Source organism: Nematostella vectensis, chromosome 3, assembly GCF_932526225.1.
Source record: "Nematostella vectensis chromosome 3, jaNemVect1.1, whole genome shotgun sequence".
NCBI classification, from domain to species: domain Eukaryota; kingdom Metazoa; phylum Cnidaria; class Anthozoa; order Actiniaria; family Edwardsiidae; genus Nematostella; species Nematostella vectensis.
Window position 1 is genome coordinate 13,675,768 of NC_064036.1, and position 281,249 is coordinate 13,957,016.

Here is a 281,249-nt window from a genome sequence, read left to right on the forward strand (position 1 = left end):
ATGCAAGAATCAACAAATTTGACGATTATCCAATAAGAAAAGACCGGGCGCTCCTGACAAAACGCATATCATGCATTTTCGCGTTTAATTTTGCAACATCGAAAGTCAAAAATCGAAAAATTAAACTGACGCCAAAATATCATATTTGCATGTTAATTTTTCCGTATTTTATTGTTTTGTTTATTTCAATATTATATGGTTATTTTTCGTTAGATATTATTCACCGCTTCAAGTATTTCTTATACCGATTTTCTTGACGAATCAAAACGGTATGCTGCACTGCCTGGTAATTTTAATGAGGTTCTCGAATTTGTAATGGTCATATTAACGAGGTAAGAATAAGGCGAAGAGACAAAGCATTCAGTTCAGGGTCGCTGGCTCATCATTAGCTACCTGTTGCTCTAGGCTTTTTCGTTTGTTTTTACTCATGAATCATGCAACACCAGTAAAAGTCATACAAGACCTGACCTTAAGCGCTGGGCAAAAAAATTACCGCGTTGTTTTTGTTAATGGTGAAAGAAAATCAAAACATGGGATCATAGAAATTAAGGTGAGAGCCACTTTATTTGTTATATGAATTTTTGGAAGTTCTTGACCGAATTATTGAAATTTAAGTGAGTTCTTGAACAGATAAATGATAACAGTTTTATAACGATTCTTCATTTCAAGGTATTTCATCTCGCGGATGATATTCCACCTTTCACTTGTGTTTCTTAATATTTCTTGTAAAGAAGATAGAAAATCGTTTAATTAAAGCTGCCATCATGAAAAGTCTAAAATCTATCAAAAACAGTTACAATAAAACAGGTGCGTGCATTCTATCTCCTTAATACAATTATTTCCCTTTTCCAGGCTTTAAAAACATCTTACTAAGTTATAAGACAAAATATAAATATGTTGACGACTTCCGTGTTTATAATCGTCGCGATTCTGTATCCGTCGATGGAAGGAAGACATCTCACGCGACCAAAGATCAGTCAGCATAAAGGTTCGTATTAGCCTAAACCTTCGGTGATGTATATGTTAGAAATAAGTTGTGTCCTTTATTGCAATAGTTTGTAGTGAAAAAGCGCACTGAATCCTCGCTTTGTTTATAAAATCACAATCATGGACAAATGATGTCCAGTGGTTCAATTATTATTGACACTCCAAAATAAACTTAGAAATGCATTGTGGCTGTGTACATTTGTTTGTAGTACGAGAACGCATTTTCTATTTTCATATTTCTATTTCACAATTCTAATGCTATGTTAGAATTATAAAATAACAATCAAAGACAAAGAATGTCCAGCGGTTCAATTATTAGTGACGCTCCATAAAAACTTAAAAATAGGTTGTTGCCGCTGGATATTAGCTTATATATGACAACGTATTACGATTAAAATGACAAAATTCCAATAAATAATTCTGAATCCCCGCAATCAAGAACAAGGGATTTCCCGTTTGAAGTGGCACTTAAAAATAAAAGCGTGTATTCTTCTTTCAGATCTTAACGATTACAGTATGGATAAAGAATTTGCGAGGACGACCAAGAAAGCAGAGATAACAGGCGAGCTAGAAGTTAATGGGACAAGTGAGTTGTTTTCCTAAAATTGGATTTTTTTGTATTGCTACACTGCACCACGCATGTTGTGATTTGAGCTCTGAAAGGTAAAGCAACATAAAAATCCTGTTTATGTTGCAAACCAAAGCATACATAATCATGCATATGTATCGGGATGCATCATCTTTACCGATGTGGCATTTTGAAAGAGCCTCAATACTCACCATGGCCCGCATTTCCAGTTGAAAGGCCTGATGGCAGCCCTGTACAAGTGACCCATTGATGGTGTGACTGTTGGTGGGAGAAAGGCTTTTCCTATACATGAAGGCAAATATGGTCTTCTTCTTTATTTTGTTTTTTCTTTTCCTTGTTATTCTCTTTTTCTTTCTTTTCTCCTCCTCATCCTTCGTCTTCCCCTTATTCTCATCTCCACGTCAAGGATGGCCAGGTGTAGTTTTTGCCAAATTCCTGCAGTTAAACTCTCTATACGACGACATTTGGTTTTGTAGAATGTGCTGAAGTGTGACACTGAAGCATTGAGCATGACGCTCAATGCAGCCGACTCTGTCTAGTAAATTTCAACCTTTCATTTGAGGATTTGAAAGCATGGGCTGCTGGCGGGACGCGTGGGCGCGTGCTCTGACGTCACTCGAAGGCGAGCACCCCCTCCTTATGGACCCAAACTACAAGACAAGGACCTACGCCATGTTCAAGTGCGCACGCGCAGCGCTCGATAAGCATGTGACCATATTTGGTCTGGAAAATGGAGGCCAATGCTTTGGCACCAATGAGGGAAGCACGAAGCTGGCAACATATGGGCCTTCTAGCGACTGCAGAGGTATTGATGATAGTTGACTCAAAACATTTATGTCTCGCAAAATGGAGGTTCTACTTTGCCTAAAGATTGCGTAACGTTGGGTGCTAATGATTAACTAATTCCGCATTATTTTTTTCGATTGACTTATTCTTGACTGATTTCAACAGTTAATGGGAAAGGAGGACCTTGGAGTCTACAAGCATACAGGTAACGTATGACGAAAATAGCGATATATATCATTATCATCACTGCCGTCATTGTCATCATCAACAATGTCATCGTCATCAAGACTACTGCCAGAAACAACTGCAACAACCAGTACTATCGCCGTTATCATCGTCCGTAGCATCATCATCATCTTCATCATTACCACCACCACTATCATCATCATCATTATCGTCGTCGTCATAATCATCATCACCAAAATTATCATTTGATCTTCAACATCATCACAATTGGCATTATAGTGTTCGATTTAATTGTAAGGGAAGGACTTTAAGACTCGATATACCATCTTGTCTCAGATTTCTTTCGCGTCCTGCCGCTCAAGACAGCGCGTCCTTGCCCATGGCAGATGTCGACACCTCTCCTCTGCTGGACGAGAGTACAGAAGCACCTCCGCGTACGGGCCCCACCATAACCACACCCGTGAAGGCGGTAGAACCTGCCACAATCCGCCCTCAAGGCGGCGCCCTGCCCCAGACGCCCGTGAAAGGGAAGCAGAACAAGCGAGTCAGCGATAACAAGGAATTCACGCATGCAATGCAGGCCAGAAGACCTACTCTTGCTATGACTACGTTACAGTGGTTGAAGAAAGCGCAGCACGACGCAATTGAGGCGAAGGTCGCGGCTGAGGTTGGTGATAGCATGTATACTCAAAGGCTATCAATAGCGACAATGACAATAGTTGCATAAGGTTTTCCGCATCTTAGCGTAGCAAGCACAAAAGATAAAAAGAATAAATTGGCCGTGTGCGAGGATAGAAGATGTCGCGCGTTTTGTTCTTTCTTTTCCCAGACCCTTTCTTTTCCCAGGCCCTGGATCTTCTAACCTGCAAGAAGTTTTAGGGTTTGCCTCATACTGACGTGTACGAACTACTTCAAGTATCAACCAAGAGCAATATTCTTCGATTGTATGAAGTGCACTAGAACTTACCATAGTCTTTTGTGTGTGTTGGGTTTCCATTGAATAAATGAGATCAATGTGACATATAAGTAAGGAGATAAATGTTATATTATATTCTATTTTAGGGGAGAGGTTGTATCATGGACATGCTAAAAACACTGCCGCAAAATCGCAAAACACTGGTATTTTTCCAAATTCCCTTCAGTTATTCAACTGATGGTTTATGGTTTCCTAGGCACAAGCTGCATTTCATTCCGCGCAAGATCCTCATGTACAACTAGATGAAGATCACCCACAAGAACACCCGCATCTCCCCGCCGCACATCCCGTTAGCACGGGACCCCTTCCGCCCATTCATCCATCACAACATCGACCTCAGGAGCACCCTCATCTTCCAGCTGCAGCAGGTAGAGGGGCGACAGTAAAGCTTACAGGGCTGCAAAACCGTCAACAGCAGTTGCAACAGATACAGGAACAACTTCAGCGGCGCAAGCAACTACAAAAAATGCAAGAAGAATTGAAACATCGCAAGTTACTCCAGGAACAGGAAGAACTGAAACATCGTAAGTTACTCCAGGAACAAGAAGAACTAAAACATCGCAAGTTTCTCCAGGAACAGGAAGAGTTGAAACATCGCAAGTTGCTCCAGGAAAAAGAAGACGAGATCAAGCACCGTAAACTAATCCAACAACAAGAAGAACTCAAACAGCGCGAACTGCTTAAACAGCAAGAGGTAAAAAAACAGCAAAAGCTACTCAAACAACAAGAACGTCTGAAACAGCAAGAGGAAATAAGACATCGCCAGTTGCTTAAAGAACAAGAAGAACTAAAACATCGCAAACTACTTCAGGAACAACAAAAACTGCAACATAAAAAACTTCAAGAAGAAAAACTAAAACACCAGAAGCAGGAAGAAGAGCAACAACAGCTACAACACCATAAGCAGGAAGAAGAACAGCTGAAACATCAGCAAGAACAGCAACATAAAACTGCAACGCTAAACAGCCACCAGGAACATCAACCTGATAAATCCCTTCATGCGCTGCCTGGCACGTTGGACCACCAAGAGTCCACGCAACACTCACAAAAGAGTAAAGACTCTCCCGTCCATACGAATATCAAGCCGTCTGTCATCGTGAACACGTATAATGGTACGAAGACAAGCGCTCGGTCAAACATAGGTACCGCAAGGCTGTACGTGTAGTTCGCCATATACCGCCTTATTCTTTCGTGCAACAAGTGGAAAAGGTTAACAGATTGCAAAGTGATGCATCGGGAAATTGAATAGCCAGACCCAGCTCAAATCATTGATCATTGTTGGGCAATGTAATAACAAGCCAAATATCTCCTTCTTGAATTTGAAAAGTTTTAATCATTTGAATTTCCAAATGTTTAAAGGAATGTCCTACAGATGCGATGGGCATCACTAGTTAGTAAAGCTGTGAATCTTGTTTGTTGGAGAGAATAAGGCGAAGCATATATATGTGTGTGTGGCGTTTTCTTCGGACGAGTTCTTTCAATCGTATGCTTAAGCATAGTCCTGTTCTAGGTGGGCCGGTGACCCCTAGCAGCGCCATCCAGATGGACATGCCCATAGCTGAGGAGGTGGTGCCCCCTCCTAAGACGACTGAAGAGATTTCCGCAGACGACAAGCAGCAAGACGAGTGCTTCTGCCCAAACAAAGGTTAATCATTAACGTTATCATGTCATCTTAAACTAAACACACACCGCTAATACCGTGATTCTCTTCTAAGAAAAGGGATCTTAAGATTTACTCCGACAACGGCTAGGACAACGACATCGGAAAAATGTGTTCGCACTTGGTGTTCAATTCCAAACAAGTCGCAATGGAATAAGTAAACAGCTGGGCTAAAACAGATTAGAATAAACTAGGGACAGTCTCAGTATAAACTAACGTAGTTGAAGGAGTTTACGTGGCAAACGTTCGCGTCCCCAATTGACCCTGAACGTTGGAGTTTTCAAGTCGTCAACCACGTTGCCGTCCTAGTTTCTTAAGGTCCCTAAAGTAACTAGAAAATACCGTTTGGAAAATAGATATATTTGATTCTTTGATGATAGAATAATACCCTTTTTTCTTATTAGTTTGTGATGCTAACGCTGACCTGGCTTTTGTAATCGACGGCTCATCTGATATACCACAGATGTATTTCTCACATGTGCTGGATTATCTGAAAGCGCTGGCCCGGGGATTCAACGCATCGCAGACTCAGGTGAGACCATCATTTTAATCATCATTAATCATCATTACTATCTTTCCCCCTCTTTCCACTGAGAAGCAGACACTCCCCATGTCTCAACCGGGAATCAATCCCGTTTTATCAAAGGTAAGAGACCTCATAAGCAACGCGATAATACTCTTGGCCACCTGTGATCACCTTTTTCTCAGGTCAGCCTGATGGCGTACGGTGATGATGCCACTGCTGCCTTCAACTTTGGCTCCGTCAACACAACGAGCGAGATCGATGACGGTATCGACGCCGTGAGCTATATGGGCGGGGAGCCCAAGACCGGTAATGCCCTGTACAAGGCTAAGAAGGGCCTGTTTGAGGTCTCCAGTAGGCCTGGTGTAAGTCACGCCTTAGTGCTGCTCACCAGTGGCAGCGCATCGGATGAGATAGGGCCGCCAGCGCTGGAGCTCCGTAATGCCGGTGTTAAGGTGTGAATTACATTTTTGTCCGGTGTCCGGGACACCGGCGAGGTTAATACCAATATCAATTCAATCGGATTTTTTAATTAAATGATTTACTAAAGATTCATACAATAAAAATGTAAATGTCTAGATTTCTGTATAGCGCAAGTTAACAAAATAAGACAAATAGACTTTATGCATGGGATTCGCATCCAGGTATAAAAAAAACAATTTTTTTGTTTGAGAACTCTTTATCAGTCTTTATTAACACCTTGAGAAGAGAACAATCGCAGAACAATCTGTCATTGTTTGTTGAATATCTTTAATTGTGGATCTATTTTCTAATGAGTGCAACATCAAAAGAGTGGGTAATTGTGAATTACTTGTTAAATGTTGGTATTTGCGCACACTTCAATCTGGCGACAGTTGAAAAAGGCACATTTTATGAATTATACAGGTTACGGCCATTGGATTAGGAAAGCTTGCAAACGTGAAGGAGTTGATCGAGATAGCTTCAGAGCCCAAGTCTAGTCACGTGTTTACGGCATTCCTGGACACGTTACCAGAACGCATGGATGAGATCGTCACTGGTGTTTGTTCAGGTCAGCAAAATACATCATTGAACATAATACCCCTGGCTTATATACACCACCATACATCATTTCCCAGGCTTATTCATATATACATATATTGAGTCATTCCTTATCTATTAGCAATATTTTTGCAGGATAGACTCTTCAGACAAAGTCTGGTGCCATGACTGAGATTTGGTGTTATATAAATTGATTAACAAAACGTTTTGATCATCACCATACCATGTCGAGGCCTGTTGTTTCCTTTTGGGGTTTATTCCCTTCCCAACCACTTTGTTCAGCTAAACGTAATGGTTATTTGTCTTTTTTCAGACGTTAAAGGAAATTTGAGGGAGCGTAAAGAGCCGTGCTTCTGCTCTGCAAATAAGCCTGCAAAACAGGACGAGACTCTAGAATCTTCAGAGCAAGAAATAAGTGAGAAGAACAAGCCAGCAGATGACAAGACTGCAAGCGAACCAAAGAAACAAGAGCATCCTAGCTCTCAAACTGATACTAATCAGAAAAAACAGGACGAAGAATCACCTACAGTGACAGTGACATCAGATGGGGAACACACAACAGTGAAGGTCCTCGATGCTCAAAGCCCTACTCCAAAAGTAACGATCAATGGAAAGACAAACGACGGGAAATCAGCAGATGGAAACACAAAGTCTCAACAAAACACAACATACGACATTACTTCAGTCGACCCCAGCTTGAGCAATAAGCTGAAGAATTTAGACCCTCAGAGCAATGAGGAAGGAAAGAAAACCGAAAACCACACTCAGATTACAATTAATAAGAGCGCTAAACCGCCAGCGACAAACGATTCCACTGACGGGTCTCAAATTTCTATAGCGCAACCTTCCACACCGCTTGTGAAAGAAACGGGTATGCACATTACTCCAGTAAACCCTCCTCAGACACCTAATTCTCAACAGAGTAAGCAGCCTGTAAATAAGGTGGAAAACCAGGATAACTCGGCGGAACAAAGCGGCCATCACACGGAAAATTCAAACTCGGTTCAACAAACCAAGCCTACCATTGACAGGACGTCAAACTCTGACTCAAAACTCAGCAAAGCTAGCACTGATAGTCAATCTGGTAGCGAGCAGCCAATAGCAAGTATTGAGCCTTCTAAGCAGAATACTCCCCCAGCCAACAAAACAGAGGGCTCTCCTCAACCAGAGAAAGAGAAATCCGAAACTGGTGTCCCGAAAAAGGACAATAAAGATGGAAATACGGATAAACCTGCTGGTGATCTGATGACTAATGTGAGTGCGTCGTCGGCGCATGAAGTAAATGTAGGCATATTGGGAAAGTCAATTGGCGGGAAAACTATCGACAAGAAAAAAAATGATGACAGTGATTCTCATAATGTGAAAAGTGGCGGAGAAGCCAAGACTGCAGAAGTTAGCCAGAGTACACAAAAGGATGGTTCGGTTGGATCCCCGAGTAGCGCAAGCGGAGGAAAGCCTCAGGGTCAGGACCTTGGGCAGGGACAGGAGGGAAGTGAGGAGCAGAAAGTAGCAGAGGAAGAAGCCAAGCCACCTGGAGACGATCAAAAACAGACACAGGAGCGGCAAGGTCAGACGGAACAGACCCACGGTCCGGATCCAGGTGAAGTTCAAGGTCAGGAACAAGGTCAGGGTCAGGACCAAAGTCATGTTCAAGGCCAAGAAGAAGGTCATAGTCAAGATCAAGGTCAGGAGGGTACTAACCAAGTGCCACCGCAGGGCGAGAAGACTCCTATATCACCGTATGATGAGATAAACCAGCAGCTACAGAAATTACAAGAGCAGTTGAAAGAAGAGGCTGCCCAACAGCAACGCCAACAACAAGTGCAACAGCAACAGCAACAGTATCAAGATACGGTAAGTGCTGTAAAACTGATTATTGGGCGTGTAACGTCAAACAAAGGTTTGATTGGTGTATTTTAAATGTTTATTTCTATCACATTCTATGTAGCAGGTTTTCCCAAATACCGCCGCAGCAAACAACTGGAACAAAGAGATGGCACCAGGTTACGGCTACCAAAACCAGCAGTCTTCAATGTCGTCCATGCAGAATAATTACGGTAACTCCGATTCCTCTCCGATGTACATTCCTGCCGGGTATGAAGCACCGGAACTAGCCTTGCAGGCTATGAGTGGTCAGCAGAGTTACCCTACTGTACAGCCAATCAGCAACCAGGACACGTTCGAACAGACGCCCTCGATGAGAGACCAGCAGGGGTTCACTGCAGAGCAGGCGCAAGAGCTGGCTGGGATGGGGGCAAATGAACAGCAGGAAACTCCCATAGCAACAGAGATGCTGATGAGCAAGCAGCCAATATCGAGTAGCGGGCCTACGGTTAAACGCGAAGGTGCTAATCATACACACCTAGATAAAAGTACTTGAGACGGGCTTTTTTAGTATAACTAACTAAAAAATGATAACGCTTCTTCCCTTCTCAAAATCGTTTAAGTACTCACAGATTTCCAATTTCTCAATTATACTATCATTCGTTAACATAAGGAAAGAACTTTCCCTTCTCTAATTGCTTCCAGGGTCTTCCCCAAGAAGAAACCTTCTCTCGGGGGCGTCCAAATTAAATTAGTCCTAAGAATATTTCCAAGAAATTTTACATCTCCTCTTTACTTTTTTTTACTACTTGCTTAAATGAGAGCACTATAAATGCTTGCATTGTTGCTGCACCTGAACAAGGCTTCTGGCTATAGAAGTCGAATTGACTGTTTACCACGAGCCTTTTATTCCATAGTTTGCAATTGCATAACAGCTCACCTAAAAAGATTCGCCGAGTAATAAATTACGCGACCATAACAAAGACACTTTCCACTTTTTTCTTTTCTAAGCTCTCCATTTATTCTTTTTTTAGATTGCAGTGTGAACCTTGGGGTTGTTCTGGACAGCAAGACAACTGCATACAGTTCCGATGATAACGCCAGAAAAATGCTGCAATTTGCCAAAAAAGTGACCCATCTGTTCCCAGTGTCGCCCGAGGGGAACCGGGTGGGGATGATGGTGTACAGTGGCTCACCCAAACTGAAGGTCGTCCACTTTGATCATTTTCTAGACCAGGACACCATGGATAAGGCGATTGATAGCGCGAGCTACCTCAACATGGAAATCAAAACAGGTATTTTTTTCCCATTGAGTGGTGGTTTCCATTTGAGGTAGAAACACTACAGCCTTTATAAGCTAAGTTAGGATAGCACAACTTTGTAACGAGTGTAATGTGATTGTAATGATGCTGGCTGCTACTCCTGCTAATGGTGATGAGAGTGATGATGATGACAATAGTAAAAAATATGAAGATGAAAATAATGATGATAGTGACAATTACATGCGACAGATTGGCGAAATTCCTCACAAAATCACAAAATAAGTGCGATGCTCGCCAATAATAATCAAAAGTGTCTTAGGCATGCTTGTCTTCTTGCTAGTAACTGCAAGTCTTGACTACGCCTTGCTTGCATCTCGCTGCGCTAATGTCAATACATACATACATAATGAGAATAAGTTTGATATTTTCCATAAAAGTAATTTAAAGATTTTCCTCTTTTTCTTTGCTTTAAAGGAAAAGTTCTAAACTTTGCGCAAGAGCATCTCTTCTCGCGAGTACCCGCTGGCAAACAGAACGTTTTACTTCTCATCACGGACGGCGTCTCATATGATGACGTCACGAAGCCGGCTGTTCAGCTCCAGCACAAAGGCGTGGAGATATTCTGCGTCGGTGTCGGTGACAATGTCGTCCGAAAAGAACTTGAAACGATAGCCTCGTCGCCACAGTCGGATCACGTGATCATGACGTCATATAATATGTTAGAAGCGACTCTGGAGCAGATCAAACAGAAAGTTTGTTCATCAGCGGCCAAAAAAGGTAAGACCGCTGAATTTTGATTGGAGACAGGCAAATGTATTTCATAAAGACGAGAAGAGTTTCATGTTTACTATGGGGCTTTCATGTTTTATTGCTAAAATTCAAAATTTGGATAATGTACTTTTTGTAATTATTGTGATGTCTTGTGAAAAAAAGCGTACAACAGAAGTTCTTTTGAGGCTTTCGCCTTCTTCAGCTGTTATCGGACATTTATTCGACATTATTCCTTTTAGAATAAAAGACTTAATCTGCAGAGATACCGACTAAATGTTTGAAGGTTCAAACGAAGTAAATACATATTTGGCATACAATCAACTCCCATATTTGATAAATGCAAAGTTTGAAGTAGGGCTCAGGGGACCCGAATGTTATATACTCCAATCTAAAAACAACTTAAAAAGCGAACATAGGCAACACAAACGAACGAGCAATCGCACAGCAAGAAAACCAGCGCAGCAACGCTACTTGACCGCTCTACCTAAACATGCATAAGTCAATCTCATTGTCTCACTGAATAACCCCAGACCTGCCACTTTACCCCCATACAACAAGTCCAACATCTGCATCACTCCACGTGCAATTTACCCCTATTAACGGAACAAAACCGACCAGCAACCCTACGGACAAGTTTTCACACAGCAAATGAAATCAGAGCTGAATGCTTGGGCTATAACTCTACGCCCATTTGCCCAAGCAAACAATTCTCCTAATCGAACAAGGCCAGACGAGACAGGCAACTCCACGGAATAAGCTATTTAATAGCAAGAAAATGAGAGCACCAACGCTGCGCTAACTCAACGCCCACATGCTCAAACAAAAGCATCGAGTATTCTCATAGTCTAAGCGAACAAACACAGACAGATAAGGCGGACGCACAGCCACGGACAAGCTATCACATGCAAGAAAACAGGAGCCAACGCTGCGTTAACCCTGTGCCTAACTGCCTAAACACAAGCACCAAGTGATAAGCACGAAGACGCCTCTCTAATGCACGGCCTGTTGTTTCTATACAGAGAACACCCATCGCGCCTCTAATCGCATGCCACACGACTGTGACCAAGCCGCTGACATCGGATTTCTAATCGACGGATCACGGACGATAGAAGTCATGGGCAAGGGGAACTTTGGGACCATCATAGAGTTTGTAAAAAACGTCACGAAGATGTTCCCGCTGTCTCGGGATGCGTTCAGCGTGGGCGCTGTCGTGTACGGTTCCGAACCTTCCCTTGAAATACCACTAGGATCGCATAATACTTCAAAAGGACTTCTTAAGGCTCTCAGTAAAATCAAATACCCCGGAACTGCCACGAAAACCGGAAAGGCCTTGGAGTATGCTAGACTTAACTTGTTCGGGTCCCGAAACGCCCGTCGGAAAGTTCCGAAGATACTCGTGGTATTGACTAAGGGTTCGTCAAGGGATGATATCCGAGAAGCTTCCGAAGATTTACATAGGGACGGAGTGCATGTCGTGTCCGTCGGAATGGGTCCGGTCAATGATCGGATGGAGCTCGCAAATATGGCTTCATTGCCAAATAAGGATAATATTGTTGTTTCTGATTACTCGAAACTGTCGTCCAATGTAAATAGACTGCGCGATATCATCTGCAAAGCTACGAGAAAACAAAAGCTCGATATAAAGTGATGAAACCTTAGCTTTAATCAAAATATTTATATATGTACACATCATTTTCTTTATATTGCATCGCATGAAACAATTTTATAGAAAAAAGTTCTATTTTCCAATGGCGCACGCGTACGACGCACGAAATTAAAGGAATGAAATATGCACAGAATGCAAAGCTCTGTTAAAAAACCCTGCACATTCGAAGCCATATATTTTGTCTGTATTATGCCACCCCCAATCTCACGTGACCTGTTAAGGCTCTGATGTTGTGAGGTCTTGTTCGAATGCAATCATGAAGAGTTAGGAGGACGATGTATTTCTGGACTATTAAGTTTGTTTCCAGTACTAAAACCGAAAGAACTTTCATGCATTTATCATGTAGACATTTGGAAACACATTTGTTTGCAACTGCGCTTTCTTGATATGTAAACCACACGACATTCATTCAATCCTTGTGTATGAATTATGAGTGCTGTGCGGTTCATCACGGCACTGTGTGTATTACCTCCTTATGTTTTATTTTGTCATCTTCTTAATAATTGCACTTCAGGAGGACATTGTAACGCATGTAAAAAACGCACGAAACCGCTGTACAGAATTGACATCGTGCATGAGGACCTCGACAAGAAACGGACGATCGCACGCTGTGAGTACAATACGGTTTTGTTCTAACAACTAAAGGAATACTAGTGTAGGATCCAATATATTTCGAAAGGGGGAGGGAGTCAACAACATATCATAAGGTGGAAGGTAAATTTAAGGGTTTTAAGATTTTATTGCTCCCATTCTCTTCAAAAATTTCAATCCAAAGGATTGGAGTTTTGGGAAGGGTGTGGTCGTTTGGTCGGTCCAGCGACAATTGTAAGAATTCATCCTTTCGGCGCTGATAAGCCACGTGCGTTTTACGGGGTCAAAGTCCAACAAATCGTAAACATCCCGCGAAAGTTAGGACAAGTGGCGAAGAAGCGTATGCTTCGTACGAACAAAATGGGGCACAAAGTATTGTTTTAAGGCACCTGTAGAAATGATTCTAGATTCCCGCAGTTATGAAGGACAAATGGCCCTGTACTATTCTTCCATTTCTCAAGGAGAGAAAAGAGAAACAGAAAGGTAGAGAGAATGAGTAATAAAGCGGTGCAAACACGGGAGATTGCACCGCTTTATTCATTCTTTCTACCTTTCTGTTTTTCTTTTCTCTTCTGGAGAAATGGAAGAATAGTACAGGGTCCTTATTGCCATTTGTCCTTCACAACTGCAGGAATCTAGAATCATTTCTACAGGTGCCATGAGACAATGCTTTGTTGTCACCATTTTCTTCGTACGAAGCATACGCTTCTTCACTTGTCCGAACTTTCGCGGGCTGTTTACGATTTGTTGGACTTTGACCCCGTAAAACGCCGAAAGGGTGAATTGTTACGCGCGCAGGTTACTTGTGGGCCTGACCCACAATGCCCGGCGGCGCGATGGGAGAGGGTTTGGAGAAGTAATGTTTAATTACGCTGTATTTTATCTTTGAAATAAATAAAGTCTTTCCCTTGTAGAGGGACCCGGGAGGGGGGGGGGGGGGGGATAAGCAGGCAAATATTAACATCACAAATACACTCATCCATAACTATTATTATGGACGTCGTAGTAGCTCGTCGTGCCAATAACCAAAGCCATAAAGTACCTAAACACTCGGAGTGCCCTCAGAGCACCGCAAACGCAATCAGCACTCAATCAACACCGTCAATCATAACCAAAAAAACATTTAAAAGTTCGCCTTATGTATAATATCTATAAAATGTAAGCAAACCATTTGAAGTGACAGGTAGGATTTGGCACGTCCTGGTTCCATTGATCTTGTAAGAAGAAAACCAGATAGACCTAAAGCAGTTTTCTCTACATTCTTTAAATCCTCCTCCTCGTTATCTTTTTCAGGGAGCCCACAAAATGCCCAACGGCGAGGCAAGCTTTACACTATAATGGCGGATATGTCTCATCGCTAGCGGTTTGTAGAACAGCTACCGTCCTTGAACTTGCAAGTGCCCCCCACACGATGCTACAATAAGAGGCGATAACGAGATAGCTAAAAAGTGTTTGAGGCGCTGGTCTAGGTGTCACAAGCCTTTTAGAGAAATTAGCGAGGAAAATATGGAGGGCACTATTAATAATTAAAGAAACGCTGACCACATTTCCCACCATTTCTTCAAAGTCTAGTTCTCGTTCAAGCCCGCTCCTTAGTCGACGTGTGTTTTTTTTAATTACAATTGTAACGATATTTGGGCACTGATACTCAAGAGTAGAGTGTACTTCCTTAGAAAATTGTACAAATACCAGCATATCGGGTCACTTCAAATGCATCCGACAGCTTCACTTAAGAAAAGCTTTTAAAAAAAGCTGCTAAATTTAGTAGAATTTTGTACCCCAAACGCTTTCTAAATATTTTAAACGCTACAACTAAGCGTATGATATATTGTGTAACATTTGACTATTTGTACTTGTACTTGCTATGTAATTATACAAATCATATCGGAATTACCAAAAATTGCGAATATCTAGTCCAATAAACGTTTACACAATTTGAATAAGTCAATATGGTCTCTGCTATCATAATTTGGAATAATAAATAAAATCTTTCCTAGGTGGTCTTATAAGCCAAGTTAATAATAACGGTTTCCTATTCTGCAATGCGAGGATGTGACTAAGGGTGTTAGGAATAGTGAGGTTGCGTGGGGCTCATGGGGTGCCACAGCTGTTGATCGCAGGCTCATGCGGGCTTCCGCCATTACGCATGCGTATTTCAGTGAATTGAGTTGTTTTTCACCGCTCGTCCGTTGATATGTCCATCTGAAAAATACCAGTGTTTAGATGAATAAAAGCTAGAAGTCACACAGTACAAGAAAAGATAAAAGAATTCGGTTCTTTTCTAAATTCCCAAAGAAAAATATACAAAATGGAATAATTCATGCACGAAACTCTTTTTATTATTATCATATCCATACCTGCCAACCCTCAGACCGGGAGATTTTAGGGGGAGGGGAGCGGGATATATCAGTTTGATAAAATATGATAAATGGGTACCCTGTGATCGAAATTTTCGAGATGTTCCCCCACAATAACTTTGGAAAACTTTTGCGATAGTCCTGTGGTCTACATGAAACGCCTGCAAAAGGCTCATCGATTATTTAGATCGAAAAAACTAAAAACGTCATAAACTTGGGGAGGGGACGAGTAAAATGTCCTTTTTTCCTTAACAGTTACTGTATTTATTTTTTTTCCAGGGAGTTGCAAATTCCAGAGGGGTGGGGTGGGGGGTCATACCTCCGACCCCCTCAATAGTGGGGTATGGATATTTTCTGAAACTTACACATTAAAATTTTGTCATAAACCGGGAGATTTAAGGTAAAACCGGGAGCGGGAGATTTGATAAAAAAAACCGGCAGAGTTGGCAGGTACGCTTATCTATTAAATTAAGAAATTATTTTTGCAATATGAATTAGATGTGGATGAAAATTATCAAGATCATGCAGTTGTCAATGGAGTACGAAGCTGTACGAAGCATTATCTCTCATTTGCTACATCATGCCAATCAAACTACTATAGTCGTTACAACAGCGTCATAACAATTCGCTACTAGCGCAGTAACATAAAATTGTGTTACGCGCTTGTCACACCTGTCACGCACCACGTGACGGCTTGTTTCCTTGTTTCTATGCTGACCGACTTTAACATGTGTCTCGCGTCTCAATGCGCAAGCTTCATGCAATGGTCAGCACTCCGTTGCATATTGGGTACCCTGCGGTCTGAGCTTCCCCAGCATTAGCATATTTCTTGGAATGGTTGTCTGCAGTTATCTGCGTTTGTGGAGTGTATTGTGCAAACTTGCATTACACTGAGATACCCAGTAGAATGAGTTTTATTTAATGAAATTCCCAGAAATAAACACGAAATAAAAATCAATTATCAACAATAATAACTGGTAATTACGTTTACAATAGAATAGCTATCGAATTACTTTGGTGTAAAACTAAGGTTGCGCCTACTCTTCATCTCGTGGAAATCAGATACTCTAGCCCACAGGATTATCGCGTTCCCTATAGGCTGGAAAGAGCTAGATACTAATAAATCCCGATTCCAAGAACATTTCGGCTAACATAACATTGTTTAAAATAAAACAACATTCAAACAGCATATATGGTTTATAAATAATAGGTTCTATAATTTATGAATATTTCTTATAACGCTGCCGTAACGACGTTCAGAACTAAACAGCACCTCCTAAAATTCCTTTCATAAAACTCCCAAATGGACTTTCCCAAAAGCAGATTCACTTCTTGTGTCATTCTTTTTATCTTAACAGCAAAAAACAGAAGACTCTTAGCAACACATTACACATTTTTCAATGTTTGTTGCGGAGGCCGGCTCATGGCATACCGTTTTGTACCGTTTAGTATATCATAACCAATGTGCGGTTTTGTCATGCACTAAGTTTTTTTTCCTATCACAGTAGGTGTCTATTTTTCAAAACATTACTGGCTACATTACTAGGTAAAATCGCAAACTCCAACTGTTTAAAACGGTGGCGCCACGATTTGAACGAATTTCTCCCAATTTCTGATTATATTGGAATTGTTTGTAACAAGAAATTATCTTGTGAATAATCATTGTGATATATTCTCCTTTAGAACATTTAGAACTTTATCAACAGGGGCGGATCCAGAATGAAGGGGGTGGGGGTATCAGCCCCAGAGGGGTAGGGAGGGAGGCATCAAAACATAAGGCGGGAGGCATTTTATTCATTCTAGCTCCCAAACATTTTATTGAAAAACGGGGAAGAGGTCTCCCTGACCAAACCTGGAACCGCCACTGGCCCAAAGTGTAATAGCAATTCTGATACTCCAAACGCACCTGCTCTACATAATAGCACAATATGCACCTTGCTTAGCTGAATCCTCCTCTGCGTTTATTCCAAAGTGCTTGAACAGCAGTCCATTAAGATATTGCTGCATGTCTTTGTTTCCTTCTTTCTCAGCAATAGCGATGGCCGTGTCTCCGTCATAGGTTCTCTTCACGATGATGTCCACACCGTGGTTAAGTAAAGTCTCTGCTTCCTTGATGCCCCCATCCTTAGCCGAGTAGTGCAGCGCGTTCCAGCCTTTCTTATCGACTGCGTGTTTATCCGCGCCCTTCTCGATCAAGTAATCAATGACATCCGAGTGTCGATGCTGGGAGGCGATGTGTAGGGGCACAGATCCTTCGCTTGTAGGGCAATTCGGCGGTGCACCCAGTTCTACTAGTTTCTTCACGGTATCAACCTTACCGTCTTGACAGGCATAATGCAATGGGTTCCATCCTTTAGCCTCTGTTGTGTTGACGCTGGCGCCACGCTCGACAAGATACTCCACGATGTCGGCGTGGCCACCTTTGGCTGCATAGTGGAGAGGTGTTAGACCAGTTGTGCTTCGGACGTCTGTAGCGACTCCATGCCGCATTAAGGCCTCGACGACGTTTCTGTGTCCTGCTAAGCAAGCTATATGAAGGGCATTTAACTTATCAGGGTTTTCCTGAAGCATGTCTGCTCCGCGTGACACGAGTGGCGTGACAGCACTAGCGTGACCGCCTTGTGCAACGATGTGTAATGCAGTGCAGCCATCGTTTGTTTGTGAGTTAGTGTCAACCCCGAGCTCCAGGAAAAGCTCCATGATAGGCACAAAGCCATATTCTGCCGCCAAGTGTAAAGCGTTGAATCCTTGTCTGGTCTTAGTGTACTCATCTGCGCCTTTTGACATGAGAAGTCTGACAGTCTCTAACTGGTTACTCGTGACTGCTAAATGCAAGGGCGTCAACCCATCACGTGTTGGACAGCACGGGTCCATTTCAAGTTTACATAGCTCCTTAATTACCTCCGTGCTGCCCGCCTGACTAGCAAAGTGCATACAATTCCAACCATTCTCGTCCAGCAAGTTGACATCGCCGCCATTAGACACCAAAAACTGCACCGTATCCGCCGCCCCGCCCAAAGCTGCAAAGTGAAGAGGAGACAGGCCCTTGTCAGTCGGAGCATTCACTTCCATACCGTGTCCAAGGAGAATCTCTATCACTTTATTCTCGCCGCTCTGGCTAGCGTAGTGAAGCGCTGTCATACCATTGTTGTCACTCACATGGAGGTCACCTCCTCGAGGGATGAGAAAATCCAAGACGTTTGCAAAGCCGCGCAGTGCGGCAATAGATACAGGGGTAAGTCCAGAATCCGTCCGCACATTGATGTCTAAACCTTTATGAAACAATACCTCGATGATATTACTATGGCCTCCTTTGCAGGCATGGTGAAGAGCGCTCCATCCCCTGCTGTCTTCAGCTTGAAAATTCCCGCCTTCGTTGAGTAAAAATTCTAGCACTTGTTGATGTCCGTGTCGTGCGGCGATGTGAAGTGGCGTGATTCCCGACTTGGAAGCCGCGTCAACTTTAACGCCTTTCTTGACCAAAGTCTTCAGCACGTCCACTGAGAGTCTCCCACCGTGGCAAGCGTAGTGTAGCACAGTCCAACCTTCCTTATCTGCAATGGTGGCGTCGGCTCCCTTCCTAAGTAGATAGCTGATGACTTCTGGGTGTCCGTGGCTAGCGGCTATATGGAGTGCAGTGGAGCCACGCCTTGTCTGCTCATTGATGTCCACAGAAAGCTTCAAAAGCATCCGTATAATGGGGATATGTCCGCCGAGGGCAGCAAAGTGCAGGGTAGTCCACCCAAACTCATCCGATGAACGCACGTCTGCTCCTTTAGAAACAAGATAGTCTACGGCTTCTGGATAACCATGACAACCAGCGATCATGACAGGGGTGCACCCCCCCTTGATTCTTGAGTCTGCCTCCAGGCCGCTGACCAGGAGGGTCTCGATCACGCCAACTTGACCACGCTGGCACGCCGAGTGAAGCGCATTCCATCCGTCTTTGTCCACGGCATTTTTGTTTGCGCCCTGCTTGATTAGAAAAGTGACGGCGTCTGAGTGTCCGTGCATGGCTGCAGTATGTACAGGGGTGTTGCCATCATTAAGGCAAACCTGCTCCTTGAACCCATACTGAATAAGTACGTCAATCACCGGCACGTGACCAGCCTCGCTTGCTAGGAACAGCGCGTTGCGTCCATTCTTATCCAAGGCGTTGCCATCAGCTCCGCTATTTATCAAAAGATCGACTGCTTTCTCGCTTCCTGAGACTGCAGCTAGGTGCAGTGGCTTCGTCCCGTCTTTGGAACGAGCATTAGGGTTACTCCCATTTCTAAGTAACGCTTCCATAACGTCGGTATGTCCCCCTTTGCTGGCCCAGTGCAACGGGGAGTACCCATCACTATCCACTGTGTTGACATCTGCGCCAAGAGTCAGCAAATACCGTACCGTGTCAAGATTCCCGTGTCGTGATGCGATATGTATGAGGGCCATTCCATTTGATTTAAAGTTGATGTCCGCTATACTAGTGACGTATTTCTTTATGCTGGGGATGTTGCCATGCCTGACAGCTCGTTGCAGTTTGGCATGTGTGTTTATTTCTACTCTAACTGTGCCCTCCTGTCGCGCCGTAACCATGTTCTAGGCGCATTGCACTCTTTCCTCACGGGGCTGGGAATCAAGCATCCCTTGCGAGAACGATTCTGAGAAGAAAGTGAAAATGTTATTATTTATTTATTGCAAAAGAGCTTGTGGGACAGCCCACAGACAGACTCATCAGCGCGCAAACAAATGTCAATCAAGCAGGGGCGTTGCTAAGGGTGTTGGTACTGGAGGCGTGAGTCTCTTCTTTGTAAATAATCGCATGTATAACTGTCCACCCTCCCCCACTTTGCAAATTCCCGAAGTCAGGGGCGGATACAGGGGAGGTGGTTTGGGTGGATATCCACCCCCCTTTTTCCAAAAAAAAGTCTGAGGGCGGGAGGTACTGTCCATGTGCCTTCGCCTGCTTGACTTTGCTGACGCAGCAAATCCAATTTAGTGCGAAGTATTGTTAGATCTATGTGATTTACCAAGAACCACTGGATCAGTTATAAGCCATCTATCTGGCCATTATCCACAGTAAGGGACTCTACACACCACCTGACCTTGCAAAAACATGTTTTTTTATTATGGCTGGCATTTTCAGAGTTCAAATCCTGGCTAAACTAGGCGACATGTCGAGAACGACCTGTTGTCGCTGCTACAATATTTGGCGCGCGCACGCTACAATGATTTTCGAATGCTGTACGCTTCATGTCGCACGCTCCTGTCTCCTAGTTTAGTCAGGCCCCTTAATTTATCTTATGTGATACACTTAGGCGAAAAATGCGTGTAAGTTCTGTAACCCAAAAAAAATGCTAAGTAAACTGTAAATTGTGAATGGTTGATAGCGGAGCGTGGAGTGACTATTTAACCTACCTACTTCGCCTCAGACTTCACGTAATAGAGATTCGTGATTTAGAAGTCACATATATAACCTGCCCTTGTTTTAGCAATTTAAAATTCAAGAAAAGCAAGACAAAAGCATTGATTAAGGAATAGATCATTGAAGCGAAGATCTTATACTGTATCAATTTACTCGGGAACGCAGAAAGGGAGTGAAAGTATTTCAATAAAAATAAACGCTTTTTATCTGTATAAGGCTATTGTTGAGAGTTGTTTTGAATTGAATCTGTGTCTAAACGCAATAGGTGGGCTTACAGTAATAAAATAGCTTCCTTTGTACATAGATCAATTCAATTATCACATTACAACATCGCCTTTTTTAGATTAGGAACTTTGACCTGTCTTTGTCTCTTTTCAGACATAGAAGAGCATAAATTAGTAAAATAAAGCGTCCAAGATCTCTGACAAGTAATAATGATTCGAAATAAAAGTCTTTCCCTTTTTGAAAAAAAAAAACTCCATTAAAAGTGGTATAAAAAGTGGTTGAATATTAGACTTTACTTTACTGCAATTTGTTACATCAAATAATACTATTATGAATTTGTAATTTTTCTATTAATAAAATAAGAAAGACATTTAAATAATAACTATTCCAGATAGTTCTGCATTTAAAGTACAAATAAAACAATTAAGTTGTACGACTTAATGCCGCACTAATATAACTATAGACTTAGGTCAGACTTAAGTTATTCCTAAATGAGTGCATATTTTGTTTTTTACGTTTTCTGCGACTTCGGTTGTTTAAAATTACTTTTTGTTTTCGAATTTATTCTACTGATAAATACACCAAAACATTATGCTGCTACTGTTGGTCCATAAAGACAATATCTGAATTGTTTTACTGTATTTTAGATTTTTGTACATAGATCAATTCAATTATCACATTACAACATCGCCTTTTTTAGATTAAGAACTTTGACCTGTCTTTGTCTCTTTTCAGACATAGAAGAGCATAAATTAGTAAAATAAAGCGTCCAAGATCTCTGACAAGTAATAATGATTCGAAATAAAAGTCTTTCCCTTTTTGAAAAAAAAAACTCCATTAAAAGTGGTATAAAAAGTGGTTGAATATTAGACTTTACTTTACTGCAATTTGTTACATCAAATAATACTATTATGAATTTGTAATTTTTCTATTAATAAAATAAGAAAGACATTTAAATAATAACTATTCCAGATAGTTCTGCATTTAAAGTACAAATAAAACAATTAAGTTGTACGACTTAATGCCGCACTAATATAACTATAGACTTAGGTCAGACTTAAGTTATTCCTAAATGAGTGCATATTTTGTTTTTTACGTTTTCTGCGACTTCGGTTGTTTAAAATTACTTTTTGTTTTCGAATTTATTCTACTGATAAATACACCAAAACATTATGCTGCTACTGTTGGTCCATAAAGACAATATCTGAATTGTTTTACTGTATTTTAGATTTTTGTGTGGGCTGAAACTGAGACAAATGTAACATGCAGGTACTAAATTACTGTTGTGGTGCTCTGTTAATGAAAGTAATTTTCATTTCGGTTAAGTCATCTTTCGGTCAATTAGAATTAAGATTCCAGCGTGATATATTACATCCATATTTACTGCTTACAAAATCATGTTATTATATTCGAGAAACCTTTTTAAGCATTTTATTTTTTTGACTTTTAAATGGAAAGTCAAAACTTCTTAATGAAGCTTTGAGAATGTGGTACGATGCGTTTGTGGTCTTAGGGTTGATTGATAAAGTGTTCTTAGATAATATTACTTAAGCTCCATCAATAAGGTGCCACTTAATGTATTTCTCTGAATTGAAATAACGTGTAAGAATGCTTTGAAATCACAGGAGGAAAACTCGCTTCCCTTCGGTCTGTCTTTTGCACCATTGATATTTCAGCATGCTTTTAGCAACGGTTATTTGGCACCTATCAGTATTGGTGACACTCGTGTATTTATACTCATTGGTGTAAGGCTTGGTTAACTCAAACTGTTACTGAATAAGGTTAAAACATCCTACCTCTGTCTTATCAGAAGGTGCAAGCCAATATTGAGCAAAGCGTTCACAAAACTCAGTCGCTTTCTCTTTCTCGTGGACCCAAAATTAACGAAAACATAAACAATCCCTGTTTAGATAGCAGGTGTTTTAAGGTCTAGGGAAATAAAGCTGTTAAAATATTTCTTCCTACAGCTGTTGAATACCCAATTCTTCAACGTTTTTCTTGGTGTTCTGTATTAAATGTGAGATTGTATTGATTATAGTTCAGCGAGGGCGCTGGAGAATACGTAAGTTGTTTTTATACCAGTCTCAGCCAAAATGATTATTCCATTTCGGTGCCAAGAACCTTTAGAGTTGGCTTACTTCATTTAATACATAATTTATAACTTCAGTCGGATGTTTGGGGTTTTGAAAAAGCTTGAGAGCAAACCTCTTTAACACGGTATTACGAAAGCTGACAATGTGGCAAGATAACTCGCACATGTGCTACAAATCTCATGTCTCTCTGACCTGTAAACAAGCTACAATACACACGAACTTTTAAATTTCTAATTTTAGCCCAAACAGTATGTTGAAAATAAACTCATCGAGCGGCAAAGAAGCAGCATGGCTTATTGAAAAGTACCGAAAATACACATTCACTTATTTACCTACTTAACAAAATGACCTTGGATAATTTTGGAAGAAGGAAACTCACTTATTGAATGGGAAGGGATGATTTTATTAGTTGCCCAAAAGGCTTCAAAGATTCGTGAAGTACGATGCACTCTGTGGTAATAAGCGGCGCCCTCTAGGGGGCGCTTTTCTGCCCTTCTATTTTCAAACAAACTCTATTCCTAACACGTTCTTTCGAAAAGAAAAAATCCAAAAAGCACCAAATTGGACAGACCATCTGTGCCCTATGTTTCTGTCTATGAAAATCAAATGATTTTTTGTTAATTTTTTGAGAAAAGAAGATAAGATAGGATATAAACTCATTTTTAGGTTATTCGTATTCACCAATGATGCAGAAAAAAACATGTTTTCCTCACAGTTCTACGAAACCTGACTATTTTTAGTCATGAAAAGGATTATCTGAAAATAGTATTTGATCTTCTTACTTAGACGGGTCCGCATTGGAAAAGTAATTTTAACACTTTATTATCTGAAATTTAGAATACTGCACTTGCGCAATTTTGGAAATATTTCATTGTTGATTAAAATAGGTGTTATTTTATTTTGCTGCAAATTTTAAGGCACACCTTATTTGGTTTCAAGTTATTTATGTATTTGTCAAGGTAGTCTTTAAAGATATGCTTTTCAAAACATTATTGATGTCCAATACAGATATACTCAGTTTTAACTCCATTAATTCCTGCCCTTGTGATGCTTTTTAAAATCAAATGCACTGCCTTCCATCCGCAATCCTTGGTAATAAACTTGATCAGAAAAGACTTTCCGGTTTTTCCGATATTAACCAATATATTATTATTTAATCAAATCAAAAAGAAAACGAATTTATATCGAGCCGTCTTCCCAATATCTGAATATACAAACAACCTCAATAAAAAATGTACTTCTTAAAACCATATTAAAAAGGCGCTCCTCGGTGACATTTGAGACAAAAAATGCCCAATATTAGAAGACTAACGAGTAAGGATTGATTTCTTTGCTATCAGAATGGTATCATGCTTGGCTAAAATTGGCTACTAGGCCCCTGGACAGCAGGCAGTTATGTTGACAAAATAATGCTTGTACTCTACCGCAAAAAACAGCATCATGTTTCTAGGAAAACGGCCTTTTTAGATGTAACTCACCAAATTGACGAAAGCTAAAAATCTAAAGAATACCCAATAAAGAAGTCAGAAGAACAAAATGATTAGACATGTAATGCTATACTTCGAATTCTAGATGAATATTTTGGTCCTTTCTTACCTGTTCTGAAGCGTAGAATTCTGACGGCTTATTTGCGGTAGAACGCAAGATATTTGTCATGTGTGCATGAAGTGGATGAGACGATTTGCGTCGGAAATTTATGTCAAGTAACCTGCAGTGTCCACGAGACCCATCCCTTTCCTTCGCATCGTGGGAATTGAATTCTAACCGAGAGGCTTACCAGTGAATATCAACAAATAAAACCACGCATGTACTAATAACCAATAACCGAATTATAAATGACTATAAAACTTCAATATTCACCCAAGGAATTCCCGGACGACTTGCGACAAAACCAAGCCGCTCCGTGAAATGGCATGGTAATATGGCATGTTCAATATGATTTTTTGATAAATATTCATATATTTCTTAAATGTAAATAATGTGTTGTCGATCCATTATTATGATGATAATCATGGAAAGTAATTAAAGTTAACTTTTGTTTTCAAGGCCTTTCTGGTTGTTTTAATTATTTCCAAAATTTGTTATGCCAACACAAAATTTAGAACGTGTTTCTAATTCAACTTTTCAAACCAAACCGCAACATTACAAGAGCACCAATATATTTCAATTACTGCCTCGAATTATGTCTTTCAGAATAAAGGTGCTTATTTTTAATTTTAAATATATACTCTCTATCCGTCTCAAAATAAAGACTCTTCGTTTAATAAAAATAAACCATGCATAATGCGTCAGTACTCTACGGAATTTGCATCAAATAATATGCCTTTTTCCGTCAAGTCAACTTTCCCCCGGGGAGAATTACTATAGGTATAATGATGCGACTTCTTCATTTCGCGAAATCTGATAATAGTCGTATTTTTTTCTTCTGATTCTTAATGGTATGCGAGATGGGTAAAAAAACAATGAATGCAATGAATGCAATTTATCAGTTATTGTTTTTGTAAATTTTTTGTCACAATCGATGTTGTCATGACATGATTAGAGGCTATTATTTACCCGGAGATCAAAATGGCAGATAACAAGTGTGTGATATCCTACGAGCTGACATAAATCATCATGTCTACTTTGAACTTGATGACATAGGAAACAACGTTTAGAAAATGATCTAGTTTGCTGAAACATTCCACTAAAACTCAAAACAGCACGACGAGCGAAAACGCGGAATTCCCCAAAAAACATTTTGTGATGATTTACGTCAATAATTCGATTTAAAGCTGAGACTGAGGTACCTTACAACATTTTGTTATCACCAGTTATCACTGGTTGGCATTTTATTAAAAATCATTCAATTGATTTTGACTATTAAAATTACCTTTTTCCGGGTGCAACGAGACTTCCGCCGGTCCTGTCAACAATTGTTCGTCCGAGTTGTTGTGTTTTTGAGGTGAACTTGGGGGTAATGTCGTCTTTGTTGTTAACAGGTGATCTCAGCTGGCCGCGTTAGTGGGGAACCACTTTGTAGGACTGGGAATAGCTTGTTGATAAACTTCAAAACAACTGCAGCCTTCCGGGAACATTCACAATCGCATCGAAATTATACAGGACGAAAACATCTAAGTCATTATCGAAGTCATCAGGGCCATTGCAGTGGAAAAGAAAACGTCCACAATCAGATTTTTTTCTGTCTCATTTATGGTCGCTACTTTGTTTTTAAGGCAATTAATTTAAAAGAAAAAAGAATAACTATTTATTCACTATTTGTGTTAATAACATAATCCTTTTTCCATTAGAATCCCTGACACTTTCGAACGTCAAATTTGTCGTTTTGGGAAGACAGATTTGAATTTCTTAATAAGCTGTGAATCATTTCTGAGCGGTAGACGCTTCTTTAGTCAAAACATACGACTTTTGGTTCTCTTAAATATATAGGCCAAACTTGATCTTTTTCATTAGGGACCGTTTCATTTTTTATCAGGGGGGTGCTGGTTGAAATTAGGGGGGGAATCACCCAAAAAATACAGGGGAAGGGGGGGGCATGAAAAATACACGGAAAAGAGGGATCACAAGAAATATTCTAGCTTTTTTAGGACAAATTAGTCCTAATACAAAACATTGAATTTCTCGACAGACTTTGCTTTTGAGGTATAACTCTGGCGTGAGATTTAGATAGAACAAAACAAAGTTTAAAACAGTCGTCAGTGTATGTGCACTGTCTCAACTTAAACAGAATACTCGTCACCAGTTCACTGGGGTCCTCATGAACCCTCTATCGCTGCCCTCGCTATCCTCGTCGCTATCTTTGCCATCCTCGTGACATCGCTTTCCTCATCGCTTCTATCGGGTGGGACTGGGGGGTTTCATAGAAACGAGTGGGAGGCGCGAACCTCCCCTCCGACCCCCCAGCCCCATTCCAGGCTGGGGACTTTCGGTGACAACGAAACGCGTTTCGCGTAGATTAATAATTGCTGGTTATTAATCTACGTCGGGACCACTTCGCGTAGATGGGTGAATCTACGCAAAACGCACTCCGCGTAGATGGGTAATTAGCGATGGTTGATCTATGTCGGGGACGCCAGCGCCTTGTGCTAGGACCTGAGGGCCGTGAAAACGAGGAACGAGGATTGGGCCGCCAACCTACGGAGCGCGGAATAACCGTTTTTCGGCCGTAAATTCAAAGCCGCTGGCGTGGCGTTTAAACCTGAGTTTTACTCAAACACCTCGCTCCTGAACTCCTCGCGAATTTCTCGCAGTCTCTTTTTCATCTTTTCGCGTGTCTCCAGGGAGGGCCCTTTCCTGCTTTTTTTATCACTCGGTGCGAGGCCGTGTCGAGCTCTGATAGCGGCCTTGAGCGCGTAGTATCTCTCTTGTTCCTGAAGTATTAGCGGAAACTCTTCGTCTGAGATATGCCCGTCCTGCAGAGCCTTAGAGACCAGCTTGCCGATCGAGTTTTTCTTACTCTCCGCTAAAACCATCGTGTCTTCGTGTTTAGCCACCTTGCTCGTAAGACCCCTAGAGACTACCCCCGCGCCCGCGCCCGCGCCCGCGCCCACGACACCGACCAGCCCAGCGACCCCTGCCAGCAGACCGCCGATCAGAACCCCTATCCCACTCAAAGAGACCCCCACCCCGGCGCTGGAAAGCGCCCCTGCAGTGATGCCGGATGCCACAGACACAGCATGGGTAACGGCAAAGGCGCGCTTATACTTCTTCCGCACCTGTCGATGATGCATTATCTCGTTGTCTAGAACCGCCTGAGTGTCACATATTTTCTGGAGTCGGAAGCTTTGCACGTCGCCGCCGATGCTTGCCGGAGCGGTAGGCGTCATGTGCGTACCCTTCGGGGGGCAGACGCTGGGAATCGAGGGGTATATGGCACCGCTGCTAACGTCGCTGTTTGCCATGCTTGTTATGTCGGACCTAGGTTAGCTCTAATACGAGGCGAACAGGCTTGCCCTTAAAGTCCACCCGTCTACCGCGGTCATCCCTGATCCATATTTGGATACTCGAGACATACTCAGAGGAAGATGCTGCGACACAAACGGGGATGTCGGGCCCATAGACGACTTTCTCGTGCGGCCTCCCGCGGGTTTCTAGGCAAGCGAGAACGTTTGAAGGCTCGTCTAAGGCGAGGCATTGCAGAAGATATCGCAGAAGATGTAGAGGGCCTCTATTTTCGGCAAAGTCACCTTAAGTGGGGCCCCCCAAGGGCAGTGCGAGGCCCCCCCCCCAACTGATCGTCTTTAGCCTCTAGGCCAAATAGTGCTCAAAGCTCGGCATTCAGGAACGCAACGCCTTTGGACATGAGCACGATCTTCCCGGTGAGGGGATCCAGCTTCGCGGTCAGAATCTTGCTTTCAGCGCGGTTGATCGTTTCCACGATGGACTCGGCCGTGTCGTGCCCGGCTGGCAGAGTAGCGATGGGCGGGAGGAAGGCTACGGTCGTTATCTGATGCTCCCGCTCGAGATTATACCAGCTGTTAAACAGCGAGGACTGCCTGAGCGCCACGAAGCGTGGGCGCCTTATCGGCTGCTCGAAGAAGAGCGTCAGTTCGCCTACGGTGAACACAGCATGTAGGACCACCATTGTGTTGAACATAACCCGCCTTCGTGTTTAATAGGGCTGAGCATGGATTGGGAAGGCTGGCGGATGCTGAACGAGGAGGCGATTCCCCGAAGGAAGGAGGAGGAGACGAAGAAGGCGGCAGTTGCGGCGGGAGCCTCTATAGCCGAACAAGTCAAACGCGCAAAAACCGGTTTCCCTAGGTCTCTGACCCTCGCGCAAAAGCTGCTCTACGCCGTGCCCGCGACCCCCGTGGAGAGCACGGCCTCAGACATCACCCCACTACTCACGCAGCTAGAGATACACGTGGCTGAGGACAAATCATTCACGACTAGGGTCCGAGACATATTCAAAGAGAATGTCACGCACAAGTCCGCCAAGGAGTCTCGCCGGTGGCTATCGGAGCCTTCCTATGGGTACTGGCCTCAGCAACTCAACTTTGCGGTCTGGTGCGCAACCGCTGGATGCGGGGTGTCCCTAACCGACCCCGCTTTCGCCACGCTCCCCTCTGTCATCAGGGGATTTCTAAGGTTTCACGTCTTCTTTACCACCAGGAGGATACTCTACGAGCTCGGCGCCCCCCTGCCTGGCGACAGCCCGTTCACGCAAAAAGGTGACCCCTACAAGAAGGCCGTTTTCGAGCGTCTATGTATAGAGTTTGGTTTGCCGAGTAAGCCGGACTTCCGATGGAAAAGCGGGCGGAACCACGGGCTAGGCGACGTGTTTGTGTTCTACCCGGGGGAGGGGTATCGCAACGTGCACGTGATCCGTGGCTACGACACGGCGGCGGACGAGTACCCGAGCCACCTCAATCTGTTTAGCGAAGAAGGTGGGACGTACAATAGTGGGAAACAGGTGGGTTACATACGCAACGACGACCACGGGGGCGTGCAATATAGCTGGTTTGCGCCTCCCAAAGGTGAGGGGCTGACAAAAGCAGGGCTAGGAAGACTCGATCGCTCGGTCGAGGCGTTCGTCTACACAGTGCTTGGCGCGCAGGTAAACGTCCGTTCCTCTATCGCGGGGGCCGGTGGGCCGGCCATGGAGGCGCAGGCGGAGTTCACGAAGCTGCTTGAAGACGCGATCATAGAAAACGACATCGCTCAAAGCGTGCAAAGGTACCAGCTAGCCGTGCAGGAGGCCAAGGTGAGACTGATTCTTGCGGTTGCACCAGGAGTGTGGCTGATGCCGAGCGATCTGGTGATAAACACGCAAAGCGTCGTGGGCTACAACAATAAGCTGCAGAAAGCCACAGACTCCATGACGCTCGGCGCAAACGCGATCAACACCGAGACAAAGCCAGTCGGTGCTCATAACATGGCCGGTGGGTATCCTAGGGTGCAACACGTGACTGACCCTGGGATCGACCGCGTGCCGTTCCGGCGGCGAAGCAAGGCTTCCGCCCCTGCAAAAGTGCACGCAGAGGGCGCGGCCCCTGCCCCCTCTCTACGTACGCACGCTGCGTATAGCATGACTGCCGCCGGACCGGGCGAGAAAAGTGACCACACCGCCCTACGCCCACCGGCGTATTACTTGTTCCGATGACTGCTTTGCATTCGACGAACCAAGAACGCGGCTACGGCTAGAATGAGCAGCCACGCGTTTTCGCCAAGGAATTTCACCGCTTCTCCTGCAGCCTTAAACACGAAGTTCGCGATGCTGCCTAGTCAAAGTCAACTTTCCCCCGGGGAGAATTACTATAGGTATAATGATGCGACTTCTTCATTTCGCGAAATCTGATAATAGTCGTATTTTTTTCTTCTGATTCTTAATGGTATGCGAGATGGGTAAAAAAACAATGAATGCAATTTATCAGTTATTGTTTTTGCAAATTTTTTGTCACAATCGATGTTGTCATGACATGATTAGAGGCTATTATTTATCCGGAGATCAAAATGGCAGATAACAAGTGTGTGATAGCCTACGAGCTGACATAAATCATCATGTCTACTTTGAACTTGATGACATAGGAAACAACGTTTAGAAAATGATCTAGTTTGCTGAAACATTTCACTAAAACTCAAAACAGCACGACGAGCGAAAACGCGGAATTCCCCAAAAAACATTTTGTGATGATTTACGTCAATAATTCGATTTAAAGCTGAGGCTGAGGTACCTTACAACATTTTGTTCTCACCAGTTATCACTGGTTGGCATTTTATTAAAAATCATTCAATTGATTTTGACTATTAAAATTACCTTTTTCCGGGTGCAACGAGACTTCCGCCGGTTCTGTCAACAATTGTTCGTCCGGGTTGTTGTGTATTTGAGGTGAACTTGGGGGTAATGTCGTCTTTGTTGTTAACAGGTGATCTCAGCTGGCCGAGTTTGTGGGGAACCACTTTGTAGGACTGGGAATAGCTTGTTGATAAACTTCAAAACAACTGCAGCCTTCCGGGAACATTCACAATCGCATCGAAATTATACAGGACGAAAACATCTAAGTCATTATCGAAGTCATCAGGGCCATTGCAGTGGAAAAGAAAACGTCCACAATCAGATTTTTTCTGTCTCATTTATGGTCGCTACTTTGTTTTTAAGGCAATTAATTTAAAAGAAAAAAGAATAACTATTTATTCACTATTTGTGTTAATAACATAATCCTTTTTCCATTAGAATCCCTGACACTTTCGAACGTCAAATTTGTCGTTTTGGGAAGACAGATTTGAATTTCTTAATAAGCTGTGAATCATTTCTGAGCGGTAGACGCTTCTTTAGTCAAAACATACGACTTTTGCTAATTTTTCTCGGTTCTCTTAAATATATAGGCCAATCTAACTTGATCTTTTTCATTAGGGACCGTTCATTTTTTATCAGGGGGTGCTGGTTGAAATTAGGGGGGGAGGGAATCACCCAAAAAATACAGGGGAAGGGGGGGCATGAAAAATACACGGAAAAGGGGAATCACAAGAAATATTATAGCTTTTTTAGGACAAATTAGTCCTAATACAAAACATTGAATTTCTTGACAGACTTTGCTCTTGAGGTATAACGTGAGATTTAGATAGAACAAAACAAAGTTTAAAACAGTCGTCAGTGTATGTGCACTGTCTCAACTTAAACAGAATACTCTTCACCAGTTCACTGGGGTCCTCATGAACCCTCTATCGCTGCCCTCGCTATCCTCGTCGCTATCTTTGCCATCCTCATTTGCCTCCCCTTGCCATCCTCGTGACATCGCTTTCCTCATCGCTTCTATCGGGTGGGACTGGGGGGTTTCATAGAAACGAGTGAGAGGCGTGAATCGCCCCTCCGGGCCTCCCAGCCCCGTCTTAGGCTTGGGAGGCGCGAACCTCCCCTCCGACCCCCCAGCCCCATTCCAGGCTGGGGACTTTCGGTGACAACGAAACGCGTTTCGCGTAGATTAATAATTGCTGGTTATTAATCTACGTCGGGACCACTTCGCGTAGATGGGTGAATCTACGCAAAACACACTCCGCGTAGATGGGTAATTAGCGATGGTTGATCTATGTCGGGGACGCCAGCGCCTTGTGCTAGGACCTCCGTGAAAACGAGGAACGTGGATTGGGCCGCCAACCTACGGAACGCGGAATAACCGTTTTTCGGCCGTAAATTCAAAGCCGCTGGCGTGGCGTTTAAACCTGAGTTTTACTCAAACACCTCGCTCCTGAACTCCTCGCGAATTTCTCGCAGTCTCTTTTTCATCTTTTTGCGTGTCTCCAGGGAGGGCCCTTTCCTGCTTTTTTTATCAATCGGTGCGAGGCCGTGTCGAGCTCTGATAGCGGCCTTGAGCGCGTAGTATCTCTCTTGTTCCTGAAGTATTAGCGGAAACTCTTCGTCTGAGATATGCCCGTCCTGCAGAGCCTTAGAGACCAGCTTGCCGATCGAGTTTTTCTTACTCTCCGCTAAAACCATCGTGTCTTCGTGTTTAGCCACCTTGCTCGTAAGACCCCTAGCGACTACCCCCGCGCCCGCGCCCGCGCCCACGACACCGACCAGCCCAGCGACCCCTGCCAGCAGACCGCCGATCAGAACCCCTATCCCACTCAAAGAGACCCCCACCCCGGCGCAAGAAAGCGCCCCTGCAGTGATGCCGGATGTTACAGACACAGCATGGGTAACAGCAAAGGCGCGCTTATACTTCTTCCGCACCTGTCGATGATGCATTATCTCGTTGTCTAGAACCGCCTGAGTGTCACATATTTTCTGGAGTCGGAAGCTTTGCACGTCGCCGCCGATGCTTGCCGGAGCGGTAGGCGTCATGTGCGTACCCTTCGGGGGGCAGACGCTGGGAATCGAGGGGTATATGGCACCGCTGCTAACGTCGCTGTTTGCCATGCTTGTTATGTCGGACCTAGGTTAGCTCTAATACGAGGCGAACAGGCTTGCCCTTAAAGTCCACCCGTCTACCGCGGTCATCCCTGATCCATATTTGGATACTCGAGACATACTCAGAGGAAGATGCTGCGACACAAACGGGGATGTCGGGCCCATAGACGACTTTCTCGTGCGGCCTCCCGCGGGTTTCTAGGCAAGCGAGAACGTTTGAAGGCTCGTCTAAGGCGAGGCATTGCGTGCGGCCTACGATATCGCAGAAGATGTAGAGGGCCTCTATTTTCGGCAAAGTCACCTTAAGTGGGGCCCCCCAAGGGCAGTGCGAGGCCCCGCCCCCCCCCCCCCCCCCCCCAACTGATCGTCTTTAGCCTCTAGGCCAAATAGTGCGCAAAGCTCGGCATTCAGGAACGCAACGCCTTTGGACATGAGCACGATCTTCCCGGTGAGGGGATCCAGCTTCGCGGTCAGAATCTTGCTTTCAGCGCTGTTGATCGTTTCCACGATGGACTCGGCCGTGTCGTGCCCGGCTGGCAGAGTAGCGATGGGCGGGAGGGAGGCTACGGTCGTTATCTGATGCTCCCACTCGAGATTATACCAGCTGTTAAACAGCGAGGACTGCCTGAGCGCCACGAAGCGTGGGCGCCTTATCGACTGCTCGAAGAAGAGCGTCAGTTCGCCTACGGTGAACACAGCATGTAGGACCACCATTGTGTTGAACATAACCCGCCTTCGTGTTTAATAGGGCTGAGCATGGATTGGGAAGGCTGGCGGATGCTGAACGAGGAGGCGATTCCCCGAAGGAAGGAGGAGGAGACGAAGAAGGCGGCAGTTGCGGCGGGAGCCTCTATAGCCGAACAAGTCAAACGCGCAAAAACCGGTTTCCCTAGGTCTCTGACCCTCGCGCAAAAGCTGCTCTACGCCGTGCCCGCAACCCCCGTGGAGAGCACGGCCTCAGACATCACCCCACTACTCACGCAGCTAGAGATACACGTGGCTGAGGACAAATCATTCACGACTAGGGTCCGAGACATATTCAAAGAGAATGTCACGCACAAGTCCGCCAAGGAGTCTCGCCGGTGGCTATCGGAGCCTTCCTATGGGTACTGGCCTCAGCAACTCAACTTTGCGGTCTGGTGCGCAACCGCTGGATGCGGGGTGTCCCTAACCGACCCCGCTTTCGCCACGCTCCCCTCTGTCATCAGGGGATTTATAAGGTTTCAAGTCTACTTTACCACCAGGAGGATACTCTACGAGCTCGGCGCCCCTCTGCCTGGCGACAGCCCGTTCACGCAAAAAGGTGACCCCTACAAGAATGCCGTTTTCGAGCGTCTATGTATAGAGTTTGGTTTGCCGAGTAAGCCGGACTTCCAATGGAAAAGCGGGCGGAACCACGGGCTAGGCGACGTGTTTGTGTTCTACCCGAGGGAGGGGTATCGCAACGTGCACGTGATCCGTGGTTACGACACGGCGGCGGACGAGTACCCGAGCCACCTCAATCTGTTTAGCGAAGAAGGTGGGACGTACAATAGTGGGAAACAGGTGGGTTACATACGCAACGACGACCACGGGGGCGTGCAATATAGCTGGTTTGCGCCTCCCAAAGGTGAGGGGCTGACAAAAGCAGGGCTAGGAAGACTCGATCGCTCGGTCGAGGCGTTCGTCTACACAGTGCTTGGCGCGCAGGTAAACGTCCGTTCCTCTATCGCGGGGGCCGGTGGGCCGGCCATGGAGGCGCAGGCGGAGTTCACGAAGCTGCTTGAAGACGCGATCATAGAAAACGACATCGCTCAAAGCGTGCAAAGGTACCAGCTAGCCGTGCAGGAGGCCAAGGTGAGACTGATTCTTGCGGTTGCACCAGGAGTGTGGCTGATGCCGAGCGTTCTGGTGATAAACACGCAAAGCGTCGTGGGCTACAACAATAAGCTGCAGAAAGCCACAGACTCCATGACGCTCGACGCAAACGCGATCAACACCGAGACAAAGCCAGTCGGTGCTCATAACATGGCCGGTGGGTATCCTAGGGTGCAACACGTGACTGACCCTGGGATCGACCGCGTGCCGTTGTGGCGGCGAAGCAAGGCTTCCGCCCCTGCAAAAGTGCACGCAGAGGGCGCGGCCCCTGCCCCCTCTCTACGTACGCACGCTGCGCATAGCATGACTGCCGCCGGACCGGGCGAAAAAAGTGACCACACCGCCCTACGCCCACCGGCGTATTACTTGTTCCGATGACTGCTTTGCATTCGACGAACCAAGAACGCGGCTACGGCTAGAATGAGCAGCCACGCGTTTTCGCCAAGGAATTTCACCGCTTCTCCTGCAGCCTTAAACACGAAGTTCGCGATGCTGCCTACTAGCCCAGGGAGAAGCTCGCCTAGCTTTTTCCCGATGGCCTTAAGCCCGTTACCGATCCCTCTGGCCACGGAGGAGAGCGACTTGCCGAACGACGTCACAATGGCCGCGATCGTCGTCGCTACGGCCAACCCGATAGCGGTGACGGTAAAGCCGTACTTTTTGAAGATGGCTTTGATGCGCTCTCTTAGCGGCTTTTGGTTCTCGAGCTCTCGGTTTTCGCGTTCTAGTTCGTCAATCTCGGACAGCCTCTCCTCTTTGCGCTCACGGGCCTCTTGGCGGCTACTCTCTGACGTGTTAGGGTCGTCGATGGTCTCCCTGTCTGTGGCTACCACCCCTTGCAGCTCTTGGACCCGTTCTGTGTTCTCCTGGATGACCGCGTCTATCTCTGCCACGGACCCCATCGCCAGCTTGAAGCCTCTCAGCTTTGCAACGTCCTGTCGGACGCCCCCGTCCTCATTGAACAGCTGTCTTGGTTTAGACCAACCTTCTTTGTCGAGGTTGCGAACCTGTATTAGCGTCTTTTCCCTCCGGTCTGACTGGAACCGTATCAGATTCTCGTTAAGGTCTGGGTATTCCTCCCTGAGGGACTGGAGACCGAGTCTTGTCGCCGCACCCTCTGTGATGAACGAGGTTTCAGCAATCGTTTGCGTTGCGCTTCGCGTAGCCATGCTATGCGCAGCATGCGTACGCGACGACGTGCTCGTCATTGGGATCGATTCCCCATCGTCGGGGTCAAACGGGATAAGGGGCGTCGTCTCGTCGTCCCGCGCTCCGCGATCGGCGGACGCACCCGGCAAGGTGTCTTCAATGTCGACGTCAACATCACCCATGATGCGTGCGCACAACTCGTGCTATGCTATAACAGTGTCTAACAGTCTCTAACAGTCCGCAGCATAGCCACGCGGCTTCGTACTTTATGTATACATACGCATACGATATATAATATACGTAATACGTAATGTCAGTCAGCGATAAACTTGACCCCCAACGAACACCCAGAACTCCTCTGGGGTTGAAAGCCGAGAGAACTGTTCACCGGGTCACTCTCAACCTGTCGACGGCCTCCCCAGGCGAGACGCTATATGTGGCGGTCCCAGAGCTATCGGAAGGCGTTACGCTCGTGCCTGGCTCCTTGAGGGTCGGTCTCGATCTCTCCATCTCAAACCATGCAAATAATACCTACGTGAACAACGTCGGCCGAAATCTCGTGAGCCGCCTGAAAGTCACGTTTGCAGGAGAAACGTTCCAGGACACCAACCGCTACAGCGTCTTCAAGACGTATGAGGAGCTGGAGCAGGGCATACAGTCAGAAAACATGCGCAAGCGTCGCTTCAAGGCTGGCGATAAAGCGACTAGTAACGCCAAGGAGAACGCTCTAAACGCCGCCCACGGGGTGAGGTACACCATCCCGCTAGACCATTCTCTGCTGACGGACCACGGCGTGCTGTACCCAAGGGCGCTCTCCGAGGCGCTGCTCTTCGAGATCACGTTCGCAACGGTTGACCAGGTAATAGTCGGAAGCGATGCTACCAAATTATCCTATGGCATCAAAAATCTAGAGCTGGAATACGAAAGCCTGAGGGACGACAACCTTGCCCGGTCTGCAGCCGCCGCCTACCAAAACGGCACAACGTTCTTCTACGAGCAAGTGAACCTTCACAAGACCTTCCATATTAGCAAAGGGACGGACAGCATAATCAACGAGAGTGTCAACCTGCCGCGAAGGTCTATGAGTGGTCTGTTGCTCCTCTTTGTGAAGCCATACACGGCAGGGGCTCGCGTCTCTGAGAAGTTCGTGTACCCCGACATCAAGAGCGTTCGCGTTACAATCGACGGCATGCCAAACAAGGTCTTCAGCCAGGGTACCGTAAACTGTCACGTGTTTGTGGTGGCCGACGCCCATATGGACCTTATGAACGGACAGCTAGAGTCCATACAATACTGAGCACAGACGCCGAAACGTGTTTCTGCGCGAAGCGCTGCGGCAGCGCGGTATGGACCCGAAAAACTTCCCATTTAACGCTCTCATCGTGGGCCCGACGTCATGCGGGGAGACCCAATTCGTAGTGGACCGGCTGCGCGGCCCTTTCCGGGGCAAGTTCGACTACATCGTACTCATGTGCCCTACCTTTGTCTACAACAAAACATACAACGGGTTCGGCGAGGGCGACAATCGTCTGTTTGTCATCGCACCTGAGGCGGGTCAGATCGACATACTGCTGAGATTTTTCTCCGCTCTCTTCGAAGGCACTAATACGCTAATCATACTCGACGACTGTGCGGCCTCGAAAGACGTAAAGAGGCGCTCTGACCAGCTCGTCAACTTGGCGTTCAGCGCGCGCCACGTGGGTATTAGCGTGTGGGTGATCACGCAGCAGCTCACCAGCATCACGAAGTCGTTCCGTGAGAACATCGCGGCCTTGGTGGTCTTCTATACCCCGAGCAAGGCGGACATGAAAGCTATCCTGCATGACTACGGCGCGGAGCTCTCAGAATAGAAGATGAAAGAGTACATGAAGGCCCTCAAGACGAAAACGTTCTCGAAGTTAGAGTTTTGCTTGCGTCACCCTTATGCCATCGCCCTAGTTGAACGGTAAGCGCAGTAAACCAACGCCCACGTATGCCCTAGGGCATAACGCATTGATCACACGTGTTGCACCTTAGCCACGGCAGGGAGTGAATGATGAGCGACGAATACTTTGAGAGTCTTCTTGAGGGGGGCGCCGCCGGCCTCCCGGCCGTCGAGTCGTTGGATTGCTCGACGCATTCTGCCGGAACGGCAACCGGAGGTGAGCAAACTGAGGTAGCAGACGCGAGGGAGAAACTCGCGATTCTAGTAGCTTTGGGGAAGTCGAGAGAAATGGTAGGCAAGGCCCTGACTCACGACGACGTCAAACGCATGAGCGCCGAGGAGGTGAGGAAGTACGAGAAGCGATACGAGACCGCTCTAGCCAGCCGGACTACAGACGCCCTGGCAGACAGCTTTCTGAAGCTTACGACCAAGCTAGTAGGCATGGCGCTGCCGATAGACAGTGTGGTCGATCTTCACAATGACCTAGTGTCCAACTACATCATCAACAACGAGCTCCGCACATTGTGCGGAAGCCTGTCTCTACGCTGCGGTCGTTTGATGGCTTTAGCCGTCGGGGCGTTACACGTAGCACGTCATGTGAACACCGCCGGAACGGCAAGCGCTGACGCGCGGTGTCAACACAAGGTAGCAGTCGCGGACTTACCAGTGGTTTGCCCACAAACGCACAGTGGCGAGTCTGCGACTGCTACCTCGTGTTGACGTTCATTTGAAAGCTTGTCACTTCTTCAGCAACCAAGTAGTTGTGTCACAAATGGAGGAACCTCAAGGAAGTACTAGTGCCCAGCGACCCAACAGGTCAGCGGAACCTGACAAACAAGCTACTCATGAACCTGCACGTACGCCTTCGGCGTTGGCGGAGAGAATCACGAGCCCCGAACCACCCGCGACCCGACCTAAACACCCTGGGCGAGTCGAAGCTGGAAGGCGCTTGGCAGAGTGGAACCGACTTAACAGAGCGAAAAAAGAGACGCTTCGTGTCGTGCAACACGTTGGGTCGCCGGTCGGTAGCGAGCCGCAGGGACGCGAGGGCTTGCGCGCGCGCGCCGAAGATGCCGCGCGAAGCGCAGGCATGCCTTCGGCACACGCACCAGTCCCGGAAAGCAACTCTGCCTGGTCGGCTAGCTCGGTTATCGGGGTCGCTGGTCTTTTAGTGTCATTGATCGGCCTCTACGTAGGCGGGAGCTAGCTGCCGCATTCACTCGTACACCAGCTGTTAACCAGCGAGCTACCGATCCGCATGTAGCGGCCGACGACGTGACTCCGCCCGCAAGGCCTCCGCTGGCGGCCGCACAGCAGACCAAGGATCGACCGCTTGCCGTTCCGGCGACAGCGCTTCGCGCTCCGCTCCTCTTCGCAGCCCGTCGGGGGCTACACACAGACACCCCCTCCTCCGACTACCTACGCCCACTTCTCGGAGCAGATACCAAACCACCAGTATCCACCAGTCGGACCTGCTATTCTTGCCAACCGACCGCGGGTACAAGTATACCATGACTGTCGTTGACGTTGCTTCGCGATATAAAGCCGCCCGCCCACTGAGGACTAAGAGCGCGGCCGTCGTCTCCCGCGAACTCGCTGACATCTATGCAGAGGGACCTCCGGCACGGAGTTCAAGGGTGCTACCACAAAGCTCCTAACAGACCACGGGGTGGAGGTCCGACGGGCTGAGCCAGGGCACCACAGGAGCCAAGCTTTCGCCGAGTCTTTCCATCGCTGGCTGGCACAGCGCCTATTTCGTGCGCAGTACTCGAAGGAGCTTGCATCCGGCGAGACAAACCGCGAGTGGGTTACTGCTTTGCCAATCGTCATCTCGGACATAAACGCAACGAATACTCGCATGACTGGCTTTGCGCCTAAAGACGCCATAAAGCTGAGGCGCGTGCCTCTCAAAGCCGAAAAGCCCCCTTAGAGGTCCCCTTAGAGGTAGGAACGGAGGTGTACATCGCCGTAAACGAGGAAGACCTTCAGGACAAGGGCCGACGGCGAGCGACGGATCCGTGGTGGACAAGCAAGGCATACCCAATACAAAAGAGGGTCATGGAGCCTGGACAGCCAGTGTTGTATTACACGGCGTACTCTAAGCACGGTTTCACGCGTTCGTAGTTGCGTAGCGTGACGCTAGCGCCACGCTAGCGTGGTCAGCGCTTGTGCCTTCTATTGCAGCTAAGGCACGTGAGTCTGACATTCCACTTGTAGTGACCCTGACCGTCGTCCAGCCGGTCGATACTGAAGCATTGGGGATGACTCTTGGTGTACCCCTGAAGCAGAAGCTGAGTGCCACAGACCGTGCACTTCTTTTCCGCGTCAGCAATCATGCCGAGTACGTGGTCTACCGTCAGAACGTGGTGCGGTCCCGTGTACTTTGTGCGACCCTTTTGCCTGTCGTCTATAGCGTATCGCTTGATTCGCGCTATAATGAGCCCTTCTCTGGGCGTAGCCTGCAGTCCTGTTGGAACCAAGGGGGTGTCATCGGGGGGGATCACGCGGACTATCTGGTCGGCGCGCCGCACGCGGGAGATGCCGGTGTATACAGCATTTGTGATCCAGCCCTCTAAGCTGTGGTCTATGATAAACAGACGTCTTGGAGTCTGAATAGTCTTGCCCTGCACCCGCTGGACTGTCCCCCAGCCCGCGTATTTCCACTCGAGGGGAAGCCCGTTAAGGACCGCGTCGAGAGGAACCTCGACTACCGTGCCTTTGTACGCGTCGACCTTCTCACCCCTTTTGCCTGGCACGGGCACCGGCCGCCCTTGCTTGCGATAACGATGCGCGACGCTAGGATCGGGGTCAAAGCGGATGGTTGCTGGCAGTCGGGGGTAGTTTTTCCTGTGGTGCTCTACCAATCGCTGCTGAACAAGGTCGGGCACACCCACATATCGCTTGGGTGGGCCTGCTTGATCGCCGCGTCCAACGCCACCCCATCCCACTCCTCTCGAAACACCTCAAGCTGTTGGGAATCTGGCTGACACCAAATCCGGCCCTTTATGTCGTGGAGCCTGGAGCCTGGAATTTCCTGGTGACAATACGGCTTTAATCTACGCGAAACGCGTTTCGTTGTCACCGAAAGTCCCCAGCCTGGAATGGGGCTGGGGGGTCGGAGGGGAGGTTCGCGCCTCCCAAGCCTAAGACGGGGCTGGCTATCACTTTAGCTTCAGCTTTCGAAAAATTCCTCGCACATGCTTTGCACCCGTCGGCTTTCTCAATTATTTTCTTCTCCAACACCATCAAATCGTATAGTCGGGATCGCTCATCAACAAATTTTCCTTTTGAAGGATTCATCACTTTCTCCGGGTTTTTGCATTTTTTGTAGGCTTCGTTCATGATGTTCATGTAATATTTCGCTCTGTCTGATTGGCAATATATCCGAGTCGCACTCTTTGAATCTCCTGGAGTGGAGCTTGTGCCTTGCTGTATCAATCATTTTCGATTTCGTTTTCATTTAATAGCTTTCGATACAATAAAAGTCAATATTATTTTCCTGAACAGTTAAGTATTTTAAACAAATCAACTAAAAATATTTTGTAAAAGTAGAAGTGCCATACATTTATTCTTTTCCTGTCGATATTATTACATTTGCTCGGTATTTATATGTTAAACTCAATAAAAGAAGAGTAAAAAACAAGATTGTGCAACATACGGGCAACAGACGAGGTGCAGTTGAAATAAATTTTGGTTGGAGGAGGGGGAGGTGGTCATGTGCAAAAATAAAATAACGAATGGTCCCTTATGGCCATGATGAAAAAGCTTAATTGAGGTTTCTTACGATTCACAGGCTCATAAAATGCCAAACTCGCAGTTCTTAAATCGTTTATTGATTCAACTGACGAAAAGGTACCGTCCCAGGTTTGCAAATATGCTTACTACAGTGACAAAGAAACTTGAGTTCTTATTGTAAAGATAGTTGCGCGAAGGTTGGGTGAAGTACTCTTCAGCCAACAGTGCTATGTAGATGAACAGGAACAGACTTCCAAACATTGCGAGCACGATAATGATGCGGCAGGAGCCGGACATGTCGCAAAGTAGAAGCTGGAAGCTATCATCTAGCTTTGAATGAGAAACTTCTGACGCTTGAAGTTCTACTTGAATTCCAGCGTCGGATAATTCTATTGAGGTGTGCGTATCGTCTAGAAACGAATGGCTATCCTCGCCACTGCCATCATCATGTGATACGTCACTTGTTGAGGAAGAGGTCACGCTGCTCGGCGGTGTGACATCTTTGCGTGGATCTTCTTCTGTTATTCTTACACTTTCCAAAGTGGCAACATCATGTTTAGTTTGTCTTTTCAGAGCATCATGGTAAGGAAGTGACATATTAGGCAAGCTGCTGCCTCTTCTGACACTACTGCACTTAACACATCCAGTTGTGGCCGCTTCTCGGCTCATATCCCTAAAATACCTCTTCTCTTCTCTCATCTGCATATGAGCAATAACTTCAAGCATCTCCTTTAAGTGCTCTTCCAGTACCTTCTCGTGAGATTCAAGTCGCTTCTGACTGTTTGCCATGGAGCGAATTCTTTTGTAAATGCTCTCTAGGTCAACCGTTGCTCCGCTCATTCTCCTCTCCATGTTTTCTATAGAGGAATTAAGTCTTTGGATGTTTTCCAGCAGAATGTCTAAGCGCTTTTCAAGCTCTTTCGTGTCTTTATTTTTCTTGGGGTTTTGTTTCTGTGCAAGCTTCTCGACTCGCTGCTTCAGTATTTTGTTCATTTCTTGCGCATGTGCAATGTGGTCTTCCTTCTCCTGCAGTAGTTGTTGTAAGTAGTGCGCATGCTCCTCCATACTTGTCTTCTCTTCTTCAAGACGGGCGTTTGCCTTTTGCAACTCGAGCCATTTGTTTTCAACTTTGAGAATCGAAAGACCTGGAGATTTAAAGATATTTCATTTTGCATTGTCAATTATAGAAGTATAAAGTAAATGTATAGAGGAAAATGGGGAATGGTCGAACGTGGAATGTGTAAGAGGATGTCGATGTTGCGAGATTTAGGGCGCGTTTTTTCCTGTCATTCTCGAATGTCATTCGAGACATTCTGCTACAGGTAGTAGAATGGGTGGAAGTGCATTCATTCCATTCGGAAATGGGAACGCGGGATAAATGAACGCGCGCTTTTTCTATTCTAATCATTCTCATTCCGGAATCACGAGTAAAAAAACGCGCCCTTAGTGTCGTTGTTGGTTGGTGGCTGGTAGTTGTGATGAAGTGTTGCTCTGCTTTACTACTTTTAATGATGATAATAGGCAACAGTTGTGAAGTGTAAGTAGTTAATGTTTAGTGATGATGTTTAGGGGTGGTATTTGTTTGTGGTTGCGATGATGATAGCCTACTAGTAGGCGTTTGTTGGTGTTTCCGCGAAGAAAACCATTTCGCTTCGAATGGCCGCCATTTTGAATTACGACCGCGCGCAAACTGTATGCCCCCTTCTCCACAGCTTTTGCCCTTTTGCCTCATACCCAGTTCGGGCGGCCATTCGAAGGAAAGTCCGGGTTTTCTTCGCGGAAACACGTACCAACAAACGCCTACTAGTAGGCTATGATAGTTATGATAGTTGTTATGATTATATGATAATAGCGAATAAGATGATTAAGAAGAATTTACAAAGAAAATAGAAAGGTATTAGAAGAAGAAGAAGAAGAAGAAGAAGAAGAAGAAGAAGAAGAAGAAGAAGAAGAAGAAGAAGAAAGAAGAAAAAGAAGAAAAAGAAGAAGAAGACAATTAAGAGGATGCAGAAAAAGGAGAAAGTATAGGTGTTGGCATGTTTCTTTACCTCCGTCTCACATTTCTAATCAGGAAAAATAGCACGGCAAATGATAGGATTTTAATGATAACTGACCTTCGTTGAACCATTTGCCGACCCACCAAGAGAACAGGGTGATTCTACTTGTAGCACCGACCAGCCACGTCCTTGGTAGACGAAACATGTTCGAGATGATATAAAAGACGACTGACTTGTCATTCTCTAGGCCTGCAACAAATAAAATACAATACCATAGTAGTTGTTTCGGCATTTATCTCTTATCTTATACTTTATCTAAGAAAGACTCTTAGTCTCTCTGATTGCACTATGATTTACGCAACGATAGTTTTGTCAGAATCGCAATAATATTCGAATCTCACACCAAGTACGGGGTACTGTCTATCTATGTAGACAATAACCCAGCTCCTTGAAACCGTCGGTAATTGGTAAGAGCACATAGAATTATACTGGCCCAGCAGTTTTATGCTTCCTAAAAACCAATCACGCGGCAATATAGCGAGGTGCTGGATAATCCTTTGGCCAGATTACTTGAGATACCTTATTGCTATCCAGGGGCAGATACAGGGGGGTGGATTGGTTGGATATCCACCCCCCTTTTTGAGTAAAAAAAAGAAAAGTTCTTTTTGGTTTGAAGAAAATAAATGTCTGAGGCACGGGAGGTACTGTCCATGTTCCTTCGCCTGCTTAAGTTTGCTGACGCGACAAATACAATACAGCTTGAAGTATCTTTAGATACTACTTACCAACCAAGAATCAGTTATACAGTAATCCGTCTATCTGGCCATTATCCACCCCCCCATTTTGAAATCCTGGATCCACCACCTCTGTCGAAACCCAGCGGGGTAGTCAGGATTTTTTTAACAGGAGGGGCCCAAAAGGGACTTTCAATGCATTTTCTCCTGTATTTTAGATAATGTCTCATACATTTACTGTATATTTGGCGACTAAAGGAAGGGGACCCTCCTCGCTTTGCCCCTGAAACCCTTTACCTGGAATAGTAGATGCTAGGTTGTTATTGGCTTGATGACACATTTGCTGTAAGTGTCTGCTGTGAGCTCGGCTTCTTGTCCTTTCTATGCATAGAGCTCGTCGCAGTTCGTCGATTTCCAGGCAAAGTACGTCATTCAGCGCAATCTGGGAATTACGCTCTTTCTGTAGCTCCTTCGCCATAGCTTCACGTTGGTTGAGAATCACCTATATAGGTAAAAGGGTATAGTAAGTGAATGATAAAATCATAAGACGGGTTGTAGACAGGATTTCCGTGTTTCTACCCACATGGATGATAAGCAACTCTAGCCCCAGTATTTTCCTAGTCTGGGAACCTCACCCCAAACACGCCACTATATCTAGAGATGGGATTACTTCCCTGACAGCATTTCGCGACCTTCGAAATCCATCCACATAAAATCAACTTTACACCAAGGCATGATGCTTCCAAGCCAAGCAATGTTTATATCTATCACGGGCGAGCACGCTGCATAACATAATACTCTTCATTATATGGATAGTAGTGTTTTACAGAAAACTAAAACACTCGTATTTTCCATATTTTCACTAGTGAATATGTGAAAAAGTTATGTACCGAAATGTCCCGGATGTACGCGCCCGTCAAATCAAAACAGCCTTCCCGTCCATTTTGATTTTCGATTCAGTTTGTCCATATAACAAAAAGAACATTATACGATGGCTTGAAGATATGAAGTTGATTTTCTCGTGGTAAAAAAATTTAACTCGTTCGCTCACTCGTAAAACATTTGTTTCCATCGCTCGAAAATAAGCTTCATATCTTCGCACCACCTCTCTCTCTCTCTCTCTCTCTCTCTCTCTCTCTCTCTCTCTCTCTCTCTCTCTCTCTCTCTCTCTCTCTCTCTCTCTCTCTCTCTCTCTCTCTCTATATATATATATATATATATATATATATATATATTAGCTTTTTAACTTATTTTATACTGAAGAAGGCCTAAGGGCCGAAACGTTTAGTAATTTTTTAATAATGTCTAAAAGTTGGGAATCGTAGCATCTTTCTTCACACTACTATATTTATATTTTCGCTACTGAGCCCTGGTATCTTGGATATATCCTTCTAGATAGACTGGCTGTTGGCTGACGGGAATTTTCACTCAAGTTTATATATATATATCGAATCCTGCATTCGATTGGCTAATGGAGCGGTCCGGAGATTCCTATATCTGCCATAGGTCCGAGAATGGAAAATTTTGCGCGCGCTGATCGCTCAAAGTATGTTTTCGCTGGCGCGCTGAAAAAAAAAATAATTAAATAAGGTCTTCGGCCTCGGTCAGTATTTTCAAGACCTCGGTCACGGTATTTCACGATACGGACCTCCCACCCGGCAAAATAACCCCTATGTATTTTCAGTGCACAATTCAGACCCGCTATTCTGAAAAATAACCTGGGAAGCTGTGAGTTGCTTTTGTAGGTCTTCTGATTGGTCGTTGCTTCCTGGTGTGTCATGGGATACGGCATTGTTGTCTGGACTGGTGGTCGTAGTAGAGATCTTCTGCGCACGCGCAGATGACGTCATTCTGTCGACATTATGCGAGCTGTTTTTTTATCAATGAAAAGATTGACGCACGTTTTCAACAATACCCTTATGTCCCTATATAATATTAGTTTATTTAATTTCAATAAAAATAATGAATAAGGTATTTAAATGAGTAGATTTAGATGGGGTTTAAAAGCAAACTACCAAAATGTCAAATGGTCAATTTTAGAATCGTATCTTATAGGTAGGGTACATTGGGTTTCTTTCATACATTAAAACTATGCAGGTCGTTTTCTTCATTTCTAAGGAAAGACGGAGAGTTCCCCTCTGGCTTGCCAAAAGTTTTTTTTCAAAAAACACCTGTTTCTTGTGCGTCGTGGGGGAAAGTGGTCATGAGATGTAGGATGTCTATAAATCGTCTTTTGCACTTTTGCACTTTACTCACCAGTATGACAGCATTCGACGATGAAAGTTGGATGAACGTGGCTAGACCTCTAATTTTTATATTAGCACTTATGACGTCATCAACATCATGAGCGCGCGAGAAACCGCTGGTCAAGTTAGCACACAAGGCTTGTTGACTTGAAAAAAATATTTATGCGCTGCTACAAATACAATACGGGCATTTTAGTTGCAAAAAAAGCTTACATTGTTGTACAGTAGAGTGTCAGCTTTGAATTCACTACAAAGTCTGAATTTTTGGTTTTAACGAGACTCTCATGACAATGATTTGTTTGGTTGAGACACGGGTTTATATTATACTAAAATAGACCACTTATGTCTTAAGTTTTCGAGAGAAAAATTGCTCTCTTTGCGTAACGTTTTTGATTGTTTGTAAGCTCAGTGGATCATGCACATGAAAAGGAGCCCCTGAACAAGACACCTGTTGTATGTTGTATGAAATATTCACACTAAAAACTAAAAGAAATTAGGATTAGTAAGGGTCCCTAAAAAAATAAAGCAATCATTAATGGTAATATTTTTTACTCGCTCATCAATTGTGAATGGACTTGACAAGATTTAGATTATAATCATTAAACATGTTTACGTTAAGAAAGCAATTTATCTTTATACTACAAAAATCAATATTTCTGTTGCCATAAATCGTGTAATGAAGGTAAGAATATAAAAATAATGTTGGACTAGTGTTGATAAAAGGAATTTGTCTTGTTTAGTATAAACAAAGCGAGGAACAACGAGAGCACCTGCAAATGATGTGCTAATGAAAACAACGACCTTCAAGTTCCAGAATCACTGCAATAAGTACAGTAAAAAGGCAGGAATACGCTTTATTCCTATTTTTATTGTAATTTCGAAACTGTGGATGTTAATCTGTACAGTCCTCGCATTCTCTGTCGTTCCATTCCAGTGGTTCAAGCTTGGGGTGCCGTCTTTCCCAGGGTACCTTTGCGCGCCGTGCGAGCTGTTTTCGCGGGTTTGCAAACCGTAAAACAGAGAGCAAACCACAGCGAAGGGAAAACCCAACCTTTTCCTCCCCAAAATGACTTCAGCAATGGTGAGTAAAAATCAAGATGACTACTAACGGAGTATACATATATTGGAATTTACAGGGTTTATGGTTCGATGTAAATATTGAAGTCTAACGTTTGCTTCCAGTCAATTTGACTGATGTCGTTCGGGACATCTTGCATTAAAAATGATTATTATTTTCAACCTGTAGGCTAGCCAGACTCTGTTATCATCTTTGTTTTACGTATCTACAAATGCTTAGTAGATCAGCCAGGCTAACTGCCAGTCCTGCGATGGATAGAAATTATATGCCTTCGACTTGCCGATTAAGCAGGTCGCACGCTTGTTTATTGTCCTAAAAAGTACTAGACTTGGGAGAGCATGTTTAGGGTGTATGGTTATTTATTTCCGATATAAAGTTTTGTCCACAGGTCCGTTTATGAACCACCTTAGTCTAGATCGGAGCCAACAATAAGTAACTTTATCTATAGCAATGTTTTATTCTGTTTTGTGGCTAAAGTTCACGTTGCTTGAATCAAAATTAGTGACGGTTCTTTGATAAATAGCTCAAGTTCACGATTGTCTTATCAATTTCATTTACAATTATGCAAGTCTGATAAACGTTTATTACCATGTAGATCGAGCGATTCTTTCTAGCATTGATAAAACTCTCCCATACCGATGGACGCAGCAAATGTAATTTTATACTATGGCGGTTAAGTGATTTTGTAACGTGTCAATAATTTCTTTGAGATTCATCGGAAGCTCTTGAATTGCTATGAATTATGAATTCATCGTAACATTGTTAGCCTCTGGGCGTAGACCAGTTCGATTTAAACACTAGAGCTATTGAACGAGAGAGAATTATAGCGCTTTTTAAAATGTTCCTCTGTTTATTTCTCGAAATGTTTGGTAACATGTGAGGTAATCGATGTTAGCTTAGGTAAAGGATTTATGAATAACGCTGCCTTCCTGTAACTCAAGAGTTTTGAAATGAAACTCTCGTTCTTATACTAGTAAATTAGGGACCGGAATTGGACGGAATAAATTACTCTTAGTCGATTCTTTGGAGCGCAAATTTTGACATTATGTTTAGAAGTTCTGTAGGTAATCGGTTTTGTTGATGTTTATAGGAAGGGTTTGCTAGACAATGGGTCACACTGGGGCTTTGGCTCGGAGGAAATAGGTTTAACAAGTACTTCATTTAAATTCAGTATGCACACTTTGCATAATTCTCATACAGTGGAACGATTTATAGACCCTAAAGTGCTCAAAGCAAATAAAAAAATCCAGGGACTTCGAAATTTTATTTCTTTACACACAATAGCATCTTCCTCGCAAAAGATGATACAATAAATATTTATTTGTTTTTTCTTTTATTGATTGTAAATGCAGAAATATATACAGACTTGTACTAGAACAATAGTAGCTCAAAAAACACTTAAAAATTATCAAGCAAGAAGTAATGATAGTTAGTCACTTAATGATAGTACTCTACTTTCTTTTCAAGTTTAAGAAATTTCAAATAAATGAGGTTTTTTGCTTTTTGTTCCACGTTTATCATACAGGTGGAAATAAATTATTTACGTAACATGCCTAAAAAGGGGATCCAGCCATATTTCAATTTCAAATAAACTGGATAAGACATACAGTAGTGGAAACCTGGTAAAGCCATACTTGATACAATAGTCTTCTCTGTATACCATATGGATTTCTTGTTGCACCAACTGTAAAATGTTTGGAAAATAATTGTGATTTTATATTATTCTCAATATAGCAATGGAATGTTTGGGTCTCTTGTCATATCCCTATATGTAGTATCCATGAAACAAGAAAATTCAAGAGTTTCAGTGTTTTGTGATGAACATGATGATAAATGAATGTGACTATAAATCACCAGTGAATTTAGCTTTTAGCTAGAAATTAGCTTTGTAGACATGGGGTGCGTATGGGTTACTGAGAAACCACTCACAACAAATAAATGCAATTTAAAATCAATCAGGTCCATAAAGGCATGTACCCCCCCCTCCCCCCCTTTTATAAGATTTCCTCTTCCTCTTAAAGAGCTCCTGGGTTTCCACTTGTAAAACTACCCATCTTAGCCTACTTACAATGCGATGAAGCATTAGTAAGGGAGTGTTCATTGTAAAAAAAGTGAAAGATTTTTTTCTTCCATTTAAAGTTTTGTTTTCTTAATTACCTTTCAGGCGCAGAAGGATCGTATTTTGATCAAGGGTGGAACCATTGTAAATGATGACCAAATGTTTGAGGCTGATGTCTACATTGAGAATGGTCTGATCAAGTAGGTTTTCTCATACTATTATCTGCACTTTCCTCTTAAACCATCTCATTTTATTTGAGAATGAGTCCCCACAACAAAGCAGTGGAGGTAAGAGAGTAGGAAATTTTTAACCATTAAGTACTTCAATTATCTACACAGTATTTTGGTAATCACCAATGAGATACTATATTATACATGTAATATGCTCTCTAAGCATTTGCTGATGTTTAGCTCTTTATCTGTCCTTCAGGGAAATAAGCAAATCTGTCATTTGCCCTGGAGGTACAAAAGTCATTGATGCATCCAGAAAGCTCATCCTTCCAGGTTAGCTCATACCACGCACCATTTATACTTTGGGTGGTTCAGAGTCTAGATCCTTGTTTCTGACATTGTGCTTGTTGCGCCGTGGTAGGTGGTATTGACACCCACACCCACTTGCAGATGCCTTTCATGGGCACTACGGCTATTGATGACTTTTTTATTGGCACAAAGGCTGCCCTGGCAGGGGGAACAACCATGATCAGTAAGTCGGAACTCTCTTGACTTTCCTAGAATGTTTCATATGGTATTCTTATAGAAACTTTCAGTGTAGAAATTACCAAAAATGTGAAGAGAATGTTGCAATAATGTTACATTGTAGTAAAACACTTATATTAACTGGTATCACATATAATTTATTCTGTTTTGTTGAAAAACCATGGTCAATACAAGTCACAACTCTTGTTTTTCCCAGAACCACCTTCCTAGACTTTTCACAGTAAAAAGGTTTTTAATCTTTTAATAGAAGGTTTAAGTCTAGTGGAATGTTGCTCACACATGATTGATTGTGTTTTCAGTTGACTTTGTCATCCCAGCAAAAGGGGAATCATTGCTAGAGGCTTATGACAAGTGGAGAGGTTGGGCAGATGAGAAAGGTATTATGTCTTTGGAAAAAGAGGAATAAGTGTATAAAAATTTACTTGCACTAACGCATGTCTTTTGCTATCCATACAAACCGAATATCATTAGAAGAAGGTATAAAGAAATGACAAAATCTGTTAGTTCTGAAAGAATACAGACTTTTGTCTATCTGTTAATAAGGATTATTGGAGCTTTTTCTCATATTTTCATTTTTTATTTGGCTAGTGTACAGTGACTATGTTGGTCCCTGTTTTCACAAGGATTACTGGAGCTTTTTTGCATATATTTTTGTTCTGTTAGTGTGCTGTGACTATGGTTTCCATGTTGCTGTGACTTGGTGGAGTGAGGAAGTGGCAGAAGAAATGGAAATCCTTGTTAAAGAGAAAGGTAATGTGACTTCCAGGAAAAGAAATAAAATGATCATCTCTTGCTGTTTTTTAGACATAAAGCTAATAATCATACTCCTATTTATTTGATAGGTATCAACTCATTCAAGACTTTCATGGCATACAAGGATGTGATGATGATCAATGATGCTGAGGTATTTTTAAGTTTCCCTTCAATCCACTCCCTGGCCTGCAAAATCTTACAACAGCAAATATTCGCACAGTTTTTTTTGGCCCATTCTTTAGCTAAGGTTACCAAATTCCTCTAAAGCTAATAATATGTCAAAATTACAGGGCTTCTGGAATAACGTAGAAAAAAAATTGAAATTATGTGGGATTTTTTGCTAAATTACGCGCTAAATTATGCAGAAAATCAACGGTCATGCGCAAAATTACGCTGAATTGCACAATACATTCTTTACTGAATTATGCGCTAAATTACATGGAATATCAACTATTACGCCCCAAATTATGCGGAATTGCACATATTTCATGGAAAACAAACAATTAAGAGCTAAATTACTTCGAATTTCCAGCGAAAATATCTTAGGCGAGTTTCATTTGCTCCAGGCCTTCGCGGTTTAACAAATAACACCTAGTCTTTTTTGTTGTTTTCAAAATATCACATCTTTACAAAGAATATCTGTCTTTTTTACGAGAAATAGAGGTAAGACCCCTTAAAGAACACATTAGCTGTGTAATTAAATGATTGGCTTTCAAAATTAAGCCGAATTACGCAGGATTACACAGAAATTTGTGGATTACGCGGAGAAAGCCAAATTACTCGCTCCCGCACAAGCGCGTAATTCCAGAAGCCCCAAGATTATAAAAAAACACTGAATATTGATTATGTATTAAAAAGACATCTACAATAGCTCAATTCTTATTGAAATTTATTTTCTGTGTTTTTTTTTTTAGTATTTACTGTACTGTTGTTGTTAAACTGTACTGACATGTTTTTTGTATTTTGTTAGATGATTAACTGTTACAAAAAGTGCAAGGAGATTGGAGCCATCGCCCAAGTCCATGCTGAGAATGGTGACTTGATTGATGAGGTACAGTTCATTCTAAGAATACAAGGTCTTTTTCAGACTAGATTATACCATATATACTGTATTCTGCTTTGCCTTTTCAATGTCCAAGTGTGCATATAATATTCAAAATTGGTGTGGTTTATTTGTCTGTAGGGTGCCAAAAAGATGATCGCTATGGGAATAACAGGCCCAGAGGGTCATGAGATGTGCCGGCCTGAGGAAGTTGAGGCTGAGGCCACACAGAGAGCAATTACTATTGCTAACCAGGTTAGCCATGTTTGAAGCCTGTGGCATTGTAAAATGTGTTATGAAAATTTTAATATGATTGTGATTGTGATTAAAGTAGAGATTTTTTTGTTAAAAAATTCTTTTTGATACATGATGCTGATACGTGATTTTCACAAAATAAGTAAAATTGTTGCTTCGTGGGTTGCTTCTGCATCATTCTGTTGTCTTCTTGAGTTCATTTTATACCTGTCCAATCTCCAGGTTAATTGCCCTCTGTATGTAGTCCATGTTATGAGCAAGAGTTCTGCTAAGGTGATCAGTGATGCTAGACGCCTTGGAAAAGTTGTAATAGGAGAACCCATTGCAGCTGGTCTTGGATGCGATGGTACCAACTACTGGCACAAATGCTGGAGACATGGTGCAGGTATTCCCACCTTTTCTATTCACCCTAGGGTTTTGAAAAATATCTTTGTCATGCATACAATACTTTACTGTGCATGTGATACACCGAATACGAAGTACTTTTTAATTGGAAGCATTTTTCCAACCTCCCTCCTAATGTAGACTTGCTAGTATAGTCACAAAACTGAAAGGCTGTGAATTGATAAGCCTATGTTCCAACATCAAGAACATGTAAATTGTGTCTTCTTGGTCCGGATATGGGTAATTTTATCTCCCCCTTGTTGAATATGACAGAATCCATTTTATGTGAAAACTTTAATTCTTGCCAGACCTGGCCTAGCTCTTCTTTCTGGTTTCTTATTATTGAGCTGCAAAACAAACTGAACCACCAAGTATTTTCCAACTGTTGCTGTATTTACTATTGTTGATTGCCACCCAAGCAGTATCTGTTCTTTGATTATTGTAGGCCATGTTATGGGTCCTCCACTCCGTCCAGACACATCTACTCCAGAACACCTTATGAATCTCTTGGCAAAGTAAGTATTTCTACTTTTTTGGTTCCAAAATTCATATTAATAATAATTCATGTTAATAAACAGCTTTGAGCAACCTCTATTTGAATCCAAACAATGACTTAATTCATCGTTTAGACAGGTACACACCTGAGTACTGTAAGTGTTTCTAAATGTGATGTTTTTTTTTTTTGCTCTTTTTTGTCTAGTGATGACCTTCAGTGCACAGGAACAGATAACTGCACATTTAGCTCAGAACAGAAAGCTCTTGGCAAGAATGACTTTCGCAAAATTCCAAATGGTGTTAACGGTAAGTGTTGATTGACTTAAAGTCAGGTTGTAGACTGAGGACTACTTCCAATGTTTACCCATATCAAGTGGACAAGATCAAGTTATCACTACCTTCTTGAGTAAACTATAGCATATTGCCCTTGCAGGCATTGAAGACAGAATGTCCGTAATCTGGGAAAAAGGCGTGGTGAGTAGTAGAATTAGTCAACCACCAGGTGTGATGATTATACACGCTCATTTGGGGATTTGTTTTGCAGCATGCAGGTAAAATGGATCCTTGCCGGTTTGTTGCTGTTACAAGTACAACTGCAGCCAAGATCTTCAATGTCTATCCCCAAAAGGTGATATTGTTTTTCCAGCCCAATGTTTCACAAATAGAATGTATTTTAAACTAGTTTATTTTTAACTCCTACATTTTTTTTGGAAAGTGCAATAGAGAACATTATTTTTACGGTCCAGCCAGTGTAATATGTTGTTGTTTACTCATAGGGTCGTATTGCCATCGGCTCTGATGCAGATATTGTGGTCTGGGATCCAGAAGCAACAAGAGTCATATCTGCCAAAACACACCATCAGGTAAACACACCATCAAGGTAAAATTTCCATCAGGTTAACAAATCATGGGAAAAAAACCCTTACTCAACATGGGTCCAGTAGGCACCAGACTGATCATCCAGCTTTCTCACTTTTTACATGTACTTATATGCAGACATGTTTCACATTTGTATAGCGCAAATTACCATCGCTAGACATGATCAAATGCATCCCTGCCAGTATTTTATGAAATATCCTTATTTCAACTGTTCTTCTTCTGTTGCCTTACTCAAGCCCTTGTATCTTCACAGGCTGTAGACTTCAACATATTCGAGGGAATGGAGTGCCATGGGGTGCCGGTGGTGACCATCAGCCAAGGCAAGGTCGTGTATGAAGGGGGCGAGGTAAGTGTGGAGCAAGCTGCTTTCTTTTCCAAACGACCCCGTGCAACGAAAAGTGATACAACCTTCTGATTGAAGGTGTTTGGATGTCGCAACTATCGTGTTAATTCCGTAATCTGATGCAAAATGTCATTAAAGTTAGTTTTTTTGCACCTGAAAACTAACTAAACTTGTTAACCATACCCAAGACTAGTAGTTATGATAATTTGTTCCTTGTGAGCTCCAATCGGTTTGTGGCTCTGGGTGGTCTATCCCTTTTTTTCTTGAAATATAATGAGATCTTGTATGTTTTTATATTGAGGTCCTGCTAGGTTTACGTGTTTTTTTGTTTCAGGCGGTTTAACCCCTACATTTACCCCTCTTTGGATTAGATTATTACGAGCTAGTGTCTAGTGAAAATTGCTTGTCTACCATGGCTTCAATGCTGTTTTTCTCTTCCTTTCCTTCCCTTCGATTATACTAAGATCTTGTGTCTAACATTTATTATGTTTTCCTTGCTAGTTCCATGTGGTCCGTGGCTCTGGCCGTTTCATACCCACACCTCCCTTCTCTCATTACATGTACAGCAGAATCCACACAAGAGACAAGGTAAAACCACATTTACCCGTTAAAATAGCTTCTCTCCAAAAACTGAAATTCGTCCGATATCTGCAATAGGAATAGGCTGAGAGAAAGAACAGCCAATTAACTGCAACAAAAGAGAAGCAACAAAGCTTTGTACTATAGCACCTCATTCCTTTTTGTCTGACTCGGCAAAATAAAATGGGATTCCGTAAGGCTTCAAACCAGGGCCTCACCGTTACGTTGCATTTAACAGAACTCTTCTATGCGATTCGGTAATAGTTTTGTTGACATCAAGTGCAACATCACACTAAAAAAATAAGGTTATCAGAAATCTTATTCATATCGTCCTCATATTATTTATATATTTCTGAAATACTTTCTTTTTTTTCTGAGTTTATGACATGTTGCATTTTTTATAACAACTACACCACTTACTACATCCAAACTCATAATCCTACTTAACACGTTTTTTTCTCTTATTGTTTAGAATTGCCAACCAAAAAAGGTTGATCGAGAACCTTACACTGGAAAAGTACTGACAATCGAACCTGACCCTAAGGCTGCGGTATTTACTTCGCCTGCTCAGCGGAGAATGAAGGAGCGAGAAGAAGTCAAGAAGAACCCACACAGAGATCTCCATCGCTCAGGCTTTGAGCTTTCAGGTATGCATAACACAGAGATCTCTATCGCCCATAATTTGAGCTATCAGGTACGCGTAACACAGAGATCCCCATCGCCGTACTTTGACCTATCAGGTGCTCATAACACAGAGATCTTCATCGTTCAGGCTTTGAGCTATCAGGTACGCGTAACACAGAGATATCCATCGCCCATAATTTGAGCTATCAGGTACGCGTAACACAGAGATCTCCATAGCCCATACTTTGAGCTATCAGGTAAGCTGCGCAAAGTGATCTCCATCGCTCAGGCATTGATCGGTCTGGTAAGCTTGTAGGGAGATTCTTCCCTACTGGAAAGGATTATCAAAGGACTTTTTGAATAACCAAAATGGAATTTATTTGGAATGTCCGATTCTCTTCGTGGAGTGGCATTTTATTTCTGGGATGACACAATTTCATATGTTCTCGCTCTAGTTTTTTATACACTTTAGATAACCGGATTTAAGTATTTGTATACGGACGATTATAAGTCCGACAAGATTATATTCCTTCCTTCCATTCATAGACTTCCACACTCACAAATTCACATAGAACAACCTAGACAATCTTTAGTCTTATCTAGAATGTGCATTACTTGTTTTAGGGAGGCAATTTGATGACGAACGGCCGTACCGACCATCCTCCCGAGTAGCCAAACCTCCCGGTGGTGCGTCTTCAATTGTATTCGATCAATAAGGCCCTGGTCACCGTGCCCTACTGACCTCAGCACCCCCTAGACATCTGTACGGAATCAAGGCAGTCTTGTTACAGTGTCACGCGCGCTACCATGGCAACCAAGACAAAAAAACAAATGTTGTTTCTGAAATGGCCACAAAGAACTTCTCTTGTGAACTTGTAGGGCAGCAATACTGGACTAAAGTTGCATGATACGATGTAGTGCATGGTGTTTTGGGACTTTATGACGTCCTCAATGTTGTACACTGATAGATAGACCCAAAGGTATGGTTTTGATGTCCTTGAGGAAATCATCTTATTGGTCATACTCCTTTTCTTGAATTATATTTTTTTGAATGTTTCTTAACCTTCTTGTATAACTTATCTTGTTTAGTTTTTTTTTTTAAGTAGTGACCCTGCTTTGGTTTTGTAGAGTGTCAAAATGTTTGCTTGAAAACTTTTACGAGAAGTATGTTCCATTGTCACTTCGTTTTTGCCACAACTATATATTAGCAGTTGCTGTTATTTGTATTATAATTATGTGAAGAAACACCTTTAGAATAATGTCATATGTAAATCTGTAAAAGGTTCTGCTCAAATTTGACAAGAGCAATAAACAACTGTTAAACTGATCTCTGTGACGTCGGAATTGTCGACTTTATATCTGGCGTTGATGTTACACAACTCGCAAATAGCCTATTCACAGTGCAAGCGTCCAAACAAGATCAATATGACAAGCATAACATTTCCCCTTCATTGATGCGTTATAGTCTTTAATGGAGTAAAAGCATTTTTAAAAGCATATATTTCCAAACAAATCAACGTAAAAATTGACATCTCCCTTGCATTTTTCCATTTTTAAAACATCTGAGCGTTTAATTAAGGACCACAGAATATGGGTTATCCATATCAGATGCCCTATATTCCCAAAGCCCAAAAAAGTATAGAAACCGTAGATTTGACAAATGATATTGTCAAATCGTTTGGCTACATTTACCCAATATCACTGACCGTCTATTCGTAGCGATATTTGGAATTAAAAAGCCCTGGAAATATAAAATTTCAGGAGAGTTGATTAGATGGTAGCTTTCATATTACCTGCCATCTAATTATAACACAACAGGTACATGAGTCCTAGGTACCAGACTTTACAATCGGCGACGCTACTTTGCAGCTTGTGGACTGCCTTAATGTCTGTCTCCCTTGCGATTTGCCACATTTGTCGACGGTAAGGGCATTAAGGAAAGAAGTGTCGCACAGTGAATGTAACAGCTTTATATTCCTGCATTTTTGGCTCAGCTATTAGCTACGTCTCAGCGAGCGTATCCTGTTGTTTGGTTGTGACATAGTACATTCCTTTCAACTGTTATCCACCCACACTATTCTATGCACAAGCAGTCTTTTTAAAAGTCCTTTAATTTCTTAAGCTTTGTGGAGAATACTAATATCCACCATCAATATTACCAGGCGCCGTTTTCATTAAGGAATTTTCCTTAAATACTAAGAGAACTATGTATGTTTTATTTGTGTTTTTCTTTGGAAAGTTCATAACATCTTCCAATTTGCCTTCAAGCGCGCCAGACGCCCCATTGAGAGTGGTGCCCCACAAATAACCAATACATCTACATCATTTGTTCTACGGACTTCAGTTCTTTTGCCAGATGGAGTCCAAACACGATCTAGATCCTCAGGTATCAGAGAACAGCTGCGATTCTGTGCACCGTAAAGACGCGAACATCGACAGCCTCACTCGACTGGTGACAGAGTTGAAAGCGAGCGTAGCGGAAAGAGATGGTAAAATTAACCATTTAAGAAAAGAGCGGGACGATGGTAGATTTCATATACAAAAACTAGAGAAAGAGAAGGAAACGCTTCACAGCAAGCTCTTGTACCAGCAGATGCGAGCAGAAACTCTGGAAAATGAAGTTGAACGAATAACGAGGTCTTCTTGTTATGACGGCAGTGAAGATGGTGAGTTCTTGTGAAAAGTTACTTTGCGCAAGGTCCGAGGGGGAGGGGGCATACGATGTTTAGAAATGCTCACTTTGTGTTCTAAAAGAAGAAAAACATTCAACACATCATCACAAAAATGAGCTACCTGCAAGCGAGGAGGAAAAATGCAACTTTGTCTTTATTCGTGATATTTACAATTGTAAAAAATGTGGCCACTGGATTAATAAACATTTCTTGCATAATCATTTTTCATTTCCATTATCTAATGATGACGTGTCAGTTGATGTCCAAAGTTCGGTAAGGATTCTAGGTTTCCTATCGTGTTAAGTATTATCCTTAATGACAATTACATTTCATACTTACTTTCAATGCAGAAATTGATGGAAGCAAAGCGTCACTGCATATACCAGAAGATGACTTGACAGATGCGGCCGTGACAATCACGCAACAACAAACTGAGGCTTTGACAGAAAACCACGCTCAATCATGTGCTGTTAGCGCAACTAAGGTAACGCAACAACTGCGTGACCCTGAGCTGAATGAACAAATCAAACGCTTGAAGCAACTATTAGACCTTCGAATGGACCAACACAGAAACCATCTGAGAACCTTCAAGGAGAACAGCGACAAAGCTCATGGTGTTTATGCAGAAAAACAGCTTGTCGCTATGGCAACTGTACAGCAGACTCTGGTTGGCTACCTGGAATGGGAAAGCCATGAGCTTGAGCATGCGCAGAAGACAGACGAGCTTGAGCATGCGCAGAAGACAGACGAGCTAGAGCATGCGCAGAAGACAGACGAGCTTACAGTGGCGCTGAGCAACATCGTAGATAGGTTACAACAGAGTCATGAACCGAAGCGAATCAAGTCAAGCAGGAAAGAGAAGACGTCTTTACCTTTAAAATTTATCGTTTTCATTCTTGCCCCTGTGTTACTAAGTGTTATGTGTTATTGTGCCTTTTTTTCTCATGCCCAAAATTAGCTGAGCAGTCTACAATACTAGGAACTGTCCGTCCCGTTATTGTCTGGACTTCGCGTATAATTTATTAGCTTAATGGAGCTCAAGGTTAGGTTGGCGGACGCGCCTGACAAACGTACTGCCAGTGAAATGTGATGATCATCATTTCACAAAAATGAAAACAATCCTTCGTCTTCTCTTACTGCACATTAATGAATGAGGTTCTCTGTAGCTTGAAGGTTAAAGGACAGGATCATAGCATGACCTCCCCCCACTTCGTGTTAGTGGCGTCTACCTCCCTTTAGAAGAAACTAAATTTTCCACTAACGGTCATCAAGGGAGGTGGTCTAGGTATCTATGTCTACGTAGCTTTTTAACCTAAAATAAATATTGTAATGTAATGAATCGTTTTCGAGGTATTCACCCCTCTGTAACAGACCAAGCGAAACCGATATTTTCGTCGGGTTTTGGGGAACTCACCGGGTTTGAAATTTCCACCGGATCAGCTTTTATTGATTACCCCCGGTCACTCAACTTACTCGTCGGGTAAGAAAGAAACTGTTCGGGTCTAAGCCTCCCCGGGTGCCGGGAACTAAGAGCTCGTCCGGTAGGGGGGGAATTTCCGTCGGGTCGGGTTTCGCCGAGTCTGTTACAGAGGGGTGTAGGTATGTTATTTAAAAATAGATTATAGCCTGCTACGTCTAGTGTGATTCCATCGTTAGCATAATATACAAATAAACACAACAGGAACATTCCATTATTAAGGGAGAGGAGAAAGCAACTTATTGTATTTAGTTACTTGTAATTTGGTGCCAGATGGTTTAAGATAATCTCATGCTTTCTAAAACTATATAAATTACTAGTGAAAGAAAAAGCGGCTTTAGTTTCAAATAGTGACCGCGTGTGAGCAGATAAAAAGTATAAAGAAAATATCTGGGAAGAACACAGTAAATTAACAAGTAAGTTAACAACTCGCGTTGTCTGGTTGTGTCGACGCTAGAAGTAGTGTCCGAACATACAAACATACTGTACTGTGTTGTCTCCTATATGAACACAAAAACATTCTGTTCTTCTTTACGTCTAGTATTTCTTACCTATGTCACCCAATTAAGGTTACGGGGTGCCTTGAAGTGAAAATTCTATCGAAAAAATATTTTTGCATCTTTAAATTCCCTACTACATTACCTTTATTATAGCAAAGAAAAATGTTTTGAATTTTATTATCTTCTCGATAATAAGGAAAAACGAACTTTGCTTGAAGACTTTGTGTAAGCATCTAGGTGTTTTAATCCTTTAAAATCCTCTTATCAATTCCTGGAACCCTGTGTTCCCTACATCCGGGACCATGGGTTATAGTTAATTAGCATACTGTTTTTACCCGTAAATCCCAAAAATTTCAAATTCAGTTCCTTCGTCTTGCGGAAAGTCCTATAAGCGTTCCGAAATATATAACCGATAGATAAAAGAAAACGACGGAAGTCTGCATTGGGTCGTCTCAAGAGTAAAACGAGCGTGAAGACTTCTAAATGAAAGATCTCGCTAAAAGCGAAAAGGACAATCTTCTTGTTGGCTTCTCTTGTATTAGTTTGTCCCTACAACCCGCTTCAAGGTTATCAGCGAAGAATACCTCATCGTTTCCAAAATCAAAACATTAAGACGAAATCATTGGTTACGATTTGTCTAGTACATGTCACAAAATCGCGAAAAACCTGCCCTATTTGCTACCGGTCTTAGCCGCGCTTTCCTGGTTTCGCGTGAGCGCGGCTTTTCCTTGTCTTCCCCATATGTGCAGGAATACTTGCTTGTCACTTGTCTTTCTTATGGCGAAATTCGAAACTCCCCGTAATGACTCGGTTTTATCGCCTCTTATTGGTCGGTCTGTTTATCTAGAGCTGATGATATGATCACCTCGTTGACTCAAGTAGGCGTGGCACTCTCCAAGAACTTTCAATCAAGATTTTCTCGGCTTTGAATTCGCGTGCATTTCTAAACTTCAAAACCCTATTGTGCGTAAAGTATACGAGCTATTACCGCAAAATTTGGCAACACGCTAGATTATTTTTTCAAGAGTGATACTGTGTTCAGTTGTTGAGAGATTTTGAGCGGATCGTATTTTATGTCCTCCGGTGTCGTATTACCTGGAAATTCTTTAGTCCTCTGACTTTGACTCAAATTTGCATAGGAACAAAGAAAAATATCTCAAAAGCCGAACACAGTTTGGTAGGTGTGTATATGGTGATTGACATAAGCCATAAAGCGTAAAGATCTGCCGGATAGTTAAGACATATTAGGGTTTTTAAGGGATGTGATAAGCTGAAAAAAAGCGCGTGATTAAAACCCGTTAAAAATAATTTAAGCATTATATCAAACCTAGAAACAAAAAGGATTATCGTGTTTCCCATTTGTAAAGCTTTACAATGATATGAGCATATTTGATTTAATCTGACGCGCGTATCAAAATTTTCCTCGACACTTTGGTTTTTCGGCTTCCCGCGGGCTAAAGGCACCCCGTAACCTCAATGCGCTTTTGGGGGGGGAGAGGGTTGGGGGGGGGGGGGGGGCTTCGGCTGTTGCCCCGAATTTTAAGTTGTACTCATTCCAGTTCATTTACAGTTGGGCAATACCGCGATTTCAGGTGAAGGTAATACCTCGATCTCCAGGGAGGGCAATACTTCGATTTCAAGTGAAGGTAATACCTCGATCTCCAGGGAGGGCATTACTTCGATTTCATGTGAAAATTTCAAGTGGAGGAAATACCTCGATCTCCAGGGAGGGCAATACTTCGATTCCAAGTGAAGGTAATACCTCGATCTCCAGGGAGGGCAATACTTCGATTTCAAGTGAAGGTAATACCTCGATCTCCAGGGAGGGCATTACTTCGATTTCATGTGAAAATTTCAAGTGGAGGAAATACCTCGATCTCCAGGGAGGGCAATACTTCGATTCCAAGTTAAGGTAATACCTCGATCTCCAGGAAGGGCAATACTTCGATTTCAAGTGAAGGAAATACTTCGATTTCAAGTGAAGGAAATACCTCGATCTCCAGGGAGGGCAATACTTCGATTCCAAGTTAAGGTAATACCTCGATCTCCAGGAAGGGCAATACTTCGATTTCAAGTGAAGGAAATACTTCGATTTCAAGTGAAGGAAATACTTCGATTTCAAGTGAAGGAAATACCTTGATCTCCAGGGAGGGCAATACTTCGATTTCAAGTGAAGGTAATACCTCGATCTCCAGGGAGGGCATTACTTCGATTTCAAGTGGGGCAATAAAAACCTCAATTTCTTGGGGGGCAATACCTCGCAGTGCCGCAGGAAGCTTTGAAATATTGAAGGGGCGCATTAAAGAAATATTGGTGGCACAGCAACGCCGCTACTGATCATTTCCGGGGAGGAAGGCACGTGACCCCTGCTACGGCCCTGACTCGATTTTAAGTGGGGGTAATACCTCGATTTCCAGTGGGCAATCCCTTGATTTGCAATGGGGGCAATACCTCGATTTGCAATGGGGGCAATACCTCGATTTGCAATGGGGGCAATACCTCCATAACCACTTCGATTTCCAGAGGGTAATACATCGATTCCAGTGGCGCTATACCTTAATTTCCAGTGGGAAGGGCAACGCCCCATTTTCTAGAGGGCAATACCTGGGATTCCAGAAGACAATACCTTGATTTCAAGTCGGGCAATACCTCGATTTCCAATGGGGATAATACTTCGACCATGGGGAGATACCCCAATATCCAGGAGATAACAAATTTTCTTGAGGGGCACAGTATTGAGTATCCTATGGAGATTCAGGGGTAGATAGGAGAGTTCTTCGATAGGGGTACGGATATCGAAGGCCTTTAGAAATTAGTAAACGAATACCCTTTGTGATATAACATGATTTATTTCGTTTATTTCACACACACAGTCTTGGTCAATTTTTTTTATATTTCATGTGTTCCACACAAAGAATTCTTAATAGACTCACTATTTTCATATTTGTATTCTTGGAGAATAGACTTATTACACAATTTTAGCTTCTGTTGTCATCAGTGCTCACAACGGGTGGGTGCTCGTTTTTTGTAGGGTCGTCGTGAAATGTAGGGGGGGGGGGGTTATTGTACGATGGCATGCCATATATTGAATGTAGTTTGTTAGTATTATGTATGTATTTAGGATGGTCGTGTTATATATTATCGTGGAATTTAAAGTCGTCTTCTGATGGTAATTCAAGGCTGGTCGAGTAATGCAAGGAGCCGGTGTGATGTAAGATGGTTAGGTTATATAGGTGATAGGTAATTCTATAGCTTATAATTGCCTGAATTAATTGTGCATATCGGGAACACTGTAATTGTTGTGTTAAGCCCCGTGCAAATAACCCCAACGTTTGCCAGGATTGGCACAGAATGGCGAAATGGCGTGCTGATGTTTTGCAGTGTTCGAACAGCCCCAACACCTGCAGGCGATTTACGTACTTTACTAACTTGGTGTCCGATTTGTGCCAATTCATCAGACTTCCTCCATCACAGCATCATAGCCGTAGCAGGCATCGAATATATATATTGGGGGCACGCGCCGCAACTGCCCACCCTCTGCTACGGCAACAGAACCAAATAGCAGTGTCCCGCTTTGTTGACTAGGGAATGACCAGGGAATGTTGGCGAAGTGCACGGGGCTTCAGACACTACTTAGGCAAAATACAAATTACTCTATCCTAGCGAAATTTAACTTTTCTACACGATTTCCTTACTTCGCAGTCTTGATTACTCTTACAGTCCGCACCACTAGAACTCTGGAAAGGAGACTGAACTACCTCTAGCATGGAGGACCACCACACTAACCCTTAAGTGTTTTAGCATTGCGAATATTTTAAGAAGATGGACGCAGTCCTTCACATTACTGACTCGGACTCAGCTCGAGATTTTCGGAAAACCGCATCGTTGAAGTTCCCATTGCCATTATGACCGTTCTTGTAATGGCCGTTCTTCCGATCACTTCCTTTAATATCCCTCATTGATATCAAAGCTGAACTCTGGCGTCGGCGGGCCTTTCTGCCAATAAGTTGAAAGAGCGCCACACGGAACTCTGGGATTTTAAAAGTGTAAATAATTGGGTTGACGAAACTATTAGTGTATTGCAATAGTTTGGTAAAGTACACAAACTTGTAGGGGACCTCTGTGCACAACGTGTCCTCAAATTTGCAGAACCGAAATGCCACATTCATGCAATAGAATGGTAGCCAAGTGACCACATAGATCAGAGTCACAATACATAGTGTCATAGCGAGTTTGCGGTCCTTCTCCATAGCTCGCTTGGACTTCTCGTGAATCCTCATTTTCACCTTGATTCCAATGCCTATGTACGCAATAATGATGACAGCAAGAGACAAGAAGGAACAGGTGGTGGTTGTGTTGAAGAACACTTCCTCCTTGATGACTCCTAAGGTGAACATTAGGCGGAAGGAGGCAAGCAGGCTAGCGAGCACCCATACTACCGTGATAACGATCGTATAAACGAAGGAAGGCGTCGTGTGGTGCCAGTTCGGTAGCGCCACAGAGTAAAGACGCTCAAGCGCGATAAACGCCAACGCAAAAATGGACGCGAAACCGGTAAACACGTCGAGTGTCAAAAAGATACCACGAATCACTTCTGATGAGTCTCTGTGATAGGTCACAAAATTATAAATATACATCGGGAGCGACAGGCAACCCACCATCATGTCCGCGATAGCGAGGCTGAGCAGAAAGTAGTTGGTGCGCTTGCGCATAAGTTTGCTGGTTGTGAATATCACTATGGCAACAGAGTTGCCGACAATAATCAGGATGGAGACGACCACGTAAGCGAAGCACCAGGCGATGATTTCCGCATCAGACATGGAGGAGTCCATCACGTGAACCGTGCTTCCATTCGTCGAGCTGTTGTGAGTGCTATTCAGTTTGCTGGAAAACATTGTACATCTAATATGTGATCTGTTGAATTAAAAAATATATATTTTAGCTGCATCGTGCATGTGAAATGTGTTCTGTTAAATCTAAAGTAACATTTTAGCCGTAAAACATATGTGATCTGTTGAACCTTAAGTAACATTTTAGCATTCTTGAAATCTATCGTGTGATGGTTTAGTGCTTACGGAAAAATATTCGCATCGCCTTAATTTTAAAAGCTAGTAGGTGAAGTTATACATCGTTTTATTTCTTTTTGTTTTACGCTGATACGTTTTGAGGGTAACAAATTTTAAAATCAATGTGGGCGAGATTTCGACAAATGCCGTTTTTACTTTTGCTGTTGTTATTATTATAATTATATATACATTTTGAGACTAATCGGTTAAGATCCATCGGGTAGAACTCTGCAAAGCAATACATGTTGAGATGGAAAATGCATGTATGGTGAGATCTTAAGTAGGTTGTTGCTGTTAAACGCTTGATCCAAGGTGCTTAAAGGCATTTCTGTTTGTGCAAAGTCTAAGTAGACAATTAAAAAGAACTGACAAGATTGCATTGGAACGCATCAAAATCGTTATAAACCATTCTCTTCAACGAAGTCTAGTACTCTAATATTTAAAACAGCTAGCTCAACGATCACACTAAAACGGCTAAAAAATCAAGTCGTCATATATTACGAGCGAGTCTAAATACATTTACTCCAGTCAGTCTCTCCCTCTTTTAAAATCTGACTTCACTCGTCCGTATTTCTCGCCACTCTAATTACGACCCTATTCGAACGGTGTATTCGATGAATAGAATAACATGCTGTGTTTACTTTTAGGAAGAAGAAAGTGGCATAGAGCTTAAAGTGATACAACAGGCACGCGAAGCCGTTAAGGTACACCGCTTTTTTGGTACAATTAGACTGTCGCATAACAAGACGTGAATAAAAATAATAATAAAGGATAAAAGGATTAAGCATAAAACCGAAGACAAATGAGGTCAGTATAAGTAAAACGAAGTTTTCATGAGCCACGCGTAAACAAAAAGAAAGGAAATGGAGACCACTTTTGCGTAGGCGTTTTTTTAATGGAAAAGAGAAAAAAAGGATAAACGTCGCAGGACTTAGATATCTTCCATCCACTTCATTTAGCTATCAAAGAGCGGAATACCAGCGAAAATACAATTGTAAATTTACAATAGTGAATATTGCTTTTAATAGGGACGCAGATCGAACCACCGGTAGTCTTTTGGAAAATAAAAAATTTAGAATAGAAAGTACGTGTCATTAAAGGTGAACAAAATATATATTCGGCAGGTGATCGAAGAGGCTAAAAAACTCCGCTCCGCTTATTCTAAAGCACAACAAATAAGCGGGCGGAATGCTTTGCATTTATACGCATTACAGCTGTCTTGGTGCCTACATCCCATAGTCTGTGAGGCAAGCAATAGATTTAGAACAATATATAAATGAACTTCTTCGAATCAAAGAAATACTCACAAATATACTGTTTTTGATGTTTTGGAAACAATTAGAACAGAAAATTGAAATTAAATGTAATAGCAATAGAAGCTAGAAGGTTCAAGGTTTCTTTATCAATCACAGTTTAAAATATATATATAAAAAACATTATATAAAATACATTTCTAAGGCCTGCTCACCAAAAATGTTTTGTCTATAAAACATACACTCTGGTATATGGTTAAGCGTATCACATCGAACAACCGCCAAACGCGGATAAGGACAGAATTTCGCATAGCATAATTGATAGCGGTAGATTGCAATACCACAACTCCTGTTACCGTATTCGGTACAAACTCTCAAGCGCTCTGGGGCAACACCTTCAACTCCAACCAATATCACACCAAAAATACTGTCCAAAAATGCAGTGTATTGTAATCAAATATCTTTAGCAAAGTGATTACGTATTCAATTATTAAAATGTTCTATAGTGTTTATTGCTAGGCATGGGGGTCACTCACCGACACAAACCGATATGGTTGGTCGACTTCCCTTGTTACACACCACCTCAATCTGTTTTGAAGGAGTACCTTGACCGAGCGCGGCAACGGACAAAATGAGAATATCCGAGGGACGCAAATAATAAAAACACTCAGCTGAATGCAAATTTGTAACCAGCCGGCTTTTTGCTGTTGACTAACGCAGTTCAGATATTTGTATTCACACGACGTCTGCGCACGATAAAGGCGATGATGAGAATGTAATGAAATAGTAACTTCAGGCTTATCACGTTACAGGGTAGTGACGACGAAAGAGCGGTGGCGGAGATCACATGACACGTGATCTACGGTAGCATCGGTAAACAACGAACCAGAGGGATCCCGAGATAACGATAGAGCGGAGGCGAAGATCGCATGACACGTGATCTACGGTAGCACGGGTAAGCGACGAAACCACAGGGGTCCCGAGATGACGAGAGAGAGGAGGAGGCGGGAAAAGTCCACGCAGCGGGGGCTCAGGGCACGCGATCTATAATAGCGCGAAAAAAAAAGAAAATGAATGAAGGAATGAATAAATAAATAAATAAAGCACCCGCCTTTTCCTCCTCCTCATTTCTTTGTAGTCTAGTACCCAGCACAGTGCATAAAAGACCTTAGAACCAATTCATCCGTCGCGCTTCTGACGTGCCGAATCTAATCATTTGGTTTGAACAGTTCGACGTCTGAATCGATTAAGTTCAGCATACACGCCAAAATTAGATTCGGCGCGGCGGGAGCGCGACGTATGAATCGGGCCTTACTTATTAAAGCCGCATTATCACCAGTTTACTTCCGGTCGATTACGTAACAATATCCAATTATTTTTAACGGAAAACGCGAAAAATATTTCAAAATATTGAAAGCAGTGTGTCTATTGGAAGTTTCTTTGAGGATGTGATTGATAATTTAGAGCGGATGGCCTGTTAAATATTTTGGATTCTAATAGATTCTTTTGTCTTTTAACGGTTGAGGTTTCCGTCGGAAGTAAACTGGTGACAATGCGGCTTTAAGGCCCAGAGCCAGAGGCTTAGCGAAAACGTATTTTCACAAGTACGCACAACGGCAAAGTTTTAGACAAAACCTTTTCCCTCAAAAGTATATAGTAACGTTAGGATGAATCGTGCCACTGCGAATTGTTACGGTCCTATCAGAAAGTTACCTGTGTGGCAAAACAAATGAGGAAAATTAGAAATCTAATTTACCTCGCTCTGGTTATTAAAAAAATGTCACCCCAAAGCGTTGCTTTGCGTTGTTTTGGCTTGCTAATCAACCAATGAGAGCGAGAGTAGCGCCCTAGCTGTGTCATAAAGTGTTGGATCTTTTCTGGAATTACATATTTAGCTCTGTTGTTTTCCCTGGTTTTCCGAACAATTTCGTTTTACAAACTGCGATCGGTTAAGCATTGACTAACATTTACAATTTTCTTATCATTTTGTAATTTCAAAGAGATCACAAGATGATGTCCTATTTCTTTATTAAAAAAATATCAATTATGGACGAATTCCATATCTCCGCGCGCCAGTGTTTAATATACTCTTTTTGTTTTATAAAAACGCATAGCCTGTGATTTCACCAAATTTTACAGTAAATTTTAATATATAATTAATTAGAAGAAGACCAGAAGAAGAAGGCCGAACCCCTGCCAGATCTCAAAGCGTGGGTTGTTGTCCTAGTAATCGTTCCCGATGAAAAGTGGATAAGTGGATGCACAGGCATAATGTTTATAATAACAACATAGAATATTCATAATTTCGTATAATTCTCTTGCAATACTTCAGAGTTATTATATCTTTATATACACTGAAGTTTAAGAACATCCTTAAGAACATTTTCAGCCTTAAAATGCCCAAAAAATAAGAACGGCCCAGCCTCAACTGAAATAAGTAATTTTATTTTAAAAAGTGTAGTGTTAGCACTGCTAGCAAACAGCAATCTTTTGCTAACTGCTTGGTTTATTTCATGTTCAACAACATATCAAACATTGATAAAAAGTGAGACTACCTAAGACTAGATCGGGACCTAAATGTGACATATACTCGAAGCTTGAAATACCGCGGTGATCCTAGAACCTAATCCCTCAGAACCGAATCAGAACTGAATCAGAACCTATAAACGGTCAGGAGGGGATACTTAAAAAAAAATTATAAAAATACCTTTTTAACGAGTAAAATCAGCTAGAATCGATGAAAATGCATTATATAAATATGGTTTCCTGAATTATTTATAGCAACTTGTAATTTGTGTGGATCCTAGACTAATTAATGTCTGATTAAATCCCTTGTCTGGTTTCTGGGTTTAGACTCTTGCAAATTTCTATGCAATCACAAGGAAATAGCAATAATATGCATTTCTAAAACGTTTCTATACCGAGTAAGAGCTTAGTTATTGCTAAGTTTTCAAACAGCAATCGTCTACTTTTGTACTTTTTGCGCCGACAGCTGCTATTTATACGAACAAAATCCAAATTCGATTCCCCGTATTTTTATTCAATTGTATTGAGCTATGTGTATGTGTAGTATCGCCTTTTGAATATTTACACTAGTGACGACAGAAATAGAAATTTAGCCTAAATCCGCTAAATAGCGCAAAAACCGTTGTTAAAATTTTTTTGACGTATTTCCAGCTATAGTCTTTAATTCTATGCAGAAAATAGCTAATTTTGATTTTTTTTTTTTACTAACAATTACTCCCCCCCCCCCCCCCCCCCCCCCCCCCCGCCATGCTATTAGGTTCTGCTTTGGTTCTGTTTAGGTTCCGGTTCGGTTCTGTTTAGGTTCTAAGAAATTTTAGGTTCTAGGATCACCGCGGTGCTTGAAGTAACACCTAAGCGATAGTGACGCAATTTGTGAGCAAAAATAGCACACTCGCGCTTGCGCAGAGAAATATTATATAAATATTTTTTGGAATAATTTTCTTCTTTCTGTCTACCGAAGGCTCTTATAACTTTAAACACCGAATTAACGTATTTCTATGTCTAGTTTGTTGTAGTTGTTGTTGTTGTTGTTTTGTTTTTACCAGCAAGAAATTTAATCCTCTTATACCTTCTCATAAAAATGGAGTTCTGGACATTTGAAGTAAAATAATGGAGTGACAGGTATTTTGCCGTAAATTACAGGTAAAGGTCACGGTAAAAGAACTAAGCATTTTTTAGGTCAGCGTAAGAAGAGAGGGCCATTTGTTAGAAAACCTCCACGGTTAAAATGTAACCCTCTAAAATACAGAATATTGTATTGTATTGTATTGTAATGGATTGTATTGTATTGTAAAGTTTGGTCATAGAGCAATGAGAACAAATGAAGTCACACATGGGATTTCAGAGGTTTCAAATAAAACAAATAGTACGTAGTGGGCTTCTCATAGCTCGAGTACCCACAAGCGTACTCTGAAACCTAGGATCGTGCAAGGACATATCCGTTGCTACGGCAAATGTGAGGCTATTCCGCTATTTATCTACACTCTTAAGAGGCGATTTTTGGTATGAATTCGGGTTCTTCCACACGACGGGGGATATTCACAGACAAAAGAATATATACACTTGGATTGTTAAATAAGATCGTTTAAACTCGTACTTAGTGTTCTTTTCTCGAAGTAAAAACTCATGTTTCGACCAATGATTACTTGAGGTTTGTGTTTTATTCTAGAGACTCTTTGTTAAAATTAAAAAGGACAATTAGTCGTAAAGCATTACGTTGAAGAAGTAAACAAAGAGCACTTGCATTCCGCTTTTATACTCACAAAAGATGTCGCTAGAATTTGAATATCAAAACAAGAAAAAATTGGTGAGGCACATCATCCGTATCGGAACATGATAAACATAGAGCTATAAACTGAGTTTGCATGTAGAGAATAGTGTGAGTACCTGGATAAACCTTGTTTTCTTGTTTTGGCCTCCGTATCATTGCTCGTGAGTCTAAAGAACGGATGTCAATTAGACGTCGTTTTCATCCCCCGAAGTCATACTCTCCTGGTCTTTTCGACACATAATTAAGTAGTAATTTTTATGCACTCCCGGAATATAATGTTTAAACCGTCACCTGGATCGAGGTATTCCTGATGTTATGATGTTTTATGCCCGACAAATTAGAAAAGGACATCCATCGCGGCAATCATGAATGGAACATGGACCTAATGCATTTTTAAATAGAACAAACAAATTTGAATTTCTATGGTTACTTAAAGATGTACAAACCATTTACAGCCCATTACTAAAACTGACGGTACATGACCAGAACAGCAACAGCCTATGATATGCCCACGTCAGCATAAAAAGACGAGATTCAAAAACTTGCAAAACTGTTAAATAAGTGATAACTGATAAATAAGCGCAATGCGAAAATCAGACTCTAAAACTATGAAAACATCGGATCGATGAAATGAACTAAATTACGATGTCAGAGACGCTCATAAAACATGGAAAATTAGCATTATTTGCTACCATCGGTTCAGAGAACATATGTCAATTGTATCCATGAAATATATTCATCTACCCTGGTTCCAGTGCCTTGAACGTCTCTCTATTTAGTGGCCAGCGGTACTACCTGGGTAGTATTTATCAGTCATCATCGCAAACATTTTTAGAAATGGTTGATCTTAGGTGCGGTTATAGACCATTATACACTCAGCTTTAATCATCTCATGAACTTAGTTGAACAGAGATAAATTAGCTTTTCGCGAAATCTGCATACATTTTTAATTAAAGCTTGAATTCCCGGATATCTGAAACAATCTGCTAGTTCGTTAAACGTAACCCACCAGATTGCTTAGAATATTGTAGCAATAAAAAAGTGAGTTTAGAATGAGATATACAGTAGTTAACATTTTATAGCGGGCCATCAGGATCATGCCATGAGCATAAGAAAGCTTTTGCTTTTGAGCAACTGCAAAGGAATATGAGAATGTTAAGTTTATTTTATTTGCCTGTTACCCGCTGTTTTTATTTTTTAATCCACATTAGCACCAAACACACATACATGGATTATAATGTATAAATACTCCCCCGAAAAGTATACAGCGTTGACGAAATTTTCAATCTAAAAATAAATTCTAACCCCCACGAAAATAAATACAGTAGAACTTACATAAACAGGACTAGATGAGACGGATTTTTGTCCGTCTATGCAAAATCCCTTATATTTTGTGGCGATTTGTAAGGAATTATAAGGGACCAGCAAACGCGAGGACTCCTAATATACGAGTCTCGTTTAGACGGGTTTATTGTAATATTAAAAGCATAAAGAAGATACGCGAAATTGTGATCATTTGTGGTAGAAATAGTAATGTGGACAGGTGTTAGACGTGCTAAGTGTTTACTTGTATTCTCGAGCAGTTACAATTTTACACTTGGCGCCAAAGTGGCAATACTATTAAGAAAAAAAACATTATTTTTAATTTTTTTTTTCTTTATCAAAAAAGTATCGTTCGGTTTTTTTCTTCAAATGATTTATATATTTTATATCTATTTTGGAGGTCTCCGTTGTCTGGTCGTTAGCATAATTTTCAATACATTACTTATTTACCGCACTCCCACAAACATTAACCGGCGACAAGGTATCTCGGCACTACGCACAAACTACCGCAAAAAGCTCACAGAGGACATAATGTGTTAAGATAGATCTTCCCTAGTAATCCAAGCAAACATTTTATCAATCTGTGCCGATTTAATCGATAAAAGTACTATATGAAGAGCCGAACGAAAAAGAAATACGTATTTACATGACATGATTGTGGAATGGTTGATTTTAAAGATTCAATTATTCCCTTTACACTATGGTTAATTGAGATCGCTTACAATATGAAGAAAAGTGTTCGTGTTTTTTTTTTCTAATTTCTATTATTATTAAAACCGGAAAGTACATCATCGCGCTTCGCGCAGCAAGACGGGTGTTCACAGTGTATTTCCGTATAATACACAAGCTTAACTGTTATCACAGTTTGTATTTATTAAGGATCTTAAAATAGCAAAATAAAGACAACATATGTTTATACCGTGTTCGCGAATAGTCACATGATCAAACTGGCACTCAACTGGCTTTCTGAATCTCAACCATAGCACAAAACAAATACTGGAACGTCCATTAAATAAAACAAAACGTAAATAGAATAAAAGAACGAGAGTTACGGCGTAAATCATCGCGGAAACTGAACAAGAGCAGTTACATGACTAACACAAATACAAAAGTTCCTGTAATAAGAATAATAAGTTAGGTATTATCAACAGGACAATGCTCTACGTACCTTCGTCTCCAAATAAGTGAGGGACTGTGAGCCAGTCGAGCTGAGATCTTCCCTTTCTCCTAGCTCAAGTATGAAAGCAGATCACGGAAGATTTCAAGAAGCTTGATCAAAACTATTCCCGGTAAAAGCAACCAATCCCTCGCGAGCCTCACATCGAGTAGTAATAAACAACCCACAGCTTGAGGTATCGGCACGGGAGGAAAGCTCGATACCTCACATTCAAGAAGCGGAGATCATTTATCACCACCGATCACCGATGCAAAGTTTGTAGTGCGATACACAGGGTGTTTTTCGTGCCGCGAGTACTCGCCTGCAGGTACCTTTCGTCTTATTGTCGTTAGTCCCGTTCAAAGAATCAACATCCGAAGGAGGAGTATAGTCCAAACATAAGTGTTTAGTATCTCCTGCGCATGTGCAGCTCGGCGATGCGTGACGGGGTGTTTATATAGTTTATGTTCAATTCAACGTCAATAATTTATTAGGTCATCTCTTGGTTTAGAGCTTTTTATGCCATACGTGATATTAGGAGTACACGTAACGGCAAATGTACGCGTTGAGCACTTACAACGACTAAGAGCGGTGGCGCGACATCACACGACTCGCTATTCATGAGTGCGAGATGTGATGAAAACAGTCCTGTTGTTGATGCTATTAGCTTAAATTATTAGTTAGAAATGTTAAATGTCATGCACGCCGAGTAATAGATAATTAGAACGATTTAAGCTTTGTTTTGGTAATGACAAACCTTGAGAAAAATAAAGTTGTTGACCTTCGAACATCCAAGGATCAAAAAAGCTGAACAAATACAGCATCATCGAAATACGTTTTCCGTGTATTTTTTATTCTGTTTATTTTTACAGTTGGCGATGCCCACAGACTAAAATGGTCTTCTCTATGATACTCAGACAAAGTATTTGCTATTTCTATGAATGGAACCCACACTCATATGAATAGTGCCAACACTCACAGGAAAATAAAGGTCATTTCTCGTTATCCATGACATAAAAAATGACCTGTGGATGGTTTCGGTTTTCAACGATTTATCAAGATTATGGAGTCGAGGTGGTAGACGGAACTTAGTACAAACCGCAGCCAAAACAAAAATGGAAACAAATCGCTCCATCTCCAGCCTGCCTTATTCTTCAATATTCAAAGTGGGCTGGCTGTGTCTTAATTGGAACCGTATATCCACACTGTGACGTAAGCTAGCTCGCCACACATCCACCGCAAAATAGACAAAGTGAAATGGATTTAAGTGCCATCCTAACGCTATTTACAAATACAATTCTTTCTCAAGAAATAGATAATAATAAGGGAGTGTTCATTAATTCGAAGGGGGGAGGGAAGATTTTTAATCAAGACACCTTAAAATTTCAGAGCCCCTCTTTCATTGTAAACATTTTTTTCGGTGCCCCGCTTTATAGAACCCCAAAATTTTCTTTCTTTTCCCCGTAGAGGACCTTTTTTTTTCGGAGACCCCCCCAATATCTCCCCCCTCCCCCACCCTCGGTGTATCTAATGAACACTCCCTAAAAATCACAAACTTGTTTCGTGAACACGCTTGAAAATCCTCCTGAAAATAAGCTTGACGGCCGCGCGGAACTCTGGTAGTTTAAGCGAGTATATAATTGGATTGATAAAACTGTTGCTATAGTGAAGCAGTTTAGTAAAGTATATGACGTCACTTGACACGTGACGTATTAGTGATTCCTGAAAATTGACAATAATATTCATCGTGTGGAAGGGTAACCACGTGACTACAAAGACAAGGGTGACGATAGCGAGGGCCATAGAGAGGTTGCGCTCATGGACTTGACCGCCGACCAATCGCTGGCTCGCCTTGCGTACCCAGCACTTCATCTTGATCCACACTGCGGTGTAGCTGACGCATATGATGACAACAGACAGGAAGGAGAGCACAGTCTGCGAGTACACGAAGATATCCTCGCGGAGGAGGCCGCCCACGTACGTCAGCAGGAACACACACGCGAGAACACACGCGAGACTCCACGAGGTCGTGACCAGCAGGAAGTAGAAGCGCTTGCGCAGTGCGCGATGCTCGAGAGGCCAAATAACGGCATGCACGTGTTCTAGCGAGATGGTGGCGAGTGTAAACATGGACGCGAAACCTGTGAATATATCTAAGGCGCGGTAGCAGGTAGAAAACAGCCGCTGGTCCGACACGCTCGCCAACGCGTTCCCGGACGGATAAATCAAAAACACGAACATGGGTAAGGCTACTGCGCCCACGAGCATGTCGGCGGCGCTAAGGCTGATCAGGAACAATCTTCGGGCTTTGTGCGCAAATTTAGCGTGAGTGAGGGCTGCCACCACAATGCTGTTCCCAATTATCGTAACTATGGCAACTACGATGTACGCCACGCACCAAGCAGTGGTATCCATGGAAACCAGTGATGTCTGCGTAGGTCCGGGTGATTCTGACAAGTTTACTGTCCGGGGTAGGGTGTGGCTTTTACCAGGCGAGTCGGTCATTTGGCTTGAATAAAAAAAAGTTATTTTATGTTGTTATCAAGCCTGAGTTATAAATGCTGGCCAAAAACGAGCCAAAAATATTCTTATGGTCAGGGGGAGGGAAGGTACTCTTATGGTTAGGGGAGAGGGGAGGGATTCTTATGGTCCGTGGAGGGGGCATTTTTATGGTCAGGGGGGAGGTGGTATTCCTATGGTCAGGGGGAGAGGGGAGGTATTCTTATGGTTAGGGTAGAGGGGAGGTATTCTTATGGTCCGTGGAGGGGGCATTTCTATGGTCAGGGGGGAGGGGAAGTATTCTTATGGTTAGGGTAGAGGGGAGGTATTCTTATGGTACGTGGAGGGGGCATTGCTATGGTCAGGGGGAAGAGGGTATTCCTATGGTCAGGGGGAGTGGGTATTCCTATGGTCAGGGGGGAGGGGAGGTATTCTTATGCTCAGGGGGGAGGGGGTATTCCTATGCTCAGGGGGGAGGGGGTATTCCTATGCTCAGGGGGGAGTGGGTATTCCTATGCTCAGGGGGGAGTGGGTATTCCTATGCTCAGGGGGGAGTGGGTATTCCTATGCTCAGGGGGGAGGTGGTATTCTTATGCTCAGGGGGGAGTGGGTATTCCTATGGTCAGGGGGGAGGTGAGGTATTCCTATGCTCAGGGGGGAGGGGGTATTCCTATGGTCGTGGGAGAAGAGGTATTCTTATGGTCTGGAAGGCACTCCTATCCGTATCCAACCGTATTTTGGAAGCCGTCGCTTAACTCCTGACTCGGCCAATTTCTTTTTTATAAACATATTCTGGAGGTACATCCCTATAGTTATTAAGCTGTGGTGTTGTGGAAACTTGATATTGACTTCTGGTGGTGTGTGGCTTGTAAGATAGATTTTGATTCAAGAATGGACTGTTGTCTTATTTGCAGTGATGTTATCGCCTTTGATCAGTGAAGCAGTGTCGATAGGGGAGGCTTAAAGCTGATCTTAAAGGGATTACCCATCATACTGTATTGGTGCAGACTCATTTAGTGGCATCCCCAGTGGCATCACGATTAGAGAGTGATTTATCATAAAGTAGTCAATCATCAACAAGGACTAGCATGCTGGTGTCTTTTAGGAATCAATAGCCTTTTTGGCATTTTCCAGTAAATAAGAAAATTTTCCAGTAAATAAGAAAGTACGGTGTGAAAATGTAACATTAAAGTAGAACAGCAACGACGACAATAGGAAAGACGTCAATAACAGCAACAACAATTACAAACAAAAACAGCAAAACAAAGACAATTATAGCTAATTGTATCAAAATAATGAAACTAAACGAATAAGCTACCGCAACAGCAACAACAAACAAAAATGAAAAACAGTTGTAAAACAGCAACTCTAATAAAACACTAAACGACACTGCAAGCAACAAAGCAGTATTCAGCCCACAAATCCGAATCTGCGAATAGAAGTTCGGTGTAAGGCCAACATGACAGTTGACCGCACCCTGCCCTCACTTCCTCTAGGGTTTGATCACATTGTTCGGCATAGAGAAAACCTAATGATCGGATGCCTCGCATAAAAACCCGTGGGTGTTCGTACAGCCGCGCGTATTTTGAGTACTCGCTGTCCGTATTTTAGGGCCCGTGCCCATATGCTAACCATCACTCTGCCATCAAATATACAAATGCCCAGCCCCCATTAACTGTTGCAAGTGCTTACCATTCAGTGACCCTTCACTCCCGAGACATATGTACGCGGGTGTCGCTACCAGGGGGCTAATGACAAACACGAAGCCACACCATGTTAGCGAAATTATAAATAATTATGTACATAGTCTTTCCAGGTCCACATGTTAGGCAGTTAACTGTTGTTCTCTACTAGAAGAAAAAGGCGTCTTTTGGCTAGCATATCACGATAAAATCATTCAATTCGTATTATTAGTGCGGGACAAAATTCTCATTCGTTTGATGCCAGTTGGATTAGATTCAGACAGATTTCACTATTAGTGGATCGTTCCCATTGATCTAACGGATCTAATTGTGTGGAAGGCATTTAGAATCTTCTCGTAAATTATATTGCAGAATAAGCGGGGATTATCCAGCATACTTACAATCGATTTTCAGCACAAAAAGAGGCTAATTGTCAGCTTCTGTAATGCGGTTAGCCGTGACTGGACGATAACAAGAAATACAAGTAAACGTACAATCAGATAAAGCAGATCAGGTTATTAACTCTCACACCTCTCTACAAACCCGCTGCCAAGAGAAAAACAAAGTATCTTGAATAGATAAATAATAACGTTTGTCAGCTCGCCAGAAATAGAACCGAACGGGTCCAAATCATTCCATGCGTACTAAACACTTTAGAGCCAATCAGAATGCATATTAAAAGACAATTTTTGTGTCTCGAGGGATCTCCTGATGGGGTACGTTACCGCAGTAATACGATTTGATTGATGGCATAGTCATTTCAGTTATTTTTCGTTATTTGATTAATCTGAACGACCAACTACATCACGCAAGCACCGAAATCGAGAATAGCATTCGTTCGAGGCTGGTTATCCCATATTGACATTGCTATAGATGTACAGCAAATACACGAGGGGCCGGATACAATGAGCCTGGATGACAGCCGAACTTTACACCGGGGCTAAAGTTCGGCTGTCAACGCAGCCTTAACATCTTTTTTTTTATCTCTGTCAGCTACCATAAATAAATCATAAATTTATTTTAATGACCAGATAACTGACTTTTGACACGAACAAACACAATTATCTTGAAAACATCTCGAACATACTTAAATTATATGACATCAAGTATTTAAAATGATTTATCTTACTCTTTTCTATGCATGAATTTAATATAAATGACTAAATACCTCTGTGATTATCGGATTGGTGGTACAAAAACATACAAAAATGCCAACAGTGACGTCACATTATTTAAAAGCATGTTTTCTGAGTCTTGCAAGCAAACATGCTAACAACAACCACAAATGCGTTATAGCAATGATGATTAACCCTATTCAGACTGAGCTATTTTGAGCTCTCTGTGACTGGGGGGGGGGGGGGGGGCTAAAAAGGCCTTCCCTCCGTATTTCATGGACCGCTTTGGCTATGACCATCAAACTTACAGACAACAATCACCAACATGCAAAAAATCGTCACGGCCTATTTTGGGTGTGGTCGAATCAATTATGACGTCACAATGACGTCATAAATACATTTTTAGCTATTCCTTTAAATATTGCCTAAATTATTGGGTTGAAATCATTTTACATCATTTAGATATGTCAAAATCAGCCTTTTAACGGCTTTACAATGTAAAAAGGCCATAAAAACGTTTATAATCATTTTTTTTGGGAAGAATTTACGCCATCTTGGGTCCGCCATCTTGGATCCTTATAATTTTTGCAAAAGAAGAAAAAAACTGTAATTATTCCAAAAAATAGTATTAGCATGCATTACTATTCATAGTAACGATAAATGCACAATATTAGCTTTTAAAGTGTAATCTAGTAGTCTAGTGAAATTTTAAACAACATGAGAGAGCAAAATTTACCCACCCCTCCCCCAAAATATCCGAGGTAAAAAATTCTAGCGCTGTTGTCAAACTTGTCATCTAAACAAACTTATAAAGTCGAAAGAGGCATCTAAATCTGAGAAACAGGGCCAAAATATAAAAAATTCACTACTTTTTAGTTTTTGGGAAACCTATGTGTGAAAAAAACGGTTGCCAGACTGAATAGAGTTGATGATAGTAAGCTAAGGGCGAATAAAGGAGGGAATATTGGGGAAACTAAACACGACGGGTCTATGCAACCTCGTCCCAGGGTCTTCTGGGTAATTTTCAATATGGTGTCTAGCTTAACTTCGTTCCCTGGGCCCTCTCCCTTTCCTGTCTTATGCGCATCCCGTCTGCGCATAGTTCTTTGTAAGTTAGAATGGAGCTAGCTATGAAAGGGAGAGGGCCCTGGGAACGAGGTTGGCGTCTAGCTGACGAAGACCGCCGGAGACCTGTTCATTTCCATATGTAGACCGTCTAGAGTATTTACCAGATCTTATGGCCGACAGAAATGAATTACGCCTGGTGACATGAGAGGAATGGAATCTTACATAAAACGGCAGTTATTATCGCTGTTTTGTTATCATTATCATCATCAAAAGGGGCCGATATTCTTACAGCGAGGTGTTGCTACACGCGGTACCATTCCCGCGAGCAAGAGACAATTCTAACTATGTCTTTTTTCTTATTATCTTGCAGTTGACATATAATATTATTAGTGGCACTGTTTCTATGACAACAATATATGACATCTTTGACGTCATTGTTGGCATGGTACCTTTAATATAGCATAAGTTTGCGAATGGACTTTTAATTAAAGTAATAATTTTTAAAAATATATTCCAAAAATAGTACTGATATGGGTAATCGAAAACAAAAAAAGTAGAGCTAATTGCCCGAGGATCGAACCTCCTCAGGTCAGAAGAAACGAGAAAATAAAATAGACCATACTTCCTGACATACGCTTAAGGAGATTAGATACAGTATCCCGAATGCCCAGCCATCCTGTCAATCACAACTCGTATCTTCTGCTAAGGGATCGGATCATCAAACTATTTGGCCATGCCATGTAGCTAGGGATGAACTTTATGAAAATGTAACATTTTTTTACATTGCTGTTCCTATGGTAACGGAAAGGTGAACCCGTTAAATTCCCTATTCGCGAAGTGCTGTTCGCTACACTGAAATTTTAACAAATAAGCTATAGGATATTGTACATCAGACCTTGGTCGACACTTAGAGGAAGTTTTATTAAAATCTATAAGAGGAATTCTGAGATGTTGGCGTTTCTTATTTTCAGTCACTCTGTTATTTACCTACTTTAAAATTCGCCAATGAAAAAAACCCCATATGCAAGCAAGGATTTCTATACCATTGTTATTTGGCTACCTCTTATTTCTAATAGCCTACCAGAAATGAAAACAATGTTGATCGTAAGTTTTAGGGGCCATTCCTAGGACTATTTAATGCTTTCAAAATGAAGAAATTGAACTTTTTTGCTTTTCTAGCCGCCACGTAAAATTTCGCCGATTAATTTTTTCGTTGTCCCGGGGGGACTCTCCAGAAAAGTAGACGGGAGTGCTCGACCTTTCTTTTAGGGTATAACATTCTTACCAAATGCTGTATTTTAAAGGGTGTTTTAGGATTTTTTTTCGATCCTGGTACCTTTTAGGGTGTATCACGCTAAATGATGGCCCAATCGCACGAAACGTGTTTTACAATAAACATGTCAACTGATCGGTTGATACTTCCGACTTTATTGTCGGTAACATAACAATACAGGATCCGTCAGCCATTTAAAACGAGCATTGTTTTTTTAAGCTCTCAGGGTTAAAAATTCCTTCGACCACACCCAATGTGCCTGAGGTACCCGCGCATCAATGGGGAGGCAATAGCCAGGACCCCAGTCCTGTATTCCCAGCCCGGTTACGCCACGCACAGCTTGCTGATATGTAGACTGTAAAATATGGAGGTCTTTTTCATGCTTGTGTCTCTAGGGAATTAGCCTGTTGTTATAGTAGTGTGGTAATTTCGTCATCATGCACAGAACGCTGCGACCTCGGCATAATAATATATTGCCGCCTTTAGCCTTGTTCTCCTGTGTTCAGTCGCGCACGTACATATCTTTCGTGCTCAGAAACAAGAAAAGTAAAATGAACTATGCTGAAATGTGCGCGATCTAAAAATGGTTCAAGTTCTCATTTTAGAAAAAAGTGGAATATTTAGGCGTTCATATTCTTACATTTCAATCGGGGGGGGGGGGTAGAAAATTGAAAATTGGAAATAATGAGATAGAGACCCGGAGAAAATGAATTTTAAAGTTAACCAAAACAATACAGAAATATGCAAGAATACAGAATATAGAGGAAGTCAAAGATTTTATTTATCTTTGATCAAAGGGTGGAATTAATTACATCACTTGCAGTGTAGGCTTTCACAGGCGAGGGGGGGTGGGGGGGTATTCCATATCAAACATATTCCCCACATATAGTGTCCTTCGTATGCATTGCCTTATATGGGCATTGATGCCCATATTTAGAAGAGCTAAAGTTTTCCCGCTCCCGGATCTCCACAAAACATGGTAAAAAATGCTGATTCCTGTCAATTTGAGACTTGCGGTCAAAATTGTTAAAAAAACTTGATCGCCTGGTCAAATCTTTTTCCATATCAAACATATTCCCCACGGATAGTGTCCTTCGTTTGCATTGCCTTACATGGACATTGATGCCCATATTTAGGAGAGCTAAAGTTTTTCCGCTCCCTGCTCTCCAGAAAATATGATGAAAAATGCTGATTCCTGTCAATCTGAAACGCGCTGTAAGAATTTGTCAAAAAATCCCTGATCGCTTGGTCAAATTTTTATCGCACTCATCTTGAAAAGACCTTAGACCCAGGCCTCCAAGAAATTGACCGAGCGGGTTTGAAGGTCACCCAAATATTGATATGTCACTGATCTTGAAAAGCCCTTAGACCCAGGCCTCCAAGAGTTCGGCTGAGTGGGTATGAAGGTCACCCAAATATTGATATGGTCATGCGAACTCAAACTGTATCTTAAGAAAAACAAGCTAAGACTTGACAAGACCCTAGTGATACCTTTCTTGCTCTATGGATGCGAGAAATTGAAGATGAACATGGCATACTTCGTTTCTGATGTCCTGGTAAGGTCAAAGCATCTGCTGGAAAGAGGTGGGATGAAGACACTAAGCGAAGATGATTGGCAATGTCCTGAGGCAAGATGGGGAAATTGACACCAGCGTAACACTGACGTGGGTACCCGAGGGAGAGGAAGACCAAGTACGACGGAGAGGATGACGATGTAAATAGAGAGAGGGGAGAAGTGGCTGGGACTCTTGGTTGGAGGGGCGAGCTATTTCAAAAAATAGGAGGTAATGGAGAAGTTCTCTGAAGGCCCCATGTGCCACAACGTAGGGGGACTGGACACGTGACAGACATTCGTAAGCTTTCTCGGTCATTTATTTTGTTATTAGATTAGTATTAAATCTTACTATGCTGCTATGTATGGTCAAACCCCAACCACATTCACAGCAAAAGAGTTAAGTCACCCGATAAAATAAAATTCTAGTTGGTTTTGATTATGTGATTGTTAAAGTCTGCCAGGCGCAAATGACATAACGGTGCCTCTACATCTACTCTATATAGGGCCTGTTTTTTTTTAAACGTGAGTCTAGAATTTCGTGGCATACGACTGTTTATTGTTGTTGAGATGTATTTCTTGAGCTCCCCTATATATCTTCGCATTCCGTTTTTATAAGTATTCAGTGTTATATGCCTTGGATTTAAGTGACTTGCTCTTAATCCTCTCAGTACATGTTCTACGTGCTGTCGCTACTACGTATACATACTTACATACATTTTATTCATTTTACTTACATTTTATTCATTTCACCTTAAAGTCCTCAGTCCTTTGAAGCACTCGAGTTAAGTTCTTAAAGTACTTTTAAATTAAAATACTTCACAAGTTCTCAATACTTTGAAGCACTCAATACATTAGTGCCCGAAGTCCTCGATCATATGAATCACTCGAGACCTTTAGTACCTGAAGTCATCAATTCTTTGAGAAGTACTATAAACATATAGTGGGTGAAGTCCTCAATCCTTTCAAGCACTCGAGACATTAGTGCCCGAATTCTTCGATCATATGAAGCACTCGAGACATTTAGTACCTGAAGCTCTCAATACTTTTAAGCACTCGCGAAATAAAGTACCTGAAGTCCTCAATACGTTGAGACATATAGTGCCTGGGAGCACTGTGAAGCATTTTTCTGTTTGAATAACTGTGATATCGTCTTTTTAAACTCCGGCACGAGATACGAATAAATGACAGGGTTGATTAGTGAATTGCCATAGTGCAAAAGCTTGATGAAGTATGGCACTTCATACGGGATAAACCGGCAAGACATGCAGAAAAACGTCACAGTGTTCAACACGTGGAACGGTAGCCAAGTCAGAATGAACAATGACGTCACCAAGAAGAGCATCAAGACGAGGCGGCGGTCTTGGTCATTGGTCTTCCTGTGGTGATCTACATTGGCGAAGCGGAATTTCATGCGAACTCCGATGACGGGGTAGGAGACGCTAATGATGAGGATAGAGCCACACAGCAACACGAGCAGCGTGTAGAAGAACGCATTGAACGGGATCATCTTGTGCACGGTCAAAAGATTCAACAAGCTGACAAAAGCAGACGCCATCCATACAAGCACTATAACCACGAAGTAAGCCGTGGATCCAACACCCCGGTGTATATGAGGTATGCATACCGAACAGACGCGCTCAATGGCTATGATAGTAATGGTAAACACAGACGCGCAGCCAAAGAAGATATCCAGCACTTTGCTGATCTTGAAAGGGTACCTGTTCCATACCACGCCGCCGTATTCGCCAGATATCCCAAGATAATAGGTGAACATGGGCACTGCAATCAGCCCAACCAGGAGATCAGCTACAGCAAGGTTTACCAGGAAATAGTTGGCGCGTGTGCGCAGAAGACGCTTATTGAGATGAAAGACGATGAGGGTGAGGATGTTGCCGATTAGAATACACGCGTCGATGGTGATGTATGCAATGCACCATAGCACCAGCTCCGCCAGGGGTGTTAGCGCCTGGGACCCCAAGGCGCCAGTAGAATTATTCATCTGCAAGGAACAACGTGGATCAGATACAGCCACACTCAGATGGACTAAGTAAAATGTGTAACCACACCAAGGGAAAATGATGTAACCACACCAAGGGAAAGTGATGTAAGCACACCAAGGGAAAATGATGTAACCACACCAAGGGAAAGTGATGTAAGCACACCAAGGGAAAATGATGAGAAAACCGCACCAAGGGAAAATGATGTAAGCACACCAAGGGAAAGTGATGTAACCACAACAAGGAAAAATGATGTAACCACACCAAGGGAAAATGATGTAAGCACACCAAGGGAAAATGATGTAAGCACACCAAGGGGAAATGATGTAAGCACACAAAGGGAAAATGATGTAAGCACACCAAGGGAAAGTGATGTAAGCACACCAAGGGAGACGAAATAAAATGATAAGTGAAATATATGCAAGTATTAAGGGAGACAAGTGGAATAGATACAACTATTTTATCCAGGCAGGGAGACCACACGTGATAGATACCACCATATAAGAAAGAAACCGCGGGACAGAAACAATCATATATAGGAGACATCGCGGGATAGATACAACAATATAGGGGTACCGGGCGGGATATATACAAATATATTAGGGAGCCCACGTGAAATGAATACAACCATATTAGGGAGACCACGCAGGACGGAAACAAAATTTTTTGGGAGACCACATGATACAACCATAAAAGGGAGAACATGGGATTGGTTCGAGATAAGGAAGACGGGGATTGGTACGAATTTAGTACGAAGGGGATTAGTACGAGATTAATACAAAGGGGATTGGTACAAGATAAGTACGACGAGGATTGGTACGAGTTTAGTACGAAGGGGATTGTTACGAGATTATTACGAAGGGGATTGTTACGAGATAAGTACGAAGGGGATTGGTAAGAGTTTAGTACGAAGGGGATTGGTACGAGATTATTACGAAGGGGATTGTTACGAGATAAGTACGAAGGGGATTGGTACGAGATTAGTACGAAGGGGATTGGTACGAGATTAGTGAAGGGGATTGGTACGGGATTATGACGAAGGGGATTGATACAAGATTAGTACCAAGGGGATTGGAACGAGATTAGTAAGAAGGGGATTGGTACGGGATAAGTACAAAGGGGATTGGTACGAAGGGGATTGGACGAGATTAGTACGAAGGGGATTGGTAAGGGATTAGTACGAAGGGGAATGGTACGGGATAAGTACAAAGGGGATTGGTACGAGACTGGTACGAAGGGGATTTGTACGAGTTGAGTACGAAGGGAATTGGTTCGAGATTAGTGAAGGGGATTGGTACGGGATTAGTACGAAGGGGATTGGACGAGATTAGTACGAAGGGGATTGGTACGAGATTAGTTACGAAGGGGATTGGTACATGATTAGTACGAAGGGGATTGGTACGGGATTAGTACGAAGGGGATTGACACGAGACTAGATTGATACGAGACTATCTATCCCGGGGGATAGATAATTATAAGGAAATTGATACGGGGGGCAAGGGGGATGCTTTAAAATAAAAGAATTAAACTTATGTCCGGACCTTGTAAACCACTTCCCTTTATAAAATTCTGGATCAGCTGCTGGTTGAGCATTTCATGGGTGAACTATTCCCGCCAAACTAGTTATGTTGCTATCCTTGATACTGATTTGATGTCGAAAGTGTTTGCATTTATTTGGTCGTATCTTTACTTATATCTTTACTTGTAACTTATTATGTATGGGCCCATTCCAGTTTGCATGAATGAGTTAGCTCTGAGAGTTCTTTTATTTAATTGGTCGTATCTTTATTCGGCTGCCTATTATGAATAGCCCATTCCAGTTTGCATGAATTAGTTAGCTCTAAGGGCTCTTTCATTTATTTGGTCGTATCTTTATTCGGCTGTTTTATTATGAATAACCCAAGGTTCTGTTGTGGATGAATGCGAGTCAGCTGCGAGTGAGATTTGCTATCCATAATTGTGGTAAGGATGTGGTCAGTCGACTGCAGCAAACCTGGCTAATGGCCGACACGAAAGTGGTAATTCATTGCGCGATAGCCCGCTATCAGAACAGCAGTATTGTTGTTGGTGCTCTTTTTTTCGGAGTTTCTCCCCTTTTTCTCAAAACAATACACCTGCTCATAATTATTACTTTTTAATACTGAAATGAAAATTCCATAAGTCAAACATTTTTGATTGGATGATTTAAGAAATAAGCTAAAAATCATATATCGCACCCAAACAATTTGTCCCTACACCTTGTTTTTCGATAAGAACCTTTTTTTTATAAGAACGTCCAGCCTGAGATTTCACCAAATTTTAAGAACAGGCTATTAAGAACATGCCGAGGCTCAGATAGCAGAATTTTTTTTTAGTACTGATGCGTTCTAAAATGCAGAATCAAATTGTGCTCATAGTAACAACCTTTATATTATTGCTATTAATTATTAGTGTAATTCTCAAATAATTCATTTGGTATTATATTCTTATACACCCTAAAATTTAAGAATATCTTTAAGAATATATTCAGCTTTAAAATGTCCCAAAAATAAGAACGGCCCAGTCTCAACTGAAAATAAGACGTTCTTATAAAAAAAAATAGTGTATAAGTTTTCAAGAAAAGCGATCAAACAGCGAACATCCCATTTGATTTGACTGCTTCTTTTTCTTTTTTTTTTTCAGGTTATTTGCAATTAATTCGTTCTCGAGCAAGAACCGCCTAATCTCAAAGATGCAAATGAAACTTGCCGACGATTATTTCAAATTTTCAAGTTTTTAATTTTGTTCTTGTTCAATTTCGAAATAAATGATGGGGGTAGCCATATTGGTTGAGACAAAAAAAATACTATATAGAAAGCATTCCAAGTAGAAATAAAAACTTAATGTTTGCCATAAGCAGCCATCCCTTTGCTATATGTTATCAGTCATAAAAGTTGATAAAATCTGAAATGGTTGTGAGGTTGGATGTAATGCTTGACCGGCGATCTTGACGAAAAAAAAATGTTTTGTGCGTTTTTTGCTGGATCGCATGCTGAGATTAATGATGTAGCTAAGAATAGGAAATTGCGATATTTTCACAAAACACTAGGGCCTACCTTCAAATGAAATTCCCAATCCTCAGAGAAAAAAGTGATCCTTCGTAGATAAAGGTTAACACTTTATTGTATTAAGGAAAGATCAATCCACCGTTCCAAAACCATAAAATAAGCAATCTGCAAATAAATAAAATAACATAGAATAAAAGCACAATAATACAAGTACAAGTAATACATTGAAGATTACAAGTAGATACCATAGTTTAAAACGGGCGAGAAAGCGGGCAATGTTATTTCCTGCTACCTTAACACATCAAACTCAAGTGTGTGTAGCGAACAGCGAAAGTGCGAATAACAAAACTGTTTTGACATGCCGCCACACGGAGCTGACCGGATTTGACGCAGGCGCGTATCCATGAAGTTTATTAACACAGGTACCCCAATCTTAAAAATCTTGGGGATATTCAGTGGATGGATGAGAGATCTTGGTGTTTTCCCGCTTTACTACTTACTTTATTTACAAAGCTTCTAAAATATTCTTGGGGACGGTTTTGCATTTTCGAAATCCCTAAGACTGCAAATATTCCATTAAAAGGAATCTAATAATATAGCAGACAATTATCCGATTTATCTAAATAGACTGTGCTGTACATGTTACTAAGTGATCATTAAGCTAGTAAGAATTCAACACAATGAGAAACTTGGCAAGTTTGGTGTGAATGCAGCATAAGAAAGGCTGCAAAAGAAAATGACATCACTCTTTATATGTTTTTTTTTCGGACTACGCTTTATGTACTTTTTTAATAAGGTACCGAAATAAAATATATTGTATTGTGTAGGGAGGAACTGCAGCTGCACTATAGTGTTGAAATGGCAAAACGACCATTTACTAATGGAGAATAGCCACCTAGGAAATTTAGTCGTATGATAGTACGTACGTGATTCTGATTGGCTCACCGTCTTTTCCTAAAATAGCCAGTTCCCTTAAAAAGGCTCACTCATAGTACATATATCACAGTTTTGTACGCTCCTAGTGATGGGCTCACTCATAGTACCTATATCATAGTTGTGCGCCTCTATTGATGGGTTCACTTATAGTACATATATCACAGTTGAACGTTCTTAGTGATAGCCTCACCCAAATTACCTCTATCACAGTTGTACTCTCCTAGTGATCACGTGATGTTCTCCTGCGCAACTTTTATAAACCTAGCTAAGTGATAACTTCGACGTTTAGTTTCAAGCATGCTTAGCTTACATAGCTACGCGATGTTAGTTACAATAGCTTAGCTTACATAGCTAAGCGACGTTAGTTTCACGAGCAGCTCTCGTCATCAGGAGCAGACAACACAAAAAGTAACGTGTAGTTTTTACTATGCAAAATATACAGTGCAATTAAACAAAAGCAAACAACAGAAGTTGCGCTAAATCAAATAAATTATCGTAGAATCCCCACGAGATAATCAACGCCATAATTTGGCCTTTCTTTATAGTAGCAAGAGACGGTGTCTTGAGTTTTAGCAGTGACAAAGAAGACGACAAAATTACAGATGTATGACTACGATTATCCATATCGATGCGATTCAAACTGTTCGATTGAAAATGATAAAAAGAACAGATTGAAATAGTGCAATATACTGTGACTTACAAAAATCCTACTGCGATTGCGGTGGCGAGAGAAATAGAAGACAAGTTCCAGTGTAGAACGAAATGCTATCAACACATATAATGTGGTCCGGGTCGTGCAAGTGCTTATTCTTGAATACGGGTAGAGATACAGCGACGGAAGTCGACCTGGCAGCTGCCTGTCCCTTCGATAACAACAAATGTCAGTCAGTCCAGAATGCGAATCTGCTGCTTTTGCGATTCAAATTGTAAAATGAAAAGCTCCCCGCTGTTGTTTTGACTAAGTGAAGAATTTGAAGGTTTATGAGCCGGGATGACGCGGAGCCACAAAACCGTAAAAAAAATAATAAAGGGCAAAACAAAATTTTGACGAATTGCTTTATGGAAGACCGAGCAAACAAAGTGGAAGAGCCGTGTACCAAAATTGATTTCCTGCGAGAAACATCAATTTATTGTACGAGCGGCGTTGTGGGCGGATATACTATTTACATTTTTATTTCATTTTCGTATTTCCTTCTTTCATTTTTTTTTTCAAAAGAATAGAATATTTTTTCGCTTTGCGAAAAATAAGGTCCTTTTAAGGAGAACTACGATATATAGGTATTGAACAGGGTGTAGGACTATTTACACGTCACATAATAAGAAGGGCATAAGGGGATATAGAATGCACAAGTCAACTTGCCAGACTAATAATTTGTTACATCGATGGAAGTTAATTATGTCATTATTTCATGGTTTATTAGTGCTCTCTGCGTTTTCTTTTGTGGCATCTCTTAACCTTGTACCCTCCTGTTCCTTATTGGCTGGCAACTTTACCGGGGGGTTGGGTCATGGGGGAAGGCGTAGGGTGGTTGTGCGTAGTTATTTCGCTGGCTCCTTTTTTTAAGGTGGCATAGTCTAGTTTATCATGTATAAATGTAAGGCATCATACTCATCGGTACTCGAAAGGTTGCTTGTTCTGTTATTGTCAAGGAGATACCTCCCGTTTCGAAGCAAGACATAAGAAGAAATAATTTGCATATTCAATTCTTTTTTCTTAAGACTAATCAAAATCAAATCTTTTTTAATTTAAGATAGTATTATCAGGACGCATTCTTTATCTACACCATACAATATGTATCGCTATCGTCGATCCCCAAATTAGTTTTACCGCTATAGAGAGAGTTCGTGATGTCTGGTGTTATTGATCGTGGTTGTCTCCAGTTGAAGTGTTAGCTGATATTATTCGTGGTTGTTTCCAGTTAAGGTGTTAGCTGATATTATTTCGTGTTTGTTTTAGCAATTTAGAATGCAGATAATCATCTTTACCTTTTGCAAGTTCGAAATCTTTCCCCTAAAACGGTACAGGCTTGACTAGTAGAATCCCTTCGCGCCTTCCCCTTTTATTATCAGCAAACTGCGATTGCACGAGTATCCATTAGACTAAACCTCACCACAATACTGTGGCTGATACCCCGGTGGTTATTTCGGATACAATAAATAGAAAATAAGCCCTCAAGCAGTTCCCCTTTGGTTTATGGCGAGGACGAATGACAAGTGGGTGATCAAGTGATTGGCTGTAATTGTCATATATTGATAAAACAGTATTTAGTACAAAGATAGACACTGTATGCAGTCACCGCGATCAACAATTAAATGAGCTTGTACCAACAAGATGTAAATTAGAATTGGATAAGGTGTGAATTGAATGACAACTGTCAATTTGTGTGTTAGAGCGGGTTATCAAACCCTCTCTTGGTTCTCTTGAATGACATATTGGTCATGTTGTGTTAGCGCGAGTTATAAAGCCCTCCCTATGTCCTCTTGAATGACAACTTGGTCAAGTTATGTGTTAGCGCGAGTTATTAGACCCTCTCAAATCCACTGAATGATAACATGGTCAATTATGTATTAACGCGAGTTATTAGATCTCAAATTCACTTGATGAGCGGCTGCAAGATGGCGGTGTAATCGACAAGTTTCAGACACAATCTTTCTGGATATGGTTGGGGAATTCCGGACGGTGTTAGCTAAATATACACTGCGCTACCCTAGCAATCAAATAGGCACCCAAGAAAGTAATTACTCCCAAATACACAATCATTTATTTAATGACAATATGCTGGTCAAGGCATAGAGAAATATTTTAATATTCGTGTGCTTTAAACATACAGCAAACAGTGGCGCGGTAAATACGGCGAAAGCGCGCTGTATACCAAAAGCTCAAGATAAAAGATCGTGATCTGAATTGAGCCCCATAACAGATTGTGAGCTGGTTCGAGCCCCTACAGGCTGTGAGCTTGATTGAACCCCATAAAGAGTTGTAGGCTAGCATAAGTAAGCTGAAGAAGTCTGTTAGATTATTGATTGATACAGTGCCGATATGCGTAGAAATTTAATAACAATTCTAATAAAACGTCTCCAGTAGAGCTAGGATCATAACTGTGGAAACTGGGTTTGTTTTGTTTAAATTTTTTTTATAGATTTAAACAATTTACCAAATTCAATTCAGGAAACGCATATTATAGGTAAACAATATTTCGGGTTATACCAGAGAATTTTCATGGTATTATCGGAAAGACACAGGATTTTACCCTGCTACCAGAGCTTTCTCTTTTTCTGCCGATTCGCTTCTCTCGGTTTTCGCCTTGTTCGTTTGTTAAAGAACCAAAACAACGCGATTTGCCTAAAACCGCGAATACAAGTACAACACATAGAAACTAGGGAAAAGCTGCTGTTAGCAATGTATAGGATGTGACCCAGACGTAAGGAAAATATGTCAACTAGAAAATTGGGGAAGTCCTGCAGGCAAACGGGATAACTCCATCTGCAAGAGGAACCCAAAATGACATCTTGTCATCGTGTTTTCATTGCTGATTCAAGAAATTCACACAAAGTGCAAACTTTATCAAGAAGCGCTCCGCTATGATCAATATGTTTATTCTTGGTGATGTTTTTTTACTCTTTTTTAATTATTGCTGGTACTCGAAGAGTTCTCGAAGACATTGCTTTTGAAGACATTGCTCTCGAAGACATTGTTCGAATAAAATAGAATCAAATACCTATCAATTTAAAAAGCTCAATCCCATTTTTTTTTCTTATCATCGGATGTTAATGAAAGGGGCTATATATTTTGCCAATTGCCTTGTAAAATCAAGAAAAGGTCACTGGTCTAAATTACCGACCGAGCTTACCTGAAGGTAAAGGTAAAACCAAGCTAGATGTTCTTTGTTGTGTCCATAAGCCTCGGTGGCTCCTGACGTCTCGGCTTTTCCTACTAAGCTCATCTCTACCCAATGTTTGCTTTTTTCCGTATGTTAATTTGGCGCCGCGTTCAGTGAGTGTTTTTAATAAGCTTCTGACAAAAATTGGAAACACTCTCCCGTCTATTTGTGACCTTAATGTCAATAAACTATGTACTTTCCAATAGGAACTTCCAGGGCTAGCTATACATTTACATTGCTTGCCAATAGATGCCAATAAGTTTGCGTGTGCAATTAACATAGCCTTAATGTTTACTCAAAATGAACGTTGTTTTCCGTTACCTTTCTGCATATGAGAGCGGAACTCCAAGGAGCTATTGTAGTTTTCCAGTCATGTGTGTTAAATGCGTCAGTTTACATCCACTTCTCAGTCCTTCCAGCTCGGATGATCTCGCGCCGTGTATGTCTAATCAATTTTCTTCATTCTTTCGCTCTTTATAGCCACCTCGACACAGACAGTAGACCACTAATACGTTCAAATAATTCTGCTAATAATGACCAAAGGACCTCAAATCAAAATAGTTTATTTTCTTTAAAAAAAGTGTTCGCCGATGAAAACCGCGGAACTAACACCATTTAACTGATTAAGATAAATCATGACTTCTAGCGGAGATATCAAGAACAGATCTTAATTTTGAAAATTGAGATCTTAAAAGAAGAAAATTGTCATTAATTTTTAATACGCAATGCGGTGTCTGGTTATTGAAGGAATTGGCAATTCTGGTAAAATTTTGAAAAATCATAAAGGACAAATCGGCAAGTAGGCGCACTCTTTGCAAACCGAAAAACGTCTATGGCAGCCCTCTTTGTTATCCGAATTCCCCCAAAAACTATTACTTAACAAAAGACATTTATTGTACCATGAAAATCACGGTTTATCATTCACTCATAGATTACCCTGAGGAGGTCAGAATCTCAAACTCCAAAAGTACTTACCATATACACCTGATAACTGAATGCAGAGGTTAAGGTCCCGCCTACGCCTTTATAAGGAAGAAAAAAGCTCCACTTTTGGGCAAAGCAACAACGAAATATAGGCATTCTGGGTATGGGCTTGTATCTCCTAGCCCATAAATTCGCGAGGAAGGTTTAGACAGTTTAGCATTAAGTGCTCGACTAGTCGTCAGATAGCAGGTGTGATCGTGTCGTCTAGGGGGAATGTTTAGATATTTTGCGGTGAGTCCTCGACAGATAACAAGTGTGGTCGTGTTGTCTAGGGGGGATGTTTAGACATTGTAGCGGTGAGTGCTTGACAGAAGACAAGTGTGGTCGTGTTGTGAAGGGGAATATTTAGACATTTTAGCGGCGAGTGCTTGACAAAAGACAAGTGTGGTCGTGTTGTCTAGGGGGAATGTTAAAACATTTTAGCGGTTAGTGCTCGACAGATAACAAATTTGGTCGTGTTGTGAAGGGGAATGTTTAGACATTTAAGCGGTTAGTGCTCAACAGATAACAAGTGTGGTCGTGCTGTCTAGGGGGAATGTTTAGACATCTTAGCGGTGAGTGCTCGACAGATAACAAGTGTGGTCGTGTCGTTAAGGGGAATGTTTAGACATTATAGACGTTAGTGCTCAACAGATAACAAGTGTGGTCGTGTTGTCTAGGGGGAATGTTAGGACATCTTAGCGGTGAGTGCTCGACAGATATCAAGTGTGGTCGTGTCGTGAAGGGGAATGTTTAGACATTATAGACGTTAGTGCTCAACAGATAACAAGTGTGGTCGTGTTTTGAAGGGAATATTTAGACATTTTAGCGTTTAGTGCTCGAGAAATAACAAATGTGGTTGTGTTGTCTAGGAGGGATGTTGAGACATTTTAGACGTTAGTGCTCGGCAGATGGCACGTTTGGTCGTGCTGTGTTATGTTTTGAAGGGGATGTAGTGGTTAGTGCTCAAGATAATTTATTAAGGGAAACTTTTTTATGGGATTTCCATGTATTTTGGACATCATGAAATTAGTCATCACATTCCCTTTCACGGTTGCAATATTTCGCTAGTAGTGGTCGTACGCGACAAAGAAATCAGGGCCGTAGCCCGTGGAGGTGGGGCACTTGGGGCACGTGCCCTCCCAATAGTTTTTAAAACTAGAAGTTCTCGTAATGGAGTGAAGTGCTCGAGCTCATAGATTGGTTGGTCATTCAATTGCAAGGGTTAAATTTATAATCTTTTAGATTTGTGTGGGGCAGTTTCACATTTTCCATAAGCCAGATTTATGCAAGACCCCTTTTCTTTGCAGCCACTGTTAGTGTGATCAATAACCCTTTGTTTAAGGGTTTCTCTGTTTAATTTATAAGATAAATAGAACAAAAACAAATTGCTTGTAGTCTTATTTGATTAAACAAAAGAAATTATTTAATTGAAGGTATTGTATGTCTAGAAAAGGGAAGGTGAAGTTTGATAACCCTTATAAACAATCTGACTAGCTGTGGTGGGGATGTGCAGTCATAGATATTATGGAAAGTAAAGTAAATTTAAAAAAAGACTGCCTTTTGGTGGTTGAGTGGGAGGGGCACAACCCGTGTGCCCACCCCGAGCTGCATGCCTGTACATACCCAGTAAGCTATTTGGGTCTAAGTGGTGGCCACTTAATTGCTATTGAAAAAATTACTGCTCATGTGTTAACATATAGTGAACTATATAGAATTTATGATCTCCTGCTTCTCCCTAACAATAGCTTCTGCATGTAAGTACACTGCAGTATTCACTGGAGCCCACTGATTTCGAAAAAATTTCTTTGTCTCCTCCTTGGCTGTGTTTGTCTTGGTTTAAAATAATGATGTAGCAATCAATTTTTTTTTTTTTTTGGATAATAATTTGCAATCATAGTAGTTCTGGACTGGACATTCTTGTGGAAAAATAGACTGAAAATATCAAATACTGCAAACCCAGTATCAAATAAAAAAAATATGTCTATATCACGATTCGGATTTCATTAACAATTATTCAAGTTTGGGGGATGTTACGAGCGGATGTGCTCTCCTAATCAATTAAATGAGTAATACTCAAAAAAATAATACTTAAAGTTTTTTTATTAGACTGTACATCATATATTGTTGCGCCCTAGGGCTCTCAACTTCAGTTTATATTTCCGTGTAATATCCAAGACAATACACCCTTTACACAGTCATGCATATATATATATTCAAACAATTATTCTTAAGTTACTAACTCATCAAGTTTTATTGTAAGGAATCTAAACAGCAGAGGGCGCAAGGGCGTAGGAGGACAAGACCAAAACTACTTGCATGCTTTATACTAAAAATCTTTAAAATGTGACAAAGCTTGTCAAGCAACATTTCAACAAGTGTAAGAAAGAAAAACAATTCTTCATAAAATAACCCTATATGCAGATACTGTAGCTATAATAATCAAGGTTTATTACACCTCCTATCACTGACCTGGTGAAAACCCGAACAGGTAGGGATTTTAACCTGGTGGATTTGTTTGTGCCTCCCCGGGAAATTGTTCCGAAATAACTGTTCACCTGTGCTCCTTTCTAATTCAGCCCTATTAGAATGAACCTGTCGGACTTAATACCATCAAATATCAAATAACTATAGTACCTCTTCAGCCTCTTCGGGGTATAAAGTGAGTGCGTGGGCAACTTCGACAGACAGTGAAACGGCTAAAATATACTCGAATCAAATGCTTTCTTTAAAATCTCCATACACTTTCATTTTTATCTCTTGTCGTTGTACTCATTTTTGACGTCGTCGCTAAAACTTTTCTAATGAGTATAAAACAGTCGTAACTAATCTTTTCTAATCGTAACCAATCTTTGCTGAACGGAGCAAGTTGTTGCCAGAGGTCAATCACGATTGCTGACGATCAGACTGTAGCCTCGAAACGTCTGTAAAATAAGACTTCCTTATTGCTTACACCCATTTGTTGTTAGTACCGTTCGTTTACACAGACCTCAAAGGGTCTTGGGAAGTGATTCATGCCCACCTCCCCCTCTAGGTCAGGCACAGGGTACCCGGGAGGGCTGGTGAATGTCAATTGGTGCAGAAGTCTTGAAGTGACGAGGAACAGTTCCTTCTTCGCTAAAGACTCTCCGCTGCACACTCTTCTCCCGGCGCTGAACGGAAGGAAACTCTTGATTCCCGCCACGTCCACCAGTTTGCCTTTTGCGTCCAGGAATCGCGTTGGGTCGAACCGGTAGGGCTGGTCCCAGTATCTCTCGTCGTGGTGCATCTGCCAAACGTTGAACATTATGACCGTGTCCTTGGGGATGCTGTAGCCATGGAGATGGGAGTCGCACGTGGCTTTATGCGGCAGGCTCAGATGCGTGACGGTGCAGTAGCGGTGGACCTCGGTGATCACGGCCTCGAGGTAGTCCAGCCTTTCACGGTCTTCAAGGGTGGGTAGCCTGTGCCGGCCAACGACACAGTCGAGCTCATTTTGGATTTTCTTTTGAACATCTGGGAAGTTCACCAGGCAGGCGATAAACCAACGTAGTGTGGTTGTCATAGTTTCGGCGCCCGCAGAGAAGACGTCAGCGATGGTCATGATCAGGTGATCTTCAGTGATCATGTGATGCACAGCCTCGTTTTCCTGCACTGCTTCAAGTCTCGCTTTCAACAACGCATCAGTGAAGTCGCGGATGTTACTACTGTTGAATGTCGCTTTATGTTGGCTGAATTTTTGGTCCAGAATTTTGCCCTGGACGTCGCGAACGTAATAGAAATCTCTAGCCTGTTGCGTGGGTAGTTTGAGGAGCCAGGGAAATATGTTAACGAGCGATACTGGGCTGAGGAGACGGAATCCCAACTGGTTATAGTGTACAACTTGCAGGAATTCCGGGTCATTCATTGAGTAGCAGCTGCCAAACACCATGTTACAGATGACGTTGAGGATGGTGAGGAACAAATCGTGTTTTGGATCAATAGGGTTTCCATTTGCGGCCTTCAATCTCTTGATCAGCCCATCGACTTCCTCGCAAACTTGTCCCTCAAGACGTGGACTGTAGAGTCGCAGAGCTGTGTGAACTAGCTTGCGCTGCCATTTAAGCGTAGGACTTAAATCTGCCATGGCCAAATCCTTGCATCCCCGTGTAAAGAAATCACCAATGAAGCTGTAAGGTCTACCTGAGAAGTCATCCTTGCGTAGAACGAGAGCCTCGCGCGCGATGGCCGCGGAACCGACTACCACCACGCGGTTGCCTTGCAGATATAGCGTGTAAATATCCCCATAGTGCTTTGCGAGCTTGCTAAAGCCCAGGTGGATGTTTGGCATTGAGCCCCAGATATCAAGCATGTTGCCAAGCAACGGTAAGGGAGGAGGGCCTGGGGGGAGATTTGCATCCTGTTTTTTGCGCATGACAACAGCGATCAAAAGCGTCAGGCCAACAGCAAATACTGCACCCTCTACCAGCATCGCGCCCCGACAAACACTAAAAAGTGAAAACACGCAAATATTAGTACTTTGTAGATACAATTATACTGCGGCTTTTCCATTTTTACGTGCGCGCCTACTTCTTGTCATTGTTTACGACTCTTATGCGGTAGTCTTTCTTGTTTTTAAGAGATTGAGTTGGCAAAGGAAAGCTCAATACTTTTGTATGAAACAAAGATACAACTATTTTGTTACCAGTAAAGAATGATAATTTAAGAATATATAATATCGAATAAATAGGTAGTATTTAGACAAGTATAAACTGGCCTTTTAACCTCAAACAATAACGCTGAACATATTACTAACAGGCAATTCTTTGACCACAATTACGCAAGCTGTAGGTGTGTCAATACTATACAAGCTCCCCTATCGTTGTTACGCGTGCTACTAGTGTGCTTATAGCTACACAAGCTTCACTGCTTTCCTATCATTGCCATGAATAGGTGGTAATGATAGTGGCCTAGACTTCAGACACAGATGCTAGACTAAAATATCCACTAAATTTCCCCAAGTTAAACTCGCTGGATAAATTGCTTAATAATAGCTACGATCATATGATAGGGAATGCCATGTTAATAGTGCGGCGAGAATGCTAAAAGTGAGCGCTTGAGCTGTTAAAATTTAGAACATAGAGCAGCACAATTTCTGCTCCTTTATGTTTCTCGTATTTGGCTTATGTATCTTTGCAGGTGCGTTTGTAAATACTGCAGGCAATGGCTTACGGATTAAATGCACTATCTAACCGCACAGCACATCTTCTCCGCTGTGCCCAAAGACACCTATCGAGAGCACGAATTTCTCCTCAGTAAGAACTTCTAGTTTAAAAATAGCAATGTTTGCCTGGAATACCCGCAAATAGGTTACGTGGGTGGTAAACTGACCGTACTGAACGCCCACTAGAGTCTTTGAACTATATCTGTACATATTCTTATGTCTATTCAGGCGCCTTTTCACTGTCTGATTAAAAAAGGAGCAGTTTTGTCCCTACTGACGTTCTTCTCTCAATACATCACACTCTAGGGCGGTACAAACCTTTTGATAACAGCAAAGCGCAGCGCGTCTAGCAACAGAATGCAAGGGTCTCACGGTTCAGCAGCTAATGTTCGTTTTTTCAATCTCTTATGTGAAGCGTTCAGTCTCCCTTTTTGACAACCAACAACTTTCATTAGCCATGGCGACTGCAGGAGCTTTCAAACCCATCCGACTCCAAGGAAACACATGCTTTAGATCCTTTTATGACCAATGGCCATAATGAAATTTAGCCTTTATTTTGATATGCGATAGAGCAGAGGGCACATCCGCAAACTAAAATGGGACGCAGTCGTTTACACGCCACTCGTACGAGGTGTGCGGATGAAACTCTACACTAGGGGTGTCAGTGCTGCCATGTGCTCGATTGTACAATGTGGTGCCGCAAAGACTCTCGCCACACACACATGAGATCACACCACACGTACCTCTCTACAACAAGGGAGGGGAGGGGGGTGACCCAATCAATCGAAGTGCTAACATGCACATAGTTCAATTTGAGTAAAACAGCTATATTAACCGAGCATAGCCAGTCAAGTGTTCATAGATATGAACAGTGATGTGGAGATCTAATTTAAATATTCTAATTGTAGTATCATCACGCATCGACCGCTAGAAAACAAAACTTATCAGAGACGGAGATAGAATATAGACCAATGGAACCAAAAGGTAAACACGAGGTGTAAACAGTCTACGAATGGCAAGGGGGAGGGGGACAAGCCAGCGATCAATGGTTGCGGCAGTTCCTTCGTTCCAGCACTGGGCGATGCATAGCTCGCTTTTTGATGTTCTCCGCTAAGTAGCGCTTAACTAAATGACGGTCACACTTGGCCTCCAACGACGTTTACCATCTTATAACCATGTACATGGGGTTCCATGAAATGGGAACGATTTACTAGTTCATGTCATCGCAATTGGTTTCCACCTTTGAAATACTATTGTTTTAAAGACTCTTCAAAACGTATTTTTAAAAACCTGAGTTTTATCAAACCAAATTTACTTTATTCTCTTATCAGGTAATTACCAGGGGGAAACGTAAAAGATTTCTCAAAGCAACTTAACCGTATCCCTAACAATTTATTAATTTTCGTCATGCGTAGGCTAGGTACAACGGCGCTAACCACTTCAGTCAAATTTCTTGCACTTATTTTTGTAATCACATTACTGCCTTTTTCGGACAAAAGTGTCACATTCAATGTACCGGTGAACTAGTGACACAAGAGATTTCACACAAACACGAAATGAATCAGAGAAAGCAAAAGGTGTGTTGCACCTCGTACCTCAAGAGAGATGTAGCCTGTAACAGCGGCGGGACATACAGCGAGTTATTACACAGCCCCATATCAACGGCAAAACGGCTCGTAACAACGCGCTCAATTATCACGATCCCCCTTGTGGAGAAACATCGTACAAGTGCACAGGGTCTACAGGCCTCTGATTGGTTGAATCTGTACGAAATCTCAGAGAACTGACGTCGCTATTAGTCTACGCATCTCTGATTGGTTAACTTGTTCATATCGTGATATCTAATCCAGCGACGCGTTGTAGACCGCAATGTCTCTAATCTCACCGCATGTAATGTACGGTAAGTGAGTGTGGTAATTCATAGAGCAAAAGATTGAAGTCTAATCCTGAACACCTAGGCGCAGCATGTGCGAGCACAATGAGAGGCCTCGCCAGTAAACACGATAGCTTTGGCTCGTTATGCAAGGTTGTTCTAGAAAGAATAAAGTATATTTACAAAGGACCAATACTGTTGACGCGAGCTGTCAAGTCACCAAAACAAGGATTCATTCGAACACATAATCACAGCTCAAACTTGAATAACTTGTCAAAACTAGAGCCTTTGATTCGAATATCAGAACAGAAATCTGTTCAGGGATGTTCAACAAAGACAAATACCAAATTCTTTTTTAGGCTGTCTGTAAATTGTGCCTGGTTGCTGCCTACATAGCGACTACGCGACCTACACTTTTCCTATCGAAGCTGACACGCCTTTCTTGACCGTGCGAATAATAGCCAAACAAGGGCCAGCCATTAGGTTATCTGATGAAAGTTGGGTGATTTACTGTCATTACCAACAGAAAAACATGCACAAGTATTGTGAAATAGTCAGGTTACATATTCCTTTTGCCCTGATGAGAAGTACAGTATGTTCTAGTGAATCGTGGTTGTATATTTGGTCTGTTGTATGCTTTAAAAGCGTTACAAATATCGCAGTCCTATATAAACAAACGGGAAGTAATCAAAAGAAGGGGTCGAGTAGTAATTTAGCTTAAAACTATGATATGTCTAAAAATGCGTGTTTAAAGATGAAGTCTAACTTAGAAATAACAAATAACAAAAATGATTGTCTATACAAGAAACAGGACTGTACCACATCCTGATACAATAAACGTCAATGATTCAACAACGTATCACATGCAAAGAAAAATATACACATTTGTGTTCTCACCTTTAGTTGTGCATAAACTTCAAGCTTTTGCTGATTTCTTCTTCTCGCGCCTTCAGCTTTAATGATCACCCACAAACTCACGGTATAAAGTGTGAAAAATAAGCTTTCGATGAAAGCAGATACTGCCAGCTGAGTTTACTCAACTAAGCCAACACGAGAGATTCGTTATTGAAATTCACAGGTGGGGATGACAACCGCTCCTCCAATCACAAGACAGCTTGTCACTTGACGGGATTGAGATCAACGAGTCTGACTCATCATAATTCATAACTTCGGCTTACTAGCTTAGCACCCCCTTCCTCCTCGTAGAGCCCTCGTTCTCCATTTTTTGGGATGTTTCGCTTCTGTGCGCACGCAGTGCCAGGCGTGAAAAATCCATAAGCGTTCTTAGACCATATAGTTGAAATATTTTTATTGTACAGTCAAATTCGCAGATATTCCACCTATTGTTATAATAAATAACAACTCTTTTATTGAGTGAGTTGCGTTGAAAACTAGTTGAATTGATAACTCCTAAATGCGTGATGGTAAGAGCTAAGGATGTGTAGTATTGGGCTTCCTTGGGTGGATTTTGTAACTAGTTTCCATGGCTTCCACAGTGATAATAGAGAATAGATGATAGGATACTCCCCCCTCCCCTTCCCTTGGGCCGCTACGCAGGCTACAGTGATAAATGAACATGACAGATGGGATTAGCGTCCCTTTCTCTGAACCATTTGCAAGCTAAACTTTAGCATATACCTGTCTCCAAAAATGAAACATGTGAAATCTTAAAAAAATAAAGTACGATTGCTAAGTAAGAAATAAAGGGAGAATTGTCTGTCATTATGGGCTGTAACATTTCTCTAAGCTTTAGTTACTCGCTGCCTGTCTGCCTACAACTGGTTTCTATGGTTGCGACTTGTCATTTGCTCGGTTCGGGTGGAGAGCATCGTAAACCTGGTGCTTGGCGCAATGCACTAGAGCTGCCATCAACTTGGCAAAACCTGTATCCTTTGGCTGGATGAAAAGAGATAAACAGAGTACAAAAAGGTCAACATCGACACTTACATATACCAATTTTAGCAGCTATTTTCTGAAGGCGAGGTAAATAGCGGGATCGACATGGGCTTATAACTCGCCCCTAAAGACGGGATGAAGAGCACACAAGCCAGTCCTGGTCTTACCTCGCCTTTAGCAAATAACTCAGTCTACAACATAGCACGCAAGCCGGTCCCTTGCCTTTGGGAAATAACTCAATCCACACCAAAGCGCTTTACCACGCCCCCGCTATTACCTCGCCTTTAGCAAATAACTCAGTCTACAACATAGCACGCAAGCCGGTCCCTTGCCTTTGGGAAATAACTCAATCCACACCAAAGCGCTTTACCACGCCCCCGCTATTACCTCGCCTTTAGCAAATAACTCAGTCTACAACATAGCACGCAAGCCGGTCCCTTGCCTTTGGGAAATAACTCAGTCCACACCAAAGCGCTTTAGCACGCCCCCGCTATTCCCTGGCCTTCAGCAAATAACTCAAGCTCCACACTCTGGTACTCCGTCATCAATTATCAGGGACGATTAAAAACGACGATTTATTATTTTATTGCCTAGGTGCAAAGCAGAGGGCAAGTAATACACATACTGTCCATTGGCGTAGCCTGAATTTTTAAGGCCCTTTTTAAAGCCCTTTCAGGGCATTTTCTCCTGTGTTTTAGATAATGTCTCATACATTTACTGTATTTTTGGCTGCTAGAAGGGGGGCCCTCGGCCACCCCCCTGGCTACGCCCCTGCTGTCACCTTTTAGCAGTAAGGGTCATATTTTTATCACCATAATAGTTTACTGGCTTTTCAAGAAGCATCCTCAAAGTTCGTTAGCGCATAAGAAAATGTGATTATTTGTGAGGATGATGCATGCGAGTTTGTTTACAACAATGAAAATGCTGTTAATGTTTTTGTGATGGGCAGGCAGGAAAAATACTACTGCCTCCAACAATTCCACTCGTCTCTTCCTCGATAAACTTGGTGCTTTTAACAAAACGCTGATATATCATGTAAACCAAACTATCCTTTTTCTTTTTCCTTACGTTTTCCAGTCCTCTGACCAGTTGATTCTTCATAACAGAAATGAACTCCTTGTGGCTTAGTTCTCCGTCACCTGAAACCAGAGGGATAGTTAGTTCTGTCAAGCACGACAACAAAAGGAAAACAGGGGTGAGGGGGGGGGGGGGGGGGGGGAGGGGAAAAACAACAAGCATGGCAAATAACAAGGAAAATAGGGCGTAGGGCAGGAGCAGGGTTATGTATATATATGTGTATGGAAATAGAATCGTCGAGGTTCCCTCGCTTGTGGGTAAAGTTTTGAGCCATATTTTCAAATGAAGATGATGACACACTTGCTTACAAGGAAGGTTTGAGCTATATATTCAAATTAAGATGATGGCTCACTGGCTTGTAAGTAAGGCTTTAAGCTAATGTTCAAATAAAGATGATGGCTTACTTGCTTTCAAGGAAGGTTTTCAGCTAAATGTTCTAAAAGATGATAGTTCACATGCTTGCAGGGAATGTTTTGTGCCATGTCTTCAAATTAAGATGGCACAAGAAAGGTTTTGAGCTATATGTTTTAAAAGATGATGGCTCACATGCTTGCCGGGAATGTTTTGCGAGCTTTATTAATTACTAAGATGATAATTCACACACTTGGTAGCTAGGGTCTGCGGGAAAGGCTCACCATTCTCGTCAAACATCTTGTACACTATATTCACCACATGGTCCTGAAGAGAGACTCCAGTAATGGTGCTGGCAACACGCTTGAAAGTTTCTGGCAGAAAAGAGTAGTGTCAGAACTTTCCTGAGCAACTTGCTAAAATGTTTCTAACGAACAGAGTAGCAGGGGCGTAGCCAGGTCTCAGGGGGCCAGGACCCCCCTTCCAGCAGCCAAACATACAGTAAATGTATGATACATTACTCAAAATACAGGAGAAAATGCAATATATGGGCCTTTTGGGGCCCACTCCTGTTAAAAATCCTGGCTACGCCCCTGAGTAGTCAGAACTACAGTATCCTGAGAAACACACTTGAATGTTTCTAGCAGAATAGAGTAGTGTCAGAACTATCCTAAGCAATTGGACCCTTCTTTTGCCCTGCAGTTTAACAGAGTAGTGTCAAAACTTTCCTGAGTAAATGGAACCAAATTCTTTAAGCGAGTTTATCAAGCAAGTGGGTTACAGGGTTACAATGTGGGTGACATGTAAGGGTTGAGTATCGAGGATGGAGGCATTTTGTCATATAACAGCCTGAAGGCACATGCTTATAACATCTATAACTAGTAAACTACAATTTGAAGAGAACGGGTTGGAGCAAAATGGACAACACTTAAAAATAGTTGACATTTTTGGTAAAAATTAAAGTAGGTTCAGGTTATCTCTAAGGGAGCAACACAGATGCTTTAGCAGGGCAATGAAGGTTCTTTTTCTTCCTTGAGAGTGCTCTAAGCAGAAAGCTTTCTTCAATCATTACTTTAACTAGCCTGGCAAAGTAATGCTCCAATAGCGAATGTTCCCTCCGTTTAGAAACGATTTCTCCATGCCTACATCAACCAAGTGGCACAAAGTTTAATTTTCCTATGAAGATCCTGATGCATGCAAAACCAAGCATGTGCCAAAAAGCTATAAGATTATAGTCAGCTAAGTTCTATAAGTTCCAAACTAGTAATTTTCTGATAGTACATTAACTTTAATGTTAATGGAGGTGCTAAGATTGCAGTTCTTTTGCTCATTTCTATTGAAAGTTAATAGTCTGATGGTCCATCACAAGTATTCATGGTTAATATCTAGTTTTCAACCTCATGTACTCATTAGTATTCAATTAATTAACCTCATTCATATTTAATTGGTTCATATCAAAACCTTCTGTTTCCCTGCTGATACTGTATATCAAGCCCTCCCTGTTCTTTAACAATCTAAATTATTCACAGGAATTTTAGTGGAATAAACGGCTTGTCAGAACAATGGAGAAGGCGTCAATCATGTAATAATCCTCATTTTGGTTATCATGCAATCATTCTGATCATGTAATAATCCTGATTTTGGTTATTAAAATAACCAGATTAAAAGTAAAGTAGTCAGAGTTAATTCAATCTTTGCTTGGCTCAATGGAAGATTCATTACCTGAGTCAATCGCTCTGTTGGCAGCCATGTAAAAACTAAGAGCAACTTCTGCTTCACTCAGATTCCTGAGAAATGTGAAGAAATCCACGTAGTCTTGAAATGTAACACCCTGAGATTAAAAAAGGTATTAAAATTTGGTATTAATTATATATGAAATTTGCATGTTGCCCATGGGACTGTTTTTAATTATTTACAAAATAATATGCAGTGTTGTTTGCCATGTTGTTGTTTACCTGGGAATTTTCCTTGAATGCTTTTTTAACTCGTTTTAGAATCTGCTGTTTCTTTTTCTCCTGGAAGCTTGAGTATGTTAGCAGCATGTCAGCAAACTCCACCTCTGATATTCGACCATCCACTGGGTCATAGGCCACAAACTACAAAATAATAGTGAAATATTATATTAAGCACTATCAACAAATGTATACACCTATTACACACCAAGCTGATAGATGAAAAGTTTTTTTTTTTTTTTGCAGAATTACACACAATGTGATTGACAAAAAAATAACAGGAATTTAAAGGCCAATAAGTGTGCATTTTGTCATGCCTTACCATCTTTATACTAGAGGATGGGTAGCTAGGATTTCCCATAAGACTAGTTTTTCATCTGAAGTGAATTCGCCAACAAAATTTCTCACCCGGACGTTTCAGTTAGAGGTAGGATTAAATTAAGGTGTGTCAACTTTTTTCCTTGAAAAAGGGCAATAAATCAATAAAACAAGAATTCATTCCATGAATTTTCCAATTAAGACTGAAAGTGTGATGATTCGAATCCAACACATGGAAGGAAAGATTGTTACAGGACCTGATTTTGTCTTGATCATATTCCAATTTGACCTGAAAAATTGGAATAGGGTTTGGAATATCAGATGCTCAAGACTTTTATCACCCCCCTATACTACTGTATAGTGAAGCATATATTTATATTTTTACTTTACCTCTAGGTACATGACTTCTTTTTGTAATTTTTTCTGGAAATCCACAAACTCCTCAACTGTCAATTTCTTGTCTTCACTCTCACCAAAGAAGTAGATTTTGAGTCCAGTGTTGACATGAACAGAGAGCACACTTCCTGTAGTAGTGTGATCACGATGTCTGCTCCCTGTTGCAGTCAAGGAAAATAATATATTCTGAACCTGCAATGAAGCATATCACTGGTTACTGCGACCAAAAATTTAAAGTTAAATAGAGCATCCTTTGCATATTGAACTTCCACAACATCAAAACTTCAATGTCATATTGTATAACATGTATCAAAGTGGGTAACTGCAGACACAGAAAGTTGGCTATGCTATGTGTCTTTGGGTAATTGAGGGCTGAATTATATTTTTAAATAAATCTGTTTAACCAATCTAAAAGATAGAGTGTAGCAAGTTTCTAAAATGTCAGTTGAATGAGTGTGGGAACACTTAAATATGATTGGCTGGATTTATTAATATGAGGTTCTTTCAGGTGGAATTTGATTGGTCAAAATTCAGAAAATTGCCTGCCTCTATGTGCTCACGGTAATAATAGTCAAGAGCAACCAACAGGTTTTTTAATTGTAAGCAAATCGAGGGGGCTGTACCTTTTCAAATTCTTTAGAGTCAACTTCTCCATCACCATTCAGATCAAACATTTGAAATGCTATCTCAAACATACGGGGCGGCACTTAACAAATAAGAAAACACATTTGTTAGATTTCTTTGTTGTAGAGAATGCAATTTGAGTTAAAATTTGAATGACTCACACGATAATACTGTGAGAAGAAATATGTAGTCCGAGAAAGAAATAAGACCATGATCTCCCATCTTCATAAACACGCTATTCTCTCCTATCTCTTGGGATTCATAGCCACTATATTTATGCTTCTGAAAAGAACAACAACACTTATTTAGTTAAGCAAAATAATAATACAATGATAACTAAATGATTACTAAAACATTTAAAAACTAGTTTCTCACTTCTGGATTGAACTTCTCGTGTTCATCAAGTCCAAGGCCTAAAAAGAAAAAATTGACCTTGATGAGGTTAACAATCAACACATTGATGAGGTAAACAATCAACACATTGATGAGGTAAACAATCAACACATTGAAAATGTAAACAATCAACACATTGAAAGTGTAAGCAATTAACACATTGACAAGGTAAACAATCAACACACTATCAAGGTAAACAGTTTTACACTTTGACAAAGTAAACAATCAAGACCTTATCAATAAGGTAAATAATCAACCAATAAACAAGGAAAACACTAAGACATTGACAAGGTAAACAATAAACACATAATAGACAAATGTAAGTAAACAACCCATAAACAAGGTAAAAAACTAAGACATTGACAAGGTAAACAATAAACACATAATAAACAAAGGTAAATAATCAACCCATAAACAAGGTAAACACTAAGACATAGACAAGGTTAGCAATAAACACATATTAATTAACAAGGTAAACAAAACATTGAAATGAATCTATACCATCTGGTTGCTTCTTTCCAGGAGTCAAAGATCTGACGAAATCCTCAGGTGTCATAAACACTTCATTTTCCTCAGCGCCAGAATGCACAATCTTGAGAGAGGCAAAGTATCTGAAAACCTTGTCTGGTGTACTGTACTGGCGAATTCTATTTTCATACTCGATAATCTGAAAAGAATAGTAGTAATTCTTCAAACTATTTTGACTATCACACCTTCAAGGTTCGTTTGCTCCAAATGCTGAATCGAATTGCTTTGTTATAGTAGTGCCCAGCCTTTTCAAATTGATCTAAATTACAATTTAAACGCTGCCAAGTTCATAGCAATACTTCACGGTTTTGGACTAATAAATATTATTCATAGGGCTAAATTTCACAATATTCTTATCAAACTTGGCAGGTATTACAGAACTTATGCTCCTGACTGTCGGATATCTCAGCACTTTGAACAATATACCGTATGACACTACAAGTACATGATAGCACTACAAAGTAAGATTAATACACAATAATAAAACATAATATCATATGTATTGTAAAGATAGCTATACGCCTAATGTCGTTGGCCTCTGTGTTTTACACCCAACGTACTTAATCGATAAAGATCGATCATCGGAAATCAATAAATCAATATCAATCGATGGAAGTTCTTAATTAGTATCGATTGGTATTGGCTAATTGATAACCAATCGAAAGTCACACGAAGATCGTCATTCAATCACATCGATTGACATAGATTGATATCAATTTACATCGATAACCTGCAGAGACCACAGGGGGAGGATTTTGTTGCGCATGTGTCGACGTATTCGAGAGGCCAAATTAAATTGCGCTGGATAATAGCTCTTTAGCCCGGTCTTTAGACATACACCAATATGTATGCATAGGCTTCACAGTTTAAAGTTCCAGTATCAGGTACAAACATTTTGTTTGGTAGTCAGGGATCTCGAAGGAATTTTTCGGGTCGGTGAAAAATGTCCCAATTTCGAGGGTGTACTGATTGTAGCGTAGCATTTTTCTTGGGCTATGGAATTTTAGAGATAACAAGTTTTTTTGCATTTTACCCGGGCATTTTATTTTTCTGACGGAGAAAAGAGGAAAATATGTGTGCACTAGTAAACCCCTGAAAGATCACGGTTCGTTAAGGGGCTTTTGACGATAAATTACACTTTTTTCTTGCCGGCGTTTAGTCTCATTTTGCAGTTTGTATGTTTTACACAGGGTGCATTTTAATAAAACCGCCTAAAGCTTTTAACACCTCTTATCAGAAGGGTCTTTCTTATCAACAGGATATAGCAGTATGCATGGGCAGGCATCTCACGAATCCACAAACACTGCTCAAAACTATTTTTAACGGTCACATTTCACAAGTACATTGTACCACTTCTTACCACTTTTGAAGTTTTGCAAAAAAAGAAACCGATAAACGGCTTTCGGCAACCTAGGTTTTCCAAATATTCACTCAAACTGGATTTTTATTTTGCTCTTGTAATCTTGCCGCACCCAAACTTGCATAATTGTAACATTAGTGTAACGCAGCATCGCCAGTACCAATATAATGTTTTTACTTATAGCAAAACTCTTTACATAATGCAGCTTACGTAGAAAAGCTGATCAATCTTCAAGGACCTCTCCAGCCTAGCAATTTTTCGTTGACGTATCAAGCCCCCTTAGCCCTATTATTAAGGGATTTTTTCCCTGCTAGCAGAGGCCTCTTTTCTCTGTATTTCGCTGGGCTGGAGTTCGCGAGGAAAAGATACCTCTGCCATGGGTCGAACCTGTTTCTGTTGCGCATGCGTGAGCGTTAATAAGCGACCGACGTGCCAAAACCCGTACCATCGCGCGAAAGCTGTCAATATGCTTTGCATGGGTTTAGTCGGAAATCATGAATCAAACTCCGGTTAGTTCTCCTCTTCGAAAAAAAAAAAACAACTGTTCAATTTCAATCACCTAAAACGTCACTAAAAAGATTGAGCAACAAACGCAGCAAAGACGGGTTTTGTCTTGTTTGTGGGATTAATTTCAAGACATCTGGGCAGGCGAGTTTCTTCAATGTAAATATCGCACAGTTGGATTCGAAGAAAATGTTACAAAACTTTTTGGTAAAATTAGATCAGCTATTCCCAGAAGAATATGCAAAACCTGTAAACGGAAGATTGACTCGTTTGTCAAAAGAGAGAAAATTCTGAATGAAGATAAGGCATTGAATGGCTTCTTTTTATAATTCGTCGCGTGATATTTCTACGGAGGACGCCGTTTCGAATGCGGGCTTATTATCCGGCAGCGGATATACGTTTCATGCATGCGCTAGTCATTGTAGGCTCAAAATAGTGGCCAGTAATTAATGAACGGAGCATGCGCTCTGGATCTCGTCCACGATCGTGGACGGCGGTTTGATCAAACGAACGTGCGACCCATGGCAGAGGTATCTTTTCCTCGCGAACTCCAGCCCAGCGAAATACAGAGAAAAGAGGCCTCTGCTAGCAGGGAAAGGGATTTTATGCTTTTCAGAGAAATGTGGGAAACTCAAGAAATTTACTAGTTGAAAACTCCGCAATTCTAAAAAAAATCCTGTTGCAACAAAAGATGTAAATCATCGATTTCCAATATCAATCAACTGATTATTATCGATTGCTAATGATTGGTATCGATTGCGATTGATAATCGGTTTTATCGATTAAAAGTACGTCGGATTTACATTATGCAAATGACTCACTCTTCGATCGCGAAAGCTCTTTCGTTTTTTCTTTTTCCCATCATCCACGGAATCCTCTGATTCAGTTGCATCATGCACTTCGCTCATCTGATCTGCGTTGTTCTTATCGATAGTTTCTCTAGCTTCAACACTAGGCCCCGTCAGCTTTCTGTACAAAACGTACGAAGATCCAAAAAATCCAACAGCGGATCCGATCATGATGGACACTAGCCTTGTCTGCCTTTGCCTACTATCGCTCTGTTCGCGTGATTTCTCCTCTTCTTCCGTTTTTCCATGAGTACTGGTGGTAGCACAGTTTCTATGATATGCAGTGATAATGACCCGACTTCGAGGAAGAATGCTTTTTGGTGGACACTTCGCAAGAAATGCCGCTCCTCTGATACATCTGCTTGCAGCGTGCATCTCAAAAGATGGACTAATGCAGCACTTTGCACGGTATTTCAAGATTCTTCAATCAACTTTCGGCAATGCGCAGAAGATAAAGGAATTGTGTTATTTGAAAAGGGTCTGCAATGTTTTCATGTGAAGCCACAAGATGGCGACTCGCGAGTAGCCGCTGATGGTTAGACAAAAGGCTCATTTTTTTAGAAAACACAGGAGCCCCATCTTGATGGTTGTTCTAATGAGCCCGCGGTAAGTATTGCAAAAGACCGCAAACAAAGATGGCGGACGATGCTTAGGAAAAGTGCTAAAACAGTGTTTGCTGTCATTAGTACAAGTTACCCATTGCTATGATGAGTTCCATTCTTAGTTTGCGCCGTGTGAGGATAATACACAGACATTTGAGGTCCGGTGGGGTATTTTTTCAGCCTTCACAAAAAGCTTTCCGCCCCCTCACAAGTTCGTCCACAGGTAAACAGAAAAATGATCCAAAATCTTAAAGGATCGCAATACTGTAACATCTCGAAAATATGATTTATTACAAGCAATTTGTAACGCAATATGGCTCATGCGAGACGTACCCTATAAATTGTTCCAATATTCGGCCAATCCCATGCCTGTTTCGCAGAACACATCGTTTTGGGTAACACAGGCAACTCAAAGGGGCTTACGATATGAAGCAAAACTTGCCGAGGGGTCATTATTGAACGGGGGGGGGGGGGGGGGGCTGCTATGTTTGCTTTGCGCTCGTTCCAGCTTTCGCGTGGCCAGAACAAAACAAGATGGCGGCCACGACTTGGCACAGCGAAAACACCGAGTAAACATAGCGAAAAAAACACCGGGTTAACTCCTGCAAGCAGGCTACCCCTTCACTAACTTTTCAGATTGGTGATATGGAAAAATATGTAATTAAGATTTTATTTGGGAAGGAGCAAATGATGCTATTTTCCATTTAGGTTTTAACAATAATGAGCATTTCATATATTTGAAAATGGCAAAATGTTCAAGAGGGAGCATGCCTCCAGGCCTTCTATACAATAATATTTACACCCCTGAAAAATGGGCTTGAAACATCACTTCTCCTGGCTTGGTGGTGTTCAAAGCCAGTTCCATTGCCCCTTCATGGGCATCCCTTAGTAGGTACGCCCCCCCCCCCCCCCCCCCACACACACACACACACACACACATACAACAATTTGGCATGTGGGTGGAGGGGGCAGTGCCGTTTTGAGGGAGGGTCACCATTTTTGCGCTTTAGATTCGGGGAGGGTCGAAATTTTTTAACCAGAAAAAATTCAACTTAGCAGCCTTTTCCCCGATAAATAATTACCTTTTCCTGCATAAAAGAAATCTCACATCCGATCCACAGAATGCGCTCTCCTTGATAATAGAAGGCTTTAAGTTGATTATGACCAGATTTAAGCCTTATCCTTAAAAAATGACAAAATAATATGAAAAGCTGTAAGAAAAAGATCTACAAATTTGTTTCTGTCATTGAAAGTAAACTACTGCTTAAAAAAACTATATATGCTTGTTTGTTTTAGACAACAACTATGACCTAGTTGTCATTGGTGGTGGTTCTGGTGGACTTGCTTGCTCCAAAGAAGGTCTGAATATTTACTTTGTATCTTGTCTTACCATGCTGTGTACTTTTCTTTTTGGTCCTAATGAAAACCTCTCTTTGTTTTAGCGGCAAGTCTAGGAAAGAAGGTTGCTGTATTAGATTTTGTGGCTCCATCTCCGCAAGGTATATAAAATTATTGAATTTAATGCCTGATTCCAACTCATGCAGGAACCCTCCATGAAGTACATAGGCAGGGCTTCTGGAATTACGCGGAAAAAAAAAACTCAAAATAACGCTGGATTCTTTGCTAAATTACGTGCTAAATTATGCGGAAAATAAATCATTACGTGCTAAATTGTGCGGGATTTTGCAATACATTTTTCTTTAAAAATCAAAGTTTTGCAGGATTCTTTACTGAATTACGCGCTAAATTACACGGAATATTAACTGTTACGCCCAAACTATATTTTGTACCGAAGGAAAGCACAAAATAACTTCAAAAGGTTATTTTTTTGCGTGAAAATATCTTAGGCAAGTTTTCATTGGCTCCTAGCCACCAGCCAATTAAAAAAGGTATTTTATTACTAGTCCTAGGCCTTCGCAGTTTCGCAAAGAACGCCTAGTCATTTTATTTGTTTTTGAAATTCAGTTTGAAATATCGCACTCTTGCAAAGAATATTTCTCTTTTTTTACGAGAAATAGAGGTAAGAACTCTAAAAGAACCCATCAGCTGTGCAATTAAATGTTTTGTCTTTCAAAATTTAGCCAAATTATGCTGGATTACGCGGAAATTTGTGGATTACACGGATTACGCGGGAAAAGCCTAATTACGCGCTCCCGCACAAGCGCGTAATTCCAGAAGCCCTGTTAGGGGTGATTCAAAGATTCTTTTAATTCTGTTATCTTTTAGGGGTCTTATGCTAATAGTGTTCAAAAACGTGCAAAACTTATTTTACAGTAAACCATACTTGTAAGTCTACTTCAAGCACTTCTGACTTTTTAGTTCGCATCTAATGCTAGGGTTAAAAACTGCCCCTACTACTCTACAACTAGTGTGCACACTGTAGAGTTAAGAATTGCTGTTGGCCACAACCAAATCGCTATCCCTTAGTGTAAGAATTGATTTTACTAACAACCACCCTGTCTGATTCTAATAGAACTCCCCAGTTGTCCCCTTAAAGTGTGGATTTAATTTTGTATTAAACAATTGTTGTGTTTACAGGGAGTACTTGGGGCATAGGGGGCACTTGTGTAAATGTCGGCTGCATTCCAAAGAAACTGATGCATCATGCATCACTGCTTGGTGATGGTATCAAGGTACTGTGAACTGATACTGTGATGGTATCAGGTAAACTGAAGTTGGTCTTGTGATTGTGTCAAGATAAACTAAAGGTGGTCTTGTGATGGTATCAGGGTAGACTGAAGGTGGTCTTGTGATTGTGTCAAGATAGACTTAAGGTGGTCTTGTGATGTTATCAAGGTAGACTAAAGGTGGTCTTGTGATTGTGTCAAGGTCATACCTGCAAACCCCCAGACTTGAAAAACCGGGAGATTATTTTAGGGGGGGAAGGGGAGGGGGTACGGGATGAGGGTGGGATGGGGTGGGTGGATAAGCAAATCACAGAGCTTTGCTTGAAGATGTGTATGTTCTTTTGTTCTCTTATTGTTGTTGGGTATTATTCTGAATAATATACTCAATCGATATTATGCTATCTGCTTATTGTTCGATGTCAAGAACATCAATTTCAACTACTTTTTGAGAGGCCAGCATTTTTATTCCATCGTATCCTGACCACAGAGCACCTAAAAATTATCTTTGATGTATTGTGGCCGGCATGATTTACAACGCCAACTTACAAACTTGTGCGAAAACGGCTCCAAAGTATGAGCCAATTTCTGGTGCTTATGGGTATTGATTATTTGTGAAAATAAAAATAGTAAATAAACTCAAGCGATGTCAGAACCATAAATTGATTACATTTAATGGATAGTTGTATGTTTTATCGATATGTTTTTTAATTTGGAGTGAATATTTTGGGATTCATGGGTCCTTTCGATCGTAGAACTGCCATTCGCCATTTGCCATTTGCACTGACAACATTTTTTGAAAAAGGTCTATTCAAGCATTTGCAAGCATAAAAGCATTTCGGTATTACGGTAGTCCTGTGGTCTACATGAAACGCTCATTGATTATTTAGTTTTCGTAAAACCTGAAAACGTCATAACTTAAATGCAAACTATAAGAATTGCATAACTTTGTGGCTAAAATCCAACTTCTACTTCAAAAACAACTAAGACTGATTAAAATTTGGTAATAAACCTGGAGATTTAAGGTAAAACCGGGAGACCAGGAGATTTGATAAAAAAAAACGGGAGTCTCCCGGTAAAACCGGGAGAGTTGGCAGGTATGCAAGGTAGACTGAAGGTGGTCTTGTGATGGTGTCAGGTAAACTGAAGGTGGTCCACCAGCTTCACTAGCTGCACCAGCTTCGCTAGCTTCACCACTGTCTACACCACACCAGCATTATATTAGTGACACCAACATGTAATTGCTATATTCGTAACGGTAGTAATGGAATCATAACCCTGTGATGGTGTCAAGGTAAACTGAGGGTGGACTTGTGATGGTATCACGAAGACTAAAAGTGGTCTTGTGATGGTGCTAAAGGTGGTATTGTAATATCAAAGTCTGTGCGCTTACCAGGGACCTACTCTAACTGCCTATTGTCCCATTGTCATTTGTTACATACAGCATCTGCCAAGAACTCTACAGTCCTCTATTCTGTATTTTAAGGTTCATTTGCTGCTATGATTGGCTAAGGCTCAAAACATCTTTATGTTGATTTATTTCCCTCTCCACAATGCCAACTTAGATAACAAGCAGCTTTTCTACAGCTAGCTAGTTATTTTAATTTTTTTTTTGCTGTTTTGTATTTAAATTGTTGTTTTTGTTTTCAAGGATGCCAAAAAGTATGGCTGGCAACTTTCTGATCAGATGACCTTTGACTGGTAGGAGAACCCTAAACAGCTAAAATATCTGCAGGGAAAATACTGTTTATTATTTTGTATGTTTTTCTTTTCTTACAGGGGGAACCTTGTAACGGGAGTTCAAAATTATATCAAATCACTTAATTGGGGATATAGAGTTCAACTGCATGATAAGTAAGTACGTGGTGTTAAAGCCGCTTTGTCACCAGTTTACTCCCGGAGGTCCAACGGAAACCTCAACCATTAAAAGACAAATTAGCCTGCTTGCAGGCGGTACTCGGTTATCATCGCAGAAAACCCTCTCCGTTCGATTATCGGGCGCCATATTGTATTCTAAGCCGCATGGTTCCCCCCAGGAACCAAGACAAAAGAATCTATTTGAATCCAAAATATTTAACAGGCCATCCGCTCTAAATAAGCAGTCACGTCCTCAAAGAAACTTCCAATAGACATGCTTTCTATATTTTGAAATATTTTTTGTGTTTTCCGTTAAAAATCATCGGAGATTCTTACCTAATCGACCGGAAGTAAACTGGTGACAATGCGGCTTTAAGTGATGACACATAAACATTCCACAAAATGTTTTCTTCTTAGCTATAGTTCATGTATTCTATTATCAGGAGTGTACGGTACATACCAGGAATGGCATCCTTTGTTGACAGACATACTATCAAGGCTGTACTGAAATCAGGCAAAGAGGTACTGTTAAACTACATACTATTAAGACTTAAAGATAGACTTAGACTTAGATAGTTTTCTCTACTGTTGATTTCTAACAATGGTTTTTACTGATTATAGGAATTGCTGACATCAGAGAAAGTTGTTATTGCTGTTGGAGGAAGACCACGCTTTCCGTCTGACGTAAGTGTTGAAAGAGTGTAAAACACATACCGTTCTGTAAGTTGGTCCTTAATAAACCAAAATATTTTCATTATTAGAAATGTCTTGATTCATTATATATCCATTTTCCAGGTGTGTTGCTTGTGAAGCACAGTAAAATTAATTATGCCGGAATTTTTTTCTTCTGAAAAGTTAATTGCAATGAATCATGTGATATTTCTAAATAAGAAATGTTTTTTACAGTAGGTTGAAAGCCTTGTTAAGATGATCTAAATGAATGTTTAACCACTCTCAGATGGTGACAATTCATTCCTGTCATATCAAAATGTATATTGTTGTGAATTGTATGGCTGTGAAGTATATGGCTGGGAATGTATGGCTGGGAATTGCATTATGTAAACTGTATGGTTTTGAATGCTTGGCAATGTACTATGGTAGTCAATTGTATGGTGTTGATGTGTAAGGGTGTGGAGTGTATGGTTGGGAATGTGGGAATGTTTGTTTCTAAAGTCAAAGGTAATCTTTGAATGACTGGATCTGAGAAATAATATCAGCATTTCAGGTTTCAAGTGCATAGGTCTTTTACTTCAAGATCACTTAAAGTACTTGTATGGCTCCTGCAATAAATTATTGTTATGTTTAGGTTCCAGGAGCAAAGGAATACTGTATCACAAGTGATGATCTCTTCTCACTTCAAAAACCACCTGGGAAAACGTAAGACCAGTTATGTGCTAAAACATGTAATTCGAATTAACATCAAAACATGGTTTTGAATGTAATCGTCATCGCACTGTTATCTGACTATCTTCTTTTATGGTTTTATCGTGATTGCACTATTGGTAATTATCTATTTTATATTACGGTTGTATCATGATTGTACTCTGGGTAATTTGACTACCTAACTTATGTATAAAATTGTTGTACAGTATGTGATTGTACTGTACTGGTAAATTGTCTGACCTTTTTATGGTTTCATTGTTGCCAGGCTTGTTATCGGGGCATCATGTATCCTTTAAGTGGTCTGAACCCATCTGTTATTGTAATAATGACGTCCTCGGAAACCCATGGTTTTTTTCTATAAAAAAGCCACTGAGGGAGAAGCTTGTAAGTTGTCTTGGTGAGATTCGCTGATACCTTTTCCTTTAAAAAATGTAAAATAAACCAATAATGTTGGCTCTCATCACCTGTTTCGAGGATTAACGTTAAAATTGTCAAAACAATCAATTTAAAACCCGCCTTTATACATTATACAATTATTCCATTCGGGAATCAGCAGATGGGACCACTCAGAAGCTAACTTAACTTAAAGTATCTCACAACAGTCGTTAAATTTCCATTCGCAAAGATCACGATTTATGAAAAAGGCAGACTGATTCGCTGATTTTTAGAGGAGTACACTATAACCTATGTATGTTTTTGAAGTAATGTCCCACGTATCCGCGAAGCTGGTAGTTTTGAAAGATGCTCTTACCTGTCAACCCTTGTAAGTTATTGGTCTTTTTTGTTTTGATATTGTAGTATTTTTTCTTAGATGCGGTCGCAAGCGCACACAACACTTTCACTCTTCATCAATATATTCAACAAACCTAGCGGGCGAATTTCGGCACCATCAGTAAGCACTCTGGGTGTAACGAACCGTTTGAGAAGAAAGAAGCTATTCCTTATAAAACAGTCCAAAATGAATGATCTCACAAAACAGCAAAAGTAAATTACAAACAGGTCTGCGTTTTGTTACAAGAATGTGAATGCCTTATTAGCATCAGATCTTTACCAGTTTCATCTTTAACTTGTGTGACAGATGTAGCTTTGGAATGCGCAGGTTTCCTGGCAGGGTTTGGTTACAACACATCCCTTATGATGAGATCTATTCCTTTGAGAGGCTTTGACCAGGTTAGCGAATAAAAACGTTTTCATGTCCTCAGCAGGAAATGGAATCTCTGGTGAATAATTACTTGTTGTAAACTTACCTCAACAGCAAATGGCAACTCTTGTGACTGAATACATATAAACTTGTCTCAACAGCAAATGGCATCTCTAGTGACTGAATACATGTCTCGACATGGTACCCGCTTTATCAATCAATGTGTTCCAGTGAGTGTTGACAAACGGCCTGATGGCAAGCTGCACGTCCAGTGGACAAACCCTTCATCAGGGGAGAGGGGGGAGGAGGAGTTCGATACTGTCCTTATGGCCATAGGTGAGACTTTTTATTAAAACCTGAAGAATCAAAGTAGGTTTGCTTCTTATTGTTTAACTAAAGTTTAAGAATTGAAAAAGGTGTACTTCTTTATTGTTTTTGACACAGCTTCGATTCGTACATTTATTGCAGCAGACTTCACCATCACCGCTATTATTAATGCTATCATCAATATCAACAACATCGCCAGCACCAGAATTATCAAAATTGCCATAATCATTGTTCGTCAGTTGGAGCTGTATTATATGTTATATAAATCTCAAATTCCCATAATCGTAATTTTAGTTAACTGTTATCTATATTATACAAATTTCACACAGGGCGAGACCCATCTACAGCGGCTTTGGAACTTGACAAGGCTGGGGTACAGGTCGACAAGTCAGGCTTTATCATCGGAATGGAGAATGAGCAGACGTCAGCCAAAAATATATATGCATTGGGGGATGTACTACAGGTGATCTATACACACGCCCATCAGTTTACCCCTTATTGGGGATGTACTACAGGTGATCTATACACACGTCCATCACTTTACCCCTTATTGGGGATGTACTACAGGTGATCTATACACACGTCCATCACTTTACCCCTTATTGGGGATGTACTACAGGTGATCTATACACACGTCCATCACTTTACCCCTTATTGGGGATGTACTACAGGTGATCTATACACACGTCCATCACTTTACCCCTTATTGGGGATGTACTACAGGTGATCCATACACACGTCCATCACTTAACCCCTTATTGGGGATGTACTACAGGTGATCCATACACACGAGCATCACTTTACCCCTTATTGGGGATGTACTACAGGTGATCCATACACACGTCCATCACTTTACCCCTTATTGGGGATGTACTACAGGTGATCTATACACACTTCCATCACTTTACCCCTTATTGGGGATGTACTACAGGTGATCTATACACACGCCCATCACTTTACCCCTTATTGGGGATGTAGTACAGGTGATCTATACACACGTCTATCACTTTACCCCTTATTGGGGATGTACCAAAGGTGATCCATTCACACGTCCATCACTTTACCCCTTATTGGGGATGTACTACAGGAGACCTATACACACGTCCATCACTTTACCCCTTATTGGGGATGTACTACAGGTGATCTATACACACGTCCATCACTTTACCCCTTATTGGGGATGTACTACAGGTGATCTATACACACGTCCATCACTTTACCCCTTATTGGGGATGTACTACAGGTGATCTATACACACGTCCATCACTTAACCCCTTATTGGGGATGTACTACAGGTGATCCATTCACACGCCCATCACTTTACCCCTTATTGGGGATGTACTACAGGTGATCCATACACACGTTTATCACTTTACTCCTTATTGGGGATGTACTACAGGTGATCCATACACACGTCCATCACTTGACCCCTTATTGGGGTATACTACAAGTGATCTATACACACGTCCATCACTTTACCCCTTATTGGGGATGTACCACAGGTGATCCATTCACACATCCATCACTTTACCCCTTATTGGGGATGTACTACAGAGGACCTATACACACGTCCATCACTTAACCCCTTATTGGGGATGTACTTCAGGTGATCTATACACACGTCCATCACTTTACCCCTTATTGGGGATGTACTACAGGTGATCCATACACACGTCCATCACTTTACCCCTTATTGGGAATGTACTACAGGTGATCTATACACACGTCCATCACTTTACCCCTTATTGGGGATGTACTACAGAGGACCTATACACACGTCCATCACTTAACCCCTTATTGGGGATGTACTTCAGGTGATCTATACACACGTCCATCACTTTACCCCTTATTGGGGATGTACTACAGGTGATCCATACACACGTCCATCACTTTACCCCTTATTGGGAATGTACTACAGGTGATCTATACACACGTCCATCACTTAACCCCTTATTGGGGATGTACTACAGGTGATCTATACACACGTCCATCACTTAACCCCTTATTGGGGATGTACTACAGGTGATCTATACACACGTCCATCACTTAACCCCTTATTGGGGATGTACTACAGGAGACCTATACACACGTCCATCACTTTACCCCTTATTGGGGATGTACTACAGGTGATCCATACACACGTCCATCACTTTACCCCTTATTGGGAATGTACTACAGGTGATCTATACACACGTCCATCACTTTACCCCTTATTGGGGATGTACTACAGGTGATCTATACACACGTCCATCACTTAACCCCTTATTGGGGATGTACTACAGGTGATCCATACACACGTCCATCACTTTACCCCTTATTGGGAATGTACTACAGGTGATCTATACACACGTCCATCACTTAACCCCTTATTGGGGATGTACTACAGGTGATCTATACACACGTCCATCACTTAACCCCTTATTGGGGATGTACTACAGGTGATCTATACACACGTCCATCACTTAACCCCTTATTGGGGATGTACTTCAGGTGATCTATACACACGTCCATCACTTTACCCCTTATTGGGGATGTACTACAGGTGATCTATACACACGTCCATCACTTAAGTTTAAGTTTAGTTTAAGTTTAGTTTATTGACTTTGCCCACGGAGAAAAAAAATACACATACATAATACGTTATACATAGGAAACAGAACATAAATACATACAATAACGAAAGGGCAGGGTATCCGCCACAGCTAGGCCAATTACGGCGGACCCGAGTTTAAAATGTGTAAAAGTTACAAGGTCACAAAAACTAAATTAGAAACAACATGAAATTTGGTGCGTTAGCACCCTGGCCCGATTGCAGGTGAGGCAGACAGATTTCCATGAGCGCGGATCCTCTGGATCATAAGTTATCGAAAGAGCATTTAAGTAGTAATTTAATAAAGCGCGCTTGAAAGAAGCATGGTCAGAGTAGCTAGAACTATTTAACAAATTAGTGAGAGTGTTCCATATTCTTGTACAACGGTTTAAATATGATTTTTGAAAAGCAGAAGTTTTGCATTTGCGAGCGAAGAATTGTGGTGCGCTTGAGTTTGCAGATGATCTAGTAGGACGGACTGAGCGAACTTTGGGAACAATTGATGGATTAATATTGACAAGCCCATTTATGATTTTATAAAAGTATGACATGTCCAAATATTCGTGCCAATACGATAGTGGCAATAATTTAAGTTGAATAAGTCTTTCTTTGTATGTTTGGCTGCATCTAAATGGGAGTCCTAACATGTACTTGCTAGCTCGTCTTTGGATTCTTTCAACTCGTCTAATCAGGTCCTTTGTCTGCGGTGCCCACAGTTGTGTTGCGTATCCTAGGTGAGGACGTACTAGGGCGAGATACATCGATCTTCTTATGTTGGTTTTCTTTATGGATCTTGAGTGTCTTCTAACGAACCCCAGCGTCCTGTTGGCCTTACTACATGCCTCGTCAACTTGCTTAGTCCAAGAGAGGTCGTCTGACATCCAGACGCCGAGATCCTTCTCCGTCTCAGTGCAGGCTAAAGGCAAACCGCCAAGCGAATATGTTTTGAGAACTGGTTTACGCTTTCGCGAAACCCGCATGACTTTGCTCTTTGTTTGATTAAATGTCATGCCTGTCGATGCCGCCCAGCCATTTAGACTGTTCAGGTCAGATTGTAACACATCCGTGTCGTCCGCCGAGTTGATAACATTAAAGACCTTAGTGTCGTCTGCAAATGTCGCAACACTGCATGAGCAAACTGAATCTGGCAAGTCATTTGCGAAGAGGACGAACAGTATAGGACCGAGAATTGACCCTTGCGGGACGCCGGAAGTCACAGGTTGACATGTTGAGACCCCCCCTGGAATAGCTACGCGTTGGCTCCGATTGGTGATATATGATGTAAACCACTTCAACAGATTTCCGCCAAAACCATATTGGACTAGTTTCCGTGTTAGCATACGGTGGCTTACTCTATCGAAAGCCTTTGACATATCAAGGTATACAACATCAATTTGGTTCCCATTGTCTAAGTGAGAGCCAATAGTGTCAAGGACTTCCACCAGCTGGGTGACACAAGAGCGGCCTGCAATAAACCCATGTTGACACCTCTGGATGAGGCAGTGCACCCTCTCTCTTATCTTATTAAATACACAACGTTCCATAATTTTCGACACAACAGACAAGAGTGATATCGGTCTGTAATTTTCAACTTGTTGAGCAGAGTCTTTCTTGTAAACAGGAACGATATGAGCAATTTTCCATTCAGAAGGAAATTTGCCAAGCTTGATAGACTTATTGAAAATCTGACAAAGAGAGGGAGCAATCACAGCCGCGGTCTCTTTTAGTAATCTGACGGGAATGTTATCTGGTCCAGAAGCTTTACTGGCGTCCAGCCCCCTGATAACCGATAATATATCATTTATATCGAATGAAATATTAGATAGCTCGGGTACAGGGGGTGCACAATGTTCCGGGTCAGTGTTTAGGTCTTGAAGAGAATCTTTTAAAAACACTGAAGCAAAGTATTTATTAAATAAATTTGCAATTGCTTCCGGATCATCAGCTGTGGTTCTTAGTGGCGTGGGGTCCTGGTAACCAGTGGGTGGATTTACGGTTGCCATAGAGACCTGAGATGGGAGCCCACGTGATTTGGATTTCTGTTTTAGAACAGACCAAAAGCGTTTGGTGTTGTTTTTATAGTCCCGTTCGAGAGACTGGAAAAAGTTTTCACGACTTTCCCGCAGTGCTTGTTTGACTTCCGCACGCAGCGCTTTGAATTTTTCCCTCAGAGACGCTTTAGCAGGGGTCTTTTTTAGACGCCTTCGAGTCGTTTCTTTCTTCTTAATTAGGTCGAGAATAGTTCCATTCATCCAAGGTACTGGATTGCGACCCCTAAGCTTTTTGGATGGAACGTGATCTGCTACGGCAGCCAAAAATAGATCTTTCCAATTTTGCCAGTCCGTGTCAATATCGCTGTTTTCGTTAGAGCTCATTGTCAATTCTAATGCACTGAGAGAGGCGCGCAAGCCATCAAAATCGGCTTTTGTATAGTTGTAGACTGAACGGTGGAATTTGGACGGTGCTTTAACAAACGCAGAGAACTCAAAACAGACCACACTATGATCGGAAAACACTCCTGCTTCATTAGGAGACAATACCTCATTCACACATACTTGATCGGAGGCATTAGTAATAACCAAGTCAAGTATTTTATCACCCCGTGTTGGAAAATGGTTCATTTGTGATAGATAGTGGTCATTAAGAATCTCAGTGAAAGAAAGCTCTCTGGCACCTAATGATTGTTCTTCTGAGGCCCAAGAGATTTTCGACATGTTGAAGTCTCCGGAAATTAGCATAGTGTCAAATGAGTCACAGGCATAATCAAGATAGTTATTAAATTTTTCAAGCCATACATAAGGGTCGGAGTCTGGATCAGGCCAGTAAAACGACGAGAACAGGACTTTCCGATTGCAACTTGTAGTGAGTTCTGCTGATACAACTTCAAGATCTTGAAATAAAGTCATGTCCGGTTTCCATTCCTTTATCGCCTTAAAACTGTCTGATTTCGCTGCAATAAGCACACCCCCGCCTTCTCGATCGTTGCGATCTCTTCTATAGATGGTGTAGCCAGAATGAAATACCTCTTCATCACTAATACTGCTGTTAAGCCATGTTTCGTTAATAAAGACAATATCGGCGTTCTCTGAATACGCTAAGTCTTGAACGCGCTCTGAGTTACAGACAATGGCCGATCCTACTTTATGTGTGCTTTTAATACTCCTGGCATTAATACCAAGGCATTTGATGGAGCTGTGTCGAAGACCTGCATTAGCTGCTGGGCCAGGTTGACTAATAATATCACCACATAGGAGTAGGAGTCCAGGAATAATGCTGACAAAGGTTCTGTGCTTCCGAAATGCTGATGTTATCATAGTTCCTTTGCTTGGTTTCCGCCGGATCGTAAATTGTCCTAATGGCTTGAACATGTTCCATGTGAAGTTTGTTAATCCTTCAACAGGTCTCTTTCCATGTAGATCACATTTAGGAGTGATTGTGTGAGCATAGATCTTTGAGGAGATTGCTAACAGTATAAATAAAGCAGCAAAAGCGGAGGAGCACGCGCCAGTGCGTCTGTCCGCCATGATGTCTCTGGTTAACCCCTTATTGGGGATGTACTACAGGTGATCTATACACACGTCCATCACTTAACCCCTTATTGGGGATGTACTACAGGTGATCTATACACACGTCCATCACTTAACCCCTTATTGGGGATGTACTTCAGGTGATCTATACACACGTCCATCACTTTACCCCTTATTGGGGATGTACTACAGGTGATCCATACACACGTCCATCACTTTACCCCTTATTGGGAATGTACTACAGGTGATCTATACACACGTCCATCACTTTACCCCTTATTGGGGATGTACTACAGGTGATCTATACACACGTCCATCACTTAACCCCTTATTGGGGATGTACTACAGGTGATCTATACACACGTCCATCACTTAACCCCTTATTGGGGATGTACTACAGGAGACCTATACACACGTCCATCACTTTACCCCTTATTGGGGATGTACTACAGGTGATCCATACACACGTTTATCACTTTACTCCTTATTGGGGATGTACTACAGGTGATCCATACACACGTCCATCACTTGACCCCTTATTGGGGTGTACTACAAGTGATCTATACACACGTCCATCACTTTACCCCTTATTGGGGATGTACTACAGGTGATCCATACACACGTCCATCACTTTACCCCTTATTGGGGATGTACTACAGGTGATCTATACACACGTCCATCACTTTACCCCTTATTGAGGATGTACTACAGGTGATCTATACACACGCCCATCAGTTTACCCCTTATTGGGGATGTACTACAGGTGATCTATACACACGTCTATCACTTTACCCCTTATTGGGGATGTACCAAAGGTGATCCATTCACACGTCCATCACTTTACCCCTTATTGGGGATGTACTACAGGAGACCTATACACACGTCCATCACTTTACCCCTTATTGGGGATGTACTACAGGTGATCTATACACACGTCCATCACTTTACCCCTTATTGGGGATGTACTACAGGTGATCTATACACACGTCCATCACTTTACCCCTTATTGGGGATGTACTACAGGTGATCTATACACACGTCCATCACTTTACCCCTTATTGGGGATGTACTACAGGTGATCTATACACACGTCCATCACTTTACCCCTTATTGGGGATGTACTACAGGTGATCCATACACACGTCCATCACTTAACCCCTTATTGGGGATGTACTACAGGTGATCCATACACACGAGCATCACTTTACCCCTTATTGGGGATGTACTACAGGTGATCTATACACACGTTTATCACTTTACTCCTTATTGGGGATGTACTACAGGTGATCCATACACACGTCCATCACTTAACCCCTTTTTGGGGATGTACTACAGGAGACCTATACACACGTCCATCACTTTACCCCTTATTGGGGATGTACTACAGGTGATCTATACACACGTTTATCACTTTACTCCTTATTGGGGATGTACTACAGGTGATCCATACACACGTCCATCACTTAACCCCTTATTGGGGATGTACTACAGGAGACCTATACACACGTCCATCACTTTACCCCTTATTGGGGATGTACTACAGGTGATCCATACACACGTTTATCACTTTACTCCTTATTGGGGATGTACTACAGGTGATCCATACACACGTCCATCACTTGACCCCTTATTGGGGTGTACTACAAGTGATCTATACACACGTCCATCACTTTACCCCTTATTGGGGATGTACTACAGGTGATCCATACACACGTCCATCACTTTACCCCTTATTGGGGATGTACTACAGGTGATCTATACACACGTCCATCACTTTGCCCCTTATTGAGGATGTACTACAGGTGATCTATACACACGCCCATCAGTTTACCCCTTATTGGGGATGTACTACAGGTGATCTATACACACGTCTATCACTTTACCCCTTATTGGGGATGTACCAAAGGTGATCCATTCACACGTCCATCACTTTACCCCTTATTGGGGATGTACTACAGGAGACCTATACACACGTCCATCACTTTACCCCTTATTTGGGATGTACTACAGGTGATCTATACACACGTCCATCACTTTACCCCTTATTGGGGATGTACTACAGGTGATCTATACACACGTCCATCACTTTACCCCTTATTGGGGATGTACTACAGGTGATCTATACACACGTCCATCACTTTACCCCTTATTGGGGATGTACTACAGGTGATCTATACACACGTCCATCACTTTACCCCTTATTGGGGATGTACTACAGGTGATCCATACACACGTCCATCACTTAACCCCTTATTGGGGATGTACTACAGGTGATCCATACACACGAGCATCACTTTACCCCTTATTGGGGATGTACTACAGGTGATCCATACACACGTCCATCACTTTACCCCTTATTGGGGATGTACTACAGGTGATCTATACACACGTCCATCACTTTACCCCTTATTGGGGTGTACTACAAGTGATCTGTACACACGTCCATCACTTTACCCCTTATTGGGGATGTACCACAGGTGATCTATACACACGCCCCAACACTTAACCCCTTATTGGCATGGTCCACATATTTGAAATTTATAAATAAGTCTTTCCTGCCATGAGCCAAAAAATATTCCATGGTCGTTATGTTGTAGGTATTTATGTGTAGAGTGCGGTGTGATATTGGTGTTTGTATTTGTGTCCAGGGCGGGATGATAGTGTTTTGGGGTTTTTGTGTAATGTGGGATGGGTTACGGTTAGCAGTTGGGATAATTCATATTCTGTTGCAGGACCGTCCCGAGCTGACGCCTGTCGCCATCATGGCTGGTAAACTGCTGGCCAGGAGATTGTTTGCGGGCTCGACGATTCAAATGGATTACGATAATGTAAGGATCTTGTAACTTGGTTTGTGTCATTGCAAGATGCAAGCACTGTCTTTTTGTGTGAGAAAAGCACAAGAAATCTGGCTCTCTGATAAGCGTCTGTAAATCCCTTGTCCCTTGTCTTCTGGGCAAAAAAGTTAAACCGAAGGTTTCATCATCTTCAAAGTGCTTGCTTAAAAACTCGAACTCATAGATCCTAACCAGATAAATCAGTCCCTATCTTTACTGATGTCCGTATCTTTACTGATACTGATGTACAGCTAGTTACAGCTGAAGCGCATTTCATCATTATAACAATGTTACCTTACGCTTTACAAATACTTAACATAAACATAATGAATCGAGTAGAGCTAACGTGGTGAGATTGTTAGTTACTTGTTGCGCGTATCAAAATCTCTTTTCTTATCCGTTTTGATATCCACATCATGTTTTTGCCTTCCAATTATTTGTTAGATAGCGACTACAGTGTTCACTCCTCTGGAATACAGTACGGTTGGTCTGTCTGAGGAAGACGCCATTAGACAATATGGCGAGGAGAACTTAGAGGTAAGACTATATTAATACAGTACGGTCATTCTACCTGAGGAAGACGCCCTTAGACAGTATGGCGAGGAGAACTGAGATTTAAAACCACTGAATTTCCTTCCCTTTCCAATTTATAGATTTTTTTAAACTTTTAAAAGATAGGCTTTCAAATTAGAGAGATTGGACCCACCCTTTATATACGGGAAGTATGCGAGTATTTTTATTTTTGTATTATTTTTTTGTACATTTGTCTTTTGATGTTCTCAGTAGTACTAGACATGGTGTATAATATATAGGAACGGGATTCGCACTCATCTTTTTGGCACCGCAATAAAAAGGTCCTAACAAATGTGTGTTTACTCAAAAGGCAATTGTCTATGTTGGTGACAGGTATATCATGCATTCTACAAACCTCTTGAGTTCAGAGTTACGGAAAGGGAAGAGGATGTCGGCTATATCAAGGTAACATTGGAATCGACTTTAACCTGAAAAACCCCACAACCCACCACTCGATGACTAATGCAACGCTCTGGAAACCAGAGGGCTCTACTATATAAACCTCCGTACCCCAGGGATCTCTGGGCCGCAGGGTATGAATGCTATTGAATAGCCAACAAACGCTTATTTTTTTCTATTTTTAATAGGCAGTTTGCCTTCGAGAGGGAGAGCAGTCAGTCATTGGCCTCCACTACCTCGGGCCTAACGCTGGAGAGGTCATGCAAGGGTTTGCTGTAGCCATAAGGTAATTAACGCGACAGAGCAAAAAAAAAAAGTCTGGTTAACTTCGGTAAGCTTGAATTTTTGCATAGAGGTCCCTTATGATATGTGAACCAACATATCAAAAAGTATTCTTTTCTAATGGATTCGTCTTCGCGATATGAGGCTTGAAGTGCAATTTTCAAATGTTCAGGGAGAAGTCGGACTCTGATCAGAAATAAAGCCAACTTTGCTCGCTAATATCTAAATTTCATATCTTATACATTTCTTTAAAATTCGGAATTAAGCTTTTGGTCAGAGGAACTCCTTGTATGCGGAGTCTTGAGCTTATATATTGAGAATTGGAAAATTTCATACCATTTTTTTGCTATGTCAATTAACGCACTTTAATGCACGACAGACCGTGACACGAATAACTATAATCATACATTGTTTGATTCGCGTGACATTTTCATCGCAGGTGTGGCTTGACTATGCGCATGCTCAGTAGTACTGTTGGTATTCATCCCACATGTGCGGAGGAAGTCGTCAAGCTTCACATCACGAAACGCTCAGGAGAAGACCCAACAGTCACAGGATGTTGAGGTTAAGGCGGTCCCTCATTGCGCATGATCTTCAACCTCACTCGTAACCAGATCCCTTATCAGGCCCGTCGTCCGGTGTTGGACCTGGTAGCGGTTCGTTTACGGTTGGTTGAGGCTGTTGTGAGGGACCTTTCGCAGTAAACAGATTTTTGTGTCGCGGAATAGTGCTTAAGAGCATTCCCGGTTTGTCAAACCTCGCGGTTTTTTTTTTATATTTTTGGTTTCAATGTGCAGAGTATTGCAATTCGGTTTTTCTTTGGCTTCTGGTATAGTGTTCGCGACCAGGGTATTGGGATTCGTGTTTTTTATTCGACTTCTGCTATAGAGTATTCGCGTGGCTTGACCTCTAAGATACAGTGTTCGCGTGGCTTGACAAATTGGGTTAGCTTATAACACGCTACTTGCGTATGACGCGAGGCTACTAAGCTGGTAATCAGTGTAGTCCCGCCGATGATATGATGACGATGCAAGTCTATTACTGTTTTATTTGTATATTTATTTTTGCATTTACTATTTTGAATTGTCAATTTTGTAGCGATCGGAGCAGGGAAATCTCATTTTCTACAACACTTGCGCGGAATCTCGCTTTCTGATTGGTTGTTAGCTATAGTAAATCAGAGGACATTCCACGGAATTCGTCATTCACACAATCCTTGCAGGTTCACTTGAAGCGAAAGAGACGAAAAACTTAATTCAAATTCGAGAAATTTGGTTCTCAATCTTTTCTAGTAAATGTATTTTCTATCCTTACAAAAGGACACTAAATGTAATGGAGACTGCAAGGTTTTAAAGCTAAAGTTTTCAATTGTCGTTGATCTGCGCGCGCTGCAAACACCGGTTGCATGCGCTCGCGCACGCACTAGAAAACACACCATTTCAAACGAGCGCGTGCTCTTTTGATTTTGCAAAATGCTGTTTTCGTTGTTTGTGTTGTAGAAATCAAATTTCCCATAGTTTTCCGTGGTATGTACTCTTATACACCACGAAATTCGTCACCTCATGATCAAAATTTACTACTACGTCTACTACTAAAATTTACTAAGCGCCTCGTGACTCAACATTTTGATCATAAGGTGACGAATATCGTGGTGTATATGAGTACACACCACGGAAATTTGTTAAATTGACATTATGTTATCACACTCGAGAAAGAAAAGATTCTAGAAAACATGATCCACGATTATTCTTGTTGCCATGTTAACTATGCCTAGCCGCGTTGACAGGGGGAAGTGTCACGTGGTTTGTTCCCGTAGCGATAAGTGAGAAACTCGGGGAATTTTTTTTCCCTATCCACCGATTTTCCTATAATTGATGGCTTGATTTGTCAAGTCTCTATGCATTAGCCAGCAAAGTAGTGATTTATCAATTACCTACCTTTTCTTCGATATCACTTATGTAATTTCGAAACATTTAAACAATCTTACAGAGAACAAAATTTATACTTATTAAACTCTAAGATTTAAATTCATCTGAGCTAGGGACGAAGCTAAATCGCTTTTTTGTGTTTCCTCTGCTTCAGTTCAGCCTTACAATATCCTTCGGCTCCTTGCAGTTGCGAAGAGACGTGATTTTGCCAGCAAAAACTTTACTTTGGGGGACTAAAGTATATGACACAATTGGAGTGATGAATAGTGCTTAGGCAAAGTAGACATGTTTATGAAGAGGGAAATGAGGTTGATATAGGTTGGTCCGTCCGCACGAAGCGTGCGCGGTTAACGTCATTTACACCTATAAAAATAAAGTGAAGAGAAAAGCCAATAATGCTTATTTCAATAACAAATAAATTGTTTTAGTTCCAGAAATTAGCTATAAAATGAATTGTAACCACTTTCAGTGTTATTTTTAACGAGTATAAAAACTAGAAAGAAATTTCTTTTCCGTTTAGTTTTTTGTCTTGTTTAGGCATTTGTTTATATTGTAATTTGTATAGCAATAGAATAAGATTTTAAGATTTTGCAACAAAAGTATACTTTACGCTCATTTTTCATTTCAATTTATTCTGCCGCGAAAACTCGTAAAAGTTTTTTTCAAAGATCAAGTATTAATTGAAGATTATTACCTGTGAAGCTTATTCAAGCCTTTAAATAATCAATATGGGCTCGTGAAGACAGGCGCGCCAAGCTGCCGGCCTACATAAACTCGTCCGAAAGGTGAATGTAAGCTGTATGCGTGTAAAGCAATGTTCCTTATGGCGAAATTCGGCACTTTTTTATTACATAGTGTACGACTTTCCTTTGTTTTGCTTAGTAAATGTTTAAATCAATTCTATTTACTTAAATCAAATAAACCTCTCAAGACTTTAAAACAATAATATCCTCTAGATAGCATCGCCTTTTTCTAGTTTTTATTTGATTTCTTCAAGTTCTGTAGAGTAACGGCGGGGTTGCAGTTCGTACCCGAATCTTTTAGTGTAGTTTTTATTAAAGAGAACTGCAAATCAATAGCCCAAGCTGGATTCGTTTTCCCGGTATTTAAATATTTGTACTGTGTTTGTCTGGCGATATTAACTTTCCATTGTCGCCCATCTGGTATGTGATCTAATGCGCGCTACGCTAGATGACTTTATCAGCTATTTTAATAAAATCCCTCAGTTTATGATATGTCCACTTAATTACCAAACCTTCCTTTTCCTTTTTCTTTCATTATCGTGAAACCTTGTTTATTAGTTTATTAAATCGGGTAGATGTATTATATGAAGTCTGTATGAGCATCGAATAGTCACTAAAATATAGTCTCTAATACAACCATCACAGATGGGAACCAAATAGCAATAATGCAAAGAATATTTAAACCATTTTGGTACACTAAAACTATTACTAGATTAGAGAAAATGCATCCATTATTAGACGTGATTAGAATAATATTTCTATTTTTATTTCCCTGGGTTTTCTTCGATCAATCTAGAAACAAGTTTTTTTTAATGAGCAAAAGCGCCACTTTTAATTCAGTTTTACTACACACTAAGTCGGCAGTACGGTTGTATGTGCAAGAGAAGGCTATGAAAAACTCACCAGTTAACATGGTTATTAATTTGTATACGATATTAAGGCCTTGTGTATGAGATACTAAGACGAATGTTAGTCGTAAACTGTATAAGAGGAACTAAGTGTTTTACGAGGGCGTACATGATTAGCCGTTATAACATCTGAGCCGTATTGTGGTGAAATAGTTAAAAGATTCACAAATCGGACTCCCGATTTGCCCTTTTCAGGATTGCTTTCGACTATTGTCTCGTTTCTTTAGAATGATAGGTGGAGGCGTTGATTTTTCTCGAAGGCAGCTTTACTATAATTGGTAAGCCATTGTACGAACCATGGCTTTGATGTTCACGCCACGGGGAGCAAAAACTCATCGATATGCTGCATCTGCCTTGGAACATTTAGAAAACCACTCGCAAAATCTACCACGGTCGGTTTAAAATACTTTAGAAAACAACTCGTTAAATGACATTAGAAACCCTCTCGCAAAATCTGCTACAAGAAAACACAAAGAATTCTTGAACAAGACTTGTAAAACCTAATATTAGTAGGCTTAAATACTCTCTCTTTATTCTAAATTTTATGTTTCTACATATTAATAGTACACTTCGTTAGATAAAGATCAGTCGCAAAAGTTGGTGTAAAAATGTGTAAAGTAGCCAAAGTGAAAGGCGACCAGAATATGATAACAATTAAGGGTTTGGGAAGGATCTGAAATGGCAATGGAATCACTGTTGTCACTCCCCGGGTTTCAGCGCTACACTATGCTGACAAAATCTAGTCGTCCCCTGTGATCTTACTGGTCAAGCTGTCCCCGTATGCCGAGGCGATGGCAGGCAAGAGACCGTAAAACCGCATTCAACACCTTTTGTATGTATCAAAGGGACGCAAAAATCGATTAAACTAAAGAGAAAAACAAAAAAGTGAAAACGTTAATCAAAAATAGGGATAAGCGGCAAAGTGAATTTCTCCTATGTTGTGAGCTTTTTAGCTCTAATTATTCTCATTAAATGCCAAATTGGAGGTCGATATGTCTTTGGGACGCCGTTTACGCGTGCCGCATATGGCAAACTGCAAAATTAACTGCACGGTGATGACAAAAAACTATTAACCAACTCATCGGGGCTGCGATAATTTCAAGAAGGTGGGCAATTTTCGCAAGACAATTTCTTGAATTGCGTTTATGAAAAACCCGGTTAAAATTAGATTTTCTGTCGTGCGCAAGGAAGTGCCCATCTGTACTAATGGATTGACAATGCGTGAAAAACACCTTGAAACCCTCCCACTAGCAAACCGAGAGAAAATAGATAGAAAAGAAAAGAAACCCCCTTTTGTCTTTTTATGCTTTTTGGTGATTTCAGCTCATTCAAAAAAATCGTTAAAACTTTACCGAATACTGGGACGGGATGTAGGCGAGAACCTCCTTACAATGAAAACTAGTATGATTGTCTGGCTAGGACCATAATTATAATTTTACCATTTTGTTTTGAATTGTTTTAGATATACGCTTTAACAAATGTTTGATTGCTCTTTTTGTTGTCTTTTTGTTTTCGAGGTAGCTATCAGTGCTCGCGCTTGACTGGCTTTTTTCCTTCTTTCCAGTAGAGACCTGAAAGGCAGAGTATCATTTCAAGAGCTGTGATAATTTTTATTGTGGAGCGTGGTACGCCTAAATTGACTTCTTTTGGCCTCGCTCTCTGGATGGTTGTAAACAGCAATCATTTCACTATAACACAACGGCGTCAATACATCATTGTTTATGCTTTTCAATAACAGCTGAATGCTACTTTGGAAGCCTAGAGAATGGACCGATATTCCGGGACAAGCTTTCCGTCCGAGGCTCGATTGTGCCGATTAATATACCCGCTTTCCCAGGTGCCTATCAACATAACGGCCTATGAGCAGTGAGCACCGTACCCTAATTCTAAAGATAGCTAATGAAATACCCACTTAGCTTCAATTAAAAGTCATGTGTTAATGATGTATGAACGGTCCATCCCTTTCTCGGGTTTTTTTTCGCGCTTAGGTGTGATTTGTGACATCTATTTCACCGGCTGTGCGATGAATGCAGAGCACGTACAGACGTCCCTACACGCTCATCGCTCACAACTCAGCCCAGTTTGCAGGGAGTTCAATAACAAAGCTAAAATTATACAGTCATGGTTAAGACTATGACCAAACAGCTGCTTTGTTGTGTGTGAAAGTCATTAGAAGATAAAATACAATGTAATTAGGCATTTATTATCATAACAGCCAATTATATTAGCATATATGCCAATATGCTCATGCATATTTATACGTCCACGCGTGGCGTGTTGATAAGGCCCTTGATGTGCGCTCAGAGATCAGAACACTCTGCCGAGCAAACCATCTACCAGTACCCTATTACATGAAACCAGACCTGGCATACTCGCCACTCATGGACTTGCCATCACCTCCCGCAGTCTCTCACGGCTACAGCACGTATAATTCTGTGCCAGCAAGTTATAATCCGTACTCGGTGCGGTACTACCACGGCCCGGCTGCACCGGAGTACGGCCTGGCTTGCAACTCAAGGAACAGTTTCCCAATGCCCATGCTGAATCACCATCCACTGTCGCACCACCCGTACCTGCAGTCACCAATCCAGCCGTACCCGGGATCCGCTCACGAGCTTTTGCACGAAGGTGAGCCATTACCCATAATACGAGTTACACTTAATAGCACTATATCCGGCCTAGTTTAGCGGCAAGTTAATCGATAATTGAATATCGCAAGATAAACCTTTGTTGAGTGGTAATAGTAATGGGGCGAAAACTCTCGCAAATCCTTGTTATTACGAAATCTCTTAATCGACTGAAAAGTTTTAAGCAGTTAAACGGGCACAATTTCCTGTTTTTGTTACACTTGACACTACGAGTAGTTTCCGTTATATTGTCCTTTTATCAAAATGTTTATGGTTGTTTTGATTCTCGTTTGCAGATAAAAGCTCATGCGACGAGCCCAGATTAAACGGTAAAGGCAAGAAAATTCGCAAGCCGCGCACGATCTACTCGAGTTTTCAGCTGCGAGAACTGAACAAGCGCTTTATCAAGACACAGTATTTGGCGCTACCCGAACGCGCTGATCTTGCCGCCTACTTAGGGCTGACACAGACCCAGGTGAAAATCTGGTTTCAGAACAGAAGATCAAAGTTTAAGAAGACTCTCAAGGTATCGGAGGATAACCCCGTCAAAGAGGAAAACAGTGGCTCCTCGACGCCTCCAACAATTAGCTGGCAAGCTCATGCGCCAAGCAGCACAGAAAGTAATGCGACCGCGGAGAACTCTAAGCCCGTCATATCACAAAGTGGCCAAGTCGAGCCTTGGTGCTTGTCACCGCCTGTATTCAAACCTTACTCCGTAGACACTCAGCCACACAGCGCCATACTACGCTAAGAGAACTTATTTATTATCAGGATAGAGTTGTATATAGAGAATATATTGACGAATTACAGTGAGTTAAGAATCGGACCGAGTATATCAACGCGTTTGAGACGTTTTAGTCTTGTTCTATGATTCATGTTTATTGCTTAGTAATAAGCCTGTTTCCCAATTTGTGGTGTAAATACGAGTCATCAGGCATTTTTCTGTAGTTTTCCTAGAATTATCTGCGGATAGCAAATTACCAACGATCATCGCTGATTCTCGACGCGTAGACACTGTCAGCTTATATATTGTACAACTATTCGAATAATTATATGTAACAATAAATCGACAGATGATTTAAAGTAAGGTTGTGTAAAGTTGACGCCTTAGTTCTAGTCGTCGCACGCTCTACGCTTGTTTCTTCAGTCTTAAAGTTATTTTACCTAAGGGCTCTTCTAAACTTTGGTAATTGGCTCTCTCTTGTGAAGGACAAAAGAGATCACCTTTACTGTCAGATTGTTTTACCATCGCTATCTCTATAATATAAAAATGAAGACAAATAAAGTTATCGATAAAAGTATAACGCGTGTTTATGGGCTGTTGGATTTCATGGCAAGCACTCAACCCTCTTTAAATGTTCCTCTGAAATATCAACGGCGTATAATACAAAAGCTCGCTAAAGTTATTGAGTGTGTTTTGAACAAGACAAGGGTAATATACTTGTTGACTTTGCGTAGTAGCTTAAGCAAAACCTGAATTAAGGGCTCAAAAGTTTACAGATAAAACTTGTAGCTAATATTGAGTGAGCGGCATTAAAGGACCCCGAGGCAAGTTCGGTAAAACGCCGAATTGGAGCCAAATATTTTAGCTGCTCAACGTTTACTTGTGAATCCCTTATCAATTGTTTGAAAAGGTTTACTTAACACAAAGCCATCTCAGGGTTTTGTGGTTGACTGTGATCTATTGTGTGTGATGTGTGTTTTGGATGCGCTAGTTGACTACAATAGAAGGGCCATTAGGCGTTGTGCGCATCAGTTAGCACTTTCTATGTCATGAACGCGCGAGAACTTCATATCGCCTACGGACCACGGACCCACCAGCGTTCAGCAAAGCAGCTGACTCGAGCCCAATGTTTATATTAAAAACTTTTAAAACTCATCGCGGCAAGGAAAACAGTTTCTAATTAAAAGAAAATTTGTTTTATTTTGTAAAACTTCATTTAACTAAACCTTGAAAGGTAAAACCAAGAAATCTACGAAGTTGCTATTAGCCAGTCGATTTTTAATCGAACCCAATGGAGAAAAAAGCGTTTTAACGTCCCTTAATTAATTGCAATATCAGGAATTTAAGTTTTTGAAAAATAGAAAATGTGCAGTTTGTGTGCAAACGATCTTATTAGGAGACCGGTTAAAGAAGAAAAAGAACAATTGCTCGCCTAAAATTAGCTGCAAATTTGCTCGTTCGTCATATTTAATAGCCTGAAAGCGTGTGGGGTATTCAAAATGGGCATGAAATTAAAAGTTAACTCGCGCCTAATTGCAGCAGACTTTCTTCAATTATGATTGAAATGGAAAACGAATCAGAACAAGCTGGAAAATGAAATTTCCCTTTTAAGAAATATTAAGGATTTGTTTAATATTAGGGATAGCTTTATTTTTACAAAGTTCTAGGTTATTTCTTTTTCGTGAAATCGAGGACTATTGTGATTCGCCCAGCAGTTTGCAATTAAAGTCTTTGGACGCAACTGATATACGTGCTCAAAAACGATCTGCTCTTCGGGTTCAGTCTTAAGATCAAGTCCATTATCCATCTAAATCGAAAAGGTGACTTCCATTTCACGCATTTTCAGTAATAACTACTCTCTTTTACCTCAGCGAATGTTGATAATTGCGGTTTAAAAAAAAACAAATTGACTTTGGTGCTAAGTTCTCTTTTTTCCTGAAACAAAGATTTCTTATATGGAGTAGGAATTGTGGCTTCCATTAAGAAACGTATTAATGCTTATTCTCGGAATTCTGGTTGCCTCTCTCCAAATGCGGTTTTAAGGCCCATTCGGTATCTCTTGGCGTTGAATAGGTACTCGAGGTCTGAGTAAGCGTGATTGTGACGAGTGACGTCATAAGCTGCTCAACCTCGACTGTCATTCATCGCTCAACCAAATCTCTTCGGGAGTTTCTTAAAGGCAATGTTTCTATGAACACGAAAGGATTCATGACTTTGAGTACACCCATTTATCCCACGACTCTCTCCGATCATCCGCAAAGTCACAAACTGCCGTAATCTACTCGCCTAAATTCATATAGTCTAACAGTGTTAATGTACCGCTATCTTTTGAAGGCCTTCGCTTCATGAGGAATCGTACCGAGGTGTTCATTTTTGACGATTTTGTTCCTGTTTCAAACTCACGTGGTTTGAATGCTAATGGCACCCTCTTTCCCCCTTCTGTCGAACTCTTATAACCGCTATATTTATCACGATTTATTTGTAAAGATTACCGTTTTAGAAATATTTTTATTCGATATTGTTTCGCATAGTTTGCATGTTATATTTTTGTTTTGCTGTTGTTTAAGAGGAGACAATATTTAGTAGCTCATGATTTTAAGGACTTCAAAGGTGGTGGCTTCGCAGTGGCTTATTGAACATCACTGTCGACAGAGTATTCGTCTCAGAGCGCCACGCTGAAAACATGCACTCTGCATGGTAACAGGCTTACCATTTTCTAAAGGGATGACACCGTTCCAGTAACGATCATCTTTTATTTCTCTTTATTTGCCTCGATAATACCTATACGCAAAGCTCTTGCCTTAAAAAAAATCTTTTGTGAATGCGATTAGAAGACAAGTGATAATAACCCTTTGTCGGATACTTATTTTTCGGATTTGGTGTCAAGAGCCTATCTTGTACGAGTCAATAGTATTAGAGTTGTGCTCGCACTTCTCTTGTTTCATGGACTAAGGAGGTCGTGCATCACCCTTTATGTATTTCCTCCTTTTGAACGGTCTTTTGGAAGGGCGATGCAGGTCCTTTTTAAAAGTCAAATTGTTACAAAAGACAACTCCTGTCCAGTTATTTACAGTATTAACACCTTCTGAATTACCTGTAAAGATAAAGAAAACTTCAGTTTAATTGATGCCCACGTGCATAACGCGCAGATAAAGAGTATTTCGCAGTTGTTTATTTTTTTCGTATTTGGTACTTCAACTATATTCTACCCAACAAGGTTTTTTTTATTCTCGGTGTGTGTGAGGGTTTGTTTAATCACTTTACTGTATTGGTATGTTTAGACATGTAGTATGAACCTGCCGGGTGTGTGACCTGTTTTCACGCAAGATATTTGAAAACAACTACACGTAATCTATAAATTCACACTTCTTACACCCGTTTGTTTCATGAAGAAAATTTGGCTCCGCTCGTCTGCCGGTGAGTCGGATACCAGCGATAATCTGACTTATCAGATGACTATCTTTTGTCCAAAGCCCTCCCAATGTTTTAATAATTGCTTAATGGTTCTTAAAGGTAATTTTAGCTCATTATTTTTTTATAAACAAAAGCATCGAATTTTGAGATCACAAGGCACTTTTGAGCAGTTTTACTCGTAGCCATAATGGTGATGTAAATACTTCTAAGTATTCGTCTAATGAAGATCATTCCAAATGGGTTTGGAGTATGTGTCCAGGGACTACATGTCCACATCAGCAATCGAGCTGTTAACATCTCCACGTTTTTGCTCTTTCTTCGACTCGAGTCTAATGGGAGTTGTTTAGATCATTAGCGATTACTTTCGAGATAACCGCAAAGCCCCTTAATGGATTTATCCTGCCATTTGCAAGACAATTACCTGTCATTGTGAAGCCTCTTTGTGTCTAGCTGTGATTGCATAAATGCCTTTATTGTTACGCGGTTCGGCCTCACCTTAATTGTAAACGTATCACAGGCACTTGTAAATGGATAGCCTACTCAATGTTTTTTTTTTGTTTGGAACTCTTTCAAACACACACACACTAAAGAGAGCTAAAAGTAACTGAGCCATGTGAGAAGGGTCAAATTTCGAGAACAAGTGACAAACAAATACTCCGCTTTGTTTTGTTTCTAGTTGGCCAGCCGTACTAATGAGACAAGTCTGATTCCTTTCAGCTTTTCCATCTTTCCCTTGGACTGATTCCACTCATTAACTACTGATCTACTCTTTGAAGTTCCAATGACAACTCAATTATCGCGTATTATTTCTAGTAGAGATTAACTGACAAATAAGCAGTAATTTTCGCTGATATATTTCCCTGACAGATCTAGTGATTAGAAATATTTAAACCTCTGTCTGTGTTCTTGAATATCAACTCTCAACAACTTGAATAACAACAAACGAGTTAAAATACTTAGATCAGGCCTGAGTGTTTTCCTTCCATCATTTTAAATTCTCGACTTGTCGCTTATCATGATCAAATACCTTAATTACACTATAAATAAATAATTTTAGTGGTTATTATACTTACAATGGTTCACAGTGCATTAGACACCAAGAGGCGAGCTTGATATGCACTGCTGAACAATCAACTCGTGCAAGAACCCCCTAGAATAACAAAAGCGGTCCGACAAAAGTGTCTTGCTCTCGAAGAACTTGATGATACAGTGAAGATATTGGTCCACTTGTCACTTGAATTGGTCATTTTGATAGCACGTAGCCGGACCCCTTGGCTAACAGCATAACTGTATTAGTATAACCGTACCCCTGGTCTAAAACATCATTGTATAAGTATAACCGTACTCCTGGTCTAACATCATTACTGTATTAGTATAACCGTACTCCTGGTCTAACATCATTACTGTATTAGTATAACCTTACCCCTGGTCTAACTTCATTACTGTATTAGTATAACCGAACCCCTGGGCTAACATCATTGTATAAGTATAACCGTACTCCTGGTCTAACATCATTACTGTATTAGTATAACCGTACTCCTGGTCTAACTTCATTACTGTATTAGTATAACCGAACCCCTGGGCTAACATCATTGTATAAGTATAACCGTACTCCTGGGATGACATCATTACTGTATTAGTATAACCGTACTCCTGGTCTAACATCATTACTGTATTAGTATAACCGTACCCCTGGTCTAACTTCATTACTGTATTAGTATAAACGTACCCCTGGTCTAACTTCATTACTGTGTTAGTATAACCGTACTCCTGGTCTAACATCATTACTGTATTAGTATAACCGTACCTCTGGTCTAACTTCATTACTGTATTAGTATAACCGTACCCCTGGTCTAACATCATTACTGTATTAGTATAACCGTACCCCTGGTCTAACTTCATTACTGTATTAGTATACGCGAACCCCTGGGCTAACATCATTGTATAAGTATAACCGTACTCCTGGGATGACATCATTACTGTATTAGTATAACCGTACTCCTGGTCTAACATTATTACTGTATTAGTATAACCGTACTCCTGGTCTAACATCATTACTGTATTAGTATAACCGTACCCCTGGTCTAACTTCATTACTGTATTATTATAACCGTACTCCTGGTCTAACTGCACAACTGTATTTACTAAGGAGTGAAGAAGATATGTCTATTTGAACCACTGACTTATGGTGCCACTCTATATATTGACAACAAATAACCTTGAATTTGATTTTTTTTTTCTAAATTTGCTGAAAATTTGTTGAAAGAAGATTGACATAATAAGATCGACAAGTTTTTTTGCTTTTATCCCGTGCTTCTTTGTTAGTACTCTTGGGCGTGCCATCCAGAGGGCCATAAGTTAGAAAACTTTAAACGGCTATTTATGTATACCTTCGTTAAATAAAGTTTATTGTATTGTTGTATAGTATACTAGCGATTCATTTCATGTCACCAATTATTTGTATACTTTTCCATTTAGAAATCATAAGGTATGAACTCATAGGTTTGTAGATATCGTAAATATAGTCCTCGTGACATTTTCTCACCGACTTACTCCAACCTCACACCTTCTGCTCGACCTCTATTCGCTATTCTCGTGTTGTGCGGGGTATGGGTCGAGTTGATAAGTTAACAGCATGCTGGGACAATTCTAGGGGTGGCAATTCAACGTAAACATATTGATAGGATACTGAATGAAAGCTAGAAAATTGTAGGTTTTGGCATTTCTGTTCCCGGAATATCTTCGATAGTGTTACAGCCTAATCGTTGTATCGTTCGACGCCATGTTGAATTGCATCCCAGCATGCTGTTCGCTTATCAATTCGACCCAATCCCCGAGCAACGTTAGAATAGTGAATAAAGATTGGCTCCAGTGCATTTGATAGGATGCATTATTCGCATTCTCGTGTCACTGTGAGCATCGCGATATTATAGCTTTCACGTTTGAATTCACACAGTTGTATGCTAGACCCATTATCGAGGACTTGGCAAGGGTGAGCTCACTTAGGTCAGTCTGATATTCGTGCAAACAAAGAGAATCGCCTCCAGTGCTTTGTTTTCACCAGAAACCTCTAAATCACCAGTAACCTCGAGGTTTTCATTGATCCTAGGAATACGAGCCTAAAACCGTTTGCTCAGCATGATAGAGGTGACGAGTTTAAATGCTCGAAATAACTGTTCACGTCTAAATCATCTCTTAATGATTATTGGGTAATTGTTGTACACTTCTACTAATAGCGCTCCTGTTAATGTGAAGTGTCGGAGTATTATGTTGTTTCATGTCAACAAGGAGGTCTCTCGTGAAAACTATGAAATGAACTTAGTTTGTATCGAATTCATTGCTTTTCTAAACATACCCCTAATTCTATCGATACAAGCCTTGACTTGTTGACATAATTGCATAATATAACGATGACGAAGACAATGTTCGATACAAAGATCTATTGCTAATATGCCGCTAGGTAATAACCAATAATGAAGGCAATAATTCTCTTAAGTCCATAATCATATATTCCGTTAGATTATAGTAAGCTTAATTAGCCAGGGGTTGCTGTGACTTTAGCTATTGTCTCGGAATGTAAATATACTACAATTGCTAATAAATAATCTAATTATCTGCACTCTTGCTTTATATATAAGGGTGTTCTAATTTTTAGTTGAAGCTGGCCCATTCTAGTTTCTGGAGAATTTTGAGGCTGAAAATTTAATACGGATGTTCTTAAACTTCACTGCTTTAAAAATATAAAACCCATTGAGGTGTTAGAAGATAATTACACAAATAAAGTAAATGATCAATAACAATAATATTTAAGTTATAGGAACACAATTATATTTTGATTCTACATTTTAGAATGCATCACACACAAAACAATATATTGCTGCTATTCTAGTTTCGACATTTTTAAAGCATGTTCTTAATTTGATGGAATCTTACGCTGGACGTTCTTATAAAAGAGTTTCTTATAAAACAGAGGTTGTTTAGAATTTTTTTTTTTCGTACGAGGTTTGTTACCAGGTAACTGCCTGCAGTTCTGCTTGTTCGATGGCATGTCGTTTGAGTCTTTCTTTTTTTTTTTTTTTTAATAGCCTCGAGGGAGCAGTCTCGTCGTCTCCGGTATTCAGTTCAATGTATTTGACTGTCAAAACAACATAGCCCCCAACCAGCTATTAGTTCCGCACTAATTCACTGGCGCTGATAACCTCGCGCCTAAGCTACTGCACTTCACAAAGCAAACGTGTAGAACACGTGACGGGTCACCACAATACGACTTGCGAGAATTCATTCAAACAAATCCATGATATTCTTGTGCTCGTTTTTTATCCTAAACTTATCCAACGTTTTGTTATTTTGTGAGAGTTCATTGAAAAATCAATATTGAATTGTCTGTTATTTATCGAAATGGAGCCTTGCTTGAACCAATGGCTCATAAACCATGTTACTTGTATCCATGGCTGAAAACTCATACTACCCGTTGCTTCTACCCGTAACTGGTAGCATCACATCCTGTATCTCTCAGTCGCATGATATCTTTCATACAGAACAGGATACCCTATTGAGCCCGCGGCATACCAGCAGTTGCATGGCTCCTGCACTAGGCGTATCTGGTTACTAGGTTCTAGCATCGGATGGCAGGGATAAAAGTGTCCCGCGGGGGGTGGGGTAAGGCTAAATAACATTTCCGACGCTAGCTTCCTTTTCAACTTCGTTCTTCTGTTCTGGAACCAGATTTTGATTTGCGTATCGCTGAGCTCGAGGGAGTTTGCGAGTTCGGCTCTGCGCGTGATCGTCAGGTACTTGTTTTTCTGGAATTCGGCCTCGAGTTCCCGGATCTGTGTGTTGGTAAAGGCCGTGCGCGTGCGCTTCTTTGACGGGTCGCGCTTTCGCTTGCGCCTGCGATAGACATCTGAGACAATAGTAAGAATAACATCATGTACTAAACATGTCGTAAGCCCTTCCTACCTCTACTGAACATGTCCCTCCCTCGTAAGTCCTTCGTACCTGTACTGAACATGTCCCTCCCTCGTAAGCCCTTCCTACCCGTACTGAACATGTCCCTCCCTCGTAAGCCCTTCCTGCCTGTACTGAACATGTCCCTTCCTCGTAATCCCTTCGTACCTGTACTGAACATGTCCCTCCCTCGTCATCCCTTCCTACCTGTACTGAACATGTCCCTCCCTCGTAAGCCCTTCCTTCCTGTTCTTAACATGTCCCTCCCTCGTAAACCCTTCGTACCTGTACTGAACATGTCCCTCCCTCGTAAGCCCTTCGTACCTGTACTGAACATGTCCCTCCCTCGTAAACCCTTCGTACCTGTACTGAACATGTCCCTCCCTTGTAAGCCCTTCGTACCTGTACTGAACATGTCCCTCCCTCGTATGCCCTTCGTACCTGTACTGAACATGTCCCTCCCTCGTAAGCCCTTCGTACCTGTACTGAACATGTCCCTCCCTCGTAAGCCCTTCGTACCTGTACTGAACATGTTCCTCCCTCGTAAGCCCTTCGTACCTGTACTGAACATGTCCCTCCCTCGTAAGCCCTTCCTGCCTGTACTGAACATGTCCCTCCCTCGTAAGCCCTTCTTACCTGTACCGAACATGTCCCTCCCTCGTAAACCCTTCGTACCTGTACTGAACATGTCCCTCCCTCGTAAACCCTTTCTGCCTGTACTGAACATGTCCCTCCCTCGTAAGCCCTTCCTGCCTGTACTGAACATGTCCCTTCCTCGTAATCCCTTCGTACCTGTACTGAACATGTCCCTCCCTCGTAAGCCCTTCCTGCCTGTACTGAACATGTCGCTCCCTCGTAAGCCCTTCCTGCCTGTACTGAACATGTCCCTTCCTCGTAATCCCTTCGTACCTGTACTGAACATGTCCCTCCCTCGTAAGCCCTTCCTGCCTGTACTGAACATGTCCCTTCCTCGTAATCCCTTCGTACCTGTACTGAACATGTCCCTCCCTCGTAAGCCCTTCCTGCCTGTACTGAACATGTCTCTCCCTCGTAAGCCCTTCCTACCTGTACTGAACATGTCTCTCCCTCGTAAGCCCTTCCTGCCTGTACTGAACATGTCGCTCCCTCGTAAGCCCTTCCTGCCTGTACTGAACATGTCCCTTCCTCGTAATCCCTTCGTACCTGTACTGAACATGTCCCTCCCTCGTAAGCCCTTCCTGCCTGTACTGAACATGTCCCTCCCTCGTAAGCCCTTCCTGCCTGTACTGAACATGTCCCTTCCTCGTAATCCCTTCGTACCTGTACTGAACATGTCCCTCCCTCGTAAGCCCTTCCTGCCTGTACTGAACATGTCGCTCCCTCGTAATCCCTTCCTGCCTGTACCGAACATGTTCCTCCCTCGTAAATCCTTCGTACCTGTACCGAACATGTTCCTCCCTCGTAAACCCTTCGTACCTATACTGAACATGTCTCTCCCTTGTAAGCCCTTCGTACCTGTACTGAACATGTCCCTCCCTCGTAAGCCATTCGTACCTGTACTGAACATGTCCCTCCCTTGTAAGCCCTTCGTACCTGTACTGAACATGTCCCTCCCTCGTAAGCCCTTCGTACCTGTACCGAACATGTTCCTCCCTCGTAAACCCTTCGTACCTATACTGAACATGTCCCTCCCTTGTAAGCCCTTCGTACCTGTACTGAACATGTCCCTCCCTTGTAAGCCCTTCGTACCTATACTGAACATGTCCCTCCCTTGTAAGCCCTTCGTACCTGTACCGAACATGTTCCTCCCTCGTAAACCCTTCGTACCTATACTGAACATGTCCCTCCCTTGTAAGCCCTTCGTACCTGTACTGAACATGTCCCTCCCTCGTAAGCCATTCGTACCTGTACTAAGCATGTTCCTCCCTCGTAATCCCTTCGTACCTATACTGAACATGTCCCTCCCTTGTAAGCCCTTCGTACCTGTACTGAACATGTCCCTCCCTCGTAATCCCTTCGTACCTGTACTGAACATGTTCCTCCCTCGTAAACCCTTCGTACCTGTACTGAACATGTTCCTCCCTCGTAATCCCTTCGTACCTATACTGAACATGTCCCTCCCTCGTAAACCCTTCGTACCTGTACTGAGCATGTCCCTCCCTCGTAAGCCCTTCGTACCTGTACCGAACATGTTCCTCCCTCGTAATCCCTTCCTACCTGTACTGAACATGTTCCTCCCTCGTAAACCCTTCGTACCTGTACTGAACATGTTCCTCCCTCGTAAACCCTTCGTACCTGTACTGAACATGTTCCTCCCTCGTAAGCCCTTCGTACCTGTACTGAACATGTTCCTCCCTCGTAAACCCTTCGTACCTGTACTGAACATGTTCCTCCCTCGTAAACCCTTCCTGCCTGTACTGAACATGTCCCTCCCTCGTAAGCCCTTCGTACCTGTACTGAACATGTCCCTCCCTCGTAAGCCCTTACTACCTGTACTGAACATGTCCCTCATAAACCCTACGTACCTGTACTGAACATGTTCCTCCCTCGTAAGCCCTTCGTACCTGTACTAAACATGTTCCTCCCTCGTAAACCCTTCGTACCTGTACTGAACATGTTCCTCCCTCGTAAGCCCTTTGTACCTGTACTGAACATGTCCCTTCCTCGTTAGCCCTTCGTACCGGTACCGAACATGTCCCTCCCTCGTAAGCCCTTTATACCTATACTTTCGTGCCTATCAGTGGGGCAGGCCATCCAGGTACCTGTGCTAGCTTGATCATGTGAAGTCGGCGTCGTGTGTCTAGTGATATCCTTATGAAGTCTCGGTGTTTGTTTGGACAATAGGCGCTCGATAGTGAAGGGACTGAAGGTGCTTGATGGCGTAGAAGACGATGATAAGGGACTGAAGGTGATTGATGGCACAAATGAGGCTGATAAAGGATTGAAGGTGTTTGATGGCACAGATGAGGCTGGTAAAGGATTGAAGGTGTTTGATGGCACAGATGAGGCTGTTAAAGGATTGAAGGTGTTTGATGGCACAGATGAGGCTGGTAAAGGATTGAAGGTGTTTGATGGCACAGCTGAGGCTGATATTGTTCGGCTCCGTGGATCACTCATCTTTTTCCCTTGGGGTGAAATACTAAGTAGTAGGCTTGTCTGACTTTTGCTTCTTGATCTAGAGACACATCACACAGTACTTAACACAATGCAGACGTTATTAAAATCATCATTTATTGTTTAATGGGCTAATTAAAACTCGAAATGATTTCTTTGGATTTAATAAATCTGTTCACAGGCTGCACGCAATGATTTTAAGCACATTTTGCGCAAAAGGACAGGATGTTTTTAGTCGTTGACTCATTACTTGATCGATGTATGCACTCCCTGGCAAGTGGGTGACACCAGACGGTCTTTAGTGCAAAAGTCGGGGGGCTATTATTTACTTGCCGAGATTCACAGCTAATGTACGCACCAATTAGCACCGTGCTTTATGGGACTATTAACAGTTATTATTAGATTATAGTGTTTGCTCGCTGGCACTCAAAATACAAATAGAACAATTGCTTTTCCTTACCTGATTCAATTGGCTTGCAAACCTGAAAGTTTTACCAGACCTTCGACGCGCGAAGCAAGTGAGCTTGGCCAAAGTTTCGCTTGTGAAGTCACCGACATAAAGTTTTGAGGTTATAATACTTGATAAGAGCCCTGTAGGATTCCAGAGCGCTTTTACCGAATGAGAGGTCCTGCTGTGGCCGTAATAAACAGCCGTGTAGCTACTGAGGTATCCTTATGGTACTTGATCTTATCAATAGGCTGGGGTGCTTTATGCGTTTTCGCTATTCGCGATTGTCCGACACACAAATCTACACGTTTTAGGATTCTCTCTTCAGACAAGGGCAATAACTACCCTATCAAATTAATTACTTCCCATCGAATATAAAGGGCGTTGTTATTGTTTGGTCACGCTTGTTACTCAGGCTTTGTCCCTAGAATAGCTTAGCTTATGAGTAATAATTAATATAGCCCCGGGCACCGGTTCAAAGAGCATATTAATAATTTTTCCGAAGCTAATAACCCTTGTAATAAACTTGTATTGTATGGGTGTTTACGATATTTATTCCAATAAAGGCCAATCACACCGCCAGTTTACGCTCCCGCACAATACCGAGTCACAGAATGCATCCTTTCCGATCGGCCTATTCAAGCGAGTAATTAGACAATAAATATCGTATGATAACATAAGATCAAGTAATTGAGATCTTTGCAATCAAATATCGTATGAAATTTATATAAAGCATCAACGCTTTTTTTATCGTATTTTCAAATGTAACAAATGAGTGGTTGGTGTTCAGGTATTGGCTGAAGGGTCTGGCTTCGACATATTTCTTGGAACAGAGGTTTGTAAGGTCCGTATAAGAACTTTATAAATCTATTTCTACCAAGAGTACATTTACGTCTTTTGCTGACGCTCTGTCTCTCATATCGACTCTGTATTCTTCTGCAAATAAAAACGCATCCTTCTGCCCATCTAAAACACATCCTTTTGCCCATGAATCAAAAACGCATTCTTCTCCCAATCAAAAACGCATCCTTCTGCCCAACAATCAAAAACGCATCTTTCTGCCAATCAAAAACGCATTTCTGCCCATCAAAAACGCATTTCTGCCCATCAAAAACGCATTCTTCTGCCAATCAAAATCGCATTTTTCTGCCAATTAAAAACGTATTCTTCTGCCAATCAAAAACTCATCCTTCTGCCCAACAATCAAAAACGCATTCTTCTGCCAATCAAAAACGCATTTTTCTGCCAATTAAAAACGCATTCTTCTGCCAATAAAAAAACGCATTTTTCTGCCAATTAAAAACGCATTTTTCTGCCAATCATAAACGCATTCTTCTGTCAATCAAAAACGCATCCTTCTGCCCATCTAAAACACATCCTTTTGCCCATGAATCAAAAACGCATTCTTCTCCCAATCAATTACGCATCCTTCTGCCCAACAATCAAAAACGCATCTTTCTGCCAATCAAAAACGCATCCTTCTGCCCAACAATCAAAAACGCATTCTTCTGCCAATCAAAAACGCATTCTTCTGCTAATCAAAAACGCATTCTTCTCCCAATCAAAAACGCATCTTTCTGCAAATCAAAAAACGCATTTCTGCCCATCAAAAACGCATTCTTCTGCCAATCAAAATTGCATTTTTCTGCCAATTAAAAACGCATCCTTCTGCCAATCAAAAACGCATTCTTCTCCCAATCAAAAACGCATCTTTCTGCAAATCAAAAAACGCATTTCTGCCCATCAAAAACGCATTCTTCTGCCAATCAAAATTGCATTTTTCTGCCAATTAAAAACGCATCCTTCTGCCAATCAAAAACTCATCCTTCTGCCCAACAATCAAAAACGCATTCTTCTGCCAATCAAAAACGAATTTTTCTGCCAATTAAAAACGCATTCTTCTGCCAATAAAAAAACGCATTTTTCTGCCAATTAAAAACGCATTTTTCTGCCAATCAAAAACGCATTCTTCTGTCAATCAAAAACGCATCCTTCTGCCCATCTAAAACACATCCTTTTGCCCATGAATCAAAAACGCATTCTTCTCCCAATCAAAATCGCATCCTTCTGCCCAACAATCAAAAACGCATCTTTCTGCCAATCAAAAACGCATCCTTCTGCCCAACAATCAAAAACGCATTCTTCTGCCAATCAAAAACGCATTCTTCTGCCAATAAAAAAACGCATTTTTCTGCCAATTAAAAACGCATTTTTCTGCCAATCAAAAACGCATTCTTCTGTCAATCAAAAACGCATCCTTCTGCCCATCTAAAACACATCCTTTTGCCCATGAATCAAAAACGCATTCTTCTCCCAATCAATTACGCATCCTTCTGCCCAACAATCAAAAACGCATCTTTCTGCCAATCAAAAACGCATCCTTCTGCCCAACAATCAAAAACGCATTCTTCTGCCAATCAAAAACGCATTCTTCTGCCAATCAAAAACGCATTCTTCTCCCAATCAAAAACGCATCTTTCTGCAAATCAAAAAACGCATTTCTGCCCATCAAAAACGCATTCTTCTGCCAATCAAAATCGCATTTTTCTGCCAATTAAAAACGCATCCTTCTGCCAATCAAAAACTCATCCTTCTGCCCAACAATCAAAAACGCATTCTTCTGCCAATCAAAAACGAATTTTTCTGCCAATTAAAAACGCATTCTTCTGCCAATAAAAAAACACATTTTTCTGCCAATTAAAAACGCATTTTTCTGCCAATCAAAAACGCATTCTTCTGTCAATCAAAAACGCATCCTTCTGCCCATCTAAAACACATCATTTTGCCCATGAATCAAAAACGCATTCTTCTCCCAATCAAAATCGCATCCTTCTGCCCAACAATCAAAAGCGCATCTTTCTGCCAATCAAAAACGCATCCTTCTACCCAACAATCAAAAACGCATTCTTCTGCCAATCAAAAACGCATTCTTCTGCCAATAAAAAAACGCATTTTTCTGCCAATTAAAAACGCATTTTTCTGCCAATCAAAAACGCATTCTTCTGTCAATCAAAAACGCATCCTTCTGCCCATCTAAAACACATCCTTTTGCCCATGAATCAAAAACGCATTCTTCTCCCAATCAATTACGCATCCTTCTGCCCAACAATCAAAAACGCATCTTTCTGCCAATCAAAAACGCATCCTTCTGCCCAACAATCAAAAACGCATTCTTCTGCCAATCAAAAACGCATTCTTCTGCCAATCAAAAACGCATTCTTCTCCCAATCAAAAACGCATCTTTCTGCAAATCAAAAAACGCATTTCTGCCCATCAAAAACGCATTCTTCTGCCAATCAAAATCGCATTTTTCTGCCAATTAAAAACGCATCCTTCTGCCAATCAAAAACTCATCCTTCTGCCCAACAATCAAAAACGCATTCTTCTGCCAATCAAAAACGAATTTTTCTGCCAATTAAAAACGCATTCTTCTGCCAATAAAAAAACACATTTTTCTACCAATTAAAAACGCATTTTTCTGCCAATCAAAAACGCATTATTCTGTCAATCAAAAACGCATCCTTCTGCCCATCTAAAACACATCCTTTTGCCCATGAATCAAAAACGCATTCTTCTCCCAATCAAAATCGCATCCTTCTGCCCAACAATCAAAAACGCATCTTTCTGCCAATCAAAAACGCATCCTTCTGCCCAACAATCAAAAACGCATTCTTCTGCCAATCAAAAACGCATTCTTCTGCCAATAAAAAAACGCATTTTTCTGCCAATTAAAAACGCATTTTTCTGCCAATCAAAAACGCATTCTTCTGTCAATCAAAAACGCATCCTTCTGCCCATCTAAAACACATCCTTTTGCCCAACAATCAAAAACGCATTCTTCTCCCAATCAATTACGCATCCTTCTGCCCAACAATCAAAAACGCATCCTTCTGCCCAACAATCAAAAACGCATTCTTCTGCCCAACAATCAAAAACGCGTCTTTCTGACAATCAAAAACTCATTCTTCCCTCACAAAACGCATCCTTTCTAGGCTTTCCTCAATTATCAATTGGGTCATTTTTTTTATTTTGTCCAAGTTTATTCACTTGATACTTATATATAAAGCACTTCGTGGTACAGCACACTTTTTTATCCAAAAAACGTCATCAGTGCAAACGGCAAATAAGCAAATGGTAATGTGTAGTTCGAAGACCGAAAGGTGCTTATGTGTTCTTATTATACGCAAACATAGCACATTATCCCATATAATACTAAACCAAATTTGAAATTTTCAAGTAAAAGTATTTAGGACATATCAATATTTTGGTGACCTTAAAACCCGCTCGGTCAATCTCTTGGAGGCCTGGGTCTAAGAAGTTTTTAGGATTAGTAAGAAAAAGATTTGACCAAGCGAGCAAGTTTTGCTTAATAATTTTTGCCGCGAGTCTCAAATTAACAGGAATCAGTATTTTTACCATGTTTTCTGGAGATCAGGGAGCGGGAAAACTTAAGCTCTTCTAAATATGGGCATCTATGCCCATATAAGGCAATACATACGAAGGACACTATCCGTGGGGAATATGTTTGATATGTCCAGTGAGCTTGCCTTGGTCACGTGACATGACTAACGGATATTGAGATTTTAATCTTAAAACGGGGTGTATTTAGTTAGACCCAAGAAAATAAAGTAATACACAAACTTGTTTGTCTTGATTAGACGATTAGATCTTTAGATTTAGATTAGATGATTAGATTTTTAAGGAATTAAATGGGACACGTTAACTTGTTTCGGAATAAAGTTGCCTATTGGCAAATGGTAATTTGGTAATGGGAGCAAAAACTTTTTGAAGTCCGGGTTGTCTCATTTTCCGATAGTTTTTTTCCTAATCAAGAACACGCGATCATGGCCAAAAATATCAGACTAATAAAAAATCTTGAGAATTTCAAATTTGGCTCAGACTTTAAGGGGACATCTTATTTGGCGACACGCCCAGGCCGCAGCATGGGCCGCTAAAGGCCTTTCTAATCAAGTGCACATGTAGAGCACCCTGACGTATTTGCTTTTTCCGGGACAAGGGTCGATACCAAAATAGAGATGATACGCCTCCTCAGGAAGGGAACACTGCTGCTTTCCCTCGCACACCTCGCGCATCTTGCCCAGCACGTTGTCCACGGTGCCACACGAGAAAGCAAAAAGTGTCCAACCGCACAGGTTCTTAGTGTCGCGCCCGAACAGGGCGGAAGTGACGTGGATGGCGGTCCCTTGAGGACATCGGATCACCTTCTCAGCATTTTTGCACAACACTGCTGCAAGCATACGTTTTACTGCTCTCAGACTCTGCAATTTCCCGAAGGTAGATATTGCATCTTGGGAGGGATGGCAGAACAAGATCGGGATAAATTTTGCAGGGGAAGATGGGTATATATGTTGCGGGCGGAGAGGGAGATATTTGTTGGATAAACACATCGTTTGTCAACCCCAGCATGTGGTATTTATTAAATACCCCTGTTGAGGATTGAGGGAGTAAGGAACACAAGTCCCCTGGTATGAGGGGGTTGGGAAAGGAAACACCTTACACAAGTCCCCTGGTATGAGGGGGGGGTAGGGAAAGGAAACACCTTACACAAGTCCCCTGGTATGAGGGGGGGGGTTGGGAAAGGAAACACCTTACACAAGTCCCCTGGTACGAAGGAGTAGGGAAAGGAAACACCTTACACAAGTCCCCTGGTATGAGGGGGGTAGGGAAAGGAAACACTTACCGTTACACAGGTCCCCCGGCATGCAATCCAGACACTCGTACGACATCGGATTCGTGAACAATGGAAAACATTTCTTAGGAGGGTCGCAAGGCTTTGATGAACATGCATTCTGGAGAAAATAAAGAAGAACGATCATGAGATAACGAACGACTGCTTATTGACGTATCTGTGAGATCAAGATCCCTCTCCAATCACATTATTCGCTGATATTGAATGCTAAATTTCAACTGCATTTATTTGTATCGATTACGCTCTTTTTATAGGAGCCTCTAATTTTCAATTGAGACTGTGCCGTTCTTATTTTCGAAGTATTTTAAGGCTGAAAATGTTCTCAAGTATGTTCCTAATTTTTAAGTACATAACAATATAGTGTGAACTATCAGAAAAGAATTAAACGAATGATCAATAGAAAAAAAAATATTCAAGGTTGTTATTGTCAAGACAATCTGATTCTGCATTTTAGAACACATCACACTAAAAAACAATATTTCTGCTATCTGAATGTTCTATGTTCTTACTTGTTCTTGAAAATTGGTGAAATCTCCAGGCTGGACGTTCTTATAAAAAAAAAGTTCTTATAAAAAAAGAGTGTACCTCTGCAGCCAAGTAGACAGCCCCCGGTTTGTCCACGAGATCACTCGGATGCTCCAAGTGGTCGGAGTCGCTTAGCTGACAGGGCGTTGTGTTGTAGTTGTACGAGCGACACAAGTTGTTCATAAAGCACCTTGCCTGACAGGAGCTACGTGTTACACCTTGGATCTGATCGATCACGTGGTTTTCCAGGGTGTGGTTTTCTTTCACGGGTTGCCAGTAAACATACTTGCATCCTTGGGCTATCGACAAAATATATTGGCGCTTCAGTAGTTTGGCAACCACACACTTTATAAAGGGCGTCCCTTTGTAGATGGAAAACTAGAGCGACTTTTTGGTGTTTTGGCAGATACTTCATAAGAGGTGCTCCCAGGTATATGAAATATTAGATTTTATGGTCCTGGTCAGATACTTTATAAGAGACGACTGTTTGCAAAGGAATATAAGGGCAACTTTATTGTCTTAAAACAGATACACTCTTTTTTTTTATAAGAACGTCTTATTTTCAGTTGAGGCTGGGCCCTTCTTATTTTTGGGACATTTTAAGGCTGAATATGTTCTTAACGATGTTTTTACATTTAAGTGTATATAAGAATATAATACCCAATGAATTATCAGGAAGAGAATCACACTAATATGCAATATCAATAATAAGGTACTACTATACTAAGGTACTACTATACTATGAGCACAATTTGATTCTGCATTTTAGAACGCATCAGGACTAAAAAAGAAATCTTTTTTCTCTATCTGAGCCTCGGCAGGTTCTTAGCATGTTCTTAAAATTTAGTTAAATCTCAGGCTGGATATTCTTATAAAAAAGGTTCTTTTAAAAAAAGAGTGTACTTCGGAAGAGGCGCCCGCGCATATGGAATATTAAGGCGACTTTTTGGTCTTTGGGAAGATACTTTGTAAAAGGCGCCCGTTCGCAAATGGAATATTTAGGAAAACTTTTCAGTTGAGGCAGTTTCCTCGTCGTTCGGTTGCAGTACGATGGCGAGAAAAAGCGAAGACAAGAAATCATTCCGGGGGCTTAATGTTCGAGAAAGTTTTGAAAAGATTTGGTTGCCGTGTTCATAGGTCAACCTGCCCAGAATGTTATATGAGATCTGGGGTAAAGTAGAAACCAAAGCTTTCTTCGTCAACCTTATTTTGATCAATGTCATTCTTTACATGAATTGTTAAATTTGAGTTAACTATGATGTTGAAATAATATCTCCTACGCAGCCGTTTTGGGACATGAGGAACAACCTGCGAAGAAGACTTGTTGTGTTTTGAGCATTATTATTGGTCCAGTATTGCGTTGGTTGGCGACAGATGTCGAGCAAAACAAAACAAATAGCTTGAAATGTTCAAGTCCGTTAAGTACCCTATTGTCGAACGAGTGCAGGACCTGAGGTAGTAAAATCTTATAATGCAAAATCCTGTGTTTAATTCTCTTCTTGCACGCATCTAGTCCAAATGTAATTTCTCATTTTAAACGCCAGTTTTTCATTGCAATAATAAATCGCTTTGTTTTGTTTTGGCAAGAGTGTTTTAACACAAAACCCTATTGTAATGATACAAGCTTTATATGTATGTAGGAATGGTTTGAGGGAAAATGGAAATATCAACTTGACAAAATACAAAAATGTAGAAAAAGAAGCAAAACAAAATGCGTAGTTACTTCTTAATTTCATTCCACTTTGAAAACTTTCCCACTAGGATCTTATTTTGCCGGAAGAAAAAAGTTCATCTCCATCTCCATATTGTCTATCAGCGGCGTAGCCAGGATTTTTTAGCAGGAGGGGGCCCAAAAGGCCCTTTCAAGTCAATTTTCTCCTTTATTTTAGATAATGTCTGATACAATTACTGTATTTTTGGCTGCTAGAAGGGGAGCCTGGGCCACCCCCCTGGCTACGTTCTGCTTATTATGGTTTGATCTCATTTTCTTATTATTGTAAGCTTGTATGGGATTGACTCAATAGAACGAAATATTGCTTTTTACTTCAATATTGGCATCGAATTTGTTCAAACTAAACACATTCAAATTAAGTAATTAACAGATTCATCGTTGAGATATTAATTCTTTGTCGAGTTTCCGCTTACCTTGCCTGAGACAGTTCATCCAGAACGCTGAGATGCTGACAGCCCAGAAAAGGAATTTTCCGGCGATTACAACCCGCGCGGCCTCGCTTAACATGCTTCTTGGCCGTCTGCAAGGCGCGATCAACTCTAGCCTTCTGTACTGAGTGTACTCATTAGAATATCAACTAAGCCCGCAGGTGTTATTTTCATATGCAAATACGCGTGGAATGTAAACCTTTGCGACGAAGACTATCAGGACTATTAGGTAACATAAAAGGAAGGGCGGATAGAGATCAGACGTGGTAACATAGGGGGGGGAGGGCGGATTAAGATCAGACGTGGTAAAATAGGGGGAGGGGTGGATAGAGATCAGACGTAGTAACATAAGGGGAGGGGCGGATATAGATCAGACGTAGTAACATAAGGGGAGGGGCGGATAGAGATCAGACGTGGTAACATAGGGGGGGGGGGGGTGGATAGAGATCAGACGTGGTAACATAGGGGGAGGGATGGATAGAGATCAGACATGTTAACATAGGGGAGGGGTGGATAGAGATCAGACGTGGTAACATAGGGGGAGGGATGGATAGAGATCAGACGTGGTAACATAGGGGAGAGGCGGATAGAGATCAGACGTGGTAACATAGGGGGGGATGGGTGGATAGAGATCAGACGTGGTAACATAGGGGAAGGGATTGATGGAGATCAGACGTGGTAACAGAGGGGGAGGGATGGATAGAGATCAGACGTGGTAACATAAATGGATAGAGATCAGACGTGGTAACAGGGGGAGGGATGGATAGAGATCATACGTGGTAACATAGGGGGAGGGGTGGATATAGATCAGACGTGGTAACAGGGGGAGGGATGGATAGAGATCAGACGTGGTAACATAGGGGGAGGGATGAATAGAGATCAGATGTGGTAACATAGGGGGAGGGGTGGATATAGATCAGACGTGGTAACATAGGGGGAGGGTTTGATAGAGATCAGACGTGGTAACATAGGGGGAGGGGTGGATAGAGATCATACATGGTAACATGGGGGGGGATGGATAGAGATTAGACGTGGTAACATAGGGGGGTGGGGGCGGATAGAGATCAGATGTTTTGAACTTTTCCTAAGGGGGAGGAGCTTTCTTTATGCGCGGGGGGGACTCTCCAGAAAAGTAGACGGGGTGATCGTCACATCTTTATGGTACTAAAATTCGACCAACTGCCATCCCTTTGGTGGTGTTGAAGGATTTCTCCGATTTTGCTATTATTTAGGCTAAGTTCAAACGTCGTATTACCCATAAGCCGTATCCAATGCAAATGCGTGCAAATGAATCGAGGCGATTGTCCATCTTCATTTGCATGTATTTGCATTTTTAAATGCCGTATTAAAATACGGCTCATGGATAATACGACGTTTGAACTTAGCCTAAGGGGGGGGGGGGTTAACGTATTTTTACGATTCTGCCATCTCTTAGGGTTAAAAATTCCTTTGACCACTCCCAATTCGCTCCCTCTTAGGAGTATGAATTTCTGTGTCATCCCATAGGGTGAAAATCGATTTCGTCGACGATCACCCCCGTCTGTTTTTATCGGAGTCCCCCCCCTCCCCTGCGACTTTGTCAAGTTTCCTACGCCCAACGCTTGATGTTTTCGACTACTTAAAGAGATAATTAAAGTATGTGGTGGCTAGATCTCAAAGCCGTACTCCCAGTGAGGTCATCAGCATATTTGATAGGTAGATTCTTGTTTTTAACAGGGTTTCTATCGTTAAGCAACAACGATTGAGAATAGCTGATCTATGAAAAGTACCCCTGTATTTCGTGTTTGTTGAAAATCAGAAATTTCTGCGAACATGAATAACTTCCAAACGATATATAATATTCACTTCCTCAAATGTTGCTTATAAAATGTATCCGTTTTATTGAGGGTTACGTAATCGACCGGAAGTAAACTGGTGACAATGCGGCTTTAACTGAAATCATTGTCACCAGTTTACGTAACAATCTCCGATGATTTTTAACGGAAAACGCAAAAAAATATTTCAAATTATTGAAAGCAGTGTGTTTATTGCAAGTTTCTTCGAGGATGTGATTGATAATTTAGAGCGGATGGCATATTAAATATCTCGGATTCTAATAGATTCTTATGTCTTTTAACGGTCGGGGTTTCCGTCGGACCTCCGGAAGTAAACTGGTGATAATGCGGCTTTAAGAGTCATCTTCCATTTTTGTGGAAAAGGATGAATCTTCTTATTGGTCTTCTTGAAGCTTGGAAATCGAAAAAGACACGAGGGAAAGATTTTGCATTTTACATTACGACAACGTCATGGCTCCTCAAAAAAATCCTCGGATTAACGAGAATATTATCATAACGGGAGTTATTAAGCGTGCTATGAAGTCATAACCAGCTGCAAACTACCGCTGACATGCTGTATCGAATGCTGAAACATCGATTTTCAAGGATCTTCATCCTTGACATCAAAAAATTCAAAATAAAATAATAATAAATGTAAGAGATATGTGCTCATACACCGTACACAGAAATTGGCTTTATTTTATTATTATTATTATTTTAAATTTCTTGATTAAAAAATTTGAATCATAAAAACAAGTCAAGGTTTATCAAAGCGCAATATATACTGCAGATGTCCTGAAAGTTTTAATCAAGAAAAACAATTACTTGTGAATTGTACGTTACAAAGCATCTATACCTAACATTTTTTTGCCTTAAAAGCTAAACTTTCCAGTTGTTTGATTACAGAAATTCGCTATGATCGATGCAAGTGATGAGTTATGGAGAAAAAGGAATTCTGTGGTGAACATCCCCCGCTAATCGCAGTGCGTGCATCATAATTAGACACCGACTTTGTTATGCAAATATTTCATACATTTTTTCCTCTTTGCTTGTCAAGTTGTTTTTCAAGCAGTCACACAGGTGGTGAGATAAGCTTGTGGATCTAGTGTTGTTGAAGATTTTAGTCAAATGCACACTGTCACAGACTGGATCATGGATCATGTGAAGAGACGGAAACAAGTAGTTTAAAATCTACTATCTGCCTCAAGTTTAAGGTAAATGGTTCTGTTTATTGCCGAGTTGTTGTTTTACTGCTTTTTCATCTCAGTTAAATGCTCATATCACTTCGCTAGGTCACTCCACTAGCACGATAAGCGGTCAACATACGGCACGTACTCAACGGCAGCTCAATTGACTGCACGACCACGGCACACATACACGTACTCAAACATTAACCTCTTTCTTTGCACCTCTTGCAAAAATTTCTTCATGGTTTTAGCCCGCCGCTCGCGAATTAACTCGTGACAAGGCAGTTTAGCTGGGACGAAACATTAGTTTCGGTCATAGGGATCATGAAAATCGAATGTGTTTACGAAATACCAATTTGTAATTGTTAACAAAACTGATAAAAATGCATTTCTTTAGAAAAATTTATGTACAAATATTACATGAAGAATATTTTGTTAATAATATAAGCATTACGTAATGATGTTTTGCTCGACCGGCCACCTTTTCGTCGTAAAACAGTTTGCGAAAAATGAATGCAGGCTTAACCAATCCTACGCACGGTCCACATCAATCCATTACACAGCATGAAGTCTTAATTAGTTTGGAAACATGTGGCAGTTTATTTGAGACATCTAATTCTATGATTATTATTATTATACTGCTACTTATGTATGCTAGCAATAAACATACCAATATTACTTGGTGTTTTCACAGGAAAAGTTTTATCGACACTCGACTTAATCGAGCACTCAATAGGTATTACGTAATAACGCCAGAAGAAGAAGAGAGGCGGACTCTAAGGAAACACGTGATCGTCAGCAACGGGCTGTTAGACTAAGAACACGTGATCCCGGCAGACGCCTGGCAAGTATTGGATCTTGATGGAACCAGAAAAAACGAGCAGGATAGAGGGTAGCGCACCTAGCACCAGACGGGTGACATGGCAACGAGGGCATCACCTGTCGATAGACCAATACAAACGGCTCACAGATCCCACGCATGCGCAGTCCCGGCATTCGAACGACTCGAGAGTTCTTCCCACACGAAGGAACTCCGAGCCCGGCATAAGGCATTCAGCCAATAAATTGAAATCATTAGCACTTGGTCAACAATCCGTCACCGAACACTTCGGCCGTCAAGCGGATGCCAGTCGAGACAATGTCGCGAACCAGTCCGAAAGCCCTCGACAAAATATCGTGGATACAATTCCCTTGGAGGGTAGTGCAAATGCTGTAATTATTGAAGAAGAGGAAGTAGCGCCTCCGCCCCCATACTCATCTCTTCATTCGCAGCTTGAGAACACCGCAGGCGGTGACACATCTTCGCCTTATGATAATAACAGGCCACTTTACTCGGGTAAGGAAATTAAAAAAACTGCAAATAAAAGCACGTCTCTGCTGGAGTATGCCGCTTTGATCAAATGCTGTTTCTCTTCAGATGCTCCTCCGAGCTACTCGGAGCTGTTTAGCCAATCTGTGAGAATGAGGGCAAGGCAGCTTTCCGTGGTGTCTACCAGGGCGGAGCAGTACATAAATGAGTCCAAGTGGAAGAAAGTCGTCCTCAGTTTCGGTAAGCCAGACGCATGCTGAATAGGTATGACAATAAGCCCGCTCGTCGCAATGATACGGTAAGGGGCCTGGTTATCAGAAGGGTGGGTTTGTTTCTATGCGTGGCTGTAGATTTTTGTTAATTTTTTGTTAGAGTTTGTCTGGTGAGGGCTAGGTTAGGCTGGTTTATGGACCCATGAGATTGCTGGCCACACTGATACGATATGGGGCCTATCTATCAGAAGGGTTATGCGTGGCTTGTGGATTTTGTTAATTGTTGTTAGAGTTTGTCTGGTGAGGGCAAGGTTAGGCTGGTTTATGTACACATGAGATTGCTTGTGACAGGGACCTAAGTCACCTATAGTAGTTGCTATTGTTAGTGGTGAGATTGCTAGGGCTAGGTTTGTTGTTAGGTGTTGCCTGGTTAGGTTTTTCTGGTTGTTAGGGACGGTTTGTATCTCAGGGAACTTGCATTACGTTAGAATTCTAACATGAGGGATTTACGTAAGTGATAAAGGCGAGAGATCATAAGTATACGATAGATATGTTTAATTACACGATGACGCTCTTTTGCTATTGGCTTTCGTCTTACTTATTTAGTGCTTGCTTGTTCTTACTAATTCAGTCCTTACTTGTTCTGGCTGTACTAATTGAGTACTTGTTCTGGCTGTACTAATTGAGTACTTGTTCTGGCTGTACTAATTGAGTACTTGTTCTGGCTGTACTAATTGAGTACTTGTTCTGGCTGTACTAATTGAGTACTTGTTCTGGCTGTACTAATTGAGTACTTGTTCTGGCTGTACTAATTGAGTACTTGTTCGTTCTAATCTAGGTGCTGTTGCAGCTGTTGCATTATTCGCAGTAGCTCTCCCGATTTGCATGATTACCATAGGTAAGCTAAAGGCATGATAAAGGGAGTAGCCATCTTTTGCTGAAGGGGGAAGGTGGTGATGGTGATGGTGATGGTGATGGTGATGGTGATGGTGATGGTGATGGTGATGGTGATGGTGATGCTGATGCTGATGTTGATGCTGACGGTGACGGTGACGGTGATGCTGATGCTGATGCTGATGCTGATGCTGACGGTGACGGTGACGGTGACGGTGATGCTGATGCTGATGCTGATGCTGACGGTGGCGTTGACGGTGACGGTGACGGTGACGGTGACGGCGTCGGTGACGGTGACGGTGACGGTGACGGTGACGGTGACGGTGACGGTGACGGTGACGGTGACGGTGACGGTGACGGTGACGGTGATGGTGACGGTGATGGTGATGGTGATGGCTGCTGGTGTTGGTGGTGGTGGCAAGTGGTTGTGGTGGCTCATGGAAGTGGTGATAGGGGGAATAACGCGTTCTTTACCTCCCTTATGTCAGGTGTCAGAAATATCGACAACTGCCCCGCTGAGCCAAACGTCCCGATCTTCCTCATCGTAGGGGGTGTCATCCAGGCTCTAGAATGTTCGATATGTTTGACACGCTGTGTGGGAATGCGTGACACCCAGCGCCAGCAGGACGAGGCTGGCAATAACAGGCGGCGCAAGAGATGGGATCCGTGTCTCTACCTTGCCATTATTTGCTTTATCTTAAGTAGTATCTATGTATTCAAGGCAGAGCCCGTATTTGATCATCGTGATGTAGTTGCCGGTCAAGGCATTGAAAAGTTGTACTGCGATAAGACTGCGTTTTCTCTTGCATTTTGGTTGATTGGATGTTACTATATGATATTCGTATTTAGTTTCGGGCTCATGTTAGTGGCGATCATGATTGGTGCTGTCTTTGCTTACAGAGATCAGCAGACGACTTCAGTTAGGTTTAATGCACATATGTCATCCAGCTATAACTCCGCCATGGTTGAGTGACGGACGTAGACACCCTCGTTACACACCCCACTTATTTCTAGACACATTGGTATCACAGTATATCAAATCGAGACACATCGCGTGATTAAATTGTTTCACTTTATTACATATATGTGTTGACTGCCATGTTAGAGTGACGGACGTAGACACCCTCGTTACACACCCCACTTATTTCTAGACAATTGTAAATACAGTATATCAAACCTAGTCACATCGCGTGATTAAATTGTATCACTTCATAACGTATATGTGTTGACTATTTGTTAGGGTCACACAAGGGCTGTAGGATAGGTAGAGCAGACAATGCCTCGATCATAACGAAAATACTTAACCTAAAACCACAGGCTTACCATCGCACGCCGGGGTTAGTTCACAGAAGAGCGGATCTTAATTTTTAGAATAAATGTCAAATAAACACCCATTGCGTTGGTTTTTATATCTTGAGGGAGAACAGTCGAGCAAGGGGATATCGCAAACAAGATAATGAATTGTTTATTTGATCTTTATTCTATGATAAAAAAAATGAGATCTGTTGTTTGGTGAACTGCCTGTACTAGAATGCGAAATGTTTCACTTTGAAATGCAGGCTACATATTTTGAGAAGTCTCTTGTTAGAGATGATTCACCTCAACTGGTTGAATTTCCATTGCACTTTATTACAAAATTGACAAATGTATGCATATATTTCTCCATAAGTGTTATTTGAGAAAAGGCCGAAAATATTTTTTTGTGCGTCTTTTATTTAGGAAAAGTACATACGGTATAGTGTGACAATCTAAGTACATTTCATATTGCGTGACCACTAGAACTATTCAAGTGGGTCTCATTTCCGTTTTAATTCACAAGCTTGGATGTCCAAGCAAGTGTTCGCTTCCAAATAAGGTAAATTTGAGAATTACAGATAAAAGATCGCAAAATTCATAGCCTATTTGCACGCTTTGCTTATAAATGTTATCCCCGGGAATAGTTTATTATTATCTAATCTAACAGACTAGTGAAGCTTGATAAAGCTTGGATAAAGCCTAGCAATAAAAAGACGTATCATACCATTGTGCTGTAACAGACACGTCAGAAGTCTAGCTTCACTATTAAAAGCATTTCCACACGATATTTATAGATTTGTTTTAAGATATCATTTAAGGTAGTAACGAGGTCATGGAATCAGAGATCAGCTTTATCAAAATTATGTTTTTTTGGGGTCAGGATCATTTTCAAAATAATGGGTTCACGACGTCTTGAAAATGATTCGGATCCCATAAACACAATTTTGATCCATGGCCCCCAAAATAAAACTGATATAATTTGCCCAAAAATGTACGGGATCGCAAGGTGTATATGACATTATATGGGATCAAAGATCATTAATTAATAACTTAAAAATATACATCGTGTCACTACTCTGCATTTGCAATGAATATATCCCATTCACCCGTTTGCTTTACTTATGTACAAATATGTATAGCCTTGTTTTTATGTCACTGCTTTGAGTTTAGGGAGTGATGAAAGAAGGAAAAGAGCCCTTATCAATCCTTTCTAGAACCTCCAACTCCCCCCTCCTCTCTCTCTCACCATAAATCATCCAAATAATGATAAAAACTAAAAGAATTTAAAAGTGCCTAGTCCTTTCTCGTCTGGGCCCTTAAAAAAGTGAGCCTTTCATATTGAAAGATGTTCGAAAAAACTCCTCCATTTTCCATATGATCCGATGTTGTGTGTAACTTGGCTCCAAGGTCCTTTTCAAATGACACTCGATAGATTTCAACATTGTTTTTTGGTTATGTAAAATGAGCAGGGTTATCTTTCGTGTTGCAGATTGATACTTAGAAACATTGAAGTCTATGTTAAATTTTTTACCAGCCGTTTAACTGTTTAATTAGAGATTGTGGATTGCAGGGGGAAATCGGTGGATGTAATACAACAAGTATGAAACAATACGGCCCCCTACGTCTCTGTTCAAGTGTGGAAAGTCAGGCGCATACAGGATTGGCTGAGTAGGGACGAAGGGTGAGCGGTCATTTGGAAAAAGCATAGTATTTGAAGATTCCCAAGATTCCTCAGTAAGAAATATGATCCACTTATTGGCCGCCAAGGGGGGTGCGCGCCTGCATGTTACTATCCCCTTTTGTTTTTCTCCAGGTTTAAGATAACTTGCCCCTCTTATCGTCATTCTCTAAAAGCCTGAAAACACAGGATTGTAAAGGCCTCACCTACATCCCCTCTCCCTTTCCTTCTTCATTACTTCTGGATAATCTAATCATGTTTAAACAGCGCATTTGATGACAGACACGACTCTTTCCACTGTACCTCCCTGCAACAGTGAGGAAAGGGCACCTCTGCTTCTGTGTCGTCTCGTGGTCAATCGACGTTTTCGTCTCCTTGCTGTGTTTTGTATTCTGGTCACAGAGCCTTGTAAGCGACTCACATTTTATGGAGTCTCAGCCAACCTGGTGCTCTACTGCAAAGATATTCTAAACCTCTAAGCGCCTATCCCCAGTAATGTAGCCAGGGGAAGCCCAGAACCCCTTTCCCCCCCCCCCCCCCCCCCCTTTAGCAGCCAAAAATACAGTATATGTATGAGACATAATCTATAATACAGGAAAAAATGCTTTGTATGCTTTGTAAACGATCCTGGCTACGCCGCTGTAATGTCCCCTTAGCATTTCCAGATAAGTGTTTAATCTTAAGCGCCTAACCCAGTAATGTCACATTAGCATTTCAATGTAAGTGCTCAACATTAAGTTCCCTATTTTGTTGTTTTCACATTTTTTTCACGTTTTATTCGTATTTAAATATTAATAATTGGGGCTTCTGTCACTCTTTGTTACTCCCTTTACCAATTATTTTCAGCGAAGCATTTTTAATGATGCGATTCATTCCAGGAACGTGTTTCTTTACCCCTATCCTCGGAGGCCGGCTGGCAGATCGCGTAGCAGGCCGGTACAATGCCATATATGGTGCACTGGCTTACTTTGTGGGATTCTCTCTACTCTGTACAGTGAGCTATGATTTCGGCGACGGCGCCACGTCTGCCAGCGCCAAGGGAACCTTTCTTGTCATAGCACTCATCTTTATTGCCGCCGGTGGGTTGATATCATTTTTCTATTTCTGGTGGCATACCCTACACACATCTATTACGCTGTGTGCCGGAAGGGGGGTACACCTGATAAGGATGCTCATAGTATTTTTAAGGGGTCGAAATCGGGCTTCACGTATTTTAGGGGGTCATCTCTTCTATTAGAAATGATATTTTTGAGCGTGTTTTTATTTGATGTGCTGGTATTTAAAAGGGCATTTTTCGAATTTCCCGACGAGCATCTCTATCATTTTTATCCCGAAGAGAACCCCTCCTTCCGTGTCTGTTATTTACATGGATATTTACACTTGATATTTCAAATACACAAAACTAAGCTTAAACGTTTATCTCAAAGCATTTTGTTTTAAATCAACACAAGCATAGACATTCCAGCATATATATGGAAAGAGCGTAGGAGAACCTCTATTACCGTAAAACTTTATACCGCCTTCATACTAAAATAGTTGCTATATTTAGCCAGCATTTTTATAAAATTGAAATAAAGTATGCATTTGGTCTTGAAAAGGTCGTCCATCTAGATAGATAAAAACGATATGATAAAAATGTGACTTTTACAGTGGCGCGGTCAATGTAGATAGAGAATGGTAGCCGCGCGCGACAGCCAATGATAATCTAAGATGGAACGAAGTCTGACTTGCAATGTTGTTTTTTTGTATCGAAAATGTGTTTATTTACTACATTGGCTTCACTGTGAACTTAAAGTCCATATAACCTTTCAGAGTTGATGACTTTATCAATTCTTTATATTTTCATCTTCCAAATGGTATGTGGTTCGTATGGACCCTATAAAACGCGCGAATAACTCAAATCTGTAATATTGTGGTATTTTAGTCAACCTTCGGGAAAAAAAAGGCCGTGAACTGAAAGGCCCGGGTCCAGTCACGAGATGTCAACCAAATTACATGAGAAAACATATGCGCACGCTAAACCGGTTCCCATCTTCATTTCTTCTTAGTTATTGCTAAAGAACGTTGTGTGGTTACAACTCTTACCGTCATCTTTATATCTCAACCTGGTAGTCAAATGATTATAAACTTCGGCAAACAAATCTGCAAAATTTAGCAGATATTTTTTAGTTTTTGAATTGTTTTTGTATTGTGCGCGCGCGCTGCATTCGCAATCAAGAATGGCGACATTCTCACGATCGCGCGCTGTTTTTGAAACCTACAACAAAACGATATCTTCTTTAGACATGGGAGACATGGACCCTCCCACCAAAATGACCCAAGCACCCACCACTACTACGTATCTACCCCCCCCCCCCCCCTCCACACACACACACACACCCTACCAACCCAAAATACCAGATCAAATAAGTTAAGAGCTCACTAACGGTTTAATAGCCCTATACGGTTACAAAGCTGTGCAAGCTAAAGTACTGTCGCTACACCGCAGACGCTAAACGGCGCGACGCCCCAACTAGAGCACTGGCCGGAGTGCGAATATACAATTGATACGCCCCACTTCTCCACCGTCCCAAAGTCTGGATCAAATGATCTGGAATCCCATTCTGGGCCGCTACTGAGGCCGCACCTATGACGTACTCGACGCATTCTGGTCGTGGGTGATACGCCAGTTCCCGAGCGAAGGCCTCTGGGCTTAAAGGGGATACCTGGGACACGGGAGGGAGACCATGCAACGCTGTGAATAGAAAGAACAACCTAAGCTACCATCCCCCAAGTATAGGCACTATATGTACGTAATCTGTATAAAGAACGAAGAAAGTAGAGGGGTCAGGCGTCTGTCTAGGAAGGGGAGTTGGGGAGACATAACAAACAGCAACCATGACCAGTACTCTAGTTTATAAGCTTACAAGAACCCTCGTATACACAACTGCCCTACAACAACCTGCTAAGGTGCAAGAATAGGCGCATAAGATATTAAGTAAAAGTACCATAACTAGGTAGACTACTGTCTCTAAAAACAGTCAACAAACCCTACAAGGGTTTGACGATCCTGCTGCCGCCCTGGGCCATCTCAGGCCCACCGCGTGCGCGACTCCTTTCCAGGTAGTGGCTCTGGAGACGACGCCTTGCGCTTTCGCCCTGCGCTCGACGGGCTCTCGCGCGCCGGATGGTTCCCGTCGCAGTAAGCGCACTGGTGGGTGTAGCGGCACCCCGGGAAGAAACACTTGGCGAAATTCCACGAGCGACACGCTTCCGAACTTGTAGGGCGACCCCTACCGGCTTCCGGGCGGGCTAACGCTCCCGCTGCGCAAACGTTAAATATCTGCGGGTAAAGTTGGGACCAATCGGTCAGCTTGGTCGCGGCCGCGTGCTCGCGAAAAGCTCTATCGTAATTCAGCCATACGCGACCGGCGATAAATGCGCAAAATTCCTAGCTTGTACAGCAGTAAATCCCGATTCCTCTGAGGGAACTGAGAGCAAAGGATCAGCGCATAGATCGAAAACGCCTCACACCACGCCCAAATATCCTGGATGACCCGCCGGGGTCTCTTATTTGCCGTCGTAAGTACAAGATTGCCGTTCATAAAGAGCTGCGGCTCCAAGTTTACCTCTCGCAGGTTTGAAGTCAAAAGCTCGCTAAGCTCCACGAACCGCCCACCAACAATTGATGATAACCAGTTTTGCAGGGACTGGCCAGAAACCAGGTGCCACAATAAATGGCTCGCCGACCGCCGGAGAAAGCACCATCATGGGCGCCATGGCCGTCAAGTCAACGCTGCCCGAGGCGACCGATAACGGGAGAGCAGCCCTCAAACCCGCCACACCAGACGGCGCCGACGCGATAGAGATGAAGGTGTTGACGGTATTTGGCAACATACCTGGCGTTACGGGAGTCGCCCTGGTACCTGACGCCGAAAATCCCCGCCGACCCCGTTTTCGTCTCGTCCTGGACTCGATATTATTGGTTTTTCACTGCTCGCCGCCGGAAATTGGGCAAAAGAGCGAATCTTCTCCATCATCACCTCCCGGATAGCTTCCATGAACTCGCTCGAAGGCCTGTCCGCCATACCGCCGAAGAAAAACCAGAAATGTGACGAAAAATAGCTAAATCGCTTCCTACGTCTTAGCACGAAACGACGTTTGAACAGAGAGGATTTGCTGCTCGGTGCAAAGCTACCCTTCAAAAGCATACCGCTGCACCACGCGCGCCGGCGCAGGTCACGTAAACATGACCTCTAGATCTCTGAGACGCTGCCCTGTGTTTTGAGTCTAACCTTGCCTAAATACGAGCATTTAGCCTCATAAAAATTCAAATTTTAATCAAATCAATTCCCTTTTCAGAATTTGAAAGTTTATCTATGCTTTGTTTTGGCTAGATTGATATAAGTGAAAGGTTTTAAAGAACTTGAATAAAGGCACTGAATGTTAAAACAAATACAATAGTCCTATTTCATTTAGCCAGTGGTTCTAGGCATTTGACAATTCCAGTTTACTGGCATTTTCTGCATAGAGGCAATGTAACGATTACCAGATGATTACCAAGGTGACGGGCATTCCATCAATAACAAGGAAACCTAGAAAGCGATTTGACAACGACCAAAACCAAAAGTACGGACAATTTAGATGCTTTAGCATATTTTCAAGGTTCTCCCCTAATAAGCAAGGAGACAACGATGACGGTCAGGACGAGAGCGAAAAAAATACTTTTGCACTTTGCTCTCAATTCCAAGCTACTAGCAATGGGGAAATCGAAACATTATTGTCAGAAACATATGGAAATACAGTTCGCTACAGTTAGGAACTTAAAGGGCAAGTGTCCCCTTCCTCAATAGACCGTGAAACTCAGCCTGAAATGTATAAGAAAAAACATATTTTACGTGCTGCTTTTAAATTCTCAGTCAAATTCTATTGTTTGCTATCGTCGTCGTTTATTTTTTTATCTTTTCATGACGGTCGTCTTTTTATACATAACAAGACAAGACGTCATCGGGTCTAAAACTAACCACCGCTAGCCTTTTTATTCAGAAAAGTTTTACTTTGTTTCCTGTGTTCAATTACTTACTCATTCTAGCTTGTAACCCTCGCGATAAGGTTGCAGACATTTTTTTATTCAAATTGTTTTTTTTTTCATAATCCTTATAATATTAATTCCATTTGAATATCTGATATCACTTCAAAAAATAATATTCCCACATTTAACTTCTCTCTTTTATAATAGATTCTTTTAGATATTTACATACCCGGATAATGCCTACCACGTGGTTATTTGTAATGTAGAATGTTAAAATAAATGTTATATCGTAAAGCATTAAAGCATTAAGTACTGCGCGCTCTTACTCATGTCTTTGGATTCTCTGTTCATCTATAGAAGGCAGATAAATCAAGAGTTCTGCCTGGGTATCGTAGGGATGCGGAGCACCTGATGTTAACGGCAACCGACTGACGATGCTAGCTTTGTTCCCTGCCAGAGCCATACTCGTACTTCCTGGCCCGGTACTACTTGTGGCCTGGGCACAAATGACACCTCCCGGCCCGGTACGACTCGTGGCCTGGGCACAAATGACACCTCCTGGCCCGGTACTACTCGTGGCCTGGGCACAAATGACACCTCTTGGCCCGGTACTACTCGTGGACTGGGCACTACTGACACCTCCTGGCCCGGTACTACTCGTGGACTGGGCACTACTGACACCTCCTGGCCCGGTACGACTCGTGGCCTGGGCACAAATGACACCTCCCGGCCCGGTACTACTCGTGGCCTGGGCACAAATGACACCTCCTGGCCCGGTACTACTCGAGGCCTGGGCACTCCTCTATCAATATTCATCGTCATCATAGTCATATTCATCTTCATCCGCAGTGTCATCATCATCATCCCATTCCTTGGTCTCCTCGTGGAGCTGAATCACCTGGCTGTCGCTGCTGTAGTAATCTGACACCACACTAGTCGCCACGCCCACCGTCGGCGCCCCCCACATTCCTTTCTTGGAGTGATAGAAATGATAAAAGTTGGGGATCCTTAACCGCTCCACTTCCATTCTACTTAAAAGTACCCTGGAACGAAAATGTCCATAACTTTAAAATTAAATAGTCATATTAGGAATTATATGAGCAGCCGTATAGTCGAGATGAGTAGAGACAATTCTGTCGCGTGATAAATATGGAGTGGTTTTCAGCTGACCTGTCTAGTAGTTCCCAGTCCTCTCCGCCCCATTGCGTCCCGAACTCACGATAATTCATGCCGCCAACACGGATAAAGTCGGATTTGTAAATCGCAAAGAGACCATAGCCTTGCAGCTCCCAAAATCCTGTAACGGTAATAAGAAATAATAATGATAAATGACCTGTAAGCAAATCCAAGGTTAATTTATAATAGACAATGACTTATCGCCTATCAGCCAATCCAAGGTAACTTTATAATAGACAATGACTCTTCGTCTATCAGCCAATCCAATGTAACTTTATAATATCGCCTATCAGCCAATCCAAGGTAATTGTATAATAGACAATGATCCTCGCTTATCAGCCAATCCAGGGTAACTTTCTATTAGACACTAACCAAAACTATTATGCTAGAGGGCTCTACGGTCACAAAAAGGTCAAATTAACAAGGCCGCCTGGACAATTATAGTAAGGTGTATAAAATAAGGTCATTTTCTTACCGTATGGTATGGAGGGCGTAAAGCCACAGTGAAGTCGCGTGACGATCGGAGCGAACGCCATACGTCCTTCGACAGTGTGCTAAACAAGACAGGATATCAGTCACGATAAGACAACTAGACACCGATACTTAACAGTGTGCTGGGCGCGACAACACAAGATTGTTTATTTATTTTATTTTATTTTAGCTTCGCCACAAAAGGCAGGGTAGCCGCAACAGCATTGCCATTTACTGCAGACCCTTTAAAAACTACATAATTACAACAGATAATAGAAGATGTAAAAAGACTATTTACAACAAGTTACAGGACCAGTACGTTAAAGGGAGAAGATGCAGAGATCTGAGCCTAGAGCTGTATGATATTTCTGTCAAAAATGGAAGTTCCAGTATGTACTTAGTGGCACACCTCTGAATTCTCTCCATATTTTGTATAAGGCCTATTGCCTGAGGGGCCCATACCTGGGTGGCATACCCCAAGAGCGGTCTTACTAAGGTAATGAATAGGAGGCGCCTAACATTTGTGTTTTTTTTAAGAATCGATTGTTCCTTCTTATGTAGCCCATCCGTCTATTTGCGTGAGATGTTTGGCTGTGGACGCGATTGTTCCATGTTAAGTAGTCCGACACGAGCACCCCCAGATCACGCTCGGTCTTCACTTCCTCGACTACTTTGGTCTTTATAGTGTAGTTCGTCACGACCGGCTACATCTTCCTTGTAAACCTTTGAGCTTTACACTTGGTCTCGTTGAAAAGTCCAGTGTCGGTTGCCCAGACGTCCATGCGGTCTAGGTCTGACTGAATACACGCAGCGTCAGCAGGAGTCTTGATCTGCTTGTAGATCTTTGCGTCGTCCGCAAACATGGCTGTGTAGCTACTCTAAACTACGTCTGGTAGGGTAGGTCGCGTAGATGAGGAAAAGAGCCGGCCCTAAAATGGAACCGTGTGGGACGCCGAGCAGATGGGCAGAGGTTTGGATATAGCACCTGGAACAGTTACGCGCTGTTGGCGACCTGTCAGATAAGAAACGAACCACTGGAGCAGGTTGCCACCGAATCCAAAGTCACGCAACTTTTGCAATGGACGTGTGTGACAAACTTTTTCAAATGCCTTTGACATGTCCATATATACCAGTCAACCTGCCCCCCATTGTCCAACTGAGCCCCTAAGAAGTTTTGATTTTGTTGTTGATGATTTTCCTTTGAGAAATCCGTGTGCGCTACTAAGCACACACCCTTCGAGGACTTTTGAAACAAGGGACAACAGTGAAATCGGTCTGTAGTGGTCTCTTGTGGTATAGCTCCCAAGCTCAGAGACTTGTCGAAGAGCTTGCACAGAGATGGTGCGATTTTCGGAGCAGTCTCCTTTAGAAGACGGGCCGATATCCCATCAGGCCCGGTTGCCTTGGTGACATCGAGGGATTCTAGTGTTGACTGTACTTCCGAGATAGATACGTGCAGCCCAGTGATACTCGGCTCATCTGATGGTGATGGTGACGGTGAGGCAACGTGTGGAGAAGAAGAGAACACGGAGGCGAAATACGAGTTGAATAGGTCCGCCACCCCCTGTGGCTCCTCAGCCGAGCTTCTTGGACAAGCGCTTGTTGGAGCCATGGAGACACAGTTTGGGACAGCGCGTGATTTCGACTTGTGCTTCAAGATCGACCAGAAGGTTTCGGGTTTGAATTAACATCACACTCGATACCACCAAAGAACTGATCCCGTCGTTCTCGGAGCATGTGTTTGATTTCCGAACGCAAGTTCTTAAATTTCTCTTTTAGGTGTTCGGTAGGAGATTTATTTATTTTCTTCCTGAAATTGCTTTTCTTTCTAATCATATTTATTATCGAGCCATTTATCCAGGGAATAGAATTTCGTCCTCTCAGTTTCTTAGATGGGATATAGTCAGCAACTGCAGCAAGGAAAAGTTATTTCCTTTCTTGCCAGCCTGCGTTGATATCCCCGAGATATAAGCAGGAGGAGAGGTTGATTGAGAGGTTGAAAGCAGCACGGAGACCATTGAAACCACCCCGCCCAGAGTCAAAGACAGAACTTAGGGGAGCAGTGGAAAAATTAGGGGTGGGGCACTGGGAGCACGTGCACCCCAATTTTTAAAAAACAATAAGAAATGACCAGTAGAGGCGTGGCTGTGCTCCCAATATTTTCGTAATGTTTCTGTATCGTTTATTGTATACCTTTCTAATTATGTCAATCATGTTGTTTGGTAACTCCAGATGGAGGTCACACATGAAGATGATGTCATGGGGACTCTAGAAACATCAAAAGCGTGTAAAGTTAGTAAAGCTAGTATAAAACCTACACATCCTAGTAACACAGGGGTTGCTGAGTTCCTAGGGCGCAGATACAACGTGGAGTCGGAAGCATGGAAAGGATCCTTAGGAAGCGACTTCTGCTTTTGTTATGTTTCTTTCTGGTGTGGGGAGAGAGGAAAACCGGAGCGGAGGCGGGAGCCAAAAAAACTAACGCACACAGCAGCTCAATACATAAACGCATCGCATTGATATCAAGGACACTTCAATCATCATTTTCATCAGTATTATCTTGGTACAAACCTTGACGTACGTGCTACCGGCATGGATCCCATACGCCCTTTGAAACGCTCCCTCCAACCTGATTAGCTTGTACCTGTAGACAGAGGTAGTAACCGCAGATTATACAACCCTTCCTACACCTCTTCCTTAGAGCTTTAGATTTAACACGATACGGCAGTCAATAGTCCACCCCCCATCCCTACCTACACCCTTTCATAATCCTTCCTATACACCTTCTTACACATTTTCCAACACCCCCTCCTACAACCCTCCTACACCCTTCCTTCTTTCATACACCTCTTTCACACCCTCCTATACCCTTTCATACACCCTCCTACACCCTCCTATACCCTCCTATACCCTTTCATACACCCTCCTACACCCTCCTATACCCTTTCATACACCCTCCTATACCCTTTCATACACCCTCCTACACCCTCCTATACCCTTTCATACACCCTCCTACACCCTCCTATACCCTTTGATACACCCTCCTACACCCTCCTATACCCTTTCATACACCCTCCTACACCCTCCTATACCCTTTCATACACCCTCCTACACTCCATTTACACCCCTTCCTACATCCCTTCCCACGCTCTTTTATACGCCACCTCCTTCAACCCTCCTTCAGCCTTTCGTGTACCCTTCCTACACCCTTTCATACACCCTTCCTTCTTTCATACACCTCTTTCACACCCTCCTATACCCTTCCATACAAACCTTACTAACCCTCTCCTAAACCCTTTTATACAACCCTTCCTGAGAAGGCTAAGTTCAACAAGATAGATATGTTGTTATTCGTTCTTCTACTATAGATACTCCATGATTACCTTCTAAGAGGGCTGCGCTCAAGAGCAGCTTTGATGTCGATATCCGTACTGTTGAAATCCACGATAATCACGTTGAAGTGCGGGTCCCTGGTGCGTAAGTAGATCTGTAGGAAAGGATTCTAGCTCAGTATAGGTACATTTATACAACAACGCTAGTAAAACACGAGTACCGATCGATCGAAAAGAGTAGGTGATTAGAGTACACAAGAACGTTTGATTTCGGTTGTAGGCAGTGTTACCTACCTCGGACACATAGTCAGCCTACCTCGGACATATAGTCAGCCTACCTCGGACATAAAGTCAGCCTACCTCGGAAATATAGTCAGCCTACCTCGGACATATCGTCAGCCTACCTCGGACCTCATAGTCAGCCTACGTCGGACATATCGTCAGCCTACCTCGGACATATCGTCAGCCTACCTCGGACATATAGTCAGCCTACCTCGGACATATAGTCAGCCTACCTCGGACATATCGTCAGCCTACCTCGGACCTCAGTCAGCCTACGTCGGACATATCGTCAGCCTACCTCGGACATATCGTCAGCCTACCTCGGACATATAGTCAGCCTACCTCAGACATATAGTCAGCCTACCTCGGACATATCGTCAGCCTACCACGGACATATCGTCAGCCTACCTCGGACATATCGTCAGCCTACCTCGGACATATAGTCAGCCTACCTCGGACATATCGTCAGCCTACCTCGGACCTTATAGTCAGCTTACCTCGGACATATAGTCAGCGTACCTCGGACATATAGTCAGCCTTCCTCGGACATATCGTCAGCCTACCTCGGACTCATAGTCAGCCTACGTCGGACATATCGTCAGCTTACCTCGGACATATCGTCAGACTACCTCGGACCTTATAGTCAGCCTACGTTGGGCATATAGTCATCCTACCACGGACATTTCGTCAGCTTACCTCGGACAAATAGTCAGCCTACCTCGGACATATTGTCAGCCTACCTCGCACCTTATAGTCAGCTTACCTCGGACATATAGTCAGCCTACCTCGGACATATAGTCAGCCTACCTCGGACATATAGTCAGCCTAACACGGGCATATAGTCAGCCTACCTCGGACATATCGTCGATGAAGTACTGCACCCATCGACCTTGATTCTTCACTGAAATAAAAAAAACAATATTCAAATGATGGTTTTATATAGTACCATAAAAGCTCTCACGACTCAAGTATTTGTAGCCAAGAATGGAGCTTATTATAACGGAGGACCAGACGAGGAGGAGAGCTTAAAATGCTTAGTTAGGAGGGGTTTCTAAATTTAACGTTTTGGCTTATTGGAAAAGTAATTTAAAGAATAGAATGACATGTTATTACTTTGTAGTGATCTCAATTGAACACCAAAAGCCGTACACAGTAACCAAGCAAAATAAGGACCACTGATATCGCCCGATACATCGCTACTCGGGCCTTGACTTGACCTCTCACTTCCTTTTTATATTCGTCTATATGATTGTTACTTTACTCATAGGCTTCCATTTATTAGATTACCTGGTACAATGACGTGGACAGTGGCGTGCTCTCTGATTCTAAAGCTATGGGGCTGGCAAAATGTCTCCTCTCCAAGCCTTTGATAGACGTATTGCGACAGACGAACAGGAGAACCTGGTAATAAAGATTTGTCCCGAACATAAACATTATATGATTATTATATGATGATAATATGGCGTTGTAAGAAGGGTGACTAAACCTCTCATGTTATATTGTCTCACGATGCATCTATCAGGAAACTTTAATAATTCTTTCCATGACGTCATTGTTGACGGTTAAGTGCACACTAATACACACACGTCATATCTAGATGACATCTTCTAAAATAAGTTGTCTGACAGCCTCTGTCCCATTTTCTGCTCTGCGTCCTGTCCCGTGTCCCGTCCCGCGTTCCATCCCACGTCCTGTCTCGCATCCCATCTAACTTTCTGTCCCGCATCACGTCCCACATTCTGTCCCGCGTCCTATCCTATCCTGCACCGGCTGGTCTATATACAGACCATATTAATTCCTGGCTTCTCAAACTTTTCTTGTTTGTAGCCAGGACTTACGAAGATCTGTCATAAGCCGACACGATCCAGTAGGATATACTTACGCTGACCATGAACATGAAGTTCCTAGAACAAAAAAGGGAGTGGGTTTTAACAACAACAACAACAACAACAACAACAATAGTTATAGAGATAATTATAGAGATACTCTTACCAGCTCTATCAGGTATCTGTCACCGTTCAGGACGTCATGGTTTTCCTCCACGTTAAGAATCTTGCGCAATGCATATTTGCTAAAAGCGATACAAAAATAAAGTAAGTTTTTTTTCAATCTACCATTCACATACATTACTACCCCCTCCCTCTCCCATGGTTTAATCGCTATGGTGTATTTACCATTCACATACATTAATACCCCCTCCCTCTCCCATGGTTTAATCGCTATGGTGTATTTACCATTCACATACATTACTACCCCCTCCCTATCACATGGTTTAATCGCTATGGTGTATTAACCATTCACATACATTACTACCCCCTCCCTCTCCCATGGTTTAATCGCTATGGTGTATTCACCATTCACATACATTACTACCCCCTCCCTATCACATGGTTTAATCGCTATGGTGTATTAACCATTCACATACATTACTACCCCCTCCCTCTCCCATGGTTTAATCGCTATGGTGTATTCACCATTCACATACATTACTACCCCCTCTCTCTCCCATGGTTTAATCGCTATGGTGTATTTACCATTCACATACATTACTACCCCCTCCCTATCACATGGTTTAATCGCTATGGTATATTTACCATTCACATACATTACTACCCCCTCCCTATCACATGGTTTAATCGCTATGGTGTATTCACCATTCACATACATTACTACCCCCTCCCTATCACATGGTTTAATCGCTATGGCGTATTCACTATTCACATACATTACTACCCCCTCCCTCTCCCATGGTTTAATCGCTATGGTGTATTCACCATTCACATACATTACTACCCCCTCCCTCTCCCATGGTTTAATCGCTATGGTGTATTCACCATTCACATACATTACTACCCCCTCCCTATCACATGGTTTAATCGCTATGGTGTATTAACCATTCACATACATTACTACCCCCTCCCTCTCCCATGGTTTAATCGCTATGGTGTATTCACCATTCACATACATTACTACCCCCTCCCTATCACATGGTTTAATCGCTATGGTGTATTCACCATTCACATACATTACTACCCCCTCCCAATCACATGGTTTAATCGCTATGGTGTATTCACCATTCACATACATTACTACCCCCTCCCTATCACATGGTTTAATCGCTATGGTGTATTCACCATTCACATACATTACTACCCCCTCCCTATCACATGGTTTAATCGCTATGGTGTATTCACCATTCACATACATTACTACCCCCTCCCTATCACATGGTTTAATCGCTATGGTGTATTAACCATTCACATACATTACTACCCCCTTCCTCTCCCATGGTTTAATCGCTATGGTGTATTCACCATTCACATACATTACTACCCCCTCCCTCCTTCATGGTTTAATCGCGTGTATTCACCATTCACATACATTACTATCCCCTCCCTCTCCCATGGTTTAATCGCTATGGTGTATTCACCATTCACATACATTACTACCACCTCCCTCTCCCATGGTTTAATCGCTATGGTGTAATCACCATTCACATCATTACTTCCCCCTCCCTATCACATGGTTTAATCGCTATGGTGTATTCACCATTCACATACATTACTACCACCTCCCTCTCCCATGGTTTAATCGCTATGGTGTATTCACCATTCACATACATTACTACCCCCTTCCTATCACATGGTTTAATCGCTCTGGTGTATTCATAACTAGCTAAGGTCATCTCTGTACTAACCCTCCAGTCTTGTTGTTGAGGATTTCCATGTAGCGGCGGACAACACTCTTAGCAACCTGTAACACGACCAATTATATCATTAACCCCTGTTAACAAGACCAAGAGCCAACCCCTGTTAACACGACTAAAAACAATCCATTAACCCTGCTAACACGACCAAAAACAAACTATATCTCATGAAAAAGACAGGACATTATTGTTGTGATGGGTTACCTGTGTAAACTTGTGGTATTGTGCTGTGTGCTAAGGACAAAGTTTCCGACTAACATGAACTTGCTGGTATTGTGGTTGTGGGTTACCTGTGTTCAATTGCTGGTATTGTGGTTGTGAGTTACCTGAGTGCATTTGCTGGTATTGTGGTTGTGGGTTACCTGTGTACCCTTGATGGTATTGTGGTGGTGGGTTACCTGTGTACACTTGCTAGGTTATGGGTTACCTGTGTACACTTCCTGGTATTGTGGTGGTGGGTTACCTGTGTAAACTTGATGGTATTGTGGTTGTGGGATACCTCTGTACACTTGGTGGTACTGTGGTGGTGGGTTACCTGTGTAAACTTGATGGTATTGTGGTTTTGGGTTACCTGTGTACACTTGGTGGTATTGTGGTGGTGGGTTACCAGTGTACACTGGGTGGTATTGTGGTAATGGGTTACCTGTGTGGACTTGGTGGTATTGTGGTTGTGGGTTACCTGAGTGCATTTGCTGGTATTGTGGTTGTGGGTTACCTGTGTACACTTGATGGTATGTGGTGGTGGGTTACCTGTGTACACTTGCTAGGTTGTGGGTTACCTGTGTACATTTGCTTGAATTGTGGTGGTGGGTTACCTGTGCAAACTTGATGGTATTGTGGCTGTGGGTTACCTGTGTGCACTTGTTGGTATTAGGGTAATGGCTTACCTGTGTTGACATGGTGGTATTGTGGTTGTGGGTTACCTGTGTACACTTGGTGGTATCCTGGTGGTGGGTTACCTGTGTGCTAAGGACGAGGTTCCCGTCTGACGGGCACTTGGTGGTATTGTGGTGGTATAGCCAGGGGTTATAACTGAGCACAGGAAATAGAGGCGGTGCGCTCATTCGGATGCCAAACCGCTTGTAGATCTGGTCAGAGACATGCTGTGACGTCATGTTGTAGCGGTAGAATTGGACGACTCTCTGCAGTCTGCGCACATATTCACGTGCCATGTTCAGTCGAGAAAGAAACATGTCCCTGAAGAGGTGAATGGGCATCCCCCCGGTGTACTTGACGGTTCCGTATGGACGGAAAGGTAAAGGGGGAATGGTGTGGACACGTCGGGGCTGAAGGTACGGAGAATCGTTCAGACGGTCGTACTCGTTGGTGGTTTCACTGTTGGCAGCTGCAAGTTGAACCTAAGCAAGGATGATATGAAAATAATTCTATATGGTGTAATGCTGTCAAATCAGGAAAATTTAACAGGAATGTCAATAAGTAAATGTAATAATATCAAGATCGAAAAGATGCTTAGAGAAGAGGAAGAACATAAAGACGATTACAATGCACGGGCTGAAAGAACGAATGCAAACAATTTAGCATGCTGCAAAAACAGTAGCCATTTATATTTACAGCAACAGCCATAAGCATTTACAGCACCAGTTATAAAAATTTGCAACAACAGAGCCAAAAGGATTTGGTGGACATAAAGAAAAGAGCAAGGGTGTATCTTTGTGGACAGAGCAAAGTGTGTAGCTTTATAGAAAGAGCAAAGTGGGATCCACAAAGAGGTACCTTTGTAGACAGATTAAAGTGTGTAGCTCTATAGAAAGAGCAGTGTGTAGCTTTATAGAAATAGCAACGTGTGTAGCTTTATAGAAATAGCAACGTGTGTAGCTCTATAGAAAGAGCAAAGTGGGATCCTCAAAGAGGTACCTTTGTAGACAGAGTAAAGTGTGTAGCTCTATAGAAAGAGCAAAGTGTGTAGCTTTATAGAAATAGCAACGTGTGTAGCTCTATAGAAAGAGCAAAGGGTGTAGCTTTATAGAAAGAGCAAAGGGTGTAGCTTTATAGAAAGAGCAAAGTGTGTAGCTTTATAGAAAGAGCAAAGGGTGTAGCTTTATAGAAAGAGCAAAGGGTGTAGCTTTATAGAAATAGCAACGTGTGTAGCTTTATAGAAATAGCAACGTGTGTAGCTTTATAGAAATAGCAACGTGTGTAGCTTTATAGAAAGAGCAAAGGGTGTAGCTTTATAGAAAGAGCAAAGGGTGTAGCTTTATAGAAAGAGCAAAGTGTGTAGCTTTATAGAAAGAGCAAAGGGTGTAGCTTTATAGAAAGAGCAAAGGGTGTAGCTTTATAGAAAGAGCAAAGTGGGATCCACAAAGAGGTACCTTTGTAGACAGAGTAAAGTGTGTAGCTCTATAGAAAGAGCAAAGTGTGTAGCTTTATAGAAAGAGCAAAGTGGGATCCACAAAGTGTGGGCCTTGTAGACGGAGTAAAGTGTATACCTTTTTATCTTGGGTATTGTCTACTCTTTTCCCATTACCACCATTCTGTGCATTATCACCACCAGCCATGCTGATCGTCAGCAGCTTTCTCATCGAGCCTCTTTCCTTGTTGTCGCTAAGCAGTCTCCTCACGGTACCATGAACCCTTTCCCCGTTGTCTCTAGACAGGTCTTCCACAGTTCTCCGCGCCTTATCCTTGTAGTGAGCATCCTGCTGCATTCGTCTGACCGCGCGCAGTGTTTGTTTGGGATAGCGAGTTAATGGCACGCCGTGTCTAGGTGCTCTCACTAAATCCTGGTTTTGATGAACACCCTTTAACCGCCTGTTAGCCGTTCTTGCTCTCTTCCTTGACTTTTTTCGTTTAGTCCTATTACGTTTATTCTTAGATAAAGAATTACTTCTATATGACAAGCCCCGCTTGTATGAGCCTAAGGAACCTTTCTTTTTAGTTCTTCTACCTTTACGCTTGCGTATAACCTTGCCAGCAGATATTGTGGATGATATTTTATTCTCACGCTTAACTCTCGCGTGACCTCTCGTGCCAATCGAGTCCATCTCAATATTTTTCTTTTCAATTGAAATATTACTATTACTGCCTAATCTATTTACGATCAAATGAGCGTAGTTTGATATATTGACTTGACCGCCGATATCATTAGCTTTGCGGACCGGGACTCTATTGATGGCGGCGAGCTTGCCGTAGATATCAGTCAGGAGTTTAATGGAGTCGTTTACCTCTTGATGGAGATCTTCAAACTTTGAGCCCTCATTCCTCGAGATAAAGTCTCTTAGCCACTCCTCGGGAGAGGCTAGCAGTAAAACGCTTTTGTCATGCGTCAGCACACTAATACTTCCATCATTAAATAAGGAGATGTTTGTTACAGTAGGGACACGGTAAACAGGGTTCCCGTGCGAGTCTTTCAACCTCCTGTTGAAGCATTGGTCGTATTTCTTCATGTGGGTAAATTCGGTGAAATCGTTTGGATTAAAAACCGCGGAGTCGTGAATCAACTTAACTCCGTCGTATCTTCCAAGTCCGAAGTTCACCAAGTAGCTCGGCGAATACCTGCACATGGGAAGCATTCTAGCAATCTCAAGGCGGTTTAACACCTTCTTTGTATGTGAGTAGGACTCAGAGTTTCCAGTTCCAAATTTATGCTTTTCTTTATCAAGAATAACGTTTGATAATCCCATATGCGAGTGACTTGGAAGATTCAGCGGTATAAACTTGGCGTATTCAGTAACATCCTTAGACGTGCTCCTATCGTCTATATACATCGATAAAGAGTCACTGGAGATGAAGCGTAACCCCGAGAAGCCGGGAATTTTCCAACCAACAAGAAGGTGGTCATCTTGAGAGCCTTGCTTGTGAAGTGCTTCCACAAAGTACTTTTTGCCCTGCTCCAGGAAGATAGGCTTAGAGAACTGTGTTGGATACTTGTTGAACTGTGCGAAGTGTGTACGATATCCGCCCTCGAGGCTCGTGCGGTTCCCGATCCACGCAAGGAGTCGCACACGCGAGGGATCCTCGTCCACGCTCAACCAAAGCTCGGAAGAGTCATCAGAAGACAGTGCGAACACATACTGGCCTGTTGGAGGGTGGAAAAATAATTTTGAAGATACCATAAGTTCTGTATTGGTTCATATGGATGTAAGAAGAGGCTGCCCAGAGACTGGGTTAAACTGTCACACTATTCTCCTTACCGGTCACGCGACACGAATGCTCTTATACCTGTCACGTGACACTAATCGCTCTCATTGATCACGTGACGCTTATGCACCCTCATTGGTCACGTGACGCTTATCACCCTTACCGGTTAGTGGGGGATGGAGAAAGCCGAACACCCGCTGACCGTAATCATTCTCAAAGTGTTGTACTACGAATCGCTTGACCGTGAGGCGGAGGTCCGGGTACAAGGGGTAGAACCAGTTTCTGCGCAAGTCATGTACAGTGCTACCGCACCACGCCTGCCATACGTGGACATTCAGCTGACCACGCATCTGGAATGAAGGCGCAGAAATTATTAAAGACGAAGGAGATGGAAAATACTTTAAATTCAAGATTTTGAAAAAGTGGGGGAATAAAAATTTATCAAATTATGTAATAAATAAATAAACGGAATGGCGAGACTTACTTCACGTTTCCATTGATACGGCTTCCATTTGGATATCTTGGTATGGCTGATGTCAGGATCACGTGAGTGCGGTGTAGTGGGTGTGGTGGTTGATGTGGTTGTCGTTTGGAGTGTTGAAATTGCTGTGGGTGCCATATGCGTTGACTCATCATGAGAAGGGTCTAAAAAATCAAACAAACAAAACATAGTGTGCATTCAGGCCCGTAGCCAGGGGGGGTTCGGACGAACCCTCCCACCCGGCTTGAAGGTCAGCTCAGAGAAAACAAATAATATATACGTTTGGCTGGAGATATACCGTGCACATCAATTTTTCTTTAAAATGACTATAAAATCTTTTTATAATAATTATCTTTATTATTATCGCTATATGTTAAAAAAAAACCATTAATAACATGCCTAATGTCATAATGCGAGGAGAGGGGTATACCGGAAATTTGGTCCGCTAAAATGGAAAAAAACAAACCACCCCGCTCAAAATCCTGGCTACGGGCCTGGCATCTGGCATTCGGGTGTTGGTTTGTCGTGGTTTACGCTTCATGTGATTGATAAGGTCTTTCTCGTACGTGCAGTTGGGTTGGGTGTTCGTTTGTCGTAGCTTACATTTTAGCGTGTTTAAAAAGGGATTTATCGTACATGCAGTTTGGTTGGATGTTGGTTTGTTTTAAGGTCTTACTCGTACCTGTACTACGTTTGGGCGTTGGCGTCTCTTGGTTCGACTCAAATGTCGAGAACACATTCACCTCACGGTTCAAATTCTGAAGAAAATAAACAATTATCTTTTGATAAAAACAACAAACTTACACCGGGTAAGGGTGGATTAACCAAACACATCAATGAGACAACTCGGATAGCTTCATTTTCAGTTGAAAGACAGGTCAAAATTCTTATCTTGTTATTAAATGACGGACTGAATGTGTTCGTAGATGTTGTTATTTGGGCATTGGACACACATCATTATATGAAAAAAGCGCAATATAAATTAATAAATTATTATTATTATTATTAACAATAGGAAAGATACTGTAAATGATGTATCTAGGGTTTTTTTGAGACTCGTTGAGTCTATCTGACCTTTTCGTTGTACGATAACTCGTTCCACTGGAAGACTAACACGACTGTCAAAGCAAGTACAGCGGTCGCGGAGAGTTTGATAATGTATTTGATGCAACGAGATCCGAGCATGCTTGTCGCCTACACTAGTTCCAGTCTTGGTAATCTCCTAAAATTCCTCTTTAAAATGCGCCTTTCGACACTCGACGGCTCGCGCTGTATTCGCGTTTTCAAACTGGTTCAAAGTCGCCATTCAGAACGTCTAAATGCAGAGTTGCTTCATTATTTGAGAGAGGGAAGGAATGAGAAGCGTTCGATGGATTGGATGTTTTTTTCTAACATATGAACGTAGTAAACATTTAACGACTGTTGCAGAGGATAAAACAAGAAGTGTGAACGTTGCTAGGTAACTTGTCTCCTTGTAGGATATTCCTTTCCCCTCCCTCCTGTGCCCTAAAACCACCACACAGTCAAAATAGGAGTTAACTGGCCCTGCATAAAATTTTGCAACACAAAAAAAAGACGAACGAGCAATAAACAAAGCTTATTACATTGAAAAGGAGTCTTATTCAAAGGACTAGCATGTAAGGTTAGCTACGCAATCACCTGTCAGTGCGGTCATTCCATAGTAGAATAGCGGTTAACCAGCAACATGAGAAAACCATTATCTCAAACGACCTAAGAATGATGCTTAACTTGGAGGTGGATATTTTCTGCTCCAAGTATAAAGATTCAAATCATAGTCATGATGGACCAGTGGCTTTGCTTTGTCTAACACTGACTCAAACTGACGGCCAACGTTTTAAAAGACAATAAAAATTCATAAGTCTATTTCTGTATTCAGATTCATTCTCAAAGTCTCGTGGTTAGTTACTGAGAGCTTTGTATTTTTGAACGATGAATTTTTCAGCAAAGAGGAGTGAGAAGAATAATATCTAGATCATAGCTAATTGTACGTCTCAGCTACTTTTCTATGAAAAGTTTGCCTTGTATTTCCCATCTGTACAAACTAAAACAGATGAAATACGTTGTTACTCCAATCCGTCTGGTCAAATTGGTTTATCCAATATAAAGCCAAACCATGAGTATTGAAATGATTAAAAAAAATTAGGAGGCGACGTGGCCTTTCAAAATAGGTCTGTCACCGCTGCCGGAAAGATACTAATCAAACAAACGTAAGAAAAATGCGCTTTTTGTATTTTAGTTTCCGAAAAGTCTAAATTAACAACAAGAATATTCAAAGACAAAATAGTCAAATGGTTTAAATGACGAGATGCACATCTAAAGAAAATTGTCACACCAAAGGCATTTAAAAAATACTACAAAGGCAATTTTTGTATTCAAAAATACAAAACTACCACTTCCGAAATTACCTTCTTTATAGGTTCCTATCTATCTATAAATATTGTGCAGTGCCGTATTTTATCTTTTTTGTTTGACACATATCAAAGAGTAAAATTTACGGCGCTCTCCTATATTGTAAAGTGGGGTTTTTCGCTCTTCCTATCAATTATTGTGATTCCGTCCTCCAATTTTAGAATAGAGATTATAGAGAAATATATGAAAGTTATGGGTCCACAATGTTTGGGGATGAGTTACACGCTGATGTGCATTAAATTTATACAAAATTGTCTTTTTTATTCCAAGACTTTTGAAAAAAAAAGAGTACCTGATGTCAAACCATACATTGTTGTAATCACATATTGATTGAATATCGTTTTGATACTATTTAATCCCCAAGGGAGCATCATAACATCTATCACACTTAAAACAAGGATTAGTCCTATTAAAAAGAATGTTTGAACGAGTTATGGTGGATATCAATTTCATTGTAAAATACGATATATGATTTGAAGAATTAATTCGCGACAAAATTAAACCCTGCAGAAGTCAGGAAATATCGTGCGCAAAGTAACAGTTTATAGACTGCGAAATAAAAGCTCGTTTATGTAAATCCATTCTTCTTGGGTTTCGTGCCGAGGCATTCCTGTAGAGGCTGGCAGGATATCTAAACATGTTATTTGTCTCGTCGTCATTTCGAGTCGCACGCATAGCTATGAAGTTTGTTATTTTACATTCTTTCCCGCCTCCCGTTCCCTCGTAACGCCGTATTATAGCCGCGCTATCGCATAATAACGCTTTGTCCTGCAGTGTAATGTCAAGAAACGGTGCTCAGACAAGCCCTCTCATTTGTTGTGTTCCATACCTTAAGGATAATCCTTAAGTTGGTTTCCTCCGCGGAATCTTGTAACTCAGAATCAAAGGGTTTCCCAGTTCCTCCCTTGAGACCTAAGAAAAATGTAGGGTAACAACAACAGCAGCGTTTACAATTAAAACCAGGATAAGCGTAGTACAGGGAAATGTTACGTACCGTCGACATACCGCCTGACCTTTTCGCTGTACGAGAACTCGTTCCATTGAAAGACTATCACGACCGTCAAGGCAAGAAGAGCTATAGCGGAGAGTTTGATAATGTATTTGATGCGGCGAATTGCGAGCATGCTTTGCGCCTTCCGACACTCGTCCAAATCGTACTAACTCCCCAATACCCCTCTTTTTGTCGCTTTGACTTGGTCATAAACATTTCAGGCGCATTTCAGCTTTCATCCACAATAAGGCACAAACACCAAGTATCGGAACCGAACGATAGTTAGCTCCGGAGAGTGGCTGAAACTTGCTATAGCTCTAAAAACATTGGTTCACATGCGTAGGACATGGCTAGTGTTGACGGCTCTCGTCTAGGGGAGATCTAAACCGGAAGTGACACTCGATACAGTAGAATCTGTCAAGGAGCCGATAACCAAGTCTTTAAGCACGACCCTCGGTAACCCTGTGGGATCGCGTATGACAATTCGCGCGGTTATATCTGACCTCTTTGGATGCGGTTCAAACGCAAATATTTCTCGTGTACAGGTGTAAGACCTCTGAGACTTAAAGTGGCCTACCGCATAATCTAGCACACAATGTGCTAGGTGGCACTTACCACGTTTTGATGGCCTAAGCTTTATATTCAAATGTGAAATACTTTATTTACCCGTACAATAATCGAAGTCAGTATTGTACATTGTTCCCCAACATGTTGTTGAATTTAAAATGCGGTGTTATGAATAGCTGGGTACCGGTTGTTGTTTTTGTATTTATTATTAGACTTGCATATTTCACGAGGCGGTACTTCCATTGAAAACTTCACTTGTGATACGAACAGAGCTCTTTACATCTAATTGAACTGCCACTTTACTACCCATGCGAGATCATTAAATTTATTTTCTAAGTATTCAGCTGTGGGTTTTGTAAAAGTTCAAATTTTAGTTCGCTTTTTTTTCTCGATGCCTAATTGATTTTACCGAATGGAACTAATTTTCTTACTTACAATGTATGTATTTCAAATTAAATAGACATTATTTAGTTAATTTCATGTTATTTACCCCTAAGGTTTGAGGGGTGAGAGTTCCATCGGTTTACACTTCATATACTAATGGCTTTTTTTTCAATCGGAATTCTTAAGTAATCTTTAGGAGAAAAAAACATAGAATCTGTCCATAAGAGTGCCCGTTATGACACTAACGCTTCTTGGGGAAAAGGTGCGCTTAAAGCCGCATTGTCACCAGTTTACTTCCGGAGGTCCGACGGAAACCTCAACCGTTAAAAGACAAAAGAATCTATTAAAATCCGAGATATTAAACAGGCCATCCGCTCTAAATTATCAATCACATCCTGAAACAAACTTCCAATAAACACACCGGAGGGAAAGTGGGCTTATTAGAGCTTTAACGGTATTTATGGCTGCAAGTCTATTTTTCCTTCATTTTCGTTATGAACAGTAGACCTCCGCATATATTAGTGCTGTGAATGACGCATCTCTTCCCTACTATAGCAAAACACCAATTCCAAAGAGATGGTAGCGTGGAAGATCCTTCACCAATGCAATTTGTAATACCTAGCACACATTTCAAAAAAACTCGCCGCACTTTGTTATACCTGACGCATTTCTTATAAAATAAAAACGGACGCACTTAGTGGTTCATCTTGAGGCACTTTGTTATTATAAAGCTGACGCACTTTTTAATACCTAACGCACTTTCTAATAAACAAGAATTTCCGTTCGAGTGTGAAAGTATCACCTTAGCACTAGATTTTGCGTGTATTTTATTTCAGAAGGCCTTAAGCGAACCTCAGAACCTCAGAGGTACAGAAATAAAAGACAATGATTAAACGGAAAGAACATTTATTAGTTTGCGAATGAATAAGTTAAGTTTAAAGCATATATAAGTAAACAGGTATATGAATTGTACGAGATAGACTGGTGTCAGTTCTAGGCGTGATATAAAAGGAATAAAAACAGGTTTATTTCTGTCTTGTTCCTGGCGGTGATGTAAAAGGAATATTAATAGTTTTATATCAGAGTTCTATTAACAGGTATGTATCAAAGTTCTTTCTTATTCCTGAGGCTGATATAAAAAGTATAATATAAATAGGCTGAGTTGGAATTCTATCCGAGTTCTTGGAGGTGATATAAAAGGTCTATGAGTAAGTTCATATCAGAGTTCTATCTAATTCATGAGGGTGACTTGTAGACCTGCCAGCTCGTATGATCTCTGGTGCATAGTCAGCGGTAGATTGTCAAACATGTTTTCTCGGCGTCCTTTATTTTTGACAAAATGGCGGATGTGCCTTATAAGGCTGTTGACGTTATCAAACATCAAGAGGACGGAGCATCCACGCGGGTCCGCATAACCCTCGTGGTCCCTCGCGTGGGAGTCGTACACGACAAAGCCCGACGAGGTCCGGATTATAGCGATGGTCAAACTTAAGTATCGCAGGAGGAAGCTGTCACAATCCCGGAGGTCTTGGAATGTCTTCTCCAGAGGTGGGTAGGGGTCGTACTCGTCTTCGTTGAAGCTGCTCAGATCCTTGACGATGTCGCCTGATAGGACCTCCTTCGTCACATTGAACTGGCGGTTCCAGATTTTGAGTTCGTAATCCAGCTCGTCGATGTGCAAATAAGACCTCTGCGGGCGTTTGAGCTCTGCAAGCCTCCCACTGTGCACTTCGTCCCCCTTTCTTATCAATGTGTCGAGATCCTCTGATGTCCAACTGGTGACTTCTTTGAGTTTCGACCTCAGAACAGCCAGGTATGCCATGCTGGTACACTGCACACCTGGACACACAAGCTTTGACCACCCTTGATGAATTGTAGCTTTAGCAAGGAGTCTACACGGCTTGTGGATGTTATCAGCATCACTGTAAATCAAAGAGAAACACCCAGTTGTGAAAGAGTCGATGATTCTAACAAATAATTCAGTTCCCAATATCAAACATACCCATCATGGCTGTCCCCAAAAATATTTAAAGGTTGATTATCACATAGAAAATGTTTACTTAAACAAACCCCGCAATGTCCCTTTTGAAAAACCTTCGCCCTGATGAAATTAATTCGTGAACAGTCAAATACTTACAGGTGTTGTTTGATTGTCTTGGACTTTATGCCCCGTCTCTTCCAATCCCTTCGGGTCATCGTCACACTCTCGTCCATAGGCATTTGTTTCTCGCGTTTGATAGTCTTCAAAACCGTTTTCATGATGGAGTTCCTTGCAGAAGGTGTTTGCAAATCAGCTGTTGAGGATCCCCCTAGAGGATTCGATTCACCCATTTCAGCAAAACGAACGTTCCGTTGAAGTTCTTGACGTTGAAGTTCTTGACCCTCTGCTGAAACTTTGCCACCTGCAGTACACGGTGTAGACTTTATTGCATTATCAATTTGGAGAGACGATGCATTTGCATTCTCAGCAGATGAAACAGTTGAGAACGGGTGTGCGTTAAGTGCGGGCGTTGTCTCACTGGCGGTGTTGAATACGTTAGGGGCTTGAAGCGTCTTCTTAAAAATGTCTTCAGTTGCCATAGACGCTGGAGAAACTGTTGGTTGGAATTTTTCAATGGCATCTTGGAAGACCTCGTGAACTATTTCACACTTTTCCTCTTTGGAGGTATTGTCATTTCGTGATGTCTGAGTGGCATCTGTTTGGATGTCATCGATAGGAGTAGTTTGCTCTTCAATTCCTATTGACGCTGTCGTGTCAGATTTCTCAGTGGCATCCTGCAAGACGTCGTCGTCCAAAGCAAATGTCTCCTCACTTGCAATAGACGGTAGTAGCAATTGGGCGGTATCATCTTGCTGATGCATCTCTGACGAAGTGAAGGACTCATTAAGCTCGACATCGCTTTCCCCTAGGCAGGATTTAAGGAAAATGTTATCGGAAGACGCTAGTATACTTCCAATTTCACTACTCAAACATGGACTGGGTAAACGTGCGTTTGATCCAGACAGTACATGTGAGCTGAGCCATGTTTTAGATTCTTTTCTGTACTTATGGTATAATGGCTTGCTAACGCTATACAGTTGTGCCGTTTGGTCCCTATCCATGTCAGAGAGAGATCTCCATCTTTTTGGATCCGTTGATTTAGTCCGGAGGATCATTGTATGAGCGGATTGTGACTTTCTCAGCAGATCTACATCCCGTCGGGTGTTCAGCTGCTGTATAATTTTCATAACAACGGGAGGGGTCTTTTCTGCATGTTCAATTGATTGGCATATAATTTTCGGCTTTAGTCTCAGTGATGGTGTCATTTGCTTTGAGGTCCCCTCTTTTGCATCTTGAGACAAGTCGATTTCCTCAAATTCCTGAGTGTTTTCGAAGGCACCTACTTTGTCAGATGGGAAAGACAGGGATTTGACATCAGGCTTTAGTCCCAATGATGGCGTCATTTGCTGTGCGCTCTTCTCCTTTGCGTCTTGAGAAAAGTCTATTTCCTGAAACTTTTGAGTGCTTTCGAGGCTACCTACTTCGAGATTGTCTTCGACGTCAACCGAGGTCTCACTAGGACACATGGATGAATCTGAAGTTATCTCATCTACACAGAGGCCCTTATCAGCACCTGGCACGTCCATGCACGTTGTTAAGGCAGCTTTAGCAATTGCCTCGTCAATCTCAGTGACTATAGCCCGCCCATTCTCCTCCTTGTTGTCGTTGGCTAGCACTATGTCATCAGAAGGTGTTCGCAAGCTAGCATATAGCTTAGCTTTCTCTCGACGTCTCCTCCTCTTCTGCGACCGTGTCTCTTTTTGTTTATCAGTCGTTTGGGGTTGGTTTGTCCCGCTGTTTTCTTGAATCTCCCGGCGGGTATCCAGCTGCTGTGAAATGCTCGAGAGAGCAGGAGGGGTCTTTCCTGCATGCTCACGTGATTGGCATATGATTTCGTATGTTCCCATGAGGGAGGGAGCCGAAGAGGAAACCTTAGGAGGCTTGTCAGATGGGATAGATAAGGTTTGTACATCAGGCTTTAGACTCATTGATGGCGTCATTTGCTCCACACTCTCATGTTTTACGTCTTGAGATAAGTAGATTTTATCACACATCTGGGTGCTTTCGAGGGTACCGACTTCGTCAGATGGGATAGACAATAATTGGACATCCGGCTTTAAACTAATTGATGGCGTCATTTGCTTTGATGTCCCCTCTTTTGTATCTTGAGACAAGTCGATTTCCTCAAACTTCTGAGTGTTTTGGAGGGCACCTACTTTGTCAGATGGGAAAGACAGGGATTTGACATCAGGCTTTGGTCCCAATGATGGCGTCATTTGCTGTGCACTCTTCTCCTTTGCGTCTTGAGATAAGTCGATTTCCTCAAACTTCTGAGTGCTTTCGAGGGTACCTAACTCGAGATTGTCTTCGACGTCAATCGAGGTCTCACTAGGACACATGGATGAATCAGAAGTTTTCTCGTTTACACAGAGGCCCTTATCAGCACCTGGCAAGTCCATGCACGTTGTTAAGGCAGCTTTAGCAATTGCCTCGTCAATCTCAGTGACTATAGCCCGCCCATTCTCCTCCTTGCTGTCGTTGGCTAGCACTATGTCATCAGAAGGTGTTCGCAAGCTAGCATATAGCTTAGCTTTTTCTCGACGTCTCCTCCTCTTCTGAGACCGTGTCTCTTTTGGTTTATCAGTCGTTTGGGGTTGGTTTGTCCCGCTGTTTTCTTGAATCTCCCGGCGGATATCCAGCTGCTGTGGAAAGCTCGAAAGAGCAGGAGGGGTCTTTCCTGCATGCTCAAGTGATTGGCATATGATTTCGTCTGTTCCCATGAGGGAGGGAGCCGAAAAGGAAACCTTAGGAGGCTTGTCAGATGGGATAGACAAGGTTTGTACATCAGGCTTTAGACTCATTGATGGCGTCATTTGCTCCACACTCTCGTGTTTTACGTCTTGAGATAAGTAGATTTTATCACACATCTGGGTGCTTTCGAGGGTACCGACTTCGTCAGATGGGATAGACAAGAATTGGACATCCGGCTTTAAACTCATTGATGGCGTCATTTGCTTTGATGTCCCCTCTTTTGTATCTTGAGACAAGTCGATTTCCTCAAACTTCTGAGTGTTTTGGAGGGCACCTACTTTGTCAGATGGGAAAGACAGGGATTTGACATCAGGCTTTAGTCCCAATGATGGCGTCATTTGCTGTGCACTCTTCTCCTTTGCGTCTTGAGATAAGTCGATTTCCTCAAACTTCTGAGTGCTTTCGAGGGTACCTAACTCGAGATTGTCTACGACGTCAATCGAGGTCTCACTAGGACACATGGATGAATCTGAAGTTTTCTCGTTTACACAGAGGCCCTTATCAGCACCTGGCAAGTCCATGCACGTTGTTAAGGCAGCTTTAGCAATTGCCTCGTCAATCTCAGTGACTATAACCCGCCCATTCTCCTCCTTGCTGTCGTTGGCTAGCACTATGTCATCAGAAGGTGTTCGCAAGCTAGCATATAGCTTAGCTTTCTCTCGACGTCTCCTCCTCTTCTGCGACCGTGTCTCTTTTGGTTTATCAGTCGTTTGGGGTTGGTTTGTCCCGCTGTTTTCTCGAATCTCTCGGCGGGTATCCAGCTGCTGTGAAATGCTCGAGAGAGCAGGAGGGGTCTTTCCTGCATGCTCAAGTGATTGGCATATGATTTCGTCTGTTCCCATGAGGGAGGGAGCCGAAGAGGAAACCTTAGGAGGCTTGTCAGATGGGATAGATAAGGTTTGTACATCAGGCTTTAGACTCATTGATGGCGTCATTTGCTCCACACTCTCATGTTTTACGTCTTGAGATAAGTAGATTTTATCACACATCTGGGTGCTTTCGAGGGTACCGACTTCGTCAGATGGGATAGACAATAATTGGACATCCGGCTTTAAACTAATTGATGGCGTCATTTGCTTTGATGTCCCCTCTTTTGTATCTTGAGACAAGTCGATTTCCTCAAACTTCGGAGTGTTTTGGAGGGCACCTACTTTGTCAGATGGGAAAGACAGGGATTTGACATCAGGCTTTGGTCCCAATGATGGCGTCATTTGCTGTGCACTCTTCTCCTTTGCGTCTTGAGATAAGTCGATTTCCTCAAACTTCTGAGTGCTTTCGAGGGTACCTAACCCGAGATTGTCTTCGACGTCAATCGAGGTCTCACTAGGACACATGGATGAATCTGAAGTTTTCTCGTTTACACAGAGGCCCTTATCAGCACCTGGCAAGTCCATGCACGTTGTTAGGGCAGCTTTAGCAATTGCCTCGTCAATCTCAGTGACTATAGCCCGCCCATTCTCCTCCTTGTTGTCGTTGGCTAGCACTATGTCACCAGAAGGTGTTCGCGAGCTAGCATATAGCTTAGCTTTCTCTCGACGTCTACTCCTCTTCTGAGACCGTGTCTCTTTTGGTTTATCAGTCGTTTGGGGTTGGTTTGTCCCGCTGTTTTCTTGAATCTCCCGGCGGATATCCAGCTGCTGTGGAATGCTCGAGAGAGCAGGAGGGGTCTTTCCTGCATGCTCAAGTGATTGGCATATGATTTCGTCTGTTCCCATGAGGGAGGGAGCCGAAAAGGAAACCTTAGGAGGCTTGTCAGATGGGATAGACAAGGTTTGTACATCAGACTTTAGACTCATTGATGGCGTCATTTGCTCCACACTCTCATGCTTTACGTCTTGAGATAAGTCGATTTCATCAAACTTCTGGGTGCTTTCGAAGGCACCTACTTTGTCAGATGGGAAAGACAGGGATTGGACATCAGGCTTTAGTCCCAATGATGGCGTCATTTGCTGTGCACTCTTTTCCTTTGCGTCTTGAGATAAGTCGATTTCCTCAAACTTCTGAGTGCTTTCGAGGGTACCTAACTCGAGATTCTCTTCGACGTCAATCGAGGTCTCACTAGGACACATGGATGAATCTGAAGTTTTCTCGTTTACACAGAGGCCCTTATCAGCACCTGGCAAGTCCATGCACGTTGTTAAGGCAGCTTTAGCAATTGCCTCGTCAATCTCAGTGACTATAGCCCGCCCATTCTCCTCCTTGCTGTCGTTGGCTAGCACTATGTCATCAGAAGCTGTTCGCAAGCTAGCATATAGCTTAGCTTTTTCTCGACGTCTCCTCCTCTTCTGAGACCGTGTCTCTTTTGGTTTATCAGTCGTTTGGGGTTGGTTTGTCCCGCTGTTTTCTTGAATCTCCCGGCCGGTATCCAGCTGCTGTGGAATGCTCGAGAGAGCAGGAGGGGTCTTTCCTGCATGCTCACGTGATTGGCATATGATTTCGTCTGTTCCCATGAGGGAGGGAGCCGAAAAGGAAACCTTAGGAGGCTTGTCAGATGGGATAGATAAGGTTTGTACATCAGGCTTTAGACTTATTGATGGCGTCATTTGCTCCACACTCTCGTGTTTTACGTCTTGAGATAAGTAGATTTTATCACACATCTGGGTGCTTTCGAGGGTACCGACTTCGTCAGATGGGATAGACAAGAATTGGACATCCGGCTTTAAACTCATTGATGGCGTCATTTGCTTTGATGTCCCCTCTTTTGGATCTTGAGACAAGTCGATTTCCTCAAATTTCTGAGTGTTTTCGAAGGCACCTACTTTGTCAGATGGGAAAGACAGGGATTGGACATCAGGCTTTAGTCCCAATGATGGTGTCATTTGCTGTGCACTCTTTTCCTTTGCGTCTTGAGATAAGTCGATTTCCTCAAACTTCTGAGTGCTTTCGAGGGTACCTAACTCGAGATTGTCTTGGACGTCAATCGAGGTCTCACTAGGACACATGGATGAATCAGAAGTTTTCTCGTTTACACAGAGGCCCTTATCAGCACCTGGCAAGTCCATGCACGTTGTTAAGGCAGCTTTAGCAATTGCCTCGTCAATCTCAGTGACTATAGCCCGCCCATTCTCCTCCTTGCTGTCGTTGGCTAGCACTATGTCATCAGAAGGTGTTCGCAAGCTAGCATATAGCTTAGCTTTCTCTCGACGTCTACTCCTCTTCTGAGACCGTGTCTCTTTTGGTTTATCAGTCGATTGGGGTTGGTTTGTCCCGCTGTTTTCTTGAATCTCCCGGCGGGTATCCAGCTGCTGTGAAATGCTCGAGAGAGCAGGAGGGGTCTTTCCTGCATGCTCAAGTGATTGGCATATGATTTCGTCTGTTCCCATGAGGGAGGGAGCCGAAGAGGAAACCTTAAGAGGCTTGTCAGATGGGATAGATAAGGTTTGTACATCAGGCTTTAGACTCATTGATGGCGTCATTTGCTCCACACTCTCATGCTTTACGTCTTGAGATAAGTAGATTTTATCACACATCTGGGTGCTTTCGAGGGTACCGACTTCGTCAGATGGGATAGACAATAATTGGACATCCGGCTTTAAACTAATTGATGGCGTCATTTGCTTTGATGTCCCCTCTTTTGTATCTTGAGACAAGTCGATTTCCTCAAACTTCTGAGTGTTTTGGAGGGCACCTACTTTGTCAGATGGGAAAGACAGGGATTTGACATCAGGCTTTGGTCCCAATGATGGCGTCATTTGCTGTGCACTCTTCTCCTTTGCGTCTTGAGATAAGTCGATTTCATCAAACTTCTGAGTGCTTTCGAGGGTACCTACTTCGAGATTGTCTTCGACGTCAACCGAGGTCTCACTAGGACACATGGATGAATCTGAAGATATCTCGTTTACACAGAGGCCCTTATCAGCACCTGGCAAGTCCATGCACGTTGTTAAGGCAGCTTTAGCAATTGCCTCGTCAATCTCAGTGACTATAGCCCGCCCATTCTCCTCCTTGCTGTTGTTGGCTGGCACTATGTCATCAGAAGGTGTTCGCAAGCTAGCATATAGCTTAGCTTTCTCTCGACGTCTCCTCCTCTTCTGCGACCGTGTCTCTTTTGGTTTATCAGTCGTTTGGGGTTGGTTTGTCCCGCTGTTTTCTTTAATCTCTCGGCGGGTATCCAGCTGCTGTGGAATGCTCGAGAGAGCAGGAGGGGTCTTTCCTGCATGCTCAAGTGATTGGCATATGATTTCGTCTGTTCCCATGAGGGAGGGAGCCGAAAAGGAAACCTTAGGGGGCTTGTCAAATGGGATGGACAAGGTTTGTACATCAGGCTTTAGACTCATTGATGGCGTCATTTGCTCCACACTCTCATGTTTTACGTCTTGAGATAAGTCGATTTCATCAAACTTCTGGGTGCTTTCGAGGGTACCTACTTTTTCAGATGGGATAGACAAGAATTGGACATCAGGCTTTAGAGTCATTGATGGCGTCATTTGCTTTGATGTCCCCTCTTTTGAATCTTGAGACAAGTCGATTTCCTCAAATTTCTGAGTGTTTTCGACGGCACCTACTTTGTCAGATGGGAAAGACAGGGATTGGACATCAGGCTTTAGTCCCAATGATGGCGTCATTTGCTGTGCACTCTTCTCCTTTGCGTCTTGAGAAAAGTCTATTTCCTCAAACTTCTGAGTGCTTTCGAGGGTACCTACTTCTTCAGATGGGATAGACAGTGATTGGAAATCAGGCTTTAGTCCCATTGATGGCGTCATTCCGTTTGCACTCTTTTTTGCGTCTTGAGACATGTCGATTTCCTTAAACTTCTGAGTGCTTTCGAGAGTACCGACTTCGTTAGATGGGAAAGACAAGGATTGGACTTTAGGGTCTAGTTTCATTGATGGCGTCATTTGCTCTGATGTCTCCTTATTTGCGTCTTTAGAAAAGTCGATTTCATCAAACTTCTGAGTGCTTTCGAGGGTACCTACTTCGAGATTGTCTTCGACGTCAATCGAGGTCTCACTAGGACACATGGATGAATCTAAAGTTCTCTCATTTACAGCATTAGCATCTGAAACGTTCTTGCAAGTAGGTAAGGCAGCTTTAGCAATTGCCTCGTCAATCTCAGTGACTATAGCCCGCCCATTCTCCTCCTTGCTGTCGTTGGCTGGCACTATGTCATCAGAAGCTGTTCGCAAGCTAGCATATAGCTTAGCTTTCTCTCGACGTCTCCTCTTCTGAGACCGTGTCTCTTTTGGTTGGTCAGTCTGTTTGGGTTGTTTTGTCCCGCTGCTTTCTTGAATGTCATATTCGGATAGAGGTGAAGGACTCTCGATTACACACACGTCCTTTACGGGATTCTTGGAAGTACTCGCAGGTATTGTTCCCGTCGTCGGGGATTCATCTTCAGTTATTTTGATTGGGCATTTGGCAACGCCTGGTGTTTTAGGACTATGAGCCTCTTGAGTGTTTAAGCTCATTCTAAGGTACATCTCCAGCTTCGCCCTGCGTGCCTTTCTTTTTTGTGCTTTAGTTGGTTTCGATGGTAAAGGTGTCTGAGGGCACTTTTCTGAAGGTGTCATTAAAAGGCTGCTAGTGCTCAGGTTCTCCCTTATCATCTTCAGCATGTACGGTGACGGTGTTATAGACGCTGAAGTGCGTGAGTCGCCATTTGTTCTTGAATTGCTGCGTGCTACTGACCTGCTTTCAGTTGTCTTTGGTCGAGCATTTTTGCTTGGGGGAGTAGTAGCAGAAGAAGAACACTTTGGGATGTATCTAGTGCAGTTGGCTCTGTCTTTGTCACTCTGGGGAGTAGTGATAGACGAACCAGATTTTGAGGAAATGGATTCGGTGGTCTTGGATCTTTGCGTTCTGCTAGGGTGATCAGTAGCAGAAATTGAATTTAAAGAACTGGTTCTTTCTTTCTTGATTTTAGAAATGTGGGATATAGAAGCTGATTGCCTGGTTTTTGTTGTTTCAGCTTTGCCAGGCTCCTCACTGATGTTACTATTCGAGGAATTCGCGTTTGACTTGCTTCTACGGGCTTCTACCAGTACTGATTGTGGCTCTGCTGAGTTGGTCTTGCTCGTCGGTACAAGTACTGATTGAGCATCTGCTGACTTGGCGTTAGTCGATGTTACCAGCATTGAATGTGGCTCTAATGATTTGGGTTTATCCGATGACGACGGCACCAGTAATGATTGAGCCTCTGCTGACCCGGTCTTAGTCAATTGCTCTAGTACTGATTGTGGTTTTGGTGTATATAATTGCAGCTTAGATGACTTTGCTTGTTCGCCATTAGCAAATAGATCCCGAGTTGCACCCATAGTCAGGTCTGGGAGTGATATCGTGCGAGACGCTTGCCTCGGGGTCGGCAACTCGCGTTCAAGGTCGCCAATGCCAGACCGTCTTGATAATGGTGCCGACAATGGACGACTCACGGTCCTAAACACGCAACCACCGATAGCCATACTGCTACTGATACCGCTTGCAGTACCCCTCGCACGTTGCAGTAACTTCTCCTTGACGTTCTTTAAGGATGCAACAGTGGCAGTGTGGCTGTTGGATGAGATGGTAGGTGTAGCAGATGATATGGCACCTCTTGGAAGAATTTCGATTCTAGATTTCTCTAAAATCCTGGCTTCGCCTTCGGTGTAAACAGCAGTAATGCAATTGCTTTTCTGAGCAATGTCAGGTCCAAGATGGCTTAAGGTGCTTACGTGTGCTGTCGCTATTGTGGCCGAAACAATCTCGTACGTATCCATAGAAGACTCTTCGAGGGAAGTCATGACAATCTCTGAAGAGTTTTCGCCTTCTAACTCCTCGTGATCACTCAAGTGCAATGCCATGTGTAACTCCTGGTTTCCTTTGATGTTGAAAATAGGAACAGGAGCCAGGTAAGAGTCAACCTTGGGAAAAACGGGTGCAATGGTCTTCGGAGGTAGCAGTTGACGTCCCTCGATGGTGTCGCTGTCCGAAGACGTCAGGCGGTTAACATTGCTTACCACTCTTGCCAGTGCTGATAGCCAGCCGGTGCTGTGCTCCGCCTTAACTCGTTTCTCCTTTTCCACGGGCTGAGTTGGTTCTGGCCCCTTCTTGGAAGCAGGTGATCTGAATGCTAGCTGTTTACTTAGAGCTTCTTTGGATAAGAAAGTCAGAGGTCTAGGATGGAAAGTTCTGAGGCACTTTTGAGAGTTCTTAGACACTTCTGATGTCTTGCCTGGAGTTGATGGGATACCTCCCTTAGAAGCATGTGTCTGGGTGAATTCCTGTAATACTTTCGCCTCCAGGAATGTCGGTTTGTTTTCCTTGTCCAACGGTTTCTGCGGTACAGGTAAAGCAGTTCTCTTAGCTCTCGCAGCTTGCACAGATCCTGGTTTTGGGCCATCATGTATTGGTCCCTTAGCCTTTGAAGGCAAGTCTATTTGTTGTTCTGCAGTTCTTGGCAATGCATTGACGTAATCGGGATATGCGGTGGTCAAAATGGATTTCAGCCAGCCAATATTTAATGTGAGAATCCCTATATCACTGGTGCTCGCAGCAGCGCTGACTGATCTGCAATGGTGTGATGCCACAGTGTCTGGAAAAAGAGCATCCACTAAGGTTGGAATGCAACGCCATCCCCAAGCACCCGGTGCATTCGAGATGATAACTGCGTTTTTAATTGGTGACGCATCTTTAAATGATACTTCAATCTTCACAGCATCCTCACACAGCGACTGTCCAGCTGTTGGTATGGTAATTAGAAATCTGGTGTCAGATTCGTCTTGACGTGTCATGCTGCTTAACTTGTGGGTGTTATGATACCCCCCGGCCACTGGAGCTATTTTGATTATGGACTTGGTGCCCATGACAGTAGGTGATCTGGACTCATTCTGCACACGACAGGGAACCAATGCTTGAACTACCTCCTCTATCTCTTCTGTACTGATGTTTGGGGTCTGTTCACCACACAAATCATTCTCGGCGCAGTTGTCCAGAGGGTTGAAGGTTGTTGGAAGTGCGTCTTGTTCCTGCAAAGTAACCTGTAACTTCAAAACAATTCCCTAACTTATAACTACTCTTTAAACTCTTCATCCATTTGAATGACTCCCTGGCCTTTTCTGTCTTATTCTGATCCTTGTATATATTGCGATCTACTAGAAACAGCTGCCGTCTAAATATGTCATGTCGATGAATATATATGGCTCCGAAAAAATAGATTTTCCTAAATGATATCGTACACCAGTTGAAGACCTATAATTCTTATGTACTTGCAGTTCTTGCCCTTCTACATTTTGTTTGATACAGTGAAACCCTGATTTCACGATGTGCCTCGGGAGAAAGAAAATGTATCGTAAAACCGAGGTATCGTTAAAAAGAGGTCCTCGGTTTTACGATATCAAAGAAAACCCTGTGAAAATATCGTTGTAGCGAGGTCGGGTTAATTATCAACTTTTACAAAATAATAATATTGTAACTGTACTCTGTGTAAGACTGTACAGTTACTCTCTGTAAACTGTAATCTGCATTAAAGCCGCATTGTCACTAGTTTACTTCCGGAGGTCCGACGGAAACCTCAACCGTTAAAAGACAAAAGAATCTATTAAAATCCGAGATATTAAGCAGGCCATCCGCTCTAAATTATCAATCACATCCTCAAAGAAACTTCCAATAAACACACTGCTTTCAATATTTTGAAATATTTTTCGTGTTTTCTGTTAAAAATCATCGGAGATTGTTACGTTATCGACCGGAAGTAAACTGGTGACAATGCGGCTTTAAACAAGATCTGTCCAGTGGCGGACCCTGTTGTGGTGACAAGGATGACATGTCACCCCCCTTGTTTGGGCGAAAAAAAAGCATTTTTGGAAAAAAAAAAAATGTTGAGAATTGTTACAGCCGAATTCTATGTATCGCGATGCTATTCACTGGACGACAACCTGACAATGTTCGCGACAGAAAGCCAGGCCACTGCACTAGGCGAAACAGTGCATGAATTATGAATCAGAATGGTCTGACTGGCTAAACAGGAAAGGCGAAAACTCCCAAAGAGACAGTACTTTTCAACAGCATTTTTTTAACCCGAAAAGAAAAGAAAGCACATTGGGTGTGGTCGAAGCTCTAAAATCACTGTGAGACCCCTAAGGGATAGCAAAAGCTTAAGAATTTTATAGCAGTTAGTTGAATTTAATTCCCTTAAAGAAAGGGCGATCACCCTATCGTCTACTTGAGACAGACATCGGCACTATACATTGAATTCGGCTGTAACAGATCAAGATGTTCCTTTTTCTACTTTAACATCTATCTAGCATTCTTTAAAATGTATTCTTCGAGGTTATTTCTCAAACATTCCACTGTATTTCCGCCGGGAGAAAGGAACATCGTTAAATCCAGGTTATCGTAAAATCCAGTATCGTTAAATCCAGGTCCCACTGTATAGCGATTCTATAAGCCTTTCAGTAGTTTTGGTACATACTCTTTAATGATTTTACGAGAGTTCAAACTCCACTCCCTTGCCCTGCTTCGCCATTCCCCCCCCCTACCACACCACCTCCTGGAAATCGTTTATATATTGGACCTCTTCAGAAGTGGTACTGCACAGCCCATCTCAGTACTAACCTCTAGCAGGCAGGCCGTCAAGTCTGAAGACTTTTTGTCCTTGTCTTCTATAACCTTCTCATTTGGGTCCCCATCGTCCCAGTTCACTGCTAAAACTGCAGCCGTGATCATGGTCGCCATGACGACAAAAAACAGGAAGTAAGGATTGCACCATAATGGTACCACTTCCGGTGCAGATGGTATGACGGCCAGGGCGGTTGTCTTTTGAACCAATTCCACTGTGATAAAAAAAAATAATAAATAAAGAAACAAAAAAAGCTCGAGTAGAATATAGCAAAGGAATAGGTAGCAATAAGCTCGATGACGATAGCCTTAACGCGTTATACAGTAACCACCCGCGTATAGAACCTAGAATTTTCGAAATAAAGCTGAATAGGCTCGGGTACATTTCGAGAAATTAGACTGTTAAGGGTCTTTATCGGTTCTTTTTTTACACTCCGAATAATAACGGTAGCTAGTCAAAATGCTTGCTGACCTTCACACAGGGCCGTAGAGGGAATGGGGCATTGGGGGAACGCCCCCCCCCCCCCAAAAAAAAAAAAAAAAAAGAAAATATATATATATATATATATATATATATATAGGCCGTAGAGGGAATGGGGCATTAGGGGAACGCCCCCCCCCCAAAAAAAAAAAAATATATATATATAATTATAAGAGGAAATGACCAGTAGTTTCTGTGATCTGTGATTGATCCTTTCTGTGATATCTCGCCTCCTGGATATTTAAACGTGTACTTCAGCTGTGAGGGTCATGTGACACGTGATATCTTTACTCACCGGGGGTGTGCATGTTGTTATACATGTCACAGGGGAGTGTAGGCTCCCGGGCATATCCAAACCCTCTGTCACGATACTCTGCAAACAAATGAACGCAGGTTACTCTCATACTTTCGTCTTCTTTTCTGAATCCTCTTATGGAGATAAATCAACACAGTGTGTAAGTCTTATATTGAGGGCGTCTGTGAAAACTAAGAAGTCTCGCTACACTTTAGTCAGTCCTGTTTCCACAAAACTCTTAGGCGAACCACAAGGCAAAATCAACACAAGAGATGTTTTTCGTCTTTCTGTTAATGCTTGCGTTACCATACCATGGGAGAATTCTAACTCCACTCAGGTTGTTTAAAGGCGTTTAAAAAAACTTTTAAATAAGCGCCCACCCTGTGTAGGAGCCTCCCCGAATAAACGCCTCGCCTGGCACATGATATAAACAGCGCAGCGCTTAATTAAGCAATATTGCGGTATTTCAAAAAAAGCTTAAGGGGGCAGCGCCATGGTACTGCGCATGTCAGTTGTCAGTGTTTATTGTAGGCTTTTAATAGTCTACAAACAGCTCAACTTTACGCTGTGAATGCCTTGCTAAAATAATATGCAATATTTTATTGAAACTATGTTTATTGACAGTTTGTGGTCATTTCCTTTGAATTTAAGTCTCCCACATCTACCAAAGGCTCATAAGTCAATATTAGAATTTGACTGAAAATTATTGTGTCCGGGCCGAGAGCTATTGCAAAGCTCTTACCATGACACTGCCTCTTTAAAATATGAATCTAGAAAAGCACTTTCCGGGGTACTAGAAATTTTTATTAAATAGTATTGATAAAAACAATAATACTAATCAGTAGCATGAATCGCATGAATCAGGAAGCCTGTACTTGTCTCTCAAGTATTCATTGAAAGTGACATTTTTTTTCAAAGCTTGTAAAGAAAACTGCTAAGTAAATATTAGTAAAACCAAATGAGTAGACAATATGGAATGAATAAGAGAGGGGGACTTCGGCGCCAACTTAACTCACCAATCAAAAAGCATTTAGTTTTACCAGCCATGCGAAAACGACATGACGGAAAAACCTGGAAAACGCGCAATTCCAGATAGAGAGAAAAGACACAAGTTTTCACAATGGCTTTAGGTTCCTTGTATTACGGACTGATTTTAACAACACAAATAACGTGAGGCCGAAGTGCACATAACCAGATTTTGGCTTTTTAAGATAATTTTCTTGTCTCTCAAGTATTCATTGAAAGTGACATTTTTTTTCAAAGCTTGTAAAGAAAACTGCTAAGTAAATATTAGTAAAACCAAATGAGTAGACAATATGGAATGAATAAGAGAGGGGGACTTCGGCGCCAACTTAACTCACCAATCAAAAAGCATTTAGTTTTACCAGCCATGCGAAAACGACATGACGGAAAAACCTGGAAAACGCGCAATTCCAGATAGAGAGAAAAGACACAAGTTTTCACAATGGCTTTAGGTTCCTTGTATTACGGACTGATTTTAACAACACAAATAACGTGAGGCCGAAGTGCACATAACCAGATTTTGGCTTTTTAAGATAATTTTCTTTTGATCATCCTTGCTCTATGTATGAGCTCAGGGACGAAAAGCTCAAATTTCAATGACACTACAAAAAGTGGCATCAATTTAAAAAAAGTCGCACTTGATATTTTGATTGCTATAAGTTACCAAGCACTCAGAAAAATTTTCCGCCTTATTCGATGTGAAATGGGCTTATTTGAAGCGTCATGTCATTTTTTTCCGTCATGTCCGCGAAAACAGAAAATTCCAAATAACAACTATCAAATTAACAACCACCGCCAAATCAGAGTTTTACAACCAGATTACTTCGCATCCACCAAAGTGAATCCATGATCAGAAAATAAAAAAGACAAGTATTTAAAATAAAAGATATACATTTTAATTATTTCTTAATAATATCAATAGTTGTTAATAATATCATACTCCTTTCTTTTCCCTGGTAGAAATGTCACATACTTGTCTGTTTTTGGCTTGTGTGCTTCCATTTTATTGTAGCGTGTTGATATAGTAGGTATAGTAGATAAGATGCAGAGAATACTTGACTAGCTTACTTGGCTGAGCTAACAAGCGAGAGCATTTATTTCTAGAGTTGCGCATTTAAAATATTTCATTAAAGAATAATTTTTCACTTACCGGGAAGAGGGCGTGGTTCTGGAAAAGCTGTAATTCCAAGAATTACTGCAAAACAAATAAATCATTATGTAAAAAAACACCCTTAAAGCTATCGCAAAAAAGAACACATTCGAAAAAGCAAAGCCACATTTTAATGTCAAACAACACAGATTTTAACTCACCATTGCGCGACTCTGCCGCTAAAAGTTTTGGTAAATACAATATTTGTAGTTCCGGGAATACATAGTCAAGTATTCCTAATAGAGACCCTAATATGGCGCTTACAATTATCCAGATCATCGTAGATCTGTAGCTTGTAAGCTAGCTTGGGTCTCTTTGATTTCTTTTCTGATTTTCATTATTACGTCACTAGCGGCCATGACGTCACGCGCGCGTTGCGAGTAGAGCGCGCAGATCTGAAAATGGAATTTGCTGGCTCGTTTGCGCATGCGCCTAGCCTCCCATTACTTTGTGCCTAAAGCCCCGTGCAAACTGCGCCAGCACCGGCTAGCATTGCTAGCCAATTCTTGCTCGACTGACCACAAGACAAACGAAATATCAGAAAGTCCATTTGGCATTTTGTCATTTCCTATGTCCTATACAGTCAGTCGAGTCAGTCGCTAGCAAAGCTGGCAGGTGTTGGTGCAGTTTCTCACATAAGTAAAGAACTTTTAACATTTTTTTCAAACTCGATTTCCACGACCCGACTTTCTACGACTCGAATTATTGTGGACCAGCTTTCTACGGTTCGACTTTCTGCTGCACGAAAGGTACCCTGGGTACTAGAGGCTCGAGTTTCACTCGTTTACTGGTACCCAGCGTACTCAAAAGAGTACAAGGTGCGTTCCACAACATGTCTCTAAGTATGCTATTTTAATTTCTCGTTGATAAGGTTCGATCTTTAGCTTCGATTCTTGGCCAATGGGCTCGATTTTTCAAATGTTTTGTTAAGTTTTATTACATTATTATCATTTTGTTATGTCATATCAAATAACCGATAAAGTAACCTTTCCCTTTATTTGTCATTATCTTCACGGTCTCATTTGCTAAAAGCATAAAAAGCGACGTTTACATTTAGCTGTGATTGATTGATTCTCTTATTGCCTATCATTTGACGTGACACGTGGAGGTAGTAGCATTGAGCTGATTGGTCGATTCATTCTTTTATCGCCTATCATTGGCTCAAAACGTGACACATGGCGGTAGGCTTGAGCTGTGATTGGCTCATTCTCTAGTCTATTTTGGTGCCGGTGGTGCGGGCTCGCCATTATCCAGAGTCTTGAGCAGTCGAAATAGACCAGCGGCTTCACGTATACGGCTAAATTCGATACAGAAGGCTTGGACCTCGATAAACAAATCCTGGAACATAATAATAGCAATAAACCCCAAGCAACAGGCACAAACAACACCAATAAACAAAAAAAAAACGGATAAACAATTACTACAAGGACTCACTCGAGTAAAGCGTTAGAACAGGGTTTTATCGTGATGGGTTTTACTTAAAATACAATGTTTTACTTGAAAAAGCTTCAAAATAATCATTTACAATTGAATAGTTGACACATCAGTAAAAAAGTATTTAATTTGCTTGCTTGAATTAGCCAATAGAAATGAGAATATTGTGGAGGCTGTGTAAAGGCTCGGTGGCACAGTTGGCCTTTTTAGAAAGGGAATCTGACACAAGAAGTTGGTCAAGGCCAAGAGAGATACGCTAACACCCCCCCCCCCCCCCCCACACACACACACACACACACTCCCCAAAATACTCATCCAATCATGTTCACCTTCACATCAAGGACTTTGTTGAGAATTAACCCCCCCTCCCCTCCCGTCCCCCAGTATACTCATCCAATCCTGTTCACCTTCACATCTATGACTTTGTTGAGAATTAACCCCCCCTCCCCTCCCCTCCCCCAGAATACTCATCCAATCCTACTCACCTTCACATCAATGACTTTGTTGAGAATTAACCCCCCTCCCCTCCGCTCCCCCAGAATACTCATCCAATCATGTTCACCTTCACATCAAGGACTTTGTTGAGAATTAACCCCCCCTCCACTCCCACAGAATACTCATCCAATCCTGTTCACCTTCACATCAATGACTTTGTTGAGAATTGACCCCCCTCCCCTACCCCAGAATACTCATCCAATCCTGTTCACCTTCAGATCAATGACTTTGTTGAAAATTACCCCCCCCCCCCTCCCTTCCCCAAAATAGTCATCCAATCCTACTGACCTTCACATCAATGACTTTATTGCGGATTAACGACTGCAGAAAGACGCACACCTGTAACAATAGCACATGTTAACAAACAGTTTTTGATGAGATCTACAAGCCTTGTGTGTAAAGTGAGCCAAGGTAGGTGAGGACTTACTAATTGGACAAGCCTGTTCTGCATGAACTAAAATCTTTGTAAAGTGGGCCAAAGTAGGTTAGGACTTACTAGTCGGACAAGCCTGTTCTGCATGTATTTGTCCTTCAGGTTTTCACAAGTCGATATGCAGTTGGATATATACAGGTGTATAAATTCCTGAGGTAAATCTACAGCCTGCAAAACGAACATTAGACAAATATGAGCAAACTATATCTGAGAAGGAACTATTGTCTGAGAAACACTGCCTTTTATAATAAGCCGCTAACCCAATAGCCCATTTCCGAATTACACTCCACTGCTCTCAAAGAAAACCTTAAAATCGAGGGCCTGTGCCCATTCTGTTACATTAAGTGGGGTTTTAGCACAGGGCCTCGATTTGAAGCTTTTCTTTGACAGCAGTCTAGCATGCTATCCACAATTTTTATTTCTCAGACACCAAAGATATCAGCATTGTTTGTAGCAATTGCAAACTTACATTTGTCAGTCTGTTGACGACTTCCATTGAGTGTAAAGACATCTCCATGTTGACAAGTACTGTGAAATAACTTGTAAATACAGATAATTAATAACAATAATAACAACAACAACAACAGTAAAACAATAATAATAATAATGATAACGATAACAATAACAATAATAATAATAATAATTTTTATTTTATTTTTTTATAAATTATAACAACTATTTACAATTTATAAAAACTAAATATTTCCTTTACAAATGTTTTTTTCTTGTTTCATTAAAATTTGATTATTTACATTAAATTTAAAACTTCTATGAGACAAAATCTAGATATACTATTAAAAATCGTAATAAAAATAGCTAACAAAAATAAATTTTAAAAATATTTGCTCTTCGTTTCTGAATTTCAAAGTCACTATAATAATAAAGTCATCACGATTTGATTAGACTGCCATAGATTTACTTACTCTGTGATTTAATTAGACTGCCACAGATTTACTTACTCTGTGATTTAATTAGACTGCCATAGATTTACTTACTCTGTGATTTGATTAGACTGCCATAGATTTACTTACTCTGTGATTTAATTAGACTGCCATAGATTTACTTACTCTGTGATTTGATTAGACTGCCATAGATTTACTTACTCTGTGATTTAATTAGACTGCCACAGATTTACTTACTCTGTGATTTGATTAGACTGCCATAGATTTACTCTGTGATTTGATTAGACTGCCATAGATTTACTTACTCTGTGATTTGATTAGACTGCCATAGATTTACTTACTCTGTGATTTGATTAGACTGCCATAGATTTACTTACTCTGTAATTTGATTAGACTGCCATAGATTTACTTACTCTGTGATTTAATTAGACTGCCATAGATTTACTTACTCTGTGATTTGATTAGACTGCCATAGATTTACTTACTCTGTGATTTAATTAGACTGCCATAGATTTACTTACTCTGTGATTTGATTAGACTGCCATAGATTTACTTACTCTGTGATTTAATTAGACTGCCATAGATTTACTTACTCTGTGATTTGATTAGACTGCCATAGATTTACTTACTCTGTGATTTAATTAGACTGCCATAGATTAACTTACTCTGTGTTTTGATTAGACTGCCATAGATTTACTTACTCTGTGATTTGATTAGACTGCCATAGATTTACTTACTCTGATTTAATTAGACTGCCATAGATTTACTTACTATGTGATTTGATTAGACTGCCACAGATTTACTTACTCTGATTTAATTAGACTGCCATAGATTTACTTACTCTGTGATTTGATTAGACTGCCATAGATTTACTTACTCTGTGATTTAATTAGACTGCCATAGATTTACTTACTCTGTGATTTGATTAGACTGCCATAGATTTACTTACTCTGTGATTTGATTAGACTGCCATAGATTTACTTACTCTGTGATTTGATTAGACTGCCATAGATTTACTTACTCTGTGATTTGATTAGACTGCCATAGATTTACTTACTCTGTGATTTGATTAGACTGCCATAGATTTACTTACTCTGTGATTTGATTAGACTGCCATAGATTTACTTACTATGTGATTTGATTAGACTGCCATAGATTTACTTACTCTGATTTAATTAGACTGCCATAGATTTACTTACTCTGTGATTTGATTAGACTGCCATAGTTTAAGTAGAACCTCTATTGCCACCAAAGGGTTATTCTCCACCAAATCTGGCAACTAAACACACATGTGGCAGATTAGAAAATGCAGATTATTAACAGCAGCTGCTCCTTGCACTGTTCTCTTTTATTTGTTAGCTTTGGAATTTTTTAGAAAAAAGATGTGTAGCTTTAACAAGAGCTGTAGATGTGTTTGTAGCCTGATAGCCAGCTCTCCAGTGGGTTTATTTGGAAATTACTGTTTTTGGAATACCAAAACCCTGAAAACAGAAATTTCGGAATAAACCCAATGGAAAGCCGACCAGCAGGCCAATGTATATGTTCATGTTATAGATTACTTGATCTCCTGAGATAGACCATATTTTTCGACTGGTTACATTAGGTGAATAATGTGCTAAATACCTTAGCAGGGGAAAGCCCAATGTGATAAACCAGCTTTGGATCATTCTCTATTTCGCTTAATACTTGCTAAAAAAACAAATTGAATTGAGTCATGTTAAACAAGAAGCCTGTTGAGCAGAGATTTCAATATATGGTGATTATTTCAAATTCCGTTGCAATTACCAAAATAAACCAGAAAGTCACAGGAAAAAGGGGCATCTACCTGCTGTTGTTGTAGTAAGAGTGGCCCCTTGAACGCCTTGGCCATTAGCCTCCTCACTTCAGCACCTTAAACAATAAAAATTGCCTCTGATAAGGTGTGTGACCGCCAGCTACGCTTACACATATTCTACATATTACACATAATTTCCATGATACACATATTCTACACATTTTATACATGCTGTACACAAAAAGGCTACCCACCGGCACTGTTGGTGACACACATTGTTGTGTCCCATTCAATAGACGGCACCCAGCTTGTTGGGTTCATCCAAACAAGCTAAAACAGAAAAGCAAAAGTTTGATTTGGATATTTTATTGATTTTGAACTCAACATATGAAAGGAATTTTCTATGTAACCTCAAGGTAAGAACCTTGATAGATTGTGGTGCTTCACTTACTTACAGTACTTCCCATAAGAGAAGTGAGGTGGGAGCACATAGGGATAACATGCTTACCTCATCATCACAAGAGTAAAGAGGTGGCGGCACAGGGGTGTATATCATGTTGCTTACCTCATCATCACAAGAGTGGAGAGGTGAGGACACATGGGTGTATATCATGTTGCTTACCTCATCATCACAAGAGTGGAGAGGTGAGGGCACAGGGGTGTATATCATGTTGCTTACTGTACCTCATCATCACAAGAGTAAAGAGGTGGTGGTACAGGGGTGTATATCATGTTGCTTACCTCATCATCACAAGAGTAAAGAGGTGAGGACACATGGGTGTATATCATGTTGCTTACCTCATCATCACAAGAGTAGAGTGGTGGGGGCACAGGGGTGTATATCATGTTGCTTACCTCATCATCACAAGAGTAAAGAGGTGGTGGTACAGGGGTGTATATCATGTTGCTTACCTCATCATCACAAGAGTAGAGTCAGGGCTTCTGGAATCACGTGGAAAAAAAAACTTAAAATTACACGGGATTCTTTGCTAAATTACGCGGAAAATCAATCATTACGCGCTAAATTTCGCTGGATTTTGAAATACATGTTTCTTTAAAAAGTCAAAATTTTGCAGGATTCTTTACTGAATTACGCGATAAATTACACGTAATATCAACTGTTACGCCCAAACTACATTTTGTACCGAAGTAAAGCACGAAATAACTTGAAAATATTATTTTTTTGCGCGAAAATATCTTAGGCGAGTTTTCATTGCCTTCCAGCCACCAGCCAATTAAAAAAGGTATTTTTATGTTAGTCCTAGGCCTTCGCGGTAGTCATTTCATATGTTCTCGAAATTCAGTTTGAAATATCGCACTCTTACGAAGAATATCTCTCTTTTTTTACGAGAAATAGAGGTGAGAACCCTAAAAGAACACATCAGCTGTGCACTTATAAATGTTTTGTCTTTTAAAATTTAGCCAAATTACGCGGGATTAGGCAGAAATTTGTGGTTTACGCGGATTACGCAAAGAAAGCCAAATTACGCGCTTCCGCACAAGCCCGTAATTCCATAAGCCCTGTAGAGTGGTAGGGGCACAGGGGTGTATATCATGTTGCTTACCTCATCATCACAAGAGTAAAGAGGTGGCGGCACAGGGGTGTATATCATGTTCACTCACTCACTCACTCACTCACTATCCTTTTACGTCAGTGTCCACCTATTGGCAGGTGTGACGCCGCATGGAGGTTCACATCGGGGTCGCACAGGTTCTTTACAGCATCTCTCCATGCTTTACGGTTGAATGCCACGCTTGCCTTCAGGCCAGCCGTTTTTAGATCGCTAAGCGTGGCATCCGCCCAAGTCTTTCTGGGTCTGCCCCTCATCCTTCACCCCCCCGGCTCGAAGTCTCTGATGGAGGACACAGGATTTGGTGCCTGTGCCCTCTCCACATGCCCGAACCACCAGAGGCGAGCTTTCCGGAGAGCCAGTTCCAAGCTTTCGATCCCGAGCCTGTCCCGAATGGTGCTCAAACTTGTGTCATCTTCGGGTTTCAGTGCGCACATCCATCATTGTTGCTTACCTTATCATCACAAGAGTGGAGAGGTGGGGGCAAAGGGGTGTATATCATGTTGCTTACCTCATTATCACAAGAGTAAAGTGGTGGGGGCAAAGGGGTGTATATCATGTTGCTTACCTCATCATCACAAGAGTGGAGAGGTGAGGGCACATGAGTGTATATCATGTTGCTTACTGTACCACATCATCACAAGAGTGGAGAGGTGAGGGCACATGGGTGTATATCATGTTTCTTACCTCATCATCACAAGAGTGGAGAGGTAAGGGCACATGGGTGTATATCATAATGCTTACTGTACCTCATCATCACAAGAGTAAAGAGGTGGCGGCACAGGGCTGTATATCATGTTGCTTACCTCATCATCACAAGAGTGGAGAGGTGAGGACACATGGGTGTATATCATGTTGCTTACCTCATCATCACAAGAGTAAAGAGGTGAGGGCACATGAGTGTATATCATGTTGCTTACCTCATCATCACAAGAGTAGAGTGGTGGGGGCACAGGGGTGTATATCATGTTGCTTACCTCATCATCACAAGAGTAAAGAGGTGGGGGCATATGAGTGTATATCATGTTGCTTACCTCATCATCACAAGAGTGGAGAGGTGAGGACACAGGGGTGTATATCATGTTGCTTACCTCATCATCACAAGAGTAAAGAGGTGGCGGCACACGGGTGTACGATGGAAGCAGAACACTCTCAGATGGAGGATCACATCCTTTAGACAAGTAAAAGGGTAAGTAAAAGGGTGTAATTTAACTCAAATTGATTAAACTTGTATTGGCAAACATGAACCAGGTATGTGCTCAGGGTATTCATGTACCCCGTAAATATAGTACTTTACTAATGAGTGTGGTCAAAAGTGAGTGACTGTAAGTAAAGTATTTTACTAATGAGTGTGGTCAAAAGTGAGAGACTTCAATTCAAGTACTTTACATACTTATGAGTGTGATCACAAGTGAAAAACTGTAAGTAAAGTACTTTATATAAGTGTAGTGAGAAGCGAGAGACTGCAAGTCAAGTACTTTGCTTTATGAATGTGGCCATAAGGGAGAAACTGTAAGTCAAGTACTTTGCTTTACGAATGTGGTCATAAGTGAGAGACTGCAAGTCAAGTACTTTACTAATGAGTGTAGTAAGAAGGGAGAGACTGTAAGTAAAGTACAGTACCTATAAGTGTGGTTAGAAGTGAAAGACTGTAAGTAAAGTACAGTAATTATTAGTGTGGTTAGAAGTGAAAGACTGTAAATACAGTACTTATAAGTGTGGTTAGAAGTGAAAGACTGTAGTTAAAGTATCATACTTATAAATGTGTGGTCACAAGTGACTATCAGACTGGAAGTAAAGTATTTCACTTATAATATAAGCTTAACTCAGTAAAGTCATGCTTGTGTTATACCTGTTACTAATGCCTCCGTAATGACAATACTATTTGATGATGTCATCCTAGAAGAAATATTTATACAGTTAAGGTGCGCAGTCACTTCAAGGCTTTGAGAAAAAGTGTGTCTTTTTCCTCTTGTTCCCTCTAGATTGAAGTCACTTACGTTGCATCACTGTGTGGGTCAGCTAGAACCACAGGAAACCCAGAGCAGCTTATTTCTGGTAGCTGAGAATTCTTCTCTGTCAATGACAACTGCAGGTTGCTGGTATCAAAGTTCTAGAAGCAAAACCGATGACTTTCATTTTTTCACAGAGTTGCTCCATAAACTATTTTACTGTACACAGCTGTACACAGGGGTGCAGTAGGTCATGAGTAAAGTGTGTGGGGGAAGGGGGGAAGCGTGGGTAGGGTGTGAAGTGAGTCATAAGTACAGAGTGTGGGGGGGAGGAGGGAGGGATGGGCAGGGGGTGCAGTAGGTCATGAGTAAAGTGTGTGGGGGAAGGGGGGAAGCGTGGGTAGGATGTGAAGTAAGTCATGAGTACAGAGTGCGGGGGGAGGAGGGAGGGATGGGCAGGGGGTGCAGTAGGTCATGAGTACAGTGTGTGGGGGAAGGAGGGAAGCGTGGGTAGGGTGTGAAGTAAGTCATGAGTACAGAGTGTGGGGGGGAGGAGGGAGGGATGGGCAGGGGGTGCAGTAGGTCATGAGTAAAGTTTGTGGGGGAAGGGGGGAAGCGTGGGTAGGGTGTGAAGTAAGTCATGAGTACAGAGTGTGGGGGGGAGGAGGGAGGGATGGGCAGGGGGTGCAGTAGGTCATGAGTAAAGTGTGTGGGTAAAGGGGGGAAGTGTGGGTAGGGTGTGAAGTAAGTCATGAGTACAGAGTGTGGGGGGAAGGAGGGAGGGATGGGCAGGGGGTGCAGTAGGACATGAGTACAGTGTGTGGGGGAAGGGGGGAAGCGTGGGTAGGGTGTGAAGTAAGTCATGAGTACAGAGTGTGAGGGGGAGGAGGGAGGGATGGGCAAGGGGTGCAGTAGGACATGAGTACAGTGTGTGGGGGAAGGGGGTTGGGCAGGGGGTGTAGCAGGTCATAACAAGAGTGTTGGGGTGGGCAGGGGGATGCAGTTGGTCATGAAAAGTACATGTGTTAGGGTATGTAGCTATTCTTGACCAGAAGTGGAAATTCTGAGAATTTCAGAGGCATGATTTCAGTGTAGTCTATTTTTACTTTTTCAGGTTACTACATTATATCAAATACGGTCTTTACGTCAAATCTGGTGCTTTTAAAAGGAAGTGAGCCATTTGCCTAAAAATCTACACATACGTATCTGCTCCATACAAAAGTTGCAGACTTACCTGAATCATTTCATTGTAGTCTATGGCCAGGATTTGCTGAGGGGTCTTTTTCAAAAGCTGTAATGAATATAACCAATATAATATAAACAATACCATACTGTAAATAAAGCAATCAAGGGCACCCAACGCCCATTTTCGGTCAAAAATCTGTTCGGAAGCAAGGTCACCTACGGATTTCGGGGTCGGCTTTGAAATGTCTACTTTTTTCGGGATTTGTATTTCTAGATGACCTATGTTTCTCGGGAAGAGAGCTGGATCACCTATGTTTTTCGGAGTTGCTTTTGTTACCACCATCACCATTCTCGGGAGATTTTTACGTCCGACATGCTTTAAAAAAGGAACCCTAGTATTTTCTGGAGCGAGTATACAGGATCTTAGAATCGCTAGAAGTTTTGGATGCCTCAGGATGAGTAACTAGATTTTTCGGATGGCTGTTATTTCGCCTAGCAAACCCGAACAGATATAAAATATCTAGGAAAGCTCTATATTGTATAAAAATGACTGCAAACTAATAAAAACGGTATCTTACTCATTTTAGGCCAGTTGTGGAATTTTCATCTTTGGGTGCCCTTGAGCAATGAATCTTGTGTTTCATACCAGAAATATACTTCAATTCACCATTATGATCATTCAACACATTTGAGAGTCTTTACTAACCTCTTTGCTTGGGTTTGTGATCAGCTCATAGATGAAAGATTTTTCTGGGATGGTGAGTGAGGGAAGCTTCTCAGTTTCACTAGCGGCCTTGTTGGAGTCCCCATCTAAGGCTGGATTCTGAAACAACCAATAGTAGTGGGTGAATATTCTTCTAAAACTTGCATTACCTGAGTATGGGTGCATAATAATCAATAATAATTAGCACTAATAATAATTCTTGCACTTGTAGTTATCATGAATATTAAAATTTCTAACTGTGCATTATGTCAAATATACAAAAAAAAACCTTTATCAAAAGCTTTTCAAAAATGGTAAACTGGTAAAACTATAAACATACTGCGATAAAACTAATAATACAAACAAAATGGAGAGAAATGAATATAAACTATGCTTCTTTGAATTAAAAATGTCCTAATTTTATTTTTAAAACTAATGTTCTTTATTTTAGAGGGAAAATTGAGCATATACGTAATGCCCTTGTTTGACCTTAAACTTCAAGCAAAATAACATTATTAATAACAAACATCAATTCTCTTACCAAAACATTGACAAAAACTTGAGCAAAAGGATTAGCAGCAATTGGCTCAGATTTGTACATCTCATAGAGAAGAAACAAAGCAGCCAAACGCTGACTTGATGATGATAACAGGTCTGGTTGCTGCAAAAGCATCAGCTGAAATGACACAGATTAGGTTATCATCTAGCCTCCCTGGCAGGCATTTTCTATGCAGGCGTAGCTCGCTGGGGGGAGCAAGCTATGCTGCCTAAAAATGCCTACTGTCATGCAAAGAAAGCCTACAGTACCATCCATGTGTTCTCTTATTGGTGGACTGGTGTAGTTCTTATGTGTTCTCTTATTGGTGGACTGGTGTAGTTCTTATGTGTTCTCTTATTGGTGGACTGGCGTAGTTATGTGTTCTCTTATTGGTTGACTGGTGTAGCTTTTATGTGTTCTCTTATTGCTGGACTGGTGTAGTTCTTATGTGTTCTCTTATTGGTGGACTGGTGTAGTTCTTATGTGTTCTCTTATTGGTGGACTGGTGTAGTTCTTATGTGTTCTTTAATTGGTGGACTGGTGTAGTTCTTATGCGTTCTCTTATTGGTGGACTGGTATAGTTCTTATGTATTCTCTCATTGGCAGACTGGTCTAGTTCTAACATGTTCTCTTTTGGTTGGCCAGAGTAGTTCTTTTGTGAACTCTTATTATTGGACTGGTGTAGTTCCGACATATTCTCTTATTGGCAAGAGTTAGTTAAATAAAAGGTAAACATATGTATATATTTTATTTTGCAGAAATCCCCTTTTCAACTGAACTTAATTAAATAACATCTCTCAAATGCTAAAAATCCTTACAGTAAGACTTTTGCAAATAACCGAGCAGTTTTTAACACAAGAAAATACTCCAAACGTACCGTACTATATGGAACTAATTTTATCATTAAAATGATAAAGTCGAGTTTACCATCATCATAAGCAAAAAATAGAAATTAGGCCAAGCCCGGCTAATCTTAATAGGAATAACGTGAACGGATCTTTTAATGCTTGAAACAACGTATTATATATTATAACAGCTTTTCTAGTAGAATTATCATTTTAATTACTTACCAACGCTGACCCAATTTTAAAGTGTTCATTCTTGGAAAATCTCTGATGTAACGCCAAAGCCGTCGTCTCAAAGGATACATTGCTAACGGCCTCGTCCGATACAATGCTACAAAAAGGCGAAATCTTGAGTAACATAACAGGAATCCACACAGGTATACAACACACGGCCCCTCGACAACCATCACGAACACATTAACTGTTTACTATATTTCTCGATGATTTGTGTGTTTCCAACAAATGCATAGCACACTAATTTACCTTAAAAGTGCAGAAAGCTCTTTGGTAGATAGCGTCATTGTCAAGCAACGTGTGCCGGTCTATTTAATGCGCCAAGAATAACGGAACATGTTTTCCATGTTGATGGCACATTTTTCCTTCTAAGCCGCCATGTTGGTCCTAGTACCCAGGCCGTGGCGCCACAAAGTAAATAGAAAAACCGCTCACGATGGGCTCGCGGGCGCACGAAATCGGCGCTTTCAAATGCCGGCAGATTTCCCCACTTTTGAATGCATTTCGCTTCCACGGTGACCAAAGGCGCGTTCTGTAAACAATGCACTGCCGATTGGCGCGAGCGCTGAAATCAGACCACCAAAGCAGCACAAATATTGTATCTGATGTTAATAAAAATCCAGGATTCAAAAGAAAATTTCATTGTCTTTCTCATGAGAACCTCTTTTTTCCCCGTAAGTCCTCTGTTTTTCAGAAACTGACAAAACTCTCGAGCGTATGATTGTCAATCGATCAGAATTTTTTGGCGAGTGGGATATCTACTCGAGCATCCTCTGTAAAAACACGAGAAAATAACCTATCAAAAAAGACGAACAAGCAAAACTTTCATGAACATTTTCTTCGTTATGCTTCTCTGTGTATATTTCTTGAAAATCAGCTCGTCTAACCTAAAGCTTTTCAAGTTATTAAAGTTTTTGTGAGGTTCTCTAGTTTGCATCTAGTCGGAAAATGAGATGGTTCGAACGTATAACGGGGATCGAGCGAATGAGTATCGATTTGATATCTAAATGAGATTTTTGGCCGATAGTATTTCGGCAGAGGATCGAGTAACTATTGATCTGTCTTCCCGGAAATTTCTCAGCCAAAGGACAAAATGGCGACTGTCAATCTCTGCTTTGAAGGGAGAAATTTTCGCGCGCGTCCAGCGTTTCTCGAAGATGTGATGTCAGGACGAATCCGCAAGGATTGAATGAGTACCATTTTCTTTTTTGATTTTCATTGATTTAAAAATCCTGAAAGAACAAAATGTTTGATATAGATTCAAGTAAACGTTCTATAAAATCCATCGACTTTAGTTTGGTTTTTGTAAAGTTATTAGCTTTCAAAGTCAGAGCAAGCGTAATTCAGAGCCTACTTTGCCGTGGTTCCCAATTGTTCAACCGTAGGCCCACTCTATTTCATATATTCATAAATTCTTATTTTGTTATTTGAGAGTGTTTTTTTGTACTTCACCCGCTAAAACCTGAACAGAGGGAAATTTGTTTACTTAAGCTATATTCTTGTTAACTCTTCCATTCTAAATCAGCACAACTAATTCAAAACAAACGATATTCCTGGATTGAGTTTGCTCTTAGGGCTGGACCCTTCACCGAATGTAGTTGTAGAATATCATCTAAAGGCTGGATGACACTTGCTTGTAGGTTTTTCCTTAGGTTTTAATTTAACTTTCGGAATGTGACAGGTCCAACATCTATTTTATTTGTATTAGTGCCTTCACGGGTGTCCTTTACTTTGCTCCTATTTCTTGAGTGACCTACTGTATGAAGAACTTGGCAGGTAGGCATGCTTGACCTCCCCCTCCCCCCTCTTTAGCTAAAAAGATTATATGACTAAAAAAAAATATATGACTACTTGGTAGCAGCTACTGCACAGCTGCTCTAGAAGCTAGACTAGGAATTTGTCAAATCAGTTGAGTAGACTAATGTGTAGACAAAAACAAAAAGGACAGGCATCACTTACGTTATCATGAACATCCTAAATAATTGTCATCAGTTTCTTGAAGCACTTTAACACCTCCTCAGTCTCAAAGATTCTGTTTCTATTTCCACTAGACTATGGTCTCTACCACAGCGGTCCTTAGTCTTAGCCTAGTCTGGCAGTAAGGACAGCTGCACAAAAATACTTTGCATCAATGGTTATGTAAATGATGTGTCTGTTCGCAACAAACCAAAAATGATTTTAGGACATGTAAGGAAAACTATGTTCACCTGTGGCTATGCCATCCTCTATCACTTTTTGGTAATCTGTGGTTCCTTCTTATGATTTAAGTTTTTTTGATAGTCGGGTAAACAAAAACCCCCAGGATTCAAAAGAGGATTAGTTTACACTAAGTTTGTTTTTGTCTTGCTTTCTATTGCTCTTAGTGATTTATATAGTAGGAGATAGAAGTTTCGTTTCTAACTCTTCTTTTATTGATAAATAACTCAATAATAAAGTTTTGCTGCTGTAAAATTAAAGCAAGCTCTCCTGTACTCACTGTATAGGGCACCAATAACTATCAATCAAGTCTCACAACTCTTAATTAATAAATACTTGGAAAATCTAGGGGCATATAATTTTTTAATTGATATAGTTGAATATATTTTGGTTGATATAGTTCTTTGGGTATCATGAAATAGAGTTATCACCTTTTATGGGATTCACAAGATAAGGCATAGAAGAGGAAGACGGCTAACAAGGACTTGGAATAGCAAGTAAAAATAAAGCTTTTTTTTAAGTAAAAGCAATCCAGAATAATAAAAATAGAGAAATCATAGATTCCACTCAGACAATAACAGGTATTCTAAACCCTTGTACAGTTGTTAATGAAATACACCAGTACAAGCCAAGTAGCTTGGAAGGATTTCATGAAAAAGGTGGACTCATGTATCAAGGATTTTTATGACTGCTTCAAGCTACAAAAGAGTAAGTGGATTTAAAAGACAATTCTAATACTACTATTTTTGCTTAGGAATATACTTTTTAGAGAAAAGATAAAGGCAAGATAAAAATTACTTTCTTGCCCAGTCATAATGAGATGCTTGAGATAGGAATTTAGCATTTTATAAATTGTTCAAAGTGGAGTGATGCTCGAATTGTATAGTACAAGGTTGTTATTAAAATATGTTAAGGGTTTTTAAATATACAGTACCGATGTTTGGAAAACAGTTACATGTAGATCAATTTGCAAAAAAAACATCATGTAAGACATATTATTTAATAAATAACAGGTATTCTATTACAAATATCACCATGGACCTTTTGGTAAAAATTGAAGCTAGAATCCACAGAGCATAAATGCTTTAAAAAACGATAGAATAAAAAAAAATAATAATTCGACATGCTCACAGACTTTATCTTTCTAAGGAAATCTTCCAGAGACTCCTTTGTCGGGGATCTGTCCCATTGGGCCTCAATTTTCGTTCCTAGAGAAACACAATCACATTGCAACCTCTCTTGTGCAGCCTTGACAACAGATTGGTAAGAAAATATGCGTCGCTCTTCCCGAACCCCGACAAAATTATTTCTTCAGAGAGACTCAAGCTTGTCATAGAAGCTCGATTTTTTGCTGATTTGTTTTTTATCTTCCACTATTACTTTTTTCCTTTCTAAATCCAATAGTTTTGACAAGACTCCTTCGAACAGCCTTTGCCGCCATTTTTAATTTCGAGTGTTTTTGGATGGATAACCGCTGGTTTTTGCGGGCTCGCGAGAATACGAAAGCGCCGATTTTGACCACTTATTAGCCCACCGTGCTGTTTTTGAGATGCCTATGGCGGAATGCGAGCCATGTTCTAGGTTTTATCGAAAGAGCATAATATCTTATGCTCTCTTGGTTTTATTTGTAATTTTTTTTTTCGGTGATGATGGTGGTGGGGGTAGGGGGTTTGCAATCTGTTCTCTAATTTATGTGTAGTACCGTAAAGGGTTTTTTGTGGAACAAAAATAATTTCACGCATGTTTCTGTTACAGTTTGTTAAACCCTGGTCCCAGAGCCCCGAGCGTCTCTCTATTCAGTAGCCAGCGAGGTTGGCCACTAAATAGAGAGACGCACGAGGCTCTGGAACCAGGGTAAGCTGGTAAGTTTGTTACAGTTTTGACAATGAAACACATTTTGATTCCAACTGTTTTGCTTTTTTATATGTACAAAAATCGCAAAATCGCGGAAAAAGTGTTTTTTTTACGAAAATCACGAAGTCAAAGTGGCACAAAATGTCGCTTAAATTAAAGGTAACATAAGGTATTTTGTGTTACCAGACGATGATGGCTTCCTGCATTTATCGCCGCATGGTTCTAGCATTTGGACAATACTTAGTACTCGATAGTACGCTGGTGTAGGTAAAGTATATGACCAAACTTAAAGCGGTTTTGAGTTTTTTAGACTTAGAATTATTATCCGGAAGCTGACAGGGGGAGAATGTTAGCTAAAGATGATGATATAACCACATGACCATAGAATGACGACCAGACATAGTAAAGAGGCAGTTTACTCGGGCGCGCATTCATCACCTCCCCTCTCTTACTCCTGCTGGGATTGTTAAGGAATCCATGTAGAAATTAATGCAATATGTAAGGCTGGTTAGGTTAGCAGAAGAAGTTAAAGAATATACGATGATCAATTCAAATACATTTTAGGGTCTTCGACTGAGCTTACTAGGTATTTGCACGCTTCATTAGGCCGTGCAGCCATACTTCATATTGCAAACGCATTAAACTAATGTGATTACTCCGCCTTCGAAGCCAGTTAACACATTTGGTAATTAATTACACAGCCTACATATTTTTCAATGTTAATTAGCGCCTTGCACAAAACAGTCAAAAGGTGGAAGCCTATTTTCGCCTTAGCAAGGTAGACGTGTCTACTAAAGAGAGATTTTTAAATGGCCTCACTTAACAAAGTGTTGACTCAACCATCAAATGACCGAACTCGGATCTATCAGGCTAGATGGGAGGTATCCCAGATAAGTCTGTTTAAAACTAAGTTAATCTGATTAACAAACAAAATATAGCAGATTGTTATAGGCTAGATGAAAGGTCTTGAATTATAATACACAGATTTCCGACATTTCTAAGCTTCGTATCCTTGACAAATCTTTTATTTACGTTTGAAGACCAAAAGGGCCGGAAATCCGTAAACCCACGTCTTTTCTTTTATAGTTAATGGAACTGTCATTCTACGACACAGAAAAATAACCAGCAAAGACGGCTTTGGTGGCTGAACTTACAACAACAACAGTTTTTCTAGTTTCACACGTGCTATATTCGCATCCAGACCACTCAGATGCGATATTATGCAATTTCACAGATGATTAAAAATGGCATTCAGCATTTGCACGTCCGCAAGGGGCGGCTTGTTTGCGTCTAGTCCCCTAAGCCATCGATCTCAGGTCAATCTCAAAACGGGACCGAGGAAGCAGAGATGCGCACAGAATGACGCCAAAATGCCGCAGGGTCTAAGTGCTGTCGAGGGTGTGTTGTGATAGCTTGTATTCTGATTGACAGAAACCTTACAAAGGCATAATTGAGTATTGTTTATCCCTGAGACATTACGCTACGTTAGCATTGGACACGCGCAAATGTTTAGCATTTCATTGTCCCAAGACGAATGCATTGACATTGTCTCGCTGTGAGAGGCTGCAAATCATAAGGATTATATCGAGTCGACCCGCCCAACTTTGTCAACTGATTAAAGACCTTCAGCGGTATCGTGTGACAATTTACGTCTTAGCCACATTTGGGAACCTTCCATCGCGACGCCAACATGGCCCCGCTGCTAAAGGCCTTGTGTTTTCTGACTCTCTTCCATCTTTGTGAAAGTTATTCGAGCTACAGAGCGGTGAAATGCTTCGAAATATCAAGAGAGAAAGATTTAATGTGCGCCAACCTTACTCGAGGATACAACAAGATAATGCTGCCGAACGCACTTGGTCATGATAATCTTGCTGAAGTTCGCACACAACTTGTCCCATGGGCTCCGCTCGTAGGCTCTGGCTGCAGTCCACATTTAAAAGTGTTTCTTTGCTCTGTGTTCATGCCAGTCTGCGTGCAACAAATTTCGTACCCAGTGCCACCTTGCCACTCTCTGTGTACGTCTGTGAGAGACTCTTGTGAACCCGTGATGAAGATCCACAACTATTCGTGGCCGGCGATGTTCGACTGCAGTAAATACCTCAAGGACGACATGATGTGTGTTCCACTCCCCGAGACCCCAAACCCGACAAGTAAGACCTCAAGCCCGCCAAGTAAGGCGCATCCACTAGATTTGATATCCTGACAAGTTTTCCTCTTTCACCACATTCCTTGTTGCCTTATAGCAATAACTGGATAGAGGCTAAATCTTTTAAAAAGATAACGGTGACTTTAAGCCAACAATCGACGAGATTCGATTTTGACGCTATATATTCAGACACTAGTTTCCGGCCACAACATTCAACTCTTATCGCTTTTCTGACACACATGAAATTAATATAAAGTCTAAACTGATAGTGATTTAGTGTTTTCTAGATTGGTTATAGATACCTGAGTATTATTTTAATACGTTTCTTGTTGTATATTTTAATGGAATGTGGAATTTGTTTAAGACCCTCGGGCTTAGGGCGCGTGACATTCTTATCGACATTTTCACGGGTAAGAAAGGGCCCCTTTGAATGTATAAGTAATCGCTGGTATAACTTGCAGCCCCTAGCACGCCTTCAGTTTGCGGCGGTGATGACGACAAGGTCAACGAAGACGAGGCTCGCATCAAGTACTGCAACGGGAACTTCGGTGAGCAATAACCACGCACAAACAGAACACCAGGGGGTCATTGTCTTATACGACCTCTGTACAGCACCAAGGCAGTTCTAACAGTGAGGACGGACTAGAGGTTTTCGATAGAGTCGTCTTCTCTATACCTAGTAGATAAGTAAAAAATTTTTGCGCATAGAAACAGCACAGCAGCCAAACAGCCATTATCTGCTGTGCTAAAGAGAAAGTGAAGGCCGTGACAGATAACCTCGACAGCGGAGTCAATACTATGATTAACGAAAGAATGAGGGTGACCCATATCTTAAATTACTTATACGCTCTTTTCTCCTTGCTCTTGATTGTCGGAGGCTATTTTCCCCAGGGTTTTGCCTTTAGGCGGTATTTCTTTGGCGACTCAACAGTGCTAGAGCATTCGTTTTAAAAAGAATCGTCTAGCAATCTTACGGCGCCGAAGAATTTTTCAAGTTTTATCGCGTTTTAAGTGTTTTCCTGAAAAATCGTGTTTGCATATTTAAACAGGGAGAGGGGGGAGCCGGAGGGAAATATTAAACGCGAATTTGTTTTTTTTTAATTTTTGGCTTGTATGAAAAAGTTTGCGCTGTACGCTGTGTGCGTATTTCGATGTTTCTGTTCTAGTTTGCGCTGTTCTGTAAAAGTTTACTGTCTTGCGTATTTCTTCAAGAGGATTCAGGCCTCTGGAGATCAGTGATTAAGCTGAGATTATGATCGTGTAATCTCTAGAGCCGTATGTCCCATGTTGATACAAACAACTTAATATCCCAAACGACACGATTATGAACGATAAGACGGTAAAATGGTAAAGAAACATCCGTTCGTCCGCCGTAGGTAATCTAAAGGGCGTCGCCCCTGTGCGGCATTTTATGCATCTGGAAAAGATATGAATAGAATTTGACTTTTTGAGGCCAGAAAGAGCAGTCTGCCAACACGTCACGAGACACTGTCTTTGGCTTAAAGTTTACCTACTATCAAAGCTTGTTCGTCTACACGCGCGGATATAACAAACATATTTTGTTTACCCTTCTGCTATCAAGGCTCGTTCGTCTACACGTGCGAATATAACAAATACATTTTTTTTTTACCCTTCTGCTATCAAGACTCTTTTAAATGCGTGATTTAATAAATACCATTTGTTTCCACACGCGATATTATAAGTACCTTTTGTTTACCCTTTCAGCTATCAAGACTCGTTTACATGCGTGATTTGATAAATACCATTTGTTTCCACCCTCGAAACAATCTTTTTTATAAGAACATCTAATTTTTAAATGAGGCTTGGCCGTTCTTATTTTTGGGACATTTTTAAGGCTGAATGTGTTCTTAACGGTGTTCTTAAATTTAGATGTATATAAGAATTTAATACCCAATGAATTATTAGGAAGAGAGTTACACTAATGATCAATAGCAATAATAAGGTTGTCACTATGAGAACAATTTGATCCTGCATTTTAGTACGCATCAGGGCTAGAACAGAAATAGTTTTTTCTGCTATCTGAGCCTCGGCATGTTTTTAGCATGTTCTTAAAATAAAAAAAAGCGTATTATAAGTTCCTTTTTTTAACCCTTTTAGCTATGAAGACTCGTTTACACGCGATCTTATAAGTACCCTTTGCTTTCCTTTCAGCTATCAAGGCTCGGCTCCAGGAACACCCCAAGCGCGCGCCCAAGGGCAATAATCTGACGGTTCTGAAGGTGAAGGTACTCAAGGTACTCAAGGGTGACGTCACGAAGTCTCGGAAGCCTCTCCGTCTACGACTGCCCTTCGATGCCAATAGCTGTGACATCATTTCCAAAGCTAACGGCAAGATCATGAAGAAGCCCCTGCTTATCATCGGCAGCAAGAAAGGCAAGAGGCTCAACATCAGCTTTTTACTTAAGTGGCCGAAAAAGAAAGCGACCCGGAGAATCAAGCTCACTTGCCGGTGAATTTAACGATTCTATCACGAGAGTGACTTAAGAACTTTACAGATTCCGATAAGAGACGTTTCCGTTGCGCCGAAAATTAAGACAATGTACTAAATCGTTATATCATAACGGTTTATTACATTTTACCTGTGTCACGCATCGTGTTATAGCCGTCGCTATTTTCATAGTAATGAAATGGGTGTTGTATAGATGGCCCTCCCCATGTAGTTATGTCGTCAAAGGTGCCTCCGACCTATTAATTAACGATTGAATGTTTTAAAATAAGCTTCACGTCGCAAAGTACCCTTCACGACTCGACTGAGGGGCTTTTTTTAACTAAAGGTTTTGTATTAGCGAGGAGGAAAGCCTCTTTACTAATACAATAAGTATATTTTCGATCATGTTTGTAAAGGAGATATCTCCTTTTCAAAGCAGAGCCACCGTAGAGGTTTCTCGAGGGTATATAGGAGGTTAATAAGTATTACCAAACACAAGACACGTTTTAAATTGTTTATACTTTTGTAGGCCAAGGATTAGGTTTTAATTCTCCCGTCTACACGGGGCTTCCAAGAAAAAAGACTTTTTTAGGACAGTACTCATAGTATCAAGTTGGCAGAGATTTCTTCAAAGTCTGTGCAAAATGTAAATATAGGGCGACTGCGAATTTTCTCATTCGCTGTTAATGTACCATGAGATCACTTCTTTTTCAAAGGAGGAGAGCGTTTTGACACCGCCATTTACCCTTTAGGAACTAGGCGCAGACTTTTCCATATATAATATTATACTTAAATAAATATTCGCTCAAAACTATAGACTCTGCCACCAATGTAAACAGCTGACATTGTGGAGTAGATAGCGCACCAAAGGAATCATCTTGGAGTAAATATCTGACATTGTTGGGTAGATAGCGCACCAAAGGAATCATCTTGGAGTAAATCTCTTTATAGCATTCTTTATAGCGCCCCTGGCAAGGCCGATGTACATTGCACTTAGTAAGACAACAATGTAAAGAATGTAAAATGCCCGAATAGCTAAAGAAAAATCCCGAAATATCTATGTGTGGCATAAATGTGTGGACTCAACATGTCTCGTATTCGTTTACTTTTTTTCACGATTATTTACAATTATTCAGAGAGTAATGGAGAATTCTAACTTTGTGGATCGATTGATTGACGAATGTTTTATCTTCATTTCCATGCATTTGCATTAATTCCCCGAAAACTTTATTGGCCAGCTGTTATGTCAAGACTCCCCTACGCTTTCGCCTGCGATCCACTTTTGTCTGTTGACAGTATTGTCCAATAAGCAACCTCCTGATGGAAGGTGCTGTAATTTGTAGATAACAGTCCATATCAGTAACCCCCATCAGCCCATAGCTGTTATCACTTTGGCTGTTATCCCTTGTTATCTCATTACTGCCCTTGTTAGTCTATGTTATCATAGCTGTTATCATAGCAGTTTTAATCCATTGTTAGCCCATGGCTGATATCTCTTGTTAGCCCATGGCTGTCATCCATTGTTAACCCCATGACTGTTATCCATTTTTAGCCCATGGCTGTCATCCCTTGTTAGCCCATGGCTGTCATCCCTTGTTAGCCCATGGCTGTTATCCCTTGTTATCCCATGGCTCTTATCCCTTGTGAGCACGTTACTGTTATCCCTTGTTATCCCATGGCTGTTATCCCCTGTGAGCACGTTACTGTTATCCCTTGTTATCATATGGCTGTTATTTCTTATCCCATGGCTGTTATCTCATGGCTGTTATCCCTTGTGAGCACGTGACTGTTATCCCATGTTATCCCATGGCTGTTATCCCTTGTGAGCACGTTGTTATCCCTTGTTATCCCATGGCTGTTATCCCTTGTTATCCCATGGCTGTTATCCCTTGTGAGCACGTTACTGTTATCCCTTGTTATCCCATGGCTGTTATTTCTTATCCCATGGCTGTTATCCCTTGTTATCTCATGGCTGTTACCCCTTGTGAGCACGTGACTGTTATCCCTTGTTATCCCATGGCTGTTATCCCTTGTGAGCACGTTGTTATCCCTTGTTATCCCATGGCTGTTATTTCTTGTTATCCCATGGCTGTTATCACTTGTTATCCCATGGCTGTTATCCCTTGTGAGCAAGTTATTGTTATCTAAGATCCTGTAAGTTTATCGTACTCTCGGGATAACTGTCCGCGTTAGTGTCCTCCTGGTCCGGAGACATCTGATCGTCCATGTACGAGTCGAGTCCAGGCTTACTCATCCCATCCGGGATATCTGTTAGTGATGGCGAACCGAACGCCTGAAGCTGATGGCTCCTCGTACCAGTCTCTACGTCCATCTCCGTGCCATGAGGAGCCCCCGCAGAGGGCTGGGTAAAGTGAATCTGTATGACGTCATGCGGGAGGGTGATTTGCATGGTGTTTGCCGTTGAGGGGGAGGGTAAGTCGGTAGAGGTTTGGTTGCTGTCGCCTTCTGCGTCTGAGGAACCGGACTTAATGCTGTCCTCCTTTAGAAGAAAAAAATAGAGGACTTTAGTGAGTATAACCGAACACCCAGTTCTCTAGTCTACGCTTAAGAGAGGAATAAAAACATTGAGGACTTCAGCGAGTATAGCCTTACGCGCGGCTGTCTAGTCCGAGTAAAAAACAAGGTTAACGTAACTGAACTGTCAATTTGCCTGTCACAATGTGATCATAGAATCAAATAATCATTAGTCACATTCCACGAGTGGTCATTCAAATCGCCTTGACAAATACTTCTGCGGTATGTAAAGTGTTTGGGACCGGAAATTGCGATTAAACAAGCTATGAAATGTCAAAAAAATGTACCTGAAATATGACGGCTGGCGGAGCAAATTGGTCCTCAGGGTTCACGGGATTCCTGAACTCTATAGCACGCGATGGGACTGGGAACTGAATAGCCTCGGTCCCATTGTGAGGTACGGAAAGCACGTCACTCGTTACCAGTTTCCCGTCGGGAGAGGGGTGGCATCGCAAGTGGCTGACCATGCTACTTATGGACAGATCAAAACCGCCCGCATGCTTATCTGACACACTACTGCTGACTCCTGGAGAGTGCAGTGCGGGCTCGCTACGTACTACAAACTCTGTCACATCAATCGATCCGACATGGTGGTCCACCCCAGACTGAAAACTGGACACGGGTATGATGATGGTGTTGTCCGAGGTAATTTTATTGGGAGTTGAAATTCTCGTGCTGTTCACGGGTTCGTGGGATGATGTGCTGATCGTTGGTAACGGTTGCCCTGTAGAGTTCACAAAAATGCTCGATGAGAAATGACCGCTGACCGCTGACAGGGACCCGGTTTCTGTGGTGCTGAACTCTTCTGGCGGGAAAGCGCTGATATCGCTGTCCACAAGTGAGCCTGCGCTACTGGCAGTCGCATAGTCCGTATGAAGAGTCTCGGCCCCTGAGTCTGAAACAAAGAGCAAGGTTGTAGTCAATCGCAACAAAATAAAACCCTAATAATTTGAACACTCAGGGAATCTAAACTGGTGCTTTCCTTATTCACTGAATACCCAAAATTTCGAACGCTAAATAACTTAAACGTCTTGATTTCTGTTTCCCTTTAATTAAGTATCGTGAAACGTCAAAGAGACACACAACACACTTCCCAGTCCAGTTTACATCAAAGTATTTCCAAAAGATTAATGGTCTACCAAGTTTGAGTTTCGCCGTCTATCGCCCGTTTGACCTACCCTGGACATCAGTGGCTCCATCAAGTTTAAGGTCAAACTCCGGTTTATTGTGAACGAGACTGTAGCCTCATACCGGCGCACATTTCACCCCGATTTTAATCATAATACGTGCATGTTTGATTGACAAATACATTCATTTGCAGACTTCCTAGCCGCATTTATGTGTTTTCATTTGCAGTGCTCGCATAGCCATATTTTGTGAGTTCATATGCAATGCTGCTGGAAGCAATATCACCATACTTACCAAAAGTGCTTGTTGTTGGATCAGCGGTCTTCTTACTGGATGTCGCAGGACTGGGTTTCTCGTGCCGTTTCTGGTGTGCGCGCAGGTTCGCTGCAGTGGTGTAGGCCTTGTTGCAGCTCGATTCCTCACACCGGTATGGTTTCTCACCAGTGTGCTTGCGCAGGTGGATATTCAGGCTGCTGCCTGCAGTGAACGCTTTGCCGCAGCCTGGACATAGACATGTTTTAGTTAATCCCCTTTTCTTTGACATTTATAAATAGGGGCTCATCGATGAACGACCGGAATCGATGTTCAGATTTTCGGTCTACAGTTCCTTTAAAAGAAGGCGAACTCTTGTTTTGATTATATCACCAAATAGGAGACTTGCGCTAAGAGATCACGTGACCTTTTTGGGTGGCAAATTCAAAACAAAATGATCAAACAAAAAAATCAGAAATGACTGCGCCCGTCAAACCTGAGAACGACGAAAAAATACAATCTTTAAATGAAACAAATTTCTTTCTGAAAAAAAAAATAATTCTTAGCGTTGAATAAGTTGTTTTTTGTTGCTGTCATTTTGCCTGAGCGCGCGCTAGTTTGCCACCCAAACAGTCACGTGATCTCTGATCTCTCCCCTTTATACAACGACACCCGTAATTCGCTCGCTCTGATTGGTCAAGGGTCCATGTGTTATTAGAGGACATACGCACGCTTGGCGTCAGCATGTGCGCGCTCCCCAAAAACTAGATTGTATCGTAAGAAAACATGTTTATTGTTGCATAAAACAAATAGATCCATTGTAGCTATCATGACCCGTTTTAGCTCGACATGCGTGCTCCAAGCTCGAGTAAACAATCCATGTTTATATGAAATCCTGCCTTCTTTAAAATTTCGTGAAACCCAGGCATTACGCCCAAACGAACTTATTAGACACATGAGTACTTGGAAGTCGTGCTCACCATCTGCGGGGCACACATACGGCTTCTCTCCGGTGTGAACCAGGACGTGAGTCTTAAGATGGCTGGAGCGAGTGAACGATTTGTGGCAGCCTTCCCACGAGCAAACAAAAGGCCGCTCGCCCGTATGTTTACGCTTGTGACGTTTGAGCTTATAGGCACTCGTGAAAGACCAGCCACAACCCTGAAAATACAAAACAAAAGCATTCGTGGACGGATGAGACAGGAATGTGTTGTTTAAACCCTCTGGGATGTACACTAAGATCAACTGACAAGAATATCCTTACCTCCTCGTCACAGCTGAAAGGTCGCTCTCCTGTGTGCGAGCGAATGTGCAGTTTCAGCTTGGATGCCTTGGTGAAGCGTTTCTCACAACCTTCCACAGGGCAACCGTGAGGTCTCTCGCCGCTATGGCTTTTGAGGTGTGACGTCAAGACACCCATGGCCGCGAACACCTTACCACAACCTTCAACCTACAAGAAAAACCCCGGAAGTATGAGATAACACCTTACCGTAACCATCAACCTTACAAGAAAAACCGTATGACTAAAATAAATAACACGTTACCGGACCCTAAAACCTTACAAGAAAAATCGCGGGTGGCCTCTCACCGCTGTGGCCCAGGTTCGAATCCTGGCTGAAACTGGGGATTTTTTCCGGGTTCCTGCTTTGATTCGAATGTGTGCCAAAAGTGAGTTGAAGTAATTCTCCCGTGTTTCCGGTCTTCTTGGATAAGGACACTAAACCGGAGGTCCCGTCTCTTCAAGCTGAACTTCACTAACCTGAACCGAAGGGACGTAAAAGAACCACTGGGGACGCAATAAACCCTCTGGCAGTGACCACCCCCAGTGACAGTGCTTACTAACCGAGGGCCATATGTTAGAAAACTGTATATTCGGTTAAATATGCTACCCTCGATAAACAAAGAAAGACAAAGAGTAAGCACGAGATAATAACACCTTGCACAACCCTTGACCCTACAAGAAAAACGATAACGCGAGTCTATTGGCTCTTATTGGTTGAGAAATCAGTTTATTAAAAAACAAATATTACCCAACCTTACAAGGAAAAAACGCACCGTACGAGGTAATGATTTTTATCACTCACATCGACTGAAACACACCATCCAAAAAAATCAATGGCTATAAGAGCATTATTCGTTTCTAATTTCTGATTTCTTATAACAATAATGGTGTTCTGCTAATAATTCGGTTCTGCTAATTTGCCTGGAGATACAACAAAGCCATCATTCTATGGAAACAAAAAAAAAAAATCAGCTACTTGGCAAACGCAGGCTATATGAGATCTTACCTCACACTTATACGGCTTGTCTTGCAGCTCATGTTTGCGCTCATGTACTCGTAACTTGTGCAGGGTAGGAAAGGCTTTATCACAACCCTCGTAGTTACACGCGATAGAGTTAGTTCGTCTGTGTGCGCGGATGTGAGTCTTAAGGTTGTACGCAGTAGTAAATCGCCTGCCGCAGCCTTTCTCAGGACACTGAGGCACGATAAACAAGTAAAGAAAAAAAGGTTTAATTGTGTTCCACTGGTATTGAACTGACAACAGGCGGCACATTGATTATCCAATGAATGGCAGCTCCAATCCACAAATTTACTCACTGTCCCCCTGCCATATATGTTTTACATATTGAGGCCTCTTCCTTGGGATGTTTCGACCCTCCCCTCTTTGGGAAGGTTTTCCCATCCCACCCACTTTAAGATGGTCCCCCACCACACCCCCATTGGGAAGGTTTTCCCATCCCACCCACTTTAAGATGGTCCCCCACCACACCCCCTTTGGGAAGGTTTTCCCTTCCCACCCACTTTAAGATGGTCCCCCACCACACCCCCATTGGGAAGGTTTTCCCTTCCCACCCACTTTAAGATGGTCCCCCACCACACCCCCATTGGGAAGGTTTTCCCATCCCACCCACTTTGAGATGGTCTCCCACCACACCCCCTTTGGGAAGGTTTTCCCTTCCCACCCACTTTAAGATGGTCTCCCACCACACCCCCATTGGGAAGGTTTTCCCATCCCACCCACTTTAAGATGGTCTCCCACCACACCCCCATTGGGAAGGTTTTCCCATCCCACCCACTTTAAGATGGTCTCCCACCACACCCCCTTTGGGAAGGTTTTCCCTTCCCACCCACTTTAAGATGGTCCCCCACCACACCCCCTTTGGGAAGGTTTTCCCATCCCACCCACTTTAAGATGGTCTCCCACCACACCCCCTTTGGGAAGGTTTTCCCTTCCCACCCACTTTAAGATGGTCTCCCACCACACCCCCATTGGGAAGGTTTTCCCATCCCACCCACATTAAGATGGTCTCCCACCACACCCCCTTTGGGAAGGTTTTCCCATCCCACCCACTTTAAGATGGTCTCCCACCACACCCCCTTTGGGAAGGTTTTCCCATCCCACCCACTTTAAGATGGTCTCCCACCACACCCCCATTGGGAAGGTTTTCCCATCCCACCCACTTTAAGATGGTCTCCCACCACACCCCCATTGGGAAGGTTTTCCCATCCCACCCACTTTAAGATGGTCTCCCACCACACCCCCATTGGGAAGGTTTTCCCATCCCACCCCCTTTGAGATGGTCCCCCACCACACCCCCATTGGGAAGGTTTTCCCATCCCACCCACTTTAAGATGGTCTCCCACCACACCCCCATTGGGAAGGTTTTCCCATCCCACCCACTTTAAGATGGTCTCCCACCACACCCCCATTGGGAAGGTTTTCCCATCCCACCCACTTTAAGATGGTCTCCCACCACACCCCCATTGGGAAGGTTTTCCCATCCCACCCACTTTAAGATGGTCTCCCACCACACCCCGATTGGGAAGGTTTTCCCATCCCACCCACTTTAAGATGGTCTCCCACCACACCCCCATTGGGAAGGTTTTCTCATCCCACCCACTTTAAGATGGTCTCCCACCACACACCCTTTGGGAAGGTTTTCCCTTCCCACCCCCTTTGAGATGGTCCCCCACCACACCCCCTTTGGAAAGGTCCCCCCTTCTCCATCCCTCATCCCCAGGATCTTTAAAAATGTGTGCAAATAACTATGAAGTCTGGATATTTATGCTATTACCGGAAAAGGTCTCTCGCCAGTATGACCTCGCTCATGGCGCTTGAGCTTGTACGCTGTTGTGAAGGCCCATTCACAGCCTTCATGAGGACACTAGAAGATATGGAAAAATTGATATAAAGAGGGCTGTACAATAGAAGCATTTAGTGCAACAGAGCTGAACAATAGATATAGTGGATATAGTAGATTTAGCATGTAAAGTCTACAACCTATAAATGGACAACTCTCACTTTCCTGTGCCTTTTGTATATAGGGTGTGGCTTTGTCACCAGTTTACTTCCGGAGGGCGGATGGAAACCTCATCCGGCAAAATAATATATTTAAATGCACTATTTTATAGGCCATCCGCTCTAGATTATCGATCACATCTTCAAAGAGACTTCTAATAGACACACTGCTTTTAGAATTCTGAAACATTTTTCGCGTTTTCCTTTAAAAATAATCAGGGATGGCTATATGTATTCAACTGGAAGTAAACTGATGATATTGCTGCTTTAAGGGTACATGCCTCACCTTATATTTCCTGTGTATGAGAGTATAATATAAAGTCTGAGTTTATGAGCTTAAACACAAGGTTCCACTATAAAAGGGAAAGTTCCTCCCACCCCCAGGCTAAAAAACAATCAGTTATCAATAAGCAATCAATAAAATTCAACATGTCAGGACAAATGCTTGCTAAATTCAAATTTTATATTCTAAACCAAATTAAATACCAATCCTAGACTTATCAACCTAAAATGTTTCTATTTATAAAAAAAAATAAAGCTATACCAAGCTGTGTGCGCTCTAAATTAAGGGCATTATCATCACAGCTTGAAAATAATTTATGCATATCAGTTAGATTAAGGATAAACGTGAGTGATCAGCAAATCATTAATTGATCAATCTCGTAACACAACTGTCTTGTTACCTGTGCAAAAAACTTTTATTCAAACTGACTGAAGCTCATATATAGACTGAAGCTCATAGATGAGCAATTTTTATAATTTGTGACCGCTAGCATGGCAGTAATCTGATTCTAATTGAAAATTTGAGCCCTGGGCTGGGAGGAGCTTTCCCTTTTATAGCAGAACCTCGTGTTTAAGGGTAACCCCTCACCTTATATGGCCGTTCACCTGTATGTGAGAGCATGTGTAGCTTGAGTCTATGGGCTCTTTGACACACTTTCTTGCAGTCGGGATGAGGGCAAACATGGACTTTACCACTGCCACTGTTGCCTTCCTAAAAAAGTAAATGAATTAATAAGCATTAAACTGACTTCTGAAAAAAAAAGAGAAATGGAGGTATATGACAAATAAAAATGAAAATTGTAGATTCTTAAGGTTCTTGGAGATTCTGGGAGTCTTGCAAGCCTAAGCCACACTAACATACCTGACTCAATGTTGCATCATCTGAACTCTGTGCCATCTCAATCTGTCCATCAACCACTGTTTGGGCTGTCTGTGGTAGACTGATGTGGACAGCTTGACCAGGTGCCATTCCTGGCACTATCATCCCACTAATTAGGACTTGCTGATGGTCCGTCAGTACCATGCCCCGACCCAATTCCCCTCCTTGCATCATGGCACCAAGAGACTCGCCTGCTGTTGTCTGGCTAGCCAGGGCAGAGCTTGTCGTCACCACATGGAATTGCTCTGTTAAAGTGGAAGGTATCTCTGATTCGTCTGCATCGCCCTCTGTTAGTATTGCTGGTACGTGGGTGGAGAATGAGCCCATTTCTGCTATTTGGATCCCTGTAGATGTTACAAGGGAGATGCCCTGGGTCTGAGGGTAAACCTGAATGGAGATTCCCTCCCCGGCCTTGCCAGCCTGGCCTGTATGGAAGAGGATAGTTTGCTGCTTAGGTGCTACTTTGTCATTCTTGCAATCTGAATCTAGAGGAAAACAACACCTTGAAAAAAAATACAGTTGCAAATAAAATCCCAAATAAAGTAACTTGAGTGTTACTGGTCATCCTCACATTATACTAAAACAATTATACCATTTCCATTTCGGCAGATAGTGGCTTTAAAAAGATCAACCTTGAGCCTTCGGCTCTCAGTAGATATTTTGCCACAATCCACCTCAATGAAAATGGTATAATTGTTAAATATACTCAGTACTAAGTCTTTCTCTATTAACCATGCTCTACCTGAATGCTGTTCACAAGCAGCAAGGGCAGTCTTATCCCCATCTGGCGATGTCACCAGGGTTGTTGGCAATGTCTCCATGTATTCAACTGCCCCCACATTTAAAAGTTGTAGCTGGTCCAGGTCTAGCTTCATGGTCAGCGGTCGACCTTGATGATCCGACTCTAGATGCTGCACATCTGGAAAGAAAAAAAATAGGGGTGTCCACAAAACGAAGACCTAAAACCTAAAACCTGTGACCCCAAAAGCAACAACCCCCTAAATATTGCCGTTATTACTTAGCCTACCTTGTTTCCCAAAATGGCTACAAAGCGTGGAAGTTTCATGTGGAATCAGTGATCCATATGAGAAAATTAGCTGGTTCAATTTGTGTTTTTTCTAATTGGAAAATAGGGAAAAAGCACTACTTGTGTTTCCAGATAGTTGTTTCTTAAAACGCAGATAAACTCAGAAAAAATCTTAATTGCCCGCTAACTTTATACGGGAAAAATTGTTTCATGTTCTAGTTGTGTCGAGTTGTAGAAAGTTTTCATCACAGAGAAAAAAAATTCAATTTTGGTAAAAAGTGGGCCAAGTGGTCGTACCTTTTGGGGTAACAGGGTTTAGGTATTAGGTTTTAGGTTTTAGGTCTTTATTTTGTAGACACCCCCAAAAATAGGGGAAAAAGATATTTAATTATGCAAAAAACATATTTAAGAGAAAGAGTGAGGATTAATCAATAGTAATAGAAAATATTAAGGAAAAGTGTTAGGATTTATTAACAATTGACAGAAAATATCAAGGAACAGTTTCAGCACTCTCTATGGCTAACAGTAAAGTTGCTGAAACATTGCAGGAAGCTAGCTTTTCCAAGCATTTAGTATTAAATTAAAGAACAAGAAAAAATAATTATTGAAGAACTGTAAAAAAATATCTTTCCATATGATAATGCTTTGTCAGAGGTGATGCGACAGATTTTTGTTGGCTTCACACACTTGGCTCTCCATATGCACCACCCCCCTTCCACCAACTTCCTGGATACATGCTTTGGGTATTTGTGATAATTGCCCATCCTGTTTGCACAGGACTCACCTTGGCCTTCTAGTCCCTCAAACGCATAACTCAAGCCAACAGCATTGTCCGGCTGGGACTGGAATTGATCCTCTTGCATTGGAGAATCCCACTCTTGCCTCTCATCGTGCTGACTTTGTAAATCTGTACAATCCTCTCTGGCTTGACAGGATTCAAGATTATCTCCAGTAGCATCCTCACCTTGCACTAGTTGTTGCTCAGGGCCAATGTGCAAAATAAGAGGTTGTGTATTGAAGTTGTTTGCCTGCCAATTTGATCTATTGACGGTCAACATATTATCTGCTGGTCTGTCAGTATCATCACTGTCTCCTAGCAACCTCCCGGATTGAGTTTCAGCACGTTCAGGTTTTATCACTCTGTCACCTTTACGCTGATCTGGTGAGATGGTGACTTTTTGAGTGGCTACATGCTGCATCTCTGATGAGATGTCTTCTTGTTGTGTGGATAATAAATGTTGCTCTTCGTCTCTTATGACATTTATTCCACAGTGATCATCTCCAAGATGATTCTGTTGTTGGTGTGTAATGCCACATATTTCCTGCTCTGTGCATAATGATGAACCAGCTCTTATCTCTGCCTGGACATTCTGAGAGTCTGATGGTGTAGACTGGCCCCCCTCAAAGTGCTTCTTCTCACATGGTTTAGACCCATAACATGATGGGTCCCAGACCACCTCACCCCCGCTTCCTTTTCTTCTCTTCTTTGGAGGCAAAAAGCTCTCGTCAACAACTGGTTCCTGTGCCTCTTTCTTGTCCTCCTCTGTTTCATTTTCTTAAAAACAAATATATAACATGGATTCTTCAGTGCGAAGCTTATTTGAAATAGGTGTATACAAGAGGGGAGGGGGCTTTCCAGTTAACTCAATATATGTCATTTTATGTGTGTTTAGAGCAATTTTTCTATTTAAAAAAGGTGTATTTCGATACATAGAAGTTAAATCTGTAACTTGTCACACTGGGGCCAAAGAAAAACTTGACTATCTGCTTATCAGAAAGGGCACAGTGAGGAAATTTGGAACTTGAAACGTAGTAGCAATGTCCAAAGCAATATAAACTTAATGAAAACATGAAATGCTGGATCTCTAAGAGAAGAACCGTGATGGAACCCTAAAGGCAAGGAAATGCATTGAACTACAGTAAACACCTGCATATAAAAACAAGAATTATAAGATCAGGCTGAACAGGTTCTTATAAATTGGTACCATTTGAAAAATCAGGCTATTTAGGTTCTAAATCGGTTCTTATCAGTCACTAGTCAGTATATAATAGTAAGTAATACTTGCTAACTTTGACAATAACATAATCAATGCTGAACACTACATAAGCCCATGATATAGGCAATGTACCAAACATTTATGAAAAGTATACATTTTTTTGTCTGTCCTTAGATGTTTTCAGTTACTAAGTTATATCATCCAGAAATTAAATCAACATTTTAGTGATCTTTTTCCCTTAACAAGCTGATTAGGTTCTTATATAAATAGTGTGCTTAATATGCTTAATTTCAGTCTATAGGTTCTTAATCTCTAGTTTATTATACGCGGGAGTTTACTGTAGTTCAACATGCTAAAATTTCCAGTCGACGCTAAAAACAGCACGACAACAAACTTGCAAGCCCGGTCTTTAGTCTAAAGAGTTTTCGGTACCCCTTCGTATCGTAAGGAATCAATCAAAATGCCCAAATAGTCATGTTCTTTTATAACCAGAGTATCGAATATTGTTCACCAAAAACTGGTACTCGACTCGTACGGTAAGAGTACGGTTGTGTTCAGGTTTAGGTGCAAGGTGTAACGTAGGTATCGTGTAAGGTAGGGAAGGTAATACCGCGGTCTAACGTGTTCTCTTCTGCCCCTGTACCGGCTTCTGGGAGCCCCGTCAAACATGGCTGCCCCTGAGACTCCATCTTGACGCCCCGACTACAAGAGACCGGCAAGCTCTGCGCGCTCAATTCCCGTCGGGCCTTGCGATGTCGGGATTTGAGCAAGGGCTTTAGGATAACGTATTCCTACATAAAGGTAGTTGTATTCCCTTCGCGTTACTGAAACGAAGCGCCTTGTAACCGCCGCCAGGTAAGTGAATAACTCGATCCTAAGCGGATAAAATAACAGGATAGAAAAGCGTTCTTACCTATGACTGACAAGTTTACTAGGGACAGTCCCCGGCTGGGTCTGATTATGGAAATGCCTATGGCCGGAAAACGGGATTTTGGTTTTTGAAAATGTTTAGTATGTTTAGTTAAAAAGAATAAAACACCGGGGGGGGGGGGGGGGGGAGTATTTTGAGCCATCACAGGACTTTCTTGCATGATGGATTGATGATGGCATGATTCAAAATGTAAACATGTTAGAGGACATGAGCAATCGACAGAATTGAAGATTTTACCATCTCAGAACTGCATGGCTTTCTCGCCCGGAAAAGGGGGTTCCATACAACAGATGGGGGTAATTGTCGGCAAAATAAATTTTAACCCTAGAGGATAGCACTTGGGGTGTGGTCAACACCGGGGGGGGGAGATTTTGAACCATCACAGGACTTTTTCTTGCATGATGGTTTGATGATGGCATGATTCAAAATGTGAACATGTTAGAGGACATGAGCAATCGACAGAATTGAAGATTTTACCATCTCAGAACTGCATGGCTTTCTCGCCCGGAAAAGGGGGTCCCATAAAACAGATGGGGGTAATCGTCGGCAAAATTAATTTTAACCCTAGAGGAAAGCACTTGGGGTGTGGTCAACAGAAACTCTTAGCCATAAAAGATAGCAAATTAGCTGTGCGCGAAGCAATCTCTAATCTCTAATAAACCTCTAAGGGATAGCAGTTAGTAGAATTTTATACCCTAAAATGTAGATCACCCTGTCACTCTATTATGGCCTCCACTTCCCCGCGATCTTTCTCGAGAAAATGTGCATACATTATAGGGTTATTTAAGGAGTATGCGTTTTGTTCTTTTATCGTAGAGCCTAATTGATTTTTAGTTTCGATTGTCACAAATACGGGTGTTACAGGGTATTCTCTGGGGTGTTAAATTTATGGTCCTTGTTTTGTTTTTTTTTTTTTTGGGGGGGGGGGTGAAATTTTATTCACATCTTGTCTAACATTGTCTCAAGCAAAGGTCAAAGTGCTCAATAGAAAAATATAATAATATTGTTATGAATACTAGCACTACTGTTGAAAATATCAAATAGGTCCTGATGTTATAGCTGTTGTGTTCTCCAAGCATAATATCTGAAGTGCCTTAACGCCCTTTTTGCCGCTTACACTAAAATTTGAGGCCATCTCCGCTGCCAAACCGAGCATTGCAACAGTATACGTCCCTCTTGAGAGTCTCCTGTTACGAATTGCACGACCCCAACTCTATAGACACAATAGCTTTAGGCCACTGTAGCGAGAGACCGTGCTTTGTGTGTTTGCATAAACACACAATACCCGGGTGTGTCGCTAGTAAAGAAGATCATCTCGGATCATAAATAACCAGGTAACCTTTATCACAGAACAACTCCAAAATTTGGTCATCTTTAAGTGTTGTCAAAAGACTCTTGTAGTTATTTGAAATGTCACATATTCACTCTGTAGTTCCGAGAGCACTTGTGTATAATCATGTGTAGTCGTAGGGCGTAGTACGTCCTACATGTTCCACATGTAATGCAAATAGCGGATCTCTTAAAAGTATTCTTTTATTCACATACATCGAAACCAACATTTTTGTTTTCGGGTTACAGCAGGACTCTTCCCTTTCTTTGGGGACTTTAATATGAAATTGCAACTATATAAATTGTCTGATTCTTCACCTGTTCCTGGTTCATTTTTCGCATTAGATAATTAACCAAGAACAAAGAACTCTAAGCCAGCATGACGTTAGATCAGTGAGAAAATAAGAAAAACGGGTATTCCAGACTAAACTTCGCAACTTGCTGCACTTAGTGTTTTCTGTGCGCTTTTTCTAAGCCTGACAGGGTCAAGAAGGGGAAACAATGAATAAGAATCGCCTACTCTACCTAGAATTCTAGAACCATTTGCTTGAAGGAGGTCGAGGTACTTTATAGTGGCAAGCAAGGGGTCTGTGAGATATGATGATGAGCTTTTCTCACGTCACATCACCACTCGCCTCACATCAAGTCACTCCCAGAAAGTGGGCTCATTTGTTTGCGTTAAATTTAATATAAACACATCTAAAGTTCGAGGCCTATAACCTGCATGAAATTCCGATTTCAAATCATCTGAGTTCTTGTTTCGTCTGATCCTTTTAGAAAACAGAATGTATGTTTGGAGAAATGCTTGCGCTTTTATGCTTTGCTTCTGTCGTGGAATAAGTGGTTATCAAGTGTAGGGTATTGAATAACTATTGATCAATCAATCTTATTAAATCAGCGCTGTAGCAGGATTAGCTTGCCCATTCTTCACAAATATAGAATAATTTGAACTCAGAAGGTCGACAATTTACTGGGTTATTTAAATAAATTGAAAATTGTCGGGCATTTAGTCCATTAAGGACCTTTTCCGACTGTCGGGCATATAGCCACTGCGAAAAAAAAGGGGGGGACGATACAGAAATATTAAAATATATATTGGGGGCACAGCCACGCCCCTACTGGGCGTGGCGGAACCACGGGTGGCCCATTTTGTTAGCGCGTCAGCGTATGGGGCCTCTCACCACAGGTGGCCCAGGGAGCTAGCGCGTCAGCGTATGGGGCCTCTCACCTCTGCCGAAACGGGTTCGATTCCCGGTCGAGAAATTGACATTATCTTTCTGTCCCTCGGCCCTGAATTTGACTTGTTGAACGTATGTGAGCTTACTAGAAGCTTGTGTTCCTCAGTTCCATTTCAAGATAGGTCATTATTAATACATTAGGATTTTAAATGTGAAGCGTTTAGAACATGGTTGATATAAGCGCTATATAAATGCTTTTTTTTCTTGTTTTTGAAGATTTTTTTTTTGGTGGGGGGGGGGGCACATGCCCCCAGGGCGCCATCCACTGTTGCGGCCATTAATATAGACAAATGCAATAAAATGCCGAAAAATGTAATAAGATGTTGTCTACAAATGTAATGAAACCACCATTGTAAAACTTGTCTACCGATAACTTTTCTACCGATTTTCTGTTCATGAAGGGTCGAAAGAGAACATTAGGACCCAAAACACTGTTTTAATTGATCTTTTGATAAGCAAAGAGTCGGTTTTGTGACAAATGCTTCTCAATTAAACGTAGGGGACACATCACTTACGCGGTTGCCATCCTTTTTGGTTGCTATTTTTACATATATTGTTATTTTGTATTGGAGTTTTGTCAACACGACAAGAATCATTTGTGGAATTCCTCAGAGCTCCATATTCGGTCCATTACTTTTTTTAAACTATGTAAATGATTTCAGTTTCAAAACCCATATTGAGACAACGGGCAAAAAATCTGCTCTGGCATTGGTGCCATAAGACGCATTCGGCCCTTTATGTTCTCGAGCAGCACTTTATTCATTTCTAGTTCAGCCTCATTTTCTTTACTGCTCCCCCTTGTGGGACACTTGCGGTATAACTCTGAAGAATAACCTGCAGAAACTCCAAAATCTTGCCGCACGGGTCATAACGGGTGCAAAATAATATCCGCTCTAAAGATATCTTATACAAGTGGGATGCCTTTGACATTAGGCATGCAAAAATTAAAAGCACTCTTATGTTCAAGGTCTTAAATGAACCCTCTGCACCTAAGTTATCGAATAGTTTTACCAGACTAAACGATAAAGAAACGGGATATGGCCTGAGCAATCTGAAACTGACCAAGCACTTGCCTGGCCTAATACAAACTATCTTAAGCGTAGCTTCAAATACAGTGGTGCAATGCTCTGGAACAGTCTACCTCAAGAGGCAAAGAAAGCACAGTGTCTCAGTTTAAACGTCAAATTGCCTCGCATTCCTTTACGAAGACATGCTGACATTTTTAATCAATATATTTTAAACTAATTTTACATATTACATATTGGATATAGATCATCATGTCTTCAACAATTGTGCCACATCCCTTCTGGAAACCAGCTAAAGGCAATTTTTATTGTTGCTAGTTGTGTATTCCAGTGTGCCTAAATAAAGTTGTTGAATTGTTTTATTGTATTATATGTTTATTCAGGTAATAATGGGTGAGGTAAATATACCTGGCCTATTGGGCATCTTAGTTTTCTACCTGGCCATTCTAGCGGTTGGTCTGTGGGCGGCAAAGAAGAGAAAGTCAAATGAGGAGGAGTCCATGCTTGCTGGAAGAAGTCTTGGTATCTATGTAGGATCTTTCACCATGACAGGTAAGGGACGTCTTCCTATCCACACGAAACCCTTCTCACCATCTCATGCCCTCACATGCCTTATCACCATCTCATGCCCTTTTTCCCGACACTTCTTGACACTTCATCTTACTCTCCGATATCCCTTTTCCCTGACACCTCCTGACTCCCCTCATACCCTACAAAAACCCCTTTCCCCGATATCTCCTGACTTCCCTGCGATGTCCTCCTAAACCTTTTGCACTACCAGTGATTCCTTACTTTTGAAAGATTATATAAATTGTGGTTCTTGAGACAAAGTAATTGTCAATTATGAATGCCCAATAACGAACGAATCACATTTCCTAATTCAAAGAGGCAGAGTATTTATTTTTCAAATCTGACCTGACTCCTGGGTGGTGATTCTATAAATGTTCGTTTGGTATCTGTTTATCTTTTCTTCATTAGCCACTTGGGTGGGTGGTGGCTACATCAATGGCACGGCCGAGGCGGTTTACGCTGAAGGAAAAGGTCTCGTGTGGGCGCAAGCACCATGGGGGTACACCACTAGCCTTGTACTTGGTAAGTGTCCATGGGGGTACACCACTAGCCTTGTACTTGGTAAGTCGCCACGGGGGTACACCACTAGCCTTGTACTTGGTAAGTCACCATGGGGGTACACCACTAGCCTTGTACTTGGTAAATCGCTATGGGGGTACACCACTAGCCTTGTACTTGGTAAGTCGCTATGGGGGTACACCACTAGCCTTGTACTTGGTAAGTCGCTATGGGGGTACACCACTAGCCTTGTACTTGGTAAGTCGCTATGGGGGTACACCACTAGCCTTGTACTTGGTAAGTCGCTATGGGGGTACACCACTAGCCTTGTACTTGGTAAGTCGCTATGGGGGTACACCACTAGCCTTGTACTTGGTAAGTCGCTATGGGGGTACACCACTAGCCTTGTACTTGGTAAGTCGCTATGGGGGTACACCACTAGCCTTGTACTTGGCAAGTCGCTATGGGGGTACACCACTAGCCTTGTACTTGGTAAGTCATCATGGGGGTACACCACTAGCCTTGTACTTGGTAAGTCGCCATGGGGGTACACCACTAGCCTTGTACTTGGTAAGTCGCCATGGGGGTACACCACTAGCCTTGTAATGGTAAGTGTCCATGGGGGTACACCACTATCCTTGTAATGATAAGTTATCATGGGGGTACACAACTAGCCTTGTACTTGGCAAGTCGCTATGGGGGTACACCACTAGCCTTGTACTTGGCAAGTCGCTATGGGGGTACACCACTAGCCTTGTACTTGGTAAGTCGCTATGGGAATACACCACTAGCCTTGTACTTGGTAAGTCGCCATGGGGGTACACCACTAGCCTTGTAATGGTAAGTGTCCATGGGGGTACACCACTATCCTTGTAATGATAAGTTATCATGGGGGTACACAACTAGCCTTGTACTTGGTAAGTCGCCATGGGGGTACACCACTATCCTTGTACTTGGTAAGTCGCCATGGGGGTACACCACTATCCTTGTAATGGTAAGTCATCATGGGGGTACACCACTATCCTTGTAATGGTAAGTCATCATGGGGGTACACCACTAGCCTTGTACTTGGTAAGTCGCTATGGGGGTACACCACTAGCCTTGTAATGATAAGTCATCATGGGGGTACACCACTAGCCTTGTACTTGATAAGTCGCCATGGGGGTACACCACTAGCCTTGTACTTGGTAAGTCGCCATGGGGGTACACCACTAGCCTTGTACTTGGTAAGTCACCATGGGGGTACACCACTATCCTTGTACTTGGTAAGTCGCTATGGGGGAACACCACTATCCTTGTAATGGTAAGTCACCATGGGGGTACACCACTAGCCTTGTAATGGTAAGTGTCCATGGGGGTACACCACTAGCCTTGTACTTGGTAAGTCACCATGGGGGTACACCACTAGCCTTGTAATGGTAAGTCACCATGGGGGTACACCACTAGCCTTGTAATGGTAAGTGACCATGGGGGTACACCACTAGCCTTGTAATGGTAAGTGTCCATGGGGGTACACCACTAGCCTTGTACTTGGTAAGTCGCTATGGGGGTACACCACTAGCCTTGTACTTGGTAAGTCACCATGGGGGTACACCACTAGCCTTGTACTTGGTAAGTCGCTATGGGGGTACACCACTAGCCTTGTACTTGGTAAGTCACCATGGGGGTACACCACTAGCCTTGTACTTGGTAAGTCGCTATGGGGGTACACCACTATCCTTGTACTTGGTAAGTCGCCATGGGGGTACACCACTATCCTTGTAATGATACGTCATCATGGGGGTACACCATTGGCTTTTGACTTCTTGTAAGTGGCCATGAGGGTACACCACTAACCTTGTAATGGTAAGTCGCCTCGCCACTTCCTCTGTCTAAGCTGCGCGCAAATGTCCTGTATTGGTAGTAGCATTTTGATTATTTTTCTCAGCTGTCGTTAAATATCTAGGGTAAATACATTTTCACGGATCTATTCCAGGTGGGCTGTTTTTCGCGAAGATCATGCGTATGCGCGAGTATTTGACCATGTTGGATCCCTTTACGCGGAAGTACGGCCCTCGTTTTGGTGGAGTTTGTTTCATCCCCGCCTTGATAGGGGAAGTGTTCTGGTCCGCGTCGATCCTCGCCGCGCTCGGGTCGACCGTCAGCGTAGTGGTCGGCCTAGACAGGTTCACGTCGGTCATCACGTCGGCTGCTATTGCAGTCGCCTACACATTGGTGGGCGGGCTGTATTCCGTGGCGTATACGGATATCTTGCAGCTCATTTGCATCTTCATCGGTCTGGTAAGACAGCTTTAGTTCTCATAGAATACTCTGAAAAAAATGCCAAATGTCGTTTCTTTTTATAGTGGCTGAGCATCCCATTCATCATGACTAACCCGGCCGTGGGTGATATCTCGGATCATAAGGAGTGGATAGGGGAGTGGGATCCTGCGAAAGCCGGACTCTGGCTCGACTACGGCATGCATCTGGTATAATTAGCAACGACATCGTCCTAGGGGACTCCGGGCGTAGACACGATAGCGAAGAGAAAATGGGTGCACCAAAAACGATAAAGGGAGAGCACAAAAAGAGAAAGTACAGGAATCTTCTCCTTCTCTTTACTTCCCCTCTTGCAATGTATCGTTTTTGCCTTATTGCACGACGTCCCCACCGCAAAACGCCCGGTGTCCTCAAAATGCTGCTAAGTCGACTTACTAAACCTTACCATTTACAGGATAGGACGATTTTCGTTTTTTTGCAAAAAAGGTATTAGGTTCGAATACCCTTGATTGATTGGCTTCGCGGCTCCCGAGCCTTCTACGATCCACCATTCAGCCCACTCTGAATGCTGGCTGTGGACATGTTTTAGAAATATTAATGATACATGATACACTGATACATCTATCACGGGTGGCATGGAGGAATTTCTAAAGACATTTTTCAGAGCCGCTTTCGCAAATTCTCTGCACAGATCTTCGGCGGGATTCCGTGGCAGGTGTACTTCCAGAGAGTCCTGGCATGCAGAACCCCCAAGGTCGCACAGGGGTTGTCTTTCACTGCTGCTATTGGCTGCGTGATATTCACAATACCATCGATCATTATCGGCGCCGCTGGCAAGGTGACAGGTCAGGAATATATCGTCTGCTTTCAATTTGTCTTGTTTGGAGGTAACCGGTATAGATGTAGGCTGTAAACGAACAACCTACTTTAGTGCGAAGGCGACTTCCAGCTTTAATACCTGATCAGAGAAAAATTATCTAGCCTCTAAGCACTTAGATTATTTAAAGCAAAATCACCCTTTCTTCTTCTCTAGACTGGAGCAAGACGTCCTTCTACACGGGTCCAGTAAATGCCACCAACGTGACAGTTGAGTTCGATCAGTCGCTGATCCTGCCCATGGCGCTTCAGTACCTCACCCCTACCGCCGTGTCGTTTATCGGACTGGGTGCGGTCTCGGCAGCTGTCATGTCATCGTCCGACTCCAGCGTCCTGTCCGCCAGCACTATGTTTTCCCACAACGTTTACAAGCTCGTCTTCAGGCCTCAGGTGAGTCATGTATAAATGAAACAAGTAGACTTCTCCTTTTTTCGTTTTTTAAGCTGCGCCTTCAGTGATCAAGTATGAGTCGACGGGCCTTGGATATTTTTTGGACGAATTTTTGTTTAAATCCAACACACAGTTAACTATGTGTTGTTACTGTGGATGACAGTTAACTATGTGTTGTTACTGTGGATGACAGTTAACTATGTGTTGTTACTGTGGATGACAGTTAACTATGTGTTGTTACTGTTAATGACAGTTAACTACGTTTTATTACTGTGGATGACAGTTAACTATGTGTTGTTACTGTGGATGACAGTTAACTATGTGTTGCTACTGTGAATGACAGTAAACTGTGTGTTGTTACTGTGGATGACAGTTAACTATGTGTTGTTACTGTTAATGACAGTTAACTACCTTTTATTACTGTGGATGACAGTTAACTATGTGTTGTTACTGTTAATGACAGTTAACTACCTTTTATTACTGTGGATGACAGTTAACTATGTGTTGTTACTGTGGATGACAGTTAACTATGTGTTGTTACTGCGGATGATGATACTGCTGACTGTTGATGGCATATCTTTGTTGTTCTGTTGTTAAAGGCGTCGTCGCGTGAGATGTACTGGGTGCTCCGTATCGCCATCATCGGTGTTGGTGCTATCGCCACCACCATGGCCCTCACCGTCAAGTCCATCTACGTGCTGTTCGTCTTGTGTAGCGACATCGTCTACGTCATTTTGTTCCCTCAGCTCCTGTGCGTCATCTACATGGATAAGATCGTCAACACGTATGGCGCCGTCTCAGGCTACATCGTTGGCTTATCCCTGCGTATCTTGGGCGGAGAGCCGAACGTCGGGATCCAGCCAACCATAATCTTCCCGTGGTACAACGAGACTGACGGGCAACTGTTCCCCTACCGCACACTTTCCATGGCGTCCGGACTCTTCGCCATCATCGTGGTATCTCAGCTTCTTCAGGTGAGCACATACCTATACAGCCCCCCTCCTCCCCCCCCCCCCCCCCCCCCAACGGCCGAAGGACCACTTTCGGTTCTCAATAGACGTGTTATTTGTGGACAAAATTATAAAGCATAAGCTAGTTCACTCTGGTATGTAGCCAAATCCGACAATAAACGTCCCGTGGAGATAGAGATAGTGCAAAGCCATACAAAAAAATCCCTTTTTGCTCTTTCGTGGATTGTTCAGATTTTTATCAGAGAACTCACTGCCCCACCCCCCACCCCCGGAAAAATTAGGTCCACTTTTTCGGATTTTGCATCCCCCAAGAAGACTCCTGGGTACGGGCCTGTCCATATCATTTGAAGGAGGCAGCATGTATACAGAATCATACTCTGCCCATCACTGGGCAGCTTATATCTTGAGGCATGTATGCATTATGGTGGTATATCGGCTTGTTCATGTGAGCACATGACTTTATAATTTGAAGGAGGCAGCATGGATACAGAATTAGACCATGTCCATCATTGTGCATCTTATATCTTGAGGCATGTATGTTTATTGATTAAAATTCTTGTATGTACAGATACTGTTCAATCGTGGTATCGTCCCAATGAAATACGATTTTTTCCACTGTTTCGACGGCAAAGGAAGGAAGGATGAGATCCGCAAAGCGCCTTCTCCAGACAAAATTCCCGACATGCTTAAGGGAAAGGAGATTGGAATAGATAACGTCCTTGGGATTTCGTACGAGAGTAAACTGGACACTGCATTATAGACAGCTGGGTGACTGTACTAAGCTGATTCGGATGCGAGGGCAAGGAAGTGAAACAACAGGCGCCTAGCTGTGTGAGGGTTATAGATATATTGATAACGTGTAAAACCTAACGATATAAAAGAAGGCCGCATTTTAATGGAAAAAAGAGAAGAGGTGTGCGTCCAGCTTTAGCTGCACAACAGGGAAGTTACTAAAAATAAAAAATGTTTTTTTTTTGTAAAAGCCAGGGATATGTAACTGGCAATCGCGTTGAAGACAGCAGATGAAAAATTACTAGACTTATGATATATAATCGTGTGTAAGCGCTTTCAGTGGCTTAATAGTTTTGACTGAGTACAAACATTTTTTTTTGTAGTTTGTACATGATTGTACAAGAATCAGTTACATTATACTCAAATTGACATTTATAACGTTTGGGATATCTTGCATAGTCTAAATTACACAAAAAAGTAAAAAAATTGAGTTTGTAAAACAGCTGGTCTCTTTTATTCCTGCATCCCCTGTCCTTTTTTTTCCCAAAAGGATAACAGCAGCATTATAATTATATCTTTATTGGTCTAGAATTTCCGGTATTAGTACATCTTTTCCAATTTCATACAAAATATAATGAATGATATGTGTATGCGTAAGACAGCTAAGCACAACTGCATAGAGAATGCATACAATAAATCTGGCTATCTATCAAAATAACAACCACCTCTTTGTGGCCTAATGAGTGGTGTGTCCAACACTAGCTACACACCAAGATATAGTACTTGGTTTTAAAATTTAACATATTGTATGAATATCTAGCAGATTGATTGAGCGTGATGATGATGAATATACTGTTGTAATATGACTTGGTGTGACAAGGATGGTACAATCGTGTGATGAAATGCTAGGGTTCACATGACTTTGTGTGATAAGGAAGGTACAATCGTGTGATGAAATGCTAGGGTTCACATGACTACTGTATGTGTGATAAGGTTGTACAATCGTGTGATGGAATGCTAGGGTTCACATGACTTTGTGTGATAAGGAAGGTACAATCGTGTGATGGAATGCTAGGGTTCACATAACTTTGTGTGATAAGGATGGTACAATCGTGTGATGGAATGCTAGGGTTCACATAACTTTGTGTGATAAGGATGGTACAATAGTGTGATGAAATGCTAGGGTTCACATGACTTTGTGTGATAAGGAAGGTACAATAGTGTGATGGAATGCTAGGGTTCACATGACTATGTGTAATAAGGATGGTACAATAGTGTGATGAAATGCTAGGGTTTACATGACTTTGTGTGATAAGGATGGTACAATAGTGTGATGGAATGCTAGGGTTCACATCATTGGTTTGCCTCTCGTGGAGCACCAGAATAGATGCCACCATTCTTGAACATGCGGTTGACCTCAGTCACAAAGGTACTTAGGAACACATGGGGATAGCTTATGTTGAGCTCTGTTATGGTCTCATTCGTCACCTGGTCACACCTTACAAGTCCTATCACAACAACAACAAAGTGCTGATAAGAATGATGTGACCTTATAATAATGTGTCTTTTCCCAGTTTCAAGATACAATGGTCAAGACATGTTGATAAAAAAAACACTGCTTAAGGGTGTTTGGACATTTCTCTGAGGGCCGTTGCTAGGAAAACTTCAAGACGTTATAAATGGAATGAATTTAGGCATGGCATCATTGTTTATGAATCTCTAAATTTTGATGACGTCATCAGCTGATGCCTAAAAAAATCGTGATCAGTCCACTCTTCTCAAAGATTATAGAGTTGGAAACGCAAACCGGAAGTAGAATTATCTATGCATAAATCCTGGTTACAAATGCGATATCAAAATCTTGACTATTCTCTTGCTTTTTAACAGTGAAATATGCATTGAAACAACTCTTTTCTTGCTTAAATCAGCACTCCAGGTCACTAAGTTGGTGCCCTAGGTGAAAAATCATCCCCACCAATTTTTATTTTACAGTATTTGCTGTTTGATTGCGTTATTCTTGCAAATTTCAGCATTCGTTTTTTAAGCTAGGAATGTTGCGCACACGTTAATTGTTTTCCCGCCATTCGATTTTTCCGCCTAAAAGTGTGAAGTTCCCGGATGATCATACATGCACCTAACATCCGAATTGCTAAGTAACAAGATTTGTCCCAACACCCTTAACATGTTTTTGGTGCCTGTTTTGAAGACCCCTATAACCAAAAAACAATCATTAGTCTTACACACCGAGGTGCTTGAGTGTTTTACATCCATGGACTAAGACTTTCACCCCCTCATCAGTTATCTCTTGGCACCAGCTGACATCTAGTCTCTCAAGGCCAAAGGCATTCACAGACAAGAGCACAAGGCCTGCAAGGGTAATATTGTTCAGATATATTTGTGATATTTTTTCATGTAATTTAATACATACTCACATTCACCTGATACATTTAGCTTTCTGGCAGCCCAAGGGAGGGGTTAAACCCCCTAAACCTTCCCCCTGGTTCGGCTTCTGTGTTTTTGTGCACTTTTTAATGTGAGAAGTGTAAAGAACACTTTTTAACAGTACTATTCCATTGACACACTATACTAGGAACAAGCTCCACTCTACCATCTACCCCTAAACGCACAAGCGAAAAAAAAAAAAAAAACTCTATGTATCTTTCCATACACATGCAATTTTGGTTGAGTTATTTCTCCTGTAAAGCCACACATGTATAATGTCCAAAAATGGGGAAAATGTCAGTTTTTAGTTTATGTGTTGTTTGTTACAAAACCCATAACTGCACAGTTCAGACCACCAGCAAATTACTATAACCCCACAGTCCATACCATCAGCAAATTACTATAACCGCACAGTCCATACCATCAGCAAATTACTATAACCGCACAGTCCATACCATCAGCAAATTACTATAACTGCACAGTCCATACCATCAGCAAATTACTATAATAACTGCACAGTCCATACCATCAGCAAATTACTATAACCGCACAGTCCATACCACCAGCAAATTACTATAACCGCACAGTCCATACCATCAGCAAATTACTATAACCGCACAGTCCATACCATCAGCAAATTACTATAACCGCACAGTCCATACCATCAGCAAATTACTATAACCGCACAGTCCATACCACCAGCAAATTACTATAACTGCACAGTCCATACCATCAGCAAATTACTATAACCGCACAGTCCATACCATTAGCAAATTACTATAACTGCACAGTCCATACCATCAGCAAATTACTATAATAACTGCACAGTCCATACCATCAGCAAATTACTATAACTGCACAGTCCATACCATCAGCAAATTACTATAACTGCACAGTCCATACCATCAGCAAATTACTATAACCGCACAGTCCATACCATCAGCAAATTACTATAACCGCACAGTCCATACCATCAGCAAATTACTATAACCGCACAGTCCATATCATCAGCAAATTACTATAACCACACAGTCCATACCATCAGCAAATTACTATAACTGCACAGTCCATACCATCAGCAAATCACTATAACTGCACAGTCCATACCATCAGCAAATTACTATAACTGCACAGTCCATACCATCAGCAAATTACTATAATAACTGCACAGTCCATACCATCAGCAAATTACTATAACTGCACAGTCCATACCATCAGCAAATTACTATAACTGCACAGTCCATACCATCAGCAAATTACTATAACCGCACAGTCCATACCATCAGCAAATTACTATAACCGCACAGTCCATACCATCAGCAAATTACTATAACCGCACAGTCCATATCATCAGCAAATTACTATAACCACACAGTCCATACCATCAGCAAATTACTATAACTGCACAGTCCATACCATCAGCAAATCACTATAACTGCACAGTCCATACCATCAGCAAATTACTATAACCGCACAGTCCATACCATTAGCAAATTACTATAACTGCACAGTCCATACCATCAGCAAATTACTATAACCGCACAGTCCATACCATCAGCAAATTACTATAACTGCACAGTCCATACCATCAGCAAATTACTATAACTGCACAGTCCATACCATCAGCAAATTACTATAACTGCACAGTCCATACCATCAGCAAATTACTATAACTGCACAGTCCATACCACCAGCAAATTACTATAACCGCACAGTCCATATCATCAGCAAATTACTATAACTGCACAGTCCATACCATCAGCAAATTACTATAACTGCACAGTCCATACCACCAGCAAATTACTATAACCGCACAGTCCATATCATCAGCAAATTACTATAACTGCACAGTCCATACCATCAGCAAATTACTATAACTGCACAGTCCATATCATCAGCAAATTACTATAACTGCACAGTCCATACCATCAGCAAATTACTATAACTGCACAGTTCAGACCACCAGCAAATTACTATAACTGCACAGTCCATACCACCAGCAAATTACTATAACCGCACAGTCCATACCATCAGCAAATTACTATAACTGCACAGTCCATACCATCAGCAAATTACTGCACATTACTGTATTATCGCCCACCTTCATCGCTTATCCTGCAGTGCACAAGATACAGGCTGGATAGCTTGGTGCAGTGTTGTACAATATGTCCTGCCGACTTGTCAGTCACATTAAAACAAAGACTAAGGTTCAATATAACCAGGTTAGGGCATCCGCATACGATCTCCTTGACAATGTCATCATTGAGTGTTGTGCAGTATCTAATATCTAAAATTGTCATGTGACGAGAATAAGATGCTATGCTTTTAGCCCCCTCTCCACTGATACCACAGGAGTTCAACTGCAGTCTTTTTAACCTGCGGCATCTAGAAACAAGTTCTTTGACACCATCATCAAGGATCTTGATGTTATGCTCAAGAGATAAGTGATCAATATTGGGACAGTATTTAGAAATGTGAAAAAGTGCAGCACTTGTTATAAAGGGACATTGGTTCAGCTTCATCTCTTGGATTTCAGGGCAGCCTTGACAGAGCTAAAAATAAAAAGACAATACATAACATTATACATGCAGAAGAGTAAGAGCTGAGTGGTACAGGATTGGTCTCCTAAGCAATTGGTCAATTTTTTTTTCTATTAAAGCTATACAATCAGCTATCACAAGCTAAATGCATTGATACAATAAAAAAGTTATTATTATTTTAATTATTAAACATAGATTTAAAGTTTTATGACACATAAATGACATCACATTAAAGTTTAAAACATTGCCATTTAGTAGACATGGGGATGCTTCCAAAGGGAAATGTTTAGATTTTGATGATTCAAATTTATAAATTTCCATACTTCTTTGTGAGATACTATTTGCACCCTAATGTACACAGCATTAATTTTAATAAACTGTTAAGGGTATATTTTTAACTGAATTTGGTAAATGATATATGATTTTTCTTTTTAAAAAGTTAATCGAGATTTCTTTTCGTCTTCCGATTTTGGGTAAAATTAATGACAAAGATGTACTTGACTAGGGCCTATTAACACAAGGCCTATTACAAAAGGCCTTTCAACACAAGGCACGCTATTGCTGCATAAGACCCCACCATTTCCATCCCCTTGTCAGTGATCGAACACATGCTGAGATGAACAATCCGCAGGTTGTGGCAGATCTGACCAACAGTTGACAGACACTTGTCAGTCATGCATGGTGACCGCACTGTTCTCAATACTTGTAAAGCAGAGCACTTCTGCAATGCTGTTTGCAAGCCATTGTCACTGAAGCTTGCACATTCGGAAACATCAAGTTCTAGGACCGAATCACTCAGGCTAGTGAGTCGGTCGAGAATGTCATCAGTAACAAGCCTTCGTCCACTTAGATTTAATGTCCTCCATAAGCTAGGATCGTTACAAATCTCATGCCATTTTCTGCAAACACAGGCAACTCTCCCCCTGTCCTTGATGTCGAAGAATGAAACAATACCCAGCATAACAACATGCGGAAGTAAGTTGAAATCAAATGTGTGACTGTTGATGTTGTTAGCTGCGCATGATGCTAAATTACATGGTATGACTTCGCAAATGCAGGCGGCATTGTCTAGAGAGCATAAGCGACCATTTATATCCGTTGGTGTACCACTTATTTCCGAGTCACTCTCGCAAGTCAACTCATCTTTTGTAACCCTAGTGTCCATTTCGTTGTTCAAACCGTCCATTTCTTTTTGTTCACAGCAGTCTAGTCCCACGTCTTCTATGGGACACGCTACATTGACTGCCCTTGGTAAAACAGCATTATGCTCAAAATGAAATCCGTTGCTTTCTCGTTCAAAATTTGAGATTTGGTAATGCTAAAACGCCGCTTTTGGTCTTATTGTGTCCTCTTGTGTACACTTCCTCATAGAAAAACGGTTATAAAATCGGTGATGATTTTAAAATCGAATAGTAATAGTTAATCTTCATGTTCGCATTAAGTGCCTTTTTTTTAAAACGCTCTCGAATTATGTGAAAAATCAATAGAACCGTTCATCGGCGGCCATTTTGAACGACTCTTTCCTGAGATCGAGGTACTCGTTACCAGGTTTTCGTCCGAACGGGTTCTCCAAGATGGCGGCTGTGTGGATGTCTCGTGTTGCAAAATTTTGTGGAAGGGTTACTTTTAACTCACAGGAGATACTTTACTCGAAGGTGAGTATCTAAATAAAAAGATAATAGCACATAGCGTTTTTGCAATATGAAAGGGACATTTTTAATGAAAATGATTTCGTTTGGCTATTCCTAGATCCACCATAACGCCCGTGGCAGAGGTTGTCTTCCTGTTTCGCTGAACTTGGCACAGGGAAGAGCGTTCACAGGTAGGGATGTGCAATATTGCAGTAAGAAAAGTGCTGATGATCCTAAATTTTAAAATTTTTAATCCCTTGGTTGCACATTTTATTCTTGTTTATTTCACCCTACATTAGGTAACCGCTGGCCATACCAGCAAGGGGGGACTTTATACTTTCAAACACGAACGCGCGCTATAAAAGGGATCGCTCCGCCCCCTTTTTGGCAAGCTCTCGCGCAAGTCGTCGCCATTCAAAGTTGGACTTCATTGAGTGAGGGCCTCTGAAACTGCCAGAAGAAAACATAGCAAAAAGTAAAGCCGTACCACAAACTACGAGAACTGTAAATTACAAGAGATTGTTAAAGAGCTATCATGCATATTTGGAAAGTGTTTGGAGTCAATTCTCTACAGAAACAAGAAACAAAAATTGTATTTGAGAAATTAAACACAGCGCGCACTCGTTTGAATTCAAAAACAGAGTATGCACGCTCATTTGAAATGGTGTCATTCAGGTGTGCACACCGACAAACAACAAATTTGCCAAATTCATCACTTCAAAAACTCTTTAACCCCCCATTATTTTTCGTTTTGTTCTAAGAAATTGCTAATAACTAGACTGTATTTACTAGACTGTGTTTTCGTCCAATTGTGAACTCTATTGCAGCTTTCTGGCTTCTCTCTATGTAGATCTGCACACAGTGATGTCAAATGATGAATGACAGCTTGCCTAAGGCAAGTCCCTTTTATAGTGCGTATTTGTGTTTAAACCACAGGGACAGATTTTTTTTACTCTATCACCCTCCCCTGCAAAAAAGGAAATCATTATTAATAAATTAATCAACCTGATTGGCTGTATGCCCACTTTGTGGAGTAAAATTCTGTTTGTGTGTTTGAATAGGGTAAGTTGTATTATTACACTAATAATAATATATCATTCCTTTGCCCCATTGTAGGAAATCTTCTTTCAAGGATACAACATCTACAGCCATCACTGAGGCAGCCAACAAGTCAAACTATACAAACAAGAAATATTGGTCTCTTGACAAGATTCAACGTTGTGGATAACAGTGCACTTGGTCAAAGAACCAAGAGAAATCGCAAACCGTATCTGATAGGCTTTTACAGGAAGAGAAAGACAGCAGAAGTTGGCGATGTGATCCGTGTAGCAGTGGGCGGCAAAACTAACAAAGCAATTGTTGTGGGGACACGCAAGCCAAAGCATCACTCAGTACCAAGATATGATAACAATAACATTGTTCTTGTGGATGATAACCTTGCCCCCCTCGGCACAAGAATCAAGGGTCCCATTCCTACTATCATTCGCAGGCGACAAGCAAAGTACTCCAAAGTGCTTGCCATAGCATCTAGATTTATTTAGGTTTTGAGCTTGCTTAGAATTAAACACGAACGCATGCTATGCATCCACTATAAGATAATACTGCATGCTGCATGGTTAAATTTTCAATTCATTTTGGGTTTGGATTTTCTAACTCCTATACTAGAGATGACTGAAGTGGAGGCTTAAACAAGATGCCGTATATAAGGGATGACAGCCTTTTTAGTATATTTCATCTTTACCATTCATTATCATCACAGGTAGCACAAGCTCTTTATTTGTCCCTATTGATATTACAATAAACATAAGGCAAAAATAGGGAGGGAATATATTGGAAAGTTCATAAAATACTGGTCTGTTCATGTTAAATAAATTTAAATCAGTTACCAATAAATAAAATAAAAAAGTAGCACATCAAATACGGATGATTAAATGTCATTCTCAAAAAATATGAATGAAATTGGACGAGATTTGAGACTACTAGACGTCAATTTTATAACCAGGAAATTTAAAAAATTGCTATAAAAATTACTAACAAGCCTTTTTAAGAGCTTGGGCTACCTGTGATTGGCATGGGTAATGTTTTTTTTTTGTGAAACAGAACATATTCACTTTTATTTGACATGTCCATGAATTCATGTGGAAATTTTTTGTTACTGCATAATTTTTGCTAAAACGTTTTGAATATTGCATTCAGTCACTATGAGTTCAACAGTCACAGTTGTTGGTTGGTTGCAGGCAAATTTTAGAAATTTGTATAAAAAGGTGCTAGAGTTTTAAAAAAAATGTAAAAAACAACACAAGGTAGTGTAATCATTGTCTTGTGGCTTATTGACTTATTATCTCAAGGTTTAGTTGACTTATTATCTCAAGGTTTAGTTGGTTACAGGCCTTTTACACCGGACCTCACGTATGAATCTAGTGAAAATGTGTACTTGTCATGGAATTTTTGTGTACTTTCTAAGAACAAGCATAAAAGTGGCCTATAAATCTGGAGCAAAAATGCAAATCACAAGCAGAGCGATTTATCAGCTCAATATTCCCCCATTTGCAACCCTCCCCAAGACAAAATAATCAGAGGACTCTTCTACTATAAGAAACATTGCAGGAAAGTTGGCAAAGCTTGATTTTCTTGTGGGTATTGGGGGGGGGGGGCTTGCATAGATTGTAACTTTGTAATTTTTAAAAGAAACTCAAGTAATGTCATACGAAATCTCATAAAATTTACATAAATTTATTTCACACTTAGACTATGAAAAGCCTTAACTTCACTCCACTTTCAGAATAGTTAACATTTGGTTACAGTTTTAACAAAGTATAAATCCACTGGCAGCATTCCTTGAATAATCTTCAAGTTTGAGGACAGCAAGACACAATTTACACAAAGCCATCTTGAAGCCTTAGGAATTCGCTGCTTTGGCCATCTGGAATCGGACGGCAACAAAAGGAAGTGCAAAGCAGGTTCCCAGGTAGGCGACCATCACAATTAACAACCTTGTCTTGTTCTGTGTTTGAAACGGCATGTTCTATACATATGAAAGGGGAAATATTAGTAGAATCAAAGGAGAATGAGAAAATGCAATAAAAAAGAAAATTATCTTGGAGAATTTTTCAGGGTGGGGGGGGGGGGTTAATGTGTGCTCTTCTCTTGAATTTTTCAAAGAAATGCTGGGGTTTTCATAGTATCATAAAAATACCAGTGTTTTATTTCTTTTACAAATTAATTATTCAATTCAAGACAACAAAAAAACAACCATAGTAATGTTATCCGAGCCAGAATTAATGCTGAGTCATTTTGTGACCTTACTAGCCATAATATATACATCCCCCAAATGTGTGAAATTTGCTGACTCATTTAATTACTTTATTATTGGAGACAACGATATTTTAGGTACAATGAAAATATTACAATATTTTAAATGGTAAACTAAAATTAACAAAGGCCACCCCCCCCCCCCCCTCTCACCCACACCTTCCATCTAAACACTGTCATCATTACATAATTCTAAGGAACATTAACGAACACGGTTAGAGTTAGGTATATCGAAAGTTAGCAAAATCAATTGCAATGAGAACACTATGGCAATTGACAAATGCAAACCCCGGACGCAATTTATGACAAATTTCGAAATCGTGCGAAACTGCATGCATGCTCTATAAATGACAATAAATAATTTTAAGAAAATACACTAAGCTCTAATGATTTTTAACGTAAAGACTTAAGCAGCAAGGTCACATTCATGATATACAAGTCAATGTATATTATAAAATCAAGTGAATTAGAAAGTGTCGACATCAAAATTGCCGGCCACCCCAAATCGGGTACAATATAGCCATATAAAACCGTATCCTACGTGGTAATATAGCAAAAATAAATACTCCATACCAGTCCTGGTCCTTCATCGAAGTGAACACCACGTAAAAGACGGTTGTTCGTTGCCCGCATACGCGTAGCAGAGCGACCAAAGAGAACCAAAGACCTTCCAACAGACGCCATTTTGAATCGTGTTCAACGAGAAGTGACCCACAACACACCGCGCGGAATGATCGCGGTAAAACCGGACTATGGGTGGAGGGGCTGGGGATGATGGAATAAATTTAGAAAACGTCATCTGAATTATCAGAACGAAATAAGGAAACAAGAGCAATGAGTTTAATCATCAAAAAAGTGACCATTGTTTGGTTTTAGGGGTTGAAATGTTATAGAAATTCTTATTATTAAAAAATTGGGGAGGGGCTGGTAAAATCGCTCTGACGGTCTGTGGGACTGGTGACTAGCATGCTCATCCGCTGTCCTGAGCCTGCTTTTCCAAGATGGCGGCTTGTCTGTAAAATAATTATTTACAAGATTTACTGTAGTTTCACACGGAAAATATACATAATGGTGAGTGAATGATCATTTCCGCGATCCTCTGTAAATCGTAAAACACTACACTTCCTTTTTTATTGATTCTCAATAATATTAATCATGGATGTTGGAAAATTATGCTGTTAACAACATGATCAATGATGACTTCTAAAAAGCTTATATTCTCGCCTGTTGTGTTTTGTTTTTCCAGTATTCGGTTAGATGCAAACAAGAAAAAGGTAAATTGTCACTTTTTTGTTTTTATCACTGCCATTAGCTATCTGCTGCAATAATAACATTTGTGAAACGATGCTTTGTCTTATAAAGGTTGCCATGTTGTTGTCACTATTCTGTTACATGACCTTGTAGCTCACGAAGACCACAAAGATACTACCTGTACTGTGCCCTGTGGTCTATATTCTTGTTGTGTTATCTTTGTTTTACCTTATAGCTCATGAAGACAGTATCTGGACCGTGGCCTGGGGGTCAAATGAGAGGGATTGTACCGAGAGCATCCTAACTGGATCAGTTGATGATATGGTCAAGTGTTGGCGATGGTAGGTTATTTATGAGTCCGATGGTGAAGCCCTGCTATTATCCCGAGTGGTATTTTTTAGTGTAATAGTAAGAGTTTAAGATGATAACTTTCAGCCATTTCATTTTATTTTACCGTCACCATTTTTATTACCTACATGACTCATAATGGATGTCAGTAAGGCTAACAGTTCATGGTATGAAACTATTTTCTTCTATTGTTGCTTTGTTATCTATTTCTATATTTTATCAAGCTATGTGATGGTATTTTTTTAAAGATTTGTAGCTCTGAAAGTAATATGCCTATTTTCTTTACTCCTTATCCTATTAGAACTTATATTATTTGTATTTATTGATAGGAATGACAATAAATTAGAGCCCAAGTTCAACTTTGAAGGCCATCAGCTTGGTGTTGTGTCTGTTGATGTCAACAGCACTGGAACATGTATCCTTCTTAACAGACACAGTTTTCCATGCATCTACTCTCTAATAACACAGATAGCATTACAGTTGATCCTTGATAGAACAGTAATGACATTGAAGTGTGGTTGAGTACTACATGTCTGTGTCTGGTGATGTAAGAAATGCATAACATTTTAATTTTATTTTGGTTTTCCATCCTTAACCCTTTTGATAGTGGCAGCCTCCAGTTCACTGGACAGCCATGTTCGGATATGGGACCTGGTGTCAGGCAAACAGCTGAAGACAATCGATTGTGATCCAGGTATTTGAATTATTACAGGTAGAGGATAAGGAAATTGCCAGATACAGAATATTGCAAGCAGTTGGGTTAAAGCTTGATTTTTCATATCTTATACAAAAATCTATAAAATTATATGCTCTCCAGTTTTTTCCATATCCTTATTGTTTGTTCAATTTTTCCTATATTTATATCTTCACTATATTTTGTTGAATACTAACTGAATAGATCTAATAAGTCTTATTTGTTTGCTTTTCAGTGGATACCTGGACTGTGACATTTTCTCCTGATTCTAAAATCCTAGCAACTGGAAGCCACTCGGGCAAAGTGAACTTGATCAACCTTGAGCTTGGGAAGAAAGAGAGTTCCCTTGACACAAGGGGGAAATTCACAATGAGCCTTGCATATGTAAGCTACTTGTTTAACATCATGGAAGGGGAGTACTGTTTTTGTAAAAAGTTGTGACATACAGTACTAAAGGTAGTAATTAAATGGAATTTAGAGTATTTTAGAAGCCAATTGATAAAAATAATAGAAAACAATATTTTGACCACTGATGACATTAGTTTTATTCGGAAAAGGGAAAAAGCTTCACTTTTTCAAACAAAAAATTATATTATTTATTGTTTGTTGTTTTGTTGTTCGTTGCAGTTACTTGTGAAATACTATATACTCTTTAGTATTTATTGAATACCAAACATTTTTTTTCAGAGTCCAGATGGTCATTATATAGCTTGTGGTGCCATAGATGGGATTATCAATATTTTCGACCTGACAACTAACAAACTGCTCCACACTTTAGAAGGTAACCTCTACTACAGGGTGTTCCAAAAGTTTGTGGACACTTTTTAAATTGATATAACTGCAGTTTTTAATGGTCCGATTTCAAGGAAATTTGCAGGAAAACAAGGTGCATCAACGTAGCAAGCTACCATATTTATTTCAATAGTTTGCGTGTCCTCCTTTTGCTTTAATAACTTCTTAAGATGCTGTGGTAAGGAGTGAGAAATTTCTACCAAAGTATAAGATGACATGCCCAAATTTTGCTCTTTGAGCCCCACAAACAACATTGTTTTTTTTTTTTTTAGTTTGGGAGATGAAACGAGTACTAAGGGCACTCGTCAGTAAAGAGAAAGTCGTCCCATTCAGTAACTGACAGAACTTGTACTTGCTTGCGAGCTTCAAACAGGATTTTCACAGCCAGTTGCTCAATAATGGCTTTTTATGCCGCTGAAAAGGTTTCCACCCCTTCCTGGTCATGTATCTCCAGACGGTTGGCGAAGACCCTAAGAGAGCTTTTCTCTTGAGATTTTTGCTTATTTTTCTGGATAAATATCCCCTCTTGTGCATAATATTTCAAAGTCGTGATTTGCAGATTGGTTGAGCACTTTCGCCCCTCGAATTCGAGGTGACGGTAAACTTTCCTCGAACTTGCTTCTTCCTAGAATTTTAGCTATTTTTCCAACCATTAGTCCATTGGCATACAAAATTGCTGCTTGTGCTCTCATTTGAAAATTGTTCAGGTGTTTGTCTGTCATCTTTAAATCCATTTTCCTAGCAAATTTTTTCGTCTAGCAAATTTTAAGCTAACATACCAACTGACAGTCTACCCAAAAATTGTGTGAAAATGTAATGACGCGCAACACTTTTTTTCACCTTTTGGCAGGAATTTGAATTTGCTGTGTTTTTTTTAACCCACGATGCCAAAACTTTATTGCCTTGCATGTTAAATTTATTATCCATCTGATTGGAAAAAGATGATTTTGTTTGTAATCTCAGCGAATAAGACCATCTTGAAAGTGTCCACGAACTTTTGAAAGCACCCTGTAGACACCATTTAGAATAGCTAAAACAATAAAAATAATAAAATAATAGCTTTTAGAATAGTTCAGAATAGCTAGATATCGCTAAGATAACCTGATATTTCCTTACAGGACATGGATAGAGGATAAACCATGTCTATTTGCTGACTGATATTTCCATTTCATTGTTGTTTTTATCCCTAAATGTCATTCTTCATGCATGTCTTTTTGCTTATTGTTGTTTCTCCCTACAGGCCATGCTATGCCTATTCGCTCCCTCACATTCTCTCCTGACTCCCAGCTGTTAATCACAGCATCTGATGATGGACACATCAAGATGTATGATGTGTATCCTTCTAAGCAGCTCTTATTTATTGTTTGTAACAAGCTCTTGACCCAAACACTTCTAGTGTTAATGTTACCTTGACCAATGTCTTAGTCAACATGCTAATCTAGCTGGAACACTGTCAGGTCATAGCTCCTGGGTTCTCAGTGTAGCATTCTGTCCTGATAACACACATTTTGTCTCAAGGTGAGTCTCTCCAAACAATTAAATCGATTATTGGGGATGTGCTCAAAAGAGAAGTATTTGCTCTTTGCAAGAATGCTGATTTAGATACCTCTTTTTGTACTGAATCTTGGCTACTGTATGTCTGTAAGTGTGCTTACGTAATTACACCTTTTCATTTTCACAAATTACCACTCCTCTTACATTGCTTGGTAACTACGGAATACCTCTACAACACTATGCAGACACTACAACAGAATAACTCTACAACACTAGACTCTACAAAATAACTCTACAACACTAGACACTACAGAATAACTCTACAACACTAGACACTACAGAATAACTCTACAACACTAGACACTACAGAATAACTCTACAACACTAGACACTACAGAATAACTCTACTACACTAGACACTACAGAATAACTCTACAACACTAGACTCTACAAAATAACTCTACAACACTAGACACTACAGAATAACTCTACAACACTAGACACTACAGAATAACTCTACAACACTAGACACTACAGAATAACTCTACAACACTAGACACTACAGAATAACTCTACAACACTAGACACTACAGAATAACTCTACTACACTAGACACTACAGAATAACTCTACAACACTAGACACTAACAAATAACTCTACAACACTAGACACTACAAAATAACTCTACAACATTAGACACTACAGAATAACTCTACAACACTAGACACTACAGAATAACTCTACAACACTAGACACTACAGAATAACTCTACAACACTAGACACTACAGAATAACTCTACAACACTAGACACTACAGAATAACTCTACAACACTAGACACTACAGAATAACTCTACAACACTAGACACTACAGAATAACTCTACAACACTAGACACTACAGAATAACTCTACAACACTAGACACTACAAAATAACTCTACAACATTAGACACTACAGAATAACTCTACAACACTAGACACTACAGAGTAACTCTACAACACTAGACACTACAGAATAACTCTACAACACTAGACACTACAGAATAACTCTACAACACTAGACACTACAAAATAACTCTACAACACTAGACACTACAGAATAACTCTACAACACTAGACACTACAGAATAACTCTACAACACTAGACACTACAGAATAACTCTACAACACTAGACACTACAGAATAACTCTACAACACTAGACACTACAGAATAACTCTACTACACTAGACACTACAGAATAACTCTACAACACTAGACACTAACAAATAACTCTACAACACTGGACACTACAAAATAACTCTACAACATTAGACACTACAGAATAACTCTACAACACTAGACACTACAGAGTAACTCTACAACACTAGACACTACAGAATAACTCTACAACACTAGACACTACAGAATAACTCTACAACACTAGACACTACAGAATAACTCTACAACATTAGACACTACAGAATAACTCTACAACACTAGACACTACAGAATAACTCTACAACACTAGACACTACAGAATAACTCTACAACACTAGACACCAACAAATAACTCTACAACAATAGACACTACAGAATAACTCTACAACACTAGACACTACAGAATAACTCTAACACACTAGACACTACAGAATAACTCTACAACACTAGACACTACAGAATAACTCTACAACACTAGACACTACAGAATAACTCTACAACATTAGACACTACAGAATAACTCTACAACACTAGACACTACAGAATAACTCTACAACACTAGACACTACAGAATAACTCTACAACACTAGACACTAACAAATAACTCTACAACAATAGACACTACAGAATAACTCTACAACACTAGATACTACAGAATAACTCTACAACATTAGACACTACAGAATAACTCTACAACACTAGACACTACAGAATAACTCTACAACACTAGACACTACAGAATAACTCTACAACACTAGACACTACAGAATAACTCTACAACACTAGACACTACAGAATAACTCTACAACACTAGACACTACAGAATAACTCTACAACACTAGACACTACAGAATAACTCTACTACACTAGACACTACAGAATAACTCTACAACACTAGACACTAACAAATAACTCTACAACACTAGACACTACAAAATAACTCTACAACATTAGACACTACAGAATAACTCTACAACACTAGACACTACAGAGTAACTCTACAACACTAGACACTACAGAATAACTCTACAACACTAGACACTACAGAATAACTCTACAACACTAGACACTACAGAATAACTCTACAACATTAGACACTACAGAATAACTCTACAACACTAGACACTACAGAATAACTCTACAACACTAGACACTACAGAATAACTCTACAACACTAGACACTACAGAATAACTCTACAGCACTAGATACTACAGAATAACTCTACAACATTAGACACTACAGAATAACTCTACAACACTAGACACTACAGAATAACTCTACAACACTAGACACTACAGAATAACTCTACAACACTAGACACTACAGAATAACTCTACAACACTAGACACTACAGAATAACTCTACAACACTAGACACTACAAAATAACTCTACAACACTAGACACTACAGAATAACTTTACAACACTAGACACTACAGAATAACTCTACAACATTAGACACTACAGAATAACTCTACAACACTAGACACTACAGAATAACTCTACAACACTAGACACTACAGAATAACTCTACAACACTAGACACTACAAAATAACTCTACAACACTAGACACTACAGAATAACTCTACAACACTAGACACTACAGAATAACTCTACAACACTAGACACTACAGAATAACTCTATAACACTAGACACTACAGAATAACTCTACAACACTAGGCACTACAAAATAACTCTACAACACTAGACACTACAGAATAACTCTACAACACTAGACACTACAGAATAACTCTACAACACTAGACACTACAGAATAACTCTACAACCCTAGACACTACAGATTAACTCTACAACACTAGACACTACAGAATAACTCTACAACACTAGACACTACAGAATAACTCTACAACACTAGACACTACAGAATAACTCTACAACACTAGACACTACAGATTAACTCTACAACACTAGACACTACAAAATAACTCTACAACACTAGACACTACAGAATAACTTTACAACACTAGACACTACAGAATAACTCTACAACATTAGACACTACAGAATAACTCTACAACACTAGACACTACAGAATAACTCTACAACACTAGACACTACAGAATAACTCTACAACACTAGACACTACAGAATAACTCTACAACACTAGACACTACAGAATAACTCTACAACACTAGACACTACAGAATAACTCTACAACACTAGACACTACAGAATAACTCTACAACACTAGACACTACAGAATAACTCTATAACACTAGACACTACAGAATAACTCTACAACACTAGGCACTACAAAATAACTCTACAACACTAGACACTACAGAATAACTCTACAACACTAGACACTACAGAATAACTCTACAACACTAGACACTACAGAATAACTCTACAACCCTAGACACTACAGATTAACTCTACAACACTAGACACTACAGAATAACTCTACAACACTAGACACTACAGAATAACTCTACAACACTAGACACTACAGAATAACTCTACAACACTAGACACTACAGATTAACTCTACAACACTAGACACTACAGAATAACTCTACAACACTTTGGAATGTTTTACAACACTATTTCTCCTGTTACTCCACTTTTTTGCATCCTTCTAACCATAAACCTGCACATCAGTATGTACATTTTGTTTTCCACTGAGCCAAGAATTACTGGCTTTTGTCTTATAGTTCAAGTGACAAGACAGTTAAGGTCTGGGATGCAGGGACTAGACGATGTACTCACACATTCTACGAACACACTGATCAGGTATGGATAAGATATTCACTATATAAACTGGAGAATACCTATAATATCTCGAAATTATGGATTATCACAAGGGCAGTGACCTTCTTATCAACTGTACGTTAAGGGTCATAAAGTCTGGTCTTTCTGGTACCTCCCCTGCCATGTTTAAACCCTAGTACTGCAGGGAGGCTGCTATTGAGGCATTTTGTATGGATAAAATATAGAATATTTAAATCTTTTTCCTTTTCTTTTCAGGTTTGGGGAGTAAAATACAATGCAACGGGGTCCAGAATAGTGTCAGTTTCTGATGATAGATCCATTATTGTGTATGACTGTCCTATATAACACTTAGCCCTTCCTATTACCCTTGTTAAGCATCCCAAACTTTATATTGTGTATGACGTTTATATACCACTTATGTAGAGAACTTGTAATATAGTTATGATGGAAAATTATGCTTTTCTTATTCAACGCTGGGGAATGGCAGGGGATATTTGGACATTCCCCCGACTTCATTAGCAAAATTCTTTCCCTCTTCTCCCATACACATGTCTCTGTGACATTTCCATCCACCTCTTTGTAATAGAAACTTGGTGGTGAAGCTTCAAGAAAAAGTAAGGTGTAGTTAGCTTTTACTCCCTATGTTCTATCCATGACCATGGATGCGTGAACAAGTGTTTTCTTCTTTATAATATACTATATTTCAAATGCTGTCATTGATTTTGTAAAGATCATCTTTATACATAAAGGAGTCCCTCTTTTGTTTAAGTCTAGTTGTGGAATTATTGGCAGGACAACTATTAAAGGGAAGATCACCCCCCCCCCCCCCCCCCCCAACCACCACAACCACCACCACAATCCTGCCGCCTCTGGATATGCCCCCCAGCCCAACCCCTCCACCACTACCACCGTCCCTCTTAAAGAGAGTGTGACCCCGCACGCTAAGGTAAATCCACCAGAATCGCCCGCGTATTTGCATTTAAGACGATTTTATTGTAGTAGAATAGATGTGAGCGGGTTTGCAGGATGATTCTATTCATTGGTTGGATCCCCAATCCTAGTAGCATAGATGGACGCACAGCTGTTTCGCCTCGTGGCACGAAATGGGATCCAGTCCGTACATCAAACACTCTTGCTCTACATCACGGCACTTGTACTTGCAGTACACCGAGGAGGGCCTGGCGCCGACTACGTCCCCAGGACACGTGACCAGAGCAATGGCGACAACCAACAGGCAAACAGCTACGACCTTCATCTGGAATGGAATCATAGAGTGACAAAAATAGAAAATTTTACAGCATCCATCCACTACGCGCCCCCTTTCTACTTTCTCTTGTGTGTATTCTAGGAGCTTCATTAGTCGTCAAATTATTCGCTCGGTTTACCAGCATGATTTGACAACAACGGTGAATTTGGTATACTTCCAGACACGCTGAAACGCCGTAAAACATGGGAGGGGTGAAGTCGGGGTGTCCCCTTCCCTCGTCCCCTATAGCTACGGCCTGACTTGGTGGATATGGAAAGGGGAGTACCTAGGGCGGGCCTGACTTGGTGGATATGGAAAGGGGAGTACCTAGGGCGGGCCTGACTTGGTGGATATGGAAAGGGGAGTACCTAGGGCGGGCCTGACTTGGTGGATATGGAAAGGGGAGTACCCAGGGCGGGCCTGACTTGATGGATATGGAAAGGGGAGTACCTAGGGCCTGACTTGATGGATATGGAAAGGGGAGTACCTAGGGCGGGCCTGACTTGATGGATATGAAAAGGGGAGTACCTAGGGCGGGCCTGACTTGATGGATATGGAAAGGGGAGTACCTAGGGCCTGACTCGATGGATATGGAAAGGGGAGTACCAAGGGCGGGCCTGACTTGATGGATATGGAAAGGGGAGTACCTAGGGCGGGCCTGACTTGATGGATATGGAAAGGGGAGTACCTAGGGCCTTAGAGCTTTCCAACTTCTCTGTTTTTAAATTCAAAAGTGGAAACTCTAGTCTATTTTTAACGAAATGGAAACTCGAACGACGAAATGGAAAATCAAAGTTAACGCCCTTTTTCCATCAAAAATGGGGGTACAAAAAGACTAAGCGAGGATCCATCCTTATGGGATCTTCACTTAAAGACCCCCTCTCACTTCTGCCGGGATTTCCACCTCCGTCGTGATTGTCTGACTTTCCTCTATAATCTAGCAGCCATTTCCAAAGATCCCAAGTCAGGGCCGTAGCAGGGAGTGGGGCACGTAACATTCCAATATTTTCATAAATTTACTCATTTATTCATTTACTCACACGGCTCGGTGTGAGTAAACGCTAGCAAAAAGAAATCTCGGAAATGCGTTTGCATAGCCATCTGCTCGCCCGACCCAGCCTCCATTTTCTTGGTCGTCCAGGCGTCATAGAAATCCCAGTATCCCAAAATTACCCCCGAATTGCAAACTATTAGCCTGCGAGCCGCTACGCAGGCTACAAACTATAGGAGTTGTATACAGGCTATTGCGGTGTCCTATCTGATAAAGGTGAGTTTTCTAAATATTGTTCACTATATCAAGATAAAATAGTTGAATCTAAGAGCTGGAGTTGTGATGGAAATTGGAAAGTATCATTCAATAAACTTTTGACTTACCAAAAGATAACAATTTCTTTCGTATATGTTATTTTATAATTTGAATAACCACGCTGATCAAATTTGATGCTGCAGTGTTGCTTTGCCAAAAAATCCTTTGCTATCCTAATGTACCTTAATGTACCTTAAGGAACATGTGATATCTTAGGGGGGAGTTAACTTTATTCTTCCTGCTCGATACTTTTTTCTCATGGGGGCATGTTAGCATGCTCTATTTTCTATTTCAATCTATTTTGTATATATAAACTTTTTTATAAGAACGTTTAGCCTGAGATTTCACCTAATTTCAAGAACATGCTAAGAACATGCCGAGGCTCATATATCAGAAAAATATTGCTTTTCTTTTGGGCCTGCTGCGTTCTAAAATGCAGAATCAAATTGTGCTCATAATAACAACCTTATTTTTGATATGATCATTTGTAAAATTTTCTTCCTAATATTTCATTGGGTATTTTATTTTTATATAAGTTCACTAAAATTTAAGAACTTTGCGTAGAACATCTTCAGCCTTAAAATGCTCCAAAAATAAGAACGGCCCTGCCTCAACTGAAAATTTGACGTTCTTATAAAAATGGTGTATTTTCTTACCTGGAATATGTTGCCAAGAACTGCTTTTTTTGGATTTAATTTTCACATTAAGAGATTTTAGTTTTTGTGTGGAGACTTCGTTACAGACCGTTAAATAGTCGATCCCTTAACCTAACTCTAACCCTAAGTTCTCTAGCTTACCTTAAATGCTTTGTCTTGCCTATGCACAAAGTGGTTACTGTTTACTCAGTTAGCGACGACGCCTAGGTTTTTTAAACAAGTTGAAAGCAGAATATGCATTTACGTATCAAGACTTAATCTTTAATGATAGCGAAAAAAGGCAGGACATTCATTTATGAATGAACATTTTGTTAATTTGCCTCAGTCTTAGATTCTCATCTCGCCCAGGTGGGGTGATGATCTGATGAAACACGTGTCATCAATCGTGATAGCATTTGATGCACTTTTATTCTATCATACCCGCAATGTCTGGGGTTGAATCCTAATTATATATTCTTTTAGGAAATTTGATAATTTTGACATATTACAATTTGTGTAGCCTAATATGCTATTCTTTTAGGAAATTTGATAATTTTGACATATTACAATTTGTGTAGCCTAATATGCTATTCTTTTAGGAAATTTGATAATTTTGACATATTACAATTTGTGTAGCCTAATATGCTATTCTTTTAGGAAATTTGATAATTTTGACATATTACAATTTGTGTAGCCTAATATGCTATTCTTTTAGGAAATTTGAAAATTTTGACATATTACAATTTGTGTAGCCTGCTGACCGCTAACTAGCTGCTAACTCTCCGGGGCTTCGGTATTTCTTTTCCCTTTCCCCTTCCACAGGAATTCCGAAACTCCGGAGAGCCGGCTAGCAGGCTTCAATTTGTGAAACAAACTAAGAAAAGACGCCTCTGCTAGCGAGGCACCTTGGAGTGAGAAAAAAACGGTTTTGCGGAAATAAATATTCTTTTTTTATTTATTCATTTTTCTCCAGCTGCAGGCAAACCTTGTGAATTTGCCTCATTACGCTCAACCCGTAACTAATAAGACCTCTTAGGGGCGAAGGGGAGTTTATTCTCGTGAAATTAATAATTTGCTGCTGAGTAAAACTAATACCCCCAGGCATCTTGTTGGCCGCCAAGTCTACCCTACCATGCGTGCTTTGCAAACTCTCTCTATTTGGATTTTATTTATTGCTTTTATTTCTTTCTTTCTTTCTTTTTTTTTTTTTTGCACCTTGGGTGAAGGGAACACCTATCGCTTACAGGATGTTACGGGAGATTTCAATCTCAGGATAATATGAAGCAACTGCGTTTGTTTTGAATTTTTTAATAGGCGATTGTGGCATATCAAGACAATGAAAATGTGAAAAACTGTGTGCTAGATAGTTTATTCAAAATTTTATTATAGGGAGCAGAATTAACCAACGTATATGAGTGCTAGATGTTGTTTTATATTCAAATGCAGCTCCGAGAGTGAGTGGTCGAAGCAAATGATAATTAAGAACGTAGAGAGAAATGACAATCTGCTAGTCGCGTGCCACATAGGGACATTTCCCAGCATGCAATGCCGGTTGTCAATGACTCACCGGAACTCGAAGTAATTCGTGTTCTTATTGGTCAGGTTATGCTACGTCACTTGTCAGCTGTACTGCAGATGATGTATCTGATCCCTACAACAAACGCGATGCGTAAACACTTTATCGGCGCTTTTAATGCACCTTTGCTCACTTAGGCCCCCGATGACCATCTAAAGCTACCACGTTTAAAAATGTTGTTTCAAAAAGTGCGTTTAGTAGCGATAGGAAGCAAAGGTAGACACGCTCATGTAATACACTAGCGCATAATCCCCGGTCTATCATCCGCCTTAGCGCGCTTTATGATTGGTTAACTACTCGCTAGTCGTGACTGGGGTGATAAATAATATTGGTGGTTTAATCTTAGAATCAATCGAGTACTTAAAACAAGCTTAAGGTGTGTCGGTCTGCAAGCAGCAAGTCGCTTTAAGGGCTTCACAAGTAGGAAACTAACGTAAGTTCAAATTGTAATACATCTCCTTACGCGCCCAGGTTTACACTGACGCCAAACTTTTACCCTAACACTTTATTTTAACGTCAATAACGTCATGGACTTATTGCTTTTCTATGTTTCAATTTTCTAATGAAGGGTTTATATAAAAAAAGCGGGTGGTCAATAACAAAGTTGCACTGCTGCGTTCATTTTTAGAAAAGGAAATAATTCTTCTATCAAGCTGTGCTGCTTGTTTTCTTTTAAAAAAAAAACGATCCATCGATCCATTTTTTCGACTTTTTAAATCTATTTATCCGATCTATTTTTAATTTTTTTATTAATTCGCATAAAAAAACGATTTTGCTGATAATATTTTTTTATTTGTCCAATTTAAGCCTTTTACGGCTTTCTTTTTACTCATTAATATTTCATACTGACGGATCATATAATAAATGGCCAATTCCAAAGGGAAAAGAAAACAGGAAAATTACGTTTCGTAAACATCTTGTCACTCTATTTTAGATAAAAAGACAATTCGTGTTTTCTAATGGCTAAAACTTGGAAAGCATGTATGAACTTTATGTGAACAACGGCCGCAATACTGGAAAAGACTGAGCTTTTTTGTATTTAAATTTACAGGTTCCTCCCTTATGTAATATATAATTTGCCCATTTCGGTTTTTACTTGCATCCTGCTTTTTTAATACCTATTTCTCAATCTAAATGAAATACTTCCCGCAGACATACGCATGCTTTCTATCATTTATCATCTTCCTATCACCTTTTTCATCTCTTTGGGTAACTAGTGCGGAGGTAGACTACACCCCTCTAAGCACCCGTTACGATTCATGCCATTGCCGGCGTCTTTCAAATTCTCCAAGAGGCTCGATTTGATATCCTCTATTGATATATCGTTATTTAATGCCACAAACTTAGACCATAACGAGAGATATCCCGTCGGTAAAACATACGCACGAAACAATTCTGTGTCTCGGCAAAGGCTATTAACGCTAAGGCTATTAACGCTTCCAAAGACAGTTTAATGATGTATCAACAAATTTTTACAGTTCTGCTAGCTATATAATTAATTTAAGTTAATTCGAGCGTGGGTGTTAATGAGAATATAGAACCGCGTTCATGGTTCAGCTCCAAACCCTGATAGCTTTGCCTTTGTGCCAGCGTTTTATTGTACTCGACCGAGCAGCGTATAAAAACCCGGTAAGAAATCCCAAACTTTGAGACAATAACTAAAAAACAAATGAAGGTTGAACCAGCGATTAATTCTATTTAACCTTTATTATATAGTGAAACAAGTCCTACGTTTGTAATTCATAATAATATTATGTGTAAAAAGCTATTGCGTGCCTATGTACAGGTTTTTCGCTCTTGATATGCTTTTATTCTTTCTCTTTTTTTTCAAAAAGGGGGGTAGGTTATGAACACTATTCATTTTTACCAGACAGCCCAAATAATTATTATTTCTTAATGTTAAAAAATGGCATGAGGGCTCTTAAAGGAACTGAGTACACCAGCCACTTGGTAGACTTAGAACTGATGATACCACTTGATCACTGATTGTTGAGCGGGCAAGATTGGTTTTTTTTTTATTGATTGCGAGATAACCAAGGGGAAAGGTAGCTTTTGGTTGAGTACAGGAAGGGGGCTTTTCTTTTGATTGCCAGTCTATCAAGGGCAACCCTTTGAAGAAAAGATCCAACTAATAATACAAGCCTTTTTTCGGTTTGATTTCAGAGACAATGAAGCTGACGATAGTAGCCGTTCTTCTCGGCCTCGCCTTGGTGTTGTCATTCCCGGATGCTGGTGTAGAAGGAAGGGGACTAGGAAACATGATGTTCTGCCAATCAAAATGCCAGGAAGCGGCGCTTGGTGCATGCCGGTTCTGCGAGGAGAGCAAATCGCAGCTATGGTGCCTTAGAGAGTGTAGAAACACGTTCTTCGTAGATTGCTTCAAGAGCGAGTGCTTGGACAACAGTGCATGAGAGCGTATGATTTTCGCTGTATATTGACATTTGTTCTTTGAAAGGACTTTAGAAGAGCTTTGTGTTAGTTGTAACCAGTTGCGAAACCATAAAGAATTGCATAAAACTGTAAAGAAGATAAACCCAGTATTTATTTAAGCATAACAGTCCCTGTTATGGTACCCTGGTTCCAGAGCCTCGTGCGTCTCTCTATTTAGGGGCCAGCTGGCCACTGAACAGAGAGACGCTCGAGGCTCTGGGACCAGGGTACTGTTATGGGGAGGGGAATGAAATACCACAATATTTTGTTAACAAGTTATAATTGCCGTCGCTGGTCCAAGGTTGTTCACTATAGCTGAATGACACTCAATTTTACTCATAATTTTGTCTATGACTGACACGTCCCCAACCCTTCTCTCCATCCCAAAACGTATATATTCAAGGGCACAAAACGGATCTGTTCCGCAAAATATATGTTCCGCAGCCCATTTTTTTTGCTGGCTTGGAAGATGTTAGACTCCTCGGTTGCTGGGAAAAAAATCGTCCCGATTACGGACGGTTTTTGCATTTAGCACCATAACTTTTTAGCAATAAAAAGGACACTTTTGAGATTTTGCCAGTAACAAGATTGGACCTTAACCTAAAAAAATACTTATAATATATATAAATATAAGTTTAGAGCGCTGTGCTCGAAAAGTATGTGTCAGTGATTTGCCCTAATCCCGGTCAACTGGCCCCAATTCCGGACACAAACTGCGCGAACTATTTGCGTAACTTTTCCCATATATTTCCAATGCTTATAAAATTTTAAAAAATTATCTTGTTTAGCAAAGCCAATTTTTATTATGTGGATCATTCATTCATTCATTCATTTTTTTATTTTGCACTATTTTGAATAAGATAAAGAATATTTGGATACAGGTAGAAAAAAGGGGAAGTTAACTATTTACGGTACTTAAGAAGAAAAAAAAATTTAAGGTGCGCAGTGACCATAGAAGCATAAGCTTTCGAGATGGTCACTGCCACAGTCAGATTTCGAGGGTCTTACAGGATATTATTATAATATTATTATAATATTATTATTATTATTATTATTTTTTTTTTTTTTTACAATATATAATATATACATAAACAAAATATAATATTTTAGAGTGAGGAAAAGTAAATCTGGCCAGGGTGGATCAATATTAATTCTGATTATTTAATAAATGCAATTTCAGTTGTTCTATGAAGGAATTGTAAGGTAAGGACTTAATGCAATTTGGTATTTTTTCCCAAAATCTAGAAGACATGGCTGTAAATTTAGTTAATCCATAATTGGTTTTGGAAGCTGGCCTAAAGAGATTGCCTTTGGAAGCATATCTGGTATTATGTGAGTGAACTTGAGTGGCAGGCAGGATTAGATTACATAATGGCTTAGGCATAGTATCAGGAAAGTGTTGGAGCTTATAAACAAGAGATGATATCCTTAGATTATGTATGTTATCAAGATTCAGGATCCTAAGCAGTTGGTAATAATTCGATGGACTTTCCCTTTGGGGAGCAAAGAAAATAGAGCGAATGCATTTATTCTGCTTCGTTTTGATAGGGCGAAGCCGTGTTTGGCTTGCCGAGCCCCAGCTCATTATACCATAAGAAATATATGGGTAAATTAAATTATAGTATAGTTGTGTTAAAGTAGTCAGGGGAAGAAAATAACGTAACTTGGAAATGATTCCAAGATTTTTTGCGAGGCATTTATTAACATGATTTAGTTGTGAATTCCATTTGAGATGTTCATCAATAAAGACACCTAAGTATTTTATGTTGTTAGTATTCTTTATACCATATGCTGTTAAGTCAATAGAAACACTTTTTCTGGGGGAGGTGACAGTGATATGATGTGTTTTCTTAAAATTAATGGACAACTTGTTAGCGTTACAGTATTTGATGACATTGTCTAATTCACTATTAACAGTGGTTTCTAAATCTTTGGGGTTTTTTGAAGTATAAAATAGATTTGTATCATCTGCAAATATTCTAAATTTCAGTTTCTTAGAAGAGTTGGGGAGATCATTAATATATAAGAGGAATAATAAGGGACCAAGGGTAGATCCTTGAGGAACTCCGCAAGAGATTGGTAGCATAGATGATTCCGCATTGCCAATTTTGACAAACTGATGACGATTAGAGAGATAACTAGAAAACCATTTTGCGGGGGTTCCCCTGACTCCATATTTGTACATTTTAGCTAATAAGATGTCGTGGTTAATAGTATCAAATGCCTTTGAAAAATCTAAGAAAATAGCACATGTAGTCATACCTTGGTCAATAGAAGACTTGAGGGTCTCAACAGTTTCTAATATGGCATGTTCGGTTGAATGGCCTTTCCGAAATCCAAATTGAAATTCAAATAAAATTTTATGTTTTTCAAGAAAAAAAATCAGCTGGTTGTAGATAAGCTTCTCAAGAATCTTGCTAAATGAACAGATTATTGATATTGGTCTATAATTCCCTGGTTCAGTGGCATCCCCACTTTTATATATAGGAGTAACCCTTGAGATTTTGAAAATATCAGGGACTTCACCACTTGCTATAGATTCATTATAAATGGCAGTAAAGGGAGAGGCTAGGATGGATGCTGACAATTTTATAAATTTATTAGGAATAGTAATATATGATTTATTTTCATTAAGAGATGCAAAAAGTAAAAAAACCTGTGCTTCTGAAACTGGAGACATAACAAAAGAAGAAGTTGTAGATTGTTTAATATAGGATGTAGGAGATATGGATTTGTCATCTTTAATTTGGGAAGCTAGATTGGTTCCTACATTTGTAAAAAATTTGTTCAACTGATCAGCAATATCAGAAGGATTGGTAAACGACCTATTTCCTGAAGTAATGCGACTAGGAGCACTTTGCCCCTTTGTTTTCCTTTGTATCAGCTTGCCGATTAATTTCCAGGTAGCTTTGAGGTTGTTTTTACAGCTAATAAATTGAGAATGGAAATATTCCTTTTTACTTTTGTTGAGAAGATGTGATAAAGTATTAGAATATTGCTTGTATGCTATTACTTTTTCTTGGTTTTTGCTAAAAAAGTGACTTCGGTACATTTTTTGCTTGTGCTTTATTGATTTTAAGATGCCATTGGTAATCCATGGTTTACTAAGTTGTCTTTTTTTTGCACGAGAGGCAATTTTCATTGGTGCATGTTTATCGATAACAGAATGGATGGCATGAATTGTGTCTTCAGTTTTTTCATTTAATGTTTTAGTTGATTGGTGAAGGGAATTCCAATCAAGCTGGTTCATATCATACAAGAAATTTTCACTATTAAATTTAGAAAAATCTCTAAAACTTTGCTGTTCACAAGTTTTCTTGAGATGGGACTTAAAGGTGCAGAAAATGGGCAGATGGTCAGAGATATCAACTGTGAGAATACCAGGAGTGACATGGGAAATGGGACAATTAGTGTAGATATGATCAATCAGTGTGGCAGTGTGACTGGTTATACGAGTAGGCTTAGTTATAATTGGCATTAAGCCATTAGAGAAAAGCATATCGAGGTATTCATCAGTCTGGAAATGGGAATTAGCTTTCAAAAAATCTATATTTATATCGCCACACAGGAATAAGTCAACTTTGTTTGGGTCAATAGATTTGATTATGTTATCTAACTGAATTGTAAATTCATTAAGATTATCTGTGGGATGTCTATAAATACAACCTACAATAATATTTTTCTTATTTTTCCCATTTTCAATCTCACACCAAGTTGATTCAACGAAATCCATGTCAAGTTTTATATCTTCACGGGGTATAGCATTTAAAGAATTGTTAATATATAAGGCAGAGCCACCAGCATTGGTTTTAGAGTCATTGTGAAAAAAATTGTAATTTTTAAAATTTATGTTCTTAACAGAATAATCATTTAGTTTAGTCTCAGTGACAGCAATAATTTGAGGCTTGGAATCAATTAAATATAAAATATCTTCAAGGAGGTCAAAATTCTTAGACAGGCTCCTTGAATTGCAGTGCAGAATGAAAGGGCCTTCATTCGACTTTTTGATTAATTTGTTCAATTTATTGATCGAAAAGTATTCGGAAGATGGACTAGAGAGCATGAGGTCAGAATCAGATTCATCAGATTTATCAGGGTTAGTGAGTAGATTAAAGATGTCATTATGCATGTTGCTGTTAGCAATATCTCCTGACCAGTTTCCAACAAAAACATTGAATCTTTGATCGGAAAGCGAGCTAAAAGGCAGGGGATTACTTACAATTTCCTCGATTTCCTCGTTGGCCATTCTAGTAATGTTGAGATCTACAAAGAGCATTTTAGCATTTGTTCACTCTCTGAATCATAAATTCATCCGTTTGAATCCGTAGATTTTAGTCGAAAAATTATCATGAAATTTGGCACATAACAACAATCTTATTAAGTTTTGCTGGTTCAACTTAATAAAAATACAACTAATCTTTTTCTCACTTCATCTTGTTTTGACCTTTTGCCATAGACAGACGGCTTTGTATCAATATAGCGGCGTTTGTACTTAGGTTCCCCCCCAAAAAAGACTCTAAAAAGTCACATTCAAAATAATTATTGTAACCTGATGATAAAAGCATAGAGAAAAAAGCAATAGTATATCCCGGAAGTGATTAAAGACGGTAATTTATAGTTTTGGCTGTCTACATAGCCATTAGAATGTGTTCAGAAAGTTTGACGAGCTAAATTTTGTAACATTGTTACAAGCTGCTTATTATGTTGCATTTTTTGCGAGCGTTGTCTTTATCATATGATAAAATTGACACAACGTTTATATGTATCTAAATCCCTCTTAATAGTGATGACTTTTTTTGTAGTAGGAACCCACGTAGAGATGTGTAAATTCTTTTTATCCATAGCGCGCGCTATTCTAGAAAATGCGCGTTTTTGTCAGTTGTAATGTTTTTGCGTCTCGCGCCACTATTCTTATGTAAATAAGCTTGTAACGATTCACCTTCTTCAGTCTGCCCTGAAGAAGTCTTATTAAAGACGAAAATTTGGCAGAGTCGATTTCCAGTTTTTGGTGTATTAAATCCCTCCAAAATGTAGTTTAAATGCAAAAACTAATTCACAGTATCTTTTCAAACATATTTCCAATAAGCAGTCTATTTGTGTCCGTGTTTATGCACACTTCGTGAACAAGCACTGAATTTTCAAAACGCTTTCATTCATCTAAATAAGTAGCGAGATTAAAGAACTTCTATTCTATTGTAAAAGTATTTTACAGTGCTTCATTCCCACCAAAAATGTTGGTATTTTTCTTAACTCTTATTTACCAGAAGGACTGGTTTATCTAAAGCGTTAAATTGACTGCACCGTTTACTTTCAAACTACGCGAACAAAAGTTTGACTCAGTTTAAAGAAAACTTGAATTTTCCCGCTGGTAATAACGCCAACTACGTAATTACTACAGCACACGTGAGTATGAGAGTTAGTTACTAATGAGGTGACGTAAGATTTTTTTATATTTTAAACAGGCTTTCGATGCAAACTGTAAGGAATTGGGTAGGGCAACCACTGTATTTTTGGGGGCGCTGGAGCGGATGCTTGGGGAAAAAATCGTCCTGATCGGTTATACGGGCAATTATTGGTGTGCTAAAATGCCTAACCACTGCTGGCTGGGAAAAAAATCCTAACCAGTGGCTAACTGGATAAAAGGGATGGTTCCTCCTGGGAAAAAAGAAACAGATAATTTTTTTCCCTAGCAACTTTTAAAATGGATATTTTTGGCATCAGAACATATTCAAACGACGCCATATATGCCATTTTAACGTGTTTCGGTAAGGGGGCTCGTTGTATACAGTTGTAGTAGAAGGTATGCCTCTAAACTGAGGCTTTAATCAACATAAATCTACAGCTTGTAAAACTATACCGAAAACTAAGCAAGATGGCTGCCCCTAGAGATTCTATGGGGTAAAACCGCTGTACAACAATAAACATAACACAGGCAGCCCAACACGTAATGTTCAAGGTTCTTAACATACATAAATACTACATTCACCCCTCTGTTAGAGGTTAAGTCTGAGCACGGGGGCATTCAATGTTCAAGGTTCTTAACGTAACATAAATACTACATTCACCCCTCGGTTAGAGGTTAAGTCTGTCCACTGGACGTCGGGTCCTCTCCGAACGTCGCAAGGGAGGCTGCCCATCAAGACCTGTACTGACCTGTGGCACTTCTTCGCCCACACCTATCTCCACTTCTATCTCCGAGGAAGGTGGGGAACTACCAGTAGCAGGGTGATGCTCACCTGGAACAGTAGGCTTAACTTGAGGGAGTGGGTACATTGTTGGTACTTCACCTTTGGGGGCAAGATGCTTGGTAGAGACTGTTGTTTCTCGGCCGTCTGGATAGCGCACATGGGCGTAGTGAGGATTCGCCTGAAGCAATTCCACCTCATCAACTAACGGATCTGTCTTGCTTGCACGGACGTGACGCTTGAGTAGGACCGGTCCAGGCTCACTCATCCATGTTGGGATGGAAGATCCGGAAGAGGATCGCCTGGGAAAACCGAAGAATCGCTCATGGGGTGTCTCATTGGTAGCCGTGCACAACAGAGAACGAATGGAGTGTAGAACATCAGGAAGGACTTCTTGCCAGCGCTTTACTGGCAGATTCTTAGACTTCAGGGATGCTGAAATTGCCTTCCATACCACTCCATTATACCTCTCCACTTGCCCATTGCCTTCGGGATTGTAAGCAGTTGTCCTGCTTGTGGCTACCCCTTTTTCATTCAGGAAGTCTCGCAGTTCCTGGCTGATCAAGGAGGAGCCCCTGTCCGAATGTACATAGGCTGGCATACCGAACATCGTAAACACGGAGGTAAGACACTTGATCACTGTTGGTGTAGACACATCAGGACAAGGGAAGACAAAAGGGAATCTTGAATATTCATCAACTACATTGAGGAAGAACTTGTTGCCATTGTTACTTGGCAAGGGGCCCTTGAAATCAATGTTTATCCTCTCGAAAGGTTGAGTAGCCTTAATGAGAGGAACTTTGGGAGGTTGATGAAACTGTG

The 281,249-nt window shown here is 41.4% G+C and overlaps 26 protein-coding genes and 3 long non-coding RNA genes across 56 annotated transcripts in view; 11 read left to right on the forward strand and 18 right to left on the reverse strand.

Annotated features, from left to right (window-relative positions):
- Nucleotides 1–420: 420 nt before the first annotated feature.
- LOC5518731 lies at nt 421–14,781 on the forward strand. Of its 4 annotated transcripts, XM_032363383.2 has the most exons (17): nt 421–550; nt 853–988; nt 1,487–1,573; nt 2,139–2,381; nt 2,528–2,567; nt 2,885–3,215; nt 3,721–4,666; nt 5,035–5,169; nt 5,589–5,716; nt 5,893–6,162; nt 6,593–6,737; nt 7,041–8,581; nt 8,676–9,072; nt 9,586–9,846; nt 10,288–10,590; nt 12,765–12,860; nt 14,135–14,781. In XM_032363383.2, exons 2-17 carry the CDS (start codon nt 895–897, stop codon nt 14,200–14,202), a joined length of 5,085 nt encoding a protein of 1,694 aa, XP_032219274.2. In that variant the 5' UTR covers nt 421–550; nt 853–894; the 3' UTR covers nt 14,203–14,781. The 4 variants fall into 4 exon arrangements, with proteins under 4 accessions (XP_032219274.2, XP_032219270.2, XP_032219271.2 ...); XM_032363379.2 differs by lacking the exons at nt 12,765–12,860; nt 14,135–14,781 and adding an exon at nt 11,604–12,383; XM_032363380.2 differs by lacking the exons at nt 12,765–12,860; nt 14,135–14,781 and adding an exon at nt 11,604–12,383 and having other exon boundaries at nt 8,679–9,072.
- On the reverse strand, nt 14,668–25,924 carry LOC116602182 (ankyrin-1). 5 transcript variants are annotated; one of them, XM_032363388.2, is made up of 3 exons: nt 25,796–25,924; nt 17,133–19,841; nt 14,668–15,043 (listed from the first exon to the last, which is right to left on the reverse strand). In XM_032363388.2, exons 2-3 carry the CDS (start codon nt 19,774–19,776, stop codon nt 14,997–14,999), a joined length of 2,691 nt encoding a protein of 896 aa, XP_032219279.2. In that variant the 5' UTR covers nt 19,777–19,841; nt 25,796–25,924; the 3' UTR covers nt 14,668–14,996. The 5 variants fall into 5 exon arrangements, with proteins under 5 accessions (XP_032219279.2, XP_032219277.2, XP_032219281.2 ...); XM_032363386.2 differs by lacking the exon at nt 25,796–25,924 and adding an exon at nt 24,520–24,855; XM_032363390.2 differs by lacking the exon at nt 25,796–25,924 and adding an exon at nt 24,520–24,855 and having other exon boundaries at nt 17,105–19,841.
- Nucleotides 25,925–41,514: 15,590 nt separating this feature from the next.
- Nucleotides 41,515–46,470, reverse strand: LOC5518732. 2 transcript variants are annotated; one of them, XM_032363316.2, is made up of 5 exons: nt 46,426–46,470; nt 45,888–46,020; nt 44,467–44,671; nt 43,553–43,684; nt 41,515–42,583 (listed from the first exon to the last, which is right to left on the reverse strand). In XM_032363316.2, the coding sequence occupies exons 2-5, from the start codon at nt 46,017–46,019 to the stop codon at nt 41,541–41,543; spliced, it is 1,512 nt and encodes a 503-aa protein (XP_032219207.2). In that variant the 5' UTR covers nt 46,020; nt 46,426–46,470; the 3' UTR covers nt 41,515–41,540. The 2 variants fall into 2 exon arrangements, with proteins under 2 accessions (XP_032219207.2, XP_032219206.2); XM_032363315.2 differs by having other exon boundaries at nt 45,888–46,038; nt 46,426–46,466.
- A 786-nt stretch (nt 46,471–47,256) lies between these two features.
- Nucleotides 47,257–56,949, forward strand: LOC5518733 (dihydropyrimidinase). Its single transcript, XM_032363422.2, has 19 exons — nt 47,257–47,496; nt 49,658–49,752; nt 49,982–50,055; nt 50,144–50,254; nt 50,568–50,645; nt 50,932–51,018; nt 51,111–51,172; nt 51,992–52,072; nt 52,205–52,318; nt 52,541–52,703; nt 53,148–53,217; nt 53,403–53,503; nt 53,631–53,671; nt 53,742–53,825; nt 53,974–54,060; nt 54,330–54,422; nt 54,921–55,007; nt 55,471–55,645; nt 56,247–56,949. The coding sequence occupies exons 1-19, from the start codon at nt 47,482–47,484 to the stop codon at nt 56,336–56,338; spliced, it is 1,710 nt and encodes a 569-aa protein (XP_032219313.2). The 5' UTR covers nt 47,257–47,481; the 3' UTR covers nt 56,339–56,949.
- Nucleotides 56,704–58,772, reverse strand: LOC125561275. Its single transcript, XR_007307308.1, has 2 exons — nt 58,634–58,772; nt 56,704–58,369 (listed from the first exon to the last, which is right to left on the reverse strand). It is a non-coding gene; the product is annotated as an uncharacterized LOC125561275 (long non-coding RNA).
- Nucleotides 57,435–60,196, forward strand: LOC5518684. 2 transcript variants are annotated; one of them, XM_032363423.2, is made up of 3 exons: nt 57,435–57,545; nt 57,891–58,288; nt 58,645–60,196. In XM_032363423.2, the coding sequence occupies exons 2-3, from the start codon at nt 57,979–57,981 to the stop codon at nt 59,250–59,252; spliced, it is 918 nt and encodes a 305-aa protein (XP_032219314.2). In that variant the 5' UTR covers nt 57,435–57,545; nt 57,891–57,978; the 3' UTR covers nt 59,253–60,196. The 2 variants fall into 2 exon arrangements, with proteins under 2 accessions (XP_032219314.2, XP_001638615.3); XM_001638565.3 differs by having other exon boundaries at nt 57,446–57,545; nt 57,967–58,288.
- A 2,904-nt stretch (nt 60,197–63,100) lies between these two features.
- Nucleotides 63,101–73,775, reverse strand: LOC5518734 (somatostatin receptor type 2). Of its 4 annotated transcripts, XM_048725242.1 has the most exons (4): nt 71,179–72,151; nt 71,004–71,054; nt 67,127–67,634; nt 63,101–65,185 (listed from the first exon to the last, which is right to left on the reverse strand). In XM_048725242.1, the coding sequence occupies exon 4, from the start codon at nt 65,164–65,166 to the stop codon at nt 64,108–64,110; it is 1,059 nt and encodes a 352-aa protein (XP_048581199.1). In that variant the 5' UTR covers nt 65,167–65,185; nt 67,127–67,634; nt 71,004–71,054; nt 71,179–72,151; the 3' UTR covers nt 63,101–64,107. The 4 variants fall into 4 exon arrangements, with proteins under 4 accessions (XP_048581199.1, XP_001638677.1, XP_032219283.1 ...); XM_001638627.3 differs by lacking the exons at nt 71,004–71,054; nt 71,179–72,151 and adding an exon at nt 73,379–73,775; XM_032363392.2 differs by lacking the exons at nt 67,127–67,634; nt 71,004–71,054; nt 71,179–72,151 and adding an exon at nt 73,379–73,775.
- A 423-nt stretch (nt 73,776–74,198) lies between these two features.
- LOC5518735 (dopamine receptor 2) lies at nt 74,199–78,152 on the reverse strand. Of its 2 annotated transcripts, XM_032363394.2 has the most exons (3): nt 77,949–78,151; nt 77,558–77,613; nt 74,199–75,875 (listed from the first exon to the last, which is right to left on the reverse strand). In XM_032363394.2, the coding sequence occupies exon 3, from the start codon at nt 75,869–75,871 to the stop codon at nt 74,915–74,917; it is 957 nt and encodes a 318-aa protein (XP_032219285.2). In that variant the 5' UTR covers nt 75,872–75,875; nt 77,558–77,613; nt 77,949–78,151; the 3' UTR covers nt 74,199–74,914. The 2 variants fall into 2 exon arrangements, with proteins under 2 accessions (XP_032219285.2, XP_001638678.3); XM_001638628.3 differs by lacking the exon at nt 77,558–77,613 and having other exon boundaries at nt 77,949–78,152.
- A 4,705-nt stretch (nt 78,153–82,857) lies between these two features.
- Nucleotides 82,858–92,923, reverse strand: LOC5518685 (adenosine receptor A3). Of its 4 annotated transcripts, none has more exons than XM_032363449.2 (3): nt 92,720–92,923; nt 87,630–87,746; nt 82,858–84,557 (listed from the first exon to the last, which is right to left on the reverse strand). In XM_032363449.2, the coding sequence occupies exon 3, from the start codon at nt 84,555–84,557 to the stop codon at nt 83,637–83,639; it is 921 nt and encodes a 306-aa protein (XP_032219340.2). In that variant the 5' UTR covers nt 87,630–87,746; nt 92,720–92,923; the 3' UTR covers nt 82,858–83,636. The 4 variants fall into 4 exon arrangements, 3 of the variants coding, with proteins under 3 accessions (XP_032219340.2, XP_032219339.2, XP_001638679.3); XM_032363448.2 differs by lacking the exon at nt 92,720–92,923 and adding an exon at nt 92,369–92,702; XM_001638629.3 differs by lacking the exons at nt 87,630–87,746; nt 92,720–92,923 and adding an exon at nt 92,369–92,705.
- A 2,523-nt stretch (nt 92,924–95,446) lies between these two features.
- On the reverse strand, nt 95,447–101,482 carry LOC5518736 (steroid 17-alpha-hydroxylase/17,20 lyase). Of its 3 annotated transcripts, none has more exons than XM_001638631.3 (2): nt 101,314–101,482; nt 95,447–97,827 (listed from the first exon to the last, which is right to left on the reverse strand). In XM_001638631.3, exon 2 carries the CDS (start codon nt 97,809–97,811, stop codon nt 96,327–96,329), a length of 1,485 nt encoding a protein of 494 aa, XP_001638681.2. In that variant the 5' UTR covers nt 97,812–97,827; nt 101,314–101,482; the 3' UTR covers nt 95,447–96,326. The 3 variants fall into 3 exon arrangements, with proteins under 3 accessions (XP_001638681.2, XP_032219238.1, XP_032219239.1); XM_032363347.2 differs by lacking the exon at nt 101,314–101,482 and adding an exon at nt 100,139–100,396; XM_032363348.2 differs by lacking the exon at nt 101,314–101,482 and adding an exon at nt 98,862–99,206.
- A 228-nt stretch (nt 101,483–101,710) lies between these two features.
- On the reverse strand, nt 101,711–111,181 carry LOC5518737 (calcium uptake protein 1, mitochondrial). Its single transcript, XM_032363349.2, has 11 exons — nt 110,637–111,181; nt 107,925–108,090; nt 107,406–107,443; nt 107,192–107,312; nt 107,030–107,112; nt 106,401–106,598; nt 105,696–105,836; nt 105,463–105,571; nt 104,025–104,114; nt 103,381–103,451; nt 101,711–102,312 (listed from the first exon to the last, which is right to left on the reverse strand). The coding sequence occupies exons 1-11, from the start codon at nt 111,036–111,038 to the stop codon at nt 102,202–102,204; spliced, it is 1,530 nt and encodes a 509-aa protein (XP_032219240.2). The 5' UTR covers nt 111,039–111,181; the 3' UTR covers nt 101,711–102,201.
- A 52-nt stretch (nt 111,182–111,233) lies between these two features.
- LOC5518687 (thioredoxin reductase 2, mitochondrial) lies at nt 111,234–131,123 on the forward strand. Its single transcript, XM_048724801.1, has 18 exons — nt 111,234–111,488; nt 112,562–112,624; nt 112,708–112,764; nt 113,804–113,898; nt 115,541–115,590; nt 115,669–115,743; nt 116,190–116,268; nt 116,368–116,430; nt 117,053–117,123; nt 117,395–117,414; nt 118,208–118,299; nt 118,432–118,606; nt 118,927–119,060; nt 127,447–127,542; nt 127,993–128,085; nt 128,455–128,526; nt 128,709–128,806; nt 129,242–131,123. Exons 1-18 carry the CDS (start codon nt 111,368–111,370, stop codon nt 129,363–129,365), a joined length of 1,578 nt encoding a protein of 525 aa, XP_048580758.1. The 5' UTR covers nt 111,234–111,367; the 3' UTR covers nt 129,366–131,123.
- A 3,397-nt stretch (nt 131,124–134,520) lies between these two features.
- On the forward strand, nt 134,521–136,309 carry LOC5518688 (homeobox protein DLX-6). The gene is made up of 2 exons (XM_032363350.2): nt 134,521–135,009; nt 135,305–136,309. The coding sequence occupies exons 1-2, from the start codon at nt 134,733–134,735 to the stop codon at nt 135,757–135,759; spliced, it is 732 nt and encodes a 243-aa protein (XP_032219241.1). The 5' UTR covers nt 134,521–134,732; the 3' UTR covers nt 135,760–136,309.
- Nucleotides 136,310–142,951: 6,642 nt separating this feature from the next.
- Nucleotides 142,952–148,067, reverse strand: LOC5518689 (homeobox protein engrailed-like ceh-16). Of its 2 annotated transcripts, none has more exons than XM_048724802.1 (3): nt 147,647–148,067; nt 146,793–147,247; nt 142,952–144,049 (listed from the first exon to the last, which is right to left on the reverse strand). In XM_048724802.1, the coding sequence occupies exons 2-3, from the start codon at nt 147,187–147,189 to the stop codon at nt 143,643–143,645; spliced, it is 804 nt and encodes a 267-aa protein (XP_048580759.1). In that variant the 5' UTR covers nt 147,190–147,247; nt 147,647–148,067; the 3' UTR covers nt 142,952–143,642. The 2 variants fall into 2 exon arrangements, with proteins under 2 accessions (XP_048580759.1, XP_032219204.2); XM_032363313.2 differs by having other exon boundaries at nt 146,835–147,247; nt 147,647–148,065.
- A 3,585-nt stretch (nt 148,068–151,652) lies between these two features.
- On the reverse strand, nt 151,653–156,171 carry LOC5518740. 2 transcript variants are annotated; one of them, XM_032363326.2, is made up of 4 exons: nt 156,015–156,171; nt 153,930–154,168; nt 153,336–153,444; nt 151,653–152,879 (listed from the first exon to the last, which is right to left on the reverse strand). In XM_032363326.2, the coding sequence occupies exons 1-4, from the start codon at nt 156,106–156,108 to the stop codon at nt 152,602–152,604; spliced, it is 720 nt and encodes a 239-aa protein (XP_032219217.1). In that variant the 5' UTR covers nt 156,109–156,171; the 3' UTR covers nt 151,653–152,601. The 2 variants fall into 2 exon arrangements, with proteins under 2 accessions (XP_032219217.1, XP_032219216.1); XM_032363325.2 differs by having other exon boundaries at nt 151,653–152,882.
- A 2,733-nt stretch (nt 156,172–158,904) lies between these two features.
- LOC116602161 lies at nt 158,905–163,526 on the forward strand. Its single transcript, XM_048725587.1, has 5 exons — nt 158,905–159,057; nt 159,725–160,366; nt 160,448–160,579; nt 161,390–161,449; nt 161,934–163,526. Exons 2-5 carry the CDS (start codon nt 159,892–159,894, stop codon nt 162,416–162,418), a joined length of 1,152 nt encoding a protein of 383 aa, XP_048581544.1. The 5' UTR covers nt 158,905–159,057; nt 159,725–159,891; the 3' UTR covers nt 162,419–163,526.
- A 3,303-nt stretch (nt 163,527–166,829) lies between these two features.
- On the reverse strand, nt 166,830–186,942 carry LOC5518690 (N-acetyl-beta-glucosaminyl-glycoprotein 4-beta-N-acetylgalactosaminyltransferase 1). 4 transcript variants are annotated; one of them, XM_001638637.3, is made up of 19 exons: nt 186,401–186,939; nt 186,236–186,318; nt 183,659–183,734; nt 182,980–183,140; nt 182,659–182,845; nt 180,845–182,433; nt 179,357–179,755; nt 178,389–178,444; nt 176,684–176,762; nt 176,574–176,595; nt 175,979–176,092; nt 175,543–175,592; nt 174,461–174,564; nt 173,649–173,721; nt 173,271–173,345; nt 171,082–171,160; nt 170,601–170,727; nt 170,199–170,473; nt 169,406–170,072 (listed from the first exon to the last, which is right to left on the reverse strand). In XM_001638637.3, the coding sequence occupies exons 1-18, from the start codon at nt 186,528–186,530 to the stop codon at nt 170,236–170,238; spliced, it is 3,642 nt and encodes a 1,213-aa protein (XP_001638687.2). In that variant the 5' UTR covers nt 186,531–186,939; the 3' UTR covers nt 169,406–170,072; nt 170,199–170,235. The 4 variants fall into 4 exon arrangements, with proteins under 4 accessions (XP_032219218.1, XP_032219220.1, XP_001638687.2 ...); XM_032363327.2 differs by lacking the exons at nt 169,406–170,072; nt 170,199–170,473 and adding an exon at nt 166,830–167,153 and having other exon boundaries at nt 186,401–186,942; XM_032363328.2 differs by having other exon boundaries at nt 169,406–170,473.
- Nucleotides 186,943–188,237: 1,295 nt separating this feature from the next.
- LOC116602162 lies at nt 188,238–205,445 on the reverse strand. The gene is made up of 6 exons (XM_032363331.2): nt 204,842–205,445; nt 204,681–204,725; nt 202,508–202,585; nt 201,729–201,946; nt 189,486–200,140; nt 188,238–189,270 (listed from the first exon to the last, which is right to left on the reverse strand). Exons 1-6 carry the CDS (start codon nt 204,957–204,959, stop codon nt 188,580–188,582), a joined length of 11,805 nt encoding a protein of 3,934 aa, XP_032219222.2. The 5' UTR covers nt 204,960–205,445; the 3' UTR covers nt 188,238–188,579.
- Nucleotides 205,446–205,657: 212 nt separating this feature from the next.
- LOC5518693 (CCR4-NOT transcription complex subunit 11) lies at nt 205,658–217,598 on the reverse strand. Its single transcript, XM_048725737.1, has 16 exons — nt 216,996–217,598; nt 216,738–216,843; nt 215,671–215,805; nt 215,133–215,249; nt 214,476–214,532; nt 213,290–213,402; nt 213,142–213,188; nt 212,381–212,460; nt 209,973–210,048; nt 209,770–209,834; nt 209,568–209,633; nt 209,144–209,223; nt 207,512–207,581; nt 207,106–207,210; nt 206,898–206,948; nt 205,658–206,018 (listed from the first exon to the last, which is right to left on the reverse strand). Exons 1-16 carry the CDS (start codon nt 217,031–217,033, stop codon nt 205,896–205,898), a joined length of 1,329 nt encoding a protein of 442 aa, XP_048581694.1. The 5' UTR covers nt 217,034–217,598; the 3' UTR covers nt 205,658–205,895.
- A 4,322-nt stretch (nt 217,599–221,920) lies between these two features.
- Nucleotides 221,921–226,477, forward strand: LOC5518742 (secreted frizzled-related protein 2). Of its 2 annotated transcripts, none has more exons than XM_032363367.2 (3): nt 221,921–222,967; nt 223,404–223,490; nt 225,115–226,477. In XM_032363367.2, the coding sequence occupies exons 1-3, from the start codon at nt 222,487–222,489 to the stop codon at nt 225,414–225,416; spliced, it is 870 nt and encodes a 289-aa protein (XP_032219258.1). In that variant the 5' UTR covers nt 221,921–222,486; the 3' UTR covers nt 225,417–226,477. The 2 variants fall into 2 exon arrangements, with proteins under 2 accessions (XP_032219258.1, XP_048581695.1); XM_048725738.1 differs by having other exon boundaries at nt 221,942–222,946.
- A 2-nt stretch (nt 226,478–226,479) lies between these two features.
- LOC5518743 lies at nt 226,480–238,523 on the reverse strand. Of its 2 annotated transcripts, none has more exons than XM_048725736.1 (12): nt 238,404–238,523; nt 236,581–237,351; nt 235,512–235,688; nt 234,752–235,194; nt 234,479–234,601; nt 233,384–233,473; nt 231,595–231,783; nt 230,571–230,756; nt 230,287–230,467; nt 229,349–229,555; nt 228,214–228,821; nt 226,480–227,891 (listed from the first exon to the last, which is right to left on the reverse strand). In XM_048725736.1, exons 1-12 carry the CDS (start codon nt 238,480–238,482, stop codon nt 227,532–227,534), a joined length of 3,414 nt encoding a protein of 1,137 aa, XP_048581693.1. In that variant the 5' UTR covers nt 238,483–238,523; the 3' UTR covers nt 226,480–227,531. The 2 variants fall into 2 exon arrangements, with proteins under 2 accessions (XP_048581693.1, XP_001638691.3); XM_001638641.3 differs by having other exon boundaries at nt 234,752–235,254.
- A 1,380-nt stretch (nt 238,524–239,903) lies between these two features.
- Nucleotides 239,904–249,112, forward strand: LOC5518695 (high-affinity choline transporter 1). Of its 3 annotated transcripts, XM_001638571.3 has the most exons (9): nt 239,904–240,058; nt 242,700–242,868; nt 243,295–243,408; nt 245,360–245,664; nt 245,730–245,852; nt 246,335–246,488; nt 246,677–246,909; nt 247,509–247,883; nt 248,449–249,112. In XM_001638571.3, exons 2-9 carry the CDS (start codon nt 242,706–242,708, stop codon nt 248,638–248,640), a joined length of 1,659 nt encoding a protein of 552 aa, XP_001638621.3. In that variant the 5' UTR covers nt 239,904–240,058; nt 242,700–242,705; the 3' UTR covers nt 248,641–249,112. The 3 variants fall into 3 exon arrangements, with proteins under 3 accessions (XP_001638621.3, XP_032219260.2, XP_048580883.1); XM_032363369.2 differs by lacking the exons at nt 239,904–240,058; nt 242,700–242,868; nt 243,295–243,408 and adding an exon at nt 244,991–244,995; XM_048724926.1 differs by lacking the exons at nt 239,904–240,058; nt 242,700–242,868; nt 243,295–243,408 and adding an exon at nt 245,042–245,073.
- Nucleotides 249,113–249,175: 63 nt separating this feature from the next.
- LOC5518696 (F-box/LRR-repeat protein 17) lies at nt 249,176–254,946 on the reverse strand. The gene is made up of 4 exons (XM_001638642.3): nt 254,172–254,946; nt 253,156–253,606; nt 250,857–250,979; nt 249,176–250,120 (listed from the first exon to the last, which is right to left on the reverse strand). The coding sequence occupies exons 1-4, from the start codon at nt 254,778–254,780 to the stop codon at nt 249,966–249,968; spliced, it is 1,338 nt and encodes a 445-aa protein (XP_001638692.3). The 5' UTR covers nt 254,781–254,946; the 3' UTR covers nt 249,176–249,965.
- Nucleotides 254,947–255,081: 135 nt separating this feature from the next.
- On the forward strand, nt 255,082–257,524 carry LOC5518744 (39S ribosomal protein L14, mitochondrial). Its single transcript, XM_032363371.2, has 3 exons — nt 255,082–255,249; nt 255,344–255,416; nt 256,342–257,524. Exons 1-3 carry the CDS (start codon nt 255,169–255,171, stop codon nt 256,764–256,766), a joined length of 579 nt encoding a protein of 192 aa, XP_032219262.2. The 5' UTR covers nt 255,082–255,168; the 3' UTR covers nt 256,767–257,524.
- A 418-nt stretch (nt 257,525–257,942) lies between these two features.
- On the reverse strand, nt 257,943–259,262 carry LOC5518745 (cytochrome c oxidase subunit 7C, mitochondrial). Its single transcript, XM_001638643.3, has 2 exons — nt 259,111–259,262; nt 257,943–258,250 (listed from the first exon to the last, which is right to left on the reverse strand). The coding sequence occupies exons 1-2, from the start codon at nt 259,219–259,221 to the stop codon at nt 258,125–258,127; spliced, it is 237 nt and encodes a 78-aa protein (XP_001638693.1). The 5' UTR covers nt 259,222–259,262; the 3' UTR covers nt 257,943–258,124.
- Nucleotides 259,263–259,488: 226 nt separating this feature from the next.
- LOC5518746 (WD repeat-containing protein 61) lies at nt 259,489–267,817 on the forward strand. Its single transcript, XM_001638573.3, has 11 exons — nt 259,489–259,608; nt 259,784–259,811; nt 260,024–260,129; nt 260,466–260,551; nt 260,744–260,830; nt 261,066–261,214; nt 261,518–261,611; nt 262,863–262,956; nt 263,048–263,140; nt 266,992–267,070; nt 267,305–267,817. The coding sequence occupies exons 1-11, from the start codon at nt 259,504–259,506 to the stop codon at nt 267,392–267,394; spliced, it is 1,011 nt and encodes a 336-aa protein (XP_001638623.2). The 5' UTR covers nt 259,489–259,503; the 3' UTR covers nt 267,395–267,817.
- Nucleotides 267,818–268,021: 204 nt separating this feature from the next.
- LOC125561235 lies at nt 268,022–270,615 on the reverse strand. Its single transcript, XR_007307272.1, has 2 exons — nt 270,399–270,615; nt 268,022–268,304 (listed from the first exon to the last, which is right to left on the reverse strand). It is a non-coding gene; the product is annotated as an uncharacterized LOC125561235 (long non-coding RNA).
- Nucleotides 270,616–271,702: 1,087 nt separating this feature from the next.
- Nucleotides 271,703–275,126, forward strand: LOC116602204. Its single transcript, XR_004290323.2, has 2 exons — nt 271,703–272,245; nt 273,976–275,126. It is a non-coding gene; the product is annotated as an uncharacterized LOC116602204 (long non-coding RNA).
- Nucleotides 275,127–280,036: 4,910 nt separating this feature from the next.
- Nucleotides 280,037–281,249, reverse strand: part of LOC125561236 — a 1,645-nt gene continuing 432 nt past the window's right edge. Inside the window, exons 1-2 of the mRNA XM_048725079.1 lie at nt 280,308–281,249; nt 280,037–280,228 (exon numbers count right to left, since the gene is read on the reverse strand). The exon at nt 280,308–281,249 is cut by the window's right edge and continues 432 nt beyond it. Coding sequence (XP_048581036.1) covers nt 280,315–281,249 — 935 coding nt within the window. The 3' untranslated portion in view covers nt 280,037–280,228; nt 280,308–280,314. The remainder of the gene's footprint in view (nt 280,229–280,307) is intronic.

Coding starts and splice junctions, on each gene's coding strand:
- LOC116602161 (XM_048725587.1), top strand. CDS start 159,892: ATGGAACCAGAAAAAACGAGCAGGATAGAGGGTAGCGCACCTAGCACC. Junction 160,580..161,389: donor GAAAGTCGTCCTCAGTTTCG/GTAAGCCAGACG, acceptor GTTCTAATCTAG/GTGCTGTTGCAGCTGTTGCA. Junction 161,450..161,933: donor GATTTGCATGATTACCATAG/GTAAGCTAAAGG, acceptor CCCTTATGTCAG/GTGTCAGAAATATCGACAAC.
- LOC5518742 (XM_032363367.2), top strand. CDS start 222,487: ATGGCCCCGCTGCTAAAGGCCTTGTGTTTTCTGACTCTCTTCCATCTT. Junction 222,968..223,403: donor TAAGACCTCAAGCCCGCCAA/GTAAGGCGCATC, acceptor TATAACTTGCAG/CCCCTAGCACGCCTTCAGTT. Junction 223,491..225,114: donor GTACTGCAACGGGAACTTCG/GTGAGCAATAAC, acceptor CTTTCCTTTCAG/CTATCAAGGCTCGGCTCCAG.
- LOC116602162 (XM_032363331.2), bottom strand. CDS start 204,959: ATGATCTGGATAATTGTAAGCGCCATATTAGGGTCTCTATTAGGAATA. Junction 200,141..201,728: donor TGACGGCCTGCCTGCTAGAG/GTTAGTACTGAG, acceptor GTTACTTTGCAG/GAACAAGACGCACTTCCAAC. Junction 189,271..189,485: donor AAGACAATCAAACAACACCT/GTAAGTATTTGA, acceptor TTTGATTTACAG/TGATGCTGATAACATCCACA.
- LOC5518685 (XM_001638629.3), bottom strand. CDS start 92,461: ATGAGCTTAGTAGGAAAAGCCGAGACGTCAGGAGCCACCGAGGCTTAT. Junction 84,558..92,368: donor GGTTTTACCTTTACCTTCAG/GTAAGCTCGGTC, acceptor TGTTCCTTGCAG/ATGAATAATTCTACTGGCGC.
- LOC5518734 (XM_032363392.2), bottom strand. CDS start 65,166: ATGTTTTCCAGCAAACTGAATAGCACTCACAACAGCTCGACGAATGGA.
- LOC5518736 (XM_032363347.2), bottom strand. CDS start 100,200: ATGGGGCTGTGTAATAACTCGCTGTATGTCCCGCCGCTGTTACAGGCT. Junction 97,828..100,138: donor CAGGCTACATCTCTCTTGAG/GTACGAGGTGCA, acceptor TTCACTTTTTAG/TGTTTGTCGGGGCGCGATGC.
- LOC5518744 (XM_032363371.2), top strand. CDS start 255,169: ATGGCGGCTGTGTGGATGTCTCGTGTTGCAAAATTTTGTGGAAGGGTT. Junction 255,250..255,343: donor AGGAGATACTTTACTCGAAG/GTGAGTATCTAA, acceptor GGCTATTCCTAG/ATCCACCATAACGCCCGTGG. Junction 255,417..256,341: donor ACAGGGAAGAGCGTTCACAG/GTAGGGATGTGC, acceptor GCCCCATTGTAG/GAAATCTTCTTTCAAGGATA.
- LOC5518731 (XM_032363379.2), top strand. CDS start 895: ATGTTGACGACTTCCGTGTTTATAATCGTCGCGATTCTGTATCCGTCG. Junction 9,073..9,585: donor GCCTACGGTTAAACGCGAAG/GTGCTAATCATA, acceptor TTCTTTTTTTAG/ATTGCAGTGTGAACCTTGGG. Junction 10,591..11,603: donor TTCATCAGCGGCCAAAAAAG/GTAAGACCGCTG, acceptor GTTTCTATACAG/AGAACACCCATCGCGCCTCT.
- LOC5518737 (XM_032363349.2), bottom strand. CDS start 111,038: ATGCACGCTGCAAGCAGATGTATCAGAGGAGCGGCATTTCTTGCGAAG. Junction 107,313..107,405: donor ACGAGAAGTTCAATCCAGAA/GTGAGAAACTAG, acceptor TGTTCTTTTCAG/AAGCATAAATATAGTGGCTA. Junction 102,313..103,380: donor TGGTCAGAGGACTGGAAAAC/GTAAGGAAAAAG, acceptor CTTTTCATCCAG/CCAAAGGATACAGGTTTTGC.
- LOC5518743 (XM_001638641.3), bottom strand. CDS start 238,482: ATGGAGTCTCAGGGGCAGCCATGTTTGACGGGGCTCCCAGAAGCCGGT. Junction 237,352..238,403: donor AGAGAACACGTTAGACCGCG/GTATTACCTTCC, acceptor TTTGTTTTTAAG/AAAATGAAACAGAGGAGGAC. Junction 231,784..233,383: donor CTGGCGAGAGACCTTTTCCG/GTAATAGCATAA, acceptor ATCGTGCCTCAG/TGTCCTGAGAAAGGCTGCGG.
- LOC5518696 (XM_001638642.3), bottom strand. CDS start 254,780: ATGGACGGTTTGAACAACGAAATGGACACTAGGGTTACAAAAGATGAG. Junction 253,607..254,171: donor CTGACAAGGGGATGGAAATG/GTGGGGTCTTAT, acceptor TTTTATTTTTAG/CTCTGTCAAGGCTGCCCTGA. Junction 250,980..253,155: donor CTGCAGGATAAGCGATGAAG/GTGGGCGATAAT, acceptor TTACCCTTGCAG/GCCTTGTGCTCTTGTCTGTG.
- LOC5518745 (XM_001638643.3), bottom strand. CDS start 259,221: ATGGCGTCTGTTGGAAGGTCTTTGGTTCTCTTTGGTCGCTCTGCTACG. Junction 258,251..259,110: donor TCGATGAAGGACCAGGACTG/GTATGGAGTATT, acceptor TCATATGTATAG/AACATGCCGTTTCAAACACA.
- LOC5518735 (XM_001638628.3), bottom strand. CDS start 75,871: ATGACCGACTCGCCTGGTAAAAGCCACACCCTACCCCGGACAGTAAAC.
- LOC5518733 (XM_032363422.2), top strand. Junction 50,056..50,143: donor CAGAAAGCTCATCCTTCCAG/GTTAGCTCATAC, acceptor GCGCCGTGGTAG/GTGGTATTGACACCCACACC. Junction 53,672..53,741: donor TAATCTGGGAAAAAGGCGTG/GTGAGTAGTAGA, acceptor TTTGTTTTGCAG/CATGCAGGTAAAATGGATCC.
- LOC5518687 (XM_048724801.1), top strand. CDS start 111,368: ATGATGAGTTCCATTCTTAGTTTGCGCCGTGTGAGGATAATACACAGA. Junction 118,607..118,926: donor TACTGTCCTTATGGCCATAG/GTGAGACTTTTT, acceptor AATTTCACACAG/GGCGAGACCCATCTACAGCG. Junction 128,527..128,708: donor AGGATGTCGGCTATATCAAG/GTAACATTGGAA, acceptor TATTTTTAATAG/GCAGTTTGCCTTCGAGAGGG.
- LOC5518740 (XM_032363325.2), bottom strand. CDS start 156,108: ATGTTAAGCGAGGCCGCGCGGGTTGTAATCGCCGGAAAATTCCTTTTC. Junction 154,169..156,014: donor GATGAACTGTCTCAGGCAAG/GTAAGCGGAAAC, acceptor TTTTGTCGATAG/CCCAAGGATGCAAGTATGTT. Junction 152,883..153,335: donor GCCGGGGGACCTGTGTAACG/GTAAGTGTTTCC, acceptor GTATGCTTGCAG/CAGTGTTGTGCAAAAATGCT.
- LOC5518746 (XM_001638573.3), top strand. CDS start 259,504: ATGCTCATCCGCTGTCCTGAGCCTGCTTTTCCAAGATGGCGGCTTGTC. Junction 259,609..259,783: donor CACGGAAAATATACATAATG/GTGAGTGAATGA, acceptor TTGTTTTTCCAG/TATTCGGTTAGATGCAAACA. Junction 260,552..260,743: donor TGTCAACAGCACTGGAACAT/GTATCCTTCTTA, acceptor CCCTTTTGATAG/TGGCAGCCTCCAGTTCACTG.
- LOC5518695 (XM_001638571.3), top strand. CDS start 242,706: ATGGGTGAGGTAAATATACCTGGCCTATTGGGCATCTTAGTTTTCTAC. Junction 242,869..243,294: donor AGGATCTTTCACCATGACAG/GTAAGGGACGTC, acceptor TTTCTTCATTAG/CCACTTGGGTGGGTGGTGGC. Junction 246,489..246,676: donor CGCCGCTGGCAAGGTGACAG/GTCAGGAATATA, acceptor CTTCTTCTCTAG/ACTGGAGCAAGACGTCCTTC.
- LOC5518693 (XM_048725737.1), bottom strand. CDS start 217,033: ATGACGCTATCTACCAAAGAGCTTTCTGCACTTTTAAG. Junction 209,634..209,769: donor TCTTACTACAACAACAGCAG/GTAGATGCCCCT, acceptor TTGTTTTTTTAG/CAAGTATTAAGCGAAATAGA. Junction 206,019..206,897: donor ATAAAGTCATTGATGTGAAG/GTCAGTAGGATT, acceptor ATTATGTTCCAG/GATTTGTTTATCGAGGTCCA.
- LOC5518684 (XM_032363423.2), top strand. CDS start 57,979: ATGGAGTCCAAACACGATCTAGATCCTCAGGTATCAGAGAACAGCTGC. Junction 58,289..58,644: donor TTATGACGGCAGTGAAGATG/GTGAGTTCTTGT, acceptor CTTTCAATGCAG/AAATTGATGGAAGCAAAGCG.
- LOC116602182 (XM_032363388.2), bottom strand. CDS start 19,776: ATGGTTACGGCGCGACAGGAGGGCACAGTTAGAGTAGAAATAAACACA. Junction 15,044..17,132: donor GGAGGATTCAGCTAAGCAAG/GTGCATATTGTG, acceptor GGTATTTTTCAG/ATGGACATATCAACGGACGA.
- LOC5518688 (XM_032363350.2), top strand. CDS start 134,733: ATGAAACCAGACCTGGCATACTCGCCACTCATGGACTTGCCATCACCT. Junction 135,010..135,304: donor TCACGAGCTTTTGCACGAAG/GTGAGCCATTAC, acceptor TCTCGTTTGCAG/ATAAAAGCTCATGCGACGAG.
- LOC5518732 (XM_032363315.2), bottom strand. Junction 44,672..45,887: donor AGCAACTCACAGCTTCCCAG/GTTATTTTTCAG, acceptor TTACCTATATAG/GTGATTCTCAACCAACGTGA. Junction 43,685..44,466: donor CCTAGCATCTACTATTCCAG/GTAAAGGGTTTC, acceptor TATTTGTTGCAG/GCCTAGAGAATGACAAGTCA.
- LOC5518689 (XM_048724802.1), bottom strand. CDS start 147,189: ATGAGTGATCCACGGAGCCGAACAATATCAGCCTCAGCTGTGCCATCA. Junction 144,050..146,792: donor TGATAGGCACGAAAGTATAG/GTATAAAGGGCT, acceptor CTATTGTCTCAG/ATGTCTATCGCAGGCGCAAG.
- LOC5518690 (XM_032363327.2), bottom strand. CDS start 186,530: ATGCTCGCAATTCGCCGCATCAAATACATTATCAAACTCTCCGCTATA. Junction 179,756..180,844: donor ACAATACCCAAGATAAAAAG/GTATACACTTTA, acceptor ATCCTTGCTTAG/GTTCAACTTGCAGCTGCCAA. Junction 176,763..178,388: donor CTCAACAACAAGACTGGAGG/GTTAGTACAGAG, acceptor TATCGCTTTTAG/CAAATATGCATTGCGCAAGA.